The sequence below is a fragment of the Coregonus lavaretus genome (genome assembly GCF_964263955.1).
Source record: "Coregonus lavaretus genome assembly, chromosome: 22".
NCBI classification, from domain to species: domain Eukaryota; kingdom Metazoa; phylum Chordata; class Actinopteri; order Salmoniformes; family Salmonidae; genus Coregonus; species Coregonus lavaretus.
In genome coordinates, this window is record NC_140009.1 from 22,641,692 (window position 1) to 22,892,400 (window position 250,709).

Below are 250,709 nucleotides of genomic sequence, written 5' to 3' on the forward strand. Positions count from 1 at the left end.
AAGATTTAACAAAATCAGTCAACAGGAGTCAGAAAGAACTTGTAACTTGTATCTATAAAACATTTATTAATTACAATAGTCAGGGAACACAAGATGACATTCTAGTCCAATTCACATAAATAATCTGTCCAAATTTGAGACATCCGCATATTGGGAAGAGCCAACAGTGCCAGTCTTGACAAATTCAAACATTCCTTTGTTGAACTTGTTGTTAGTCTGAGAAAAGCACCATATCATAACAAAACCAAGGAAATGCCAGTGCCATTCACTCAAGCAAACAGACACATTTCCTGTTTAAGTCAGCTTCCCCTTACAAAATGTAGTCAGTTCTGTAGTTTCACTTCATCCTATCCAACTGACGACACTTTCACCATAGACAAAGGACAAAGATGAGAACCAGTTTTACTAAACCTAAGCTCAATAGAGATGTTGAACCAGATTAGGTTGGAATTCAATCATTGCACCTAGCTCTTTCAACCCACAGGACTGCCAAATATTGAATGAAGTTGGCAACTCCCTCTATCCAGGATAAACTGTGGTGTAAATCAAACAAAACAAAACTGCAACGATTGAATTCTTGCCGTGGTCTGTGTCAGGGGTGCACAATTCCAGGGGCATATTCATTATGCCGAGTTTGTTGCAAAACGTTTCTTAAACGGAAGCAAATGGAACGAAACGGGGAGGGACCTACCTGAATTTGTCCAATAGAAACTCGTTTTGCTCTTTTTGCTTCCGATTGGTTCTTAAACAGTTTCTGTAATGAATATACCCCTGTCCTTGGGGGCCAATGTGCTGCTGGTTTTTGTTTCTCCCTGGTGCTTATTTGCTCAAATAGTCAGGGAAGTCACCCACCTGGCTATGCTGGTATTATTTAGTCCCAAGTTACAAGGCAAGGACGAAAACCAGGATAGAATGCAGGCCTAGAGATGTACACCCACTGTCTGCTCACTTATTCTCCCTCTCTACTGGCAGGCAGCGTTGAGTAAACCAGTCTTTGGAGATTCCTCAACAGAATTGATATAATTTAGCTTGTTTAATGCAAATATTAAATTACATCACCCAAATGGTAATATACAGAAATGACAGAGGAAATTGTTAAAATGGTTGAGACCTTGGGCGTTTCACAACCCGAATGACTAAAATTACATTCACTGTTAAAAAAGAATGCAAAGACAATAAAGGAATGTACTCAAGACAAATTACAATTCCATGTACAGTATGCTCAGCACTTAAAGAAATAAAGTACATCAAATAAGGTACATCAAGTCATTGGCACCTTACAGTGAAGTCCCTTTTAAAGCCAAATATTCAACTGACTCTTAGCGAATAACAGGGTTCAATGTGGCACATAACGTAAGACTTGGGTGTGGAAGGCTACACAATGCACAAAAGCCCAAATCAATCTCTCAACACCTATCTATGACGAAACTGAAGGAACCTTTCAGGTTCTGTGCAAGAAAAACAAGAAAAAAAACAATCAACACAATAGTAACAGAGAAGGCTTTGAGAAAAAAATGGTTGCAAGGTGATTTTGTAAGAACTGCACATTATAATGGTCCTCTGTAGCTCAGCTGGTAGAGCACGGCGCTTGTAATGCCAAGGTAGTGGGTTCGATCCCCGGGACCACCCATACACAAAAATGTATGCACGCATGACTGTAAGTCGCTTTGGATAAAAGCGTCTGCTAAATGGCATATTATTATTATTTTATTTGATCTCCGCAGACTGCACTCAAGGTTTTCAAATATTTCACATTGCTGTGAGAAGTTCAGTGTCAAAGGTGAGCTTTGGGAAAACAAATAAAATGTTACTCTCCCTACCTCTACTCCCCTGAGGGTAAGACACACCTTTGTAGTCAGGTTAATGGCTCAAATATTTGCTTTCACTTGTGACTAGTTAGTATACAACTGAGCTAATGCCCTATTAGAATTAATAAATGCCTTGACTGTTCTACCTTATGATGCACCGTGGCTAATTATCGGGAGAATAAAGCTGTTTTGTCAACGAGAATGTGTGCCCATAATCAATGGAGAAAGAAATGTATGCCAAAAAAATAGACTTGCATTTAACCACTTCCACCAATGAACATTGAGAGAAATCCTGAGTTTACACTTTGTTTGAAAACATATGAAATAATGAAACATTTAAGGCGAGGGAATGGAATAACTAAAGGAATTTACAGTGTAAAAGTGAACGGTGAAGTGAAGTCTGAAGGTCTGGCCATCTGGCCGAGTGCTTGTTTAAACACGCCAGACCAGGGGCCTCATTTATCAACTGTGCATACTTTTCTTACTAAATTCTGGCATACTAGGATTCTAGGATTTACATCAGGGCCGGATTACCAAACGGTCACACAGGGCACGTGCCCAGGGGCTCCCAACCTTTTTTTTGGGTTGTGGGTCTCCTGGAGGTCAGACAGGTAGCATATTATAGAAAAAATTTGTAGAATTGCAGGAAATAAGCTTTAAACTGCAACATTTTCTCTCAGCCTCATGGCGAAATGTGAACAATAGCATGAGATGAGCTATAAAACAGCACATTTATTTTCCTGGGGGCCCAAATGCGGTAGTCCGGCCCTGATTTGCCTGTGCAACAAATTATTGGGATTTATCAAACTGTGGCACGGAACATATAAGCATGTTTTATTGATAAACTATATTTGTGTGTTCGTGAACAACCCCGCCTGGAAAACGCCCTCTATTTACTTTTTATGGTAAGAACAACGCCTTAATTTCCTGTGTGATTTGGAGATGTTGGAACTGAGCCATGATAGTTGCTAAAAGAAAGCGCAATGGCAAATGTGATCATATTTCTGTAGAGGTGTGGGCAGAATGTTTTAATCTTTTGTAGTGACATTTCTTAACAAAAAATGCATGCCGCCTATAGCTAGTGCCAAACACTAGTCGCACATTCTGCAAGATTGATTGTCTATTGAACAATTTAAAACTAAATGCTTCCTACAGCCCACACTTCTATGCAAAATACAAATTGTTCAATATTTTGTTTATCAATACATGATTGTGTTTCTATCTCCTGCCTTGGTATATGCTCTGAGATTAAATAGGTTATTATGTCATGCTCCTATTGCACAGCCTACCCATACTGTCATAGGCTACCGGTTTATTTACTTTCAAGCATGGTTGGCTGTTGAATTAGCAATGGATAAATGGTAGCTGTTGTGTAGCTGGAATAAACCAGTCATGTCAGAAAAGGAGAGACATGCCCTGCAATATGATTATGATTTAGGCCTATATAAAACTAAAATAAATATATTAGGCGACATGCGGCTATGCGATCTTCTTACCAACGGCAAATGCATCAGTTTTATCATTAGGCCTATACCTTTTAATATTTGTATTATCCTACCATTATTATAATTCCTGTGCAACAAACACCTCCATTTCCCCCAAAATAACTATATTTGCTTGCAATATAGTTGATCAACGACTAAAAGTTGTGTGTACGCTTGTCCTGAGATTTGCGTGGAGACACGCACACTTTCCCATCAAGTTCAAAATGGATAAACACCAAACATTGAGGGCTAACTGGCGCAGAAAAGTAAAGTATTTTGTTGTGCGCATGCACCTTTGATAAATGAGGCCCCAGGTGTGGGCAAACTACGGCCTTGCCAGATCCGGCCCACGAGCCCATTCAATCCGACCCACGGGAGGTAAAAAAAGTAACAAATTAGTTGTTTTTTGGGGAGGGGGAATTATTGTTTTGGGTTAAAAAAAACACTCCAGGCCACACTTGAATGTCTAAAACTAGGTAGAAAATATGTCAAACTATAACAGACCTATATATTTTCAAATAACTGGAATGTTTCTGGCCCAAAAATAGATTTTGACAAACATATCAGCAAAAAATAAAGCTGTGTGGCCCTCCGTTCAATTTAGAAATCACAGCTGCACCTGTCCATAGTCAAACACTGGTCTGCGTTCAGACCACACACTAAGGCAAGTTCACATAGGTATCAGAGTGCATCAAGGTGAGGCCGAATGAAACCTCAAGAGAAACCAGTCTCTCAAATTGACCATTCCGACTGAACGAAACCTCACTTGAGTGACAGATCCTTCCACCGTGCTATGATGACCGTTGACTTCCCTCATTCGTCGTACTGCTGGCGCGAGTCAAAACGTGGTCTAGTCAAATCGTCTGCGTATCAGGTTCTACATGATCAAAGTTAGAGATAAGATACCTTTTTGGTCTCTCCCCATTGGTCTCCTGGGGAGTCTATCGGTCCGATGCTTTGAGCTTGTGGTCCTGCAGTAGTGGTTTGTAGTGTTGGTCCTGAGCCTGGGCGTGGGCCAGGGCCTGTAAGGTGTCTCTCTGAAACTGCTTGGCCTTGTTGTACAGCAGCACGCCCACAAACACCAGGGCCGTGCCGGCGGCGCTGAGCACCGTGATGTGGTTACTGAACAAGATGATGCTCAGCCAGACAGACAGGGCGTGCTTCACTGTGCTGGCTACACTGTGGAGGCAAGGGGAGGGGGAGGGGGAGGATGTTAGACGCTGCTGCAGGCAGCCTGCCTGTCTAAATGCGATGACTGTCAAGGATAATAGTGCTACCTGAAAGTGTAATAGTGCTACCTGAAAGTGACTGGGTGGGGGGGCATCTCAATAGTTTCACGTGGCTCTCTATCCTTATCTACTTTCCTTCATCTGCACTGAGGTAAAAGAACTGAAGGGAATGATGGCTAACTGCAATGAGATACCCCCTGCCTGTGTGTGTCAGACACCTACCTAAAGGTGACGGGAGAGATGCGTCCCATGAGGGCGTAGGCGGTGACACTCTGCAGGTGGAACAGGACCCCATCAAACAGCAGCAGCAGAACGATGTCTGGACTCCAGCTGAACGAACGCCCACTCTTCCCAATCACTGGAATGTCCTGGAAACACAAAGGAGCATGGGAGAACACCTTCAAACTGTTACTGTGGCACTCACCCAAACCAAATATCAGGTCAAGTCACTAACTTTCCACGTTCATTCCAACTTAAAACGCAAACATTAATTTCACTGCTTGTTTTTAAAGCAACAATTTTTCAACATAATACCAGTATTTTGGCTATCATTATGATGGCAATAGTATTTTATCATTTGTATCTGCCATCAGTAGCCTTGGCTGCACAACACAGTACTATGCTGAACAAAAATATAAACACAACATGTAAAGTGTTGGTCCCATGTTTCATAAGCTGAAATAAAAGATCACAGAAATGTTCAATACATACAGTGGGGGAAAAAAGTATTTAGTCAGCCACCAATTGTGCAAGTTCTCCCACTTAAAAAGATGAGAGAGGCCTGTAATTTTCATCATAGGTACACGTCAACTATGACAGACAAATTGAGAATTTTTTTTCCAGAAAATCACATTGTAGGATTTTTAATGAATTTATTTGCAAATTATGGTGGAAAATAAGTATTTGGTCACCTACAAACAAGCAAGATTTCTGGCTCTCACAGACCTGTAACTTCTTCTTTAAGAAGCCCTCCTGTTCTCCACTCATTACCTGTATTAACTGCACCTGTTTGAACTCGTTACCTGTATAAAAGACACCTGTCCACACACTCAATCAAACAGACTCCAACCTCTCCACAATGGCCAAGACCAGAGAGCTGTGTAAGGACATCAGGGATACAATTGTATACCTGCACAAGGCTGGGATGGGCTACAGGACAATAGGCAAGCAGCTTGGTGAGAAGGCAACAACTGTTGGCGCAATTATTAGAAAATGGAAGAAGTTCAAGATGACGGTCAATCACCCTCGGTCTGGGGCTCCATGCAAGATCTCACCTCGTGGGGCATCAATGATCATGAGGAAGGTGAGGGATCAGCCCAGAACTACACGGCAGGACCTGGTCAATGACCTGAAGAGAGCTGGGACCACAGTCTCAAAGAAAACCATTAGTAACACACTACGCCGTCATGGATTAAAATCCTGCAGCGCACGCAAGGTCCCCCCTGCTCAAGCCAGTGCATGTCCAGGCCCGTCTGAAGTTTGCCAATGACCATCTGGATGATCCAGAGGAGGAATGGGAGAAGGTCATGTGGTCTGATGAGACAAAAATAGAGCTATTTGGTCTAAACTCCACTCGCCGTGTTTGGAGGAAGAAGAAGGGTGAGTACAACCCCAAGAACACCATCCCAACCGTGAAGCATGGAAGTGGAAACATCATTCTTTGGGGATGCTTTTCTGCAAAGGGGACAGGATGACTGCACCGTATTGAGGGGAGGATGGATGGGGCCATGTATCGCGAGATCTTGGCCAACAACCTCCTTCCCTCAGTAAGAGCATTGAAGATGGGTCGTGGCTGGGTCTTCCAGCATGACAACGACCCGAAACACACAGCCAGGGCAACTAAGGAGTGGCTCCGTAAGAAGCATCTCAAGGTCCTGGAGTGGCCTAGCCAGTCTCCAGACCTGAACCCAATAGAAAATATTTGGAGGGAGCTGAAAGTCTGTATTGCCCAGCGACAGCCCCGAAACCTGAAGGATCTGGAGAAGGTCTGTATGGAGGAGTGGGCCAAAATCCCTGCTGCAGTGTGTGCAAACCTGGTCAAGACCTACAGGAAACGTATGATCTCTGTAATTGCAAACAAAGGTTTCTGTACCAAATATTAACTTCTGCTTTTCTGATGTATCAAATACTTATGTCAAGCAATAAAATGCAAATTAATTACTTAAAAACCATACAATGTGATTTTCTGTATTTTTGTTTTAGATTCAGTCTCTCACAGTTGAAGTGTACCTATGATAAACAATTACAGACCTCTACATGCTTTGTAAGTAGGAAAACCTGCAAAATCGGCAGTGTATCAAATACTTGTTCTCCCCACTGTATTTCTCTCAAATGTTGTGCACAAATTCATTTACATCCCTGTTAATTAGCATTTCTCCTTTGCCAAGATAATCCATCCATCTGACAGGTGTGGCATATCAAGAAGCTGATTAAACGGCATGATCATTACACAGGTGCACCTTGCTGGGGACAAGAAAAGGCCAGTTTTGTCACAACACAATGCCACAGATGTCTCAAGTTTTGAGGGAGTGTGCAATTGGCATGCTGACTGCAGGAATGTCCACCAGAGCTGTTACCAGAGAATTGAATGTTCAGCGTCCAATGTTCAATGGGCCAATGTCGTTTTAGAGAATTTGGCAGTACGTTAAATCGGCCTCACAACTGCAGACCACGTGTAACCACGCCAGCCCAGGACCTCAAAATCTGGTTTCTTCACCTGCGGGATTGTCTGAGACCAGCCACCCGGTACGGGCAGGCATAAGCTACGGACAACGAACACAATTTCAATTTGAATGCACAGAGATACCGTGGCGAGATCCTGAGGCCCATTATCGCGCCATTCATCCTCCGCCATCACCTCATGTTTCAGCATGATACTGCACGGCCCCATGTTGCAAGGATCTGTACACAATTCCTGGAAGCTGAAAATGTCCCAGTTCTTCCATGGCCTGCATACTCACCAGACATGTCACCCATTGAGCATGTTTGGGATGCTCTGGATCGACGTGTACGACTTCGTGTTCCAGTTCCCGCCAATATCCAGCAACTTCGCACAGCCATTGAAGAGGAGTGGGACAACATTCCACAGGTCACAATCAACAGCCTGATCAACTCTATACTGATTTACTGATATGAACTGTAACTCAGTAAAATCCTTGAATTGTTGCATGTTGCTTTTATATTTTTGTTCAGTGTATATTCAAAACAAATCGAGACCGGTACACACTAGGCTACACAATATACTCCAGGGTAGAGAGCTGCATTGTGGGCCCTGCACAGTCATTTTTTCATGGACATTAACTTCCTAAACATAATAGGCTATAGTTTAGGCTCCGACATTGACTGGAAATAAATATTGATAGCACGTCTGCCTGCAAATTGTCCCACATTTATCAAATGTATGCAAGATTATTTCAAAAACGTTTGTCTTTGTTTTGTAGGCTATTCGTTATCTATTGTATTAAAAGCAATATTCACAAACTCTAATAGGCTACTTCTTGCTGATTTACGTTCAGTAGCCTACATTTCTTCTCTTTTGTTGGGCATGTGGGATCATGTGCGCCTATATGTGTGTTCTCAATTAACTCTAAGCCGTTCGGGGGAGGGGGGGTACTAAGCTAACATAGGGAATTGTTTTAAGATGGTCATACCATAGATCAATTAGCTATTTGATTTAGAATTTTAGGAGCCCTTTAGGTAAATTTACATTTTAATTTAAATAAAATATTGAATTTGGCCTACTATAGCCCATAGAAACGCATTCATTGAATAACACATTCAAAAAATAAATCATAAGGTGTCTGTCCTTTATCTAAGAAATATAAGAAAGCTTAGGAAATATGATTTTTTTTTTTATACATATTTAACCCCTTATTTTTGTTGGCACAAAACTATCTCCATACTTCCATTCATTTGCATGGGTTACCTTCAGACGGGTCCCGTTACACACTTGTGGAGGTCATAGAGCAAAACAGAGAACACCATCGTGTTTGTGAGAGTCATCTTTCTACAGTGGAGTCATATTAGTTTGTAGCCCAAGCGGTTTGGAAGCTACAGAAAGATGGTCTGACAAACACCGCTGTAGCTCGGCCACCTTCCACTGCAGATGCGGAAGTCCGACATAGGCGGATGCGGTGGATTGAGACGCAGCCCATGCTGATGGATTTCGATGCCATTTTTTAAAATTATGTTACTTCGATAGATGCACTGGTGCATCAATCGACTCTTAAGTAATAAATAGCCTGTAGACAAGTCTATATGGGCGGAGAAGCACGGTGCAGTTGTCTTTAACTTCCTAAAGTTTAGACTATGACATTGACTGGAAATAAATATTGATAACACATGTATTTTACTCTGCTTGCAAATTGTTCAGCTCCTAACAGTGATGCAAAATGTAACTCAAGTTAAGTAGCCTAAGTGTCCACTCTCCTATATTTCGCCCCAACTCTAATCTCTTTCAAACGCAATGCAGAATATATAGGGCCCTAGATACAGTGCCTTGCAAAAGTATTCAGACCCCTTGGATTTCTTCACATTTTATTGTGTTACAAAGTGGGATCAAAATGGATTTAATTGTCATTTTTTTGTCAATCTACACAAAATACTCTAATGTCAAAGTAGAAGAACAATTCTAACATTTTTAAAATAGTAAATCGCATACAGTTGAAGTCGGAAGTTTACATACACCTTAGCCAAATACATTTCAACTCATTTTTTTACAATTCTGACAATTAATCCTAGTAAAAATTCACTGTCTTAGGTCAGTTAGGATCACCACTTTAATTTAAGAATGTGAAATGTCAGAATAATAGTAGAGAGAATGATTTATTTCAGCTTTTATTTATTTCATCACATTCCCAGTGGGTCAGAAGTTTACATACACTCAATTAGTATTTGGTAGCAATGCCTTTAAAATTGTTTAACTTGGGTCAAACGTTTCAGGTTGCCTTCCACAAGCTTCCCACAATAAATTGGGTGAATTTTAGCCCATTCCTCCTGACAGAGCTGGTGTAACTGAGTCAGGTTTGTAGGCCTCCTTGCTCGCACACGCTTTTTCAGTTCTGCCCACACATTTTCTATAGGATTGAGGTCAGGGCTTTGTGATGGCCACTCCAATACCTTGACTTTGTTGTCCTTAAGCCATTTTGGCACAACTTTGGAAGTATGCTTGGGGTCATTGTCCATTTGGAAGACCCATTTGCGACCAAGCTTTAACTTCCTGACTGATGTCTTGAGATGTTGCTTCAATATATCCACATACTTTTCCTTCCTCATGATGCCATCTATTTTGTGAAGTGCACCAGTCCCTCCTGCAGCAAAGCACCCCCACAGCATGATGCTGCCACCCCCGTCCTTCACGGATGGGATGGTGTTCTTCGGCTTGCAAGTCTCCCCTTTTTCCTCCAAACATAACGATAGTCATTATGGCCAAACAGTTCTATTTTTGTTTCATCAGACCAGAGGACATTTCTCCAAAAAGTACCATCTTTGTCCCCATGTGCAGTTGGAGGTTTTGGAGCAGTGGCTTCTTCCTTGCTGAGCGGCCTTTCAGGTTATGTCGATATAGGACTCGTTTTACTGTGGATATAGATAATTATGTACCTGTTTCCTCCAGCATCTTCACAAGGTCCTTTGCTGATGTTCTGGGATTGATTTGCACTTTTCGCACCAAAGTACATTCATCTCTAGGAGACAGAATGCGTCTCCTTCCTGAGCGGTATGACGGCTGCGTGGTCCCATGGTGTTTATACTTGCGTACTATTGTTTGTACAGATGAACGTGGTACCTTCAGGCGTTTGGAAATTGCTCCCAAGAATGAACCAGACTTGTGGAGGTCTACAATTTATTTTCTGAGGTCTTGGCTGATTTCTTTTGATTTTCCCATGATGTCAAGCAAAGAGGCACCGAGTTTGAAGGTAGGCATTGAAATACATCCACAGGTACACCTCCAATTGACTCAAATGATGTCAATTAGCCTATCAGAAGCTTCTAAAGCCATGACATCATTTTCTGGAATTTTCCAAGCTGTTTAAAGGCACAGTCAACTTAGTGTATGTAAAGTTCTGACCCACTGGAATTGTGATACAGTGAATTATAAGTGAAATAATCTGTCTGTAAACAATAGTCAGAAAAATGACTTGTGTCATGCACAAAGTAGATGTCCTAACTGACTTGCCAAAACTATAGTTTGTTAACAAGAAATTTGTGGAGTGGTTGAAAAACGAGTTTTAATGACTGCAACCTAAGTCTATGTAAATTTCCGACTTCAACTGTAAGTATTCAGCTCCCTGAGTCCAAACATGTTAGAAACACCTTTGGCAGCAATTAGAGCTGTGAGTCTTCTCAGGTAAGTGTAAAGGGGTCAGCCGAACGAGTGTGCTCGCATACTCCCTTAAAAGACCTTCGCTTGAAAAACTAGAAAATAAGCAGCAATAGTACTGTTTGTCCATTTTGAGATGCCATAGCCAGTATACACTTCCTCAAAATAGTCAGAATTAATCTAAGATAACTCAATAAATGTGTCGTTTTTGCCGAAGACATCTTAGTCGCACAATTTTACATCTAACTAATTTTTCTATGAAAAGATTTGCATGAAAACGAGTCGTCTCTCGTTGAATGACAAATACTTTATTGAAGAATCCCTACTGTCGACCAATCACCGACGAAGGGGGTTAAACTTAGGCTCCGAACTTCGTCTTGCCTCCAATATTTTGTGTACCCGAACAACCGAACCCTCACCGAAGTCCAAAACAAACAAAAAAGTCACAAAACGTTGTCATAACATATGCACGAACTCTACAGAATTGCTTAAGAGTTTTGCGCACCTGGATTGTGCAATATTTGCCTATTATTATTTAAAAAATTCTACAAGCTGTGTCAAGATAATGGGGATCATGGCTAGACATCAATTTAAGTATTTCAAGCAGATTTTAGTAAAAACTAACTTGGCCACTTAGGAACAGTCACCGTCTTCTTGGTAAGCAACTCCAGTGTAGATTTGGACTTGTGTTGTAGGATATTGTCCTGCTGAAAGGTGAATTATTCTCCCAGTGTCTGGTGTAAAGCAGACTGAACTAGATTTTGCTCTAGGATTGTGCTTAGCCCTATCCTGTTTCTTTTTATCCTGAAAAATTCCCAGTATTTACCAATGTCAAGCATACCCATACCATGATGTAGCCACCACCATGCTTGAAAATAAGGAGGCAGTTACTCATCAATGTGTTGGATTTGCCTCAAACATAGGGCTTTGCATTTAGACCAAAAAGTTTATTCCTTTGTTATTTTGTTGTTGTTGCAGTATTACCATATTGCATACAAGATGCATGTTTTGGATTATTTTTATTCTGTATAATTTGTATATTAAATTGTCTGATTTGTTATTCTTACCCATCTACCAATCACTGTCCTTCTTTGAGGTTTTCGAAAAGCTCCCTGGTCTTTGTAGTTTAATCTATGCTTGAAATGTATTGTGGAAGGGTTAGTCATTTAAAAATCATGTCAACCTCTAAGAGTGAGTCCATGTAACTTTTTACTCCTGAACTAATTTAGGCTTGCCTAAACAAAGGGGCTGAATACTTATGCAACGACTATATTTTAGTTATACTTTTTTTAATACACTTTTTTTAATCAAAATGTTCTTCCACTTTGACAGAGTATTGTGTATATTGTTGACAAAAAAATGACAAACCATTTTAATTCAACTTTGTAACACAATAAAATGTGAAGAAATCCAAGGGGTCTGAATACTTTTGCAAGGCACTGTATGTATTGCAATTCTCACGATTCTATATGTATTGCGGTTCGATACTGCAATTTTATTGCGATTTGATGTTCCAAACATATTGCTCACTATATGTCTGTTGCAGAAAATGTTTTCCCCATCACTAATTATCACCTTTTGCTCTGCAACCCCCACAAGCCCCACGGGACTTGTCTAAAGTTGGTACAGCCGATCTGCCAACTTCTGTCCGAACAGTTTGGGCTACACACTACTATGATGGTGAGACTCTCACAAACACGTACATGTCATTTGTTTTGCTCTAGGATGTTCACAGGCCTCACAAGACTCATCTGAAGGTCCAAGTAAAAAAAATAAATTTGAAGTATATATACACTGCTCAAAAAAATAAAAGGAACACTTAAACAACACAATGTAACTCCAAGTCAATCACACTTCTGTGAAATCAAACTGTCCACTTAGGAAGCAACACTGATTGACAATAAATTTCACATGCTGTTGTGCAAATGGAATAGACAACAGGTGGAAATTATAGGCAATTAGCAAGACACCCCCAATAAAGGACTGGTTTTGCAGGTGGTGACCACAGACCACTTCTCAGTTCCTATGCTTCCTGGCTGATGTTTAGGTCACTTTTGAATGCTGGCAGTGCTTTCACTCTAGTGGTAGCATGAGACGGAGTCTACAACCCACACAAGTGGCTCAGGTAGTGCAGCTCATCCAGGATGGCACATCAATGCGAGCTGTGGCAAGAAGGTTTGCTGTGTCTGTCAGCGTAGTGTCCAGAGCATGGAGGCGCTACCAGGAGACAGGCCAGTACATCAGGAGACGTGGAGGAGGCCGTAGGAGGGCAACAACCCAGCAGCAGGACTGCTACCTCTGCCTTTGTGCAAGGAGGAGCAGGAGGAGCACTGCCAGAGCCCTGCAAAATGACCTCCAGCAGGCCACAAATGTGCATGTGTCTGCTCAAACGGTCAGAAACAGACTCCATGAGGGTGGTATGAGGGCCCGACGTCCACAGGTGGGGGTTGTGCTTACAGCCCAACACCGTGCAGGACGTTTGGCATTTGCCAGAGAACACCAAGATTGGCAAATTCGCCACTGGCGCCCTGTGCTCTTCACAGATGAAAGCAGGTTCACACTGAGCACATGTGACAGACGTGACAGAGTCTGGAGACGCCGTGGAGAACGTTCTGCTGCCTGAAACATCCTCCAGCATGACCGGTTTGGCGGTGGGTCAGTCATGGTGTGGGGTGGCATTTCTTTGGGGGGCCGCACAGCCCTCCATGTGCTCGCCAGAGGTAGCCTGACTGCCATTAGGTACCGAGATGAGATCCTCAGACCCCTTGTGAGACCATATGCTGGTGCGGTTGGCCCTGGGTTCCTCCTAATGCAAGACAATGCTAGACCTCATGTGGCTGGAGTGTGTCAGCAGTTCCTGCAAGAGGAAGGCATTGATGCTATGGACTGGCCCGCCCGTTCCCCAGACCTGAATCCAATTGAGCACATCTGGGACATCATGTCTCGCTCCATCCACCAACGCCACGTTGCACCACAGACTGTCCAGGAGTTGGCGGATGCTTTAGTCCAGGTCTGGGAGGAGATCCCTCAGGAGACCATCCGCCACCTCATCAGGAGCATGCCCAGGCGTTGTAGGGAGGTCATACAGGCACGTGGAGGCCACACACACTACTGAGCCTCATTTTGACTTGTTTTAAGGACATTACATCAAAGTTGGATCAGCCTGTAGTGTGGTTTTCCACTTTAATTTTGAGGGTGACTCCAAATCCAGACCTCCATGGGTTGATAAATTTGATTTCCATTGATAATTTTTGTGTGATTTTGTTGTCAGCACATTCAACTATGTAAAGAAAAAAGTATTTAATAAGATTATTTCATTCATTCAGATCTAGGATGTGTTATTTTAGTGTTCCCTTTATTTTTTTGAGCAGTGTATAAGACCAATTTAGTTCCAAAAATAAGGGGTTAAATACATGAAAAAAATCTAAATGTATCCTGATCTTTCTTATACAGTGGGGAGAAAAAGTATTTGATACAATGCCGATTTTGCAGGTTTTCCTACTTACAAAGCATATAGAGGTCTGTCATTTTTATCATAGGTACACTTCAACTGTGAGAAACGGAATCTAAAACAAAAATCCAGAAAATCACATTGTATGATTTTTAAGTAATTAATTTGCATTTTATTGCATGACATAAGTATTTGATCACCTACAAACAAGTAAGAATTCCGGCTCTCACAGACCTGTTAGTTTTTCTTTAAGAAGCCCTCCTGTTCTCCACTCATTACCTGTATTAACTGCACCTGTTTGAACTCGTTACCTGTATAAAAGACACCTGTCCACACACTCAATCAAACAGACTCCAACCTCTCCACAATGGCCAAGACCATAGAGCTGTTTAAGGACATCAGGGATAAAATTGTAGACCTGCACAAGGCTGGGATGGGCTACAGGACAATAGGCAAGCAGCTTGGTGAAAAGGCAACAACTGTTGGCGCAATTATTAGAAAATGGAAGAAGTTCAAGATGACGGTCAATCACCCTCGGTCTGGGGCTCCATGCAAGATCTCACCTCGTGGGGTATCAATGATCATGAGGAAGGTGAGGGATCAGCCCAGAACTACACGGCAGGACCTGGTCAATGACCTGAAGAGAGCTGGGACCACAGTCTCAAAGAAAACCATTAGTAACACACTACGCCGTCATGGATTAAAATCCTGCAGTGCACGCAAGGTCCCCCTGCTCAAGCCAGCGCATGTCCAGGCCCGTCTGAAGTTTGCCAATGACCATCTGGATGATCCAGAGAAGGAATGGGAGAAGGTCATGTGGTCTGATGAGACAAAAATAGAGCTTTTTGGTCTAAACTCCACTCACCGTGTTTGGAGGAAGAAGAAGGATGAGTACAACCCCAAGAACACCATCCCAACCGTGAAGCATGGAGGTGGAAACATCATTCTTTGGGGATGCTTTTCTGCAAAGGGGACAGGACGACTGCACCATATTGAGGGGAGGATGGATGGGGCCATGTATTGCGAGATCTTGGCCAACAACCTCCTTCCCTCAGTAAGAGCATTGAAGATGGGTCGTGGCTGGGTCTTCCAGCATGACAATGACCCGAAACACACAGCCAGGGCAACTAAGGAGTGGCTCCATAAGAAGCATCTCAAGGTCCTAGAGTGGCCTAGCCAGTCTCCAGACCTGAACCCAATAGAAAATATTTGGAGGGAGCTGAAAGTCCGTATTGCCCAGAGACAGCCCCGAAACCTGAAGGATCTGGAGAAGGTCTGTATGGAGGAGTGGGCCAAAATCCCTGCTGCTGTGTTTGCAAACCTGGTCAAGACCTACAGGAAACATATGATCTCTGTAATTGCAAACAAAGGTTTCTGTACCAAATATTAAGTTCTGCTTTTTTGATGTATCAAATACTTATGTCATGCAATAAAATGCAAATTAATTACTTAAAAATCATACAATGTGATTTTCTGGATAAAAATTACAGACCTCTACACGCTTTGTAAGTAGGAAAACCTGCAAAATCGGCAGTGTATCAAATACTTGTTCTCCCCACTGTATCTCTCAGATATAGGACAGACACTTCAGAACAAACTTTCTTTAGATATCTGTTGTTCCATGTAGTGAATCTGTTATTCAAAGCGTTTGTATGGGCTAATAGCAGTAAGGCCAAAAAAATATATATATATATATATATATTTTTATACTTCAAGGGGTCTTAAAATTCTAAATCAAATAGCTAAATGATCCTAGGTAAAACAATTCCATATAGCTTAGTAGAACTGTAGAGGGTCAATTAAGAGCTATGTTGCGCAGCTACACCTAACTTGCTTGAAACTGATTGTAACTGCATTTTTAAAACGATGCCACGTGTGCTATTGAAGTAGCAGAGAAATAAACGTAGTAGCAATGGAAAACTGGGATCCCCCTCTTGATTTAACAAAAGGCCAAAACTGCCTTCAAAAGTGTTTTCCCACAATTGCATTAAGAATTGTCGTGCATTGACTGCTTGTCAAAATACATGCTTCCCTCAGTATGGCTCTCGCCACTTGAATGCGCCTTGAGGAGTATTTATCTTGCATAGAACACACAAGCCGACTAGGTAAATAGGTCAACTATTCTACTATGGGGTTATCTGATTTAGTTTTAATAACAACAGGCTACATGGGAAAAATAGTTGCACTGGAAAGTTGCATCCTGAGTGATGAAGTATAGGCTTTGAATTGCTTTGCCGGCAGCTACACACCACCATTTGAGTTGAGCGGTGGTGCGCATTATAGACTAATTATTCTTCTGAACATCGGAGTGTCAGCAACAATCATGCATATCAGTTCACTGCACACAGCGTAACAGAGAAAATAAAATATTTGAGAATACATTTGGGAATATATTTCGTAGAACAGACAAGCTTCTGTATTAGGCCATGTAAAAATGTAATATACTCAATAGTACAGTAGTACAGTGGGTTCAGAAAGTATTCAGACCCCTTGACTTATTCCACATTTTATTGTGTTACAGCCTGAAATCAAAATTGATTAAATATATGTTTTTCCTCACCCATCTACACACAGTACCCCATAATGACAAAGTGAAAACATGTTTTTAGAAATTGTAGCAGATTTATTGAAAATGAAATATCTTATTTACAGAAGTATTCACACCCCTGAGTCAATACATGTTAGAATCACCTTTGGCAGCAATTACATAAAGTTAATTTCTTTGGCATATTTTTTGATGAGGTAGGCCAGTGACACAAAATCTCAATTTAATAAATTCAGGCTGTAACAACAAAATGTGGCAAAAGTCAAGGGATGTAAATACTTTCTGACGGCACTGTTCTGTATATGTGACTGACCATGAGGAAGACCCAGGCAGGTATGAGCATAATGACTGCAGCTGCACTGGTGTAGAACTGTAGATCTGCAGGGCTAAACAGGACACAGGAACAAGTATTTTATTCAGAACAGATTTCACATACTATAATCTACAGTCAACAGTTCAACATCAAATTCCTCTCCTCACATTCTTTATACATCTGTTAATACACTGATGTATTGTGCTTTTTGTATTCCTATGATACAATTAACAGGAATTATAATCTAGTACAGGATATAAAACCGGGCATAATAGGCCTACATTCATTTACTAAAATATGGAAGAACTAAAAACAACTTACCTGAATTTGTAGGTGTCTCCACTTAGTAGCTTCTTTGAAAAAACATTCTGTAAACTGAGAGGGAATATGAAAAGAACAATGAAAACATGTGGTGTTACATTGTCCTGAAAAGACAAAGCTGTGAAATGTGAGAAAAGTCATGAACTCGGGTACTATTTTGTTAGTGTGTGTGTGTGTGTGTGTGTGTGTGTGTGTGTCTACCAGTCCATGATGTTGGTCGAGAGGGCTGCGGAGAAGCCCAGCATGTTGAAACTGATCTCTGTTGCAGTGCAGAGGGCCAGACCAGCCATGACAGGAAACAGGGACAGGTTCACCCACATCCCTACAGTAGTGTAAGTACACACACACACACACACACACACACACACACACACGTTGGCTATCTGAACAACACTTAAGGACATAGTCATACTTCATTAATAAGTGCATAGACGACGTCGTCCCCACATTAACCGTGCGTACATATCCCAATCAGAAGCCATAGATTACAGGCAACATCCACACTGAGCTAAAGGCTAGAGCTGCCGCTTTCAAGGAGTGGGACACTAATCTGGACAATTATAAGAGATCCCGCTATGACCTCCGACGAGCCATCAAACAGGCAAAGCATCAGTACAGGACTAAGATCGAATCCTACAAAGCTGGCTCTGACGCTCGTCGGATGTGGCAGGGCTGGCAAACTATCAAGGAATACAAAGGGAAACCCAGCCACGAGCAGTCCGGTGATGCGAGCCTACCAGACGAGCTAAATGCCTTCTATGCTCGCTTCGAGGCACTGAGTCATGCACGAGAGCTGTTCCGGACGACTGTGTGATCTCGCTCTTCGTAGCCGATGCAAGACCTTTAAACAGGTTAACATTTTCAAGCCCGCGGGGCCAGATGGATTACCAGGACGCATACACAGAGCAATCACTGATCAGCTGGCAAGGGTCTTCACTGACATTTTCAACCTCTCCCTGGCCCTGTCTGTAATACCTACATGTTTCAAGCAGACCACCATAGTCCCTGTGCCCAAGAACGCCAAGCTAACCTGTCTAAATGACTAAATGATCATCGACTATAGTTGGTCATGGCTCACATCAACACCATCATCCCAGACACCCTGGACCCACTCCAATTCGCATACCGCCCCAACAGATCCACAGATGATCTCTATTGCACTCCACACTGCCCTCTCCCACCTAGATAAGAGGAACACCTATGTGAGAATGTTGTTCATTAACTATAGCTCAGTGTTCAATGCCATAGTGCCCTCCAAGCTCATCAATAAGCTCAGGACCCTGGGGCTGAATACCTCCCCCAGGTGGTGAGGGTAGGCAACAACACATCCGCTACGCTGACCCTCAACATGGTGGCCCCTCATGGGTGCGTTCTTAGTCCCCTCTTGTACTCCCTGTTCACCCACATTTGCGTGGCGGCGCACGACCAACACCATCATTAAGTTTGTGGACGACACGACGATGGTAGCCCTGATCACCGATGACGACGAGGTGGTCAGTGACATGGCAGTTTGGTGCCTGGACAACAACCTCCTTCCCTCAACGTCAGCAAGACAAAGGAGCTCATCGTGGACCACAGTAAACTACAGGGCCGAGCACGCCCCATCCATATTGACAGGGCTGTAATGGGCACAAGTTCCTCTGTGTCCACATCACTAAGGAATTAACATGGTCCATAACACAGTCGTGAAGAAGGCACGACAACGCCTCTTCTTCATCAGAAGGCTGAAAAGATTTGGCATGGGCTCTCAGACCCTCAAAAAGTTATACAGCTGCACCATTGAGAGGATCTTGACTGGCTGCATCACCGCTCGGTATGGCAACTGTTTGGCATCCAATTGCAGTACATCACTGGGGCCTAGCTCCCTGCCATCCAGGATCTCTATACCAGGTGGTGTCAGAGGAATGCCCTAAAAATTGTCAAAGACTCCAGCCACCCAAGTCATAGACTGTTCTCTGCTACCGCACGGCAAGTAGTACCGACGCACCAAGTCTTGAACCAACAGGATGATGAAAAGCTTCTACCCCCCAGCCATAAGACTGCTAAATAGTTAACCAAATAGCTACCCGGACTATCTGCACTGACCCCCCTTTGCACTAACTCCTTTGACTCATTACATACACTGTTGCTGATTATTCTGTTGCCTAGTCACTTTATCCCTACCTGTACGTACATTCAGAAAGTACTCACACTCCTTGACTTTTTCCACATTTTTTCCACGTTACAACCTTATTCTAAAATGTATTAAATAGTATTTTTTCGTCATCAATCTACACACAATACCCCACAATGACAAAGCAAAAACAGGTTTTTAGAAATATTTACAAATGTATTAAAATAAAAAATGGAAATATTACATTTACATAAGTATTCAGACCCTTTACTCAGTACTTTGTTGAAGCACCTTTGGCAGCGATTACAGCCTCGAGTCTTCTTGGGTATGACGCTACAAGCTTTGCACACCTGTATTTGGGGAGTTTCTCCCATTCTTCTCTGCAGATCCTCTCAAGCTCTGTCAGGTTGGATGGGGAGCGTAGCTGCACAGCTATTTTCAGGTCTCTCCAGAGATGTTCGATCGGGTTCAAGTCTGGGCTCTGGCTGGGCCACTCAAGGACATTCAGAGACTTGTCCCGAAGCCACTTCTGAGTTGTGTGCTTATGGTCATTGTCCTGTTGGAAGGTGAACCTTTGCCCCAGTCTGAGGTACTGAGCGCTCTGGAGCAGGTTTTCATCAAGGATCTCTCTGTACTTTGCTCCGTTCATCTTTCCCTCGATCCTGACTAGTCTCCCAGTCCCTGCTGCTGAAAAACATCCCCACAGCATGATGCTGCCACCACCATGTTTCACCGTAGGGATGGTGCCAGGTCTCCTTCAGAAGTGCAAAGAGTTCAATCTTGGTTTCATCAGACCAGAGAATCTTGTTTCTCGTGGTCTAAGAGTCTTTAGATGCCTTTTGGCAAACTCCAAGCGGGCTGTCATGTGCCTTTTACTGAGGAGTGGCTTCCATCTGGCCACTCTACCATAAAGGCCTGATTGGTGGAGTGCTGCCTTCTAGGTTCTCCCATCTCCACAGAGGAACTCTGGAGCTCTGTCAGAGTGACCATCGGGTTCTTGGTCACCTCCCTGACCAAGGCTCTTCTCCCCCGATTGCTCAGTTTGGCCGGGCGGCCAGCTCTAGGAATAGTCTTGGTGGTTCCAAACTTCTTCCATTTAAGAATGATGGAGGCCACTGTGATGTTGGGGACCTTCAATGCTGCAGAATTATTTTTGGTACCCTTCCCCAGATCTGTGCCTCGACACAATCCTGGCCCGGAGCTCTACGGACAATTCCTTTGACCTCATGGCTTGGTTTTTGCTCTGACATGCACTGTCAACTCTGGGACCTTATATAGACAGGTGCGTGTCTTTCCAAATCATGTCCAATCAATTGAATTTACCACAGGTGGACTCCAATCAAGTAGTAGAAACATCTCAAGGATGATACATGGAAACAAGATGCACTTGAGCTCAATTTAGAGTCTCATAGGTATTCAGACCCTTTGCTATGTAAATAAGGTATCTGTTTTCTAAAAACCTGTTTTTGCTTTGTCATTATGGGGTATTGTGTGTAGATTGATGAGGATTTTTTATTTATTTAATCAATGTTACAATAAGGCTGTAACTTAACATAATGTGGAAAAAGTCAAGGGGTCTGAATACTTTGAATGCACTGTATCTACCTCAATTACCTCGTACCCCTGCACATCAACTCGGTACTGGTACCTCGTGTATATAGCCAAGTTATTTTTATTTAATTTATTTATTTAACCAGGTAAGCCAGTTGAGAACAAGTTCTCATTTACAACTGCGACCTGGCCAAGATAAAGCAAAGTAGTGCGATAAAAAACAACAATACAGAGTTACATATGGGGTAAACAAAACAAAGTCAAAAATACAACAGAAAATATATATACAGTGTGTGCAAATGTAGCAAGTTATGGAGGTAAGGCAATAAATAGGCCATAGTGCAAAATAATTACAATTAGTATTAACACTGGAATGATAGATGTGAAAGAGATGATGTGCAAATAGAGATACTGGGGTGCAAATGAGCAAAATAAATAACAATATGGGGATGAGGTAGTTGGATGGGCTAATTTCAGATGGGCTGTGTACAGGTGCAGTGATCGGTAAGGTGCTCTGACAACTGATGCTTAAAGTTAGTGAGGGAGATAAGAGTCTCCAGCTTCAGAGATTTTTGCAGTTCGTTCCAGTCATTGGCAGCAGAGAACTGGAAGGAATGGCGGCCAAAGGAGGTGTTGGCTTTGGGGATGACCAGTGAGATATACCTACTGGAGTGCATACTACGGGTGGGTGTTGCTATGGTGACCAATGAGCTAAGATAAGGCAGGGATTTGCCTAGCAGTGATTTATAGATGACCTGGAGCCAGTGGGTTTGGCGACAAATATGTAGTGAGGACCAGCCAACAAGAGCGTACAGGTCACAGTGGTGGGTAGTATATGGGTCTTTGGTGACAAAACAGAATGCACTGTGATAGACTACATCCAATTTGCTGAATTACTGTTACTCATTGTGTATTTATTCCTTGTGTTATTGTCTTTTTCAATTTCTTTCTCTGCATTGTTGGGAAGGGCCCGTAAGTAAGCATTTCACTGGTAGTCTACACCTATTTTTTTATGAAGCATGTGACAAATACAATTTGATTTGATACTAGAGACAGGAATGTTTACGGAATGAAACCCTGACAGAATCCTAAGAACATAATGAACTGTGCATATAAGGGCATAGTGAAGGGTTTTCTGGATTGGAACTCAGCCAGGCTCTTCACTGTGTGTACGTGCTTTACCTGTGTATTCCCCTAGGATCAGCCTTGACATGATGACAGTGAAGATGGGCGCAGAGCTCTTCACAGTCTCGGCAAAGGAGACAGCCACATTCTTCAGGCTCACCAGTCCCATCACCACACTGGTGAACCTACAGAACGGAACAGGTCAGTGGCATTCAGACCAGAAAACAATCCCACACTACACCCACTCTGAACCTGAACCTCTGCTACACAAAGTTTGTTTCAATTTTCCAGACTGTCAAACTGTTTGTAAACTCCCCAATCACCTTCAGCACCTGGCCTACAAAGGGGTGGTCTTCGTAGCTGACAATGACAAAACTGCCTAGACTTTCAGCAAGTGTTGACTTGGTCACAGCTGCAGCTTCATCTTGCTGTTCCTCAGTGATGGTGTTCTCCTGATGGTATTCTTGGTCTGCTGACGCTGTATTATTTTCTGTGCCACTGTGGATGTGACCTGGTGCAATTTCATGGTTCCTTTGACTCCAGCAAGGTTGTTTGGCACAGCTTCATCGTGCTTAGTGACATCTGTAATCCAAAAGAACTTGATGCTCGAACCACTCTTCTCAAGTAGTTCGAAGAGCTCCTTGGGAGTCTGCACATCCTCCCCCCGTTGAATGTGTTTGTCTGCACAATGTTTCACAGCCCCACCCACGCCATCTGGTGCCACCTTCCCATGGACTTTTCAGAAAGGTTCCAGGTGATTTGTTTGAATCCGTAAATATATGGCAGAGTGCTGAATAGGTACATGTTCTTCTTGTTTCTGTATTGGGTGACAGGACTATCGCTCATCATGTGGAGTGTCATGATTTGTGCATTCTTGTTCTTGACATCTCTCAGGACAGGCTCCAGGTGAGCCCATACTGTCTCTCATGTCTAAGGGAGTCAGATATGGTGGCGTAGGACTGGCTTCCCTCTGATGTGTATGGATCGTAGCCTGCTGTCTACTCCCCCCAAAGTGGAACGCCTGGATTTCTGTAGCCAATTTGCAACTGAGCCAACAGTAATTTGTGTCCTGATGATAAAGGCATTTGCTTGATAAAGGAATCTGAAAATTGACCCTCAATTAATATAGATAGACAGATAGGATAGTAGTTACAGTGGGGGAAAAAAGTATTTAGTCAGCCACCAATTGTGCAAGTTCTCCCACTTAAAAAGATGAGAGAGGCCTGTAATTTTAATCATAGGTACACGTCAACTATGACAGACAAAATGAGAAAAAAAATTCCAGAAAATCACATTGTAGGATTTTTAATGAATTTATTTGCAAATTATGGTGGAAAATAAGTATTTGGTCAATAACAAACAAGTTTCTCAATACTTTGTTATATACCCTTTGTTGGCAATGACACAGGTCAAACGTTTTCTGTAAGTCTTCACAAGGTTTTCACACACTGTTGCTGTTATTTTGGCCCATTCCTCCATGCAGATCTCCTCTAGAGCAGTGATGTTTTGGGGCTGTCGCTGGGCAACACGGACTTTCTACTCCCTCCAAAGATTTTCTATGGGGTTGAGATCTGGAGACTGGCTAGGCCACTCCAGGACCGACCTTGAAATGCTTCTTACGAAGCCACTCCTTCGTTGCCCGGGCGGTGTGTTTGGGATCATTGTCATGCTGAAAGACCCAGCCACGTTTCATCTTCAATGCCCTTGCTGATGGAAGGAGGTTTTCACTCAAAATCTCACGATACATGGCCCCATTCATTCTTTCCTTTACACGGATCAGTCGTCCTGGTCCCTTTGCAGAAAAACAGCCCCAAAGCATGATGTTTCCACCCCCATGCTTCACAGTAGGTATGGTGTTCTTTGGATGCAACTCAGCATTCTTTGTCCTCCAAACACAACGAGTTGAGTTTTTACCAAAAAGTTATATTTTGGTTTCATCTGACCATATGACATTCTCCCAATCCTCTTCTGGATCATCCAAATGCACTCTAGCAAACTTCAGACGGGCCTGGACATGTACTGACTTAAGCAGGGGGACACATCTGGCACTGCAGGATTTGAGTCCCTGGCGGCGTAGTGTGTTACTGATGGTAGGCTTTGTTACTTTGGTCCCAGCTCTCTGCAGGTCATTCACTAGGTCCCCCCGTGTGGTTCTGGGATTTTTGCTCACCGTTCTTGTGATAATTTTGACCCCACGGGGTGAGATCTTGCGTGGAGCCCCAGATCGAGGGAGATTATCAGTGGTCTTGTATGTCTTCCATTTCCTAATAATTGCTCCCACAGTTGATTTCTTCAAACCAAGCTGCTTACCTATTGCAGATTCAGTCTTCCCAGCCTGGTGCAGGTCTACAATTTTGTTTCTTGTGTCCTTTGACAGCTCTTTGGTCTTGGCCATAGTGGAGTTTGGAGTGTGACTGTTTGAGGTTGTGGACAGGTGTCTTTTATACTGATAACAAGTTCAAACAGGTGCCATTAATACAGGTAACGAGTGGAGGACAGAGGAGCCTCTTAAAGAAGAAGTTACAGGTCTGTGAGAGCCAGAAATCTTGCTTGTTTGTAGGTGACCAAATACTTATTTTCCACCATAATTTGCAAATAAATTCATTAAAAATCCTACAATGTGATTTTCTGGAGAAAAAAATTCTCAATTTGTCTGTCATAGTTGACGTGTACCTATGATGAAAGTTACAGGCCTCTCTCATCTTTTTAAGTGGGAGAACTTGCACAATTGGTGGCTGACAAAATACTTTTTCCCCCCACTGTATTTACGTAAAGTTATTTTCAGTATTAGCTGCTTGATGTACATTACTATAAAACAACAAAAACTGACATAAAAACACCCATATCCTACAAAAACTTGTGTTTTTACATATATTATGTATTTGTGTGTACAAAATATATATATATAGATGAATAGATAACTTAATACAAAGACAAAACATATTGACATCATTCAGTACAACCGTTTAGTCATATGGTGTAACCAGAATTTCTGGTGACTCCGAATGATCATTTTGGTTACACCGTATTACTTTTCTCACAAACATGTTTTAGAGGCAACTGCTTATGCACCCATGTGAACATTTGACTTTGACATCAAGTATGTATCTTGAGTATCAAAATAAAATATACGCTTTTCAGATAATTCAACATTTTAATTGGTTTTTAGCGGATGCACCAAATGATCAGATTTTTTGGGTAAAACCTGATAGGGAGTGGAAATGTAAACTTATCAAAGATTTACGAGAGACTTGCTAAACTTTATTCTTAACCAAAGGGTATCGCACAGGCATCTTAATGATGTCACATCCTGTCACGAGTACCATCATGTGATTTGATCCAAAATGATGACTTTATATGTCGGTCGCACAGAATGATAATCATGAAGGCTATTTTTCCGGACAAAAGTATTTAAAGTATTTAAAACCTTTTTGCCTAAACTGTCTTACCCAGACGTTTAGTGTAATAGACCCTTAAAAAAATTATGCAAGAATAATCATTTGACGGTTTTGTTTTGATTTGAGATGTTTTAACATTTATTTAGATTACATTTGTCTTCTGACTTTTTTTTTTACGAAAGTGACCGTGTTTTTCACATTTAACCATTAACTCTTTTAGGACTCAATAAAAGAGAAAGGGTATAGTTACATAACACAAAATATGTATAAACTGGTTGTTGATTTTGGAAAATATTTCATTCGGACACCAAAATATGCACGTCACGTCATTGACCTTACCTGTAATGATAGAGGTGCTGATATTGAGGTGCAGCATCTCACTTCCCTAAAAATATACCTGTTTAGCGGTCATTTAAGTTCAACAACCATTTTGGTAGCACTGATACCTCTCCCATGGAAACAACACTCAAATAAACATTGATCAATTAACGTTAGCCATTACGGAAATAAAGGCTAGTCATGTATTAGTCCAACTTAACAAAAATAAACAAACCAACCAAATAACTTCAACAATGCAGCTGAAAGTAGAGTCATAAGAGTGCAGACCCACCTCATGAGCCCCACAAACAGCATGATCATGAGGAAGTTGGGGGGGTACTCAGTCCTGGACTTGTGCTGGTATAGGCAGCAAGGCACATACATCTTCAGAAAGCCTATGATGGTGGTGGAGACCATTTGAACAGCACCTACAAATCAATTCAAACCAATAAACCATGGTACAACAACATGTAGGAATTGAGTCCTCTACCTCTGATGCCCTTAGTACCCTGAATAGAATCAACCAACTATGAGTCAAACCATCTATTGATTGGAGTATTGACAATTTGAAATTGAGTGTGTGTGTGTGTGTGTGTGTGTGTGTGTGTGTGTGTGTGTGTGCATGCGGATGCCTGTTCCTTACCCAGCATGCTGGGCTCCCCCTCTAGCAGTGATAGGATGTACTTGTTGAGGAACAGTGTGCAGAAGCTGAAGAAGTACCACAGGCCCAGGTAGACCAGCGACTTGGAGTTCCACACCCCTGAATCAGCCTCGATTATTGTGGTCTCTGTGATGGTGATCTTCAGCACGTGTTCCCCCGGCATGCTCTCGCTGCGTGCCAGCACCACACGCTCCTGCCTGCTTTGGAACGGCGAAAGAAACCGCCACAGGGAATGTCTTCCAGCCCGACAGTTGGACGACATGACGCACGGCGCCCGAGGATCCACTGACCAGGATCCAGCAGGCACAAACACAGAGAGGAGGGGGAGGGGACTGCTGAAGAGGGCCGGTCAATCCATCGTCAGTCTGTGTGTCTATCCAACGGTGTGTTCAGCATGCCTGTAGAAATGGTGGTCTCTGCAACACAGCTAAAAAACAAGGAATGAATGTAGTTGACAGTCATCTAGCATTATGCCATTTTTAAATCATCATCGAGGCATCAAAGTTACTCAACCCATATGCAGTCTTTATTGGTTTTCTAAATGATACACTAGATATTACAGGCAATACTGCCGGGCACAAGCTTCTAACAGTGCAAACCAAGAGTCAGATCCACAAGACATGGCAATTAAAAGCCATGAGTGGTGAGTATCATCACAGTGCAAAGATCAGTGTAGATAAATTAGTTTCTATCTTAATTTCTGTAGAAACCACTAATAAAAACATAGCTACAAGTCAGTTTACATGCCAGGGCATATATTAATACCTAAAGCTGAAATACTTGAAATATTGCTATTGTTGCTGCCTCTAGCATCCTCATGTGACATTTTAAACACTTTTGAACTCGAAAGTTTTAGCTAGCTAGCTAACTAACTATACTGAACAGAAATATAAATGCAACATGTAAAGTGTTGGTCCCATGTTTCATGAGCTGAAATGAAAGATCCCAGAAATGTCCATACTCACAAAAAGCTTATTTCTCTCAAATGTTGTGCACAAATTTGTTTACATTAGTGAGCATTTCTCCTTTGCCAAGATAATCTATCCACCTGACAGGTGTGGCATATCAAGAAGCTGATTAAATAGCATGATCATTACACGGGTGCACCTTGTGCTGGGGGACAATAAAAGGACACTCTAAAATGTGCAGTTTTGTCACACAATACCATGCTACAGTTTCCTCAAGTTGAGGGAGCGTGCAATTGGCATGCTGACTGCAGGAATGTCCACCAAAGCTGTTACCACAGAATTGAATGTTAATTTTTCTACCATAAACTGCCTCCAACATCATTTTAGAGAATTTGGCAGTAAATGATCCACCCAAATCATTTGGGTTCCTGGATCATTTCACAGCATTATAAGGCTGAGTTGAGACAATGACTTATCAATGACCCAAACCCAGCTCAGTTAATCCCTACCATTGTGACGCTGAGTTGACATAATGCTTCAGCAAATGTACATTACACCAGGGGCGTTGGTAGACACAATGTAAGTAACCTAATTTATGTCCCTCTAACTACCCTGAATGCCTCTGCTGATCCTACAGCTATTGCATGCAGTAATAATGTGCCTATGAACCAGAGTTATACAGTTAGCACTGAGGCGTGTGCCCTAGTAGGAAGTCCACTGTGTGCAGCTCACCCTGCACTAACATAAATAACATGAGCATATCCATTTCTGCTAAGCTTCCCAGTAAAGCAATGAAAACAAGTAAGCATCCCAGAAGAAAAGTGCTCAAAATAGCCCACGTTAACATATGTAGCTAAAGAAACAACGTTCATGAAATCACCAATTTGCTAGTAACAGATTACATTCATATTCTGACTATCTCTGAAACTCACTTAGGGCCTAGATAATATATTTGATGATACAGTGGTAGCAATACAAGGTTATAACATTTACAGAAAAGACAGAAATGCCAATGGTGGAGGTGTTGCTGTTTATATTTAAAACCACATTCCTGTAATGCTAAGAGAGGATCTCGTGTTAAATACTGTTGAAGTAATATGGCTTCAAACTGTAACCAGTGCCTGCAACCTGGTTCAGGTTATCATTCAACCTACCAGGGTAGTTACAAACAGCACAGGACTGAAATCATCAACATGTATTGATCACATCTTTACTAATGCTGCAGAAATGTGCTTTAAAGCAGTATCCAAATCCATCGGATGTAGTGATCACAATATAGTAGCCATATCTAGGAAAACCAAAGTTCCAAAGGCTGGGCCAAATATAGTGTATAAGAGGTCATACAATACGTTTTGTAGTGATTCCTTTGTTGTTGATGTAAATAATATTTGTTGGTCCACAGTGTGTAATGAGGAGCAAACAGATGCTGCACTTGACACATTTATGAAATTGCTTATTCCAGTTACTAATAAGTATGCACCCATTAAGAAAATGACTGTAAAAACTGTTAAATCCCCGTGGATTGATGAGAAACTGAAAAATGGTATGGTTGAGAGGGATGAGGTAAAAGGAATGGCAAATAAGTCTGGCTGCACAACCGATTGGCAAACGTATTGTAAATTCAGAAATCATGTGACTAAACTGAATAAAAAGAAGAAACTACACTATGAAACAAAGATAAATGACAAAGAATGATAGTAAAAAGCTTTGGAGCACCTTAAATGAAATGTTGGGGGGAAAAAGCAAACTCAGCTCCATCATTCATTGAATCAGATGGCTCATTCATCACAAAACCGACTGATATTGCCAACTACTTTAATTATATTTTCATTGGCAAGATTAGCAAATTTAGGCATGACATGCCAGCAACAAACACTGACACTACACATCCAAGTATATCTGACCAAATTACGAAAGACACGCATTGTAATTTTGAATTCCGTAAAGTGAGTGTGGAAGAGGTGAAAAAAGTATTGTTGTCTATCAACAATGACAAGCCACTGGGGTCTGACAACTTGGATGGAAAATTACTGAGGATAATAGCGGACGATATTGCCACTCCTATTTGCCATATTTCCAATTTAAGCGAAGTCTGTCCATAATAAAGCGCTACTCTACCTTGTTAACAGCACTATCAACAAGGCAGGTTCTACAGGCCCTAGTTTTGTCGCACCTGGACTACTGTTCAGTCGTGTGGTCAGGTGCCACAAAAAGGGACTTAGGAAAATTGCAATTGGCTCAGAACAGGGCATCACGGCTGGCCCTTGGATGCACACAGAGCGCTAACATCAATAATATGCATGTCAACCTCTCCTGGCTCAAAGTGGAGGAGAGATTGACTTCATCACTACTTGTATTTATGAGAGGTAATGACATGTTGAATGCACCGAGCTGTCTGTTTGCACTACTGGCGCACAGCTCGGACACCCATACATACCCCACAAGACATGTCACAAGGTCTCTTCACAGTCCCCAAGTCCAGAACAGACTATGGGAGGCGCACAGTACTACATAGAGCCATGACTACATGGAACTCTATTCCACATCAAGTAACTGATGCAAGCAGTAAAATTAGATTTTTTTTTGTAAAAAGAGAGAAAAATACACCTTATGGAACAGCGGGGACTGTGAAGCAACACAAACATAGGCACAGACACATGCATATACACACAATAACATAGGCACTATACACATGTACACATGGATTTTGTATTGTAGATATGTGGTAGTGGTGGAGTAGGGGCCTAAGGGCACACAGTGTGTTGTGAAATCTGTGAATGTATTGTAATGTTTTTAAAATTGTATATAACTGCCTTAATTTTGCGTGACCCCAGGAGGAGTAGTTGCTGCCTTGGCAGCAGCGAATGGGGTCCATAATAATTACAAATACAAACTAAATCTGATTGACTGGGCCTATGCCCTTCCAGACACACCCATGGCTGCGCCCCTGCACAGTCATGTGAAATCCATAGATTAGACCTAATTTATTTATTTCAATTGACTGATTTCCTTATATGAACTGTAACTCAGCAAAATCTTTGAAATTGTTGCATTTGTATTTTTGTTCAGTATAGTTGACAAGCAAAATGTACCAGTTGGCTAATGCTAGCTAACGTTAGCTTAAAATGTGAATTCGCTTGTGCCTGTCAAATAGCCTGCTCGTGAACATACTCATTCATTAAATGAACACGCTGTTCATTGGTAAAATAATAATTTTTCAAAAAGGCTTTCCAACTCAGTTTGTAGATGCAGTAAATACGGGAATTAGGAATTACCTTACCAAATGGTCACACCTATGCAACTCCGATTTCCAGTTGCAACCGTAACGTTGGCTATCTGAGTTCAAAACAATAGCAAGCATGAGGACATCACCTGTCGTCACTAGTTAACACAGCCACAAAGTCATAATTATGGCTAAAGCCGGCCCATTTCTACAATTTATCTTCTTAAAATCAGATTTTTAAACCTAACCCTAATCTTAACCACACTGCTAACCTTATGCCTAACCTACTTTTGTAGACAATTTTGACTTTGTGCCTGTGGTATCTAGTGGAAACCGGCACCCACCCCGCGCTTGTTGGACTTCCAATTACTTTCACGGAGTTTACCGTTGGCTTGAGCCTACTGTCGAGACCGCAACTCCGCAGCAGCACTATTTCAAATCTTAAAAATTACAAAGGTGTCCTAATATGTCGTTTTTAATAGATAATACAAGTGACACAGCGAATTTGCATGTTAATAGTGGAAGTTGTCTACGTTCATAACGTACATTTAAAAGACACTTTGCATTTGTAAACCAGTGAAGATTGGCAAACTCTGCATTCATCTCAATTTTCGAAACGTTTAATCTTGAACACACCCCTGATGAGGTTGCACTGGAAATGTTTGACCACAAGGGGGTATAATGACTCCCCAATCCACTGATCAATGCATTGGAATATGTAAACAAAGACAATACAAAGGTTTTGTATAATTTCAGCCAGTAGTTTTGAAATTAGCACTCATGACAGTCATGAGTAAAAACTGGTCCCTGAAAATTGTGTACAACGCATAGAGATAGAGAGGACTCCTCTTTGTATCTGTGCCATCATAGCATCTGTGACAGCATAGGCAGCGCCATTGAGGCAATCTTAATAATAATAATAATCTTCATTTTGAAGTAGTCAATTTTCTTCTTCAAAATTGGCTGATCCCTCCTGATGACCCGGTTGGACATGACTCCAACAGGGTCACAAGGAGGCATCAGCCAATGAGGTTGAAAGTCCCACCCAGTTGACTACATTAAAATGGTGGAAGCCATCAATGGCGCTGCCCATGCTAATACCACCTTTTGGCCTCTATCATTCTCTATGGTACAACATCATCCATTTCGTATGATATGTTATGTCCTGCCAACAAATACATACAGTGCATTCGGAAAGTATTCAGACCCCTTGACTTTTTCCACATTTTGTTCTAAAATGGATTAAATATATTAAAATCCTCATCAATCTACACACAATACCCCATAATGACAAAGCCTAAACAGGTTTTTAGAAATTTTAGCAAAGATATTAAAAGTAAAAAACAGAAATACCTTATTTACATAAGTATTCAGACCCTTTGCTATGATAAACGAAATTGAGCTCAGGTGCATTCTGTTTCCATGATCATCCTTGGGATGTTTCTACAACTTGATTGGAGTCCACCTGTTGTAAATTAAATTGATTGGACATGATTTGGAAAGGCACACACCTGTCTATATAAGGTCCCACAGTTGACAGTGCATGTCAGAGCAAAAACCAAGCCATGATATCAAAGGAATTGTCCGTAGAGCTCCGAGACAGAATTATGTCGAGGCACAGATCTGGGGAAGGGTACCAAAATATGTCTGCAGCATTGAAGGTCCCCAAGAACACACTGGCCTCCTTCATTCTTAAATGGAAGAAGTTTGGAACCACCAAGACACTTCCTAGAGCTGGCCCCCCAGCTAAACTGAGCAATCGGGGGAGAAGGGCCTTGGTCAGGGAGGTGACCAAGAACCCTATGGCCTTTATGGTAGAGTGGCCAGACGGAAGCAACTTCTAACTAAAAAGCACATGACAGCCCACTTGGAGTTTGCCAAAAGGCACCTAAAGGACTCTCAGACCATGAGAAACAAGATTATCTGGTCTGATGAAACCAAGATTGAACTCTTTGGCCTGAATGCCAAGCGTCACGTCTGGAGGAAACCTGGCACCATCCCTACAGTGAAGCATGGTGATGGCAGCATCATGCTGTGGGGATGTTTTTCAGTGGCAGGGACTGGGAGACTAGTCAGGATCGAGGGAAAGATTAACAAAGAAAAGTACAGAGAGATCCTTGATGGAAACCTGCTCCAGAGCTCTCAGGACCTCAGGCTGGGGCGAAGGTTCACCTTCCAACAGGACAACAACCCTAAGCACACAGCCAAGACAACACAGGAGTGGCTTTGGGACAAGTCTCTGAATGTCCTTGAGTGGCCCAGCCAGAAACCGGACTTGAACCCGATCGAACATCTCTGGAGAGACCTGAAAATAGCTGTGCAGCGACACTCCCCATCCAACCTGACAGAGCTTGAGAGGATCTGCAGAGAAGAATGAGAGAAACTCCCCAAATACAGGTGCGCCAAGCTTGTAGCGTCATACCCAAGAAGACTCAAGGCTGTAATCACTGCCAAAGGTGCTTCAACAGAGTACTGAGTAAAGGGTCTGAATACTTATGTAAATGTGATATTTCAGTGTCTAAAAAAACTGTTTTTTATTTGTCATTATGGGGTATTGTGTGTAAATTGATGAGAAAGTAACAACAATTTAATCAATTTTAGAATAAGGCTGTAACGTAATAAAATGTGGAAAAAGTCAAGGGTCTGAATACTTTCCGAATGCACTGTATATTTTCAATTTGTATGATATGGGTATTATAAGATAAAGTTCAATCTTTTGAAGCAAAAAAATAGTAATTATTTGTACAGTGTTCTGCACTGTTCTCCTTCTAAAACAGGGATGGGCAACTGGCGGCCGTCCCCCATTTTGTAGGCCCGCTGATCAATGTCCATGAGACACATCAAATCAAATCAAATGTTATTTGTCACATACACGTGTTTAGCAGATGTTATAGCGGGTGTAGCGAAATGCTTGTGGGAAATGTATTAAGGGGTGTGTTATGATGAGCGTCTGTTGGCTGTCATGGACAAAGTGGAGTTTTTATTTTAACTTGTTGAGAGTTAGAATAGAAGAATACACAAGGAGCAATTTCGAAATTTGGTTGTGCATCAGCAGTTTTTCCTCTTATGTCAGTCAATGACAGTCACTCAATTAACACAAGTCAGCTAACATTTTTTAGATTGTAAATTAATCTTGCAGCCAGCTATCTAAATTTGCTGTAATCATGGTCGAGTTACCAACCGGGGGGGCCCCCCTATTGATTTTGTTAGTCACTCTCAGTCAGATATCATAATAAAACATTTCTCTCCACCCTATGGCAAAATTTGTAGAACTGCATGAAATTAGTTAAAAATTGCTATATCTGTTCTCCGCCCCAAGGCAAAATGTATAGAATTGCAGGAAATTAACTCTAAAACTTCAAATTTCGCTTAAGACCACCAAAAGGCTATAGGCCATCTCTGACTGCATGTGTGGGTATGGTTGTGGGTACGCAGACCTGCGATCCACTGCAGCCCCCCATGATGAGTTCAGATTTTTTTGTGGTCCCCACCCATAGCCGCGGGAACTAGGGGTGCTGAGGGTGCTGCAGGGCCTACGTGCTTGTTGAGATATAGAAACATCAAGAACAAGATAAGATTCTCTAGATGCTGTTTCACTTAAAAATGGATGAGATACAGTGAATTGACGAGCTCTTGTCTTGTTATCAACATAATTTCATAGATGTGATGTTAGTTCAGTGAAAGCATGTGAGATGTGATTTTAGTTAAGTTTCCAACATTCTTTTGTTTTATGTGTCCAGTGTCCTCAAGTCATAAGATAGTTTGGCGATTTCCTCTCTGTCAATAAATGGTGACAGAGCCAGAGACGGAAGAGGAAGCCACACAACCCACTCCCTCATTTTTTTCTGGTTCATATCATAGAGATAGATAAAGGATTCTAGTGCCCAAAAGCCTGTTTTAGCATGGGCAGCACCATTGAGGATTTTCACCATTTTGAAGTAGTCAACTGGGTGGGACTTCCTATGGGTTAAAAAAGTATCACATAATTCCATCCAGGTCATCAGGAGGGCTCAGCCAATGAATTATACTCGTGAGCAAACATTCCATAACTGCATGTGGCAGTAAATCGCCAACCTTGGCTTCATACCTGTTCCAACAACACTCCAGGTATCAGTTTGTTTACCAACTCATAGAAGTAGTAAAATAAGAAAATGGACTACTTCAAAACGGAGATGGCCTCAATGATGCCCATGCGCACCATAATGGGACAGATACAATGTTGCATCCACTAACTATCTCTGTGGTTCATATACAGTCAATGAACTAAGCAGACCATACCCAGCTGCTAATGCATTAGTGCCCCCTTAAGCAGACCGGAACTGCATTTTTTCCCCAACGGTAAATGGCCTTCATTTATCCACCATCTTTGATAGAGCATACGCCTCCATACAGTACTGCAGTCATGTTCACACAGGTGTGCTTGATTTACAAGGCGCGTACCCATTTTTACATTTGAGTCATTTAGCAGACACTCTTATCCAGAGCGACTTACAGTTAGTGAGTGCATACATTTTCAATACTGGCCCCCCGTGGGAATCAAACCCACAACCCTGGTGTTGCAAGCGCCATGCTCTACCAACTGAGCTACAGGAGGCCTAAAACATACACTTACATTTTAGTCATTTAGCAGACGCTCTTATCCAGAGCAACTTACAGTTAGTGAGTGCATACATTATTTTTTTTTCATACTGGCCCCCTGTGGGAATCGAACCCACAACTCTCGCGTTGCAAACACCATGCTCTACCGACTGAGCTACACGGGAGTTACGCCTCGATCACACAGACAGCGTAAAAAAAAAAGAGCGCGAGAGTTGCACCCCTCCTCAAAAAACCTACACTCGATCCCTCCGATGTCAACAACTACAGACCAGTATCCCTTCTTTCTTTTCTCTCCAAAACTCTTGAGCGTGCTGTCTCTAGCCAACTCTCCTGCTATCTCTCTCAGAATGACCTTCTTGATCCAAACCAGTCAGGTTTCAAGACTGGTCATTCAACTGAGACTGCTCTTCTCTGTGTCACGGAGGCTTTCCGCACTGCTAAAGCTAACTCTCTCTCCTCTGCTCTTATCCTTCTAGACCTATCCGCTGCCTTTGATACTGTGAACCATCAGATCCTCCTCTCCACCCTCACCGAGTTGGGCATCTCCAGCGCTGCTCACTCTTGGATTGCGTCCTACCTGACAGGTCGCTCCTACCAGGTGGCTTGGCGAGAATCTGTCTCCGCACCACGTGCTCTCACCACTGGTGTCCCCCAGGGCTCAGTTCTAGGCCCTCTCCTATTCTCTCTATACACCAAGTCACTTGGCTCTGTCATATCCTCACATGGTCTCTCCTATCATTGCTACGCAGACGACACACAATTAATTTTCTCCTTTCCTCCTTCTGATAACCAGGTGGCGAATCGCATCTCTGCATGTCTGGCAGACATATCAGTGTGGATGTCGGATCACCACTTCAAGCTGAACCTCGGCAAGACGGAGCTGCTCTTCCTCCCGGGGAAGGACTGCCCGCTCCATGATCCCGCCATCACGGTTGACATCTCCATTGTGTCCTCCTCCCAGAGTGCAAAGAACCTTGGCGTGACCCTGGACAATACCCTGTCGTTCTCCGCTAACATCAAAGCGGTGACCTGATCCTGCAGGTTCATGCTCTACAACATTCGCAGAGTACGACCCTACCTTACCCAGAAAGCGGCACAGGTCTTAATCCAGGCACTTGTCATCTCCCGTCTGGATTACTGCAACTCGCTGTTGGCTGGGCTCCCTGCCTGTGCCATTAAACCCCTTCAACTTATCCAGAACACTGCAGCCCGTCTGGTGTTCAACCTTCCCAAGTTCTCTCATGTCACCCCGCTCCTCCGCACACTCCACTGGCTTCCAGTTGAGGCTCGCATCTACTACAAGACCATGGTGCTTGCCTACGGAGCTGTGAGGGGAACGGCACCTCCTTACCTTCAGGCTCTGATCAGACCCTACACCCAAACGAGGGCACTACGTTCATCCACCTCTGGCCTGCTAGCTCCCCTACCTCTACAGAAGCACAGTTCCCGCTCAGCCCAGTCAAAGCTATTCGCTGCTCTGGCACCCCAATGGTGGAACAAGCTCCCCCACGACGCCAGGACAGCAGAGTCACTGACCACCTTCTGGAGACACTTGAAACCCTACCTCTTTTTTTTGCTTTTTAAAAAAGTGGTTGTCCCATAAGTGCTATCATAAGTTGAATGCACCAATTTGTAAGTCGCTCTGGATAAGAGCGTCTGCTAAATGATGTAAATGTAAATTGCATTTTGGTACACCAGAAGTACATTAATTTCCAATGGAACGCAACGTTAGCCTTGCAGCATTGCGTTGCAGAGGCAGTTGCAGTGCGTTCTGTGTGGTGCATGCGTTGGATTTATCGAACGAATGCGTCAAACTGTATGCGTAGACAGCTTGACAGAAATGGTAGCAGAAGGTGAATGTTGAACTTTTGTTGCACACATATCCAGATGATTCTGAATACTATTTTGCGCAGTGACGATTTCTGTGTAATCAAGGCGTTGAAGGTGTATTTCGCAACACATTATGCTCTAGGGGTGCTAGTGAGTAAAAGTCCCCAAAATTGGGCAAAGCAATGCACATTTCTCCAAGCCCAGAATAAAAGCATACGTTTGTTTATTTAAGTAATATCATAGTTCAATTAATATAATATTATGCATCAGCCATACAATATACATGTGAATTTATTACCATCTTGTAATGTAACTAATACCCACATACTGTATATTCCTATTTCAGTCCACTGTTTAGCAATCAGCCGTGGGAGGGCACCAGGAACTGATCCCAACACGAGCTAAACCACTTCTATGCTCGCTTCGAGGCAAGCAACACTGAAGCATGCATGAGAGCACCAGCTGTTCCGGATGACTATGTGATCACGCTCTCCGTAGCCGATGTGAGTAAGACTTTTAAGCAGGTCAACATTCACAAGGCCGCAGGGCCAGACGGATTACCAGGACGTGTACTCCGAGCATGTGCTGACCAACTGGCAAGTGTCTTCACTGACATTTTCAACATGTCCCTGACTGAGTCTGTAATACCAACATGTTTCAAGCAGACCACCATAGTCCCCTTGCCCAAGGACTCTAAGATAACCTGCCTAAATGACTACCGACCCGTAGCACTGACGTCTGTAGCCATGAAGTGCTTTGAAAGGCTGGTCATGGCTCACATCAACAGCATTATCCCAGAAACCCTAGACCCACTCCAATTTGCATACCGCCCCAACAGATCCACAGATGATGCAATCTCTATTGCACTCCACACTGCCCTTTCCCACCTGGACAAGAGGAACACCTACGTGAGAATGCTATTCATTGACTACAGCTCAGCATTCAACATCATCGTGCCCTCAAAGCTCATCACTAAGCTAAGGATCCTGGGACTAAACACTTCCCTCTGCAACTGGATCCTGGACTTCCTGACGGGCCACCCCCAGGTGGTAAGGGTAGGTAACAACACATCTGCCACACTGATCCTCAACACGGGGGCCCCTCAGGGGTGCGTGCTCAGTCCCCTCCTGTACTCCCTGTTCACCCATGACTGCATGGCCAGGCACGACTCCAACACCATCATTAAGTTTGCCGACGACACAACAGTGGTAGGCCTGATCACCGACAACGATGAGACAGCCTATAGGGAGAAGGTCAGAGACCTGGCCGTGTGGTGCCAGGATAACAACCTCTTCCTCAACGTGACCAAGACAAAGGAGATGATTGTGGACTACAGGAAAAAAAAGAGGACTGAGCATGCCCCCATTCTCATCGACGGGGCTGTAGTGGAACTGGTTGAGAGCTTCAAGTTCCTTGGTGTCCACATCACCAACGAACTATCATGGTCCAAACACACCAAGACAGTCGTGGAGAGGGCACGACAAAGCCTATTCCCCCTCAGGAGACTGAAAAGATTTGGCATGGGTCCTCAGATCCTCAAAAAATTCTACAGCTGCACCATCGAGAGCATCCTGACTGGTTGCATCACCGCCTGGTATGGCAACTGCTTGGCCTCCAACCGCAAGGCACTACAGAGGGTAGTGCGTACGGCCCAGTACATCACTGGGGCCAAGCTTCCTGCCATCCAGGACCTCTGTACCAGGCGGTGTCAGAGGAAGGCCCTCAAAATTGTCAAAGACTCCAGCCACCCTAGTCATAGACTGTTCTCTCTGCTACCGCACGGCAAGCGGTACCAGAGTGCCAAGTCTAGGTCCAAAAGACTTCTCAACAGCTTCTACCCCCAAGCCATAAGACTCCTGAACAGCTAATCATGGCTACCCGGACTATTTGCACTGCTCCCCCACCCCATCCTTTTACGCTGCTGCTACTCTGTTAATTATTTATGCATAGTCACTTTAACTCTACCCACATGTACATATTACTTCAACTACCTCAACTAGCCGGTGCCCCCGCACATTGACTCTGCACCGGTACCCCCTGTATATATAGCCTCCCTACTGTTCTTTTATTTTACTTCTACACTTTTTTTGTTGTTGTTTTATTTTTACTTTTTTGTTAAAAAATAAATGCACTGTTGGTTAAGGGCTGTAAGTAAGCATTTCACTGTAATGTCTGCACCTGTTGTATTCGGCGCATGTGGCCAATAACATTTGATTTGATTTGATTTGAACACCATGTGGCCCGGTCAGTATATGTACCAATTGTTCTCCTGATACACAGAGTAGAGAGATCTCTTTGTCACATTTATCTATTCAGTTCAACGTTCTTCCTGCACTGCAAGAAAAGCTTTGGATTCATATCGAGATAAGTTCCTTTTTGTGCCACACTGGAACATTTTTCCATTATCACATGAATCAGAATGCAAGGTAAACGTTCGTAGCACAACATGAATGACTTTGTCTTACTCAGGAATTTCCCCCGTTTTGATTGAATTGGGCCCTAGGTGTCTGTGACTAAAGCTCATATGCTTTCTCTTGCCCCACAGAGAAAGCCTTGGTCAGAGCTGTCATGCTTGGTGAAGTTTTACTTCTGCTTCATTATCGCCTCTTTACTGGCACTTCAGGCCCTCACACTGACAAACATCTACAGGCAAATCATGGCAACGTACAGCTATGAGGACGACTTCACCGTATCCCTCATCCAACTGGTTGGAATTCGTAAATGCCCTGACTTAAATTAGTCGCAATAGCAACAGATTCGAAATTTATGACCTAATCAACAGAGCACCAACTCCTTAATCCTCAGCCACCTCCGCCACTCCTGAAAGCAGAAGTGTCCAGACATGAACACATGATGAAAAGTCCAGAGAAAAGAAATGCAACCCCCGACTCAGATCATTCCCCATGTCAACATTGTGTGCTATGGTGAAATCCTGATTATGCCACCTACACCAAAGACTGTATCACAGTCTTCTTTCTGTTCCTCCAGTGTTCTGCATATACTACATTACCAGGGGCATCCTGCAGAAGAACAGGCAGGAGCTGATAGTGTTTGTCGTAAGTGTGTTGGTGGTCATGATGCGCTCTGTGGTCAACTTGGGGCGGCAGGTAGCTTAGTGGTTAAGAGCGTTGTGCTAGTAACTGAAAGGTTGCTGGTTCTAATCCCCGAGCCTACTAGGTGAAGAATCTGTCGATGTGCCCTTGAGCAAGGCACTTAACCCTAATTGCTCTGGATAAGAGCGTCTGCTAAATGACTTTTTAAAAAACTTTATTGTGCTTCCATTCCAGGATAGAAAGGACTTGCTTCTGGTATGCTGCATGTGGACCTACAAAATTAAACCAACCTCTGTCTTTTTTAGGGTCATGTTCAGTAGGGTACACTGTAGCAAAACGTTTTGCAACAGAAAATAACAATCTGAGCTCTCATTGGACTAGTTCAGGTAGTACCTCCTCATTTCAAAACGTTTCTCCCTACTGAACACGGCTCAATTGTGAGCAGATATATGACTGTGCATGTGCTTATGCCACAGGTGCTGTTTTGGTAGCGGCAGTAGTGACTCGGTGGACTCTCTCATCTCCTTCTGAAAATCCCATTGGTGTATGCACTCACTAACTGTAAGTCACTCTGGATAAGAGCGTCTGCTAAATGACTAAAATGTAAAATGTAAATAGAAAGCCAGAGGTCCCGCCCCTCTTACCTTCTCCTCCAATGGGTTTTGAGAAGGAGACGAGGAGTGAGGACGCAAGGAGTATGCGATTAAGAAAAGGCCTTTGTGTGTGCGCTTGTGTGGCAGGTGCGGTTTGTATGCATCCTGTGTGTGGGTGTGTCCTGTGCGCCACGCTGCTCATCCAGGGGCCCAACATGATGGCCTTCCGGGTGGGCGGAGCGCTGGAGACCATCCAGGAGCAGTACTTCCGGCTCAACCTGTGCATAAACAGTATGAGTACGTAAAGAATAGTACAGAAATAACTCACAATACAAGATTACAATATACATTTTTCCCACTAGAGGTTTATTTCCATCAAACTGACTTGTTGCGGATAATGTGGCATCAATAGGAGTCAGAAACATTTAACAGTGTCAAAATTGACCACAAAGTGTGGTCCTCTGTAGCTCAATTGGTAGAGCATGGCACTTGTAACGCCAGGGTAGTGGGTTCGATCCCCGGGACCACCCATACGTTAAAATGTATGCACACATGACTGTAAGTCGCTTAGGATAAAGCGTCTGCTAAATGGCATATTATATTAATCAATAGAAGGAAGGGTGGTGGAAATAATTATGTTAACCTTCAAAGACGTCCTCCAGCGATATCCCAAGTATAAATACAGTAAAGTACACACACTAAAGGGTAAAAAAATACATTTTGAGCTAGTGTTTTTTAGACAACTGCAAACTTCAAGGAGTTGGTCTGATCGGAATCCGTGATGTCATATGCCTCCCCCCTTGCTTGAGGAACAATAGAGGCGCAATAGAGAACAAAAGAGGAAAGCCCCACCCCCCACACTTGTGCTATGTCATGACTTCCCGGACCACCTATTAAGATGTACCTTTTGTTAAGTAAATCAGGTGTTAAATGAGGTGAAAGGAGACTGGAGTTCCATTTATGAAGCGCATACTTCATGCAAAACAGGCTTGGCACAATAACAGGTTTATCCGTCCTTTGTTCCAGGTTTTAAAAGAAGCCAAGCAGCTGGTTTGGGTCTTCGTCCTTCAGAATGTGCCAGAGGTGGTCTACTTCCTGTACCTGATTTACAGGGTGAGCTGTGAAAGCCAATGGTTGAACTGATACCAAATCAGGTCTTTGGAGAAAGTGTGGTGGGTGGTTAGCTCAGAGATCCACTTCATGTGTAGCTCAGTTGGTAGAGCATGGCGCTTGCAACGCCAGGGTTGTGGGTTCATTTCCCACGGGGGGCCAGTATGAAAATGTACACACTAACTGTAAGTCGCTCTGGTTAAGAGCGTCTGCTAAATGACTAAAATGTAAATTATGACCAGTCTTCTGGTTTCATATCAGTACACATTAGGGGCAGGACAAGAAGTACACACTGGAGGCCGCTGCTATGACAGGAGAGGTGATCTCAGTGCTGATCAAGGGCGTGCTCTTCTCTTCGAGATGATAGGAAAAACTATTGTCACCGGAATGAAGGGTAAAGTAACAGTTTTCCTTGGGTTGAGTTTATTTCAATCCTGCCCACAGCTGGCAGCTCCCAAGTAATCATCAATTCGGAGCGCAGCTGCACGCAATCCTGTCGTAATGCCCATGGTCAATTTGGTTTGACATTCGATAACCCTATGGGGTTAGTTACCATCAGTAAATTACACAATGTACATGGGACAATATTTAAAAAAGTAAATAGCTCCAAATTTAAATGTATTAACCTCAAACTATAAACTGTATTAATTAATATACAAATATTGAAAGCATTTAACAATAACTAAAAGGTGTGCAACATGAAAACATTGTCCCATTTACATTGTGTAATTTATTGACATTCCCCAACTAGCCCCAGAGATTGGATAGCCTATGTCAAACCGACTATGCCAGTCGAACACTAGCTGGCTGAAGCTAATTGACGAAATAAGCTGGCTAGCACTAGCTAGCCTAGGCGACTTCAAGACACAGGTCTTTCAAGTTATCTAGAAGGGTGAGTGACTAACTGTGTATTGTTTTGGCAGAGTGAATGTACAATTGCTTGCCATGTGCGAACACACACACACACACACACACACACAGACACCCTCTTTAAGTTCTCATTTAACTAATAAAAAACCGAATTCAATGTTTCCATTGCATTTTCCACTCTACTGACGGTTGTCAGACAAACTGTTGCAATAAATGGCAAATTTGCCCAATCTGGTTTTCGAGCATGCTCTCAAGACAACAGTTCAATGATAAAAGTGGACAGGTTAGGTTATTATGATGAGATGGATGAAAAATCATTTTTTATCTGTTCATTGTCAGCGAATCACCGATCATCATGGCATAGCATTCAAATTAAGACCCTCAATATTTATTGGAAAGTAGCATGAAGCTCATCACTGTGCACTTTCACTGCCCTGTGAAATCATAATTTATTTAATCTGTAGCCTAATAAACTGTGCATGCTTTTTCAAATCGTAGTGGGAGGTCCACACAACGTAGCATCACGTGACTGCAATTTTACCTCGACCTGGTTATTCTATCAACAATTGCGCAATAAAGTTTCCACTGCAATTTGTTGCATGATTAAATTTTACCGACACAAAGATCCCACCATGTCAAACGAACAAATTCTGTCGATATTTAGACATTTTACCGACACGTACTGTTTCCTTCACAGATGTCGTGAATTTTTTATATATTTTTTTATATACGGTATGAAAACTGGATAAAAACGTGGTTTGTGAGACTAGCTAATCAGGGTACTTATGTTTCTCTCTCTAGTGTTTTCATCGGACAAGCAGTAAAATTGCCTTTGTGAGAAGGAAATGGCTACGGTTACACAGGACGGATTAGCTGTTTGTAACAATTTCTCAATCATTTTGTAACAACTCTGGTTCTGACCAATGTTTGAAGTTAGGAACTGGAGGGAAATGCACTCAAATGGCCATCTGACTGGTCTGTTTTTACTGGATGATTCCACTGCACATGACAAACATAAATTGCAGTATCTGTCATGCATTTTTCATAGCTGTCTATTTACCACCACAAACCAATGCTGGCATTAAGATTGCACTGAATGAGTTGTACAAGGCCATAAATCAACAGGAAAACGCTCATCCAGATGCAGCGCTCCTAGTGGCCGGGGACTTTAATGCAGGGAAACTTAAATCCGTTCTACCTAATTTCTACCAGCATGTTAAATGTGCAACCAGAGGAAAAAAAAACTCTAGACCACCTTTACTCCACACACAGAGACGCATACAAAGCTCTCCCTCGCCCTCCATTTGGCAAATCTGACCATAACTCTATCCTCCTGATTCCTGATTATAAGCAAAAACTAAAGCAGGAAGCACCAGTGACTCGGTTAATAAAAAAGTGGTCAGATGACGCAGATGCTAAGCTACAGGACTGTTTTGCTAGCACAGACTGGAACATGTTCCGGGATTCTTCAGACAGCATTGAGGAGTACACCACATCAGTCACTGGCTTCATCAATAAGTGCATTGATGATGTCGTCCACACAGTGACCGTACGTACATACCCCAACCAGAAGCCATGGATTACAGGAAACATCCGCACTGAGCTAAAGGGTAGAGCTGCCGCTTTCAAGGAACGGGACTCTAACCCGGACGCTTATAAGAAATCCCGCTATGACCTCCGACGAATCAAACAGGCAAAGAGTCAATACAGGACTAAGATTGAATCGTACTACACTGGCTCTGACGCTCGTCGGATGTGGCAGGGCTTGAAAACTATTACAGACTACAAAGGGAAGCACAGCCGCGAGCTGCCCAGTGACACAAGCCTACCAGACGAGCTAAACCACTTCTATGCTCGCTTCGAGGCAAGCAACACTGAAGCATGCATGAGAGCACCAGCTGTTCCGGATGACTATGTGATCACGCTCTCCGTAGCCGATGTGAGTAAGACTTTTAAGCAGGTCAACATTCACAAGGCCGCAGGGCCAGACGGATTACCAGGACGTGTACTCCGAGCATGTGCTGACCAACTGGCAAGTGTCTTCACTGACATTTTCAACATGTCCCTGACTGAGTCTGTAATACCAACATGTTTCAAGCAGACCACTATAGTCCCCGTGCCCAAGGACTCTAAGATAACCTGCCTAAATGACTACCGACCCGTAGCACTGACGTCTGTAGCCATGAAGTGCTTTGAAAGGCTGGTCATGGCTCACATCAACAGCATTATCCCAGAAACCCTAGACCCACTCCAATTTGCATACCGCCCCAACAGATCCACAGATGATGCAATCTCTATTGCACTCCACACTGCCCTTTCCCACCTGGACAAGAGGAACACCTACGTGAGAATGCTATTCATTGACTACAGCTCAGCATTCAACACCATAGTGCCCTCTAAGCTCATCACTAAGCTAAGGATCCTGGGACTAAACACCTCCCTCTGAAACTGGATCCTGGACTTCCTGACGGGCCGCCCCCAGGTGGTAAGGGTAGGTAACAACACATCTGCCACACTGATCCTCAACATGGGGGCCCCTCAGGGGTGCGTGCTCAGTCCCCTCCTGTACTCTCTGTTCACCCATGACTGCATGGCCAGGCACGACTCCAACACCATCATTAAGTTTGCCGACGACACAACAGTGGTAGGCCTGATCACCGACAACGATGAGACAGCCTATAGGGAGGAGGTCAGAGACCTGGCCGTGTGGTGCCAGGACAACAACCTCTCCCTCAACGTGACCAAGACAAAGGAGATGATTGTGGACTACAGGAAAAAAAGGAGGACTGAGCACGCCCCCATTCTCATCGACGGGGCTGTAGTGGAACAGGTTGAGAGCTTCAAGTTCCTTGGTGTCCACATCACCAACGAACTATCATGGTCCAAACACACCAAGACAGTCGTGAAGAGGGCACGACAAAGCCTATTCCCCCTCAGGAGACTGAAAAGATTTGGCATGGGTCCTCAGATCCTCAAAAAATTCTACAGCTGCACCATCGAGAGCATCCTGACTGGTTGCATCACCGACTGGTATGGCAACTGCTTGGCCTCCGACCGCAAGGCACTACAGAGGGTAGTGTGTACGGCCCAGTACATCACTGGGGCCAAGCTTCCTGCCATCCAGGAACTCTATACCAGGCGGTGTCAGAGGAAGGCCCTCAAAATTGTCAAAGACTCCAGCCACCCTAGTCATAGAATGTTCTCTCTGCTACCGCACGGCAAGCGGTACCGGAGTGCCAAGTCTAGGTCCAAAAGACTTCTCAACAGCTTCTACCCCCAAGCCATAAGACTCCTGAACAGCTAATCATGGCTACCCGGACTATTTGCACTGCCCCCCCACCCCATCCTTTTTACGCTGCTGCTACTCTGTTAATTATTTATGCATAGTCACTTTAACTCTACCCACATGTACATATTACCTCAACTAGCCGGTGCCCCCGCACATTGACTCTGCAACGGTACCCCCCTGTATATATAGCCTCCCTACTGTCACTTTATTTTACTTCTGCTCTTTTTTCTCTCAACACTTTTTTTGTTGTTGTTTTATTTTTACTTTTTTTGTAAAAAATAAATGCACTGTTGGTTAAGGGCTGTAAGTAAGCATTTCACTGTAATGTCTGCACCTGTTGTATTCGGCGCATGTGACCAATAAAATTTGATTTGATTTGAAAACATTGTAAACAGATTATTTTATAATAGCTGATGAGCATCACCACTGGTTATAATTTACTACGTAAATCAAATGTGTTCTACACACGGTTACTTTTTCATCACATTTCTCCTACTTCTGGAGGACTGTGGCTGATGCTTACCCTTCAGTGTGCCTACAACACAGAGTGAGATGTTAGGCCACAGCATGCACAATCCAATTCCTGATCACTGAAAGAATTACAGCATGTCTAAATCAATGCAGATATTCAGCACAATGATTTTATTTTTAGGGTCACTGCTGCTTTTACCATAATCCTTTTAGCAGATTATCAGTTTTACCTTTTTGTAATATAAATCAAAAAAGTATTCAGAGTGGTATTGTAATACAGCCATTGGAAATTGAGCCCTATCTATGAAATGGATTGTTTGAGAAAAGTTTTATGATGCCAACTTATTAGCATTTTGACATTTTTGAGATGTATCCGTTTGTGAATAAGATCTATCCTTTTATATACATTAATACATTCCTATGTATTAACTATTTGACATTTCCATTTTCTACGCACTGAAGGAAATATCTTAGATTTAAGTTGATTAATCTTTATCATATCGATTAAAAGTTGTTCACATTGTTGATAGCCAGTTAAAATGATTATTTATTTAGGTTTTTTGCTGCACTTTAATAATAATTTGGTTGACAACCCATTGTGTTCTTGTAAACTACAGGTTCTCAAAATTACAAAACAAAACCATTGCAGTAAACTCCTTTGTTGCTTAATCTTTTAAATAAATGCAAGAAGAGGAGTGCACTGTTGGGAAAGAGATTACTTCCTCAAATATTCAATGGGTAATAAAGTGGGTTATGTTGTCTATTTCCTTGTTCCTGGACACTTACAAAAAAGGGTTCAAATTCATCAGATGAAACCAACATGCAGCAAATTAATGTCTCAACAAGGCTCACCAATAATACCAAACAATTAAAAAATGCACACGTTCCGACAATTCATTGGCTCTCTTTGTTTATTAAAGTGCTCTGGAAAAATAGCAGAATTCATTTCAGAAACAATATTTACAAAACGTACCATTACAAAAGAGTTATAGGACCTCAGAGATACAGAAGAAGTCTACAAAACAAAGTTAAGTGAGAAGCACTTGAAGATTAAACTTGACAGAATGCATCAAAGGAATTAGGTCCTTCATCCAAAAGGACCCACAAAAGATATCACTTTGGAGAAGCTTAAATGATTTCAGTGTAAAAACCATGGTTCCTTCGTTATCTATCGGCTGGTTTGTAAGGCAAAGTCCACGACTGCCATTACTTCAGTATAGTAGCAAATGTTTCCTTTTATAAACGATATCCCCTAACAACTGAAGGGACTGTCATTAAATATTGATGAACAGACTCCACTCCAAATTCCATTGTAAGAGGAAATTAATATTTTTCTACTTTGAGAGGATAGTGAAACTAACCTGCACTGAAGCCTTAAGACAATAATATCAATATAGAAAAAGTACCAAAGATATTTATATTTCAGCAATGATACAGTGTAAACTGGTTAATAAACATATAGCCTATATAAAAAAACATCTTATTCAAGCATCATAAATTAGAAAATAAAGGAATGATTGATTGACTAGTTAGAGTGAGCTGGTCCTCTTGCAGAGTGTGGTGCGCTGTTATCCACAGAGCTTAAACCAGTTTTTCCATTGGGGGAAATGTCACTTGCCCATCAAACAAGTACATTTAACACGCAAATTCATAATGTATTAAATTCATATACACTATAATTAGTTGTCTCTAAAATGAACATCTGATAGTTCGAGATTATATTAATACTCCTTGATAAAATAAGCCATGTTATATGAAAAACATATACAATGTGATAAAATTTACCCTTTACTACCCCCCAAAAAGCCAATTAGGATAGAAGAAAAACCCTCAAACCATCATATCATATTTTATTATATTATCAAGTCAGTATTTCAGAGCTGGTCAGTCAGAGGGGGTGAGTATTGCAGTCTCATTTGGTACGGTAGGCCACTACCTACAACTGGTATCTGAATGCCTTCAATCTCTCATCATACTGCAATAACAGTCTGACACCATAGGTCAGGGGTGGACAACCCTGGTCCTGGAGTGCCACAGGCACAGCAGGGTTTAGTTCTATCCAGTCACCACACCAGACTCTACTCATCACCTCACCAACTGAGCTAATTATTCAATATCAATGATGGGCTAAATTCCATCTACAGTGGTTTGCGAAAGTATTCACCCCCTTGTCATTTTTCCTATTTTGTTGCCTTACAACCTGGAATTAAAATGGATTTTTGGGGGGTTTGTAACACTTTGAAGATGGAAAATATTTTTTCTTGTGAAACAAACAAGAAATAAGACAAAAAAACAGAGAACTTGAGCGTGCATAACTATTCATCCCCCCCCCCCCCCCACCAGGATTTTTGCCCATTCTTCAAGGTAAAAGTGCTCCAGCTCCTTCAAGTTGGATGGGCTCCGCTGGTGTACAGCAATCTTTAAGTCATACCACAGATTATCAAATGGACTGAGGTCTGGGCTTTGACATTTAAATGTTTCACCTTAAACCACTTGTGTGTTGCTTTAGCAGTATGCTTAGGGTCATTGTCCTGCTGAAAGGTGAACCTCCGTCCAGTCTCTGGAAGACTGAAACAGGTTTCCCTCAAGAATTTCCCTGTATTTAGCGCCATCCATCATTCCTTCAATTCTGACCAGTTTCCCAGTCCTTGCTGATGGAAAACATCCACACAGCATGATGCTGCAACCACCATGCTTCACTGTGGGGATGGTGTTCTCGGGTGATGAGAGGTGTTGGGTTTGCGCCAGACATAGCGTTTTCCTTGATGGCCAAAAAGCTCAATTTTAGTCTCATCTGACCAGAGTACCTTCTTCCATATGTTTGGGGAGTCTCCCACATGCCTTTTGGCGAACACCAAACGTGTTCGCTTATTTTTTTTTTTAAGCAATGACTTTTTTCTGGCCACTCTTCCGTAAAGCCCAGCTCTGTGGAGTGTACAGCTTAAAGTGGTCCTATGGACAGATACTCCAATCTCCGCGGTGGAGATTTGCAGCTCCTTCAGCGTTATCTTTGGTCTCTTTGTTTCCTCTCTAATTAATGCCCTCCTTGCCTGGTCCGTGAGTTTTGGTGGGCGGCCCTCTCTTGGCAGGTTTGTTGTGTTACCATATTCTTTCCATTTTTTTATAATGTATTTAAAATGGTGTTCCATGGGGTTCAAAGTTTGGGATATTTTTTTATAACCCAACCCTGATCTGTACTTCTTCACAACTTTGTCCCTGACCTGTTTGGAGAGCTCCTTCGTCTTCATGGTGCCACTTGCTTGGTGGTGCCCCTTGCTTAGTGGTGTTGCAGACTCTGGGGCCTTTCAGAACAGGTGTATATATATACACAGAGATCATGTGCTTCTGAAGGTAATTGGTTGCACCAGATCTTATTTAGGGGCTTCATAGCAAAGGGGGTGAATACATATGCATGCACCACTTTTCCGTTATTTATTTTTTTAGAATTTTTTGAAACAAGTTATTTTTTTCATTTCACTTCACCAATTTGGACTATTTTGTGTATGTCCATTACATGAAATCCAAATAAAAATCCATTTAAATTACAGGTTCGTAATGCAACAAAATAGGAAAAATGCCAAGGGGGATGAATACTTTTGCAAGGCACTGTACCTGTCCTCCCAAGTCTAAAGCAAAAATAATAAATACAAAAACTAAAAAACCTGAAGTACTCACGGCACTCCGGGACCAGAGTTTCCCTACCCCTGCCTTGGGTGGTAAAACCCTGTAGAATCACAATTGCTTTTATTGTGAACAATGGAATTACCTCGACTCTGAAATGAATTACATAGTAGATCTATGGCTTTACAGTGAAAGGATTTGAAGACATCACGTTGTGGTCTCATCTCACCTGGAATGGACTTTAGTTCTTAATGTTTGTTCCATACTGTTCTGACATTTTACATGGTCAGACACTACAACGTTGTTGTAGACAAAGAGTAGTTAACGTAAGATGAACATGTATTCAAGCTTCTCAAATGGCTTGTACTGCAGAAAAACTGCAGAGAGGAATACTGAAGATATGGTTATGCTACACCTGCACTAAGATGTAAATACGATTAAGAAAATTAAAGTTATGTAAACCTTAATAAGCAATTATGATCTATGTAATATTTATGAGTTTAAGGCACAATCTATACATTTACTTCATTATTGCAGAGTAGACGCAATTCTTCTGCTATTCCTGAAGTAATAATAATACAAAATGTTCTGTTAGGGATTTATAAAAAACAAATACATTTAACTCCTTATCCATATTATCCCCAAGAACATTGGATCTTGATGAACGTCCCCACTGACAATAGTCATGATATTGGTTTTATATGTTGAGGAGCTTGGGAGCCCCTTAGTATTCACATCTCTCAAGCTAAACAAAACAGCGTTCATGGTTTAAGAGGAGCAGAGGTTTGTCCCTGATAGCCTGTACATGCCACACAACAATGAACAAAGTGCTAAAACAGACCACATTATATCTCATGGGTTAACTGCAACAATCATTATCAGGAGGATTGATATCATGGTTTTGATCCCTAGCTCAGTATTACTTTGTCTCATGTCTGACTGAAAGCAATCCAGGTTTAAGTTAACCTGTGAGACTATCTGGTTGTTGCCATAAAAATGGCCAATTCGACAATCTTTTTCAAAGGGCATGAAATTCTTAACAGTAAGGGATGATCCATTCTAGAACCAAAACAAAATAATGCAAATCATCACCGGAGGATGTTAGTTGCAAATTTACCTGATGGAATCCAACTGAAGTCAATGGGTGCATTCCAGACATAGGATATCTATATCATGTTGATGTGGTATCCTAGTATGTTAAACACTTGTCCAGGTATTGTAAAGATCGGATTTCATCCGTGAAGAATTGTGCAGAATCTGTGCATCTGGAACGCACCCAAAACGTCAACATGGCGTCACCGGGAAGCGAGTTTGTTGGCCTCAGAACTCTTCCTCCTCTGAGCTGAGGTAGTTCTGCTTCTTCCTCACGTTCCAGTGTAAACATTGGCTCAGGCTCTCAAACCAGTCGTTCACGGGGTCCCGGAAACAAATGGAGGGAACAGGGAAGCAGGAAGTAGTGATGGTAATGCTGGAGATAAAAAAACAATAGGGAGATAAAGAGCAAACACAGTCAGTCAAGTATGAGTGGGAGGCATGCCAGGTATTCACAAACACCTACATAATTACGAGAGTCACTTGAAAATTGCGGACTGACACCGTTACTGGTATATCAATGCATTTCAGCAAAAAGGAAGAATTATCTCTGCTTGCATAATGGTAAACCTGTACTGAACATCATGTGACATGCATTCTTTGCTCGAGTCCATGAAACGGGTCAACAATTATATAACTGTCTGTGTATTCAGGCGACTTGCAGGAGTTGGATACACTTTGGATAGAGTTTGTCAGGCTATCTCCCATGTTTATCAGCTTTTGTTTGATGTTCGGTGGTGCTTTGTTTAGTGGGAGGTTGCAGTGACTGAGGGGTCAAAAGGTCGCCCACCTGTCTCCATGGCAGATCTCTTGTCTCTTCCTCCCGTCAAACGACACCCAGGCCGTATTCCTGGCGTCACGTGACAGCATGATCTGAGTGTGACAGACGGAGCAGAAGAAAGGAATCCAGGTGAATGACCAGTCAAAGACAACAAAAAGTATTCAACAGAAAATGCTCTGTGAAAGTGTGTGTATTACAAGCAATTCCCTCATTCCCATGCATAACCTGTGACAACTGAAGGGTACGCATTGTGCTAGCTGTGTGTCAGACTGGTCGTTATTGCCTGTGCTGTCTGACGCAAATGTGTTCTGGGGAGGCGCAGTAAATGCTAATGGCTTGTGGAAAGGAGCGGTAAATAGATAATGTCTGTATGGTGAATGCATGTGTGTGTATGAATGTGCATTTGTATGTATGTATGTGCATTTGTGTGTATGTATGTGTGTGTGTATACCTTGAGTTCCACCCCAGCAGGCACCACGATGGGTCTGAAGGACAGTGAGTGTGGGCAGATGGGGGTGATCATGATGGCTGGCACGTTGGGGTGGATCATGGAGGCTCCGGCCGCCACCGCGTACGCCGTGCTGCCCGTGGGAGTGGACACTATCACACCTGAGACAACACACACACAGACACTACTTTGAGCATACCACCAAAAACACTCAAGAGACACAAGCCTAAAAACACCAACGAGGTGAAAGCAGTTCCAAAACTCCGTAAACCGTCCCGAAGACAAGGAAAATAGTTCTGACGTCAGACCCTGAGAGGCTTCCAGAAAGGGAGTTAATAGGCAGTAGTGAAGGACAGATAGAGCAAAGACTAAACTCTACCAACCAAATCTACCAACAAGGCGAGCTGCAACAGTCTGCATCACTAATAGACCATCAGTAGCATTGCTGCTTGTTTGCACTCTGGGCTTGTACACAGGCGGTAAGCAGTAGCACGAACATCACAGTATGACGACCAGTTACAGCATCTAAACTCTGGTACAACTTTAAATCAGAGCTGCATTAACAACGAAACAGTGTATTATATTAGTGAAACATCTAAGTAAAGTGGGGAATAAAAGTGAGGCAGCTAAAACAGATGGGGTAAAACATGTCCTTTAACCCAGTAGCAGCAGGTTGCTCACCGTCTCCCTGTACCGTGGTGATGAGGTGTCCGTCTAGGAAGAGGTCCACGTTGGAAAGGTAGGAGGACGGGCCTCGGTCCACCACCACCTCATTCAGCACCTGTTGGACCAGGAAACCCAGAGCCATGTTAACCAGAGATACTGCACTAACCAAGTTGTTAGTCACTTTGGGAACCCTTTTTGAACCCAGCCCTATGTTATGACTTGTCAAATCCAACTCAGTAGGAAGTAGGGACTATGTATACAATGGCACGACTCAAAACATCCCACGTAGCCCACGTACATTAACCCCATGATGTGTGATAGCACCATTGGCCAAAATGGAAGCACATAGGGGAAACAAATCCTTGTGACAGACTACCTCAAACAAATAAGGAGGAAGTGAAACATGACCCAGAACAGGTGGTACATTTCAACCTTCCTGGTGTTTTATCATGCACTGGGATCTGTGGTCAGGCCTGTGGCAGTGGGAACATTACCAGCGAAAACGCCTCATGTCCACTACATGTAGCCTCCTTTCTATGTACCCAATGACTGCATGTTTGTTCAACACGTTGCAACAATAGGTGAACACCCAGTGACCACAGAGTAAAGACAATAAGCATGAGATGTGCCAAGTCATCATGATGCTTGGAACCTATTGTGGTACGAACCATAATACTGGGGTGACATCATACCAGCCAGGTGTATTGTGTAGAGCTCACCTGGTACTGCATGGCTTTGCGGCTGCCCTCACTGTCACCGTTGGTCATGATGATGCCCTTCTTCTCTTGGCTCTCCTTCAACACTCTCACCCGCAGGCGACTGCGCAGGATGATGGCGGTGTTACCTGCTCAGCAGACACACCGAAAGAGAAACACACACTTTTGTTAAACCTAGAGTAGCACAAAGAGGTTAACCTAGCTGCTAGAAATGCTAAGAGAGTACGGCTCCTGGTGTTGAAATTGGATAAGGCAGAGGCTAAAGAAAGTAACACTGAACGTACCCTCAATGATTTGGGTGACCTGAGACTGGTAGGTGTCAAAGTTGAAAGGTGTGAGGAAGCCCAGAGAACCCAGGTGGAAGGCCATAACAGGTGGAACGCTCTCCTGAAAACACATGCGCATGCTATGGAATAAGCTAAATTGATACAAATCAATACACAACCAAGTTGCTGAATTATTTTACTACAATTCACATACAGTATATTCAAAAATTGACAAATTAGTGTGTTTACTATACCACAAGATGTTAATTATATAGTAAATGTATACCTGGAAGAGTGACGATGCGTAAAGTAAGGTCCCATCTCCACCAAGACAGATGATGAAATCCACTCGATTGGAAATGTCATCGAGATCTGCACGGTGCATACAAACACATTAGGATCATGTCTGTAAGAGAAAGCTATACTACTTAAAGTGAGAGTTTCATAGACAATCCTGACATTGACACTACATCACTAGCTAGAATCATACAGACCAATCTATCATCAATCAGGATCGTATTCACTAGGCACCAAATGGAAGAAAACTGACTAAAATAGGGAGGAACTAGGTAAAGGGGATACCTAGTCAGTTGCACAACTGAATGCATTCAACCGAAATGTGTCTTCCGCGTTTAACCCAACCCCTCTGAATCAGAGAGGTGGGGGGCCTGCCTTACATCCACGTCACCGGCAACCAGGAAGCAGTTGTTGTTGGGGGTTAACAGCCTTGCTCAAGGGCAGAACGGCAGATTTTTCCACCTTGCCGGCTCGGGGATTTGAACCAGCGACCTTTTGGTTACTGGCCCAAAGCTCTTAACCGCTAGGCTACCTGCCGCCCCTAAACTTCTCCCATAAGATAACGCGTATTCGTTTTCTGTTGTAAAAAAAAAGTGCTATGGTGTGCACTAATCAATACGACCCAGTCCTCTGATAATGGCTGGTGGTCTCCTCACCTTCTCTGAAGGTACAGAACTTCTGGATGACGGCCCCAAAGCTCTCATCGCCCGCGATGGCTGGGTCCGCCAGAACCTTCCTCTCCACGTAAACAATCATGTTTTTCTGCTAGAACAACGCACAAGTAGAAACATATGCATTAGCAACATGCACATGTAATCACCCTTTTGGGTCGAAAGGCTATTCCGTCTCTACAGTTTACAAGCAGCTTTACTTTCTAGTGGGGTATAAAAGTGTACAAATTCTCAGTCATTAATATTTCTGTTTAGGGACTTAATGGCAGAATTTCTAATGAAACTGAAGTAATATACCACACACCCCGTTAAGGCCACTAAGGTGCAGGAAGCTATAATATGAGACTAGAGAGCCTCTGCAAAAAGGTGCAAATGTCCTACCTCTGTGAGGAACACACATAGCTCTTTGAAAGGCTGCAGTAGACTGGCATCCTGGATCTTCTTGATGACAAGGACACTTTTGGGAGGCTTGTTCCACGTCAGTCTCTGACTGGCTGGGTCCTGAATGTGCCTGGATGGTGAGAAAGAAAGACCACGGGTAATCAATCCCTTTTCTAATGCTAATAATTGACTGCACAATTTGATCAAAGGGATTGCAGCAATAAAGAGCAACATTGAAATGTTGTTCCTTAATATAGAGACATGTATGACTCCTTGACCAAATGGGGCTTTCCAAAGTTATTCAATTTTGGTGGAGCACCATTTGTAAACCTACAGCTAAGAGCAGTAGTTTGACATGAGACATTGTTCACCTTGACATCTTGAGGTACAGTATATAAACATAGTTAACACGTTTGTAATTATCGCATGGTTGCTCACTACTGTAGCCTGTAAGCTTTGCGGCTGTGGAACATTTCTGGTTTGGGCACGGTGAGCTCTCAGTAGCCATGTTTTGAGCTCTTGTTGTTGGCTCAGTGTTACTTCATACGGTTTGTTTTTGCCCAGTTGGATAAGAGGCAGGGCTGCTTAACCCCTATCCTATTATTGGCCGGGACTTAGTCTAGTAACATCGGCAGCATCAGAGTTCAACAGGGTCAAGACAGAAAACAAATTGGTTCCTTATTTAAAAATAAGAGGAAGAACAAGCTATGAAGGAAAAATACTGTAGTTTTGGTGCAGGTACAGCCAAAAAGCACAAAAATAATATTGTTATATTGTCAAAAATAATATCCCGATATGTAACTGTATTGATTTCCCCCCCCCCATCACTACATAATAAGGAAGTATTTTTCTTGTCAACTTCCACTGTTGTATTTGTTTTACATTTTAAGAGTTTGGGGAAATGCATTTGTTGACACAGCCTACAGATACACTCAAATACTTCTATATCAATTGTTAAGCGGTACAACTTGCACTTGCCATCATTCATTCAAAGGACTTGTAATTTATCATTACACTTGGCTTTATCAGTCGATGTTGACTTTGTGAGCTGGTTAGACAGTACCTTAACTGGAAATTCAAATGGCCGATTCAAACAAAAACCCTAACTAATCTATAGGCTATACAAAGTAGCCTAATTTAGTCATAACCAGAGTGAAGACAAATATTTTTATAACTAAACCAAGATAGACCACAGCCTGTGGTTTCCAATGAAAACAAATTAGTCATAGTGGGCAGAACAAGCAAGGAGGTGGATGAGCTAGCGAGATCCTATTGGCCTGTTCTAGCATGCATCTGCATATTTCCGTTAGGGAACGCCTACTCTGATGTGCGCGTCTGCAATAACTCAATTCGCCTTTGCACTCCTTTTAAACAACGCAATTTTTAAAAACTTTGGCAAAGGGTAAAGTCTACAAAAATTAGTCCACTCTTTTCATATCAGATTATAGTTTTGGGAACAGAAAACTGTATTAAGATAAAATGTTTCATCTATGAGAAAATTTGCAGAATGTCGGCCAAAATCCATCTCCTTCCAGTTTCTACCACTGCCGGCCACTGGGCTTCCTCTCACTACCATATTTGGTAGTGAGTGGAAACGCCAAGCGGATACTTCACAATTATACATCCGGTGAAATTTCTGTCTCATTATTCTCTCTGTGGTCTGTAGACCTTGTGCAAGATCAAAGTGTTATTTTGAGATACTGTTTGGATGAGATACTCTGCTGTTGAAACAGAGATTTGTTTCACATAGAAAATGTGTTAAAACAGTGACAACAGTACAAATCCAAGAGAGGGACAGGACCACACATGATGACACCAGCTTACTACATTACACTACAATGCTTCATCAATTGTTGTTTAGCTTCCGGTACCATAAGACTGCCACAGTAAAAGACAGACATAACATCAACTTGGGTTGCCATATCCTTGAAATGGGTCTACTGCATGTAAAACACTGACATAACATCAACTTGGGTTGCCAGAGCCATGAACTCCAACATATTGTACAGAGAGAAACAGCCTTCATATTCCCCATCATCTCTTCTGCGGTAGGGTCGTACGCAAATGTACCGTCTGGCAGCATAACCATCAATATCTTGAGGATGTTAGTCATTATTAATCTCTCATGGACAGACTGCAAAGACTAAAATGGAACTGAGTAGTGTACGTGATATTTACGGTTCTTGGTTGCGGAGATTAGTCATTATTGATTTCTGTTAGTGGTACTCTACAGTATGTGTGCGTGGAGCATCATTTTTAATTGTAATCAATGTTTCAATATGCAATTTCTGCCTCCCTCAATGTGTGTCCGATGATTGTCAACGACCGAGTCCTCTATGTTAGCCATAGAGGTTGTGTGCAGTGCACCGCAGTCATTATTGCTCTTGGGGATATAACCCAATATCGAAGCAGCCAAGCCCTCACCCACACCCTGTGCCTGTGTTTGTCAGTGCTATGGTTCATTTAGTTTAGTAAATGGCATAGTCACTCATAACCTCAACCTACATCCAGTCATAAATGAATAGTACTTCTCATTTTGAATGCCAATGTTTACAAATGAGAGTTAACCCATTCCCATAGGACAATAGATACTCTAAAGTGGATACTATCTGTAGATACCATAGATACTAATACACAGGTATACCAGTCTCTCAGGTCCTTACTGTCACCTAATTACACCATACGCAAAAGGAGATTTAAAAAAAACAAAAATCACACCGTCTTTGTGACTGCCACAATCTTTTAAACTTACTGCTTACAATAGAGGACAATGCAGGTTAATACTTCACTTATCAAACATTACTGGCACCACCATGTTCCTATTGAGAAACCCTGTCAGCAGAGAGAGAGGAACGAGAATATTCTTACCATTTCCACACTTTGTTGTAACTGTTCTCCAGAGCTTGCTGTTGCACACACTGGTTGAATTTCATGTCTGTCTGCATGTGATGAGGCTTCTTCTAGCGGAGATGGGTGGAGAGGGCACTGACTGCTTGGTTTTGCCTAGCTACCTGCTCTTCAGTCTACCGATTCCACTATCTAAAGCAAAACAACTCATTCTGCTCTGTTCAATCTCTGTGTGGTCTTCCCATGAGCTGTCTTCAATATATCTCCCTCATAAAACCACCACGAAAGCCACATTAGTCACTAATTCCTCCTGGATTGCCGTGTGTATATTTGTCCACGCAACAAAGTCTTAAAGCTAAATCTCTATTCTGCCAGTGACCCAAACCGCTCACTCATCTTAAGACAGATCTGAAATGGATGACATCACCGCAAGTCCCGCCCACAGCCACTACAGACCAGCCCCTTTAAGGGAAGACTACTCTCATTGGCTGGCTGTGTTATGATGATATAGAACAATGTTCAAGTGGATTTTCCCAGGTTAGGCCTACCTAAAAAGGTTTCCTAGGGCATATACAGTAAGAGCAAAATACTTTCACCTACCACATACTGCCTTGTCGAAGAAAAAAAACATCCTCTTAATTTAAGCAATGTATTGAAATAGTCACATTTTAGAAGGGTTAAACAAATTGTAAACAAATATTGTGTTACGTAACAGAAAAAAGGGCAATCCTAAAACAAGTGCCTGTCAAAGACTGCTCTTCTTTGTCATACCAGATATATTAAGGGTTTGGTTCTCTCTATAGTCCATCACTCCACAGTCCCCAGTGTGTCTGTCTGTGTCTCTCTCTCTCACACACACACACACACACACACACACACACACAAAGAAACAAAGAAAAAGGCCCTCCCTATTAGGCTTGGGTATTTTAGTGAACACACCCACCCACAGACAAGGAAATGGCTTACCAGTGGCTTACCTGGAAAAGGTTGTAAAGGTGTTATTGCTTATAGCATTGAGTCATGAACCAACTAATTAATCCTAGAACCGCCAACATCTTTTGAACTTTATGTGAATTTAAAATTGTAATAGCTCTGCCATTTTTTAAGTCATGTCTCCCCCCAGTCCTTGACCTTTCCTAAATAAGTCAATTTAACACACTGACATTGTAAGAATTTCAATAACACAAACAGAATGTGTTATAAGCAGTTTTAGGAGGACATGTCAGTTGCCTGCCCAGCTGATAATGGCCCCTCAAAACTAAAACTTAAACTATATCTAAACTAATTTCACACATAACAGATGTTGCCTAAAGACAAGATTAAATTGACAATAGTCTGACGGGTGACAATATTATAAATTGTCAAATAGTGAATGAAGAGACCACAAACACCTGTGTTCACCTCTAACAGAGAAATTCCCCCTTTCTTCAGTCCAAGACTCCAACTCATTTCCAGTCATGGCTGAAGAACCAATTAACACTAGAATAGCCAGGCCTAAACGAGTTCAATAGCCACACCCTTGGAGTGTCTTAAAAATCAATTTAAATATAGGCCTACACCATCGCAAGGTAAGAAACATTATGATGCTAAGAAAATGTATTTCAAAAGATCAGAAAAGCATTTTGAGTTTAATCAACATGTAGAATCGCCGGGAAATTAATAGAAAATGCAGGTTCTGTGGTCAGAGGCGATAAGATGACCACCCGCGCACGGTTGATGTTCATGTTTGTAGGTCTTCCCTCTAAAAGCACACCATCAACCTACACTGCTACTCCGTTATATATTTATCAGGGAGTATTGGTAGGAAGGCTGTATCATAGCATATAAAACTATATTTGCTACTTATAGCCAGCCCAGAGGCTTTGCACCTGAGGATGCTGATCAAATCTAATTTTATTTGTCACATGCGCCGAATACAACAGGTGTAGACTTTATTGTGAAACGCTTACTTATGAGCCCTTTCCCAACAATGCAGAGCTAAGCACATTTAGACAAATGTGCTAAAAAATTAAAAAGTCAATAGTAACACAAAAGAACAATAACGAGGCTATATACAATGAGTACCGGTACCAAGTCAATATGAAGTGGTACGAGGTAGTTGAGGTAATATGTACATGTAGGTAGGGGTAAAAGTGACTAGGCAATCAGGATAGATAAACGGAGTAGTAGCAGCGTATGCAAGGAGCGTGAAAGTGTGTCTATGTGTGGAGTCAATATGCATGTGTGTGTGTGAGCGTATGTAGTCATAATCCATCTATTATTGCTGCTTAAAGCAGACAGTATAATAACCAAGTTATATGATGGGCCAAGGAAAGCTCTGGCCAATCTCTAAGAAAAGGGGCAGCCAAACTGCTTTGGTAAGAGTCTTTCATGCACTGTACGCAGACTATCCCACAATGTGTGATCTCGGCCTGTATCCACAAAGCGCCTTAGAGTAGAAAATTGGTCGAAAGTGCTGCGATGAGATATTTTACTTATACTCTTATGGGTAAAAATAAAAACTATGCATGAAGCATATTAGGCAGATATTTAGGAGAAGACCTCATGAGCTGTCCTAACCCCATTAAGAGTTACCAGCAGGTGTCTTGATTATAGAAAAAGTCAGCGTTTCCCACACCATAGACAGTTAATTGATTTGGAATTGTTGAAATAATATTTGTATATTTATGTATGATCAATCCATAAATAATCTATGCCTACATGCAACATTATATCCTGCGCTTTTGACAATGATTTGAAGGCCTATTTCACATGATATACCATCACATATTACACTTTTGTTTCGATTATTTAATCTACACTACACCCATAATTTGCAACAATGTCACAATCACAATATTTTCAATAATCTCAAATTGTCTTGATCACCAGCTGAGATAAACTTTTATGACTTGATTTTACTCCTGGCTCAGTGTCTGACCAGTCTCTTAAAGGCCCAGTGCAGTCAAAAAAGTGATTTTCCTGTGTTCTACACTACATGACCAAAAGTATGTGGAGACTTGCTCGTTGAACATCTCATTCCAAAATCATGGGCATTAATATGGAGTTGGTCCCCCCTTTACTGCTATAACAGCCTCCACTCTTCTGGGAAGGCTTTCCACTAGATGTTGGAACATTGCTGAGGGGACCTGCTTCCATTCGGTCACAAGAGCATTAGTGAGGTCGGGCACTGATGTTGGGGGCAATTCAGCCTGCCTCGCAGTTGGCGTTCCAATTCATCCCAAAGGTGTTCGATGAAGTTGAGGTCAGGGCTCTATGCAGACCAGTCAAGTTCTTCTACACCGATTTCGACAAACCATTTGTGTATGAACCTCGCTTTGTGCACGGGGGCATGGTCATGCTGAAACAGGAAATGGCCTTCCCCAAACTGTTGCCACAAAGTTGGAAGCACTGAATCGTCTAGAATGTAGTTGTATGCTGTAGCCTTAAGATTTCCCTTCACTGGAACTAAGGGGCCTAGCCCGAACCATGAAAAACAGCCGCAGACCATTATTCCTCCTCCACCAAACTTCACAGTTGGCACTATGCATTGGGGCAGGTAGCGTTCTCCTGGCATCCGCTAAACCCAGATTTGTCCGTCGGACTGCCAGATGGTGAAGCATGATTCATCACTCCAGAGAACGCATTTCCACTGCTCCAGAGTCCAATGGCAGCGAGCTTTACACCACTCCAGCCGACGCTTGGAATTGCGCATGGTGATCTTAGGCTTGTGTGCGGCTGCTCGGCCATGGAAACCCATTTCATGAAGCTAAAATGCAATTGTGTTTGTTGTCCGTAGCTTATGCCTGCCCACACCATAACCCCATCGCCACCTTGGGGCACTCTGTTCCCAACGTTGACATTAGCAAACCACTCGCCCACACGACGCCACACAGGTGGTCTGTGGTTGTGAGGCCGGTTGGAGGTACTGCCAAATTCTCTAAAACAACATTGGTGGCGGCACATGGTAGAGACATGAACATGAAATTATCTGGCAACAGTTCTAGTGGACATTCCTGCAGCCAGCATGCCAATTGCACGCTCCCACAAAACTTGAGACATCTGTGGCATTGTGTTGTGTGAAAACTGTACATTTTTGAGTGGCCTTTTATTGTCCCCAGCACAAGTTGCACCTGTGTAATGATCATGCTGTTTAATCAGCTTCTTGATAAGCCACACCTGTCAGGTGGATGGATTATCTTGGAAAAGGAGAAAAGCTCACTAACAGGGATGTAAACAAATTAGTGCACAAAATTTAAAAGAAATCCGCTTTTTGTGTGTATGGAAAACTTCCATGGATCTTTTATTATGGCTCATGAAACATGGGACCAACACGTTACATGTTGCGTTTATATTTTTGTTCAGTGTATATTTCCACAATATGAGGTTGGAATAATACTGTGAAATTGTGAAAATGATAATGTCCTTTGTGTAAGAGTTGTTTGAAAAGACCGCCTCACATTTCAGCCTGTTGTGGTGGGAATAATTTTTGCCTGTCTGGTGACATCACTAGGCGATAAATTAGTTAATAGACCAATAAGAAAGAGAATTCCAAACCTCTCTGCCAGTAACAGCTAGTTTTCAGTTTTCCCATCCCCACTCAGACCACTCCCAAACAGCTATTTTTGTTTCTTTTCAACTTTAATTGAAAACAATCACAGTAAGGTACTTGTTACCCAGAAAATATTTGATATTGAGATGCAGCTGCATTGGACCTTTAACGTCATCCTAAAACCTACTCTGAGCTCGCAGTTCTTTTTGTCTTATAACAGGTTTTAGCAGGATTCATAGGACCTTTTCTGAGACGCTTTATGGATACGGCCCCAGAACCATGCAAATCTCTTCAACAGCTTTCTGTTCAGTCATAGATCCCTCTTCAGCATGGGAAAGCTGCAGAGTATAACCTTAACCATGTCATGTTGGTTGACAAACAAAGCCAAGCTTGACCCCAATGGAATGGAGAAGACTTTACTTATTGGATGCAGGTGAACAGTCCATGTTGTCTGTCTGGTTCAGTGTAATTACAAATGAAACAGGTTTCCACATGGGTCTACATACCATGTGGAGGTTCAAACTATTTTGGCCCTCAGTGAAAGTGATCCAAGTTTCCTACCTCAGGGAGTTTATATTCACTGTATGGTTTAGTGCCAGCTCTGGATTCAATGATATTATGTTACACATCAAAAATCTTAAGCACAGGAACTTGCGCCAATCAATAGCAGCAGACTGAAAAGCGTGGCATGGTTCTGACTTCCTTCTAAGGTGATGTTAACAAAATGAGGTTTACTACAATAACTATTTAGCAGGAAACGATTTTATCCAGAATATATAAAATATCCTTATTGAGATATCAAGTCAGGGTGGAGTGAAGTCAATTTTAGATTTTTATGACTAATACTAACTACTGCACGTAAAAGCATGCACTAAACAATTATTCAATAAATACTAAATAAATGAGTGTAGAAAATAAGTTACTTTCCCCCCACAGTTGGTTAGAATCGCATGCACCATGTGTAATTTAAAAACGTTGATTGTGACTTACATGACTGCGTGTGGATTCTGCAGCATACATGCTTTCGGTCCAAAAGTGGTCACAGGACTAGGTCCATGTAGAGACTGATTTCTCCTGAAACATTTGAATGACAAAGAGAAAAAAGGCAGGTGATTTTTTAAATAATACTGATAACCAAAATGCAAAGAATTCCAGTAGTTCGGTCTTTCTCAAATGTAATCCTTCTGGTTCCTCCCCTGTGTTTAGGTGAAAATAGCTACCTCAGGATACCCTTTCAAAATAATTTAAATCAAACCTCTTAAACTATGAGAAGAAGGCATACTCAGCCCTGGGTCCTTTTTCAAAACAAGTTTGTTATGCAACAATAAAGTACCCATCCTCTCATTTACAATGAGAAGTTGCAAACTAATTGCCGCTATAAGTATTATATTTGGACAATTCTACTGCCATTTTGTGTTGTTAAAAAGGGGTCAATTTTCGGGAGATGTTGGAAGCTATTACCGTCTTCAGATACAGGTATGATTAATTTCTAGGGCTGGTATTACAAATGAGTTTGGAAGGAAGTCAAATTAAATCTGATATTATGAAACAACCTCTTATCTCCCATCTGTGAAATGTCTAATCTTAACCAATTGAGAAATACTATTAATCTTAAACACTGATAAAACATTTTAATCAATGTCCAACCTCAGCTTTGGAAATAAGAACATAATAAATTGGGCTGCAACCAAAGAAACATTCACCGTTTCACACACAGTGACCTTTTGTCTTCTAAATTCTCAAATACAGATAGACCAGCCAGCTGCAAGAGCATAGCAGTGGAAAATTCCTGAACTCATATTTTCTAAACTTCATTAAAATACCAGTAATTGTATTAGAACTTAGATTGTATTAGGGGTGAAAGGCCATTTCCAATTGGTCTGAATGAGTCCACCTGCTCTGATGGCTGCCTCTCCTCCCCTCTCAGGGGGCCCTCTGGTCAGTCAGGTCACGTGACTCAGGTTATCAAATCCTATTAGTTGTCTGGTTCTAAAGGTTCACTATCTGTTACTACACTACAGGCTGCAGACAAACACACTGTGTGTGTGTGTGTGTGTGTGTGTGTGAGATGCTTAAGCCGATGATAATTCACATAGCGGGCTCAGCTTGTAACGTTAGCTGCCATCATCCACCGTGTGCCGTTTCCTGGAAACCTATTTTCTGGTGGCTTGAGGGACTGTACAGTCTTTCACGTTTGGGGTGGTGCAATTGCAAACCACTGACATGTCGTAATGGGCTGCGTCCATGTACTCTCGCAGTCAACCTCAAACCACACTGCAAAGGAGAAGCTAGCACATTTAGGCCTACCAAGATGGAATAAATGAAATGTGAGAGTGGCAATTATGGGTCTGTGTTACCTGAAAATCATTGCTCACCAGGAAATCTCTCAAATAAAAAGCACCGTAAGTTTTTTATTTTTTTAAGTTGATTCAACTGTCATACTCACTACCATACGACAGATGCCTCATTCTCAGTCGCTAAAACACTAACACACAGTAACCTTTTGTCAACACCAGATGTTCATAGTCATGGTTGTAGCATGCAGGATTCTCCCCAGGAATTTTTACAAGGTGGTGGTGCTGCTGAGTATGGCAGGGGGGGACGACTAAAAGTGTAACTGCCATTTTGTGCAATCTAGAGCAAAAAAATATCTATATACACATATATATATATATATATATATATATATATATATATATATACACATACACACACACAGTGGGGAGAACAAGTATTTGATACACTGCCGATTTTACAGGTTTTCCTACTTACAAAGCATGTGGAGGTCTGTCATTTTTATCATAGGTACACTTCAACTGTGAGAGACGGAATCTAAAACAAAAATCCAGAAAATCACATTGTATGATTTTTAAGTAATTAATTTGCATTTTATTGCATGACATAAGTATTTGATCACCTACCGGCACTCACAGACCTGTTAGTTTTTCTTTAAGAAGCCCTCCTGTTCTCCACTCATTACCTGTATTAACTGCACCTGTTTGAACTCGTTACCTGTATAAAAGACACCTGTCCACACACTCAATCAAACAGACTCCAACCTCTCCACAATGGCCAAGACCAGAGAGCTGTGTAAGGACATCAGGGATAAAATTGTAGACCTGCACAAGGCTGGGATGGGCTACAGGACAATAGGCAAGCAGCTTGGTGAGAAGGCAACAACTGTTGGCGCAATTATTAGAAAATGGAAGAAGTTCAAGATGACGGTCAATCACCCTAAGTCTGGGGCTCCATGCAAGATCTCACCTTGTGGGGCATCAATGATCATGAGGAAGGTGAGGGATCAGCCCAGAACTACACGGCAGGACCTGGTCAATGACCTGAAGAGAGCTGGGACCACAGTCTCAAAGAAAATCATTAGTAACACACTACGCCGCCATGGATTAAAATCCTGCAGCGCACGCAAGGTCCACCTGCTCAAGCCAGCGCATGTCCAGGCCCGTCTGAAGTTTGCCAATGACCATCTGGATGATCCAGAGGAGGAATAGAAGAAGGTCATGTGGTCTGATTAGACCAAAAAGCTATATTTTTGTCTCAACTCCACTCGCTGTGTTTGGAGGAAGAAGAAGGATGAGTACAACCCCAAGAACACCATCCCAACCGTGAAGCATGGAGGTGGAAACATCATTCTTTGGGGATGCTTTTCTGCAAAGGGGACAGGACGACTGCACCGTATTGAGGGGAGGATGGATGGGGCCATGTATCGCGAGATCTTGGCCAACAACCTCCTTCCCTCAGTAAGAGCATTGAAGATGGGTCGTGGCTGGGTCTTCCAGCATGACAACGACCCGAAACACACAGCCAGGGCAACTAAGGAGTGGCTCCGTAAGAGACATCTCAAGGTCCTGGAGTGGCCTAGCCAGTCTCCAGACCTGAACCCAATAGAAAATCTTTGGAGGGAGGTGAAAGTCTGTATTGCCCAGCGACAGCCCCGAAACCTGAAGGATCTGGAGAAGGTCTGTATGGAGGAGTGGGCCAAAATCCCTGCTGCAGTGTGTGCAAACCTGGTCAAGACCTACAGGAAACGTATGGTCTCTGTAATTGCAAACAAAGGTTTCTGTACCAAATATTAAGTTCTGCTTTTCTGATGTATCAAATACTTATGTCATGCAATAAAATACAAATTAATTACTTAAAAATCCTACAATGTGATTTTCTGGATTTTTGTTTTAGATTCCGTCTCTCACAGTTGAAGTGTACCTATGATAAATTACAGACCTCTACATGCTTTGTAAGTAAATATATATATATTTATATTACACACACACATATATACATACAAATATATATACATGTTAGATTAATTTGTATTTTAAGAATAATGACTAAAGGATTTCACCCCAAATACAGTATAAATGTGTAAACTGTGTTAGAATTATCAACCCACTAACAGAGGGGGGCGGGACTAAACATTCCAGGGTGAAGGAGAAAGGTGGAAACTGTTTAAGAAAGCCTCCTAAAGGTGGGCGGAGCAAAGTGCCTTTGTGTGTCAAGAGGTATAAAACAGGAGTGTATGGGTTTTGGCGCCAGAGCATTCCATGAATAAAAATACAGATCCTTCTTGCTGGTTGTGGACCTTGAATCATTTATGATTAAAACCAGAGCCTTACAACCTCTGGTAATGATTCAAGCTTAGGTTGAATTAGAGATAGAAATTCTCTTAACAATACACTGCTCAAAAAAATTAAGGGAACACTTAAACACAATGTAACTCCAAGTCAATCACACTTCTGTGAAATCAAACTGTCCACTTAGGAAGCAACACTGATTGACAATACATTTCACATGCTGTTGTGCAAATGGAATAGACAACAGGTGGAAATTATAGGCAATTAGCAAGACACCCACAATAAAGGACTGGTTTTGCAGGTGGTGACCACAGACCACTTTTCAGTTCCTATGCTTCCTGGCTGATGTTTTGGTCACTTTTGAATGCTGGCGGTGCTTTCACTCTAGTGGTAGCATGAGACGGAGTCTACAACCCACACAAGTGGCTCAGGTAGTGCAGCTCATCCAGGACGGCACATCAATGCGAGCTGTGGCAAGAAGGTTTGCTGTGTCTGTCAGCGTAGTGTCCAGAGCATGGAGGCGCTACCAAGAGACAGGCCAGTACTTCAGGAGACGTGGAGGAGGCCGTAGGAGGGCAACAACCCAGCAGCAGGACTGCTACCTCTGCCTTTGTGCAAGGAGGAGCAGGAGGAGCACTGCCAGAGCCCTGCAAAATGACCTCCAGCAGGCCACAAATGTGCATGTGTCTGCTCAAACGGTCAGAAACAGACTCCATGAGGGTGGTATGAGGGCCCGACGTCCACAGGTGGGGGTTGTGCTTACAGCCCAACACCGTGCAGGACGTTTGGCATTTGCCAGAGAACACCAAGATTGGCAAATTCGCCACTGGCGCACTGTGATCTTCACAGATGAAAGCAGGTTCACACTGAGCACATGTGACAGACGTGACAGAGTCTGGAGACGCCGTGGAGAACGTTCTGCTGCCTGAAACATCCTCCAGCATGACCGGTTTGGCGGTGGGTCAGTCATGGTGTGGGGTGGCATTTCTTTGGGGGGCCGCACAGCCCTCCATGTGTTCGCCAGAGGTAGCCTGACTGCCATTAGGTACCGAGATGAGATCCTCAGACCCCTTGTGAGACCATATGCTGGTGCGGTTGGCCCTGGGTTCCTCCTAATGCAAGACCTCATGTGGCTGGAGTGTGTCAGCAGTTCCTGCAAGAGGAAGGCATTGATGCTATGGACTGGCCCGCCCGTTCCCCAGACCTGAATCCAATTGAGCACATCTGGGACATATCTCGCTCCATCCAGCAACGCCACGTTGCACCACAGACTGTCCAGGAGTTGGCGGATGCTTTAGTCCAGGTCTGGGAGGAGATCCCTCAGGAGACCATCCGCCACCTCATCAGGAGCATGCCCAGGCGTTGTAGGGAGGTCATACAGGCACGTGGAGGCCACACACACTACTGAGCCTCATTTTGACTTGTTTTAAGGACATTACATCAAAAGTTGGATCAGCCTGTAGTGTGGTTTTCCACTTTAATTTTGAGGGTGACTCCAAATCCAGACCTCCATGGGTTGATAAATTTGACCTTCCATTGATAATTTGTGTGATTTTGTTGTCAGCACATTCAACTATGTAAAGAAAAAAAGTATTTAAAAAGATTATTTCATTCATTCATGTTCATGTTATTTTAGTGTTCCCTTCAATTTTTTGAGCAGTGTATATACACACACACACATATATATATATATATATATATACACACACACACACACACACACACATACAGTGAGGGAAAAAAGTATTTGATCCCCTGCTGATTTTGTATGTTTGCTCACTGACAAAGACATGATCAGTCTATAATTTTAATGGTAGGTTTATTTGAACAGTGAGAGACAGAATAACAACAACAAAATCCAGAAAAACACATATCAAAAATGTTATAAATTGATTTGCATTTTAATGAGGGAAATAAGTATTTGACTCCTCTGCAAAACATGACTTAGTACTTGGTGGCAAAACCCTTGTTGGCAATCACAGGTCAGACGTTTCTTGTAGTTGGCCACCAGGTTTGCACACATCTCAGGAGGGATTTTGTTCCACTCCTCTTTGCAGATCTTCTCCATGTCATTAAGGTTTCGAGGCTGACGTTTGGCAACTCTACCCTTCAGCTCCCTCCACAGATTTTCTATGGGATTAAGGTCTGGAGACTGGCTAGGCCACTCCAGGACCTTAACGTGCTTCTTCTTGAGCCACTCCTTTGTTGCCTTGGCCGTGTGTTTTGGGTCATTGTCATGCTGGAATACCCATCCACGACCCATTTTCAATGCCCTGGCTGAGGGAAGGAGGTTCTCACCCAAGATTTGACGGTACATGGCCCCGTCCATCGTCCCTTTGATGTGGTGAAGTTGTCCTGTCCCCTTAGCAGAAAAACACCCCCAAAGCATAATGTTTCCACCTCCATGTTTGACGGTGGGGATGGTGTTCTTGGGGTCATAGGCAGCATTCCTCCTCCTCCAAACATGGCGAGTTGAGTTGATGCCAAAGAGCTCCATTTTGGTCTCACCTGACCACAACACTTTCACCTAGTTCTCCTCTGAATCATTCAGATGTTCATTGGCAAACTTCAGACGGCCCTGTATATGTGCTTTCTTGAGCAGGGGGACCTTGCGGGCACAGCAGGATTTCAGTCCTTCACGGCGTAGTGTGTTACCAATTGTTTTCTTGGTGACTATGGTTCCAGCTGCATTGAGATCATTGACAAGATCCTCCTGTGTAGTTCTGGGCTGATTCCTCACCGTTCTCATGATCATTGCAACTCCACAAGGTGAGATCTTGCATGGAGCCCCAGGCCGAGGGAGATTGACAGTTATTTTGTGTTTCTTCCAGTTGCGAATAAACTGTTGTCACCTTCTCACCAAGCTGCTTGGCGATGGTCTTGTAGCCCATTCCAGCCTTGTGTAGGTCTACAATCTCGTCCCCGACATCCTTGGAGAGCTCTTTGGTCTTGGCCATGGTGGAGAGTTTGGAATCCCTTTAAAAGTGTGCTCCTAATCTCAGCTCGTTACCTGTATAAAAGACACCTGGGAGCCAGAAATCTTTCTGATTGAGAGGGGGTCAAATACTTATTTCCCTCATTAAAATGCAAATCAATTTATAACATTTTTGACATGCATTTTTCTGGATTTTGTTGTTGTTATTCTGTCTCTCACTGTTCAAATAAACCTACCAATAAAATTATAGACTGATCATTTCTTTGTCAGTGGGCAAAATTACAAAATCAGCAGGGGATCAAATACTTTTTCCCCCCACTGTGTCTACACACATACATACATAATATATATACACACACACACATACAGTGGGGAAACAAAGTATTTAGTCAGCCACCAATTGTGCAAGTTCTCCCACTTAAAAAGACGAGAGAGGCCTGTAATTTTCATCATAGGTACACGTCAACTATGACAGACAAATTGAGAAAAAATTTTTTTAGGATAGGATTTTTAATGAATTTATTTGCAAATTATGGTGGAAAATAAGTATTTGGTCACCTACAAACAAGCAAGATTTCTGGCTCTCACAGACCTGTAACAACTTCTTTAAGAGGCTCCTCTGTCCTCCACTCGTTACCTGTATTAATGGAACCTGTTTGAACTTGTTATCAGTATAAAAGACACCTGTCCACAACCTCAAACAGTCACACTCCAAACTCCACTATGGCCAAGACCAAAGAGCTGTCAAAGGACACCAGAAACAAAATTGTAGACCTGCACCAGGCTGGGAAGACTGAATCTGCAATAGGTAAGCAGCTTGGTTTGAAGAAATCAACTGTGGGAGCAATTATTAGGAAATGGAAGACATACAAGACCACTGATAATCTCCCTCGATCTGGGGCTCCACGCAAGATCTCACCCCGCTGGGACCAAAGTAACAAAGCCTACCATCAGTAACACACTACGCCGCCAGGGACTCAAATCCTGCAGTGCCAGACGTGTCCCCTGATTAAGCCAGTACATGTCCAGGCCCGTCTGAAGTTTGCTAGAGTGCATTTGGATGACCCAGAAGAGGATTGGGAGAATGTCATATGGTCAGATGAAACCAAAATAGAACTTTTTGGTAAAAACTCAACTCGTCGTGTTTGGAGCACAAAGAATGCTGAGTTGCATCCAAAGAACACCATACCTACTGTGAAGCATGGGGGTGGAAACATCATGCTTTGGGGCTGTTTTTCTGCAAAGGGACCAGGACGACTGATCCGTGTAAAGGAAAGAATGAATGGGGCCATGTATCGTGAGATTTTGAGTGAAAACCTCCTTCCATCAGCAAGGGCATTGAAGATTAAACGTGGCTGGGTCTTTCAGCATGACAATGATCCCAAACACACCGCCCGGGCAACGAAGGAGTGGCTTCGTAAGAAGCATTTCAAGGTCCTGGAGTGGCCTAGCCAGTCTCCAGATCTCAACCCCATAGAAAATCTTTGGAGGGAGTTGAAAGTCCGTGTTGCCCAGCGACAGCCCCAAAACATCACTGCTCTAGAGGAGATCTGCATGGAGGAATGGGCCAAAATACCAGCAACAGTGTGTGAAAACCTTGTGAAGACTTACAGAAAACATTTGACCTGTGTCATTGCCAACAAAGGGTATATAACAAAGTATTGAGAAACTTTTGTTATTGACCAAATACTTATTTTCCACCATAATTTGCAAATAAATTCATAAAAAATCCTACAATGTGATTTTCTGGGAAAAAAATTCTCATTTTGTCTGTCATAGTTGACACGTACCTATGATGAAAATTACAGGCCCCTCTCTTCTTTTTAAGTGGGAGAACTTGCACAATTGGTGGCTGACTAAATACTTTTTTTCCCCACTGTATACACACACACACACACACACACACACACACACACACACACACACACACACACACACATATAGGGATGTGGTGCCTGGCCTAAAATTATAACAAAACGTACAAAAATATATATACACAGAACAAAAATATAAACGCAACATGCAACAATTTCAACGATTTTACTGAGTTACAGTTCATATAAGGAAATCAGTCAATTGAAATAAATAAATTAGGCCCTAATCTATGGATTTCACATGACTAGGGAGGGGTGCAGCCATGGGTGGGCCTGGGGGGGGCATAGGCCCACCCACTGGGGAGCCAGGCCCAGCCAATCATAATGAGTTTTTCCCCACAAAAGGGCTTTATTACAGACAGAAATACTCCTCAGTTTCATCAGCTGTCCGGTAGGCTGGTCTCAGACGATCTCGCAGGCGAAGAAGCCGGATGTGGAGGTCCTGGGCTGGCGTGATCTGCGGTTGTGAGGCCGGTTGGACGTACTGCCAAATTCTCTAAAACAACGTTGGAGGTGGCTTATGGTAGAGAAATGAACATTCAATTCTCTGGCAACAGCTCTGGTGGACGTTCCTGCAGTCAGAATGCCAATTGCACTCTCCCTCAAAACTTGAGACATCTGTGGCATCGTGTTGTTTGACAAAACTGGACATTTTAGAGTGGCCTTTTATTGTCCCCAGCACAAGGTGCACCTGTGTAATGAGCATGCTGTTTAATCAGCTTCTTCATATGCCACACCTGTCAGGTGTATGGATTATCTTGGCAAAGGAGAAAATCTCACTAACAGGGATGTAAACAAATTTGTGCACAAAATTTGAGAGAAATAAGCTTTTTGTGCATATGGAACATTTCTGGGATCTTTTATTTCAGCTCATGAAACATGGGACCAACAATTTACATGTTGCGATTATATTTTTGTTTAGTATATATTGTTTTTTTTATTACATAGTGGCGCAGCCAATCCACAAGGTGGCATAGTGCCACAGTTACATTATTTGAAAACGGGGTAATAATACGGTACCTGTAGTCGCAAGCAGTGGCAGACGAGGTGCTCAGGCTGCGGGTCTTTTTGGTGCGGATGGCCAGGCCACGGGCGGGGGTCTCCCCACCATCGAAGTCAGAACAGCAGTAGGGGACAGCCTCCACTCCAACCTGCTCTCCAGTTTCCATCTCAGCTCACAGTCTGATAGGAAACACAAAGGCCAAGAGGGGACAAAAATGGAGGCTTCGGGTCTACAAAGTCAACAAGGCAGGGTCACAGGTTGCCTTCAAAAGCTGAAGAGTGTCTCTTTAACCGTTTACATAGCCCAGAGTTTAACCTTATATGATATGAGTCTTTAAGGTTCAGCTTTGGGCTACTGTTTACATAAACTCCAAATGATACAGTGGCTAACTTAGAATGCAAGGTTAGAGTACCTGGTACTCATGCAAGATAAACTTATGCATTTCGTATTTTTGGTAACATTAAAGTATGTATGTGCAATATTTAGCCTACAAAGTATCTAGCTAGTCAGTGGCATATGACAAACTTGTTTATTTTTTACTTTTACCCCTTTTTCTCCCCAATTTCGTGAAATCCAAATTGGTAGTTACAGTCTTGTCCCATCGCTGCAACTCCCCTACGGACTCGGGAGAGGCAAAGGTCGAGAGCCATGCGTCCTCCGAAACACGACCCTGCCAAGCCGCACTGCTTCTTGACACACTACTCACTTAACCCGGAGGCCAGCCGCACCAATGTGTCGGAGGAAACACTGTCCAGCTGACGACCGAAGTCAGCTTGCAGGCACCCGGCCCGCCACAAGGAGTCACTAGAGCGCGATGGGACAAGGAAATCCCAGCCGGCCAAACCCTCCCCTATCCCGGATGACGCTGGGCCAATTGTGCGCCACCTCATGGGTCTCCTGGTCACGGCCGGCTGTGACACAGCCTGGGATCGAATCCAGGTCTGTAGTGACGCCTCAAGCACTGCAATGCTGTGCCACTTGGGAGGCCCTCATATGACAAACTTTTGAAAAGACCTTGGACTTGCATCTGTATGTATGGAGGCTCAAGAAATTGCATAGAAACACTGACTGTGCAGATTACATTACCCATGAAGTATTACTAGCTAACTAGCTACATATCATATTGTGTTTATCATTCTTTCAGCATTACATTAGCTAGATAGCTAGCTAGTTACATATAACACGAAGTGTGATTGCAAGACAGTCAACTCATCGTTGTTTACTTGCTAGCTAGCTACTGATGTACTAACAGCGAGATATAGCTACCTTGCTAACTAACTAGCTAGCTGTTATAGCTAAGTTAGCTAGCTCGCTTTTCCAAAAGAGTAACCACTGCTGGTCTGACAAGTAGCTTGGTTAGTACTAGTGCAGCTCGTCATGGGAACCACATGGGTTGTGGGTTCATTTCCCACGGGGGGCCAGTATGAAAAATGTATGCACTCACTAACTGTAAGTCGCTCTGGATAAGAGCGTCTGCTAAATGACAAAAATGTAAATGAACACTTCTGTTGGTTGGCAATGTCAAATCTTGCAATACTTAACTTTTATGTTTGCTAAATGGACAGACAAACACTGCCGAGTACTAAACTGTAAACCAATCACAACTTGTGTACTATCCATGGTCCTATTGCTGCTGATCATGTCTACCAATCACGTTATCCGTACCTAAGGCAGTAGATAGCTGGTGACGGCTCGAGAGATATCCGTCCAACAAACTGCTATCAGGTAAAGTATTTTATTTAGTTGTAGTTACAGAATCGTGATACCATTAACGCAAGCTGTAAAATGACTCCCAACTTAGAACGCAGCAACCTTAGTAACATAGCTAGCTTGCTAGTTAGCTAGCTAGCTAATTACAACAAGTAGATCTGTTGCTAGCTAGCAGGAGCAGATAGCTTTATCACTAGCTATCATGTCATTCCGGAACAAGGAGCATTTTAGCTATCAGTTTATTCCAAGTAATAATTTAAGACTACAAAAATCTATAGGACAAGTAAGGTAAAGCTAATACGGTCATCAAGACAGGACCCACTAATTTCATTCATACTGACAAATAAGAAATGCCACATTATCCCAGTCAATAGTTGGAGGATGATTGCAGAGCACCCTGCCTCAGACTGTCAGGATGTACATTTTCTAGCTCACAAACTACATTCCTTTGCTGTGATGATTTCTTTGAATTATTCTTGTCTCACATCATCTATTCAGCTCTCCTGTGTCCTGCTCCCAGAGATCAACCAAGTGCTATTCATCAAGCATGGGCTGATTCATTCACCTGTGAGGGGAACCATCCTACTGCAGTTTGAACTAACTCTGCCATCCCCATTTAGACATTGGGACCACATATGCATTTGCCGGTTGTCTTTCTTTGTGGGTTTTGTCTTACACAGTATAGTGCATTTTAGAGTTGAACACAAACTACAGATATACAAGCTTGTTTTTGAGCATCTCGAATTCAATGTAGAATCAGTCTGACAGGTGACAAACAGATTTTACTATTGTTACACGCAGTGGTGAGAATTATATTGTCCCCCCCAGGCTTTTGTCATAGATGGTAGAGTTTTCGTCTTTGGACCACACAAGTTTTAGATTGCATTCTGCTAAGGAACTTGTCTCTCTCTACATCTACCAGCTACATCGGTGACCAGGGTGGGTTCATTTCGATATGCCTATGGGGCCTAGGCACACTAGGGCGGCAGGTAGCTTAGTGGTTAAGAGCGTTGTGCCAGTAACCGAAAGGTCGCTGGTTCTAATCCCCGAGCCAACTAGGTGAAAAATCTGTCGATGTGCCCTTGAGCAAGGCACTTAACCCTAATTGCTCCTGTAAGTCGCTCTGGATAAGAGCGTCTGCTAAATGACTAAAATGTACTAAAACAAATGTACAAACACTCCTAAAGATGACAGTTCTACAGTCTCCATCAGCGACGCAGGCTTTTGCATAGATGGTAACACTCATTTCTGGACTGCAACATTGTAAGATTGTGCCCTCCACTGCACTTGTTATACATTGATTGGTAGATTACACTATATTTACATATTTCAAATGCTGCCTGAGACACCTTTGCTATTTGTCTCCATATTCAATAAATGGTGAAACACTATTTGTGATTTTGTTCTTCGTTCGAATGTATCTGTATAAATCTTGTCTCACGCTCAGTCATAGTTAGTAGAATAATGAATGGATTGGCAAGATTTTGGCACCATCAACTCTTAGAAGGTTAGTAGGAAAGTTAAAGTAAAACCAAATGTCAAACATTCATTTCCCAACTGCTTTTTCTATAATTCTATTGGCTCTTTAACATTCTCCATACCTTATATTCCAATGCATCCAACATTATGCATGCCCACCATGGTATTGGGTAGTGATATAAAAAATCTATAGTTACATATCGGGATATAATTTTTTATGATATATTAGTGCTATATTAGTGGAATTAAATAATAAAGTCATCAAATAAAACAAATGTAATATACACAGCTGAAATATTTTATTAAAGTAATGTGAATAAATAAATGGTTAATAAGTGATATGCAGAAATGGGCAGTCACTACCATCATTGGACTTTTGATTTATTTTGTGTTACAGCGTCCAACCCACATAATGCATAGTGCATTTAATGTTTTTTTATTTTTTTATGACCGAAACCGAAAATCGAAAACAGTGATTTGTTTTTAAATAATCGAACAGACTTCAAAAATAACTAATCGCAACAGTACGATATATAATATATTATTTTTGCGCTAGTTGGCTGTACCCTGCACCAAAACTCCATTATTTTTCCTTCGTAGCTTGTTATCCATCTTTTTTTCCCTTTATTTTTTTTAAAATAGGGAGCAGATTTGTTTTCAGGACTTATATTTACATGACTGATCAGAACTCATTTTCTCATGGCTCTCGTCTCTCTGCAGCAGAGCGGAAATGGAGGAAAACTAGACTCCCTGCGGACCTGTCATCTTTTCACTCCCTCCTCTCTACATTCTCTTCCTCTGTTTCCGCTGCTAAAGCCACTTTCTACCAATAAATTTCAAGCCTCTGCCTCTAACCCTAGGAAGCTCTTTGCCACCTTCTCCTCCCTGCTGAATCCTCCTCCCCCTCCCTCCTCCCTCTCTGTGGATGACTTCGTCAACCATTTTGAAAAGAAGGTTGACGACATCCGATCCTCATTTATTAAGTCAAATGACACCGCTGGTCCTGCTCACACTGCCCTACCCTATGCTTTGACTTCTTTCTCCCCTCTCTCTCCAGATGAAATCTTACAACTTGTGACGGCCGGCCGCCAAACAACCTGCCCGCTTGACCCTATCCCCTCCTCTCTTCTCCAGACCATTTCCGGAGAGCTTCTCCCTTACCTCACCTCGCTCATCAACTCATCCTTGACCGCTGGCCATGTCCCTTGCGTCTTCAAGAGAGCGAGAGTTGCACCCCTCCTCAAAAAACCTACACTCGATCCCTCAGATGTCAAAAACTACAGACCAGTATCCCTTCTTTCTTTTCTCTCCAAAACTCTTGAGCGTGCAATCTCTCTCAGAATGACCTTCTTGATCCAAACCAGTCAGGTTTCAAGACTGGTCATTCAACTGAGACTGCTCTTCTCTGTGTCACGGAGGCTCTCCACACTGCTAAAGCTAACGCTCTCCTCTGCTCTTATCCTTCTAGACCTATCCGCTGCCTTTGATACTGTGAACCATCAGATTCTCCTCTCCACCCTCTCCGGCGCTGCTCACTCTTGGATTGCGTCCTACTTGACAGGTCGCTCCTACCAGGTGGCGTGGCAAGAATCTGTGTCCGCACCACGTGCTCTCACCACTGGTGTCCCCCAGGGCTCAGTTCTAGGCCCTCTCCTATTCTCTATACACCAAGTCACTTGGCTCTGTCATATCCTCACATGGTCTCTCCTATCATTGATACACAGACGACACACAATTAATTTATTTTCTCCTTTCCCCCTTCTGATAACCAGGTGGCGAATCGCATCTCTGCATGTCTGGCAGACATATCAGTGTGGATGACGGATCACCACCTCAAGCTGAACCTCGGCAAGACGGAGCTGCTCTTCCTCCCGGGGAAGGACTGCCCGCTCCATGATCTCGCCATCACGGTTGACAACTCCATTGTGTCCTCCTCGCAGAGTGCAAAGAACCTTGGCGTGACCCTGGACAACACCATGTCGTTCTCCGCTAACATCAAAGCGGTGACCCGATCCTGCAGGTTCATGCTCTACAACATTCGCAGAGTACGACCCTACCTTACACAGAAAGCGGCACAGGTCCTAATCCAGGCACTTGTCATCTCCCGTCTGGATTACTGCAACTCGCTGTTGGCTGGGCTCCCTGCCTGTGCCATTAAACTCCTACAACTTATCCAGAACGCTGCAGCCCGTCTGGTGTTCAACCTTCCCAAGTTCTCTCATGTCACCCCGCTCCTCCGCACACGCCACTGGCTTCCAGTTGAGGCTCTACTACAAGACCATGGTGCTTGCCTACGGAGCTGTGAGGGGAACGGCACCGCCTTACCTTCAGGATCAGACCCTACACCCAAACAAGGGCACTACGTTCATCCACCTCTGGCCTGCTAGCTCCCCTACCTCTACGGAAGCACAGTTCCCGCTCAGCCCAGTCAAAGCTATTCGCTGCTCTGGCACCCCAATGGTGGAACAAGCTCCCCCACGACAGCGGAGTCACTGACCACCTTCCTGGAGACACTTGAAACCCTACCTGTAAGGAATACCTGGAATAGTATAAAAGTAATCCTTCTTCCCCCACCCCCCCATAAAAAAAAAAAAGTGGTTGTCCCACTGGCTATCATAAGTTGAATGCACCAATTTGTAAGTCGGTCTGGATAAGAGCGTCTGCTAAATGATGTAAATGTAGCATACATGACAACTTTCTATCTACATTATTGTTTGGAATGAAAATTATATGATTTAACGTTTCTTTAAGCCTGCAACTAGTTAATTGGAGAAAAAAAATGTATGCACTCACTAACTGTAAGTTGCTCTGGATAAGAGTGTCTGCTAAATGACGTAAATGTAAAATGTAAAATGAAACAATCATGCCAAAACATGATTCAAAATGGAATTCACTGAGAGAGATAGCTAATGAAACACAAGCTTCCTAAGCAGGCACATCAAGACCATTCGTATTGCATGCTGAATATTTCAAGTGCACTCAAACTGATATTTATCTTACTTCAGTCTTTGGGAGCTTTAGTTACTATAGTAGTTAGTTCCTCTGACTTAACACACTGACCGCAGACATACGGATCACGATTTCATGCGAGACTGTATTTACGTCTTAGCTAGATAGAAGCAGGCCATTGGCTGCCTTCATCATCAGAGGTACGTACGGGAGTTCTGATTGGTTCCAAGTTTAGCAGTTTGCACGTTTTTGCCTGAGCGGACAGTGTTGAAATATAGCTACTTTTTCTGAGAAAATGTGCAAGAATTGAAGGTGGCAACAAATTGTACAGTAATCATAAGAATATTTCATTGTCAATTACAAAACAATAATCTTCGACGTAGATCGAGCAACCAATGTTTTCGGCGTCGGCCCACAAACCCTAGTCAGCTAAACGTTAGTTCAATTAACAGCAACACAACAAGTAGCTAGCTAGCTACGTATGCTAGCTAGCGAAGCATGCTACCTAACTAGCCATCAAGCTAACTATCTAGTGATATGTCAGGCTAAACATTTTGCTAGCTAGCTAGCTAATCAGCTTCAACACAACAGAAAGCCGGACTAGCTGTCCAAGCTAACTTTTAAGCGCTAGCTAGCGTATCTGATGACTAGCCAGCAAACACGCTAGCTACTTTACATCAACGCCTTCAATGTAGCTCACCGTATGCGCTAGCAAGCCGTTATGATTTGCCACGAAGAATTGGGGCCGCACTGCAGAAAATGCTCTCTTAACCTGCTACGAAAATCACTTTGTATCGAAGTGGCGTGGGAAGAGTGTGTCCCGTTGGATCACAGCTTCTCCATTAGTGTTCCCTCGAACTGCCTCTAGTACTTCACTTATACGGTATATGACTTGCCAAGCTACAAATACGGTCAGCTAGATAACCAGTTTCGCTATATAACTAGATAGACAGCCTTCGTCTTCCTGACTGTCAGACAGACTTTCAAACTGTCTAACGTTCAATAGTATCAAGCTGCATCCCCGCAGCAGCCTGTGACTTCTTCTTCGGGATTGTGTTGGCTGATCGCATCCTATTTAACGTGCATACAATGCCACCTACTGTACTGGAGTGTGAGGCCATTTACGGCCTACCTATATTAAATTATTTATGATATGGTACTATACAATTGGGGAAAAGGAAAGGTTACCCTGCCAACTATCAGCCCTCTCAAAAAACAACAACACCCCATTCCACTATTTACCCTATCTAATCCTACTCCAGACCAACGGTCTGGGAGGACAGAACACTACCACTCAACACCTCCTGCAACTGTTCTGAAGTAAAACGTCGCAATCCCAAGTATTTCTCTGCCGCTGCCATCACAACCTCTATTTTCAGTGACTTTCGATCCACTTCTGCAGTGCAATTGACAACCATAGCTATGAATGCCAAGAAACCTACCTTACTGAAGCACATATTCTTCCCATCACTCTCTATTAATCTCTGCCTACTCACAGGAATCCTCTCAGGATCCCTCACCCTGTACCCATCTTCCTCTACCACTCTCTTCACTGCTTCAGTATACAACACTTTCTGTACTACTCTGACCGTAGCAACCTCAACCTGCCTTTCTCTCACAGGACACCTCCATCTCCAGACCCATGTTCACCCCTACAACTAACACATACACCTTTCTCCACCGAAACTACACATTTCTTTGTCTCATGCCCTCCTGTACACATCTAGGATTCTCCCTCCTACATACTGCTGCAACATGCCCATAAATCTGACACCTAAAACACATAAGTATTTTACGAACAAACGCTCTCACGGGATAACACTTCCTACCTTAACCTTATCTGGCAAAGACTCTACATCAAAACTCAACAGGACAGACAACGTCTTCTCCGTTTCCCCACGCTCTACACCGGACCAAACAGCGAGCGTCACAGACACCGGCAATCTTCACTTTCAACTGATCTTCCTTAACATTTAATGCCACCCCCGTTATCACTCCTTTCAATGGTGCCCTGCTCCGGAGAGCAAAGCAAGTCACATTTCTTGTCCCTAATCGTGTGATCCGGAGCGCCCGCTCCCTCTGGGCTGAAGAAACACAATAAATCATCACTAGTCCACTCCTAGTTACCCTCACCAACTCAACAGTCCCCAACCTCTTCTCCACCCAATCTACCACCACATATGGATCAGCCAAAATGCAAGGATCCATTCTCTCCACAAATCTTACTCCCACTGGGCCAGAATCATCCTTTACATCCTCGGACTGAGGCCCGAACTTAGCGGTCCACACTGCAGGAACTTCATCCACACTCTCGTCAGGTTCCATCGCTGAGCTACTGGAACACGTATCCCTCTTTTTGCACTTGACGCCAACCTTCCTCGCCACACTGCTTCCCTCTACACTCATCTTCTTCTCAACAGTCATCATTGCACCTGCCACCACATCTAATTCAGCCTCACTCTCGTCATTCAATTTCCTCAAGTTCTTCCAAAAGTTCTGTGAAATTCCTCATTCAAAATTCCCTCATACCCATTTCCACTGTACTCCTTTTTTTTCTTGTCCATCATCTTCTCCTTCACCTGATCTTTCAGAAGGCCTGTGTAATCCCCACTCCATGTTTACTCATAATATGCTCCACTTTCTTCCTTATTTCCTTTTCCTCCACCTTCTCCAATCACTCCCATTCTCCAAACATTTATCCCTCTGCAACCTCTCCAACACCATCTGCCATCTTTACAACAGCTGTCTGTTCTACCAGCCTGTGACTAAAACTTGCCTGTCACTAACACCAATCCTATCGCCATCTACTGGCCGTGGTTCTTCTTCGGGATTTGGTTGGTGGATCTCATCCAACTTTTAAGGTGCATACACTGCCACCTACTGTACTGGAGTGTGAGGCCAGTTATAGCCTACCTACATTAAATTATCTTCATTAGTCCTGTTCCTCTAAGTGAAATAGAGCCCTAGACGCCTCTTCCCTCCCCCACTACACCACCCAAACCAGCCTCTCAAACCCTTTCACACAATCTCTCCCTATCCATGTCATACAGTTCACAAAATATCAACACATGCTCCACTGTTTCCTCCACTAAACACTCATCACACAGACATGTTTCATGTCTCCTTATCATCCACAACGTGCCATTCAAACCTGTGTGCCCAAACCGTAGTCTAGTCCACAGAACTTCCTCTCTCCTACATCCCATACTCCCCACCTTCTCCTTTACTGACCAGTGCACATTATAAAAGTGCCTCCCCTTACTACTAGCATCTTACTCCGTTTGCCAAAGATAGAGCCCTTCTGCCCAGATAAAGGACTTGACTTCCCTGCGGCCCAGCCGGACCTGAATATCTACCCCTCCCTCTCCTTACAGCACTCTTACCCACCACATGGGCCTTCTCCTTTACCTCCATACCGACATGGGCGGGAACCCAGCAAAAGCTTCCCACCACTACCATCCTCTCCAATCCCATTAACAGCACCATCATCTCCACAAACAAGTCCCCCCTATCCGACCTGCCCGTCTTCACACTACTCAACACTGCAGCGGAATCAGAGCAGATCACCACTCTGAGTGGTTTCACCTCCACCCATCTCAGACCTATAATCACAGCCATCAACTCTGCTGCATACACCGACACATAATCTAACATTGAAATCTGGGATATACACCCCTGCCTAATCAAAAGAGAACCATCGCGCTCTCCAAGAACCTTGGCTGGTGTGTAAAACCCGCAAATTCAGATAAACAAAAAGGTGTAATGGGTTCGCACTCAAAAAAGATGTCGCATTAATTATTTTCACTGCACCAGGGATAGCGTACACAGACGTTTCGCCTTTACAGACTTCTTCAGTGTGTAAGTACAATTTTATTTGAATACAAAACCACATTTGTAAAGAACAGATGAGCTTCTAATCAGGGTTGCCACTCATCTGCCAATCAGGGATGTGGCTTTTCTGGTCTACCTGTATACAAATGAGTCACAAAGAAAAAAATAATTATAGGGTATGGGAGCGGGCACGAAGGGCAACTCACAAATCAACCGCCCCAGTTGTTCGCTCACCCAAATACATCATATCAATTCATGAGGTAGCCCACCACAAAGGACAGGCACAGCCGTTCATAAATATGTGGGGCCAACTCATAAACGATATGCAAAATCTGATCTCACTTTTGTGTCTGCAGGTATACAGAGAGGAGGCATACAAAGCCATTTTTATTGGTATGTTATGCAGATCACATTTACCATCCTGCTCAATTAATATCTCATAGGCCTCTACATTATGGACAAGGTATGTGTATGAAAACCATTATCAAGACAGTTTTTTTCATTCACATTCACCACATAAACCAAGGTATGAATTCTGTCATGTGCATGTTTTGTTAATTATCTATATAATTACTATTTTTGGGATTCACAGACTTCACCCTCCCTACACCTCTGATGAATATAACAGGAAACCTGTTCGATCACCATGCACTGCAAAATCATTCTGGCTATTGATAAGGAGAACATCAACACGCCAGAGGATATACCCATTGGACTTGGGGCTCTGCTGGGGGGTAGTTCAAAAACTAACCCCAAAAGGTTATTCAAAAGGTTCTTTGAGGATCCATTAAAAGGGGTCAAAGAACTTATTGGGGTTCCCCCACAGTTTCAATTTGAAGAACCCCTAAAGGATACTCCAGGAACCTTTTCTTTTTAGAGTGTACAAGATCTACAGGGGAAGCATCCTTTTCTGAATGCCTCTTTTCTCTCTCTGACCACATCGGATTTAACCAATATGTTTGACATATTTCTTGATACTTTATAGGTGAATAAAGGTGGATTCTGGAAGGCAGAATTTAAAGAGGAGTCTGATGATATGTGCCGATGTTTATTGACAATAGACTTAATGCCATGATGGCTATCATTGTAAGTAAGTATATAGTTTACAGAAAACAGTTTATTCTGTTTTTGTTGGGATTTATTAAGTAACTGGCATCTGTTCAAGCTTAACTTGTTTTTGAGGATTATCAAGCCAGGTATCGGGGTATCCTTTCAAGCGAAAACGCTCAAGGAGACAATTTGATTGTCTATCATATTCTTGCTCTGTGTCACAGATGCGACGCAGTCTATGAAGTTGGTTTACTGGTAAACCAATTTTTAGGGGGAGAGGGTGATAAAAATACTGTTGACAGCTGATAGTTATCTGTAGGTTTTCTGTAAACTGTAGTACTTAGAGATTGTCCCTTCTTTGTAACAAGTACATCTAAGAAATGTAGAGTTAGTTATTTTCCATAGTTAAGGAAATTGATTGTACTCTAGAGTTAATGTAATTAAGAAATTCATTTAATTTAGGAACCCGTCCAGATCACAAAGCAATCGTCTATATAGCGGGTCCAATAGTTAACATCGAACCCATTACACCTTTTTGTTTTTCTATATACTTCCCTGACCCCACCTTACCACTGCCTGGATCCTTTGAACCATCTGAGGCCTATTTATCCTTAAAAACGAATAAAACCGAGTATCTATACATCTCTCCAAACACACCGTCTCACGTCCTCACCCATAGTTCCCCACTATCCACCTGCAATGCCTCAACCGGTGTCGTCCTGAAGGCAAACACACACAATCTCAGGGCCTGGGCTATCCAGGCGCCTGGCTATGGTTAATCCCTATAGAGCCCCACAGTGGAGGTGTCATAATACCCATAAAACCTAGCGGTCAAACCGGTAAATGTTTTTTTTTTCCCATAGGGGATTTTAGAAACACTTTAAATAAGGGCTGTTTCACCTTGTCCGAGAGAGATTTATATGCTTATCAAAACGTCACGCCAGGGTAAATCTACATGAAACACAGCCCTTATTTTAAGTGTTTCTAATATCCCCTATGGGAAAAATAAATGGTGGAAAAACAATTGGAACCATTTCCCTGTTTTGACTGCTAGGTTATGGGTATTATGACTCGTACTGTGGTACCCTGTCATAATTTGTATATACACTGACTAGACTGACAGGGGGCGCTGTTTTGAATCCACCGTACCATCTTGCACGATGAGGACTGCTTTTTTGGGGGAGTGCCAATATGGCCAACTGGTGGCCTCTCATTGGCCAATACATAACATCAGCAATCCAGGGTTTATATACATCGGTTAATCCTTACCACATACATGAATAGAGGGGTTGGTTGTTTAGCAACAAAACAGATGTGTGCGCAACTATGGGGCAAAACAGACAGGGTTGGCATAAAGTACTTGTCTCTCAAATACACTGCTCAAAAAAATTAAGGGAACACTAAAATAACACATCCTAGATCTGAATGAATGAAATAATCATATTAAATACTTTTTTCTTTACATAGTTGAATGTGCTGACAACAACATCACACAAAAATGATCAATGGAAATCAAATTGATCAACCCATGGAGGTCTGGATTTGGAGTCACCCTCAAAATTAAAGTGGAAAACCACACTACAGGCTGATCCAACTTTGATGTAATGTCCTTAAAACAAGTCAAAATGAGGCTCAGTAGTGTGTGTGGCCTCCACGTGCCTGTATGACCTCCCTACAATGCCTGGGCATGCTCCTGATGAGGTGGCGGATGGTCTCCTGAGGGATCTCCTCCCAGACCTGGACTAAAGCATCCGCCAACTCCTGGACAGTCTGTGGTGCAACGTGGCGTTGGTGGATGGAGCGAGACATGATGTCCCAGATGTGCTCAATTTGATTCAGGTCTGGGGAACGGGCGGGCCAGTCCATAGCATCAATGCCTTCCTCTTGCAGGAACTGCTGACACACTCCAGCCACATGAGGTCTAGCATTGTCTTGCATTAGGAGGAACCAGAGCATATGAGCGGAGTGGAGCGGGAGCGAGCGTGGAGCGTGAGCGGACGGATTTTGAATAGAGCGCAGAGCGGCATTTTTAAAAGGACGGAGCGTCGCCCTATGTCCCGCTCCAATTTCGCTCGCTCACACCACGAGTCTGAAGCATGCTCAAGCCTGACCCAGAATCCATCTGTTTAATTTAATTTGTGTCGTCCATGAATTTGTATTTTATAGAGCGAGAGGAGCAGCAGCAGCAACAAGAGAAAAGGGTTGAGGAATTCAAAAGTTTATTCACTGCACGCAAAGGCCCAACCATAACAAGGGAGAGAAAAAGAGAGCTGGATGTAGCATTTTTAAAAATGATTTTCATGGACTATGAACCGCTGAGTAAAGGAGAACGCGAAGGGATGCAACACTTTGCCAGCGCAGCTCAACCGGGCTACACCCCCCCCCCAAGAAACTATGATAAATCAGTACTTTACTTTGTCAAATTTACATCTGAGATGCCCCATTCACATGCTTCAGCTGGCGATCAAAAACGCTGTTAACGAGCACGACAACATTAATAGGCTGTTAGTGAAAGTCGGGCACCTGGTGAAAAGTGTACGCAAGAGCACAGAGGAAACCGAGCAATTAGGTGTCCGCCCCACAAATGCCTGCGCCATTCGATGGAGCAGCCAGCTGCGGATGATTCAGTCGTTCATCCGGTTGTTCCAAAAAGACCCGTTATGGCAAAACAAACTCAAGTCTAATGTTGCTAACATCACCCTGAATCAAGTACGGTAGCTGACGCACCTTGTCAGTGTGCTGACACCACTAGCAGACCTCACAGACAAAATGCAGAAGGAGCTGGGGAAACTGGGGATGATCCTCCCTGCTGTCACAGAAATCAAATCCCTGCTCACCGATTACACTCACGCTGCACTTCCAATGGGCATCGCTGCTTTTGCAGAAACATTGGCAAACAACGTGTCAATTCGCTATGGAATATACTATACTGATTAACATCTCATTTTAGCGTCAGTGTTAGATCCCCGTTTCAAGACAGAATGGATAATCCGAGATGAGTCTGTATGCAACAAATTCGGGGAGATAAAGTAAGGCTGTGGTTTAAGCTAAAAGTGAAATACATGCAGATTTTGTTCCTTTTTTGTAGTGAGCGGGGGGCGATTTGAGTGGAGCGCGATGCAAACTGCATTGAGCGCTGAGCGATAATGAGCGGACTGGCCTGATGTGGCTTTGAGCGGGGGAGCGGAGGGGTGAACAGCTCCGTGAGCGAGGAGCTGAGATTCTCACCGCTCCACTCCGCTCATATGCTCTGGGAGGAACCCAGGGCCAACCGCACCAGCATATGGTCTCACAAGGGGTCTGAGGATCTCATCTCGGTACCTAATGGCAGTCAGGCTACCTCTGGCGAGCACATGGAGGGCTGTGCGGCCCCCCAAAGAAATGCCACCCCACACCATGACTGACCCACCTCCAAACCGGTCATGCTGGAGGATGTTGCAGGCAGCAGAACGTTCTCCACGGCGTCTCCAGACTCTGTCACATGTGCTCAGTGTGAACCTGCTTTCATCTGTGAGGAGCACAGGGCGCCAGTGGCGAATTTGCCAATCTTGGTGTTCTCTGGCAAATGCCAAACGTCCTGCACGGTGTTGGGCTGTAAGCACAACCCCCACCTGTGGACGTCGGTCCCTCATACCACCCTCATGGAGTCTGTTTCTGACCGTTTGAGCAGACACATGCACATTTGTGGCCTGCTGGAGGTCATTTTGCAGGGCTCTGGCAGTGCTCCTCCTGCTCCTCCTTGCACAAAGGCAGAGGTAGCAGTCCTGCTGCTGGGTTGTTGCCCTCCTACGGCCTCCTCCACGTCTCCTGATGTACTGGCCTGTCTCCTGGTAGCGCCTCCATGCTCTGGACACTACGCTGACAGACACAGCAAACCTTCTTGCCACAGCTCGCATTGATGTGCCATCCTGGATGAGCTGCACTACCTGAGCCACTTGTGTGGGTTGTAGACTCCGTCTCATGCTACCACTAGAGTGAAAGCACCGCCAGCATTCAAAAGTGACCAAAACATCAGCCAGGAAGCATAGGAACTGAGAAGTGGTCTGTGGTCACCACCTGCAAAACCAGTCCTTTATTGTGGGTGTCTTGCTAATTGCCTATAATTTCCACCTGTTGTCTATTCCATTTGCACAACAGCATGTGAAATGTATTGTCAATCAGTGTTGCTTCCTAAGTGGACAGTTTGATTTCACAGAAGTGTGATTGACTTGGAGTTACATTGTGTTGTTTAAGTGTTCCCTTAATTTTTTTGAGCAGTGTACATTGATACAGTTGTTGGTTAGCTAGCTAGTGAATTTTAGCTATATTGACATGAAATCAGTCAAAACACCTCAAAACAAAGCATGGTATCAACAACAAGATGAAACTAGCTGAAACAAGCCACTTAAGATTCCCCACATGACAGTTTCTTGTCATTGTTGCTAGCTATCTGGCCATCCAGAATCACAACACACGGACTTCTGCCACATATAAACGTGCACTTTGTTTTCGTGATGTTGTCAGCTAACCCATCTATATGGAGGACTACTTCTTCTGGGGAGTGCCAATATGGCTGGCTGGTGGCTTCAAAGCCTCTCATTGGCCCATACATAGCATCAGCAAGCCATGGTTTATATACACCATTGGTTAATCCCTACCACATCCAGTGCCTTCTGAAAGTAATCACATCCCTTGACTTTTTCCACGTTGTTACAGCCTGAATTTAAAATGGATTAATTTGAGATTGTGATCTACACACAATTCCCAATAATGTCAAAGTGGTGTTATGTTTTTAGAAATGCTTACAAATTAATAAAAAACAAAAAGCAGACATTTATTCAATATTCAACCCTTTTGTTATGGCAAGCCTAAATAAGTTATAGGAATAAAACTATGCTTAACAAGTCACATACATTGCATGGACTCACTGTGTGCACTAAGTGTTTAACATGATTTTTAAATGACTACCCCATCACTATACGCCACACACTCAAGCAGTGAATTTCAAGCACAGATTTAACCACAAAGACCAGAGGTTTTCCATGGTTCACAAAGGGCACCTATTGGTAGATGGGTGAAAAAAAAGTTGACATTGAATATCCCTTTGAGCATGGTGTAGTTATGAATTACTCTTTGGAAGGTGTATCAATGCAGCCAGCCACTAGAAAGATACAGGCGCCCTTCCTAACTCAGTTGCCATGTTCGAATATTTGAAATGCATGCCATCTTCATTACACCATCTCCTGTGTTGAGATGGTAGTTAGCGGTATGTGGTTCAACAAAATCTTCCTTAGTTTAATGCACTTACTATAAATAATTCTGCATATGTGTTTGCTATAGTAAATAGCTATAATACCAATGTATTGTAAATGTAGAAATTACAAGACTGATTTAAGTGTATAATAAATATTTCAGTGACTTCAATGTAATTACAATAACTAACATTTTTACTTGCATAATCACACATTTGAGGAATTAAACTCTGAACACAACAGATAATCTCAAACTGCTTTTTATTACATCTTAAATAACAGTACATTTTAATATAGTTTCTATCTTGCATCCAGCTTTCGGTTGTACACTGACTGACTTTAAAATTAAATACAAAAGGTGAGAAGGGAACAGTGGGGTGCAGAGATCTACAGTTATTTCATGGCAAGAAAAGTAATTTAACGTAATATTTTTTTATTATTGATTTTTTTTTGCCAACTCCAGGCCTAACGCACAATTACAGCACATTTTTGTACAGAATGTTGCAGAGAAAAAACAGAATGGGGAAAAAAATGGCACTACTGCCAAAGAAAAAGCATCTGTTTACAAGGAGAGGGGAACAACAGTAAATTCTGCCATTCAGATGCTGCAAGTTTATTTTCTATTTTCTTATTAAAGGACAGAAAAAAACCTGTTTGTTACAAAATGTTTATTTTCTTTGTCACTGGAATTTGTTTGCTACAGAAGGAATGAAAATGTATTTGTTTCATTTGTGTTTGTGTGTGCATATGTTTTAAATGTTTACATTACTTTTATCAAGGAATCCTTCCCAAGAATGGATATCGTAAGACCAGGTAACCGTTTATGTTGTGGCGTTTGCTTCTCTCAAATGCATAGGTTTGACATTTTCATTGAATTATGTATGCACAGAGTAGCCAAAAACAAGATAAATACCATTGTAATGATTTATTTAACAGGTTATTTTCTTAAAGAAAAACATCAAAAGGACTTAGTTCTATAGGCACCTCTTTTTAAGCAATTCTACAGCATGCGATTCTAAGAGTTAACCCACCCATGGCAGACAGCCAAAATATTTATTTATTTACTTAAAAAGCTTCAATATCATTATTTTCAAACATTGATTTATACAACATGTCATTCACAGAGTAGTCGCTGCATTTCCAAGCACAGAATGGGCACCTCTGTTGAAACAAACTCCGGAATGAAACCGGGGTAATAAGTGGAGGCCTCCCTACCCAATGAAATCACATCTCCGGTCGCAACCATGGTCATCAAAAGGGAAACAAAACAGAAATAAAACGAAGAAAGTGTACCGATGGGTTTATCTTCATTTAATTATTCTACATTGTCGGCCAACAAAAAGGTGAAGAGAATGGTTAAAATGTTTTGTTTGTTTTCGTTTTGAAAATGAGCATTCATTATCATAAACAGCATGTGCTTGGTTAGTTAACTTTTCTTTAAACATTATTCTATATATGCAAAGTTTAATTTTGTGCAAACAAAGATTTGTGACTAGACAGAAAAAAATAAAGAAAGAGTAAAGTATCTTGGGACTAAATATACAGAATGGCCAGAACCTCCTGTCGTGGCTCATGGACTGGACTCTCTGTTGAAGCTCAATTCTCTTGCCTTTTTTTCTGATGTGATAAAGCTGGATTAAAATGACCATCATTCGTCATTTTTATTTCCAACCAACAAAACTTGATTCTAAACTATATCATGACTAAGTGATAAAACACAGCTTTCGATCCTCATTTTACCAACGGGTCACTGATCTTGTTCTCTGAACCAAAAATAAAGGGAAAAAATGAAAATAAACATGGCCAAAAAGCTATCAAGAGTTAAATCACTGTTGTGTAAATTACCTTTACTCAAACCTGTGTATTGAAGATGGATTACACATTTGCATGGGGGTGAATGTATTTTCATTCAACACAATATCAGAAAATGGTCCCAGGAGGAATGCACAATTTTCTCTCCCATTCCATACCACTGAAATTCCTCATCTTTTTAGCTCAGTGATAAACAATTGTGCTCTTCTTTTAAATGAGAAGGAGAGAGAATTTTTGCCCTTGGTCGTTTTTTGGGGTGTTGGAGTCAGTATCGTGGTGTTTTGAGAAGATTGGATATGCAATAAAATTGAACATTTTGGATTGGTCTTCCACTCAACTTTGGAGTCCGGATGCCATCTGAAAAAAGGCGGGACACAAAGAGAAACAGAATTTGCATTATTGTTATTTGCAACAAAAGTACCTCCTAAAAGTGCGTAGTCATTGTAGACAATTAACCTCCAAACAAAACTGAGTGGTCAAATGGTGAGCTAAAATTTGTGGTTGGTCGATCTCACATGTTCACCCACAGAATGCAGCAGAAACATTAAAACTAAAGAACATAATATTCAGTGCTATTACACAACATCTACACTCCACTCCACTATGGAATACATTTGGAAAGGGTGATGAGGTCAATCTTCATCCTAGCTGAGGAACGATCAACTCTGTTTCTTATATCGAGGCAGAGTTAAGTTTTGATAACTGGTCGTGGGATTTGCTAGCAATAACATCGAGTCACCATCAGTCGATTCTTGTAAAAATGTCAATTCTGGAAATACTTACAGTGCCTTCAGAAAGTATTCATACCCCTTGACTTAGTCCACATTTTGTTGTGTTACAACCTAAATTCAAAATGGATTTATAGATTTTTTTCTCTCACCCATCTAGTCGTGGTCAAACGTTTTGAGAATGACACAAATACTAATTTTCAAAGTCTGCTGCCTATTTGCCATGAAAATTAACTTAATCCCAAAAAAACATTTCCACTGCATTTGAGCCCTGCCACAAAAGGACCAACTGCCATCATGTCAGTGATTCTCTCGTTAACACAGGTGAGTGTGTTGACGAGGACAAGGCTGGAGATCACTCTGTCATGCTGATTGAGTTAGAATAACAGACTGGAAGCTTTAAAAGGAGGGTGGTACTTGAAATCATTGCTCTTCCTCTGTTAACCATGGTTACCTGCAAGGAAACACGTGCCGTCATCATTGCTTTGCACAAAAGGGGCTTCACAGGCAAAGATATTGCTGCTAGTAAGATTGCACCTAAATCAACCATTTATCGGATCAAGGAGAGAGGTTCAATTGTTGTGAAGGCGGCGTCAGGGCGCCCAAGAAAGTCCAGCAAGCGCCAGGACCATCTCCTAAAGTTGATTCAGCTGCGGGATCAGGGCACCACCAGTGCAGAGCTTGCTCAGGAATGGCAGTAGGCAGGTGTGAGTGCATCTGCACACACAGTGAGGCAAAGACTTTTGGAGGATGGCCTGGTGTCAAGAAGGGCAGCAAAGCAGCCACTTCTCTCCAGGAAAAACATCAGGGACAGACTGATATTCTGCAAAAGGTACAGGGATTGGACTGCTGAGGCCTGGGGTAAAGTCATTTTTTCTGATGAATCCCCTTTCCGATTGTTTGGGGCATCCGGAAAACACCTTGTCCGGAGAAGACAAGGTGAGCGCTACCATCAGTCCTGTGTCATGCAAACAGTAAAGCATCCTGAGACCATTCATGTGTGGGGTTGCTTCTCAGCCAAGGGAGTGGGCTCACTCACAATTTTGCCTAAGAACACAGCCATGAATAAAGAACGGTACCAACACATCTTCAGAGAGCAACTTCTCCCAACCATCCAAGAACAGTTTGGTGACGACCAATGCCTTTTCCAGCATGATGGAGCACCTTGCCATAAGGCAAAAGTGATAACTAAGTGGCTCGGGGAACAAAACATCGAAATCTTGGGTCCATGGCCAAAAAACTCCCCAGACCTTAATCCCATTGAGAACTTGTGGTCGATCCTCAAAGGCGGGTGGACAAACAAAAACCCACAAATTCTGCCAAACTCCAAGCATTGATTATGCAAGAATTGGCTGCCATCAGTCAGGATGTGGCCCATAAGTTAATTGACAGCATGCCAGGGCAGATTGCAGAGGTCTTGAAAAAGAAGGGTCAACACTGCAAATATTGACTCTTTGCATAAACTTAATGTAATTATCAATAAGCCGTTGAAACTTTTGGAATGCTTGTTTTTATACTTCAGTATACCATCTGACAAAAATCTCATTACACTGAAGCAGCGAACTTTGTGAAGACCAATACTTGTGTCATTCTCAAAACTTTTGACCACGACTGTAGACACAATACACTATAATGACAGTGAAAATAAGTTTAGATATTTTAGCAAATGTATTGAAAATGTAATAAAGAAATCTCAAGTATTGATATCCCTTTGCTATGACACTCCAAATTGAGCTCAGGTGCATCCAATTTCCTTTTATCATCCTTGAGACATCACTACAACTTGATTGGAGTCCACCTGTGGCCAATTCAATTGTTTGGACATGATTTAGAAAGAAACACACCCGTCTTTATAAGGTCCCACAGTTGACAGTTTGTCAGAGCAGAAACCATACCATGAAGTCCAAGGAACTGTCTGTAGATCTCCGAGATAGAATTGTGATGAGGCATATACAGTGCCTTTGGAAATTATTAAGACCCCTTAACCTTTTCCACATATTTGGGGAGTTTCTCCCATTCTTCTATGCAGATCCTCTCAAGCTCTGTCAGGTTGGATGGGGAGCGTCGCTGCACAGCTATTTTCAGGTCTCTCTAGAGATGTTAGATCGGGTTTAAGTCTGGGCTCTGGCTGGGCCACTCAAGGACATTCGTAGACTTGTCCCGAAGCCACTCCTGCGTTGTCTTGGCTGTGTGCTTAGGGTCGTTGTCCTGTTGGAAGGTGAACCTTCACCCCAGTCTGAGGTCCTGAGAGCTCTGGAGCAGGTTATCATCGAGGATCTCTGTACTTTGCTCCGTTAATCGTAGCCTTGATCCTGACTAGTCTCCCAGTCCCTGCAGCTGAAAAACATCCCCACAGCATGATTCTTCCACCACCATGCTTCACTGTAGGGATGGTGCCAGGTTTCCTCCAGACATGACGCTTGGCATTCAGGCCAAAGAGTTCAATCTTGGTTTCATCAGACCAGAGAATCTTGTTTCTCATGGTCTGAGAGTCTTTAGGTGCCTTTTGGTAAACTCCAAGCGGGCTGTCAAGTGCCTTTTACTGAGGAGTGGCTTCCGTCTGGCCACTCTACTATAAAGGCCTAATTGGTGGAGGGCTGCAGAGATGGTTGTCCTTTTGGAAGGTTCTCCCATCTCCACAGAGGAACTCTGGAGCTCTGTCAGAGTGACCATCGGGTTCTTGGTCATCTCCCTGACCAAGGCCCTTCTTCCCCGATTGCTCAGTTTTGCTGGGCGGCCAGCTCTAGGAAGAGTCTTGGTGGTTCTAAACTTCTTCCATTTAAGAATGATGGAGGCCACTTTGTTCTTGGGGACCTTCAATGCTGCAGAAATGTTTTGCTACCCTTCCCCAGATCTGTGCCTTGGCACAATCCTGTCTCGGAGCTCTACGGACAATTCCTTCGACCTCATGGCTTGGTTTTTGCTCTGACATGCACTGTCAACTGTGGGACCTTATATAGACAGGTGTGTGCCTTTCCAAATCATGTCCAATCAATTGAATTTACCACATGTGGACTCCAATCAAGTTGTAGAAACATCTCAAGGGTGTTCAATTGAAACAGGATGCACCTGAGCTCAATTTCGAGTCTCATAGCAAAGGGTCGGAATACTTACATAAATAAGGTATTTCTGTTTTAAATTTTTTATAAATTTGCAAACATTTCTAAAAACCTGTTTTCGCTTTGTCATTATTGGGTATTGTGTGTAGATTGCTGAGGATTTTTATTTATTTTATCCATTTTAGAATAAGGCTGTAACCTAACAAAATGCGGAAAAAGTCAACGGGTCTGAATACTTTCCGAATGCACTGTATCTGGGGAAGGGTATAAAACAATTTCTAGAGTGTTTAAAGTTTCCAAGAGCACATTTGTGTCTATCATTTGGAACTGGAAAAAATATGGAACTACCCAGACTCTGGCTACAGCTGGCCATCTGACCAAACTGAGCAACCGAGCAAGAACGACCTTGGTCAGCGAGGTAACCAAGAACCCAATGACCACACTGACAGAACAACATAGTTCCTTGGCTGAGATGGGAGAACCTGCCAGAAGGACAACAGTCTCTACAGCACTTCACCAATCCGGGCTTTATGGGAGAGTGGCCAGACGGAAGCCACTCCAGAGAAAAAGGCACATGACAGCACTCTGAGTTTGCAAAAAGGCATGTGAAAGACTCAGAGCATAAGGCAAAAGATTATGTGGGCTGATGAGACAAATATGTAACTCTTTGGCCTGAATGCAAAGCACTATGTCTAGAGAAAACCAGGCACAGCGCATCACCCATCTAACACCATCCCTACCGTGAAGCATGGTGGTGGCAGCATCATGCTGTGGGGATGCTTTTCAGCAGCAGGGCCTGGGAGACTGGTAAGGATAGAGGGAACAATGAATGGAGCCAGATACAGGCAAGTCCTTGATGAGAACCTGTAAAGGACCTTAGACCGGGGCAAAGATTTACGTTCCAATAGGACAATGACCCCAAGCATACAGCTAAAGCAACGCTGGAATGGCTTCAGAACAAGAATGTGAAAGTCCTTGACTTGAATTCCATTGAAGACTTGAAGATTGCTTCCTTGCAGATTTGATCAAACTCTGTTAAGTTAGATGGGGAGCGGCGGTGAACAGCAAAGCTGATACACAGACATACCCAAGATGACTCAAAGCTGTAATTGCCGCCAAAGTTGCTTTTACAAAGTATTGACTCGGGGGTGTGAATACTTATGTAAATGAGATGTTTCTGTATTTCATTTTCAATACATTAGCAAACATTTCTAAAAACATGTTTTCACTTTGTTATTATGGGGCATTGTGTGTAGATTTGTGAAAGAAAAAAAATCTATCCATTTTGAATTCAGGTAGTAACAACAAAATGTGGACTAAGTCAAGGGGTATGAATACTTTCTGAAAGTACTGTACCTGTTTGTCCTGTTCAACTGCGGTCGCTGAAATTCATACTTTTAATTAAAACTTTTAGCGAATACAACCAATTTTTTCTTCATTTGTGTTGCTCAACTCAGCGAATGTGCGAGCCGAATTGAATCGGTCAGTACTATCCGGGATCCTTGTGACGTCCCTACCTTAAACCTTGACCATTTTAAATGTAAAACTTCAATGGAGTAGGGACATCCCAAGGATCCCGGATGGCACGGACCCAATTAAATCTCAGCATACGTAGTACGAGCAACCCAAATGAGGAAAAAGTTGGTGAATGTATTCGCTAAAAGCTTTTATTAAAAGTATGAAGGACCACAGTTGTACAGGACAAACAGGTACAGTAAGCGTTTTCAGAGTTGACATTTTTACAAGAATTGACTGATGGTGACTAGGGCTGTGGCGGTCACAAAATTTTGTCAGCCGGTGATTGTCAATGAAATAACTGTCGGTCTCATGGTAATTGACCGTCAATGAACAAACACATTTAGCATCTCCTGGCTTCCACACATAGCCTACAAGCCACTGATGCAGACCTTGGGAACATCTACATTTTAAAAAGTCTAATAAATCCATGTAATATAGCCCACACCTTCACAATAAATCCATTATTTATTTTAGACAGGTCTAAAGAAGCATGATATGAACAAAATGTAGTCTATTTCAGAAGAAAATAATAGCATACTCTGTTGTCCTTAGGTCCTGATGTGGCTATGCCAAATGGCTGTGGGCTACACTAGTTCATTTAGCAGACAAGATTTGCTTAGAATTCCGTGGCATATTTTTTATATTATTTTATTGTATGAAGAATACAATTGAACAAAGCTGAATAAAATATAAATACCTTCTCCAAACGATTTGAGGGTAGTGCGCACATGTGGCTATTCTGTGTTGAGCAGTTAACAAAGAAATAGGTACTCCTATATGCTTAATTTAGAGTTATTAATATAACTTTAGTTGTTCTGCAAACGTCGGGCTATATGTTTTGATTTTTAATAAATTGTAAGGCTGCATGATGAGACTAATGATGATTTGAAAAAAGTTGCTTGAAAGGCATGAGCTCTGCTTTGTTTTTTTGTGCAGGCTGTACACACTCCAATAGTCTCTCATTCACAATTTGACAAGCACTTGATAATGCCGTAATGCACCCTAAAAAAAATCCATGCCTTTTGCAGCCCAGAGTTGTGCCCTTCTCCTTGAGTGCTGCGCAATCTGAAGCGCCTCTCACTCGCATGGCTCTAAATCACATGATTGGGTCTTTCTCTCAGGCTACAAGTGAAGACAGACACATCGGGGATGCAACTACGTGCGTCCTTCTCCAATTCCAAGGTGCATATTGAAGATATTGGAAGAACTGTCCACATTTACTTTTCGTCAGCCAACAAGATGAGTAGGCCTAATGAACAGCAAAAGCACTAGCCTATGTCAATCTACTATCCCCCACAGTACAAAAGTCGACCTATTCTATTCTGTGCAAGAAATAAATATTCCAAACATAGTCTGGGACAGTTGTGGGGTGCAATAGATCCCAAATTAATACAACCACTAGCATCAAAAAAACATTTTCAGAACGTTTAGCTTAAAATATTTATAAACTATTAGGCTATTTCTTCACATTATAAGCGCAGCAATGCACACATGGCAGTAGGCTATAAGCGCAAATGTTCCATTAGCGGGAAAACACCATTATCAAAAGTGACCGCAAATACGATTTTGCATATAATGCTTTTATTATAAAGGTGCATTTTTATGGTGAAAATTACCTTCCCCAAACTTTAAACTCACGCGCTGTTTATGTATGCCAGTTAGGCTCGAAACTCCTTGTAAAGTGGATTCATGTGCTTAATTTTAAGAAGTTATTTGGCGACTTTATTTGTGATACAAACCTTATCAAAACATATAGGCCTATGGGCTACGCTACATGAGGTGTGCAACTATGATTAGAAAAAGTCGTTAAAAAAAAAAGAGGCAGTTTCTTATGCTGGGCATCATTCACAAGTGATAATATATATTTCACAGGTGATAGGCTAATATTGTTACTCATCAGACTATTCTTGATTTAATCTTTACATATACTAAATAACATGTGTGAAATTTGTTTTGATTTAGAATGGACCATTATCATGCACCTGTCTTGAAATAGAGGCAGCGGGAAAAAATACATGTAATCTATGCACTTAAATAGCGAATGGAGGACGCTTTTCCTGTGGTTCATTTTCATGCCAGCCAGGTAGGCTATACTCCTGTTGTAAAGATAAAGAATGTGCTTATTAGAAAAGTTGAGAAATAAATATAGTAGGCCTAGTCTATAGAAAGATCCCCCTCTTTTTAGTTGAGGCCATCACTCGGTTTTCTTGCGCAAGTGCATAGCCTATAGAAATGTTGCGCAACATGAGCTCATGGGCTCTCATGAAGTGTTGAATTAGATTTTCGATATCATTTGCATTGATGTAAGAGTGATTACAGGGACAATAGTGCTGAGTACCAGGCAGATTGCAAGTTTGGTAGGCTACTAATGACCAGCAGCAGCATCAGAGTTTGGAGAAGCCTAATTACCATGACTAAACGGTAACATGGAATTTGACTGCCTTCATGACTCGTGACCGCCGGTGTGGCGGTAATACAGTCACCGCAACAGCCCTAATATTGACTCAATGTGTTGCTAGCAAATCCCGCGATCAGTTATCAAAACTCAACTCCGCCTTGATATAAGAGAACGGAGTTGACCGTTCCTCAGCTATCTTCATCCAAGCTCGGGCGGCAGGTAGCCTAGCGGTTAAGAGTGTTGGGCCAGTAACCAAAAGTTTGCTGGTTCGAATACCCGAGCTGACTAGGTGAAAAATCTGTAGATGTGCCCTTGAGCAAGGCACTTAACCCTAATTGCTCCTGTAAGTCACTCTGGATAAGAGCGTCTGCTAAATGACTCAAATGTAAAATGTAAGTTAAACTGGTACATGTTTCCCTCATGAGAAACCCATTTTATCCATCAACTGACACAGACTGCATTCTCATGGCAGCGCAACCCAAATGGGAAAAATGCAGTCCCACTTTATGAAGTTGCACAGATACCATGCAACTACATGGCATCTTTACTTTTTGGTGTTACATGTCAATACACAGTAACTCATTTGAAACCATAGGCTACTTATCCAGTTTCCATTCAGTATAATTATAGTTTCATATAGTGTATCTGCATATTATTCAGCTGAGTAATAATCTCATTCTGGTCACTGACATAGCTGTAGAGGAACTAGATGGCATTTCATAGAGGAACTATATGGCATAATGCCCGGGGCGGCAGGTAGCTTAGTGGTTAAGAGCGTTGTGCCAGTAACCGAAAGGTCGCTGGTTCTAATCCCCGAGCAGACTAGGTGAAAAATCTGTCGATGTGCCCTTGAGCAAGGCACTTAACCTTAATTGCTCCTGTAAGACGCTCTGGATAAGAGCGTCTGCTAAATTACTAATTATTTTATTATTATTATTATTATATAATCAGGAGAAATAAATGTCACCCACGACATAGAGCAAGTACAAATACATTCCTATTCAATTCAACCATGCATTCATGTCTTACTTTACGGTGTCTATGTTACTGTAAATCATATTGACATGTTTATATGCACTTAAGTTAAAGTCCCCCTCCAGATATTTTGGAACTTTTCCAAAAACGATATCCAGAGTAGAACCACTGTAATATACACATATGACATTTAAAGGGATACTTCAGGATTTTGGCAATGAAGCCCTTTATTTACTTCACCAGAGTCAGATGAACTAGTGGATACAGTTTTTGTCTTTGCGTGCAGTTTGAAGGAAGTTGCTAACTAGGACTAGCTCAATTGCTAACTAGCGTTAGTGCAATGACTGGAAGTCTATCGGTATCTGCTAGCACATACCCACTGACTTCCAGTCATTGCGCTAACGCTAGTTAACATTGGCTAGCAAAACGACCTCTAACTTCCTTCATACTGGACACAGAGACATACACTACATGACAAAGTATGTGGACACCTGCTCGAGGAGTTGGTCCCCCCTTTGATACAATAACAGCCTCCACTCTTCTGGGAAGGCTTTCCACTAGATGTTGAAACATTGCTGCGGGGACTTGCTTCCATTTCAGCCACAAGAGCATTAGTGAGGTCGGCGATTAGTCCTGGCTCGCAGTCGGTGTTCCAATTCATCCCAAAGGTGTTCAATGGGGTTGAGGTCAGGGCTCTGTGCAGGCCAGTCAAGTTCTTCCACACCGATCTCGACAAACCATCTCTCTTTGGACCTCGCTTTGTGCACGGGGGCATTGTCATGCTGAAACAGGAAAGGGCCTTTCCAAAACTGTTGCCACAAAGTTGGAAGCACAGAATCGTCTAGAATGTCGTTGTATGCTGTAGCGTTAAGATTTTCCTTCACTGGAATTAAGGGGCCTAGCCCGAACCACAAAAAACAGCCCCAGACCATTATTCCTCCTCCACCAAACTTTACAGTTGGCACTATGCAGTCGGACAGGTAGCGTTCTCCTGGCATCCGCCAAACCCAGATTCGTCCGTCGGACTGCCAGATGGTGAAGCGTGATTCATCACTCCAGAGAACGCGTTTCCACTGCTCCAGAGTCCAATGGCGGCGAGCTTTACACCACTCCAGCCGACGCTTGGCATTGCACATGGTGATATTAGCCTTGTGTGCGGCTGCTCGGCCATGGAAACCCATTTCATGAAGTTCCCGAACAACAGCTCTTGAGCTGACTTTGCTTCCAGAGGCAGTTTGTAACTCGGTAGTGAGTGTTACAACCGAGGACAGACTATTTTTACGCACTACAGCAATCGGCAGTCCCGTTCTGTGAGCTTGTGTGGCCTACCACTTTGCTGCTGAGCCTTTGTTACACCTTGACGTTTCCACTTCACAATAACAGCACTTATAGTTGACCGGGAAAGCTCTAGCAGGGCAGTTTGACGAGCTGACTTGTTGGCAAGGTGGCATCCTACGACGGTGCCATTTTGAAAGTCACTGAGCTCTTCAGTACAGGCCATTCTACTGCCAATGTTTGTCTATGGAGATTGCATGGCTGGGTGCTCGATTTTCTTCACCTGTCAACAACGGGTGTGGCTGAAATAGCTGAATCCACCAATTTGAAGGGGTATCCACATACTTTTGTATATATAGTGTATATGCCAAAATACCGAAGTATCCCTTTAAGCATCAATAAATAAATGTGGAGCAAAATAGCGATATTTCTTATAAAGTGCCATGGCATGTCCGGCATACTTATAATAATAATAATAATATGCCATTTAGCAGACGCTTTTATCCAAAGCGACTTACAGTCATGCGTGCATACATGTTGTTTTCTTTGTGTACTTGTGGTGGGAGGGCGGCTGGGCTGTGCATTTACCTTCAGACTCTAGTTCCAGATCTTGAGGAAGCTGTCCCAGGACCCTGTTGCCACGGCCATGCCGTCGTCAGTCACACCCAAGCAGCTGACACGGTTGTCATGTCCAGCCAGGACACCTAGCGACAGAGCAGGGTCAGCGGTTAGAAGTCAGACCATGACATCATTTCACAACACGGTTAGTCAACGCCACACACTCTATTCACTCAGTTTGACCCTTAATAAATGATTCCATTAAAGACCTGGCTGTGTACTAGTTCTATTTTATTGTACACTGGAAAACTCAGTTACTAGAAAATGTTGCTAGTACAAGTGTGTGTTTGTGTGTGGCAGACCCAGCCCATACCTTGCTTCTCTGATCCAGACCACGTATGTAATCAATAGCACTGAAGTATTCATGCCTCTGTGGGAGCAGATCAACTGCTGGAGCAGGCTAAACAGCAGGGGCTGCATCCACAAACCCTGCGGCTGTACAAACTAGTCTTCACTTGTACAATCGCTGTCATGGATTTAACAGTGAAAACTCCCTCTAGCCAATGCTTACACCAGTCCTATGCTTTTGAATCAACGACAGGAAGTCTAAGTGCACAATTCTGGAAATGGGTGGATAATTGGGAATCCTCCTGTTCAATCTGCTCTATAGCCTCTATCCAGTAATGCTGCATGTCTGAAGTATCCCTGCTGTGCTTGAGGAACTAGCCTGGCTACAAAAATGACCCATGAGTGGCCGCAGACGGTACCACCGATGTGCTCAACTCAAGTAACCCTGCTGTCATCTGATACCTACTGGACCCCAGTCATTTCTGTACCACGGAGACCACTAGGCGCTCTAAATCAATGTCCCTTGGGGACTCCTCACACATCACTACTACCGTAGAATCACACCTAGTAGATGATCTAGTCCATTTCAACCCCCTCCCCCCCTCCATTGTACCCCCGACTTTTGTCATCACAGTCGCCTCAAAGTTTGACGACGTTGCCCATAGATTATAGGGTCAGTTTAGCGTCCCCCCCCCCTAACCATTAAGGTTAGGATTTGGGAGTACTGTGCCCTGATCCTAGACATGTGGTTTGGGCATTTTTTTTAACCCCTCACACCCGCCTGCCGGTCACCTGCACGGTCGGCCTTGAGGCTGTCCCACACGTTGCAGTTGAAGTCGTCATAGCCGGCGAGCAGCAGGCGGCCGCTCTTGGAGAACGCCACTGAGGTGATGCCACAGATGATGTTGTCATGGGAGTAGACCATCAGCTCCTGGTCGGCGCGCAGGTCAAACAGCCTGCAGGTGGCGTCGTCCGAGCCTGTGGCAAAGGCGTTGCCATTGGGGAAGAACTGGGAGGGAGGTAAAGAGGAGAGAGGGAGAGAGAAAGAGAGAGGGGGAGATAAAGTGTGAGGTTTGGTCTGATAATACCTTCCTCATCGGTCTACGTGTGGTGTGTGTAATGAGCTAGTTCATAATGGCTGCCATGGCATTATCAAGGTGGGTGCTATACATTGGTAGTGACTTCACCCTTTCATAATGCCAGGTCGCAGTTGTAAATGAGAACTTGTTCTCAACTGGCTTACCTGGTTAAATAAAGGTGAAATAAATAAAATACATAAAAAAATGTAAAGGGCTTGGTATTGACGAAGTGACCATGCATACTAAATATGCAATGGACAATAGATATGGATGTATCGGGTCCAGATTCACGCTTCTACACGTATCACATAAACCACCCTTAAGCATGCTAGTGTGTATACAATGTCCATACTAAAGTCTCTGTATGTCTGAATGCAAAAGAAAGCCCGCTGCCGAAACGCTAGTGACAAAAGATACTGACATCGCCGGTTAGTGTGCGGCTCCGTTTAGAATCGAAGTGTAGCTACACAGGTTGACCGGCAGTCGGATCGTGTGATTGGCTTACACAGATGGCATTAATGTCCGACTCGTGCCCGGTGAAGGTCTGTCGGCACATTCCTTCTCTGATGTCCCAGAGCTTGGCGGAGGCATCGCATGCCCCGGACACAAACAGCCGCGTGTCGGGCGCAAGCGACAGGCTCATGACGTCGCCGGTGTGGCCGGCGAACGTGGTCGTCTGCTGGCCCGTCTCAATGTCCCAGAGAGCACTGGGGGAAGGAGAGGGGCAGGGAGAGAGAAGAGGACAAAAAAACGTTTGAGTGGAGTTTGGAGTGACTTTTCTGTCATACTCTTGGGTTGCATTCAGATTCCCGCCTTTGCGTTTAACCTCAATTTTATCAAACAACAGTGTAGAACTGGCATATCCACTCAGTGAACATGGGATGGGGAGGCAGGCAGGCACAGTTCCCCCACTCACCATGTGGTATCTCCAGAGCTGGTGACGATCTGGCTGTCATCAACGAAGCGACAGCAGGACAGGTAACCTGGAGGCCACAGCAGAATAAACAGTCAGTCAGTCATCCAGACAGTCAGCACTTAGAAGCAGTCACAAAACACAGGGGAAATGGTCTAAAGACAAAAGGAGGAACTACATTACAGGCCTTGACCCAGTATGTACATTATAGGCCTTACCACCGAAAGGGTACAATACAAATGAAGACTGTCTAGGAAATGAATGTGTGCAAGTACAACAGAACCCACTCAATAACACAAACATGCCTTTTCACAGTGAGCTGACAGACACGGTCCTGTCATGTCCTGACACTGAAATCAGTGGTATTGAAAGCATCCAATACTTCCAAGGTACTGGTTAAAAATTGTAAATCTAGTGCATAAACAATACCCCTTTTGCAAACTGATTGTTGACCATGGTCATTCCTGTGTTACAGGTGAGCTTGCCGTGTGTGTTTGTATGTACAGTGCCTTTAGAAAATACTCACACCCCTTGACTTTTTCCACATTATGTTGTGTTACAGACTGAATTTAAAATGGATTACATATAGATTTTTTTTGTCACTGGCCTACCCCATAATGTCAAAGTGGAATTCATTTTTTCAACATTTTTACAAAATAATTAAAAATGAAAACGCTGAAATGTTTTGACTCAATACGTTTCAACCCCTTTGTTCTGGCAAGCCTAAATACAGTGCATTCGGAACGTATTCAGACCCCTTCCCCTTTTCCACATTTTGTTACGTTACAGCCTTATTCTAAAATGGATTAAATAAATGTTTTTCCTGATCAATCTACACACAATACCCCATAATGACAAAGCAAAAACATGTTTAGACATTTCTATTTACATAAGTATTCAGACCCTTTGCTATGAGACTTGAAATTGAGCGCAGGTGCATCCTATTTCCATTGATCATCCTTGAGATGTTTCTACAACTTGATTGGAGTCCACCTGTGGTAAATTAAATTGATTGGACATGATTTGGAAGGGGCACACGTCTACAGTGGGGGGAAAAAGTATTTAGTCAGCCACCAATTGTGCAAGTTCTCCCACTTAAAAAGATGAGAGAGGCCTGTAATTTTCATCATAGGTACACGTCAACTATGACAGACAAATTGAGAAAAAAAATTCCAGAAAATCACATTGTAGGATTTTTAATGAATTTATTTGCAAATTGTGGTGGAAAATAAGTATTTGGTCACCTACAAACAAGCAAGATTTCTGGCTCTCACAGACCTGTAACTTCTTCTTTAAGAGGCTCCTCTGTCCTCCACTTGTTACCTGTATTAATGGCACCTGTTTGAACTTGTTATCAGTATAAAAGACACCTGTCCACAACCTCAAACAGTCACACTCCAAACTCCACTATGGCCAAGACCAAAGAGCTGTCAAAGGACACCAGAAACAAAATTGTAGACCTACACCAGGCTGGGAAGACTGAATCTGCAATAGGTAAGCAGCTTGGTTTGAATAAATCAACTGTGGGAGCAATTATTAGGAAATGGAAGACATACAAGACCACTGATAATCTCCCTCGATCTGGGGCTCCACGCAAGATCTCACCCCGTGGGGTCAAAATGATCACAAGAACGGTGAGCAAAAATCCCAGAACCACACCTAGTGAATGACCTGCAGAGAGCTGGGACCAAAGTAACAAAGCCTACCATCAGTAACACACTACGCCGCCAGGGACTCAAATCCTGCAGTGCCAGACGTGTCCCCCTGCTTAAGCCAGTACATGTCCAGGCCCGTCTGAAGTTTGCTAGAGTGCATTTTGATGATCCAGAAGAGGATTGGGAGAATGTCATATGGTCAGATGAAACCAAAATATAACTTTTTGGTAAAAACTCAACTCGTCGTGTTTGGAGGACAAAGAATGCTGAGTTGCATCCAAAGAACACCATACCTACTGTGAAGCATGGGGGTGGAAACATCATGCTTTGGGGCTGTTTTTCTGCAAAGGGACCAGGACGACTGATCCGTGTAAAGGAAATAATGAATGGGGCCATGTATCGTGAGATTTTGAGTGAAAACCTCCTTCCATCAGCAAGGGCATTGAAGATGAAACGTGGCTGGGTCTTTCAGCATGACAATGATCCCAAACACACCGCCCGGGCAACGAAGGAGTGGCTTCGTAAGAAGCATTTCAAGGTCCTGGAGTGGCCTAGCCAGTCTCCAGATCTCAACCCCATAGAAAATCTTTGGAGGGAGTTGAAAGTCCGTGTTGCCCAGCGACAGCCCCAAAACATCACTGCTCTAGAGGAGATCTGCATGGAGGAATGGGCCAAAATACCAGCAACAGTGTGTGAAAACCTTGTGAAGACTTACAGAAAACATTTGACCTGTGTCATTGCCAACAAAGGGTATATAACAAAGTATTGAGAAACTTTTGTTATTGACCAAATACTTATTTTCCACCATAATTTGCAAATAAATTCATAAAAAATCCTACAATGTGATTTTCTGGATTTTTTTTTCTCATTTTGTCTGTCATAGTTGACGTGTACCTATGATGAAAATTACAGGCCTCTCTCATCTTTTTAAGTGGGAGAACTTACACAATTGGTGGCTGACTAAATACTTTTCCCCACTGTATATAAAAAGTCCCACAGTTGACAGTGCATGTCAGAGCAAAAACCAAGCCATGAGGTCAAAGGAATTGTCCTTAGAGCTCCGAGACAGGATTGGGTCAAGGCACAGATCTGGGGAAGGGTACCAAAACATTTCTGCAGCATTGAAGGTCCTCAAGAACACAGTGACCTCCATCATTCTTAAATGGAAGAAGTTTGGAACCACCAAGACTATTCCTAGAGCTGGCCGCCCGGACAAACGGAGCAATCGGGGGAGAAGGGCATTGGACAGGGAGGTGACCAAGAACCCAATGGTCACTCTGACAGAACTCCATAGTTCCTCTGTGGAGATGGGAGAACCTTCCAGAAGGACAACCATCTCTGCAGCAATCCACCAATCAGGGCTTTATGGTAGTGGCAAGACGGAAGCCACTCCTCAGTAAAAGGCACGACAGCCCGCTTGGAGTCTGTCGAAAGGCACCTAAAGGACTCTCAGACCACGAGAAACAAGATTCTCTGGTCTGATGAAACCAAGATTGAACTCTTTGGCCTGAATGCAAAGCGTCACGTCTGGAGGAAATCTGGCACCATCCCTACTGTGAAGCACGGCGGTGGCAGCATCATGCTGTGGGGATGTTTTTCAGCGGCAGGGAGACTAGGCAGGATCGAGGGAAAGATGAACGGGGCAAAGTACAGAGATTTCCTTGATGATAACCTGCTCCAGAGCGCTCAGGACCTCAGACTGGGGTGAAGGTTCACCTTCCAACAGGACAACTACCCTAAGCACACAGCTAACACAACACAGGAGTGGCTTCGGGACAAGTCTACGAATGTCCTTGAGTGGCCCAGCCAGAGCCCGGACTTGAACTCGATCGATCATCTCTGGACAGACCTGAAAATAGCTGTGCAGCGATTCTCCCCATCCAACCTGACAGAGCTTGAGAGGATCTGAAGAGAAGAATGGGAGAAACTCCCCAAATACAGGTGTGCCAAGCTCGTAGCATCATACCCAAGAAAACTTGAGGCTGTAATCACTGCCAAAGGTGCTTCAACAAAGTACTGAGTAAAGGGACTGAATACTTATATAAATATGATATTTCAGTTTTTGCTAAAATTTCTAAAAGCCTGTTTTTACTTTGTCATTATGGGGTATTGTGTGTAGAATGATGAGGGGAGAAAAAACCGATTTAATCCATTTTAGCATAAGGTTGTAAAGTAACAAAATGTGGAATAAGTGAAGTGGTCTGAATACTCACCGAATGCACTAGGTTCAGGAGTAGAAATGTGCTTAACAAGTCACATAATAAGTTGCATGGACTCACTATGTGTGCACTAATTGTGTTTAACATGATTTTTGAATGACTACCTTTTCTCAGTCGAGCAATGAATTTCAAAACTCAGATTCAACCACAAAGACCAGGGAGGTTTTCCAATGCCTCGCAAAGAAGGACATCTATTGGTAGATAGGTAAAAAAATGAAAACGACATTGAATTTCCCTTTGAGCATGGTGTATCAATACACCCAGTCACTACAAAAATACAGACATACTTCCTAACTCAGCTGCCAGCGAGGAAGAAAACCGCTCAGGGATTTCAACAAGAGGCCAATGGTGACTTTAAAACAGTTACAGAGTTTAATGGCTGTGATAGGAGAAAACTGAGGACGGATGAACAACATTGTAGTTACTCCACAATAATAACCTAATTGACAGTGAAAATAAGGACATCCTGTTTGCAACAAGGCAGTAAAGTAATACTGCAAAAACTGTGGCAAAGCAATTCACTTTTTGTCCTGAATACAAAGTGTTATGTTTGGGGCAAATCCAACACAACACATTAATGAGTACCACTCTCCATATTTTCAAGCATAGTGGTGGCGGCTGCATCCTGTTATGGGTATGCTTTGAATCGTTAAGGACTGGGTAGTTTTTCAGGATAAAAAAGAAACCGAAAGGAGCTAAGCACAGACATAATCTTAGAGGAAAACCTAGTTCAGTCTGCTTTCCACCAGACACTGGTAGATTAATTCAACTTTCAGTAGGACAATAACCTAAAACACAAGGCCAAATCTACACCGGAGTTGCTTACTAAGAAGACAGTGAATGTTCCTGAGTGGCCGAGTTACAATTTTGACTTAAATCTACTTGGAAATCTATAGCAAGACCTGAAAATGGTTGTCTAGCAATGATCAACAACCAATTTGAGAGAGCTCGAAGAATTGTATAAAGAATAAATGGGCAAATGCTGCACAATCCAGGTGTGGAAAGCTCTTAATCGCTACCAAAGGTGCTTCTACAAAGTGTGAATACTTGTGTAAATTAGATATATTTATTTCATTTTCACTAAATTAGCAGAACATTTCTAAAAACATGTTTTCACTTTGTCATTATAGGGTATTGCGTGTAGATGGGTGAGGGGGGAAAAAACAATTTGATCCATTTTGAATACAGGCTGTATCAACAATGTGGAATAAATCAAGGGGTATGAATACTTTCTGAAGGCATTGTATATATACTGTGGTAGCGTTGTGGTGACTACCGTACCTGTGTGTCCAGCCAGCTCACGGCTGACACGCACGTTCCCCTCGCGTGTCTTGAGGTTGTAGATGGAGCAGATGTTGTCCAGGCCTCCACAGGCCACGTAGTTCCCAGATGGTGCATAAGCGCACGTCATAACCCAGGAGGAGCGCAGTGGGATGGCGTGGACCTGAGGGAAACCAGGTGGACGAGGGAGCATGGAGTTAGAGAGGGAGCATGGCTCCGGGTCTGATTGATTCCCGCATGGACAACATTTACTGGGTAGCCAAGCTTCTATCATGCACTATATGACCAAAAGTATGTGGACACCTGCTCGAACATCTCATTCCAAAATCATTGGCATTAATATGGAGTTGGTCCCCCCTTTGCTGCTATAATAGCCGTCACTTTTTTATTCTTTATTTCATTTCACCTTTATTTAACCAGGTAAGCCAGTTGAGAACAAGTTCTCATTTACAACTGCGACCTGGCCAAGATAAAGCAAGGCAGTGCGATAAAAACAACAGAGTTACATATGGAATAAACAAAAAGTACAGTCAATAACACAATAGAAAATCTATATACAGTGTGTGCAAATGTAGTAAGTTATGGAGGTAAGGCAATAAATAGGCCATAATGCAAAATAATTACAATTTAGTATTAACACTGGAGTGATAGATGTGCAGAAGATGATGTGCAAATAGAGATACTGGGGTGCAAATGAGCAAAATAAATAATGTAAATAACAATATGGGGATGAGGTAGTTGGGTGGGCTAATTACAGATGGGCTGTGTTCGGTGCAGTGATCGGTAAGCTGCTCTAACAACTGATGCTTAAAGTTAGTGAAGGAGATGAGTGTCTCCAGCTTCAGAGATTTTTGCAGTTCGTTCCAGTCATTTGCAGCAGAGAACTGGAAGGAATGGCGGCCAAAGGAGGTGTTGGCTTTGGGGATGACCAGTGAAATATACCTGCTGGAACGCATACTACAGGTGGGTGTTGCTATGGTGACCAATGAGCTAAGATAAGGCAGGGATTTGCCTTTGACAAAACGGATGGCACTGTGATAGACTACATCCAATTTGCTGAGTAGTGTTGGAAGCTATTTTGTAAATGACATCCCCGAAGTCAAGGATCGGTAGGATAGTCAGTTTTACGAGGGCATGTTTAGCAGCATGAGTGAAGGAGGCTTTGTTGCGAAATAGGAAGCCGATTCTAGATTTAACTTTGGATTGGAGATGCTTAATGCGAGTCTGGAAGGAGAGTTTACCGTCTAACCAGACACCTAGGTATTTGTAGTTGTCCACATATTCTAAGTCAGACCCGCCGAGAGTAGTGATTCTAGTCGGGCGTGCGGGTGCAAGCAGCGTTCGATTGAAGAGCATGCATTTAGTTTTACTAGCGTTTAAGAGCAGTTGGAGGCCACGGAAGGAGTGTTGTATGGCATTGAAGCTCGTTTGGAGGTTTGTTAACACAGTATCCAATGAAGGGCCAAATGTATACAAAATGGTGTCGTCTGCATAGAGGTGGATCTGAGAGTCACCAGCAGCAAGAGCGACATCATTGATATACACAGAGAATAGAGTCGGCCCGAGAATTGAACCTTGTGGCACCCCCATAGAGACTGCCAGAGGTCTAGACAACAGGCCCTCCGATTTGACACATTGAACTCTATCTGAGAAGTAGTTGGTGAACCAGGCGAGGCAGTCATTTGAGAAACCAAGGCTATTTAGTCTGCCAATAAGAATGCGGTGATTGACAGAGTCAAAAGCCTTGGCCAGGTCGATGAAGACGGCTGCACAGTACTGTCTTTTATCGATCGCGGTAATTATATCGTTTAGGACCTTGAGCGTGGCTGAGGTGCACCCATGACCAGCTCGGAAACCAGATTGCATAGCGGAGAAGGTACGGTGGGATTCGAAATGGTCAGTGATCTGTTTGTTAACTTGGCTTTCAAATACTTTCAAATGGCAGGGCAGGATGGTTATAGGTCTGTAACAGCTTAGATCTAGAGTGTCACCCCCTTTGAAGAGGGGGATGACCGCGGCAGCTTTCCAATCTCTGGGGATCTCAGACGATACGAAAGAGAGGTTGAACAGTCTAGTAATAGGGGTTGCGACAATTTCGGCGGCTAATTTTAGAAAGGGTCCAGATTGTCTAGCCAAGCTGATTTGTAGGGGTCCAGATTTGGGGAAGGCCCTTTCCTGTTTCAGCACGACAATGCCCCCATGCACAAAGCGAGGTCCATACAGAAATGGTTTGTCGAGATCGGTGTAGAAGAACCTGACTGGCCTGCACAGAGCCCTGACCTTAACCCCATCGAACACCTTTGGGATGAACTGGGAAGGCGTTCCACTAGATGTTGGAACATTGCTGCAGGGACTGATGTTGGGCAATTAGACCTGGCTCGCAGTTGCCGTACCAATTATTTAAAAAAAAAAAATTATACACCTGTCAGCAACGGGTGTAGCTGAAATAGCCGAATTCACTAATTTGAAGGGGTGTCCACATACTTTTGTATATATAGTGTATGTCACATATACTGGATATCCTATGTCACAGTCATGAAACAACAAATGGTGGAGAATATTTGTAGTCTATTCTTTTGTCTTTAGGTTAAAAAGAAACTGTGTACAAAAATTATTTCAAATGTGAGAGCTTCCTTTTGATTATTTGATAAAAGATGTGGCCAGGCTTACCTTGTTTGTGGTGTAGCTATCCCAAATAATGAGTTTACCATCCTGGGAGGCACTGACTAAAAGCCTATGGGGCAAAAGGAGAGCAATGATTAAACCAGTGACAAAGGAAATCTTAAGAGCACTCATATTATAGGGCACCTGAATGACAGATATCCACACTCCACAAATCCAAACAAAACATGTTAAGTTTGGAACTGTTAATAATAACAGTCATGTCAAGCAGAACACACGCACACACACACATACACACAAATGACTGGTTCCCCTATGAACATATGGTGGAACAATGTTTTGCATTTTAGGGGCGGTGTGGTTTCTAGGGGCCTTTATGGCCGGGGAGCATCTTGCCGCTATCTGGGCGAATCAAATCAGCCCCCGATGCACAGAGGTGGCTGGTTGGGGCACATTGGCTCCCTCTGGACCTGCTCAGCTTTTGCAAATCCTACCTACCCAAGACACACGCTAATTAACACATGCTAAAACACACACACGCCAATACACACACACAACCGTTCAAAAGTTGGGGGTCACTTAGAAATGTCCTTGTTTTCGAAAGAAAAGAAAAAAATGTGTCCATTAAAATAACATCAAATTGATTAGAAATACAGTGTAGACATTGTTAATGTTGTAAATGGCTATTGTAGCTGGAAACGGCTGATTTTTAATGGAATATCTACCTAGGTGTACAGAGGCCCATTATCAGCAACCATCAGTCCTGTGTTCCAATGGCACGTTGTGTTTGCTAATCCAAGTTTTTCATTTTAAAAGGCTAATTGATCATTAGAAAACCCTTTTGCAATTATGTTAGCACAGCTGAAAACTGTTGTGCTGATTAAAGAAGCAATAAAACTGGCCTTCTTGAGACTAGTTGAGTATCTGGAGCATCAGCAATTGTGGGTTCGATTACAGAATCAAAATGGCCAGAAACAATTAACTTTCTTCTGAAACGCGTCAGTCTATTCTTTTTCTGAGAAATGAAGGCTATTCCATGCAAGAAATTGCCAAGAAACTGAAGCTCTCGTACAACGCTGTGTACTACTACCTTCACAGAACCGTGCAAACTGGCTCTAACCAGAATAGAAAGAGGAGTGTGAGGCCCCGGTGCACAACTGAGCAAGAGGACAAATACATTAGAGTGTCTAGTTTGAGAAACAGACGCCCCACAGGTCCTCAACTGGCAGCTTCATTAAATAGTACCCGCAAAACACCAGTCTCAACGTCAACAGTGAAGAGGTGACTCCGGGATGCTGACCTTCTAGGCAGAGTTGCAAAGAAAAAGCCATATCTCAGACTGGCCAATAAAAATAAAATATTAAGATGGCCAAAAGAACACAGACACTGGACAGAAGAAGATTGGAGAAAAAAAAGTGTTATGGACAGACAAATCGAAGTTTGAGGTGTTCGGATCACAAAGAAGAACATTTGTGACGCAGACCAAATGAAAATTTGGTGGAGGCAATGTGATGGTCTGGGGGTGCTTTGGTGGTGGTAAAGTGGGAGATTTGTACAGGGTAAAAGGGATCTTAAGAGATCTTGAAGAAGGAAGGCTATCACGCCATTTTGCAACACCATGCCATACACTGTGGACGGCGCTTGATTGGAGCCAATTTCCTCCTACAACAGGACAATGACCCAAAGCACAGCTCCAAACTATGCAATAACTATTTAGGGAAGAAGCAGTCAGCTGGTAGTCTGTCTATAATGGAGTGGCCAGCACAGTCACCGGATCTCAACCCTATTGAGCTGTTGTGGGAGCCGCTTGACCGTATGGTATGTAAGAAGTGCCCATCAAGCCAACCCAACTTGTGGGAGGTGCTTCAGGAAGCATGGGGTGAAATCTATTCAGATTACCTCATCAAATTGACAACTAGAATGCCAAAGGTCTGCAAGGCTGTAATTGCTGCAAATGGAGGATTCTTTAACGAAAGCAAAGTTTGAAGGACACAATTATTATTTATATTAAACATAATTATTTCTAACCTTATCAATGACTACATTTCCTATGCATTTTGCTATATTTCCTAGTCAAACTCATTTCATGTATGTTTTCATGAAAAACAAGGACATTTCTAAGTGACCCCAAACTTTTGAATGGTAGTGCATACACACACACACACACACACACACACACACACACACCACTGTACTCTACAACATCCCCATCATCCCTATCATAATAGCAATTCATGGTAACTTTGTAAACAATTCATTTAGACCCAGCGTTTATTTGAAACCAGCATTTATTTACTGAAATCTGAGCTGTTGCCTGGCTATTAAATAAATGGACAGGCAGCTATTTGAGACTCTGCATTTAATTGAAGTTATACGGTGTATAAATGTATTAACACCTATATTGTGGGTGTGGTGGGTGTCAAACTGCAAGATGCTTAAAAAACGGGAAAGCTGCTAGCTTTAGTTCTGACAGTGATTAGACTCACACACTTCCTGTCTCTGTGGTTTGAAATCATGTGCTGTTGGTTGAGGCTGATGAATGATGAAACACAGAGGGATTTCTCTGAGGCAAACACCTTAGGTAACAGTAACACAGCTTTGTGAGCCTCAGGTACACTTGCCTTACAACTCCTGCACACTAAACTGTTGACTGCTTGAAATGGAGTGTCAAAGTAGCACGTTTGGAGAAAAAAAAACAATGGAAATGTCTAAAATAATTAAACCAGGCTCGTGTGGATTTATTTTCGCTTTTGGGAGGGTTGGGAAAAATACACTTTAGTAGAACGTTGACTTTGAACCAAGGTGAGTATGTCACTGTCCACTCTGTTTCACCAGAGAGTGAGTAAGATGCTTAACAGAGGTTGCAGCGCATTATCTGACTTTTCAAACACGCCTGCAATAAAGCAGGAGTGGAATTAATTAACTATCCCTCTTCTGCTAGCTTAGCTCCACTCCATTCACTTGTATTTACTGATTACACATTGGCATTTGGATTATTTCTGCTTTTCCATTAGGCTACCGCACCTCAATGTGAATGGAGGCTTTCCAAGTGACTGTTGAGGCCTTGTTGTGAATGAAAAACAACCGGAGATGGAATCAGAGATGTACCTTGTTGACGGCGTTCGACAAACACTAAATATTGTCTGCTGCGTTGCACAACCCGAAAGGCAGCAGTTAAAACTCACGCTGTCCAAGATAATACTGGTAGTAAGTAACTGGAAATGATGTGGCAGAGATGGATTGGATTGTGGATCTAGTTGAGGGTCATCATTGAGTGGGGTGGGTGAGAGACTGGGACACTCTCTTTAGAAGGCGTTCCTCTTGACTAAGTCTATGGTCTACAAACCTGGGCTCGTATTCATAAACCGTACAGAGTAGGAGTGCTGATTTTGGATCGGTTTAGCCTTTTTAGACATTTACATTTACATTTTAGTCATTTAGCAGACGCTTTTATCCAGAGCGACTTACAGTTATTGAGTGCATACATATTTATTTTTTCATACTGGTCCTCCGTGGGAAATGAACCCACAACCCTGGCGTTGCAAACGCCATGCTCTACCGACTGAGCTACAAGGGACTACCAATGAAAATGATTACATACAGTGGCTTGCGAAAGTATTCACCCCCCTTGGCATTTTTCCTATTTTGTTTCATTTACATTTTACATTTACATTTTAGTCATTTAGCAGACGCTCTTATCCAGAGCGACTTACAGGAGCAATTAGGGTTAAGTGCCTTGCTCAAGGGCAGACAGATTTTTCACCTAGTCGGCTTGGGGATTAGAACCAGCGACCTTTCGGTTACTGGCACAATGCTCTTAACCACTAAGCTACCTGCCGCCTTACAACCTGGAATTAAAATGGATTTTTTGGGTGTTTGTATCATTTGATTTACACAACAGGCCTACCACTTTGAAGATGCAAAACATTTATTGTGAAACCAACAAGAAATAAGACCAAAAAAATGAAAACTTGAGCGTGCATAACTATTCACCCCCCCAAAGTCAATACTTTGTAGAGCCACCTTATGCAGCAATTACAGCTGCGAGTCTCTTGGGGTATGTCTCTATAAGCTTGGCACATCTAGCCACTGGGATTTTTGCCCATTCTTCAAGGCAAAAATGCTCTAGCTCCTTCAAGTTGGATAGGCTCCGCTGGTGTACAGCAATCGTTAAGTCATACCACAGATCCTCAATTGGATTGAGGTCTGGGCTTTGACTAAGCCATTCCAAGACATTTAAATGTTTCCCCTTAAACCACTCGTGTTGCTTTAGCAGTATGCTTAGGGTCATTGTCCTGCTGGAAGGTGAACCTCCGTCCCAGTTTCAAATCTCTGGAAGACAAACAGGTTTCCCTCAAGAATTTCCCTGTATTTAGCGCCATCCATCATTCCTTCAATTCTGACCAGTTTCCCAGTCCCTGCCGATGGAAAAACATCCCACAGCATGATGCTGCCACCACCATGCTTCACTGTGGGGGATGGTGTTCTCAGGGTGATGAGAGGTGTTGGGTTTGCGCCAGACATAGCATTTTCCTTGATGGCCAGAAAGCTCAATTTTAGTCTCATCTGACCAGAGTACCTTCTTCCATATGTTTGGGGAGTCTCCCACATGCCTTTAGGCGAACACCAAACGTGTTTGCTTATTTTTTTCTTTAAGCAATGGCTTTTTTCTGGCCACTCTTCCGTAAAGCCCAGCTCTGTGGAGTGTACAGCTTAAAGTGGTCCTGTGGACAGACACTCCAATCTCCGCTGTGGAGCTTTGCAGCTTCTTCAGGGTTATCTTTGGTCTCTTTGTTGCCTCTCTAATTAATGCCCTCCTTGCCTGGTCCGTGAGTTTTGGTGGGCGGCCCTCTCTTGGCAGGTTTGTTGTGGTACCATATTCTTTCCATTTTTTCATAATGGATTTAATGGTGCTCCGTGGGATGTTCAAATTTGGGATATTTTCTTATAACCCAACCCTGATCTGAACTTCTCCACAACTTTGTCCCTGACCTGTTTGGAGAGCTCCTTGGTCTTCATGGTGCCGCTTGCTTGGTGGTGCCCCTTGCTTAGTGGTGTTGCAGACTCTGGGGCCTTTCAGAACAGGTGTATATATACTGAGATCATGTGACAGATAATGTGACACTTAGATTGCACACAGGTGGACTTTATTTAACTAATTATGTGACTTCTGAAGGTAATTGGTTGCACCAGATCTTATTTAGGGGCTTCATAGCAAAGGGGGTGAATACATATGCACGCAGAACCTTTCTGTTATTTATTTTTCTAGAATTTCTTTTAACAAGTTATTTCTTTAATTTCACTTCACCAATTTGTACTATTTTGTGTATGTCCATTACATGAAATCCAAATAAAAATCAAGTTAAATTACTGGTTGTAATGCAACAAAATAGGAAAAACGCCAAGGGGGATGAATGCTTTTGCAAGGCACTGTACAAAGAAAACGATTACATAGACAAGGGGGACCTGATCAGCACTCCCACTGACAAACACATTGGGCACGAATAAGACAGGAAATGTACGCCTTTCCTATGCACTTCTCAGTAGTTGGTATTCAGACTTACCTTTTGCAGGTGCGTAACAGGCTTTGCAGGTGTGGTTACCTTGCGCATGCTGAATAAATGTAATTAAACCTCTGAAAACCCTCCCACTTGCTGGCCAACAACATTTCACTTGGAGTTTGCATTCAATAGGGTTTTCAGTACATGTATCTTAAAGGAAAACTCCACCCAAAAACTATATTTTGGTATTTGTTTCATTAGTCCATTGTTGACATTGTCCAAAAATGTTTTGCTTGTCAGCACTCAAGTTTTCAAGATACTACAGTTGAAGTCGGAAGTTTACATACACTTAGGTTGGAGTCATTAAAACTCGTTTTTCAACCACTCCACACATTTCTTGTTAACAAACTATAGTTTTGGCAAGTCAGTTAGGGCATCTACTTTGTGCATGACACAAGTGATTTTTCCAACAATTGTTTACAGACAGATTATTTCACTTATAATTCACTGTATCACAATTCCAGTGGGTCAGAAGTTTACTTACACTAAGTTGACTGTGCCTTTAAACAGCTTGGAAAATTCCAGAAAATGTCATGGCTTTAGAAGCTTCTGATAGGCTAATTGACATCATTTCAGTCAATTGGAGGTGTACCCGTGGATGTAATTCAAGGACAACCTTCAAACTCCGTGCCTCTTTGCTTGACATCATGGGAAAATGAAAAGAAATCAGCCAAAAATTGTAGACCTCCACAAGTCTGGTTCATCCTTGGGAGCAATTTCCAAACGCCTGAAGGTACCACGTTCATCTGGACAAACAATAGTACGCAAGTATAAACACCATGGGACCACGCAGCCATCATACAGCTCAGGAAGGAGACGCGTTCTGTCTCCTAGAGATGAATGTACTTTGGTGCAATCCCAGAACAACAGCAAAAGGACCTTGTGAAGATGCTGGAGGAAACCGGTAGAAAAGTATCTATATCCACAGTAAAACGAGTCCTATATTGACAACCTGAAAGGCCGCTCAGCAAGGAAGAAGCCACTACTCCAAAACCGCCATAAAAAAGCCAGACTACGGTTTGCGTCTGCACATGGGGACAAAGATCGTACTTTTTAGAGAAATGTCCTCTGGTCTGATTAAACAAAAATAGAACTGTTTGGCCATAATGACTATCGTTATGTTTGGAGGAAAAAGGGGGAGCTTGCAAGCTGAAGAACACCATCCCAACCGTGAAGGACGGGGTTGGCAGCATCATGCTGTGGGGGTGCTTTGCTGCAGGAGGGACTGGTGCACTTCACAAAAGAGATGGCATCATGAGGAAGGAAAATTATGTGGATATATTGAAGCAACATCTCAAGACATCAGTCAGGAAGTTAAAGCTTGGTCGCAAATGGGTCTTCCAAATGGACAATGACCCCAAGCATACTTCCAAAGTTGTGGCAAATTGGCTTAAGGACAACAAAGTCAAGGTATTGGAGTGGCCATCACAAAGCCCTGACCTCAATCCTATAGAAAATGTGTGGGCAGAACTGAAAAAGCGTGTGTGAGCAAGGAGGCCTACAAACCTGACTCAGTTACACCAGCTCTGTCAGGAGGAATGGGCCAAAATTCACCCAACTTATTGTGGGAAGCTTGTGGAAGGCTACCGAAACATTTGACCCAAGTTAAACAATTTAAAGGCAATGCTACCAAATACTAATTGAGTGTATGTAAACTTCTGACACACTGGGAATGTGATGAAATAAATAAAAGCTGAAATAAATCACTCTACTATTATTCTGACATTTCACATTCTTAAAATAAAGTGGTGATCATAACTGACCTAAGACAGGGACATTTTACTAGGATTAAATGTCAAGAATTGTGAAAAACTGAGTTGAAATGTATTTGGCTAAGGTGTATGTAAACTTCCGACTTCAACTGTATATCGTGATATTTAACTTCCAAAATACAGAAATCATCCATGTATGATGCAAAATGCATAATACGGGGATGATTTCTGTATTTTGAAAGTTACATATTACTTCTTACTAGTAATACATTTATTGTTTTAGAAACATTACAAAGCATGCTCATCCGTGTTTTTTTTGTGTTTTGTTGGTATCATTTTAGAGGGGGAAAAATATTTTGCCTGGCAAATTATTATTATGATTTTTTTATCTACCTGCCACTGTGGCTGGTGGACCAAAAAGTACATTTTATGCCCTGCCTAATATGATCCACTATTGTTAGCGACCCTCAGGAACAACTACACGGACGTCACAGAGGAAAGAAAGGTAAACGGAATGGAGACTACAAATTGAAGGAAACTAACACTAAAGTGACAGTTATAAATGTATGTGGGTATTACTGACGGTGGCTCCCGATAGGCCTATTAGTCATGTTGATATGATTTTCAGTTTGCTTCCATATGACTGGTTTCACATTCATCTACAGGGACCATAAGGTAAAATCATCTAAAACAATTGCTATGTGTACTTACAATGCTCTTCTAACAGACTACTTACTTAGCTAGCTCTTATCAATTTATAAATTACAGTGCATGGAGATTCTATCGGAAAAACGAAAGTAGATGTTTTAAATTTGGAACCGCAGGTTCACGCAACCTTATTCATGGTTTTCTCACGCGTAAAGGTGGTAGAACTATTAGGGCATTAAGTCATGGTCAGATTACGGCGTATCTGTAGACACCTCCACCCACAACGAATAGCAGGTGAATAAGCATGCTATTCTCATGCTTAAGTTCAAGGTCAGAATACGCTTAGAGAGAAAAGTGCATAAAAAGGGAATTACACTCCATTCACGCTTAACTCAGGTCCGAATTCCCCCCTTTATGAACTGGGTCAATTAAAGGAGAGCCACCGGGCAGGGGCTATAAACAGCAGAGGGAGGGGGACACACAGACCCTGTGCAGAAATAACACCCAACGCCGGGTCAATACTTCTCTTCATTATGCCATCTCTTTGGAAAGCTGCACTTCGCTACAGGTAGACGAATTAGATTCTTTAACCCCCCCAAAGCAAAGACAATAAACATTAGGGCTGGCACAATTACGTATAACCGACGGTCTGAAAATAAACTAAGTCATAACCGTAAATAAATTATATATATTTTTGTTGTTGTGTGGAACGAACAGCCGACTGAATATGGGACGGCTGGGCATTTGTGCGATTGAGTCAGTTTCGGCCATAAGAAGGACTCTTAACGTGAAGAAACTTTGCTTTGTTGCTCCTTGCTGAAACAAGCAAACAAGTCTTCGGTTGCCTAGGCAATGCCCCTCACAATGCAGCAGCAGCACACAAAACTAGAATGAATAGAACTGGCTTGGAACCTCTAACCCTGGCAATTTGACTGGTAAACTCATGGGTACACTAGCAATGGCTGCCTGGTATTGTGATGCAATAAGTTTCATGGTAAAGTAGAATGTTCATTTCAATGATGTTAACTGATGTGGATCATGCAGTGGAATGTATTTTATGTAATGTCAGTTGAGTTGAATCAACAAATCACAGCACATATTTTACTTCTTGCTTTGCTCCTATGGGTACACTCGCAATGGCCGCCAGTCCAACCATTATGCCACCATTGACTTGAATGAGGATGCCCATTCTATTTCTATGGCAGCACATGCAGTCAGGAGCGGAGGAGAGGAGAAGATGTGCGTACATTTGTATTCGTTTGCTATTCAAACTGTTATTACGGTGAATTACCGTCCTCCTAATACACATGAAATGGAGGGGGTGACGGTGGGGGACTAATTATTCAAATAATTATTCTGTTGCATCATTGTGAACTCACTGGTTCAGAACGGTCTATTCTTTTAATTGGGGTGGAGCGATAAAAATGAATCGGCGCAACAAAGCGAGATGACAAAGCAGTTTGGTTTGGTGAGTGTGGGGTGTGGCGTCTCTGTGGAGTGAAGCGGCACACCTGCGGTAGTGTAATTAGTTGGCTGGTTACCGAGTTGAGAGCTGCTGGACTGGGCTGGGGGCTCCTGGGATGCCCCCCTATGCTCAGGAACACGGGAGTCACCAGCACTGACTGACACTCAGGGAAGAGCAGCCAGCAACACCACTAACAAAGGACGACTCCATTTTGAATGTTTTCCCTACCCGCATATCCCACCCCTTACACACACAAACAATGATACCGGCACACACACAGTACGTACACATGCGACACAAACACATAAGCGTGCCTGTACAGTACGCACACAAAAACACTTGAGTTAACTATTTTCCACAAACACACACCATAACAAAGGTTCTACTCGGGAGATGTTTGTTTTTTGGTGAGGGAGCCATCTTGGAATCTCTTTATACAGGAAAACTGCACAAGACAACTGGGGGGAGGGGGATATTTAATTATTTAGTTAATGACAGAAAGTGGCTAAATAAGATTACCTTGAGTCAGTGCCCCAGTGCATGGCATAGATTTTAGCCAGATGCCCCCTCAGTGTTCGTCTAGTGCGCATCTGAATTCGGCCAATGGGGTCGATGTTTGCTGTGATCTGAAAGGAAGGGGGGGGGGGGAACGATCAATGACCATGACACAATAGGCTGTGTATCTGCATTAGAAATGGGGATGCCCTTTACTTGGTTCTCTTCTGTGAAACCATTGTCTTTCCTTATCAGCTCCCATGATGTTGCATTTATAGAAGTACAGAGAGTGGGTGCTGCTGCTTCCAGGATTTGTTGGCTGGGTGACACAGAGCCTAGCGAGGGCAGCCTCCATTCTAGTGAGCCATCTCTGCTGCTAGTTAAGCACAGCCTTTGAGCTGTGGACTCATTGAACCCCAGTGCATCACTCTCACCTATTCCAGTTTAACCATTACTAAGCTTTGACAACACGTTTAACATGACCTGTCAACTGTATCCTGAATAACGAGGGAGACTTTAAGTGGTTCCCCATCCCTCCCATCCTCGTGTCTGAACTGCACTCTATGGGATCTGTTTGTGTTTCAACTGAGAGTGGTGTAAGGGGTCTTACCTGAGACAGGGTAGCATCCGCACACGCTTTCCTGGCATCCTGGAGGTAACAACAAAAAAAAAAGGTTAATTTCATTTTCACATAAGCTTTTGATAACGTGACAATATCTCAGAATTCCACCTCAATTAATTGAAGCGTTGAGCCAATAGTTTCAGCCATCACGGTGATAATTACCATTCCCACTGACCTGATAAAGACTACCACTTACTTACTTACACTACATTACCATTATTCCTCCTCCACCAAACTTTACAGTTGGCACTATGCATTGGGGCAGGTAGCGTTCTCCTGGCATCTGCCAAACCCAGATTTGTCCGTCAGACTGCCAGATGGTGAAGCGTGATTCATCACGCCAGAGAACGTGTTTCCCCTGCTCCAGAGTCCAATGGCGGCGAGCTTTACACCACTCCAGCCGACGCTTGGCATTGCGCATGGTGATTTCAGGCTTGTGTGCGGCTGCTCGGCCATGGAAACTCATTTTATGAAGCTCCCGACAAACAGTTATTGTGCTGACGTTGCTTCCAAAGGCAGTTTGGAACTCGGTAGTGAGTGTTGCAACCGAGGACAGATGATTTTTAGGCACTCGGCAGTCCCGTTCTGTGAGCTTGTGTGGCCTACCACTTTGCGGTTGAGCCATTGTTGCTCCTAGACTTTAACTTCACAATAACAAAACTTACAGTTGACCGGGGCAGCTCTAGCAGGGCAGAAATGTCATTGCCCTTATGCTTAAAACAAATGCAATATAGACAACAACAATTAAATTAAATACCCATATAAATAGCTATTCATGTTTATTTTCCCCCATTAAAAACACTCTTACATATCTGTCTAGGTTGGAACTGTTGCTGTTAAAATACAATAACTAATTTTTCATTCTGAACTGAAATAAACTGATTGATCACGTCACACAGATGTAAACCAGAAAACACACACACACATACAGTCCTAATGAGAGGTGTGTGGCTGGTTGAAGATTCAACAAGCATGTCTATTCTGGGCTCAGTTTTTGACAGTGCAACCCTGAGTCTGTTTCTGTACTTGTTTTTTAAGTACGCCAGAGTTGAGAACCCTGACTGTGGTGCCAAACTGGATCAGAACATCTACTGCTTTCTCAGCCAGGCAGGAGACCGCTTCCTGCTGTAGATGAGCAAACCAGAACTGTGTGAGTGAATGGGTTTGCCTCAAAAAGCATCTTGCTTCAAATCAGTTTATTCCAGTTCAGAATAAAAATGATTACTTGTATTTTAACAGCAACAGTTCCAACCTAGACTTCACCAATCATTTCTACAGTAAAATGTACAATAGGCCTGATCATTTTACATCTTCATATTTAGTTACTTAGGGTTGCACTCAGTAGCTAGCTAGTTTGCTTTGGCTAACGTTAGCTATCTAGCTATTATAGCTGTGTACAAGCGAATTGTTTGAAAGATAAACTCACATCTACTATGAGAGATAGTACTCCCTTATTTCTGCTCATCATCACCTGTTATAAAATGACAACAATGCCTTGCTAGCTGATTTACTTTTCCACTGTCGAAGCACTGTTTCCTGAAGCATTCTGCCCTGTTCTGAAAGAACTCCCTGGCTTTACCGTCATGCTGTGGATGTTTGGTCACAAAACACATTGTGGGCGCTCCTCTTTATTTCTCTAAGTTTGTATGAAATCAAGAGAGAGAAACTCGTCGCTGTATTTGCGTTTCATGACGATTGAGGTCAGTCAGAAGTAGTGGCTACAACTCCATTTGATGACAGCGGTGAGTGATGACGAGTAGGAATGACAAGTAATTGGCTGACAGCGCATCATCTGCTGCTGAACGACAGCGCTTCAGCGTGTGGGTCGCGGAGTGATCTTCAAGAAAACTGCAGAAAAAATATCTGGTAAACCGCAAAGCACACGGGCATCTGCCAAACTGGCACCGCTGCTGAACAGAGAGAGCAGTTGCACTTGGCCAAATCAATTCCAGTAATTCATGAAATAATTATACATTTACTATAACACATCGTGACCCACCATTAACAGGTCCGTGACCCATACTTTAAGGCTGATCTAGACCACAAGCCAAGGGGTCCAAATGTGTAATTATTGGTGTTTCAATGTTTTATCACAACAAATACTATTGTACCTGCACCAAAACTCCAGTATTCTTCCTTCATAGGTTTTTCTCCATCTTCATTTTAAATAGGAAGCCAATTTGTTTTCAGCACTTTTATTTCCATGAATGATCAAAACTCATCTTCTCATGGCTCTCTTGTCCCTTTGCAGCAGACATAGTGAGCAATATGTTTTGACCATGGAATCACAAAATCACAGTATTGAATCGCAATACATATAGAATCGTAAGAGTCGCTATATATATATATATATATAAATAATCATAATTCACAACTGACAACGTTTTTATCACAAATGAAACATTTCTAGTATCTTGCAGAGAGATTTCACAGCAGATAGCGAGTTACGAGAGAATTGACTGTGACTAAAATAGGTGCAGGAGTACGTTATAGTTTGAAGCATTTTAAAGTGCTAAAATGTAAAACGCAATGTTCAACTGAGAACAATGTTTTTATTAAGACTTTCGGTACAGCTTCGTGAATTGTAGTTCCCTCTAGTGGCGCCATGTAAAATCCCAATGCATTTATGAGAAGAAAGCAGGGAGAGGACGATTGTGGAGGACTTACTCTGATCTGGTTCTTGAGCTGCTCGGCCTCCTGGCGTAGCTGGTCCAGTTCGCTCATTTTCTTCTGCTAATGGTGTGCCTCGCTCCGCCGCCGGGACTCGTGCTGATCTGAGGGATGAGAAAGAGGAGGGACAAGCTCAACACCCTGGTCACACACAGTTTCTCAAATTGGCAATTAGCGGTACTCACCAGACCAGGGTTCAAACTGTATTTGAAATCTGATGAAGTCCTAAAAAGTACAAACCCAGCCCAATTGCCAATCTGGCACGACAGGCAAACTCAAGCAAACGCTCGCTGAACCCAGGTCTGGTACACACAGGCATCTCAATAAACAGCTGTTACAGGGGCCCTAACAAGGCCATCAGCTCAAAGTGATGGTCTAAATCCCTGAGACAGGCTCAATATGCTTGAGACAAATTATTGAAACAGCAAGGACAAGCTCAGGGCAACTAGGGTTGAATGTTTCAGAGACCGAGACCATGTTATGGTAAGCTGCTATTTCAAAATGGTAGCCTTTAGATTTTCAAGCTAATACCTTTGTGCCGTGAAAGATAGGAGAAACTGAAGCGGTGTTGTATCACATTTATGTAACATCCAAAAAAGTAACTGCTGAGAAGAAATTGTTCACCATTTTGGCTTTTGGACTCAGCATACACTCTTCAGTAAAATACACAGCAAAGCAAATTCCCTCTCAGAATCACACAACATCCCTCCGAAAGATCCATAAGGCACACACAAGTCACAGAATCCCAACCCTTTCTAGAGAAACCAAGATGTGTCCTTGCCAGCCTGAAACGGTTACCTAGCAACATGATTCTGCAGCTAGTTTGTGCAACAGATCTTTTTTATTTTGCAGAATCTATCTCCCCCCCATCTCTCTATACACTGGCCAACCCAAGGCAAACATCTGGCACTTGGCGGCCGGTAGCCATTCCTGGACAACTGAGGCTAAATTAAAATCCATTGGCGGAAATCCATTCAGTCTGCGAAACCCTTGAGAACATACCCCTCCTTGGCTTGCCGAACGGAGAGAGGGCTGGAGCGTGAAACGAGAGGAGCCGGGTTGGTTCTGTGAGTTACTTCTAGCCCAGAGGTGCTCAGGTGAGAAGGGCAGGCACTAGTGCTGTTCTCAGATGCTCTGGCCCTGGTCAGTGGGCTCAGAACTCTCCTCCCAATGTCATCCCTGTAATCCTGGAACACAGTTGATTCAGCTCCTCCATCCAAATCCGGTTAAGACAAAAACCTGCTGATGATCCTAAAAGCAGTGGCTATCCCGCTGACCCCAATCCTTTGGTCAACGGGCTTATTCCTGACACATTCTCTGGAGAAAGAACAGGAAATACAAACAAACACACAAGTATAGGCTACTTAGTGTAGTGATAAATGCTACAGTACAAGTTGAAAGTTCTGCATATTGACTATCTGGGTTGAAGATCATTATTGGCTGATGGAGACTGCTAAGCGCTACCACTGAGCACTTTGCAACAATGCTCATCTTACATTTCTACCAACCGGTTCACAAAAATAAAGAGCCCATTGTCATCATCAACCAGTTGCCATTGGTTTTTACAAGACAAATGGCTTTATTTTGTGTTAGTACATTAACAGGCTTCCAGCTTTACGATTCATAGGATTGACTAAGATATGTGTAAAGGAATTCAGCCAATGAGGAAATTGCTGACCATCTTCAATTTACGTAGGTAATACAAATAAAGCAGAGCATTTCTTAGAACTTTTGTGCCAACCATTACATCCACCTTTGTCATTACCAAAACACAGTTAAAGAAACACTAATATCCACATTTCTGAATTGTATGTAGACCAGGGGTACTCAAATACTATTTGAGAAGGTCCAGTCACAAACTTCCTAGGTGGCCAAGGTCCAGATAGATATTTTAATTCATCTGCGTAATAACAAACCCTCACCATGCAACACCAAACTGTATTGACCCCATTCTAGGTCCACATCTGGCTGATGTAGACGATCACAGTTTTGCAAAAAATAAATAAACCATCCTGTCTGGATTTTCCTTACCTCCCTATCGCCCTCTGTCTTTTCTGTATGGGTCGTCCTTAGAGCTTGGAGACCTTCTGAATGACAAGACCTTATCCTTCAAACACCTGACCCATCTCAGCAGCTACATGCCACCTGATTGGCCCGTGGGGCTAACTAGGTCTGATTCTAAGCAATGCGACTTACCCCCCATAATCTTGTTGATAAAAATGTGTCACGGTAATATCTCTAATTCTCCTAGTCTTTTCCCTGACGAGAGCCCTGGTGTCAGAGCCAGTTAGCAGGACCTGCGCGTGGCCTTTTCACAGAACCAAAGCTGTACAGACACGGGCCTCCATCCTCTCCATAAAAACCTGTCGCTATTTTAACTAAATACACTTACAAGAAAAAGGTGGAAGTGAGTAGTAGGGTCTACTGTGAGTATTCGAAACTACAGGACGCCTTGAATAGGCTTAGGGATGTCTAGGCTGTATTAATTGGACCATATTGGATGCTGGTGGTCGAAATAGGTTTGTAAATCCCGTTACAATAGTCTGTTACATGCAAACAAAGGGGCACTAATATTCAAATTGAGATGGAATAAGTACCAACCAAATTGGTCATACAGATGGAAATTAATCCAACTATGGTGACAGAAATATGAGTGGGGGGGGGGGGGCTCTGTAAATGTTAGCAGAAGTGGGATTTGGGGAGCGGCTGGGTGAGTATACCTTGGTGATGTAAGTGTGATATTTCTTTGTGGGGGAGCTCTATGATGGTGGCCGAAGTGTAATTCAGAGTAGGGTTGGGCGGTATCCAGATTTTCATACAGTCATACCGTTTCTGTACCATACAGTATCACCAAATTACTTTTATTTTTACGCACAAAACAATTTAGGCAACAGGGATATTGATCCGTTAGGGGATTGAATGTCTCTGCTGTAACCAAGAATCTTGACATCTAGCCACTTAAGCTAGCAAACGAAATGCATAGCTGGAGCCCTGAGCTATACACACTTTATTTGACATCTCAGATTTCTTATAGTTATACTTAACTTATAGTTAGTTATAAGCAGTGGCATAGCACGGACCACCTCAGCCCCCACGAGGCGGGTGTGCCCCCAACACCAAAATAATACATTATTATATTCGGTATTAAAAATCATACCATAGGTATTTCAAAATACCCTGGTATATGGTATAATTGGTATATCGCCCAAGCGTAATTCAGAGGGCCATTTTCTGTTCTGGTGGTGGGAGTGTGTTGAAACCGCTGGCAGCCCCACTGATAGTGCGTCTCTACACTGCTGCCTTCTCTCTCAGCCGGCTATTTTTAGAGAGGTGGAGGACGAGGGAAGCAGACTTCACATTTTCCAGCCAGTCCTATCGGTTCCATCATCTCAAGCACAACGCAGTGACAAGGGGAGAGGGAAGTGAAATTAGACTCGGCACCAGAGCTTTAAAGGCATTTCTTCTTCCTATAAAGCAAAATCAGCATTTAGTACTGTATCAAGCCCTGACTTCACATTGTACAGCCATTTGACATAGGGAAGCCTAAAAACCTCAGAAACCGCTGAGGAATGTCTTCATTTTCAGAAGCATCAAGTGGCAATTAATTACTTCCCATAGTATAACAGCTATAGATTTGATCAGAGTAAAAGTGGATAAGATCGACATTACTAGGCCACCTTTTCAATAACATTATTGGTTCAGAGACAAAGCAGTCAAATGAATTGCTTCTTTCAGAACCCAATTCCTCCTACCCCCGATGTACGTAAACGTTATTCATATCAACAATACCATTAAAACAGACCTGACTTATTCAAAAAAGGCAACTAACGAATCAGAAGTTGTACACATGAACAGTTGGAAGGTAACAGGGCAGCAGGTACCATTGGGCCAGTAAACAAAAGGTCGCTGGTTCGAATCCCCCGAGCTGACTAGGTAAAAAATCTGTCGATGTGCCCTTGAGCAAGGCACATAACCCTTAATGCTCCTGTAAGTCACTCTGGATAAGAGTGTCTGCTAAAATTACGTAAATGTAAAAACAGGTAGGCGGGACTCAACATGAATTCACGTGGGAGGTTGGTGGGCTATTGTGGTGTATACCGTAGAGGTAAGCTCCTCCCACGGCATGAGGTAGAGGACAGAGGCAGGCTGGGCGGGTAGGCAGGGAGATGTTCTAGTGCACAGGAGGATACAGGAAAGGGAGGCAAAGGACAGAGACAGATTAGCCTAATTAGAGTGAACAAGCAGAGGACGATTGGGAGGAGAACTGCTAATTAACCCCTTGGTGAAGGGGAACCGGGTGTGGTAACCTTTACGGCATTAAGAGCCCAGTGGAGCAGACGCACACACCCAGTCACCTTGCTGCTGCTGGGAGCCTCTTAAGTTAGCAGCCTGAGAGATCGGTGCTACTACACACTAGCCACACACTGTGGCTATTCACATAACCCAAAACCAACCATGAAATACTCAGTTTGCCTTGTGGTCATTGACTCCAAAGTTTATCTTGGCATCTATCATTTATTACAGACTACAGACCGAGAGTCAACCAAGTGCTCATAAAAAAGTTGAGCGGACTTGGCCAATGATTTCTATGGGCTGATGATCATTTCAGTGAATTTCAATTTCAGGTTTTGAAAGCTTTGTGTCCACCTGATATGGATCAATTCAAGAAGGGGCTGTCGAAATATAACTTTTTTTGTTGAGTTAATCGCATGGTTCTCTAATTAATTACGATTAATTGCAATTTTATAAATTGGGTTGTAGTTCATGTATTTTTATAGTAGGGGAATGAAAAACAAAAACTGTATTCTAAGAAAATAACCAAATTAGCCAGGTCTGATATAAAAGGTCTGATGTCAAATATCATAGCTACAACTATTAGATCTAGCCTAGGCTACTTCTTATGCATGTTTCTCAACATAAACTAATCACAAGCTGCTACTGTACTAGAATTGGTTCTGTTCTGATTAAAATCATTGTAGGAAATGTTTGCTGAATCTAGACATTCTGCCATAGCACTCTAAAACATTCTTGTTTGGTTAGCTAGCTAACATTAGCATACCTGGCTAGCTAATTCTGTGCAAATTGTATTACTGTTATCTAAAGAAAAGCCTGAGAAAGTGTTTGATTGAACTTTCTATAGGTTTCCCTTCAAAGTTGTTGCTAATAACTGTGCGCATAGTGGATGGTTTCAACACCAATAGAGACAGACCGCTCTACAGCTGCTGCAGCTGGTGAGACCACAGAGCGTGCCTGGTGTGTTGCGCTCATAAGGGTCCGTGCGGACGCACAGACATTTGGGTGAAAAATATGTAGGTTAAAAAACATGTTAACCTTGACAGCCCTAATTCCAGAGTAACCTGTTGTAATCCAGATCAGAAAACCAAGGTTTGTTCTCTAAATACAGGAAACATCTCTGAAAACAACATGAACGGTGGCCTGCGCATGTTTCGCCACCGGTACGCCTGAAACCATAGACACTTCGCATGAGACCAACCAACCATTGATTTTATTGACTTGCATATTTCAGCCATGATGACAATATAATGATGACTTCCCTGACTCTGCGGTTAAAGAGAATTTCAAAAATCCCATGACTGAAATTTAAGTCAATCTCAGATCAATTATCACGGGCCAAGTTAACCTCCCCTTTCATGTAAGAAAGTCATGACCATCATGCTTTTAGGGAAAGATTATAAGTTTGACCAATTCCAGTCCCCTTGCCGAGGTCCTCCCCAGGATAATTTTTATGTAGAAGGACTGAGAAGCTCAGGTCTGGTGACTTAAAAAAAAAAGGAGATTCTACTAAAAAATGAATTTAAATAAAATTATGCTGATACCATCTAAAATATAATTTCCGGAAATGAGCCAAATAACATGTTGGCAATTCTTTAAATTATTTTTTAACATATTGGACCATGCAGTGCTCTAGACTTTTCCACTGGTGGCACAAACTTTTTCAGTTGATGGCACCAGCACGATTTGGTCGCACACATTTTGCGCCTCTGCACGGCGATAAGATAATGACCTGACCCGTGTCCCATTATTTACCTGCATTTCCATACAGAACTAGGCTAATTATGATTAGCCATCTTTTAAATTAGCATGCCCAAGCAGGGCTTGACATTCAGGTAAATTTGCCAGTGGCACACCGGGCCCGAATGAAAAGAATACTGGCCAGGGAAAGCGGATGAGTAGTGCATCATTTAAATGTTATCTTTAATTTGCGGGCTGAGCAAGTAGCCTTTAGACTATAATAGCGCTGGGAGATATGGACAAAATATCTTATCACAGTATTTAAAAACAAATTGATGGTATGATGGTATTTTATGTTTTGAAATTACAAAAGTTCTAAATGTGCTTTATGAGTAGTGCGTGACCCTAGGGTGGCAACACATACATTCTAAGTGATTTCAATGGGTCTTTCTGATTGTTTTATACTGTTCAATTAAACCAAAAATACTTTTCAGCATTTATCAATTTCTGCATTTCCTGCACTCATTTAGAGATTTCCACACTGCCACGTAGGGCAGCACGATATGAGAAAACAATCTAGGCCTTATTGTTAACCAAATGTTGCAATTGCGATTTGACTTGCAATTTAGAGCAAAACACTCTGGTGAACTGTTGGAATCATGGAAATAGAATGATTATTCTAATTCTATCGTTAGAATATAATTGTGGGCACTTTGAAAACAGTGTTGTTTGACATGACAACTAATAAAAATGTTATTGTCACTGGGTAGGAACCAAAGTGTGGATAAGTCTTTCCTAGGGGACCCTATAATCTTTGGCTACATTGAATGTTCTCTCAGCTGCTTCATGTAGCTAACATATTCATGCATCGCATATTCCTCTATGATTTAGAAGATACTGTTGCACAAACATGCTGATTTAGGTCTACACCATCACTGGTATTATCAGGCTGTATAGCTAATTACGTTTGCTTTGAATCAGTACATTTATTAGCTAGCTAGCCAGCTAACTAGTGATTAGCGGCTAACAAGATTTAGGCCCAACTTGCTAAGAAAAGACAAACTAGCTCCCGAGTGGCGCAGTGGTCTAAGGCACTGCATCACAGTGCTAGCTGTGCCACTAGAGATCCTGGTTCGAATCCAGGCTCTGTCGTAGCCGGCCGCGACCGGGAGACCCATGGGGCGGCGCACAATTTGCCCAGCGTCGTCCAGGGTAGGGAGGGTTTGGCCGGCAGGGATGTCCTTGTCCCATCGCGCACTAGCGACCCCTGTGGCGGGCCGGGCGCAGTGCATGCTGACTCGGTCGCCAGGTGTACGGTGTTTCCTCCGACACATTGGTGTGGCTGGCTTCCGGGTTAAGCGGGCACTGTGTCAAGAAGCAGTGCGGCTCGGTTGGGTTGTGTTTTGGAGGACGCATGACTCTCGACCTTCGCCTCTCCCGTGTCCGTACGGGGGTTGCAGCAATGGGACAAAGACTAACTACCAATTGGATACCACGAAAATGGGGAGTAAAAAGAACAACAAAAAAACTTTAAAGTACTTTTTTAGGAAAGAGTGGACTGTGCGCAGCAGCTCAAGATTATTTGATTGACATTTCTGGTTGCCTAGTGATGGACTTTAGTTTCAAGGGGCCACATTCCATTATGTCTGAAAAGAGACATCGATACAGGCTACCTGTAGCCTACTGTAATTTCATATGAGGCAAAAACTAAGAGTAGGCTACCCCATGCTCGCAAGACTGGCCCAAAGACATCAGTGCCATGAATAGCTAGGATATTCTACAAGCAACAGACCAAAGACTGAACACACACTTGCATCATTAGCAAAGAGACTGAGCAGGCAGGCCGGTGTGAGGGAGAGAGGGGCAGAAGGCAGCTCATATGTTTTGGTAATCTGCATCTAGCAATGTCTTGTCTTGCAAATTCACCAAGTAGCCTAAAGTTCACCTCTTACTTTCTGGTTTTATTTGAACTACACAACATCCCCAGGCCTTTATAGCCTATCGGCTATAACACAGAAAATAATATGTTTTGTGATAACTGAACTGTGATTTTAATTAAGGTTTTTCGGTTAGTGGTTTTCTTAATGTTAAGGATCATAACTTTATTTAAATGTTCACACACCTACTTCCTAATATTGAGTTGCACCCCCTTTTGCCCTCAGAACAGCCTCAATTCATCGGGGCATGGACTCTACAAGGTGTCGAAAGCGTTCCACAGGGATGCTGGACCATGTTGACTCCTAGAGTTCTGTCAAGTTGGCTGGATGTCCTTTGGGTGGTGGACCATTCTTGATACACAAGGGAAATGGTTGAGCGTGAAAAATCCAGCAGTGTTGCAGTTCTTGACACAAACCGGTGCGCCTGGCACCTACTACCATATCCCGTTTAAAGGCACTTAAATAATTTGTGTTGCCCATTCACCCTCTGAATGGCACACATACACAATCCATGTCTCAATTGTCTCAAGGCTTAAAAATAATTCTTTAACCCGTCGCCTCCCCTTCATCTACACTGATCGAAGTGGATTAACAAGTGACATCAATAAGGGATCATAGCTTTCATCTGGATTCACCTGGTCAGTCTGTCATGTAATGTTTCGTACACTCAGTGTATAGCACAACTTCGGATTTCACCTCAATCTCAAAAATCTAATCAAATTTTATTTGCCACATGCGCCGAATACAACAGGTGTAGACATTACAGTGAAATGCTTACTTACAAGCCCATAACCAACAATGCAGTTTAAGAAAATAATAATATGAAAATAGCAAATAATTAAAGAGCAGCAGTAAGATAAAATAACAGTAGGGAAGTTATATACAGAGGGGTACTGGTACAGAGTCAATGTGCGGGGGCACCGGTGAGTCGAGGTAATATGTACATGTGGGTAGAGTTAAAGTGACTATGCATAGATAATAAACAGAGTAGCAGCAGCATAAAAGAGAGGGGTGGGGTGGGGGGGGCAGTGCAAATAGTCCGGGTAGCCATGATTAGCTGTTCAGGAGTCTTATGGCTTGGGGGTAGAAGCTGTTAAGAAGCCTTTTGGACCTAGACTTGGCGCTCCGGTACGGCTCGTGACGTTTTTTTTTTCTTTCCCCTGTAGTCCACAATCATCTCTGTCTTGAGCACGTTGAGGGAGAGGTTGTTATCCTGGCACCACACGGCCAGGTCTCTGACCTCCTCCCTATAGGCTGTCTCATCATTGTTGGTGATCAGGCCTACCACTGTTGTGTCGTCGGCAAACTTAATGATGGTGTTGGAGTAGAGCGTCTGCTAAATGACTAAAATGTCAAATGTAAATGTGCCTGGCCATGCAGTTATGGGTGAACATGGAGTACAGGAGGGGCATGAGCATGCACCCCTGAAGGGCGTCCGTGTTAAGGATCAGCGTGGCAGATGTGTTGTTACCCACCCTTACCACCTGGGGGCGGCCCGTCAGGAAGTCCAGGATCCAGTTGCAGAGGGAGGTGTTTAGTCCCAGGGTCCTTAGCTTAGTGATGAGCTTTGAGGGCACTATGGTGTTGAACGCTGAGCTCTAGTCAATGAATAGCATTCTCATGTAGGTGTTCCTCTTGTCCAGGTAGGAAAGGGCAGTGTGGAGCACAATAGAGATCGCATCATCTGTGGATCTGTTGGGACGGTATGCAAATTGGAGTGGGTCTAGGGTTTCTGGGATAATGGTGTTGATGTGAGCCATGACCAGCCTTTCAAAGCACTTCATGGCTACAGACGTGAGTGTTACAGGTCGGTAGTCATTTAGGCAGGTTATCTTAGTGTTCTTGGGCACAGGGACTATGGTGGTCTGCTTGAAACATGTTGGTATTACAGACTCAGTCAGGGACATGTTGAAAATGTCAGTGAAGACACTTGCCAGTTGGTCAGCGAATGCTCGGAGTACACGTCCTGGTTATCCGTCTGGCCCTGCGGCCTTGTGAATGTTGACCTGTTTAATGGTCTTACTCACATCGGCTACAGAGAGCTTGATCACATAGTCATCCGGAACAGCTGATGCTCTCATGCATGCTTCAGTGTTGCTTGCCTCGAAGCGAGCATAGAAGTGATTTAGCTCATCTGGTAGGCTTGTGTCACTGGGCAGCTCGCGGCTGTGCTTCCCTTTGTAGTCTGTAATAGTTTTCAAGCCCTGCCACATCCGACGAGCGTCAGAGCCGGTGTAGTACGATTCAATCTTAGTCCTGTATTGACTCTTTGCCTGTTTGATGGTTCGTCGGAGGGCATAGCGGATTTCTTATAAGCGTCCGGGTTAGAGTCCCGCTCCTTGAAGGCGGCAGCTCTACCCTTTAGCTCAGTGCGGATGTTGCCTGTAATCCATGGCTTCTGGTTGGGGTATGTACGTACGGTCACTGATGGGACGACGTCATCGATGCACTTATTGATGAAGCCAGTGACTGATGTGGTGTACTCCTCAATGCTATCGGAAGAATCCCGGAACATATTCCAGTCTGTGCTAGCAAAACAGTCCTGTAGCTTAGCATCTGCATCATCTGACCACTTCCTTATTAGCCGAGTCACTGGTGCTTCCTGCTTTAGTTTTTGCTTATAAGCAGGAATCAGGAGGATAGAGTTATGGTCAGATTTGCCAAATGGAGGGCGAGGGAGAGCTTTGTACGCATCTCTGTGTGTGGAGTAAAGGTGGTCTAGAGTTTTTTTCCCTCTGGTTGCACATTTAACATGCTGGTAGAAATGAGGTAGAACGGATTTAAGTTTCCCTGCATTAAAGTCCCCGGCCACTAGGAGCGCTGCCTCTGGATGAGTGTTTTCCTGTTTACTTATGGCCTTATACAGCTCATTGAGTGCAATCTTAGTGCCTGTATTGGTTTGTGGTGGTAGATAGATAGCTACGAAAAATATAGATGAAGTCTCTTGGTAAATAGTGTGGTCTACAGCGTATCATGAGATACTCTACCTCAGGCGAGCAAAATCTTGAGACTTCCTTAGAATTAGATTTTATGCACCAGCTGTTTACAAATATACACAGACCGCCACCCCTTGTCTTATCGGAGTTAGCCGTTCTATCCTGCCGATGTAACATATATCCTGCCAGCTGTATGTTATCCATGTCGTCGTTCTGCCACGACTCAGTGAAACATCTATTGGTTTTGACCGGTTGGAAGTTTAGTGAGCTTATTTTCTCCTCCCGCTTTAGCCATGCAGCGCATCTCTAGGGTTGTTTCTCCGGTATCTTACTTTTATTCCGGTAAAACACCATTTACAACAGCATATTGGTAACAATAACCTAGCAAATTACATAGGTTGTCACTCAACTAATAAAAGCCTAATATCTCGCAAGCCATTTTAGCATTTGAACGCAAGATCAGGAACAGGCCACCTACCTTGCATTGGTCAGGCTACTGATATTCCCTAGGGTTGTTCGGCATGCAAAATGACTTGTAGAACAATGACTGTCAACAGTTACATGCTTTTAGTTCGACACTGAAGAAGAGGACACAAAGCAGTTGTCACAAAATATTAGGCATTTTCAGAAGGTAGAATGTAATATGAGAACATTTTTGTGAATCGGCAAATCGTAACATTTAAATTGTTTTTCTGACCGAAGCATGGTACATTTGAATTGGTTTGGGGTCCACAGACTGATGCAGTCATATCTTAAACATATGAATCGGGACCCAATGCGTATCGGTGAATGGTTATATCCCTATTATGCCTGGTCTTTATTATCAGATGCACTATTAGCAATAAGCATTAACACCTGTAGCCCAACTGATGCAGCATAGTGTCTATAAATACACAGGCTGAAGCATAGGGTTTGTCCATCTGTATTTACACATCCTGATTGTTAGTATTTTATTAGAAATATAAATATTTATTAATTCAGAAATGTTATTTCAAAAAATGTTTTACTACAAAGTATGTTATTGCCCTTTTAAGATGCCATTGCCCCTTTAAGCGCTCTGTTGCGCTGCTGCACCTAAACCATGTTTGAATCTCTGGTTGTAACTGCATTTGTAAAACGATGCCATGCACAATTGTAGGAGTAAAGAAATAAACGTGGTAGCAATGGAAAACTGGGACACCCTCTTAACAAAGGCCAAAACTGCTTTCAAAAGTGTTTTCCCATGTTTGCATAAGAATTGTTGTGCATTGACTGCTTGTCAGAATACATGCTTCTGTCCTGATGCTTGTCAGAATACATGCTTCTGTCCTGATGGCTCTCGCAACTTGAATGCGCCTCGAGAGGAATATTTATCTCGCATAGAACACACAAGCTGACTAGGTAAACTATTCTACTATGGGGTTGTCTGATTTTGTTTTAATAACATTACATGGCAAAAATAGTAGCACTGGAAAGTTGCATCCTGAGTGATGAAGTACAGGCTTTGAATGACTTTTCCGGCAGCTACAGTAGGCTACACACCACTGTTTGAGTTGCGCGGTGGGGCGCATTATATTTAATTAATTATTATTCTAAACATCGGAGTGTCAGCAACAATCATGCATGTCAGTTCAGTACACACAGCGTAACAGAGAAAATAAAATATTTGAGAATACATTTGGGAATATATTTTGTGGAACAAACATTCTGTATTAGGTAGCCATCTCCAAACTGCCTCTCCCCACACTGTGCCATATATTAACCAGTTGAAGCAGGGGTGGGGGGGTGGGTTGGTCTTAACAATTAAAGATCCCCTCCCTCCCAGCTGCCCAAACTCTCCCCTGCATGATACGGCTTTACCCCTCCCTGTCTGGCTGATCTTACCGCGTTCACACTGTTGCATCACTATTCCCTGGGCGCCATTTACCTCGTGCCCAGATTTGCTCCTTTTAAAATGTTTTTTTTTATTTTACCTTTATTTAACTAGGCAAGTCAGTTAAGAACAAATTCTTATTTACAATGACGGCCTACACCGGCCAAACCCGGACGACGCTGGGCCAATTGTGCGCCGCCCTATGGGACTCCCAATCATGGCCGGTTGTGACACAGCCTGGAATCGAACCAGGGGGTCTGTAGTGACGCCTCAAGCACTGAGATGCAGTGCCTTAGACCGCTGCGCCACTCGGGAGCCCAAAGTTGCTGGAGAAAAAAAGCGTGTGGACAGATATTCCTTCCATGGTGTTTCACAGCCAGATAGTCAGTGATTCTACATGTCAGTGCTTCAGCCACTGATTCGTTGCATGTCAGTGCACTGCCTCTACCCCAGGAAGTGCAGGGTTGAGCCTCTAAACGCGCGTTTCCCCTCAAAGGGTGTTTCCTTTGCTGCTCTTGGCTCTCTCTGACAAAACATCCAGCGGAAGTGGCGACAGCGCATCCTCCCAAAACAGTCTCTCCCTCTCAATCGCCATCATCCTTTGAGTAATACACCACACAGATGACTAGACTACTATCTGACCCGTCTGCAAGCAAAAGCAAAACTCCACACACTGTTTGACCATGGCTGGCTTGTGCGGGATGCGCTGTCCCTGTTCTCTGTTATATGTGACACTCCCTGGCCACCGAGACCACTGTTTGCCTGAAAAGCAGGAAGTGCTGTGGGTGGTGAGCTCAGCTAAAATAGTTCTTAATCTACACTGAACCAAAATAAACGCAACATGTAAAGTGTTGGTCCCATGTTTCATGTGCTGAAATAAAAGATCTGAGAAATATTCCCAAATTTGTTTACATCCCTGTTACTGAGCTTTTCTCCTTTCCCAAGATAATCCATCCACCTGACAGGTGTGGCATATCAAGAAGCTGATTAAACAGCATGATCATTACACAGGTGCACCTTGTGCTGGGGACAATAAAAGGGCACTCTAAAATGTGCAGTTTTGTCACACAACAATGTCACAGATGCCTCAAGTTTTGAGGGAGCGTACAATTGGCATGCTGACTGCAGGAATGTCCACCAGAGCTGTTGCCAGAGAATGTAATGTTAATTTCTCTACCATAAGCCGCCGCCGTCATTTTAGATAATTTGGCAGTGCGTCTAACCGGCCTCACAACCGCAGACCACGTGTATGGCGTTGTGTGGGTGAGCTGTTTGCTGATGTCAACGTTGTTAACAGAGTGCCCTATGGTGGCGGTGGGGTTAGGGTATGGGCAGGCATAAGCTACGGACAACGAACACACATTTTATCAATGGCAATTTGAATGCACAGAGATACCGTGACGAGATTCTAAGGCCCATTGTCGTGCCATTGATCCGCCGCCATCCCCTCATGTTTCAGCATGATAATGCACGGCCCCATGTCGCAAGGATATGTACACAATTCCTGGAAGCTGAAAATGTCCCAGTTCTTCCATGGCCTGCATACTCACCAGACAATGTCACCCACTGAGCACGTTTGGGATGCTCTGGATCGACATGTACAACATTGTGTTCCAGTTCCCACCCATATCCAGCAAATTTGCACAGCCATTGAAGAGGAGTGGGACAACATTCCACAGGCCACAATCAACAGCCTGATCAACTCTATGCGAAGGAGATGTGTCGCGCTGCATGAGGCAAATGGTGGTCACACCAGATACTGACTGGTTTTCTGATCCACGCCCCTACCTTTTCTTTAAGGTATCTGTGACCAACAGATGCATATCTGTATTCCCAGTCATGTGAAATCCATAGATTAGGGCCTAATTTATTTATTTCAATTGACTGATTTCCTTACATGAACTGTAACTCAGTAAAATCTTTGAAATTGTTGTATGTTGCCTTTATATTTTTGTTCAATATAGAATACATAATTTGAAACAATCTGTGTACATAACAATTTGAAACAATCTGTGTAAATGTAAATGTGGTTAACGGTCTCCATAAACTAGCTAGATTTGAGAGAAATCACATTCTTCCTTCATTCCACTAGCCTACTTAATTAAACCCCTGGCTACTTACAGTAGAGCACAAAAAGTCAAAAGGAAACCTAACACATTCCAGGTAGGTATCAGTATTTTGTGAGGACAGGGTCAGAATATGGAGGAACTGCCAAAGAAAAGCTACCACTCGTCTCCATATTTACGTTTACATTTTAGTCATTTAGCAGACGCTTTTATCCAGAGCGACTTACAGGAGCAATTAGGGTTAAGTGCACATCCACAGATTTTTCACCTGTATGCACGCATGACTGTAAGTCGCTTTGGATAAAAGCGTCTGCTAAATGGCATATTATTATAATCACCCACGTGGGTATATGCTCCTAAAAACCAATGAGGAGATGGGAGAGGCGGGACTTGCAGCTCGTTGAGCTTCACACATAGAACCAAGTTCTATTTTAGCGCCTGGCCACGCAGACGCTCTTTGACGCACGTGAGCAGTGTGGGTGCAATGATTGCATAACATGTGTACATTTATTTTTGCAGCGCATGTGATGCGAGTGGTGTGGTCAGCATGTAACGAAAATACACACGCGTCCATTTAATTCTACAAAGTTATGCAAAATTCCCTATAGACCGATAAGCATGACCGGTCAAATGCATTTTCGGTGGCTAACGTCCCTAAAGTATACCCAAACTTCGATACTTGTTCGATACTAGAACATGAAAATGTAATTGTTACTTTCGGTAATTCTGTCACCGTGCCTGCTCCACTTCATTGCTAGCTCTAGCCTGCCATAAGGAAACACTCAACTCAATAAGAGTCTGGGCTGCATCACCACTTTTGCTGCACAGAAGTGAACACACTTGAATAATGCAACACGGCATGTAGAAATGTTGAAACTGCTAATTACTGTTCCCAAAACAATGTCCAGTACACGCTAGAACACTACAATGCAAGAACATACCGGTAGCTTCCAGTTTTGTAGGTTAACTTTCCTTGGTAGCCTACAGCTGAAGCCAACATCAATTCACTACCCTAGTACCATGTTTGTGATAATATGCGAAGCATAACGCAAAATATTGCTGACTACAAAGCTGATTGTCACCAAAAACTTGAGGGAACGGACTTTATGTGTGAATGAGACAGCGCACACATTTATATGCAAATGTTGTTTATCAGTACAATAAAATAATTCCCAAGTACAAGGTAAACAGATTGTTTTTCCATCTGTAGCCTCATGAAATCAGCCAAAACAAGCTCAATAACTAAATGCATTCACACACTCCTATTGAATATGCATTCACCTGTATCAGTGGTGTAGTGGTGCCAGGAGAAGTGGGTATACTCAAATTTTACAAAGAAATCCCTACCCACCCGCGTAGGAAAGACACCCTGTGTGAAAAATTCTATGAGAAACAGTGACATACACTCTGAATGACCTAAAATGATAAATCCCATATTGGTCTTTCACAGTCAGGCCAACCCAAGCTGTACTGTGCAAGTAGACCAATAGTAGGCTTACTAATGAAACAGATAAATGAGTGTCAGACTTTTGCTCTCAAAGTCTCACTTTTTTAATAGAAAATCAACAAAATGGGATGTTCATAACAATGCTTAAACCACATCAGGAGAGTCTGGGAAAATTCTAAGAAATTTAGATTTGAGTGTAGTTACCCCTTAATTCAAATGCACAGGCACCAAGCACTGTTGTTTGGTTAGTGGTGGTTCTGTAGCACATTAGATGGAGTTCGCAAAACAAAATGGCCACTGGATTGATGCAAATAATCATGATATCATTCTGCCAGGTAGGCATAGGCTACTTTGTAGCTAGTTAACATTTACAATTAAATCTTCTCCTTTCCCCCTTCTGATAACCAGGTGGCGAATCGTTATCTGTGGGACGATCGATCCCAAATTCATACAACCGGTAGGCCTAGGCTACATCCCAAAAAACGTTAAAAAGCAATGAGGCTCATGCAATAGATCAGAACGTTTAGCATAAAATGTTGATAAACTATTTCTTCACATTATATGCGCAGCAATACGCACAAGGCAGTAGACTATGTGCGAATGTTCATCCATAATGCAATTAGTGGAAAAGCACCCTTGTGAGGGGTTTCATGCGACCAAGATGAAAACATCGGGTACACATTTTTCAATTGCTAATATGACTAAGATTGTGCCTTTGGCTACTGGACAATGAAAGAAAGTTGATTTGAAAACCAATAGAACATGAGAGAGAAAGGCTACTGGTTTCAATGGCATATGGAAGTCTTTATAAAATAACTGCCTGCACGTTTGGTTGGATTTTGGCTAGGCTACTCTGAATGAAGATATCCCAAGACATGCCTCATAATGTAGTAAAACATTCAAAGTTTCAAACAATTAAGTATATGTTCTAAAAATGCATACTGCCTCCAGCTCATTGCAAAGTGGTGTGTGACGCGCTGAAGCCTGCCTAGTTGCCTATGCACTTGAATGGCAATTGGGAAGCGCACTTCAATTACCAGTTGAAAAATTAAAATAGTAGCTCTTTTTAAATCATGGCCATTGTTGTTGTTTTTTTACACACGATTGCCTTTAGAGTTGTCGCACAATGATAGGGCTTATTAAAGCACATTTCACTACAGCAGCAACAAACAGCTGTTCGAGCTGTATCAGCAGCTCTCGTGCTACAGCGACTGGTATTTCAATCAATGAATTGGCTAAAATGAATTATTTTGCAATATTTTTTTTTATATATATATTTTTAAATCGGCTTTTCATTTAATAATTTTTGCCAAATGTCGGCTATTACCGGCTAACGGAAACCCTGGTGTGTGTGTGTATACGGTGATGGCCTGGGGTTGAGCTACACCCCCCCCCCCTCCCTCCCCTTTAGTCTCCATCTCTCCTCCACCACAATCTCCATCCAGGGCTGAAGAGACAGTATACAATATACACCCCCCCCCCCCCCCCCCTTCTATTGACTCACCTAAAAGGAGCAGGGATAAACTCAGGCACTCCATTATCCCAGCTACCGACCCCCGACACATCTTGTTGGGGTATCTGGGGGCGTTCCAGAGGCCTGCCCAGTCACTGGGATGTAGGCCTACTGGGTGCAAAGTGGACGGGTGGCTGGACAGTGTGCGTGCGTGTGGCCAGTATCTTAACAGGGACCTAAGTGCTGCGAAGAAGTCATGCATGTGAAGGGAGCATAAACACAAGGTCACAAAGAGGGCCGGGACAAGGGGGCTGATGGTGGGGAAAGGCAGGAATCGCTCCCAGTCATTTCTTAAAAGCCCGGCCACACTCACTCGAGCACAGCACACACTAACTCCGGCTCTCAGGCCCTCTCTTTGCCAAATGAAGTCCGGCAGCAGCATTGAGGGATTGAGAGAGGAGGATGGGAGAGAGAGTCCTTAGCCTCACTGTGTGGTTATGGTAACACACAAATTAAAATCAGACAGGCAGACACTGCATGGGAGGGGCCACTGTCCGCTATTCACCATGATCCCAGATGGTGCCGTACACAACCCGGAATATGGTACACGCACTACCGCCTTGACCTAAACTACATATAGGCATTGGCATGCTTTCACGTGAGGCAGCCCATTTCACAATTTTGCACTGTGGGACTGGACTTGGGTATAGAGACCAATTGACTACAACAGGCCTATGTCAGAGAAAGGGGTGAACTCCAAATCCTATAGGGAAGAAATCACTATACTGAAATGAGTAACCACTATCCTATTCCCCCACCAGCCCCTATCGAAACTAGAGCAAGGCAGACTTGGATCCAAAATCCTGGGGCTAAAATACATAACACGCTTTTGATCAAGGACCTCGCGATACGTTATCATCACGATACTTAGGTGTCAATAAGATATGTATTGCGATTCTCATGATTCTATATGTATTGCGATTCTAATCGATACTGAGATTTTTTTGCCATTTGATGTTCCAAACATATTGCTCACTATATGTCTGCTGCAGAGAGACAAGAGAGAGCATGAGAAAATGGGTTTTGATCTGTGATGGAAATAAGTGCTGAAAACATCTTGGCTCACTATTTAAAAAGATGGAGAACAAGCTATAGGATGAAAAATACTGGTGTTTTTCCGCAGGTACAGCCGACTAAAGCTAACTAGGGATGTAACGATTCACAGCTATGCATCGGTCCCCGATTCAAATGTTTAAGATATGACTGCATCGGTTGCGGACCCCAAACCGATCCAAATGTAGCATGAAATCGGTCAGAGAAATCAATTCAAACGTTACAAATCACCGATTCACAACTTTTTTGTTGCTCATTTTACTTTCTTTCTACCTTCCGAAAATACCTATTTTGTGACAACTGATGCGTCCTCTCCTTCAGCGTCAAACTACGCATGTAACTGTTGACAGTCATCGATCTTCAAGTCATTCTGCATGCGAAACAACCCCAGGGAATATCAATAGCACAGTCAACTTGCACACTGTGCCCATCTTCGGCGCTGGCCAATGCAAGGTAGGCTGCCTGTTCCTGATCTTGCACAGCTATATATTCATTGGCTGTGTCATAGATAGTTTGTATATTATGAATATTGATACATTACTAGCTCAAACACAATCTGCAAAAATGACAAGTTAATTAGTGGGTGATGATTTCAGAACCAAAGAGGGGGGACAAATAACAGCCTACATTGCCCCTCCCCCCAATCTGATAGCGGTAGTCAAATCCAAAATGTTATTTGTCACATGCTTTGTAAACAGGCGTAGACTAACAGTGAAATGCTTACTTACGGGCCATTCCCAACAATGCAGAGAAAAAAAAAAAGAAATAGAAAAATAATAACAAAGAATAAATACAAGAGTAACGATAACTAGTGGGGTGGTAGATAGGGCTGCACGATTCATCAAATTCAGATCGAAATTACGATATTGACATGTGCAATATCCATATCGCAAGAGGCCGCGATTTTCTCCTTTCTTGGACACTCTAGTCTACGGTACCTCCTCCAATGAGATGCTCTAGACTCCATTCATTCGCTCTATACATGCACAGAGGATGCTGACCAATCACAAGCGGGCTCTCTCACTCTCTGCATGGCATGCTGGGCAACAGGAAAACCGATGTCAACCAAATGCAAGGGTTGTGCAAAATGTCCCTCAGAGTTGTGGTGACAACACAACACATTTATTCAATAACTTGAAGAACCATCCTCTACTTTAAGACGATTGCATGGTGAAAAAAGACAGCAGCAAAGACCCTCCGCCATAGCCGTCAGCCACCTACGTTAAAGGAAAGATCCACCCAAAATCATTAATTCCTTTAAATTGACAGTGTAAAATAACACTAATATGTGAGAACAATATTTTTTGTGCACACATTTTTAAATTTGGAGTTATAATAAGGTTGGTAGCAACTCGGAAAATCGTTGTGGAAATCTGTTGCAGCTCAAGTCGACTACGAAATCCACAATGCAATGCTCTCTCTATAGGCTGGCTAACTAGCAAACGTAGCTACACACAAGTCTAACATTCACAACGGCAGATATACTTTTGAGGAGATGGGAAACATTGCCCATGCTACGTCAATGGGCCGCACGGTGTATTCTGGGTGCTCTCCTTCAAGGAGTGAATGGGAGTCTATTGGGCGCTAGTTCAAAAACCCAATATATGCACAACTTTTGTCAACAAGAAGTACAACAGAAATCTTTTCAGAGATGTGAGATAATTAACTTGATATCTGTACTATCGTATAGCTTTGGAATCGTGATTGGAATATACACTACGGTCAAAAGTTTTAGAACACCTACTCATTCAAGGGTTTTTCTTTATTTTTACTATTTTCTACATTGTAGAATAATAGTAAAGACATCAAAACTATGAAATAGCACATATGGAATCATGTAGTAACCCAAAAAGTGTTAAACAAATCAAAATATATTTTATATTTGAGATTCTTCAAATAGCCACCCTTTGCCTTGATGACAGCTTTGCACACTCTTGGCATTCTCTCAACCAGCTTCAACTGGAATGCTTTTCCAACAGTCTTGAAGGAGTTCCCACATATGCTGAGCACTTGTTGGCTACTTTTCCTTCACTCTGCAGTCCGAGGGATTGTGGAGGCCAGGTCATCTGATGCAGCAATCCATCACTCTCCTTCTTGGTAAAATCGCCCTTACACAGCCTGGAGATGTGTTGGGTCATTGTCCTGTTGAAAAACAAATGATAGTCCCACTAAGCCCAAACCAGAGGGGATGGCGTATTGCTGCAGAATGCTGTGGTAGCCATGCTGGTTAAGTGTGCCTTGAATTCTAAATAAATCACAGACAGTGTCACCAGCAAAGCACCCCCACACATTAACACCTCCTCCTCCATGCTTTACGGTGGGAAATACACATGCGGAGATCATCCGTTCACCCACACCGCTTCTCACAAAGACACGGCGGTTGTAACCAAAAATCTCACATTTGGACTCCAGACCAAAGGACACATTTCCACCGGTCTAATGTCAATTGCTCGTCTTTCTTGGCCCAAGCAAGTCTCTTCTTATTATTGGTGTTCTTTAGTAGTGGTTTCTTTGCAGCAATTCGACCATGAAGGCCTGATTCACACAGTCACCTCTGAACAGTTAAGATGCAGAACTTATAGTTAGCATGCCAATAGAACAAACTCAACCACTGAATAAAGTTGGCTTGCCCTAGCTGGCTAGCTAGCACTACCTGGTTACTGGCTGTAGTCATGCTATCTAGTAGTAGCTATTGGAAGTAAGTTAGTCCCTCAACCTGCTCCAAGATTATATCTATATCTGCCGTTTCCATTAAACATGTCACAATGACATTGCGACGTTGCTTTTGTCGAATAAACCTTGGTCAATGGAAACCTGACTATTGAAAACCAGTTGCTAATGACATTACTCTGAATCCTTTAAAGGGGAGCTGTGGTATGATATCAAGACGAGTAGTGACAAGAGGAATTATTTACCCAGTCAGATATAGTGTAGTGACAAGAGGAATTATTTACCCAGGCAGATATAGTGTAGTGACAAGAGGAATTATTTACCCAGTTAGAGGCAAGAGACAGAACTAGTCTGTTTGGTAACATCGCTAATAGACCAGACTAACTAGAGGCAAGAGACAGAACTAGTCTGTTCGGTAACATCGCTAATAGACCAGACTCTAACTAGAGGCAAGAGACAGAACTAGTCTGTTTGGTAACATCGCTAATAGACCAGACACTAACTAGAGGCAAGAGACAGAACTAGTCTGTTTGGTAACATCGCTAACAGACCAGACACTAACTAAAGTCTATTAATCTAAAGTGGAAGTTGGGAGAGTTATGTTTGAGTGTTTCAGTGAAACGTGAGGGAGGCCCCGCTCTCTCGCTTTCCCAGATGCTTAGTTAATTTCCGATCTCCTTTGCATTATTGTAGCCTTTTCTGTAGCCTGTCAACTATGTGTCTGTCTATCCCTGTTCTCTCCTCTCCACACAGGCCATACAAACGCTTCACACGGCGTGGCTGCTGCCACTCTTATCTGGTGGTCCCTGCGCGCACGACCCACGTGGAGTTCCAGGTCTCCGGTAGCCTCTGGAACTGCCGTTCTGCGGCCAACAAGGCAGAGTTCATCTCAGCCTATGCCACCCTCCAGTCCCTCGACTTCTTGGCGCTGACGGAAACATGGATTACCACAGAAAACACTGCTACTCCTACTGCTCTTTCCTCGTCTGATCATGTGTTCTCGCATACCCCGAGAGCATCTGGTCAGCGCGGCGGTGGCACAGGAATCCTCATCTCTCCCAAGTGGACATTCTCTCTTTTCCCCCTGACCCATCTGTCTATCTCCTCATTTGAATTACATGCTGTCACAGTCACTAGCCCATTCAAGCTTAACATTCTTGTCATTTATCGCCCTCCAGGTTCCCTTGGAGAGTTCATCAATGAGCTTGACAAGTTCCTTTCCTAAGGATGGCTCACCCCTCACAGTTCTGGGTGACTTTAACCTCCCTACGTCTGCCTTTGACTCATTTCTCTCTGCCTCCTTTCCACTCCTTTCCTCTTTTGACCTCACCCTCACACCGCCCCCCCCCCCTACTCACAAGGCAGGCAATACGCTTGACCTCATCTTTACTAGATGCTGTTCTTCTACTAATCTCACTGCAACTCCCCTCTAAGTCTCCGACCACTACTTCGTATCCTTTTCTCTCTCGCTCTCCTCCAACACTACTCACTCTGCCCCTACTCAGATGGTAATGTGCCGTCGCAACCTTCGCTCTCTCTCTCCCGCTACTCTCTCCTCTTCCATCCTATCATCTCTTCCCTCTGCTAAATCCTTCTCCCTCCGATCTCCTGATTCTGCCTCCTCAACCCTCCTCTCCTCCCTCTCTGAATCTTTTGACTCTCTATGTCCCCTATCCTCCCCTCCTGCTCCGTGGCTTGACGATTCATTGCGAGCGCACAGAACAGGGCTCCGGGAAGCCGAGAGGAAATGGAGGAAAACTAGACTCCCTGCGGACCTGTCATCTTTCCACTCCCTCCTCTCTACATTCTCTTCCTCTGTTTCTGCTGCTAAAGCCACTTTCTACCACTCTAAATTTCAAGCCACTGCCTCTAACCCTAGGAAGCTCTTTGCCACCTTCTCCTCCCTGCTGAATCCTCCTCCTCCCCCTCCCTCCTCCCTCTGTGGATGACTTCGTCAACCATTTTGAAAAGAAGGTTGACGACATCCGATCCTCATTTATTAAGTCAGATGACACCGCTGGTCCTGCTCACACTTCCCTACCCTAAGCTTTGACTTCTTTCTCCTCTCTCTCCAGATGAAATCTTGCGACTTGTGATGGCCTCTCTTCTCCAGACCATTTCCGTAGACCTTCTGCCTTACCTCACCTCGCTCATCAACTCATCCTTGTCCGCTGGCTATGTCCCTTCCATCTTCAAGAAAGCGAGAGTTGCACCCCTCCTCAAAAAACCTACACTCGATCCCGCCGATGTCAACAACTACAGACCAGTATCCCTTCTTTCTTTTCTCTCCAAAACTCTTGAGCGTGCCGTCTATAGCCAACTCTCCTGCTATCTCTCTCAGAATGACCTTCTTGATCCAAACCAGTCAGGTTTCAAGACTGGTCATTCAACTGAGACTGCTCTTCTCTGTGTCACGGAGGCTCTCCGCACTGCTAAAGCTAACTCTCTCTCCTCTGCTCTTATCCTTCTAGACCTATCCGCTGCCTTTGATACTGTGAACCATCAGATCCTCCTCTCCACCCTCTCCGAGTTGGGCATCTCCGACGCGGCTCACTCTTGGATTGCGTCCTACCTGACAGGTCGCTCCTACCAGGTGGCGTGGCGAGAATCTGTCTCCGCACCACGTGCTCTCACCACTGGTGTCCCCCAGGGCTCAGTTCTAGGCCCTCTCCTATTCTCTCTATACATCAAGTCACTTGGCTCGGTCATATCCTCACATGGTCTCTCCTATCATTGCTACGCAGACGACACACAATTAATTGTCTCCTTTCCTCCTTCTGATAACAAGGTGGCGAATCGCATCTCTGCATGTCTGGCAGACATATCAGTGTGGATGTCGGATCACCACCTCAAGCTGAACCTCGGCAAGACGGAGCTGCTCTTCCTCCCGGAGAAGGACTGCCCGCTCCATGATCTCGCCATCACGGTTGACAACTCCGTTGTGTCCTCCTCCCAGAGTGCAAAGAACCTTGGCGTGACCCTGGACAACACCCTGTCGTTCTCCACTAACATCAAAGCGGTGACCCGATCCTGTAGGTTCATGCTCTACAACATTCGCAGAGTACGATCGTACCTTACACAGGAAGCGGCACAGGTCCTAATCCAGGCACTTGTCATCTCCCGTCCGGATTACTGCAACTCGCTGTTGGCTGGGCTCCCTGCCTGTGCCATTAAACCCCTACAACTCATCCAGAACGCTGCAGCCCGTCTGGTGTTCAACCTTCCCAAGTTCTCTCACGTCACCCGCTCCTCCGCACACGCCACTGGCTTCCAGTTGAAGCTTGCATCTGCTACAAGACCATGGTGCTTGCCTACGGAGCTGTGAGGGGAACGGCACCTCCTTACCTTCAGGCTCTGATCAGTCCCTACACCTAAACGAGGACATTGCGTTCTTCCACCTCTGGCCTGCTGGTCCCCATACCTCTGCGGAAGCACAGTTCCCGCTCAGCCCAGTCAAAACTGTTCGCTGCTCTGGCACCCCAATGGTGGAACAAGCTCTCTCACGACGCCAGGAGAGCGGAGACACTTGAAACCCTACCTCTTTAAGGAATACCTGGGATAGTATAAAAGTAATCCTTCTATCCCCCCCCCACAAAATATATAAAACAATTATAATAATAATAAAAAATAAAAATAATTGTAAAGTGGTTATCCCACTGGCTATTATAAGGTGAATGCACCAATTTGTAAGTCGCTCTGGATAAGAGCGTCTGCTAAATGATGTAAATGTAAACAGTTGATGTTGAGATGTGTGTGACTTGAACTACGTGAAGCATTTATTTGGGCTGCAATTTCTGAGGCTCGTAACTCTAATGAACATATCCTCTGCAGCAGAGGTAACTCTGGGTCTTCCATTCCTGTGGCAGTCCTCATGAGAGACAGTTTCATTATAGCGCTTGATGGTTTTTGCGACTGCACTTGAAGAAACTTTCAAAGTTCTTGAAATGTTCCGGATTGACTGACCTTCATGTCTTAAAGTAATGATGGACTGCTGTTTCGCTTTGCTTTTTTGAGCTGTTCTTGCCATAATACGGACTTGGTCTTTTACCAAATAGGGCTATCTTCTGTATACCACCCCTACCTTGTCACAACACAAGTGATTGGCTCAAACAAATTAACGAAAGAAATTCCACAAATTAACTTTTAACAAGGCACACCTGTTAATTGAAATGCATTCCAGGTGACTACCTCATGAAGCTGGTTGAGAGAATGCAAAGCGTGTGCAAAGCTGTCATCAAGGCAAAGGATGGCTATTTGAAGAATCTGAAATATAAAATATTTTGATTTGTTTAACACTTTATTGGTTACTACATGATTCCATGTGTTATTTCATAGTTTGATGTCTTCACTATTATTCTACAATGTAGAAAATAGTAAAAATAAAGAAAAACCCTTGAATGAGTAGGTGTGTCCAAACTTTTGACTAGTAGGGTATGTATGTATGCATGCGCGCATATACAGTGGGGAGAACAAGTATTTGATACACTGCCGATTTTGCAGGTTTTCCTACTTACAAAGCATGTAGAGGTCTGTAATTTTTATCATAGGTACACTTCAACTGTGAGAGACGGAATCTAAAACAAAAATCCAGAAAATCACATTGTATGATTTTTAAGTAATTCATTTGCATTTTATTGCATGACATAAGTATTTGATCACCTACCAACCAGTAAGAATTCCGGCTCTCACAGACCTGTTAGTTTTTCTTTAAGAAGCCCTCCTGTTCTCCACTCATTACCTGTATTAACTGCACCTGTTTGAACTCGTTACCTGTATAAAAGACACCTGTCCACACACTCAATCAAACAGACTCCAACCTCTCCACAATGGCCAAGACCAGAGAGCTGTGTAAGTACATCAGGGATAAAATTGTAGACCTGCACAAGGCTGGGATGGGCTACAGGACAATAGGCAAGCAGCTTGGTGAGAAGGCAACAACTGTTGGCGCAATTATTAGAAAATGGAAGAAGTTCAAGATGACGGTCAATCACCCTCGGTCTGGGGCTCCATGCAAGATCTCACCTCGTGGGGCATCAATGATCATGAGGAAGGTGAGGGATCAGCCCAGAACTACACGGCAGGACCTGGTCAATGACCTGAAGAGAGCTGGGACCACAGTCTCAAAGAAAACCATTAGTAACACACTACGCCGCCATGGATTAAAATCCTGCAGCGCACGCAAGGTCCCCCTGCTCAAGCCAGCGCATGTCCAGGCCCATCTGAAGTTTGCCAATGACCATCTGGATGATCCAGAGGAGGAATGGGAGAAGGTCATGTGGTCTGATGAGACAAAAATAGAGCTTTTTGGTCTAAACTCCACTCGCCGTGTTTGGAGGAAGAAGAAGGATGAGTACAACCCCAAGAACACCATACCAACCGTGAAGCATGGAGGTGGAAACATCATTCTTTGGGGATGCTTTTCTGTAAAGGGGACAGGACGACTGCACCGTATTGAGGGGAGGATGGATGGGGCCATGTATCGCGAGATCTTGGCCAACAACCTCCTTCCCTCAGTAAGAGCATTGAAGATGGGTCGTGGCTGGGTCTTCCAGGTTGACAACGACCCGAAACACACAGCCAGGGCAACTAAGGAGTGGCTCCGTAAGAAGCATCTCAAGGTCCTGGAGTGGCCTAGCCAGTCTCCAGACCTGAACCCAATAGAAAATCTTGGAGGGAGCTGAAAGTCCGTATTGCCCAGCGACAGCCCCGAAACCTGAAGGATCTGGAGAAGGTCTGTATGGAGGAGTGGGCCAAAATCCCTGCTGCAGTGTGTGCAAACTTGGTCAAGACCTACAGGAAACGTATGATCTCTGTAATTGCAAACAAAGGTTTCTGTACCAAATATTAAGTTCTACTTTTCTGATGTATCAAATACTTATGTCATGCAATAAAATGCAAATTAATTACTTAAAAATTATACAATGTGATTTTCTGGATTTTTGTTTTAGATTCCGTCTCTCACAGTTGAAGTGTACCTATGATAAAAATTACAGACCTCTATATGCTTTGTAAGTAGGAAAACCTGCAAAATCGGCAGTGTATCAAATACTTGTTCTCCCCACTGTATGTATGTATGTATACACACACACACACGTGTGTGTGTGTGTGTGTGTGTGTGTGTGTGTGTGTGTGTGTGTGTGTGTGTGTGTGTGTATATATATATATATATATATATACACATACATATACACACACACACACACACACACACACATATATATACACACACACACACACGTATATACTCATACATTATGTATACATACAGTGGGGAAGAAACGTATTTAGTCAGCCACCAATTGTGCAAGTTCTCCCACTTAAAAAGATGAGAGAGGCCTGTAACTTTCATCATAGGTACACGTCAACTATGTCAGACAAATTGAGGAAAAAAAATCCAGAAAATCACATTGTAGGATGTTTTATGAATTTATTTGCAAATTATGGTGGAAAATAAGTATTTGGTCACCTACAAACAAGCAAGATTTCTGGCTCTCACAGACCTGTAACTTCTTCTTTAAGAGGCTCCTCTGTCCTCCACTCGTTACCTGTATTAATGGCACCTGTTTGAACTTGTTATCAGTATAAAAGACACCTGTCCACAACCTCAAACAGTCACACGCCAAACTCCACTATGGCCAAGACCAAAGAGTTGTCAAAGGACACCAGAAACAAAATTGTAGACCTGCACCAGGCTGGGAAGACTAAATCTGCAATAGGTAAGCAGCTTGGTTTGAAGAAATCAACTGTGGGAGCAATTATTAGGAAATGGAAGACATACAAGACCACTGATAATCTCCCTCAATCTGGGGCTCCACGCAAGATCTCACCCCGTGGGGTCAAAATGATCACAAGAACGGTGAGCAAAAATCCCAGAACCACACGGGGGGACCTAGTGAATGACCTGCAGAGAGCTGGGACCAAAGTAACAAAGCCTACCATCAGTAACACACTACGCCACCAGGGACTCAAATCCTGCAGTGCCAGACATGTCCCCCTGCTTAAGCCAGTACATGTCCAGGCCCGTCTGAAGTTTGCTAGAGTGCATTTGGATGATCCAGAAGAGGATTGGGAGAATGTCATATGGTCAGATGAAACCAAAATAGAACTTTTTGGTAAAAACTCAACTCGTCGTGTTTAGAGGACAAAGAATGCTGAGTTGCATCCAAAGAACACCATACCTACTGTGAAGCATGGGGGTGGAAACATCATGCTTTGGGGCTGTTTTTCTGCAAAGGGACCAGGACGACTGATCCGTGTAAAGGAAAGAATGAATGGGGCCATGTATCGTGAGATTGAGTGAAAACCTCCTTCCATCAGCAAGGGCATTGAAGATGAAACGTGGCTGGGTCTTTCAGCATGACAATGATCCCAAACACACCGCCCGGGCAACGAAGGAGTGGCTTCGTAAGAAGCATTTCAAGGTCCTGGAGTGGCCTAGCCAGTCTCCAGATCTCAACCCCATAGAAAATCTTTGGAGGGAGTTGAAAGTCTGTGTTGCCCAGCGACAGCCCCAAAACATCACTGCTCTAGAGGAGATCTGCATGGAGGAATGGGCCAAAATACCAGCAACAGTGTGCAAAAACCTTGTGAAGACTTACAGAAAACGTTTGACCTGTGTCATTGCCAACAAAGGGTATATAACAAAGTATTGAGAAACTTTTGTTATTGACCAAATACTTATTTTCCACCATAATTTGCAAATAAATTCATAAGAAAATCCTACAATGTGATTTTCTGGATTTTTTTCTCATTTTGTCTGTCATAGTTGACGTGTACCTATGATGAAAATTACAGGCCTCTCTCATCTTTTTAAGTGGGATAACTTGCACAATTGGTGGCTGACTAAATACTTTTTTCCTCCACTGTATATATGCTACCGTTCAAAAGTTTGGGGTCACTTAGAAATGTCCTTGTTATCGAAAGAAAAGTAATTTTGTTGTCCATTAAAATAACATCAAATTGATCAGAAATACAGTGTAGACATTGTTAATGTTGTAAATGGCTATTGTAGCTGGAAACGGCTGATTTTTTATGGAATATCTACATAGGCCCATTATCAGCAACCATCAGTCCTGTGTTCCAATGGCATGTTGTGTTTGCTAATCCAAGTTTATCTTTTTAAAAGGCGACTCCGGGATGCTGACCTTCTAGGCAGGGTTGCAAAGAAAAAGCCATATCTCAGACTGGCCAATAAAAATAAAAGATTAAGATGGGCAGTCTGAGATATGGCTTTTTCTTTGCAACTCTGCCTAGAAGGTCAGCATCCCGGAGTCGCCTCTTCACTGTTGACGTTGAGACTGGTGTTTTGTGGGTACTATTTAATGACCCTGCCAGTTGAGGACCTGTGAGGCGCCTGTTTCTCAAACTAGACACTCGAATGTATTTGTCCTCTTGCTCAGTTGTGCACCGGGGCCTCCCAATCCTCTTTTTATTCTGGTTAGAGCCAGTTTGCGCTGTTCTGTGAAGGGAGTAGTACACAGCGTTGTACGAGATCTTCAGTTTCTTGGCAATTTCTCGCATGGAATTGCCTTCATTTCTCAGAACAAGAACAGACTGATGAGTTTCAGAAGAAAGTTCTTTGTTTCTGGCCATTTTGATCCTGTAATCGAACCCACAATTGCTGATGCTCCAGATACTCAACTAGTCTCAAGAAGGCCAGTTTTATTGCTTCTTTAATCAGCACAACAGTTTTCAGCGGTGCCAACATAATTGCAAAAGGGTTTTCTAATGATCAATTAGCCTTTTAAAATGATATTCCATAAAAAATTAGCAGTTTCCAGCTACAATAGCCATTTACAACATTAACAATGTCTACACTGTATTTCTGATCAAATTTTTTTTTTTTTTAAATGGACCAAAAAAATTGCTTCTAAGTGACCCCAAACTTTTGAATGGTAGTGAATGAATGAACAAACGTACGTACACATACACACACACACACACACATTCATACAGCTGTGGAAAAAAATTAAGAGACCACTGCACATTTTTCTTAAATCAGCATCTCTACACAGCCATTCCATTCCAGTGTCTGTTGAATTCCAACACAGGCACACCTCATTCTACTGAATTAGGTACTGATTAGGTGATCACATGAACCAAATCTTATTTAACGAGGAAAAGTATAAAAACCACTGCTGTGGTCATCACTATCCTCTTGCAATAGGACCAGAGGGATGGCAAAAACAGTGCTAATAGTACCTCAAAAGTAATATTAATCAAAAAGAACTATTGACCATGCCAAAAGAGTTGAAAAGGAAAGTTGAGTGAGGAAAAGAAGGGGTCAATTCTGGCTTTACTGGCAGAGGGATACAGTGAGCGTCAGGTTGCTTCAATCCTTAACATTTCAAAGATGGCAGTTCATATGAACAAGGTCAAGCAGCAGACATTGGGGACAACAAAGCTACAGACCGGCAGAGGGCAAAAACGACTCTACTGACCGGGATGACCGCCAATTCATTTGAATATCACTCAACAACCGTAGGATGACATCAAGTGACCTACAAAAAGAATGTCAAAACGGCAGCTGGGGTGAAGTGCACGGCGAGGACGGTTCGAAACAGGCTCCTAGGATCAGGCCTGAACTCGTGCAAAGCTAGAAAAAAGCCCTTCATCAATGAGAAGCAAAGAAGAGCCAGGCTGAAGTTTGCAAAAGACCATAAGGATTGGACCGTAGAGGACTGGAGTAAGGTCATCTTCTCTGATGAGTCCAATTTTCAGCTTTGCACCTGGTCGCCTAATGGTTAGGCGGAGACCTGGAGAGGCCTACAAGCCACAGTGTCTCGCACCCACTGTGAAATTTGGTGGAGGATCGGTGATGATCTGGGGGGTGCTTCAGCAAGGCTGGAATTGGGCAGATTTGTCTTTGTGAAGGACGCATGAATCAAGCCACGTACAAGGTTGTCCTGGAAGAAAACTTGCTTCCTTTTGCTCTGACATTGTTCCCCAACTCTGAGGATTGGTTTTTCCAGCAGGACAATGCGCCATGCCACAGCCAGGTCAATAAAGGTGTGGATGGAGGACCACCAGATCAAGACCCTGTCATGGCCAGACCAATCTCCAGACCTGAACCCCATTGAAAACTTCTGGAATGTGATCAAGAGGAAGATGGATGGTCACAAGCCATCAAACAAAGCGGAGCTGCTTGAATTTTTGCGCCAGGAGTGGCATAAAGGCACCCAACATCAATGTGAAAGACTGGTGGAGAGCATGCCAAGACGCATGAAAGCTGTGATTGAAAATCAGGGTTATTCCACCAAATATTGATTTCTGAACTCTTCCTAAGTTAAAACATTACTATTGTGTTGTTTAAAAATGAACATGAACTTATTTTCTTTGCATTATTCGAGGTCTGACAACACTGCATCTTTTTTGTTATTTTGACCAGTTGTCATTTTCTGCAAATAAATGCTCTAAATGACAATATTTTTTTATTTGGGAGAAATGTTGTCAGTAGATTAAAGAATAAAACAAATGTTATTTTTATCCAAACACATACCTATAAATAGTAAAACCAGAGAAACTGATAATTTTGCATTGGTCTCTTAATTTTTTCCGCAGCTGTATATATGTATATTTTTTTACAAACCAATACTTGGGACTCAAAATATCGATATATATCTTCCTAAATAATATTGCTTTATCTAAATATATACATTTTTGGGATAGGCTTCCTCTTATTCCTCTTACAGTCTAAATCCAAGATGGCGTAGCAGTGCGGTCGTGGTTTTATTCTGTGTCCTAGTGTAAATATCCAGTTTCTTGTTTTTTTTTGTCTATTTTGTATATATTTCTCAATTTTACTTTTCATTCTTTAACTAAATATACTTTCCTGCAACATGCCTCACCCAACGTGGAAAGGATTCTATTATTTCTTTATAACTTTCATCAAGAACCTTAAGCTGAAACTAGTCTAGCTGCAACTGAATGGCTACTTGCTATTAGTCACCGTTAGCGTCTTCACCATTGTCCGTGGCCGACACTATCCACCAGCCAGCTCTAGCCTGGACAATTCGTCGGCCAGTCTGCACAGCGTGCTATCGACCCAGAGCATATCGGACTTTCTGCCGGAATCACTGGACCCTAGCGCCGGATCACCGCAACCAGCTAGCTGCAACCTGTTGTTGGCTAATTACCATTGCCCCATAACAAGCACCAGTTAGCCTTGAGCTAGCCGCAGGCCCATCTCCCGGCTATCTACCTCTCTGTCAACCGGACGGGACCTCCTAGTGTTGACACTGAGCCCCGCCGATCCAACACGACTGGTTTGCCGACTAAATCGTCTGATGTGGTTTCAACAGGCTTCCCGTTGCGACGACTACGAAGATCCATCTGCTAGCCCCGGCCCGCTAGCACATGCAAACTACAACTGTGCTTCCTGCTAGCTGTGCTGAAGCACCAATTTGAACTGCTCTCGGACTCACATATTGCTGTTCACTGGACCTTATGATCACTCAGCTGCACAGCTGATGCCTGCTGGACTGTTCCTTTACACGGTACCCTGTCCTGTTTATTCTGTTTAGCCTCAGCCCAAACTTTATCGCCATTACCAGTTGTTGTCTTAGCTCTCTCTAATAACACCTGTGATTGCTTTATGCCTCTCTCCCATGTCAATATGCCTTGCCTATTGCTGTTTGGGTTAGTTCTTATTATACAATTTCACTGTAGAACCCCAAGTCCCTCTCAAACTGCCTCAAATAGTTCCTTTGTTTCACCCCCCATACACGCCGAGACCGGCTCCATCGGTGCCTCCAGTGATGCTATCTCTTTCATTGTTACCCAACGCTTAGGTTTACCTCAACTGTACTCATATCCTTCCATATCCTTTTCTGTACATAATGCCCTGAATCTTTTCTACAACGCCCGGAAATCTGCCCCCTTTATTCTCTGTACCCAACGCACTAGAAGACCAGTTCTTAAAGCCTTTAGTCGTATCCTTATTCTACTCCTCCTCTGTTCCTCTGGTGATGTAGAGGCTAACCCAGGCCCTGCAGCCCCCAGTATCACTCCTACTCCCCAGGAGCTATCATTTGTTGACTTCTGTAACCGTAAAAGCCTTGGTTTTCTGCACGTAAATATCAGAAGCCTCCTTCCTAAGTTTGAGTTATTCACTGCGTTAGCACACTCCGCCAACCCTGATGTTCTAGCAGTGTCTGAATCCTGGCTTAGGAAGGCCACCAAAAATTCTGAAATTTCCATCCCCAACTATAACATTTTCCGTCTAGATAGAACTGCCAAAGGGGGTGGAGTTGCAATCTACTGTAGAGATAGCCTGCAGAGCTCTATCATACTATCCAGGTCTGTGCCCAAACAGTTTGAGCTTCTACTTCTAAAAATCCACCTTTCCAGAAATAAGTCTCTCACTGTTGCCGCTTGCTACAGACCCCCTTCAGCCCCCAGCTGTGCCCTGGACACCATATGTGAATTGATTGCCCCCCATCTATCCTCAGAGTTCGTACTGCTTGGTGACCTACATTGGGATATGCTTAACAAGCACGGCCATCCTACAATCTAAACTAGATGCCCTCAATCTCACACAAATTATCAACGAACCTACCAGGTACAACCCTAAATCCGTAAACATGGGTACCTTCATAGATATCATCCTGACTAACTTACCCTCTAAATACACCTCCGCTGTCTTCAACCAGGATCTCAGCGATCACTGCCTTATTGCCTGCGTCCGTAACGGGTCCGCGGTCAAACGACCACCCTTCATCACTGTCAAACGCTCCCTAAAACACTTCAGCGAGCAGGCCTTCCTAATTGACCTGGCCCAGGTATCCTGGATGGATATAGATCTCATTCCGTCAGTAGAGGATGCCTGGTTGTTCTTTAAAAGTAATTTCCTCTCAATCTTAAATAAACATGCCCCATTCAAAAAATACAGAACTAAGAACAGATATAGCCCCTGGTTCTCCTCAGACTTGACCAGCACAAAAACATCCTGTGGCGTACTGCATTAGCATCAAATAGCCCCCCGCGATATGCAACTTTTCAGGGAAGTTAGGAACCAATATACACAAGCAGTTAGGAAAGCAAAGGCTAACTTTTTCAAACAGAAATTTGCATCCTGTAGCACTAAGTCCAAAACGTTTTGGGACACTGTAAAGTCCATGGAGAATAAGAGCACCTCCTCCCAGCTGCCCACTGCACTGAGGCTAGGAAACACTATCACCACCGATAAATCTACAATAATCGAGAATTTCAACAAGCATTTTGCTACGGCTGGCCATGCTTTCCACCTGGCTACCACTACCCAGGCCACCAGCTCTGCACCCTCCGCTGCATCTTGCCCATGCCCCCCCGCTTCTCCTTCACACAAATCCAGACAGCTGATGTTCTGAAAGAGCTGCAAAATCTGGACCCCTACAAATCATCTGGGCTAGACAATCTGGACCCTTTCTTTCTAAAACTAGCCGCCGAAATTGTCGCAACCCCTATTACTAGCCTGTTCAACCTCTCTTTCGTAACGTCTGAGATCCCCAGAGATTGGAAAGCTGCCGCAGTCATCCCCCTCTTCAAAGGGGGTGACACTCTAGATCCAAACTGTTACTGACCCATATCCATCCTGCCCTGCCTTTCGAAAGTTTTTGAAAGCCAAGTTAACAAACAGATCACCGACCATTTCGAATCCCACCGTACCTTCTCCGCTATGCAATCCGGTTTCCGAGCTGGTCATGGGTGCACTTCAGCCATGCTCAAGGTCCTAAACGATATTATAACCGCGATCGATAATAGACAGTACTGTGCAGCCGTCTTCATCGACCTGGCCAAGGCTTTCGACTCTGTCAACCACCACATTCTTATTGACAGACTAAATAGCCTTGGTTTCTCAAATGACTGCCTCGCCTGGTTCACCAACTACTTCTCAGATTGAACTCTGTGTGTCAAATCGGAGGGCCTGTTGTCTGGACCTATGGCAGTCTATGGGGGTGCCACAGGGTTAAATTATTGGGCCGACTCTTTTCTCTGTGTATATCAATGATGTCACTCTTGCTGCTGGTGACTCTCAGATCCACCTCTACGCAGACGACACCATTCTGTATACATCTGGCCCTTCATTGGACACTGTGTTAACAAACCTCCAAACGAGCTTCAATGCCATACAACACTCCTTCAGTAGCCTCCAACTGCTCTTAAACACTAGTAAAACTAAATGCATGCTCTTCAACCGAACGCTGCTTGCACCCACCCACCCGACTAGAATCACTACTCTCGACGGGTCTGACCTAGAGTATGTGGACAACTACAAATACCTAGGTGTCTGGTTAGACTGTAAACTCTCCTTCCAGACTCACATTAAGAATATCCAATCCAAAGTTAAATCTAGAATCGGTTTCCTATTTCGCAACAAAGCCTCCTTCACTCATGCTGCCAAACATGCCCTCGTAAAACTGACTATCCTACCGATCCTTGACTTCGTCAATGTCATTTACAAAATAGCATCCAACACTCTACTCAGCAAATTGGATGTAGTCTATCACAGTGCCATCCGTTTTGTCTCCAAAGCCCCATATACTACCCACCACTGTGACCTGTACGCTCTTGTTGGCTGGTCCTCACTACATATTCGTCGCCAAACACACTGGCTCCAGGCCATCTATAAATCACTGCTAGGCAAATCCCCGCCTTATCTTAGCTCATTTGTCACCATAGCAACACCCACCCGTAGTATGCGCTCCAGCAGGTATATCTCACTGGTCATCCCCAAAGCCAACACCTCCTTTGGCCGCCATTCCTTCCAGTTCTCTGCTGCCAATGACTGGAACAAATTGCAAAAATCTCTTAAGCTGGAGACACTTATCTCCCTCACTAACTTTAAGCATCAGTTGTCAGAGCACCTTACCGATCACTGCACCTGTACACAGCCCATCTGATATTAGCCCACCCAACTACCTCATCCCTATATTGTTATTTATTTTGCTCATTTGCACCTCAGTATCTCTATTTGCACATCATCTCTTGCACATCTATCATTCCAGTGTTAATACTAATTGTAATTATTTTGCACTATAGCCTATTTATTGCCTTACCTCCATAACTTGCTACATTTGCACACACTGTATATATATTTTCTGTGGTATTTTTGACTTTATGTTTTGTTTGACCCCATATGTAACTCTGTGTTGTTGTTTTTATCGCACTGCTTTGCTTTATCTTGGCCAGGTCGCAGTTGTAAATGAGAACTTGTTCTCAACTGGCTTACCTGGTTAAATAAAGGTGAAATAAAAATAAATAAAATAAAATATTTGGGAGTTGCCTGTATAAATCTATATATTCAGAGTTGCCTCTGCAATATATACTAGGCCTAGACTACAGTATCAGCACTTCTACCAATGCTGGTAGCCTCACTAACGGTGAATCAGATTTCTTTGTGACTGCTTGCCCCAAATATAACTTTACTCATTCACTTAATAATTAATTGACTGAGAGTCTTGATGCTGTTCCGTCAGAGCTGACTAGACAGATACAATTGAGAACATAACATTAAAGATGGTCACAATGCTTGAACTTGTGTACACGTTGACACAAGGGACCAACACAAGTATCCTTTCAATGTATTATTATTATTACTAGTGACGTGAATGACATTGAAGTCATTAAGTCAGGACCTCAGGGCTGATTGATTGTTGGGGATAGAGGGAGGGGATAGGTTGGCCATCATAAAAGGTCCCACTCTGAGGACACTAGCATCAGGACACCATATATTCTGTCTACACAAAAGCATTTCCACCTCAGCAGCTACATGCATATGGCAACTAATGCCCTTGTAAATTCCTTGACAACTGGGTCGACGACCCCCACTACGGTTAGAAATTTGGCTTCGGTAAACAAGCATTCTCTGCTGTCGAACCGTGGGGCTGACTTCAGAACGGATCTGGGGAGGTTAACGCACTGGTGCAATTCAATTAAAGGATTAATTAAACAGAGCACTACACTTAAATCTATGTCCAAGCAAGTCCAACATACGACAGCACACATACTGCATATTTAGGCACACGTTTGTTATATGATGCACATGCATAGAAAAGCTGTCCATCCTCAGTCAGTTACTAGAAGGTTGGCGTTATTTCTATTAGGCCTAACTTTGAAAATACTGATGGCTTTTGAAATTGCCTAAATGCACAAAAGCAATGGCATACAATTATGTTTTTAGTTATCAATGCAACCTCTGCTTTCTGTGGGGAATGCCTGAAGATAGACACCACATTGATGGGAGTAGCAGTAAAGTTTAATTGATTGATTCGTGAAACATACCATGATGCCACAAGTTCAATGAAAACACCCAACTAGCTCCCACAAGCGTGGCATAACCGGAGAGGAGTATATTTCCTTTTTTTTTTTTTTTTTTTTACAAATTTCTCTCAGGTGGCCATACTTGTATACAACCACAATACGGAGATGAATACACTGATAACTATGACCATGTCACCATCAGGCCTTCCCGTCATTGTAAAGTGGAGTTTTGGGAGCTTTACCACCCAAAACTGAGTCATTAAAGTAAAGATGAATTCATTTTGAATGTTATATGGTTTTTGTGCATCTCTGAGCAATGTTCTATCAATTCTCAGGGTTATTTCATGTTTTATTGTGTATTTGAGCTATTGCCATTCAAGCAGGCAGAAATACACTACATGACCAAAAGTATGTGGACACCTGCCCCCAAAATCATGGGCATTAATATGGAGTTGGTCCCCCCTTTACTGCTATAACAGCCTCCACTCTTCTGGGAAGGCTTTCCACTAGATGTCGGAACATTGCTGCGGGGACTTGCTTCCATTCAGCCACAAGAGCATTAGTGAGGTCGGGCACTGATGTTGAGCGATTAGGCCTGGCTTGCAGTCGGTGTTAGAATTGTTCGATGGGGTCAGGGCTCTGTGAAGGCCAGTCAGGTTCTTCCACACCGATCTCAACAAACCATTTCTGTATTGACCTCGCTTTGACCAAACTGTTGCCACAAAGTTGGAAGCACAGAATCGACTAGAATGTCATTGTATGCTGTAGTGTTAAGATTTCCCTTCACTGGAACTAAGGGGCCTAGCACGAACCATGAAAAATGATTTCTCCTCCACCAAACTTTACAGTTGGCACTATGCATTGGGGCAGGTAGCGTTCCCCTGGCATTCCGCCAAACCCAGATTCGTCCATCGGACTGCCAGATGGTAAAGCGTGATTCATCACTCCAGAGAACGCGTTTCCACTGCTCCAGAGTCCAATGGAAATTCATTTCATGAAGCTCCCGACAAGCAGTTATTGTGCTGACGTTGCTTCCAGAGGCAGTTTGGAACTCGGTAGTGAGTGTTGCAACCGAGGACAGATGATTTTTAGGTGCTACGCGCTTCAGCACTCGGCGGCCCCGTTCTGTGAGCTTGTGTGGCCTACCACTTCGCGGCTGAGCCGTTGTTGCTCCTAGATATTTCACCTTCACAATAACAGCACTTACAGTTGACCGGGGCAGCTCTAGCAGGGCAGAAATTTGACAAACATACTTGTTGGAAAGGTGGCATCCTATGACGATGCCACGTTGAAAGTCACTGAGCTCTTCAGTAAGGCCATTCTACTGCCAATGTTTGTCTATGGAGATTGCATGGCTGTGTGCTCAATTTTATACACCCGTCAGCATACTTTTGTATGTATAGTGTACATCTGGTATGACGAGTTTCATACCGGTTGTATTTCTGCCTGCTTGAACAACAAATAGTTAAAATACACAAGAAAACATTAAATAACTCTGGGAATCAATATAACGTCGCTCAGAGAAGCACAAAAACTACATAATATTCTAAATAAATTAATCTTTCCTTTAAAAGAAACGGAGCTGTGGGAGTGTCCGTAACCCTTCACCTGCCCTCTAGGACCTAAATTCTCAGGCATCCCTCCGCTCAGCAGCCTGGTAGGCCCACCCTTGGCCTCCCCCGCCTTGCAGCAGCATCCCGGAGCATGAGTTGAGTCAAACAGGTTCCACAGGATAGCGCCCGTGCTGGCAGATTTACTCCAAATGCCACGGCGTGAAGACAGTCATTAAGAGAGGATTAGGGGAAAACAGTCAAAGCTCATGGTAACAGCCAGACCTGTCTGACATAGACAGACAACACAACTCAACCCCCTTTTACATCCAAATATACATCAACAAAGGTATAGTTTGTGCTTGTGACATTTGCCCAAATAGCTTTCCCATATAAGAAAAAATAAGGGAACAAAAAAAAAACGGGTCAAGCTTGCCCAAAGCCAAAAGCATGACTTTGTTTAAAAAGCAAAATACACTCCTTTGATTGCATTAATATATTTACCCCTACCCCGCTCTCTCGCCCTGATTCCAAAAAGAGAGGAACATGTGTGTGAAGAGTCACATGACTGCCAGTCAGTCCTTTTTACTCCAGCGACTTACTGTGTCTCTTTGTCTGTCATATAAAAACTCACTCCCTGCCTGCCTTCCTGTCAGAGACTCTGAATTCTGGTTTGGTCACATTTCCCTCCGGGCAGTCAAATCTATCAGGCAGAATGTAAATAGAAAGCAAGGGGCCTTTATTCTAAGAAGCAGAGCCCTGAGGTTCCCCATGCAAAGTGCTGTTTTAGGTTGACAGGACTCCATAGCATAGCAGTGGAACGACCGACGACATAGGAGTAGAGGGGTCACTAACAGTCCTGTCGCCACTCACTTTGACTATTCAAAACATAGTGGCCCACAGCCGTGCAGTCATCCCTGATAAGCCGCGGCCATACAGCATGGACCTTCATTCAAACTAGCTGGTGAGCGGGACAGTTAACACAACAGCCTGGTGTATGGCTAAACGAAACTACGTGGCTTAGATTTACCTGGGGTTATCCCACACATTGGGAGCACTAGCAATTCAAATGGAATAGGAAACGTATTGACAAAGGACATGTTTGTCTTCAGGCAAAACACAGGACAGAAATGCAGATTACGTAGCCGACAGTTAACATGATATAACACAAGGTAGTAGTCACACTAGTCAATCTAGTAAATCTGTCAGCTTTCAGTCACTGGACATTCCATAAATCAGCTGTAAGAACAACCACAGACACCTAGGATGCCCAGTATAACCAGGGTGTGCTTCTCTCAGGGCACACCCCACAGAACTGGCCTTGTCATACAGCAGAGAGAAAGAAAAAAAGAGGAGAAAGAGAGCGAGAACGAGCGAGCGATTGGTTGAAGAGTGAAGAACCTCCCGACAGTTTTTTCTTTCTTTCTCTAGTCAGGAACAGAAAGAAAAACTAACTCCGCGCAGGTGTTTCTTTCACGCCTGCTACGTTAGGTTGGCCGTGTTGTGACCCTTCTGAGAATAGCAGGAGGAGGGAGGAGAGGGATTGAGGGAGTGAGTGCAAAAGAGTGGGTGGTACTTGAGAGAGATACTCGACTGCATAGAATCTCAGAATCATTAGCACCGGTGGAAACTGATCAGATTTGTCTACAGGACAGACGGCTAACCTTTGAACCCTAAAGTAAAGACGGGCAGTCAACCTGCACTGCAGGTGGGGTTGAGGAGGGGGTAGGGCCACAAGCAAGGAAAAGGATTTGTCTGGGAAATCTATTGGGATGACATGGTTCCGGCTGTATGGCCGATGAAGCAAGTGAGACCAATATTAGCAGTCAAACAGCTGCTGCCTGTCCTGGGTGATCTTGTACGACTGTGCTAAAATGATGGAGTGAGGAACATGGAGGACAGAAAGACACAGCAGGAGAGAATAGTCTAGTTTGACAGGAAACGTCTGCTCATGAGCGGCGTTCCGCCTACCGAGGGATGTTAATGTCTGTTAAGGGTTTCTCAACCCCAAGTACTGGGATGCTAAGTTAAAGGTCCAATACAGACATTTTTATCTTCAAATCAAAATATTTCTGGGTAACAATTAAGTACTTTGTGATTGTTTTCAATTCAAATGGTCAAAAAGAAACAAAAATAGCTTCTTAGCAAAGAGCAATTTCTCAAGCAAGATTTTTGCTAGGACTGTCTGGGAGTGGTCTGAGTGGGGTGGGGAAAACAGAAAACTGGCTGTTATTGACAGAGGTTTGGAACGCTCTTTCTTATTGGTCTATTAACTAATTTATGTCACCAGGCAGGCCAAAACTCCATCCCACTACAACAGGCTGAAATTGAAGGCCGTCTTTTCAAACACAGCTTACACTAAAAGGGCATTATCATTTTCACAATATTATTCCAACCTCAGTGTGGAAATATATATAAAACACAGGAGGGAAAAAAAACTGCACTGCACTGGGCCCTTAAATATTGCCCCAGTAAGAACATATTCTTAAAGGTAGACTCAGCTAAATGACATTGCCACGAGCAGCACAGCAGATATTGAGACGAGCGAGATGCAAGACTTTACTCTCACATAGTCACAGAGTATCTGAACATGTGCACGGGTTCGCTTCACACTGTTACAGCATGGGAACCACGGGACCAAAACAGTGGAGAAGTTGAGCATCACGCGTCAATGCTCTTAGTTGTTGCGGAAATTGACCCACTATGCTGTTTACTTTCTGCATATACAGCAAATTATACCAATATTTGTATGTTTTTTCTTTTAATTTGATCAGTGTCATTGTTATTAAACGTAAAGAACACAAATGCTATGACAACTCGCAATATAGCTATATATCCTAATTCAACACCTCTATGGTAAAATGAAGGGTGTAGGTAAGTAAGAAACCAACAATTCACTGACAGATGATCCCATCTAGTCTGGCTGTGGCAGCCACAGTCATAACAACAGGGCAGGCATGTTATTGTAATAGTAAGAAATTCCATATGGCTAAAAGCAGGATCATAGGAAAATCAGCACTATCACTGACCAAACCCCATAATCCTAAAAGCTGAAATCCAAAAACTCTAAGATGTTAATCCCATTCATACCCTGCGCTCACAGAGAAATCCAGTGGGATGAAAATCTGTATAAAACAAAACAAATATCCCCCCTGGTTCACAAAGGAAAGATAATTCAGCTCATCCCCTGATAGTGATGCTCATCCCAGTGTAATCTCTCAGGTGCACAAGTTAGGCCAGGGGGCCAAATGCCGCTCAGACACATTCTGATTTTGCTTCTGGGACTTGATTGTCAAGGCGAACAGTGTGTATGACAGTCATCTGAAGTGTCAACTCTGCTAGTCTGAGAGACACTGACTGAAGTCTCCATGTAAGGCACTATATGTATAAATGTGCTCCCTGTTCACCCTCCTGGACATTGTGAGAAATGTGTTACAGAGTGGCCCAGTTCCTGCCAGACGTCAACACAAGGCAGCAGATCGTGTAAGGTTACAGCAGGGTCGCAGTCGCATAAAATGAAGTGCACATTGACATGAGTGAAAGTATTTTTTGGCAACAACTTACTTGAGACTGACACTGAATAGGGGGTCGTAGTGTGTAAATGTGTGCAAAGCACCTTCTCATGTTCTACTGCCGGTGTGTGGGGTTGTGAGTGGTGTGGTGTTCTGACCTGTAAGCAAGTAATGGAATGAGAGCTATGACATGAGAGAGCCTGGAGGCCTGAATACTGTAGTCACTGATTAGACTCAATCACACTTGCATGATGAGAGAAACCACAGTGGAGCTCAGATTCCTGTGAGTAAGACTGAGAAATTAGGTGACGACTATTCCAGGACTGCAGGAAAGTCACTCACTCTCATGGCACAGCCATAAAAGTGAATACATACTTCAATCTGCTCGATGGCCAGTACTGTGTAGAGGTGTAGACAGGTTGGGAGGATTCACAAATATATGTTCAAGTGCATCAAAACAAATGAAAACCGTATCCACGTTCAGCAAATAATATCCTACAACTTTGAGAGACAGGCACTCCTAACTGCTAAAAATAGGTTTAGTTATGGAGTGGGCCAATGCCTCTATTGAAAGTAATAGGATATTTTACAAATCAGTGTCCACAAATCCTTACAATGCCCTTTTCATCCATGATGAGTGCCAACACTACTTGTTTTGCTCCAAGTCACATGAAGTTCTTTAAGTCAAAAAATACATGAAGGGTAGCCTATAATCAAAATGTGACAAGTACACAGAAACAGCAAGTATTATCGTTTCATTTGGATTACATTTTTATCAAATGCAAGATAAAATATTGTTCCTGAACAACAAGTTGGCTAATCAGTACAAAAACCTATTAATCTTTATATCTTAAATTGTTACCTTGATACATACCCTCGAATGTGAGCTGCCATATACTCGTACTACGTTAATACTGTACATCAAAATGAAACATACAGTTGTATTGGAATAATACGGATTTAAAAACAATGTTCAAACTTGAAATAAATCTCATTCATATGAAGAACTACCAAATCGCCAGTGCTTTTGTGTACTAAGCAAAATAACATTTTAATACATATTTGTACATGTAGACAGAAGATTCCTGAATTTAGCTGCTCACTTGCTAATATCCACCAATGTTGTCCCACACCCGTCCACCAATGTTGTCCCATATCTCACTCTATAAACACCGGTTTCAATTTTATATAATTTTAATCATTTATACATAATTCAGAAACTCGTATATTTAATATTTACTAACAAGTCTATTTATTAACTAAAATGATCGATATCTATTATGGTACCCCTGAATCCAGTCGATGCTGGGCTGCTGTCTTTCAGTCCGAAAAAAGGCTTTGAACGCCATCTTGTACATTGCAGCTGCTTGGGCCCTGAATACAGGAACCCATTCATTCAAGGAGGGACGCGGACTAGCAAGATAAATTCATCTTTGTGAACCAGCAATTACAAATAGCCCTTTTGAAAGACGGAACATGTTTAACGTGACAAAGATATTACGGAACATCAAATAACTATATGGGAAAACCGAACCTACAGACTCCATTTATTGTCTCCTGTTGTAACAAATCTGCTAGTTATTTCAACCCGCGTTCGACAATGGCAACATTGTTGCTACTCGTTCTCAACATTCTGTGACAGAATGTCTGGTTCGATAGAACTGAAAGCACCGTTCGCGCGTTTAAATTGTTTGCCGCTTGTAATGTTGACATAAAAATTCCCCTCCCGTCACTTTCTTTTCAGTTCTAGCTAGAAACTAACAGGATTAGCTGCTTCCTCGTTACCCATTTCCTCAAATCTACTCCATGAAAGACCATTCACACTGGAGCGGCCAGAGAGGTATGGCTATTAGGTGTAACCACTTGTACAGTAAAACCTATGGCCAGGTTGAACAGATTGTAGAAATCCAATTAACGTTAATTTACTTTCTCTGTATATCATTACATTCAGAGGTTCAAATTAAGGCCAATCAAATGCTGCCGGCCCGTACACTAATAAAGTAGCAAGCTGGCTAAACATACTACTTAGCAATATAGGTGGCTGGTTTATGCAATAGCTCTTCATACATTATACATTTACGTCATTTAGCAGACGCTCTTATCTAGAGCGACTTACACTTAGTGAGTGCACACATTTTTCATACTATAGACACGGGATTGTTGCTGCTTTTAGTTGTATATTAAGGCCATAATCCAGTACCACCATAGTTGTCATGCCAGATATGATTTAGCTAGCTAACTGTAACGCGAGCTAATTTAGTGGTTGGCTGACATAATGGCTTTTCAGCGAATGACAACCTAAACAGATTGCTAGCAAACTAGGCGATAATGTTAGGCTGGACACATTCGAAACCGAATGTCCTAACAGCAGCTAGCTCCATCTTGGTTGGCAACTGTTGGCAGGCTCACACGCCCAATCGGAAACATGTCCAAGCGTCTTGCTAACTGCAAACGTAGGCTGTAGAATGGCTTTCTATACCGTCTCCGTCTGTGGTATGGACTACGAAATAGTGGGGGGTGGTGCACTGGTAGCTAATTAGCTAGCTGTTGGCTCCAGTGATGTTGAAGTAGTCTCCCTCTATTACCACCTAACGTTACTTGCTACAGTTGTATTATAAACAAATCCTCTATGGATTATATTACCACTTAATCCTTGGTAAAATACAAAATTAGATGCATTAAGACGTTATGCATCACCATCTATGACATTTGGTAGAATTTAGTTAACTAAATTAGTATTTTAGATGGTTGGCTGTAGCTAATTTGATAACTACCTAGCTAGTCATCTAGGAATGTCAACCAACGTCGAACACATTCATCTTTATTTACAAAATCCAATTAGACTGAATCTGTTAGATGCGTGACATACAGTGTAACTCAAATTCAGACGTTGACAGTTTTAACTAGCTTTAACTTGTGATCTTACGAATACAAGCTAACTTCCACTAGCTTTGAGGTTTACATTTAGCTGCCAGGTAGCCCACTCACTGGTATTGCAAAACCTAAGCCACGGCAAATCGCACAAACCGCACCAGATAAAACAAAAAACTTTGCATAAAAGTTATATACTGTGACTACCTACGACCACAACTCAAATGAGTACAACATCTAATAATTTAAAGTGAATGTATTGTGTATTACCAACTAGCTACCTACCCCCACCTAGTTAGCTTCAACCAGCGAGTCACTCAACCCAATTTAACCCCTTCCGCCTGTCTTCCTAGCTAGCCATCTCAGACAATGTTAGTTACAGAAGTACAGTAGTAAGCTACGTCTTTAGATAAATACGTTGCCATTAATGCGTCCCAATTCATAACTAACTTACCTGTTTTCAGTCGAGGGTATCCGTTGTTTATATCGCATTGACCATAAACAGCGAAGATCTACTCCTCTCCACCTAGCTAGCACACAGACTAGAGCTAGCAAGCTATCGAGGAGTGGCACTCCCCGAACAGAGAATTTCGATCCGCCAAGAGGATACACACCGGCACAAAGATGAGGAAATGTTCACCCTACTAAACCAACGCGTTGTGGAAAAACAATGCGTTTGAGAGTCTAGGGATGCTCTTCTAATTCACAACAGTCTCGTTCCAATCTTCTAACTATCCTTCTTGCCTTTCCCACCGTCGTTCCCCAATCACCAGTATCTCAAACGCTTTCCCCGGCCATCAAACAGCAGAGATGGGCGCGGTAACCCTGCTCTCAGCTCTGGGAAACCCCACGTTACGGCTGCGTCATAACGCACGGCAAAGGGTCGTTGTCGATTAAAAAAATATGAAAAATTGGTGGATTTGCTACAGAATTCATGTAACCTAATACTAGAAAACTAGCCCGCTTCAAAATATTGTATTTTCATATTTTTGTTTGTACTCCCTTGAAAATCCATTCCTGAACCTTATAGCATTTTTGTGATAAAACAAACATACAAGATAGGCTTCTACTAGACAACCACCAGTATACTCTAGTGTAAAGTAATAGGGTACTGCTAGGCAATTTGGATAATTTAGGGAACTAGTCAATAAATGCTCTGGCTGGACAACAAATTGTGTTGTAATGATTTGGTTGTATTCTGATTTCAGCTATATAGTTGTTGTGCATACAGAGCTCTCCCTTGCCCTCCATTTGGCAAATCTGACCATAACTCTATTCTCCTGATTCCTACTTACACGCAAAAACGAAAACAGGAAGTACCAGTGACACGCTCAATACAGAAGTGGTCCGATGAAGCGGATGCTAAGATACAGGACTGTTTCGCTAGCACAGACTGGAATATGTTCTGTGATTCATCTGATGACATTGAGGAATTTACCACATCAGTCACCAGCTTCATTACCAAGTGCATCGACAACATCATCCCCACAGTGACCGTACGTACATATCCCAACCAGAAGCCATGGATTACAGGCAACATCCGCACTGAGCTAAAGCTGCCGCTTTCAAGGAGCGGGACATCAATCCAGACGCTTATAAGAAATCCTGCTACGCCCCCCGACAAACCATCAAACAGGCAAAGCGTCAATACAGGACCAAGAACGAATCCTACTACACCAACTCAGGCACTCCTCTGATGTGGCACGGCTTGAAAACTATCATGGATTACAAAGGGAAACACAGGCGCGAGCTGTCCAGTGATGCAAGCCTACCAGACGAGCTAAATACCTTCTATGCTCGCTTCGAGGCAAGCAACACTGAACCATGCACGAGAGCACCAGCTGTTCCAGACGACTATGTGATCTCGCTCTCCATAGCCGATGTGAGTATGACCTTTAAACAGGTTAACATTCACAAGGCCGCAGGGTCAGACGGATTACCAGGACGCGTACTCAGAGCATGCGCTGACCAGCTGGCAAGTGTCTTCACTGACATTTTCAACCTCTCCCTGACCCAGTCTGTAATACCTACATGTTTCAAGCAGACCACCATAGTCCCTGTGCCCAAGAATGCCAAGGTAACCTGTCTAAATGACTATCGCCCGTAGCACTCACATCTGTAGCCATGAAATGCTTGGAAAGGCTGGTCATGGCTCACATCAACACCATCATTCCAGCACCCTGGACCCACTCCAATTCGCATAACACCCCAACTGATTCACAGATGACATAATCTCTATTTCTCCCCACACTGCAATTTTCCACCTGGACAAAAGGAACACCTACGTGAGAATGCTGTTCATTGACTACAGCTCAGCGTTCAACACCGCCACGTTGAGTGAGAAAGTTATAGAGGCATAAATATCATACCCCTCAAAAAATGCTAACCTTGCCTGTAATGGTGAGAGGTTGTGGTCCTCTGTAGCTCAGCTGGTAGAGCACGGCGCTTGTAACGCCAAGGTAGTGGGTTCAATCCTCGGGACCACCCATACACAAAAATGTATGCACGCATGACTGTAAGTCGCTTTGGATAAAAGCGTCTGCTAAATGGCATATTATTATTATTATTATTATTATTATTATTATTATTATTATTATTATTAGGTTAGCATGTCTTGGGGGTATGATATTTGTGCCTCTAACTTTCTCACTCGTCATTCACAATTCATTCAGGATTATCCGTAATCATGGCAGCATCCACATTAATGTAGAAGTGTTTAGAAACATTCTTATTTACAATAAAAGTGAATCCAAAATGACAATACATTATTTACCATTCATTTCTAGTGGACACAAAATAATCTGAAACACAACCAAAACAAACAGCTGGATGTAGTCATTGCGTGCTACTTTAATACACATATACGTGAATTTGTCCCAATACTTTTGGTCCCCTAATGGGGAGACTATGTACAAGAAGTGCTGTAATTTCTTAACGGTTCACCCTATATGGATGAGAATACCCTAAAATTAAAGCTGACAGTCTGCACTTTAACCACATAGTCATTGTATCATCCAAAGTGCTGGAGTACTGGGCCAAAACAACAAAAAATGTGTCACTGTCCCAATACTTTTGGAGCTCATTGTATTACCTCAATTACCTCAACTACCTCGTACCCCTGCACATTGACTCGGTACCGGTACTGCTTGTATATAGCCTCGTTATTGTTATTTTATTGTGTTACTATTTCCTTTAGTTTTGTTCTCATTTGCTAATAGTTATTTATTTTCTTACTTTTTAACTCTGCATTGTTGGTAAAGGGCTCGTAAGTAAGCATTTCACGGTAGAGTCTACACCTGGCGCATGTGACAAATACAATTTTATTTGTGTTGGGTCAGACTCGGATAGCTGTTATTTGATAGGGCATAGATTAGTGGAGGCTCACCACCTCCACATTTGTTATCCAAAGTAGGTCTACAGGTGATGGTCATCATAACCTAGGCAAATTCATATGTTCACGGTTCACGATAAACACACAAAAGTCGTCTAAAATTACCTTGTCAACTTTAATAGAGAAAACAGAAGTACCAGTGAAAACAAAAATTGTCAGGGGACCTAGCTATCCCAGCTCTGTCTGTAGGGGAAAATATCAGTCTACACAGAGACAGCAGATCATTATCACCAGCAGGCAGCAGCTAGTGTTTGTGTGATAGCGCTCAGAGGAAGGGCTGATGCTCAGTGGGTTAAGATGTTACTTAGAGACCTGGAACACAATATCCCCTCGTCCATTACCCAGGGGAGAGAGAGCCTCTGCCCTCCCACAGTGTGACCCTCTGGCGGGGAGACAGGAGCATCAACAAATCCATCTCCAGGAGCTCAAGTTCATTAAGATCAACAATACTTCTGTATAACCAGGTGTCGTCTACTACCCTACCCAGTCTCTGGGGTTGGTCTGCTGTGCATTGCAGACAGGAGAATTTAATTAGCAAATGCTTCATTCTAGTAAATCATAAAATAACATTTTGCTAGTAGCTCGAGACAGAGCAATGCTAATCATGTAAAGCTATACTAATTATGTTCTGAGAATATAAAATGCATCCTACCCATGCATCAGAATTCTCTAGAGTCCTGTTACAGGTGAGGATTGTGTGTGTGCGCATGTGTGTGTGTGTTACATTGGCAGGCACAGACAGTCCTTCTACCAGGTCAAATCAAACGTTATTTGTCACATGCGCCGAATACATCAGGTGTAGACTTTACTGTGAAATGCTTACTTATGAGCCCTTTCCCAACAATGCAGAGCTGAAAAGTAATACAAATTTGCACAAAATAAAAAAGTAAATAGTAACACAATAAAATAACAATAACGAGACTATACAGTATACAAGGAGTACCGGTACCGAGTCAATGTGCAGTGCAGGGGTACGAGGTAGTTGAGGTAATTGAGGTAATATGGACATGTAGGTAGGGGGAAAAGTGAATAGGCAATAAGGATAGATAATATACAGAGTAGCAGCAGTGTATGTGAAAGTGTGTCTATGTGTGAGTGAATATGCATGTGTGTTTTGTGTGTGTACGTGTGTGTTGCAGTGTGACTGTAGTATGTGTGAGTGTGTGGGTAGAGCCCAGTGAGTGTGCATAAAGCCTGTGCAAGAAAGTCAGTAAAATAAAAAATTGTGGGGGCCAATGCAAATAGTCAGGGTAGCTATTTGATTAACTGTTCAGCAGTCTTATGGCTTGGGGGTAGAAGCTGTTCAGGAGCCTTTTGGTCCCAGACTTGGCGCTCCGGTGCCGCTTGCCGTGCGATAGGAGGGGACTAAGCACGCATCCCTGAGGGGCCCCCGTGCTGAGGGTCAGCGTGGCGGATGTGTTGTTGCCTACCCTCGCCAGCTGGGGGCTGCCCATCAGGAAGTCCAGGATCCAGTTACAGAGGGAGGTGTTCAGTCCCAGGGTTCTTAGCTTAGTGATGAGCTTGGAGGGCACTATAGGCTGAACGTTTAGCGCTGTAGTCAATGAACAGCATTCTCATATAAGTGTTCCTTATGTCCAGGTGGGGCAGTGTGGATTGTGTCATCTGTGGATCTGTTGGGGCGATATGCGAATTGGAGGGGGTCCTGGGTGTCTGGGATGATGGTGTTAATGTGAGCCATGACCATTATTTCAAAGAATTTCATGGCTACAGATGTGAGTGCTACGGGATAGTCATTTAGACAGGTTACCTTGGCGTTCTTGGGCACAGGGACTATGGTGGTCTGCTTGAAACATGTAGGTATTACAGACTGGGTCAGGGAGAGATTGAAAATGTCAGTGAAGACACTTGCCAGCTGGTCAGCGCATGCTCTGAGTATGCATCCTGGTAATCCGTCTGAATATTAACCTGTTTAAAGGTCTTACTCACATCGGCTACGTAGAGTGTGATTACAAAGCCGTCCGGAACAGCTAGTACTCTCATGCATGGTTCTGTGTTGATAGCCTCGAAGCGAGAATAGAAAGCATTTAGCTCGTCTGGTAGGCTCGCGTCACTGGGCAGCTCGAGGCTGGGTTTCCGTTTGTAATCCGTGATAATTTGCAAGCCCTGCCACATCCGACGAGGGTCAGAGCCGGTGTAGTAGGATTCAATCTTAGTCCTGTATTGACGCTTTGCCTGTTTGATGGTTCGTCGGAGGGCATAGCGGGATTTCTTATAAGCGTCCGGATTAGTGTCCTGCTCCTTGAAAGTGGCAGCTCTAGCCTTTAGCTCAGTGCGGATATTGCCTGTAATCCATGGCTTCTGGTTGGGATATGTACGCATGATTACTGTGGGGATGATGTTTTCGATGCACTTATTAATTAAGACGGTGACTGATGTGGTAAACTCCTCAATGCCATCAGATGAATCCTGGAACATATTCCAGTCTGTGCTAGCGAAACCGTCGTGTAGCTTAGCATCACCTTCATCAGACCACTTCCGTACTGTGCATCACTGGTACTTCTTGTTTGAGTGTTTGCTTGTAAGCAGGAATCAGGAGGATAGAGTTAAGGTCAGATTTGCCAAATGGAGGGTGAGTAGGAGCTTTGTGTGTGGAGTAAAGGTAATCAAGAGTTTTTTCGCCTAGTTTCACAGGTGACATACTGCTAGAAATTAGGTAAGACAGATTTAAGTTTTCCTGCATTAAACTCCCCAGCCACTAGGAGCGCCGACTCTGGGTAAATATTTTCTTGTTTGCTTATGGCCCTATACAGATTGTTGAGTGTGGTCTTAGCGCCAGCATCGGTTTGTGGTGGTAAATAGACAGCTACGAGTAATATAGATGAAAACTCTCTTGGTAAATAATATGGTCTACAGCTCATGAGGTATTCTAACTCTTAATATGAGAGATCGCACACCAGCTGTTGTTCTGTTGTCTAGAAGCTCTTTTCGGTGATAGGAAACAACGGCGGAAACATTATGTACAAAAAAGTTACAATCCGCACAAAAAAACACACAAAATTCCCTATCTATCTATCACCTGACTTTACACATCTTTGCAATTTCCTCACTTTTGAGGCCTGAAAGCACAATGACAATACACAGCTCTGTGCTCCCAGAGATGACATCTGCACACTGATCTCTCTACTATCATAGGGGCCACTAGTGGTATTTACGGACATTTTCAATCTCTCCCTATACCAGTCTGTTGTCCCCATTTGCTTCAAAATGTCCACCATTGTTCCTGTACCCAAGAAAGCGAAGGTAACTGAACTAAATGAGTATCGACCCGTAGCATGCTCTTCTGTCATCATTAAGTGGTTTGAGAGGCTAGTTAAGGATCATATCACCTCCACCTTACCCAACACCCTAGATCCACTACAATTTGCATACCGCCCCAACAGATCCACGGACCACGCAATCGCCATTGCATTGCACACTGTCCTATCCCACCTGGAGAAGAGAAATACCTATGTTAGAATGCTGTTCATCGACTACAGCTCAACCTTCAACACCATAGTGCCCTCCAAGCTCATCACTAAGCTCAGGGCCCTGGGTCAGGACCCATCCCTGTGCAACTGGGTCCTAGACTTCCTGACCTCAAGTGATGGAGGTAGGCAACAACACCTCCACCACGCTGATCCTCAACACGGGGGCCCCACAGGGGTGTGTGCTCAGCCCCCTCCTGTACTCCCTGTTTACCCATGACTGCGTGGCCACGCACGTCTCCAACTCAATCATCAAGTTTTCTGACGACAACAGTGGTAGGCCTGATTACCAACAACGACAAGACAGCCTACAGAGAGGAAGTGAGAGCCCTGACGGAGTGGTGCCAGAAAAATAACCTCTCCCTTAACGTCAACAAAACTAAGCTGATCATGGCCTATAGGAGACAGCAGAGAGAGCACGCCCCCATCTAGAGACAGGACCGCAGTGGAGAAGGTCAAAAGCTTCAAGTTCGTCAGCGTGCACATCACTGAGGACCTGAAATGGTCCCATCACACCGAAAGCGTGGTGAACAAGGCACAACAGTGCCAGGAGGCTGAAGAAATTTGGCTTGGCCCCTAAGACCCTCATGAACTTCTACAGATGCACCATCGAGAGCATCCTGTCGAGCTGTATTACCGTATGGTATGGCAATTGCACCGCCCGCAACCGCAGCGCTCTCCAGAGTGAGGTGCGGTCAGCTCAACGTATCATCGGGGGCACACTGCCTGCCCTCCAGGACATCTACAGCACCCGGTGTCACAGGAAGGCCTTAGCCACCCGAGCCACGGCCTGTTCTCTCCGCTACCATCTACAAGGCAGAGACAGTACAAGTGCATCAAAGCTGGGACCGAGAGACTGAATAACAGCTTCTATCTCCAGGCCATCAGACTGATAAACAATCACGACTAGCCAGCCTCCACCCAGTACCCTGCCCTAAAGCTCAGACACTGTCAATAGCTGGCTACCTCCCGGTACTCTACCCTGCACCTTAGAGACTGCTGCCACATGTACATAGAGTCACTGGACAAGGGTCACTTTTATAATGTTTACATACTGTTTTACCCCACTTTATAATTTATGTATGTATATACTGTATTCTAGTCATGGCCTATACTATATAACTAATGCTATACACACCTTTTCTATTCACATACTGTCCATACACACCATTCACATACATATATATTTATGTACTGTGTATTTAAAGACTGTATTCTCAACATAGCTCATGCTAATATTTCTACTACTGTACATTGCATTTTAGTTACACTGTTTATACACACTGCATATGTATTTATATACAGGATTTTTGACATAGCTCACTGTAATATACTGCTGTACATATCATTCTTAGTATATCTTGTGTAAATTCATCTGGTGTATATACATGTAGATTGCATTTGGAATACTGTTACAGTGCTATTTGGGTTGTTAATTGGATTCGTTCCAACATTTCTTGATTGTTGTTGATTATTTATTGGTTATTTTTTGGGGGGTACTTGTTTGACATTAAATTGCATTGTTAGGAGCAAATAACATAAGCATTTCGCTGCACCAACCCTGTTCCTGGAGAGCTACCTTCCTGTAGGTTTTTCACTCCAACCCTACTCCACCTCATACTAGTAATTAGTTGGTTGATAAGCTGAACTAGGTTAGTTACAACTGGGGTTGGAGTGAAAACCTACAGGAGCGTAGCTCTCCAGGAACAGGGTTGGAGAGCCCTGTGCTATAAAATCTGCTAGTAAACTGTGTACTCGACCTAGAAACTTAGATTTGAACAGGATGCATACCCCAGTCAGCCTGGACCATTTCTATGTCATTATTGCAGTTATGAGGGTTATTGGGTCAGTGACGTGTTTATTCTATTACAATAGTATGTGTATATCTTTGGATTGACAAAAAACTGTGTGTGTGTGTATGTATTGCAGACATTTGAGTGGATACTTCTGTAAAATATACACCTTGTGGAGTGTGTAGAGCAGAGGTAGGCAACCCTGTTCTTGGAGTCCTGTACTGCAGGATTTTGTTCCAACTAGTCATCCACCACACCCGACCAACTGAGCTAAATGATCAGTTCAGTGATTGCCTAAATTCTACACACCTGGTCTTCCAGGTCGGTTTAATCAAAAACATGAAGTGCCTGCGGCACTCCAGGACCAAGGTTGCCTACCCATGGTGTAGAGACTGTTATCTATAAAGCCAACACCTCGGAGTTAAGTTGGTGGCTGGTTCCAGAGGGACCCATCTGCACAGCCCAACCCCATTTCAGCTAGACCTGAGAGCTGGTGAGATTTAGTTGCCCTGGATACACTGTGTCTGCATTCATGTGTTGTGAAGCTAATGCCATGTGCCCCAGGGAACCTTTTCCAAGATTGTCTGACTTGCATCTGCCTTTGACAATAGGCTGTAAGAGAAAGCCTCAGTGTACTATCTATCCATTTTTTAGGAAACATGTTTATAGAAAGATGTATCAAAGATTGTTTTCTAATCACAAGAAAGTAATGTATCATGCCGATATCTTTATTTTTTAGCTGCACATAGACTCTTTACAACCAGAAACGTCAGTTTAGAAATTCCCTTTATTAAGTCACTAATCTCATCTGTGTCATGTTTATAATAGGCATACTGTAAAATGTTAGTGGACTCTACACTTGGAAATTGTTTCCACCCAGTGGCGCAAGACAGTAACTGCTTCTATTCATTGTCAGTCTTGGTATCCTGGCCCTTCACATCTTCAATGTACGTTTCAGAAAAATGCATGGCAATTCCCTCTCCCTTACACTTACACACCACCATACAAATACACTAACGCTCACAACTCCACTGATTAGAGAAAACAAGTAGTAGCAGTATCATATGGTATTAGTGGAGATCAGACAACAAATCAGATTAGAAAAGGGCAAAATGGCAACAAAAATATGATCTCATACGTTTAATAAAACGGGTGACATTACATTAAACTAAGCTCATAATGACCTTTCTTTTTATAGCCACGTTGGGATGCACTAATCTGATCTAGTGTAATCTGCTTCAATCTCTGATAAATGCTTACCACATGTATCTATCTGAACGGATGGTTCCTATTGGCCCATCCATAGCATCTGCTGTTCCTATAAAAGAGCCTTGCCACATGTTTATACTCTTTCTAGTATGTGTTGTAGCTGCGCTGTCCAGTATGTAATGACAGACATGCATGTTCAATTGTGAATTCATGAATAGGAATATATCCTGCTCATTACGTTGTCAAAGCCTTGTTATAAGTAACTTGGCAAATTCTTATATTACAAGTGACAAATTCTTATTACAGAGATACACTGAGTATACAAAACATTAAGAACACATGCTCTTTCCATGACATAGACTGACCAGGTGAAAGCTATGTTCCCATATTGATGTCACTTGTTAAATCCACTTCAATCAGTGTAGATGAAGTGGAGGAGACAGGTTAAATAATTTCTATGCCTTGAGACAATTGAGACATGGATTGTGTATGTGTGCCATTCAGAGGGTGAATGGGCAAGAAAAAATATTTAAGTGCCTTTGAACGGGGTATGGTAGCAACGTTGCTGGGTTTTTCACGCTCAACAGTTTCCCGTGTGTATCAAGAATGGTCCACCACCCAAAGAACATTCAGCCAACTTGACACAACTGTGGGAAGCATTGGAGTCAACATCGGACAGCATTCCTGTGGAACGCTTTCGACACCTTGTAGAGTCCATGCCCTGACGAATTGAGGCTGTTCTGAGGGCAAAAGGGGGTGCAACTCAATATTAGGTGTTCTTAATGTTTGGTATACTCAGCGTATACACTATTCTAATTGAGTACATATACTGGATCTTGCAACAGTGGTAGAACTGATCAGAGAGTAGGCTACATATATTGACTACACTACAGTATGAGGCAGGCAGGGAGGGATGTGTACTTGCAGTGGTCTGGACTTATTCTCCAAATAAGTTATACCCCATTCACTCTTTGACAACCTAGCTTACTGCATACATTTTTACTACATCGAATGCTCTATGTACTGTTGCTATATAGTTAACACTAACACATACTGTAGGTCAGGGTTCTTCAATTCCGGTCCTGGAGGGCCGAAACACCTCTGTTTATCATCCTCTCCTTCTAATCAGGGGCTAATTCAGACCTGGGACACCAGGTGAGTGCAATTAACTGCCAGGTAGAAATAAAAAACAGAAGTGTTTCGGCCCTCCAGGACCGGAATTGAAGAACCCTGCTGTAGGTGGTAAGTACACATACAGTGAGGGAAAAAAGTATTTGATCCCCTGCTGATTTTGTACATTTGCCCACTGACAAAGAAATGATCAGTCTATAATTTTAATGGTAGGTTTATTGGAACAGTGAGAGACAGAATAACAACAAAAAAATCCAGAGAAACGCATGTCAAAAATGTTATAAATTGATTTGCATTTTAATGAGGGAAATAAGTATTTGACCCCTCTCAATCAGAAAGATTTCTGTCTCTCAGGTGTCTTTTATACAGGTAACGAGCTGAGATTAGAAGCACACTGGTCATCCCCAAAGCCAACACCTCCTTTGGCCGCCATTCCTTCCAGTTCTCTGCTGCCAATGACTGAAACGAACTGCAAAAATCTCTGAAGCTGGAGACTCTTATCTCCCTCACTAACTTTAAGCATCAGTTGTCAGAGCACCTTACCGATCACTGCACCTGTACACAGCCCTTCTGAAATTAGCCCACTCAACTACCTCATCCCCATATTGTTATTTACTCTGCTCATTTGCACCCCAGTATCTCTATCATCTCTTGCACATCTATCATTCCAGTGTTAATACTAATTGTAATTATTTTGCACTATGGCCTATTTATTGCCTTCCCTCCATAACTTGCTACATTTGCACACACTGTATATATATTTTCTGTGGTATTTTTGACTTTATGTTTTGTTTTACCCCATATGTAACTCTGTGTTGTTTTTATCGCACTGCTTTGCTTTATCTTGGCCAGGTCGCAGTTGTAAATGAGAACTTGTTCTCAACTGGCTTACCTGGTTAAATAAAGGTGAAAAAAAAAAAAACACTCTTAAAGGGAGTGCTCCTAATCTCAGCTTGTTACCTGTATAAAAGACACCTGTCCACAGAAGCAATCAATCAATCAGATTCCAAACTCTCCACCATGGCCAAGACCAAAGAGCTCTCCAAGGATGTCAGGGACAAGATTGTAGACCTACACAAGGCTGGAATGGGCTACAAGACCATCGCCAAGCAGCTTGGTGAGAAGGTGACAACAGTTGGTGTGATTATTCGCAAATGGAAGAAACACAAAATAACTGTCAATCTCTCTCGGCCTGGGGCTCCATGCAAGATCTCACCTCGTGGAGTTGCAATGATCATGAGAACGGTGAGGAATCAGCCCAGAACTACACGGGAGGATCTTGTCAATGATCTCAAGGCAGCTGGGACCATAGTCACAAAGAAAACAATTGGTAACACACTACGCCGTGAAGGACTGAAATCCTGCAGCGCCCGCAAGGTCCCCCTGCTCAAGAAAGCACATATACATGCCCGTCTGAAGTTTGCCAATGAACATCTGAATGATTCAGAGGAGAACTGGGTGAAAGTGTTGTGGTCAGATGAGACCAAAATGGAGCTCTTCGGCATCAACTCGCCGTGTTTGGAGGAGGAGGAATGCTGCCTATGACCCCAAGAACACCATCCCCACCGTCAAACATGGAGGTAGAAACATTATGCTTTGGGGGTGTTTTTCTGCTAAGGGGACAGGACAACTTCACTGCATCAAAGGGACGATGGACGGGGCCATGTACCGTCAAATCTTGGGTGAGAACCTCCTTCCCTCAGCCAGGGCATTGAAAATGGGTCGTGGATAGGTATTCCAGCATGACAATGACCCAAAACACACGGCCAAGCAACAAAAGAGTGGCTCAAGAAGAAGAACATTAAGGTCCTGGAGTGGCCTAGCCAGTCTCCAGACCTTAATCCCATAGAAAATCTGTGGAGGGAGCTGAAGGTTCGAGTTGCCAAACGTCAGGCTCGAAACCTTAATGACTTGGAGAAGATCTGCAAAGAGGAGTGGGAAAAAATCCCTCCTGAGATGTGTGCAAACCTGGTGGCCAACTACAAGAAACGTCTGACCTCTGTGATTGCCAACAAGGGTTTTGCCACCAAGTACTAAGTCATGTTTTGCAGAGGAGTCAAATACTTATTTCCCTCATTAAAATGCAAATCAATTTATAACATTTTTGACATGCGTTTTTCCGGATTGTTCAAATAAACGTACCATTAAAATGATAGACAGATCATGTCTTTGTCAGTGGGCAAATACTTTTTTCCCTCACTGTACTGTATCTCAGTATATTGTTGTATTCTGCCCCCTGGTGGTGAAACCAACCTAGAACGGGCTATCATCTAATTCTAACTTGAGTTTGAGACAGTAATGATCAAGGCTTATTGACAGTTTTTTTGCTGATAAAATAACCCATATCCATATAACTTGTTCACAAAGTGCCTTAAAAATTATGCTTTTAAACATTTCATATTATTTCCAATAAGTACCATGACAACAAAGGGACATTTTGTCCACACTCATATATTACTCTAAAGTATTTAAACAATATTTAAACATCTAACAATTAGTTCATTTTGTCTTCCTGCAGTCCCACCTGAAGTGTTCTTTGTCTTTGGTTAGTGTGTGTGTGAAGTGTTTTAAATGTTTGCATATTGGTTAGTGTGTGTGTGAAGTGTTCTATATGTTTGCATATTGGTTAGTGTGTGTGTGAGTGAAGTGTTCTATGTGTTTACATATTGGTTACTATGTTTGTGAAGGCTCTTGACTGGCTCTGGATGCCAAGGCCAGCAGGGTGACACTGTATACCTCTGTCTCGTCTCCTCTCAGGGTGAGGGGCGCACACACCTGCACCACCTCATTCGGCTGAAATCACACATACAGACGCACACACCGACACAGACACACACAATCAGATTTAAATCAACAATCAGTGGAGGATATACAGTGCATGTGCAAATACAATAAGAGGAAAATATACATTTAGTAATGTAGAAAGCCACATGAAGGAACAGGAAGTGTAGTTTGTACGTTCTCTTCACACTGAGACTTTGTAATACATATGGACTCTTTTTGTATGCAGTTATGGCTTCACTTGATTTGCAAATTTTCTTTGGTGACTGAAGTATGTCAAAACAAAAAACGACCATCCTATGCATATCTAAGGGAGTGAAATAACTAAAACTCTATTATACAGAATACCTTGACAGCTTGCGGTGTCTAGTACAGGGCTCTCCACTCTGGATGTGGAAAGCTACCGTACTGTAGGTTGTCACTCCAACCCTAACCTAGCACATCTGATTCTAATAATTAGCTGGTTGTTAAACTGTATCAGGTTAGTTACCCTGATTGATAATATATCTGAATGGGTGGCGAACATTACACTATACTGCACAACAGAGCAGTGTTTCTCAATCCATTCCCGGGGGACCACTAGAGTGTGCACATTTTTGTTATAACCCAGAGCTAACACACCTGATTCAACTAATCAAGGGCTTGGTGATGAGTTCATAAATTGAATCCGGTGTGGAATTGCTGCTGGGCTAGAACAAAAATGTGGCCACCTTGAGAAACACTGTCCTAAAGTACAGGTAATGGTATGGATAAACACCATTCTAGATCTGTCCATTCAGGAGATTAATGCCAATTCAATTCATGAATTGAAAAACTTTCAGCCACATTTTCCTCATGAGATTATTTTCAATGGATGAATTGAATTAAACCCAACCCCACGTATACGGTGCATTCATGATGAGGCTTTGAGACGGCTGTCGCACCTTAAGGCCACTAGGAGGAGTCCAGATCACAGTGATGGTGCGTCTGTGGCCGGCGTCCACCGTGCCCCTGGTCGGCTCCACACTGAAGCCCCTCTGTTGCAGCGCCTGAAGCCCCTCCCAGCTGAACTCCACGTTCTGGACATGGACGGGGGAGGGCAAATTTCACAACATAGGTAAGGTCAACACAGAAGTAGAGAGGAGAGGGAGGAGAAGTCGTGTTGTGGTCATGCGGTCCGATTGTATACTCTTCTCCCCTAAATGTTCAGTTGCTCACTCCATCTCATGGAATTAAAAGCATGGGATCTTTGTCAGAAATATGGTGGAAACTAACTCCCTAGCCCACGCTTACACGAATCCACTGCTTTTGAATCCATGAGAGGGAGTGAATGAGGGGAGTGGTACACACTTTGGGAAGACAGGGAGAAAATCGGGCCGCAGCCAATGTTAGGATCTCCAAATGAATCTGAACTCATCCTAATGACGTTATTTCAACTAGATTTCAATCTGTTTTAATTATGTTATTTAAATAAGATTTCAAGCTGTTTGTAACTACATTATTTTAACCAGATTTCAACCTGTTTGTAATGACGTTATTTAATCCAGATTTCAACCTGTTTCGTAATTATGTAATTTCAACAAGATTCCAACCTGTTTATAATGACATAATTTCAACCACATTTTTACCTGTTTGTAATGATGTTATTTAAAACCGATTTCACCCTGTTTGTAAGGCTGCTGCTGCTGCAACCAGTGAGCTAGCTGTGACCCTGGTCGTGTGCATGTGTGTGTGTTTACTTTATTTAAAGTGAGGATGTTGTAGCCAAAAGTCTCCAGAAGAAGTCTACCCCCTTGTCTTTGAATTGTAATGAACAGCATTAGTATAAGTATTAGCGTTAGCATTAGCCTACCTTCTTGGCCACAGGCTGTGTGGAGCAGATGCAGCCCACCTCCAGCTCTCTGACCGCTGGGCTCATGGCCCCCTCTCTGTAGACCCCTCTGAGGGTGAGCAGCACAGGCAGAGGGGGCTTCTCACAGTCTACTACAGGGAGAAGAGAACAAATCAAAAATCTAATACAATTATATTTGTCACATGCTTCGTAAACAACAGACAGTAGACTAACAGCGAAATGCTTACTTAGGGGTCCTTTTGCAACAATGCAGAGTTAAAGATTAACTCATTAAAACAAAATATATAGTGACATGAGGAATAAATACCAGTGAATAACAAATAACAATAACAAGTAAAAATAACATGGCTATATACAGGGAGTACCAGTACCGAGTCGATGTGCAGGGGTATGAGGTACTTGAGGTAGCTATGTACATATAGGTAGGGGTAAAGTGACTAGGCAACAGGATAGATAATAGACAGGTAGCAGCAGCGTGTGAAAGTGTGTGTGTGTGTGTGAGAAAGTGTGTGTGCACATGTTATGTGTGTGTGGGCGTATGTTGTGTGTGTGTGTGTGTGTGAGAAAGTGTGTGAGAAAGTGTGTGCACATGTTGTGTGTGTGTGGGCGTATGTTGTGTGTGTGTGTTGGGGTGTCAGTATGAGTATGTGGGAGTGTGTGGGTAGAGTCCAGTGTGTGTGCATAGTCAGTGCAAGAGAGTTAGTGCAAAAAAGGGTCAATGCAGGTAGTCCGGGTAGCCAATTTATTAGCTATTTAGCAGTCTTGTTTAGCTTGGGGGTAGAAGATGTTCAGGGTCCTGTTCGTTCCAGACCTTGTGGTAGCATTTCATGGCTATAGATGTGAGTTTTACGGGGAGACAGTCATTTAGACAGGTTACCTTGGCGTTCTTGGGCACAGGGACTATGGTGGTCTGCTTGAAACATGTAGGTATTACAGACTGGGTCAGGGAGAGATTGAAATTGTCAGTGAAGACACTTGCCAGCTGGTCAGCGCATGCTCTGTATGCATCCTGGTAATCCGTCTGAATATTAACCTGTTTAAAGGTCTTACTCACATCGGCTACGGAGAGCGTGATTACACAGCTGTCCGGAACAGCTAGTACTCATGCATGGTTTAGTGTTGCTTGCCTAGAAGCAAGCATAGAAGGCATTTAGCTCGTCTGTAGGCTTGCATTGCTGGGCAACCCGCGGATGGGTTTCCCTTTGTAATCTGTGATAGTTTGTAAGCCCTGCCACATCCGTCGAGCGTCAGAGCCGGCATAGTAGCATTCGATCAGCTCTTGCCTGTAATCCATGGCTTCTGGTTGGGGTATGTATGTAGGGTCACTGTGGGGACGACGTCATTGATGAAGCCGATGACTGATGTAGTGAGTGAGTGAGAGAGAGACCTGTGAGCTCAGAGTCCCCGGAGGCTGGCAGAGGGTGGACGGCATCAGTGGGCACTGCCAGCGGGTCTCCTCCACATAGGTACATGATGTGAGAGCGAGCTGCACCCTTCAGCACCATGACACACACTGTGCTCTAAGACAAGGAGTGGCAGGGTGTTAGAGCAAAAGTAGTGCACTATATATGGAATATATAGGGAGAAGGGTGCCATTTAAGATGCAGCCACTATGTCATGAAAGCTGGATGATTCTGTGGTACCTTGTTCATGAGCTCCACCTTCAGTCTGTCCGAGTAGTGGAGGCTCTCGTGGTCTGGCAGGAAGGTCACAGTGATGTCCTGGCTCTTTCCTGGGACGATGGTGCCCTCTATGGGCGTCACACTGAACACACTCCGACCACTGTAGTTCTGGGTCCCTGGCCACGGGGAGGTGGGAGAGAAAGAAACCAAGATTATTAATTCATTTAACAACGTAAGCTTCAGAAATAATTAAACATAATTAGATTTAATATAATGCTGCATCAGAAAACGCTAGATTTTTTTTCTCCAACAAATGATAGCTAACACTAACTACAGAGACTGCAACAGCTCATGGCATTAGCCCCTAGTTCTGAGTGAGAGATGTGGACCTAGGTCGGACGGACAGGTCTTACCCACAGTGGGGTGTGTCTGTTCCTCTGGGCCTGGGCTGAGGAGGGCAGGGAGGCAGTCTGCTCCACTCTGGGCTTTACACCCCAGCGACAGGCTATCCAGCAGCACAGAGAAGCGCACCGCCAGAGACGACGTGTTCTGCAGCTGAAGACAGAGAACACAGCTTTCAATATCACAACTTCATTGACATGGCATCAGGTGCAGTACAGGCTAAGTAACCTGCTGCTGTATAAGTACACAAAGTAAGCCTAGTCCGAACTAGCCTCTCTCCTGTTTCTGTAGCTTGAGGCAGCTTGATCTACAAGTACACCCCCCTGGACAAGGTGCTAGTTGCTGCTGGCTAACTGACCTTAAAGACCTGGGAGGCTCTCTCCTTCTCCAACAAGTAGCCAAAGTCCATGAGGCCACCCTGGTGGGAGGAGGTGACGAGGGGATCCACTCCCACCCCGCACAGCGTGACCTCCAGGGTCATGTTTGGGCTGTGGATCTCCACAGTCTCACGGTACTGTGAAAGGAGCCACAGCATCAGTCATAGGGAACACAGCATGTGTGTGTGTGTGCGTGCGCATGTGGCGTGTGAGGGAGAGTGTCTGTGTGTGTGCGTGTTTGTTTTCAGGTCCATTAAGTGCAATTGACCCACCCTTTTCCCCAGTACGGGTGTGAAGGCCAGTAACAATGTGTGTGTGGCTCCAGGACCCAGCCGTCGCAGAGCGTTGAGGAGGGAGAATGGACCACTCAGGTCCAGCACTGAGGACCTCAGCTTGGCAAAGGGTTAAAGAAGAGTAGTCAGGTAACAGCAATGTTTGAATCCTACCTTCTAAGGGACCTGTTCAGGACGGTGCAATGGGTGAAATGTATTGTGTACAGATACTCTTGTGTCACTGTTCTGCAAGTGTTTTCTCAGATCAAGTGTAAAACGTGTTTTATTGCATCATCCCCAAAGCCAATTTTTTTAAAAGTAATAGTAAAATCAAACTTTCAATTATGCAATCTTTCAACCAGTGGATCTGTGGAACAGATATGATTGTCCGCATGTAAAACAGGGAATCATGTCAGTTCTATTCATAATCTGTTTCACCTCACTGAATACTGTATAACCTCTGGTTTCTAGGTCTGATGTGTCTACAGTTGTGGTCAAAAGTTTTGAGAATGACACAAATATTAATTTTCACAAAGTCTGCTGCCTCAGTTTTTATGATGGCAATTTGCATCTACTCCAGAATGTTATGAAGAGTGATCAGATGAATTGCAATTAATTGCAAAGTCCCTATTTGCCATGAAAATTAACTTAATCCCCCAAAAACATTTCCACTGCATTTCAGCCCTTACACAAAAGGACCAGCTGACATCATGTCAGTGATTCTCTCGTTAACACAGGTGAGAGTGTTGACGAGGACAAGGCTGGAGATCACTCTGTCATGCTGATTGAGTTAGAATAACAGACTGGAAGCTTTAAAAAGAGGGTGGTGCTTGAAATCATTGTTCTTCCTCTGTTAACCATGGTTACCTGCAAGGAAACACGTGTCATCATCATTGCTTTGCACAAAAAGGCCTTCACAGGCAAGGATATTGCTGCTAGTAAGATTGCACCTAAATCAACCATTTATCGGATCAAGGAGAGAGGTTCAATTGTTGAGAAGAAGGCTTCAGGGCGCCCAAGAAAGTCCAGCAAGCGCCATGACCGTCTCCTAAAGTTGATTCAGCTGTGGGATCGGGGCACCAACAGTGCAGAGCTTGCTCAGGAATGGCAGCAGGCAGGTGTGAGTGCATCAGCACGCACAGTGAGGCGAAGACTTTGAGGATGGCCTGGTGTCAAGGGCAGCGAGCAAGACACTTCTCTCCAGGAAAAACATCAGGGACAGACTGATATTCTGCAAAAGGTACAGGGATTGGACTGCTGAGGACTGGGGTAAAGACATTTTCTCTGATGAATCCCCTTTCCGATTGTTTGGGGCATCCGGAAAAAAGCTTGTCCGGAGAAGACAAGGTGAGCGCTACCATCAGTCCTGTGTCATGCCAACAGTAAAGCATCCTGAGACCATTCATGTGTGGGGTTGCTTCTCAGCCAAGGGAGTGGGCTCACTCACAATTTTGCCTAAGAACACAGCCATGAATAAAGAATGGTCCCAACACATCCTCTGAGAGTAACTTCTCCCAACCATCCAAGAACAGTTTGGTGACGAACAATGCCTTTTCCAGCATGATGGAGCACCTTGCCATAAGGCAAAAGTGATAACTAAGTGGCTCGGGGAACAAAACATCAACATTTTTGGTCCATGGCCAGGAAACTCCCCAGACCTTAATCCCATTGAGAACTTGTGGTCAATCCTCAAGAGGCGGGTGGACAAACAAAAACCCACAAATTCTGATAAACTCCAAGCATTGATTATGCAAGAATGGGCTGCCATCAGTCAGGATGTGGCCCAGAAGTTAATTGACAGCATGCCAGGGCAGATTGCAGAGGTCTTGAAAAAGAAGGGTCAACACTGCAAATATTGACTCTTTGCATAAACTTAATGTAATTGTCAATAAAAGCCTTTGACACTTATGGAATGGTTGTAATTATACTTCAGTATACCATAGTAACATCTGACAAAAATATCTAAAAACACTGAAGCAGCAAACTTTGTGTAGACCAATACTAGTGTCCTTCTCAAATCTTTTGACCACGACTGTAGATTAGCCTTAAAGCTATATCATACTATACTAGCTATATACACTAGGTGTATCAATGACACAATGGGCCATGTGATGTTATATCGTTTTTTTATACAGGCTATATCAGCACCTTTCAACCAGTACATAGAGAATGACTGAGGCTTATTCATAACAGCTTTTTATAAATCTACCACTTTATCGTTGAAAACCAATTAAATAATAAATCAAGTGGATTGATGCATGCATCATACTCAGAATGTCAACATGTTATTAGAACGGAAATAGTTTTTCATTCTTAGCACCATGCAGTTTTTGTCTTAGAAAAACTGGTGGTAGAAATTCTGCGGTGGTAAAGATTCATGAGTAAACGCTACTGACTTTTCTCACATAACCACAGATAATCACACTCTGGCGATCTAGGTCGTTTGTGCATGTTGTGACCCAGAAAAGGATACCTCCAAGGCTTCCTGAGAAATATTCTGAACAGTGAGCTTTTTGACCACTTTCTGACCTAAGTGAACAAAAGAAACACAGAGTTGACATAAGTAGCGATATAGTCACAGGCAAGGGCAAATAGGGAAAAAACTTCCAATGTCAGAATCAGACCTGGGTTCAAATACTACTTATTATCTGTCCTTGATTGAACTCAAAATATTAATGAACCAATACAATTGTCCCAAAACCACAAACTCTGTCCATCTGGCACTCCATGCAGGCTTAAGCAAACACTCAAAGTATTCGAAAGATTTCAAATAGTATTTGAACCCAGCTCTGGTCAGAAGAATACATTTGAATGGACTGACCCACAGCCACCTGGTTGTAGTTGATGGTGGTCTGGCCGTTACTGGACGTGACAACTAGAGGGGGCCTGACAGCTGGGCAATGCAGCTCCAAGTACAGCGTGTTGAGGGGGCTGCTGGGACAGAGGATGGCTCGTCAGCATTACAACAACAGAGGCAGTGGGAAAACACTTCAACCTGTTCTCTCCACATTATCCCCACTAAATGAATGTGTGTAATTGATTCATGTAATTAATAATTGGGGGGGCTGCAGCACATAAAAATGAAAATAAGGTTGATATTGTATATAGGATCTGCATGGAGTTGTAGTCTGTACAGTATCCTACCTGTAGGATGGCTGGGCCTGGGGGTCACTCTGGGGTGGGTCTCTGTCAGACACGAAGCAAGGGATGACATAGCGACTGTAGTGCTTAGGGAAGGAGTGCAGGAGGGAGTTCCTGCCTGCAGCGTACTCCTCTGACCTGGGAATAAACAACACTAACTATGGACGCAATCCTAACCCTAAACATATCTTGATTACATTTTTCCTGACAAATCCCATTGACATAAATGGATGATTTGGGCAAAAATCAGTTGTGTCTTCGAATGTGTGTTGCTTAGGATTATGCCCAATGCCTTTAACAGTCATTATTTCATAGAGAAGACAAAATACATGACTCAATAAACGCTAAAAAGTAAATGCACTAAACGCAGTGCAAGGTGTGAAGCAGATGGTTAAATGTAATGATGTCATATATATTTCAGTAGAGTGTGTTGCTTGCAATTAACCTCTGCCTAAGTTTCGTACTCTTTAACATAGAAAGCTTTTAGGAGGAAGTTTACCTCAGCATTAAGTAAACATTTATGGTACGTTTTTGATTTGTCACTGAAATATGTGATAATGAATGAGGGGCTCTATTCGTTCTATGGAAAATAATCAACGACGTGGAAGGTGTGTTCCACGACGCGCTAGCTGACCTTCCACGCAGTTGCATTATTTTCCAGAGAACGCATAGAGCCCCGAGTTGATTATCAATTCTATACCATGGCTATAATTAAACACATTTGCCACTAGAGATGTGTTAATTTGAAAGTAGAAATGTGTTCAACATCCACTGAAGTAGCTAGCAAGTTTACTAGATAGCTACAGTAGTTGCCTTGGTAACCAAACAAACATACTAGTTTAGCTAACCCAACCATTAGTCCTAGCTTGCTATTATGAAAATCTAATTCAACAATGCCAATAATGTTTTCAATTCGACTTTTGCTTTAAAAAGCAGCTCATAGAACATGTAAGAATTAACTATATGATGGGAGTGTCTGCTGGATGACAATGCAATGTAATGTTGAGCGGCTTCACTGCAGGTAGATTGTATGTTTTAAAATTCAATAAAATTCAATAGAAATAATAAAAAATAATAAGAAGAATGAACTATAGCCATTGAATACCATGCTGATATACTGTGTGTTATAGGGAAACAATGCACGCTCTAGAATGCCCTTCAAGCCAATCAGAAACAAGTATTCAACAATGATGCCATGGTATAAGAATTAATGTATGCATGGTATCTAAGTGATAGTTGTGGTGGTGTAGATGAGCTGTACCCTGACTGTATGTCAGCTGGGTTGGGGGCTCTGAAGGGGCTGTCTGTTTTAGGGCTGATGGACACTTTGCTGATCTTCTCCTTCAGGGCTTGCTTCGCCTGGGGCCGGGTAGGGGGCGGCTTCTTGCCTTTCTGGGGGGCTGCAGGGGCCTCCCTTTTACACTGAGTCAGCACACACATACAGTACACATTAACAATAATGTGCACACACAAGTGCGCGAATGTGCGCGCACATACGAACACACACACGGTCAAAGTCAAACACATGGCGGCAAGATAACATTAAAAGGATAGTTCGGGATGTTTTGGTAATGAGGTCTTTTATCTACTTCCCCAGAGTCAGATGAAGTCGTGGACACCATTTCTATGTCTCTGCGTGCAGTTTTAAGGAAGTTGCTATCTAGCGTTAGCACAATTGCTAACTAGCGTTAGCACAATTGCTAACTAGCGTTAGCACAATGACTTCCAGTCTTTGTGCTAAGCATACAATATTGACCAGGCAGACTCATCCAACTTTTATGAGGAGGATGGAGTGACTCCAGTGATTGAGGCTTACCGGCCCCTCCTGCTCCCCTCCCTTCCTGTTGCCCTCGGCCTTGGTAACCCTCTCCAGCTCGTGGAGGCGCAGCTCCTCGGAGCGACACAGCAGCCGCACCGCCTCCTCCCTGATGACCTGGTCACACAGCCTGGGCCTGAATGTCACCTGCACCAGGCACCTCTGGGAACAGAGTAACGAACCAGTCAATTACCTAATGATGTGACCAGTCAGGTTATTATTGCAAAATAAAATGTGTTCTCAATGGTTAAATAAAGGTAACATAAATAAACAATGCAGTCATCAGGACAGAGTATACACTGGAATGGAATAGAATAGAGAAACTACATAATATGCTAGGCCTCATGACAAAGTGTTCAAGTAAAGTGGAAGCACACTGCTTGTTGGTAGATTACCTGTCCAGGTAAGACCCGGCCTGTCCTGGGGGTGAGGCTAATCTCTGTGTTTTCGGGGGGAGTGAAGGCGAACAGCCGGGGGCCCACTGGGACAACGGGGTCCCGGCCTATGCGGGGCACAGGGTGTGTGAACTCGTTGCGGCTGGTGTGTGCGTTGACCACGTGCAGCACGGCTGTGGAACAGTCACCGACCGCCGTGCCGCCGAACTGGACCAGAGAGTGAGACAGCTCTAGCGGAGGGTGTACCCCGACCGCATGACATGACAGGGGGAAGTCTCTATAGCAACCATGGGGGAAAACACAAATAAAACACATTAAAAGTAATGCAGTGAAATATACTTGATAGCGCTCAATTTCGTGACAGGACAAGGTGTAGGAAGGTACAAAACCTTGATTACCTGTTAATTCCGGATTTGCAGTTGAGCTGAAAGCTGTACTCTCCTGCCTTCTTGGCACTAAAGATCAGATCCACCTCCAAGGTTTCCAATGGGAGGAGAGTGCCAAAGCCGTCGTTGGGCTGGACCTCCACAAACTAGGAGGAGAAAAACACTGCTCAACTGCTCAGGCCATCCAAACACGGTTTTGTCCTTAGTCCTGACTGACTGAAACCAGAAAACCTCCATAGGGCCGGATGAGCTATTCAGGATAGGTTTAGGTGAGATCATAAAGGTCTAAAGCCACAAATATAACAGCAGACACAGAGTCAAATACATCGAAATATAATTAATTATAATTCAATTGTCAGATATCCCTTGCTGGAGAGTACAGCATAGGCCAAACTGGCACATCAGAACAAAACCAGTAGAGTCCAAATGAATAAACAGAAGTGTCTCCTATTGATGTTTTATGATGATGACTTGATTTAGCCAAGGTGGAATAGTGGACTATAGAGATGCAAACAGTAGGAAATTAGGTCAAAGGTCAGTCCATAGGGATGCTGTCCATCAGGTAGATGGAGGCCGTACCTGAGGTATGCCCAGAAAGCCAAAGTCCTGGGGCAGGAGGGCGAGGTTCGTGAGGCGCACGCTGGTCTTCACTGATTCGTAGATGGAGCAGTGGCCAAAGTCCACCTCTGTCCGGTCAAAGCACAGGTCGGAGGAGGTGATGACTGCATGGACCGTGAAGGGAACAGGCCGGACCTGAAAGCCCAGTGAAAGGAAAAAATTCTTAGAGTATTTCTGCCTTATTTCTGTTCTGTTTTGTAATATCCTATGCGGTCAATGTCTTTTATTTGCAAAACAACCGTGCCGTGCGCAAAAAGACTCTGCATAACTCACATTTGGAACTTCAACTTGTATCTAGAGGCTTTTTATGATGCTTATTCATTTAAGCAGTCATGGGACCTATAAATAGAATTCTATGGGCAAATATGTATGTGTTTCAATCCCAATAGGTGCACTTGATTTAGCTCGCCTGGCACAATTAAAACAACAAAATAGTCAGAAAAGTGAAAACCCTGCCCACAAAGCCCACCGGGAAAGCTAAATCAAGTGCACCTAAAGTAATAGAATAAAAGCAAATCCATTAGTGACCCAGGTGGAACAAGTAGTTTAGTTTCATAACAAACACAATCTGTTGTCCTGAGAGCAGCGTTCCTGTTCATGTATTAATGTCCTCAGCCGTATCTGGGTGCGGCAGATTTCCTTGTTTACCCGGTCACGCTTTCCGCACGGGCCCTCTCCTGGCCAGAAAGGGCCTGGTGGCCAGAGAGGGAGGCCTGGAGGGGAGCCAGGGTTAAGGGTTCAAGGCTGGGGGCACAGCTTTGGGGCTCTGCAGGAACATCCTGCTGGCCTGCTTTTGGCTCTGTGAGAACTTACTGCCTCCAAATCCTCTACGCTCCTCCCCAGTATAGGGGTGTGGGTTTGAGAGAAGGGCGAGGGGGCATGCGGGGCAGGGTGGGTAAGGTGATGATTTGGCTGAAAGAGTGTGACTGCTGGCCAGTTTGGGGGATTTGATGACTGGGTAACACAGCACAAATGTGGCACGAGTGTTGGGTCGGAGCCTGTTTTGTGTGTTGGATTTGAGTCTGCTGTTACCCCTGCTGTTGAGTCTGTGTGTGTGTGTGTGTGTGTGTGTGTGTGTGTGTGTGTGCGTGTAGAAAGGAATTTAACAATCCCTGATGTACTTACTTAATACTTCACTTGGATAACTATAAATTCATAAAACTTTTGACTTTACTATTTTCATATGGGATATCCAGACTAATCCCTGGAGCATCACAAATCAGTGCTTGAAAATAATCCCTTTATGATTTCCAGTTGTATTATCCGATCAGCAGTTTACGTGCCAAACACCCTGAATGTAACCGTTTCACAACTGAAAGCTGAATAGAAATAATATAATTTTATTCTGTGATAAAATTTCATATATTTTGAATCTATTTTAAAAAAGAGCTCAAATTGAGTGGAAACAACAGGGAAAACAAAGAATCCAAATTATATTATGGAGACCTTTTCAGTAAAACAACATGTAATAACCTTTATGCTTGGCTCATTAGCACTCATGGAACAGTGCAGGCCTTGGGGTGGTAGATAATTTTAGCTTGCTACCATTAAAATGGGTTAATTTAAAACCTTCTGTGCTTCTGCCCTTCATGGGGACCTGCAGGTTTGCTACTCAACGCTTCCCTGTGGATTGAGAGGGGCTGTTGTACTGTATGATACCTCGTACTGTAGACTGCGGCCAGAATTCAATCATCGCATATTGAACATTTCCACAATGGGATCTTTCGAAAGCTGTTTTTGCAGTATTTGAGGCAAACTCATCTCCCAAATTGCTTCCCTCTGCATCCCTGGCTGTGTCCCTTTTGTCGACATTTTCAACTGATAATATCAGTGGTAGCTGACTGATACAGATTGTTGACTTTTTGTGCACTTTGAAATAACACAATTGAATTCTTGCCTGTAAGTTTAGAGCTTATCAGTGCAACAAACCTGATCGGCCACTTCCACTGTCAAGGGGACTTCCAGCACTCCTGTTTCGCCGTCAAAAAACATCTTTGCATCCTCGAACAAGGAACGTCTAGGGGGGAAGAACAGGGTAGTGGGTATAAGAATACAGGAAATCATTATACTGTACGTTAACTCAGCAATATGACACCATCATGCATAGTGGGGCAACTTCCTGCTCATGAACAACAACAATATGTCAAGGCTGCCACTAATGGGAAGAGCCAATGGTAGCAATCTTGTTAGATTATAATTTTGTTGTTGACTTCCTTCTGTAAGTCACCCCGCTGTGTATGATGTCATATTTCAGAGTTTACCTTTAAACATTACATCAGTACATATGTCCCAGCCCCCAACAACTGGGAAAATGCACAGTGCGAGGGATAGAGAGAGCCCATGGTGGAAAACCTTCAGCGTTTCACTGTAAACCAACACGACTATCCCCCGTTTAGATCTGTAGAACCACCAGGGAAGGCAAGAGGGTGCAACTCCACACTACTGTGGGCTGTAGCCATGGTGATGTTGGGCATAAGTACGCCTCAAAGAGGGCTCGCAGTCATACACAGAGCTTATGTAAAGCACTAGCTCCATCAATACCCCAGGTGGAGAGCTGCTCTCGGGAGAACCGCCATCGCTCTACTACTACGCAGCCAATACTCGATTAGCATGAAAACAACAGTCGGATGCCAATCCACAGTGGATCCCCAGTGAGCAGCACAAACCCTGCCCACTCCTGACTCCTGACTCTCTCTCTCTCTCCCTGCTTGGTAATGCTGGCTCTATGAAGGCATGAGAGCTAATGCTGCCAGTGTCAGAGGGTTTAAAGCAATTTAAGAGGGGTTTCCAGATGTCAGAGGTTTTCCAAATGACAACAAAGCTCTGGAAGTGACGCCCAATGCTTCCAACAAATCTGTCAGAGCCTAGGGAAAAGGCGTGTTTCGTAATTACGATCTTACAGCAAATCAGTGTTGCATTTCAACCAGCTCGGATGTACAGATGTTGGATCTTAAATGTATCCGTTTCTCACAGCATGAAAATAATCCTGCAGCAACAGGAAATGTGAATTATTGTGTGAATTCTAATTCATGTACATTTTTGTAGGGGTTAAAACAGATTTTGTTGTTAGGGGAAATCAAGTCAAATTTTAAAGTGGAAATTACAAACTTTAGAAGCCTTTTTAAACCTTGAATACACTACAACTTTGCATTTCCTGCCGTGCAAGACATTTCCTGCAACAAAAGGGTGATCAAATTAAGATCCATCATCTGTACAGTATTGTATTTCCAACAAAACAGAAAAGCGAACATGTCTAAATTGTATCTCAATCCCACAATGACAGAAGGGGGAATGATTATTGGGAGTTGTTTGGAAGCCCTTGTGTTCTCTGCAAATAGAATCTCTGCTGGAGAGTCACTCTTGAACTAGCTTGGCAGGGTAGAGTGGAAAAGCCTGGCGGGATGTCGCCAGACCCATATGCTGCTGAGGGGAAATGTGCGGTTGGATGAGGTTTTCAAGTTTTTGGCATCCCACAATTTTACCTCATGCCGCACTCGGCAACCAGTTTATCCACTATTTATCTCCTCCAAATCTTACCCAAATAACACTACGCACGTCTTCAACAAGATAATGAATTATAAAAGAACTTAAAGGTAACTTCCAAAATAAAGGAAACACCAACATAAAGTGTCTTAATATGGCGTTGGGCCACCGCGAGCCACACTTAAAACCCCTATGCTCCTTTGAGACCCCTCTTTCAAAGTCACTGAGATCTCTTCCTCTAGCCATGGTAGCCAAAATAATGGGCAACTGGGCATTTTTATACATGACCCTAAGCATGATAGGATGTTAATTGCTTAATTAACTCAGGAACCACACCTGTGTGGAAGCACCTGCTTTCAATATACTTTGTATCCCTCATTTACTAAAGTGTTTCCTTTATTTAGGCAGTTACCTGTAATTCTACAATGAATAGTTGTATCTGTGGTGCTTAGAAAGCAATGCTTGTGTATTAAGCAATGACAGTATTCATTATATTATCCTCACATAAGCAGTCAAAGATCAGGGTGGCATTGCAGCGAACATTTCATCGGCATCTGCCTGAGTCACAACACAAGTGGCAGAAAGATCCTTTTGGAGTCATTTCGTGTCACTGAATAAAACTTGGAAAGTCTAAAATGCAATAATCTGTGGACCACCTATAATCCTGACAGTGGAAGGCTCAGCAGACTGACAGATAGTGTGAGCGAGAGAGAGAGCGAGAGCGAGAGAGAGTCAGAGATCCATCAGTCAGCGGAACACAAACCACTGTCTAACTTTGGGACAACGTTCGTTCTATACAGTGGTTTAAACTGTAGGCTACCAGCACAGTATATTTGAACAAATATATCCCTAGTCAATATGGGCTCCTGCTTGGCTTTCACTTCCACATTAAAACAGTGATTATGAACAAGGATTACAAAACGGATTAAAGAGGATTAGGGAATTTCTCATCATCACATTTGGGAAAAGGAGGAAAAACACCCTTGACAACTCACATCCCCCCAAAAAATATTATTGAAAATACATATTTTTCCTTCCCTGTAACTCACGTACAGTAACATTTATCTTAGTGTTGTAGACCAGTAAATGATGCACTGCTTGGAGAAGGCAGGAGCTCTGTTAGATGTAATCTGATTCAATCTGGGTAAATCAAGAGTAATCTCCCTTTTACCAGCCTGAGCTGACTAGTTGACCGGAAGAGCTGGGCAACATCTCCCAGAGATTAGACCTAAACCATTTATGATCCAGAACAAGTCCCTGTTCAATCAAATCCACTGACCAGGGCCCGTACTCACAAAGCTCCTCAGAGTAGTTGTGCCGATCTAGGATCAGGTCCTCCCTGTTAATATGATAATATTCATTATGATCTAGCTAAAAGGCAAAACCGATCGTAGTATATTGAGTATATTAAAAAAACTGGATGAAGCAATCAATATCTGCGCTAATACTATAAAAAGAAACTAGGCTATTTACCCCACAATGAACTGCTATAAGAGATGATCTCCTACTACGTATATTCTGGCCTGGATATGTACTGTAAAGAGAAAGAGAGATGATAGAGAGAGAGAGACAAAGAAATAGAGAGAGAGCGAGTGGCAGAAAGAGAGCAAGAGAAAGTTCTAGAACTGTGGACGATTCCAAACCCTCTGTAGCCTGAGGGCGATCCAGCCGTGGTTCAGGAGTGTACACTACATTTACACTCACAGTCAGAACCTATGGAGAAGAGGCAGAGGAATAAATAAATGGCCATCTGAAGAATATATAACAAATGACTCATCTAGCAGTAAGATGAAACAGCCCTCCCTGCCTTCCTGCCTGTGTGTGTGTGTGTGGTGAGGCCAACCTACGGCATCTTCTCACATGGATCTTACTGCCACGGATCTAGCAGTACCAGAGCTGCCAGTTTGGATGTCCATTGTCACGTACGGCTTAAGAAAAAAGAAACACACACACACACACAGACACAGACAGATGGAATCTAGAAATACTACCACGAATCAAAATCGGAGCTGATCATACAACCCCCACCCACCAGTTGCAGACCGTTACTGTGCTAGTCGTGACAGCCTAGCTAGTGTATGTGCTTGACAGAAGGTTTGCTTTTGTTAACATTAGAGATCATGTGATATTTGTCTCACTTTTTGTTTCCGGCTGGATTTCCTGTCTGCTGAGGCTCTCTTTAGGAGCTTAGAGCATGTTAAGGATAGCAGTGTTCTTCAAGAGAGCTCAGAATGGGGCTGTGTGCGTCGGCCCGGATCGTTATGTAACTGTACTGGATACATAATCAGGTCTTCTACTGCTGGATGGGTGGATGGAGGGATGAGGACAGAGAGAGAGAAAGTGAGAGAGATCAGAGAGAGAGAGAAAAAGAGAGAGCTGTTGAGAGACAGAAGGAGAGGGAGAAAGAGCGAGAGAGTGAGAGGAGGGGCATGCCTCCCACCGCAGCAGTAATGCTCTCTCCCCTTAATCCTGGTTTTAAACCTCTCTCTGATTCACTAAGGCAGATTATTGTCATTTCCCACTTCCCCTCCAGCCCTCCAGAGTCTAGTCATCCGATGTGCCATTAACTTTTGTCATGTAAAACCTCCCTCATCTTCCACTGCCATCAGCAGACCTAAAATCTTCTTAGCTATCAATATGCCAAACTCTGGAGGATGAGAAAAAAAGAAGGTAGGCGTCAACGGGAACTTTCGCCCCCTCTCCGCAGCATGCTGTATCCCTCTCATCCGCACACTGAAGGTCATCTTCCCTGTTCCCCTGGTGTGCAAACTGCAGCTCAACTCAGCCTCACCGTCCTAAAAATAGCCCACCCATCCTTCCAGAAATTACCATGTCCTTCAAAGTCATTAAAAAACATTATCAGAAGCCTTCACGGCACTCCATTTCTGTGTTTGGAACGATGTGCAGTGCGCTGTTTAATTGGTGAAGATGATGGAGGACATGTTTCATAATTGTAACTGCTGGCAGTGGCAGGATTTTTTTGTTGCCATTATTGTTTCCATTGAACTGAAGTTCAATTCCATTACGTAAAGAAACTGGTCCACCACTTAAAATTCCCAGGTAAACTGCCTCCAGTTTCAGAATAAGAGATGAACGGGCAGTAAAACAAAGATCAGGCAGGCTAAAATGTATCTGGTCTGAAATATTCACACCACGATTTTAGAGTAAAGCATTCTGAACATACAGTATGTGAAGGGTTTATAGATGTATAACACACTTTCAGCATGCAGTATGACAATTAACTACCCTTGATCTAAATCCATTATCAATGTATTCACTAGGCACCAAACGGAAGAAAACAGACTGAAACAGGGAGAGACTACCGGAAGTTGTCCAGTAAGAAATGCTTGTTTTCTGTTTTTCGTTGCAAAACGTTTTGCTAGATTTTGCTACTGTGTGTACTAATGAATATGACCCAGGTGTTAGTATCTGTGTGGTTACCTGGGCAGGAACTTAAGCTGAGCGTTGAAGCTGGACCTGGCCTGGATGTAGCCGGTCTTAGGCAGGATCTCCATGTGGTTCCTCAGCTCTGGACACACCTCGAACGTCAGCCGAAGAGCTGTGCTCGCTCTGCAATACAAAAGACAACAGCGCTGTTTAGTTAGGCCCTGTACTAGTTAGTTAGGGCTGCTAACTCAACGGAGAGCCTATTTAGTAAGTTAGGGTGGTGTTATGTCTATGACACAACACGTTTCACCAAGCTACTGCTCAAGATGGCATCCATCAGTTTATGTGATTTGTTGTATACATTTTACACGATTCGATACTAAATTAAGAGGACCCTCACGAAGCAAATGTAAAGGTGAGTGTACTTTACACAACAGACTCCCAGGATGTCCCCTTGTTACAGTGTAGATATTCGACGAGGACGTCAGACATGAAATCGTGAGTGTGTGAGTGACATGAACACAAATTGTCTGGTAGGTACTGCTGCAATGTACCCATGTCCTCATTTTCTCCCACCCGATAATTTAGGTGACCCAATTTCAGAGGGATCCAACAGATGGTTGTGCTGGTGGTGAGAAGTCTCCCTCTGTAGCTGTGGTGATATAAATGGATCACTACCCAGGGAATTCTCCACGCACGGCCAACGACACACACACACACACACACACACACAGACAGACACGAGCTCCCCTCTCAACAGCTACACTCAATGACTCATGCTCGGTGGAAGTGCTGTGCAGTCAGTTTTGCAAATAGTCCGGGTAGCCATGATTAGCTGTTCAGGAGTCTTATGGCTTAGTGGTAGAAGCTATTAAGAAGCCTTTTGGACCTAGACTTGGCGCTACGGTACCGCTTGCTGTGCGGTAGCAGAGAGAACAGTCTATGACTAGGGTGGCTGGAGTCTTTGATCATTTTAGGGCCTTCCTCTGACACCGCCTGGTATAGAGATCCTGGATGGCAGGAAGCTTGGCCCCAGTGATGTACTGGGCCGTACGCACTACCCTCTGTAGTGCCTTGCGGTCGGAGGCTGAGCAGTTGCCATACCAGTCAGTGATGCAACCAGTCAGGATGCTCTCGATGGTGCAGCTGTAAAACATTTTGAGGATCTGAGGACCCATGTCAAATCTATTCAGTCTTCTGAGGGGGAATAGGCTTTGTCGTGCCCTCTTCACGACTGTCTTGGTGTGTTTGGACCATGATAGTTTGTTAGTGATGTGGACACCAAGGAACTTGAAGCTCTCAACCTGTTCCACTACAGCCCCGTCGATGAGAATGGGGGTGTGCTCAGTCCTCTTTTTTTTCCTGTTGTCCACAATCATCTCCTTTGTCTTGATCACGTTGAGGGAGAGGTTGTAATCCTGGCACCACATGGCCAGGTCTCTGACCTCCTCCCTATAGGCTGTCTCATCGTTGTCGGTGATCAGGCCTACCACTGTTGTGTCGTCGGCAAACATAACGATGGTGTTGGAGTAGTGCCTGGCCATACAGTCATGGGTGAACAGGGAGTACAGGAGGGGACTGAGCACACACCCCTGAGGGGCCACCGTGTTAAGGATCAGCGTGGCAGATGTGTTGTTACATACCCTTCCTAAGTCCTTCCTAACTCAGTTGCCGGAGAGGATGGAAACCGCTCAGGGATTTCACCATGAGGCCAATGGTGTCTTTAAAAAAGTTACAGAGTTTAATGGCTGTGATAGGAGAAAACGGAGGATGGATCAACAACATTGTAGTTACTCCACAATACTAACCTAAATGACAGAGTGAAAAGAAGGAAGCCTGTACAGAATAAAAATATTCCAAAACATGTTTGCAATAAGGCATTCAAGTAAAACTGCAAAAAATCCAAAACAACACATAACTGAGTACCACTCTTTATATTTTAAGCATGGTGGTGGCTGCATCATATTATGGGTATGCTTGTCATCGGCATGGACTAAGGAGTTTTTTTTAACGATAAAAATAAACAGAATAGAGCTAAGCACAGGAAAAATCCCGGAGGAAAACCTGGTTCAGTCTGCTTTTCAACAGACACTGGGAAACAAATTCACCTAACAGCAGGACAATAACCTAAAACACAAGGCCAAATATACACTGGAGTTTCTTACCAACACAACACTGAATGTTCCTGAGTGGCTTAGTTACGGTTTTGACATAAATCGGCTAGGAAATCTATGGCAAGACATGAAAATGGCTGTCTAGCAATGATCAACAACCAACTTGACAGAGCTTGAAGAATAAATAAATAAAAAAAGTGCAAATATTGTACAATCGCTGCCAAAGGTGCTTCTACAAAGTATTGACTCAGGGGTGTGAATACTTAAGTAAATGAGATATTTCTGTATTTCATTTTCAATACATTTGCAACAATTTCTAAAAACCCTTTGTCATAATGGGGTATTGTGTGTAGATGGGTGAGAACAAAAATCTATTCTGAATTCAGGCTGTAACACAACAAAATTTGGAATAAGTCAAGGGGTATGAATGCTTTCTGAAGGCACTGAACTAAAATATAAACGCAACATGCAACAATTTCAACGATTTTACTGCGTTACAGTTCATATAAGGAAATCAGTCAATTGAACTAAATTCATTAGGCCCTAATCTTTCGTATTTCACATGACTGGGCAGGGGTGCAGCCATGGGTGGGCCTGGGAAGGCATAGGCCCACCCACTATAGGCCCACCCACTTGGGAGCCAGGCCCACCCACTGGGGAGCCAGGCCCAGCCAATCAGAATTTGTTTTTCCCCACAAAAGGGCTTTATTACAGACAGAAATACTCCTCAGCTGTCGGGGTGACTGGTCTCAGACGATCCCGCAGGTGAAGAAGCCGGATGTGGAGGTCCTGGGCTGACGTAGTTACACATGTGAGGCCGGTTGGACGTACTGCCAAATGATCTAAAACAATGTTGGAGGCGGCTTATGGTAGAGAAATGAACATTCAATTCTCTGGCAACAGTTCTAGTGGACATTCCTGCAGTCTGCAGGCCAATTGCACACTCCCTCATAACTTGAGACATCTGTGGCATTGTGTTGTGTGGCCTTTTATTGTCCCCAGCACAAGGTGCACCTGTGTAATGATCATGCTGTTTATTCAGCTTCTTGATATGCCACAACTGTCAGGTGGATGGATTATCTTGGCAAAGGAAACATTTTCACTAACAGGGATATAAACAAATTTGTGCACAAAATTTGAGAGAAATAAGCTTTTTGTGCGTATGGAAGAATTCTGGGACATTTTATTTCAGCTCATGAAACATGGGAGCAACACTTTACATGTTGTGTTTATATTTTTGTTCAGTACTATGACTCTGGGTAAAAGGATGACCGGTTACTGTATGTTCTCTGATTATGATGCAAGACTCTCCATAGAACTACTGTTATATCTCTCTAACGTTAATTCTGAGTCATACTTCATGATTATATGTTCTCCTGAAGTGCCAATGCTTTCCACAGGTTATGTTTTTTAACTGACACCCATCGTTCATGACTGGATAAGACAGTGATCTAATGATTATCAAAAGTGTATTACAAGGGTATTAGATTATAATACGCTCAACCAGTTAAGGTTTAGTGATAAGGCCCATGGCTGGTGGAGGTTTAATGCTTACAGTTATACTAGTTAAAGTCTTAAGCCCCATATATCCATGAGACTTATTGCTGGGGAGCTGATAGACTTCCTTACACTGTCGTCTGGTTTAGGTAAAGCTGATTGACTAGAGCGCTCACACCCATTTCATGCTAGTGCCCATGACTGGGGAAGGTTTAGTCAAAGACAGTACTAAAACTGCTTCTCCAATAGAAATCCCTGATCACACTTGTAGGTGATTTCATGGCGATGTTGGCTAGCTAAGCGCATGCGCAGAACAAGTAATTGATGTAAATGTCGTCTTGCGCCGAACTGTGTATGTGCAGGCTGTCAAATCAAAGCCACTCCTTCAATATAAAGTAGTTTTTGACGAAAATGAAAACGTCTCACTTTGTCACTTTCACAAGGTTGGAGTAATTGCATGTTCAACTACTTAAGACATTGGCTCCAAATTATGTTGTGCCTTTAGATTTCAATAAAATTAACAACTAAGGAATCATTTTTCACTTCTCTCATTGACTTCTCAAACCCCAAACCCAAGCCTGGTCTTCTTGGTCTGTTTCGCAAGCGTTCCTAGAAGTCTTGAGATGTTGCGCTTCTGGGTTTAGAAACTCTGTGGTTTAGTGCTAGAGTTGCCCATGGATAGACTGGGTATCAGTCTGTTTATGCCATTATGCCACTCCTTTTCATGCCAAACGGATAGCCTGGGACCAGACTAGCCCATAACAATAATAATTCTTAACATTCATGACTTGTTAAGGATAAGGCCTCTACTAACATCCGTCACTAGTCAAGGTGCCCATGGCTATACTGTCACGGTGCCACTTTCCATCCCCTGCACGTCCAGATGGCACACTTGGTGAAACCCCACGTGGCCCAAGACCTGATGGGATACTCAACACCTCAGAGGGAGTCTGAGTAATTACCCCCACCACCCCAGCGATGTCTCCCCTCTCCTGGCAACATCAAAAGATAAACCCAAAATCAACCAACTCAGAAGAGGACCACTGGAAAAATGCCTAGGCACTCGTTCCTTAATGCTCTATTTTTAGGAATCTTCCATTCAAAAGCGAGGCGACGGAGAGAACAACTATTGTTTCTGGAGGAAGGCATCAGAAACAAAATACATTAATCAACTCAGCCTCATTCCTCGGGGTGAGAGGAGGACGGTTGTGCGTACAGGAGGTATTGTTATAAATAAGTGAGGGAAGAAAGAGGGCAGGAGGTGGCTTTAGGAAAAGCAGGTAGATTATTTTCAGTATGTCATCTACTTTGTCATCTTCTTTGACTCCCCAGCAGGTGTCAGTGGAAATGGTTTAAAATGTTTGGCTTTGATTTGATTTGGTGTTTGCGATGAAACATGCTGTCCCCTGAAATATGCCAAAAGTGGCATATTGTGTGATGCTGGTTGGTGTTTCTCACGCTGTTCCCTGGAATCTGTCAACGACTGTTACTCTAGGCTATATTTAAATAATTGACTCAAAAGTTAAGTTTACATTTTGTGTGATGCTGGTTGGTGTTGCTCTCGCTGTTCCCCCAAAATATGTCAACTGCTTTACACAACCATAGATATAAAGCAGTTCTATGTACACCACAGTATATTATTTTATACCATTGGTTCAAAAGCAAACGTAACATATTGTATGATGCTAGTTGGTGTCTATTTTTGGGGACTTTTGGGGGGGGGTGTAAAAAGCTGCCGTTCTCGGCGTCACTGTCGCTGTCATCGTCACATGCATTTGTGTGCTCCAGCTTCCAGATGGCAGCTGCCACAAATCCCCCCTCGCACTGTGACGTGTGACACAAAGACGTGCGGGTGGAGAGACATGCCGGTAAATGTTATGGCCTGCAGCGCTTTCATAATGTATAACATTCATAATCAAAAATAATTTGCTATTGCTCAATGCCATATCTAAAGCAGACGGGATTGAGATCTTAAACGGCATCTTATCCGGGGTCCTTTGACCCCATCCGATACAGGGTTTATGTGAAGCCTAATACATTTCTAGAGGGGAGAAAGGTATGGAGGGAGACAGGTATGGAGGGAGACAGAGAGGAAGGGCAGAGGCAGGATTTGTAACCCAATTGGCAGCACTACCACTAGACCAGACTCCAGCCCAGGCCAAGGTCTACTGTACATAATGTAAATGAATGACCGTCTCTAACCAATTGACGGACTCACCTGCTTTGGACCACAATACTGTCTTGATAGAGGCGATCGAACATGCAGATCTTCAGGACAATGCTTGGCTGGGCCACCCACACAGGCACGCACACAGCCATCCCTTGGACCCCAATGGATATCTGTGAATAGACGAGGCTCCCGTCAATCAAAACTAGTGCCTGGATGTTTCCGGGATAAACCAGAAGGACATTCATCTCATTAGCCTTCACACATTATATATTATATTATTTACAGTATATTGTAAATATTGAGTAAATATAATTGTATTGACTACATCATTCCTATCACACATTCTCATGAGAGGAAAGCTGTTTTTGTCATACATAGGTTAAAGCCTGGCTATTGGCTTTGGCTGAATAGACTTTTGGTCTTACTGTAAGTATCACAGTGTAGGCCTAGTGTCAGTTCACTCAGGTAATGATGATGACATCATGAGGAAAATCTTACCGGTTCACAGGTTGGGTCGGAGAACTTGATGTGGAAGTCCAACTTAGCCTCCCCTGGTATGGTGGGTGTGAACACAATCTCCAACTTGACACTTTCAAACGGGCCCACCTCCCCCTCTCTGACCTAGGCATGGGAGGCAGTCTTGAGGGAACATGTCACAACAACAGTCACATCATCATGTGCAGGATAAGGGGGGTATTATTAGCGCACAGTGTAGCAAAACATTCTGCAATGAAAACTAGTTTCATATTGGACAAATTCAGGTAGGTCCTTCCCTATTTCGGCCCATTCGCTTCTGTTTGGTTCCTAGTGAATACACTGAAGGTAAAATCTTTTTAGAGCTGTTTTTAATATAGTCATTCAGATGTGAAACTTCAAAGTCATATAAAATCTAACTACAGTCATTGCTGGGTGTCATCATCTGCACCATAACACAGGGATTTCAATAATAACTCAATCAAAAGTTGTGGAAAGAAGAACACAGTGTGGCACCTCACTCCAGGAAAGTTTCAATACTCTGGGAGCACAATGTGTGTGAACGCGTAAAATGGTGAAAACCCACAAACACACACACACACACACACACACACACACACACACACACACACACACACACACACACACACACACACACACACACACACACACACACACACACACACACAAAAGGCAGCGGGAGAAGCAATGCACCATTACCCCGAAGAGAGGAGTAATGAGCCCAGAACAAGCCAGCAACTACACAGGGAGAGACCGCAGGACACATAACATTAGTGAACAAATCCACCATGGAGGGAGACAGAGAGAGATGACAGACTTCTATCACTACAGAACTAGTGGGGATGTGTGTGTGTGTGTGTGTGTGTGTGTGTGCTGGCATGAAGACAGTTGCTGCGTTGCTTTAATTTTTGTATTTTCATATCTGATAATTCACTATTTTACGCATTCACACACAAAGACCAAGGCAGACATCTATCAATACAGAACTAAACAGACAAGTGAGGATGAAGAAAAGCTGTATCACAATAACACCAAAGGGCCAGATTTACACAGCACCTGTTATTTGCAGCTACTTGCGTTCTTAACATGTGTTTCCCCTAAAGAATTTTGGGACTCAACCTTTGTTCTTCACTTTCTTCTACAAAGAACTGGTGTTGTACCATCGTAATTATTTTCCAGTGTTGATCTAGTAGTCTGTACATATTCCTATAGCAGTTACTCAAAGGTGCTGTACCTTTCCGATGGTGATGTCACTGCTGCTGTCCGAGGGCTCCTCCGTGTTGGCCTTGAGGGCCAGGCCTCCCTCCTGCTGCTCTGAGGCCAGGCTGCGTCTTCCTGAGGCAGCCTCCACACCCCCCAGGGTCTCTGGCACAGCAGGTGTCTGGGCCCCTAATACCACACACACACACACACACACACACACACACACACACATACACAGGGACACACACATGCAAGCATGCATCCACACACAGCCACACTCTCCAATATTTGCAAGGGCAACCTTCCTTCCTCCTTTCCCGGAGGTGATCACTGATCTGAAAAACTTTACTGACGACTGATAACATGAACTTTGATATTATCAAAGCATCTATTAATCAGGTTTAAAAAACATGCTGAGTAGAGAGATTAACTGTTTCAGTTTTACACATCAAAGAGACATGTGTGCTTTATTTACTTGACTGTTTGGAGTCTGAGCCTAGCGAGGGTTTCTGACTCTTCCTCTCTGATTTGAGTTCTCCTGAGTCCCGTGACGCAGGGCTCTCCTGGCTGTCAGAGGCTGCTGCTATTGAAGTGCTCCTCTCCTGTGAAAGCTACACACACAAGCACACGCACATGCACACAGACACTTACAAAACCACTCCACCACTGTCCAGTACTGGCCAGAGCAGCGTCTATTGGATATATTCAAATTACAGTGCATGCCGCTAACAAGACAGCCAGACATAGGAATCAACTGCTCATGGTAAAAAAGTATATATTGCTGTAATGTTATATATATATATATATATACACACAGTGGGGAAAAAAAGTATTTAGTCAGCCACCAATTGTGCATGTTCTCCCACTTAAAAAGATGAGAGAAGCCTGTAATTTTCATCATAGGTACACGTCAACTATGACAGACAAATTGAGGAAAAAAAATCCAGAAAATCACATTGTAGGATTTTTTATGAATTTATTTGCAAATTATGGTGGAAAATAAGTATTTGGTCACCTACAAACAAGCAAGATTTCTGGCTCTCACAGACCTGTAACTTCTTCTTTAAGAGGCTCCTCTGTCCTCCACTCGTTACCTGTATTAATGGCACCTGTTTGAACTTGTTATCAGTATAAAAGGCACCTGTCCACAACCTCAAACAGTCACACTCCAAACTCCACGATGGCCAAGACCAAAGAGCTGTCAAAGGACACCAGAAACAAAATTGTAGACCTGCCCCAGGCTGGGAAGACTGAATCTGCAATAGGTAAGCAGCTTGGTTTGAAGAAATCAACTGTGGGAGCAATTATTAGGAAATGGAAGACATACAAAACCACTGATAATCTCCCTCGAGCTGGGGCTCCACGCAAGATCTCACCCCGTGGGGTCAAAATGATCACAAGAACGGTGAGCAAAAATCCCAGAACCACATGGGGGGACCTAGTGAATGACCTGCAGAGAGCTGGGACCAAAGTAACAAAGCCTACCATCAGTAACACACTACGCCGCCAGGGACTCAAATCCTGCAGTGCCAGACGTGTCCCCCTGCTTAAGCCAGTACATGTCCAGGCCCGTCTGAAGTTTGCTAGAGTGCATTTGGATGATCCAGAAGAGGATTGGGAGAATGTCATATGGTCAGATGAAACCAAAATATAACTTTTTGGTAAAAACTCAACTCGTCGTGTTTGGAGGACAAAGAATGCTGAGTTGCATCCAAAGAACACCATACCTACTGTGAAGCATGGGGTGGAAACATCATGCTTTGGGGCTGTTTTTCTGCAAAGGGACCAGGACGACTGATCCGTGTAAAGGAAAGAATGAATGGGGCCATGTATCGTGAGATTTTGAGTGAAAACCTCCTTCCATCAGCAAGGGCATTGAAGATGAAACGTGGCTGGGTCTTTCAGCATGACAATGATCCCAAACACACCGCTCGGGCAATGAAGGAGTGGCTTCGTAAGAAGCATTTTAAGGTCCTGGAGTGGCCTAGCCAGTCTCCAGACCTGAACCCAATAGAAAATCTTTGGAGGGAGCTGAAAGTCCGTATTGCACAGCGACAGCCCCGAAACCTGAAGGATCTGGAGAAGGTCTGTATGGAGGAGTGGGCCAAAATCCCTGCTGTAGTGTGTGCAAACCTGGTCAAGACCTACAGGAAACGTATGATCTCTGTAATTGCAAACAAAGGTTTCTGTTCCAAATATTAAGTTCTGCTTTTCTGATGTATCAAATACTTAAGTCATGCAATAAAATGCAAATTAATTACTTAAAAATCATACAATGTGATTTTCTGGATTTTTGTTTTAGATTCCGTCTCTCACAGTTGAAGTGTACCTATGATAAAAATTACAGACCTCTACATGCTTTGTAAGTCGGCAGTGTATCAAATACTTGTTCTCCCCACTGTGTATATATATATATATATATATATATATATATATACACACACACATTGCCTTGCAAGTATTCATCCCCCTTGGCGTTTTTCCTATTTTGTTGCATTACAACCTGTAATTTAAATTGATTTTTATTTGAATTTCATATTATGGACATACACAAAATAGTCCAAATTGGTGAAGTGAAATGAAATATAATAACGGAAAAGTGGTGCGTGCATATGTATTCACCCCCTTTGCTATGAAGCCCCTAAATACGATCTGGTGCAACCAATTACCTTCAGAAGTCACATAATTAGTTAAATAAAGTCCACCTGTGTGCAATCTAAGTGTCACATGATCTGTCACATGATCTCAGTATATACAGCTGCGGAAAAAATTAAGAGACCACTGCAAAATTATCAGTTTCTCTGGTTTTACTATTTATAGGTATGTGTTTGGGTAAAAATAACATTTTTGTTTTATTGTACAAACTACTGACAACATTTCTCAAAAATTCCAAATAAAAAATATTGTCATTTAGAGCATTTATTTGCAGAAAATGACAACTGGTCAAAATAACAAAAAAGATGCAGTGTTGTCAGACCTCGAATAATGCAAAGAAAATAAGTTCATGTTCATTTTTAAACAAAGTATTGACTTTGGGGGGGGTGAATAGTTATGCACGCTCAGGTTTTCCGTTTTTTGGTCTTATTTCTTGTTTGTTTCACGAGAAAAAATATTTTGCGTCTTCAAAGTGGTAGGCATGTTGTGTTAATCAAATGATATAAACCCCCAAAAAATCAATTTTAATTCCAGGTTGTAAGGCAACAAAATAGAAAAAATGCCAAGGGGGGTGAATAGTTTCGCAAGCCACTGTATATATAAACCTGATATGACACAGAGACACCCTTGTAACAGGGATCAAGGGTCAGGGTCTCACCTGGGTGCTGGCGGAGGAGGCCTCGGACAAGGCCTGAGCCTGGAGCTGGGACTGCGCTAGGCTAGGGCAGGGGGAGGGTACCAGGGTGAAGCGTGTCCCCAGGGCCCCCCTGTTGGTCAGGGTGATAGCCCGGGAAATGGTCTGGCCCACCACGTGGGTGCCAAAGACAATGAGGTCGATGTCCACAGACAGCTAGGAGATGTATGACATGAGACACAATGAAAATGTGCATAAGTACTGAGAAAGCACATGGATGAAGTATACAGTATTGAGAGGGTACATTCATAGATGAACATCACAACATTGTAAATGCAATACTATACATAAGGAATAGAAGAATTGAGGGCCGTGTGCAGCCATTTCAGGAAATATTCAGATGACAGCAGGCTAAGCTGCTGAGTTGGATACTAAGATAAATGGCCACTCTTCAGACGAGGTCCTTCTTAGTACTCACATCACATTTCTTAATGGTGCATCTGATGGGCACAGAGAAGGGGCCAGCTGCTGACACAAACTGGACCTCTCCCTTCAAATCCTTATTTATCTAAAAGGACAGCAATGGTGATAATTTGTTAGGGGGGTAAATAACTCTTGGAGACAGATGGGTATGCTCGTCTGTCTGTCTGACTGACTCACCATTGGTTGAAAAATGACCTGCATGTCACAGGCCATCCCAGCAGATATTGGACCAGGAGGCTCAAAGCTGAAACAGAGGAGGGTGCGTTCCTATAACAAAAGCCTTCACACAACAACCCAATTCAAAGGAATGCATCTCACACACAGTGGGATATAAAAGAGCAGTTTACATCAAAACATTTTATGACCTGCACCAGCCATTCATACTCCAGTCAGACAGAGCCATTGAGACAACACAGCATGATATTCTCCATACTCAGTGGAATTATATTGCAGATCCATTTACACCACGGTTGTGAAGATTTGGCCAGGTCAGGTTATACATTATGGATGCAATTGAGGCCGATTTAAATGGCAACATAGTGTGTGTGTGTGTGTGCATGTTTGTGTGTAATTGCTAAGTTCCATGTGTAAAAAGTTCAAAATGAATATAACAGCAACATTCTACAAAAAAAGCTAAAGGATGTTGTGTCTGCAGGGAAAAGAAAATGAACATAATTTAAACAGAGGAATCAAAAGTTGACATTAAGCTGGTATTCAGAGATCTGATCGGCACAACATACCAGGAGCAAAGGTTAGCATTCAATTCTTAAAGCTACTGATGTAAGAAACAGTTCAGAAATTCCTAATCAATTAGGAAACATCACATATGTCTGATATTGTATAGCCTACTAGCTAGCGCCTACTGATGACCATGTTTTAATAAATTATCTAGAGGCAAAAGCCAGTAGCCCAGAGATTGCCCTGGAGCACTCCAAATGTTCCAGCCTCCAAAATATATAAAAGGCTACCCAACCGATACAGTGGAGCGAAAAGGCCACAGGAGAATTTCTCAAAATTCAATAGATAAACAATGAGTTGGAAAAAACAACCATAAGCACGACAGTAAGGATGAATATATAGAGCACAAGCTCTAGGACATAAAATACTAAATAAAGGACATAAAATACTAACATCACCAGGAAATCAACTCAAAGTGATATTAATTTAGGAAGTCTGTTCTGATTTTGGGCATGTATAGAAGCCTGTCAATCACAGTATATTATTTTGCGATATCATACACCTATACATACCCTATACTCTACATCTTTATTTACATATATTTAGATACAAATCCGTTAAAATACTAGTGAGAGAAATCATATGTCATATCATGCTATTTCAAATAGAAATCAGATTGGAACTGCTGAAAGTCAAAGACCGTCGACAGTAGCCTGCTGTGCCCTGGAAATGAATGAAAGAGGCCAAAATGGGCATGCTCACAGGCAGCATCACAGAACACAACCAACATCTGTTGTCTCAATAAGAGGAGTCACACTTTAACAAAGTATGTACTATCTACTGTATCTACCTATACCAGGGTTCCCCAAATTCGGCCGGCAGTGATTTTATTTTGGGGGAAATAAAAATTATTTTTCGATGTTGGACATAAAAGACTGTAAAATCACTAGGAAATCAGCTCAAAGCGATAATTTAGAAAATCTGTTCCCAAGTATTCCCACGTGTAAAAAGAGAGGCATATGTGATTGTATCCCAATGTAATCAAGGTTTGAAATGATTCTGTTTTTGTCAAATACTATATCTGTTTGGGATTATTGCTGTCAAATTGTTCCGGCCCCCGACCATCCGGTCAAGGAAAAATCAGTCCACGGCTGAATGTAATTGGGGAACCCTGACCTACACTCTCTGACAGTCTGCTTTCAAAATGCTTTCTAAATGCCATATGAATGCATGGAGGGAGGCATTATTTTCTAAGTAAAAAAATAAAAACAAATGTTTTCAAAGAAAAAAGACAACAGTTCACTAGGGATTGAGTGTTGAGTGAGACCATGTTGAAGATGTGTGGTGAACAGTACAGTAAATCAGGCCATATTTACAGTTAGACTAAAAATATCTGGCAGGAGCCCATAGGTGCAGTATGACTGCCTGGCATATACATTATCCAACCCTCCTGGGTGACACTGATCCCATAACAAATCAAATCAGCACTAGTTAGTTCATCAACACTGTTAACACCCAAACATGCCTGATGGCTACATACGGTGCTGTGCCAAAACATGAGTCCTGTCACATTAACCAGAAGAGAGGAGCCATATGACAGATTCTGAGTCAGGTGTCCATTTTGGAACCATCTCAGGCTCTGGTCAGTCTTAGGCAGTAGCATTAAAAACACTGAATAATGTATGTAAGCCAAATTGTTTATAAAAAAATAGTTTTAAGCAGTAAAAGTGCTGTGTTTTCATGTGTATAACACCTTAGTAACGTTTGGCAGAGCCTGAGCAGTCCACCTAGCAGAGTCCCAGCAGTAAGGCTAAGACATGGCAGAGAGAGAATCAGCCCTGGCACACACACAGCTACGCTGGGAGGAAGAGAGATGGAGAGCCATTTTTAGAATTTCAGGGGGCGTCGAAAGAACGATGGATGGGCGGCATGTAAAAACCAGAGCATGTTCTTGGTTAACGTTTGTCTACCGCTGAGCAAATGATACTTAAGCCCTGAACATAGTGGTCATTTAAGACATTTTAAATAACATTTAAAAAGAAAAATCCTCCAAAACAAAATACTAAAATCCACATTACGGATTACATAACAGTCCCCAATTTCTTTTTATCAATCACGACAACCATATTGCTTGCATTATAGTACATTATAGCAATCCACCCCCATTTTCACCAGAAAATCTATCGGGTACAGATCTTTTGGGTACTTAAAACAACATCCCATTAAGGCATTCAAATCTACCTTTTCAAAAGTGACACTACTGCGTACTATAGCCCCAATAAAGGATCCTCCTCCTTCTCTGGGTCACGGTACTGGTGGATGATAGGCTGTGGCACTGGCACCCCAGAGTAATGGGTGAGCTGAGCTGAACGGCTCACTGAGAAGTGGAGTGTGTGTGTGTTTGTGGAATGTGGAGGCGATGTGTGCAGACAGGCCCTGCCGAGGCTCCAACCAACCCAACCACGAGACACTTTGACTGGGCTCTATTTGAGCCGGCAGCAGCCTGGGAGGACGAGGACTTAGTTCACTCACTCGGGCAGAAAGAGCAGAGGCCCACGTAACCGCATCAAGTCAGAGTTATCTCACTATCTCTCTGGAAAGGGATAGAGTGAGTGGTGTGTGACCCACATGTAACACTCATCCCTCCTTTGTTTGTGGGTGGGAGGGATGGAGGCTCGGGACTGAGAGAAATGCATTAATGAGACTGAGCTAGTGTGTAAGCTTTGTGAGGGGGTGGATGCTCAAGGGAGAAGTTGCGCGGACCCAACCAAAGACCTAGGATCAGATTACCCGACCTTAAAACAATCTGACCCTAGACCAGGGGTTATGGGCAATTTTAACCAATCAGTGGTGGACATTCCTCTTCCGTCCATGTGACGTTAGACCCCATTAACTATTACCTGTTTTTCTGAGCCTACGAGAAATTAGTAACAGGTTTTGATCGCAAGAAAGTCGTTTTCCACTTCTGTTTCAATTCAACCTACCATGGAACTTAAGCTATAAGGCTCACCTTATTGAAATGAAATCCATCAGATCCATGGTGACACCAAGTAACTTGCAATAATTGGTTGTGTAGCTGACATTAGTCAGGTTGACCTTCTTCTTATACATCTGTCCCACCTCAAAGTCCTGCAACAGTATGTGGATGTGTGAAATACCTGCATGTCATTTTGTCTGAAATGACTGCAGAGTATGAAATAACTGTATGTCATTTTGGGTGAAATTACTGCACAGTATGACATGCCTGCATCTTCTGCAATACAATACAATGCATAGTTATACAACGCAGAGCAATGTACCTTGAAGAGGACGATTTCTGGCTTGCTGATGAAAGGTGAGCCTTTGAATTCCTTCCCCTGTATAACTCTTTTACCAGCCACTGGAGGTTTCCCCACCGGCAGCAAAGACAGATTCTGTCTCTCTGCTTGCGACTGTAATGATTTAGTCTCTTCATTTGGAGTGCTCTGGAAAATCAGGGGGGAAATGAACACCAATTCAGGTCATATTTCAAAGTCGAAAAATATCCATATATTGATATACTACAGCTTGTGAATTTTAGACAAACAAACAGATATAAAACTTTGGCTTATGTTTCTTTCAAAGCCATATTGACACAAAAGGGCATGGCCAATGCAACCAACACCATACCATGGAACAAATGAAATAAACAATATGTTAACAATTATTTAAATTCACAAGTACACTACAGTAGATCAACTCTACAAACAAAACATAAATAGTGTATGATTGTAAACAGCAGTTGCATAATATGTAGCGTACTGGCCTGTAGTTATTGTCTACCAGTGGAAACCGTTCTAAATTCTCATAGACAGGCCATTCATGTCCCGCTCAGTTAATCAAGGCAGACAAGGCAGCATCCAGACACAAACAAGACAAGACATCAGCCTTTGAGGAAGAGCGCTAATGTGATATGCATTTAGGAAAATGTTAATGTTGATAAAATTGCAGTGATTTCTGTCTCGCCCTCAAGAGTTAAGGAGCTGAGTAATTTTGGCCTATGGTCCTTTACTTTTGTGTAAACTAAACTCATAACAACTCGGCTCACAACCCAATCCTCATGTGACGTGATGTCATGAGGACATCATTTGCAGAAGTGCCTGTGAAAAGTAAAAACCTTTCCACATGACTTCTCGCACACAGGACTATCTGGCCTGAATGACTGTCATGTTCCGTTGGAGGCTTCCAAGGCACCAGCAAATGAGAAGTGATGTCTGTCGCCATGGATCTCAAGAGTGGGAGAGAGGCAGTAGAGGCAACCCACTGCTGCTGGCTGGGGAGTAGTAGCACAGTTCTAAAGCTACCCTTTCTCCTGTTCTATACAATATGACCTAGTGGTACCAGTCCCAGTTTACCATTTATTTCTCACTTAGTACAGTGAGGGAAAAAAGTATTTGATCCCCTGCTGATTTTGTATGTTTGCCCACTGACAAAGAAATGATCAGTCTATAATTTTAATGGTAGGTTTATTTGAACAGTGAGAGAGAATAACAACAAAAAAATCCAGAAAAACGCATGTAAAAAATGTTATAAATTGATTAGCATTTTAATGAGGGAAATAAGTATTTGACCCCCTCTCAATCAGAAAGATTTCCGGCTCCCAGGTGTCTTTTATACAGGTAACGAGCTGAGATTAGGAGCACACTCTTAAAGGGAGTGCTCCTAATCTCAGTTTGTTACCTGTATAAAAGACACCTGTCCACAGAAGCAATAAATCAATCAGATTCCAAACTCTCCACCATGGCCAACACCAAAGAGCTCTCCAAGGATGTCAGGGACAAGATTGTAGACCTACACAAGGCTGGAATGGGCTACAAGACCATCGCCAAGCAGCTTGGTGATAAGGTGACAACAGTAGGTGCGATTATTCGCAAATGGAAGAAACACAAAATAACTGTCAACCTCCCTCGGCCTGGGGCTCCATGCAAGATCTCACCTCGTGGAGTTGCAATGATCATGAGAACGGTGAGGAATCAGCCCAGAACTACACAGGAGGATCTTGTCAATGATTTCAAGGCAGCTGGGACCATAGTCACCAAGAAAACAATTGGTAACACACTACGCCGTGAAGGACTGAAATCCTGCAGCGCCCGCAAGGTCCCCATGCTCAAGAAAGCACATATACAGGCCCGTCTGAAGTTTGCCAATGAACATCTGAATGATTCAGAGGAGAACTGGGTGAAAGTGTTGTGGTCAGATGAGACCAAAATCGAGCTCTTTGGCATTAACTCAACTCGCCGTGTTTGGAGGAGGAGGAATGCTGCCTATGACCCCAAGAACACCATCCCCACCGTCAAACATGGAGGTGGAAACATTATGCTTTGGGGGTGTTTTTCTGCTAAGGGGACAGGACAACTTCACCGCATCAAAGGGACGATGGACGGGGCCATGTACCATCAAATCTTGGGTGAGAACCTCCTTCCCTCAGCCAGGGCATTGAAAATGGGTCGTGGATGGGTATTCCAGCATGACAATGACCAAAAACACATGGCCAAGGCAACAAAGGAGTGGCTCAAGAAGAGGCAAATTAAGGTCCTGGAGTGTCCTAGCCAGTCTCCAGACCTTAATCCCATAGAAAATCTGTGGAGGGAGCTGAAGGTTCGAGTTGCCAAACGTCAGCCTTGAAACCTTAATGACTTGGAGAAAATCTGCAAAGAGGAGTGGGACAAAATCCCTCCTGAGATGTGTGCAAACCTGGTGGCCAACTACAAGAAACGTCTGACCTCTGTGATTGCCAACAAGGGTTTTGCCATCAAGTACTAAGTCATGTTTTTCAGAGGGGTCAAATACTTATTTCCCTCATTAAAATGCAAATCAATTTATAACATTTTTGACATGCGTTTTTCTGGATTTTTTTGTTGTTATTCTGTCTCTCACTGTTCAAATAAACCTACCATTAAAATTATAGACTGATCATGTCTTTGTCAGTGGGAAAACGTACAAAATCAGCAGGGGATCAAATACTTTTTTCCCTCACTGTATTTCATAGTTCTCAATGGTCAATTGTGTTTTCAGATTTACCATAAGCCAATAAGGCTTGTTTGACTACACTATAGAACAAATTACTTATGTTTATTACACTTATGGATATACATTTACAGTGGCTTGCGAAATTATTTACCCCCCTTGGCATTTTTCCTATTTTGTTGCCTTTCAACATGGAATTAAAATGGATTTTTTTGGGGTCTGTATAATTTGATTTACACAACATGCCTACCACTTTGAAGATGCAACATTTCTTTTTTTGTGAAACAAACAAGAAATAAGACAAACAAACTGAAAACTTGAGCGTGCATAACTATTCAACCCCCCAAAATCAATACTTTGTAGAGCCTTCTTTTGCAGCAATTACAGCTGCAAGTCTCTTGGGGCATGTCTCTATAAGCTTGGCACATCTAGCCACTGGGATTTTTGCCCATTCTTCAAGGCATAACTGCTCCAGCTCCTTCAAGTTGGATGGGTTCCGCTTGTGTACAGCAATCTTTAAGTCATACCACAGATCCTCAATTGGATTGAGGTCTGTGCTTTGACTAGGCCATTCCAAGACATTTAAATGTTTCCTCTTAAACCACTCGAGTGTTGTTTTAGCAGTATTCTTAGGGTCATTGTCCTGCTGGAAGGAGAACCTCCATCCCAGTCTCAAATGTCTGGAAGACTGAAACAGGTTTCCCTCAAGAATATCCCTGTATTTAGCGCTGTCCTTCATTCCTTCAATTCTAACCAGTTTCCCGGTCCCTGCCGATGAAAAACATCCCCACAGCATGATGCTGCCACCACCATGCTTCACTGTGGGGATGGTGTTCTCGGGGTGATGAGAGGTGTTGGGTTTGCGCCAGACATAGCGTTTTCCTTGATGGCCAAAAAGCTCAATTTCAGTCTAATCAGACCAGTGTACCTTCTTCCATATGTTTCGGGAGTATCCCACATGCCTTTTGGCGAACACCAAACGTGTTTGCTTATTTTTTTCTTTAAGCAATGGCTTTTTTCTGGCCACTCTTCCGTAAAGCCCAGCTCTGTGGAGTGTACAGCTTAAAGTGGTCCTATGTACAGATACTCCAATCTCCGCTGTGGAGCTTTACAGCTCCTTCAGGGTTATCTTTGGTCTCTTTGTTGCCTCTCTGATTAATGCCCTCCTTGCCTGGTCCGTGAGTTTTGGTGGGCGGCCCTCTCTTGGCAGGTTTGTTGTGGTGCCATATTCTTTCCATTTTTTTATAATGGATTTAATGGTGCTCCGTGGGATGTTCAAAGTTTTGGATATTGTTTTATAACCCAACCCTGATCTGTACTTCTCCACAACATGGTCCCTGACCTGTTTGGAGAGCTCCTTGGTCTTCATGGTGCCGCTTGCTTGGTGGTGCCCCTTGCTTAGTGGTGTTGCAGACTCTGGGGCCTTTCAGAACAGGTGTATATATACTGAGATCATGTGACAGATAATGTGACACTTAGATTGCACACAGGTGGACTTTATTTAACTAATTATGTGACTTCTGAAGGTAATTGGTTGCACCAGATCTTATTTAGGGGCTTCATAGCAAAGGGGGTGAATACATATGCACGCACCAATTTTCCGCTATTTATTTAGTATAATCTTTTTTAACAAGTTATTTTTTTAATTTCACTTCACCAATTTGGACTATTTTGTGGATGTCCATTACATGAAATCCAAATAAAAATCCATTTAAATTACAGGTTGTAATGCAACAAAATAGGAAAAACGCCAAGGGGGATGAATACTTTTGCAAGGCACTGTATTTTGAGATGGAACACAAAAAGGGAATGGAGTTGAGCATTGTGTCTAATCTGAATATGATTGTATTTGTGAGTTGATACAATGATAAGTGTGTTGATGATGATGTGTGTTATTAAAATGGTACCTGGTGAACTTGACGTTTCTGGTCCCACAGGCCAGTGAACTCAGGCTGCGCCAGGCTGTCCGTGAGGCCCTGCTCCTCCTCCAGGTCCCTGCTCTCCTCCTGGTCAGACAGCTCTGATGAAGAGCTGCTGTCACTAAACACTGTGTCCTGCTGGGAAGGCCGTGAGGAGGTGGTTGGATGCTCCTTTAATCATGGGGAAAACACACACCAACCAGAGTTTTCATGTCATGTGTACCATTTTCTTTATTAGACTCTTGTTTCAGCAGTCTGATTTTTTTAATTTCCGCTCACTCGTTTTCTTTTCTCTGCCTTTGTTTCTGCCGGCTGTGGATCAAGGCTCTGAAGGACCTTCTCTGGAGATCTCCCCTGCCCTGCCAACCTCTCTACAAGGCTCACTTGGGTGGGAGGGAACAGCAGAGCATGGCGCCTCTTGCGTCTCTCTAACAACTCCTCTTCCAGCAGTAACTTTGAGACGATTTCCACCCGTTTGGATTTCTGCTTTTCCTCAAATTCTCTGAAAAACGACCACAACAACAACAACAAGCCATTGTGAGCAAATTAGGATCATATTTCTCCTTGGCGCGTTATTGTGAGAAGGAAACACCCATGCATTAAGGGGGAGAGAGAAGCAGATTGATCAGACGAACACACTCTTTCTTTCGGTGGAAGTCCTGGAGCTTTTTCTGTTGGTACATGTGCTTGGTGCTGTTGGTACCCTGTGTCTGTAGGGACTCTCTTAGCTGTCTCTCCTCCTCCTCTTGTCTCCGAGCCTGGGCTTTGGCCCTCGTCTGTTGGGCTCGCAGGCTCTCCTGGAAACAACACAAATGTAGAGTGAACAAGGTCAAGGAGGAATGATACTTCCCCTTTGTTCATGAGGACAACTGTCGAGAGAACAAAACACAAACTAGGCTTTCAGTAAGAATAATACTGATGCTTCTTTAAGCAGGGAATATACTGTGTGATTTCAAAACAATGATGCAATGATTGTAGTAATCAATTAGAAATTCAATCGTGCAGTGAGGGCTTCCATCACACTGTGTTCACTCTACTAATACAGCAGCAATTGGTCAAGATTATTAAACTACTAAATCGTACAAAGAGGTCCAAAGTGTATTCCCAGCTTAATATAGTAAATCAGAACATTTGTCCGTCCATTGGAAGGCAAAATAAATTGTGTCACCTTGTGTTCATGGGGCGGCAGGTAGCTTAGTGGGTAAGAGCGTTGTGCCAGTAACCGAAAGGTCGCTGGTTCTAATCCACGGGCCGACTAGGTGAAAAATCTGTCGATGTGCCCTTAAGCAAGGCACTTAACCCTAATTGCTCATGTAAGTCGCTCTGGATAAGAGCGTCTGCTAAATGACTAAAATGTAAATGTAATGACAATGTGACGATGCCCATTGCTATTTTCCATTTGGCTGGACCCTCAGAAACACGAGCTAGGAGCCGAGGACCAACGCTCTTATCTTAACTCTACTCAATGCCTAAACAATAGCCTTGGGTCGCGGAATTTCATGTTCACACTCAAAAAAGTGTGCACTGCTTACTTGGGTGGCTGCAATGTTGGCCTTCAATGACAGGACTGCCTGCATCCTTTTCTGCCTCAGCCCTCGACTCTGCTGCTCCTTCTCTGCCTCTTCCCGATGCATCCTGGACACAAGAGGGACGTAGCTATCATTCAAGAGTGAAGGAGGGTGCATACATTCATTTGTTATGATGTTAATTATAAACTGCTATGGGATAGCTGGTTATCAACTCTACGAGTTCATAGCTAAGTTCAATACATTCTATATGCTCATGTTATATGTGTATTAGCTGTTGATAGGTTGAACACAGCTGTTACCTGTTGATAGGTTGAACACAGCCGTTACCTGTTGATAGTCTCTTTTAGATACAGTGCTGCTTTCTGGTGGCTAGCCTGGGCCAGCTCTGTGGTCCTCTGACAGTGAGTCTCCTCCTCCCTCTGTATGGCCGCCTGCCTCCTGTTAAAAGACAAACAACATCACGCTCAAATGGAAAGAATCTTTACTAATGACAATTCAATTATCTCAGTAACAATAGGCTAGGCTACTGTGTAGTATTTTTTTGTATGTCTATACAGACAGATTAACCTGGGTCATGACAATATTATGGAAAATGTTATCATAATTACCATGTATGGCACTTTGTATGTAGTCTTTCGTGACAGACATAACAATAGAAATGTGCACATGTGATATTTTGTATTTGTATTTATTATGGATCCCCGTTAGCTGCTGCCCTGCAGCAGGTAGTCTTACTGGGGTCCAGCAAAAATTAAGGCAGTAATACATTATAATACAACATTTAAACATTAAAATACATTTTACAACAGATTTCACAATACATTAACGGTGTGCCCTCCGGCCACTACAACACACAATCCAGGTGTACGTGTGTGTATAGTGTGTATGTTATGTGTGTTTGTATGTGTGTGTTTGTACCTGTGTGTACAAAGTTTTGGGTGCTGAGATTACTTTGTATGTGACATTAGTACTGTCTAGTTTGTGTGCAATAAAGTTATGTTGCTCACAAAAAAACTAACAAATCAAAAGGAGTGAGCTGCTTTACGCTTTGAGGCACTGTTTCCGGAGCTGCAGGCTCTGGGTGGAGGTGTCCTCCTTCTGTAGCCTGGCCTCCCCTCTCTGGGCCTGCAGCACCTGGTAGGCCTGCTCCTCCTCCTGCACCTCCACACGGAGGAGGGAGAAACGACCCAATTCCACCTCCACCTGACACAGCTCCAGTCTGCAGAGAAAGGGGGAGTGGTTGGACGGAGGGAGATGGGGGGAGAAAGGAGAGAGAGAGAGAGAGAGAGAGAGAGAGAGGGGGGGGGGGGGGGGGGGGGGGGGGGGGGGGGGCAGGGAAGGTCAAGGATGAGAGTGGTGCTAAAGCTAGTTGTCAATGTGCAGCACTATGAGATTTCAGCTAGGAAAAGTCTACAAGGAAAATGGTTTGTTCTAATGGGAGCTTGTGGCATTTGAATCAAATGTATCTTGAAAAAGCATCTTGGATGCAACAATAAACATATGTTTGAAGAACAATATATATAATTGCAAGTAGCGGAAGTATTGTATCTATTTGCCCAACTGGAATAGCACTCAAAGGGTGAATATCTCTTTAAGATAGATAAACTTGGCAGTCACTTTGGAGCCTTGTAATGGGGCCTAAATCATGCTGCAGTAGTGCAGACTCACTCATGTTCCCTCAGAGTGTTGGCCACATGTGACTCCAGCTCCTCCTCTCGCTGTAACTCCTGACATAGGCGCTTGTGCTGGGCTCGGAGGCGAAACACGGCCACACTGCAAGAAAACACATGGGTGCTAAGGGACATTGTATTTGTTGCTAAGTGTTGTATAAAATAAAATCATTATCATCTAATTGTTTGGTTTGGATCAAGTCAAAAACAATCCCACTAACTTAATTCACATGGGGTTAAAGAGGTCATCACCTGGGGCAATATGTATCAAGCGTCTCAGAGTAGGAGTGCTGACTTAGGACCAGATCACAATGAATAAGGTTACATGGACAGGGGGGGATCTGATCCTAGATCATTACTCCTACTCTGAGTCACTTCATACAGTACATACGCCCCCTGACCTGGCTATATCTGGGTTTGCTTTGTTTGTGCCTACCTGTTGTCTTCCTCTTTCTGTTGCTCTATCTCCTCTTCCACTCTTTCTCTCTGCCTCTCCAGCTCAGAAATATGCAGACGGCAAACTTTGAGCTCCTCCCTGGAAACCAAGAAGTAAAGGCAAAACACTGCACTAAATCTACAACAACAACAACAAACCACAATGTGAAAAGCTCTCATTATGACAGTCACAAGACCATTCAGAGACTGTTAGCAAGGTAATAGGTTGGATGTGGACGTAAAAATGAATGAACGGCCATTCTGTGACTGGAGGTGGTTCCATAAAGAAAGGTGCTATTTGTTGTGCTGACAAAGAAGTCATGAAGGTGTGCTGAAGCAGGGACAGCTGTGAGATTGCAATGCACCCAACAGCTTTGAATGGCCCAATGTTCTCTTTGCATTCTAATGAAGTGCAACATAACAATCTGTGACTGGGCTAAAGAGCTGAAGCAAATAATGATGGATCATTATGGTTCAGGCCATCTGTATATTGGCTAAAAGCCAAGTGCTTAAGAGTGCTTTTATGCTGCTATTCCAATATGGCCCTGGCCACAAAAAAGATTGCTACTGCAGTGTGTTGTTTTGTGTCAGCACAGAATGACCACCATTTATGTTTGTGCTAAAGGTCTGCATCGCAGCTCATTGGGTGCTTAATGGCTTGCTGTTGCACAAATCAACAACAAATGTGGACACATTATCAGAAATGTGTCCTCTTTGGCTGAAATTATGTTTCTTCTAATAGCCAAATCAATGAATTACAGAAACTGTTCCTTGGTTTAGGGCAGGCCTAAAAATGGGGCATTGGAATGTATTTGGGCAGAGAAAATCTTTGATTTGTGTTAAGGTGGCATATAAAGGTCTGATCCTTGCCAAACACAGGCTGCGTCCCAAATAAAACTCTATTTCCTTTATAGTGCACTACAGAAGTATTTGGGACGCAAACACAGACCTGGCTTCCAGCACATTGTGCTCCTTCTGTCGGTGGAAGCAGTCCAGCTGGTCCAGGTTTCTTCTCAGCTTGAACATCCGTGCTGTCTCTGCATAACTCTTCTTTCCGCTACGTCCACCATCCTCTGCAAGGTCGTCATCATTATCCGCCCTTTGCAGATACAAGAGACATTGGCCTAGGTTTGGTGAATGGTCAAGAATTTATCACTAGTAATAACATGGAGTAATCTAACAATATAAGGCACACCACTATTAATGTAAAATAATGTATTTATAATCCATAATCTCATTCCCAGACACTTGCACAATAGTCTTGGGATGAGGTTAGATAATCCTAGACAAAATATTATTATAAGTAAAAAGTTATTTATAAGCCAAAAGCCAAAATTAGTATGTTGCTTAATAAAGATGAATATTTAAAGCTGAATGAAACCACATTTTTCAATCAAATAATCTGTCCTCAAAGCAGCAGAGACACCCACCAGTTAGTAGCATCTAACTCTAAAGAAAACTCTGTTGCATCCGTTGGTTGTGCTGGGTCCTCTCTGAAGGTCTCCTCTCCTGTGCCTTCATCTGAATTTGTGGGAATACAACTTTATAATGGCTAACTAGCTAGGCTACTGTATGTTTGCATTTACATGAATGTGTGATTAAGGCCCTACAAGACACATAGATACAGAACAACAACAACAAATGGCTAAACAAATGTTAGACCTAGCTACCTCCTGTATCCTCATCTGTCCAGGTGTTGAGTGGAGGATATTCAGAATGAAAAGAGGAGATGGAGACTTCCTCTGAAGGACTATCCCTGTCAGATGCGTCCATAAGACCTAAATTGAACAACATTGGTGAACTTTAGTCAACAGAAATAACTTCAAATGACAAAGAGCTCACAGACCTAAAGTTAGCTAGCTAGTAAGATGGCTAGTGTCATTACATTAAACATGTTCAGGTAGCTAGACTCATTCGTTTGCAACAGCCAACCTCGCTAGCTAGTTAGCAAGCATTGTAGCAAGCTAACTTACTAGCTAGCTAGCTAACATGATTAGCGTATATGTGGCTACTTTAAAATGTTATCTTATCTTGATTGACTGTGTTGTTGTTACCTGGAGTTCTTTCTGCAACTTTGAAGTCGCTAAATGTGTAACTTGCAGGCTAGCTAGATGGCTACTGTCTTCTCTTGTTTGAAACGTCAAGCCACTGAAGCCAGCTGCCAAACCAAGTGTGTTAGTAGTGTTTCCATGGACACCAGAGAGGGGCGGAAGCTTTAACGCGAGATGTGTGTGTGGATTCTTCTCCCCGCTCTCCTTTTCTCAGGCGCATATGATGCAATATGAATTTGCTTTCATCAGAGGAAAGGTACAGTAGCTAGTGTGTTAGACTGTCCATATCCTCTATCTGGTTTATCGCTCTCCCTCCTCTCTTCTCCCCCCATCATCTTCCCCCAGGAGAGTGGGAGAGCAACACTACAGTAGATCAGTGGGTGAGTGACGGGAGACAACTTGAAGAAAGTCATTAAACATTGACATTTTTCTGTAAATCAGCAGATCCATTAGTTCTGTATACAGGTAACTGCCAAAATAACGGAAACATTTTAGTAAATGAAGGATACAAAGTTGGTTAAGTGTACCTATTAAGCCGACCAAAATCTAAGTTTAGACATTTCCAAAGTATATACAGCCCTAATTTTCATAAGGAAAATTTAGATAAAATGAAAGATTGATATCTCATGTGAAGTTTCATGACTTTACTTACACCATTTCTTTATGTGAGATAAACATATCTGATAAAATATGTGAAAAGTCTGGACTGGGCTTAATGGGTACTGAATGTGCCCTTTAAGCCCATGGATGTTCCAAATAAGCCCAACTCTTAAATAATCTATTTCAATTCATTTCCAGATGTTAAAAATGTACAAACTGACATTTCTTATGTAAGCTTAAATTATAATAATCTCCCCTAAAGTTATTAAAATCAATATATCATTACTATTCATCATGGAAGTAGCATTCATAACAGGGGTGTGTCCAATCGTATCTGCAGAGATCAATCTGGGCCCAGGCTTTTGTTCTTGCCAACCAGTACACACCTGATTCAACTAATCAACTAATAATAAACTTCAAGCAAGACTTGATTAGTTGAATCAGGTGTTACTGCTTTGGTTAGAACAAAATCCTGCACCCGGCCCGGCCATCTGTGGATAAGACGCCATACACAAAGACCGTAACATAAACATAAACAACTTTTAATTAATTATCTGAAAGCTGGTTCACATTTGCTGTACTCCTATTCATGTTCATTAGTTCAACTTGTCTTCCTAAAGCCTGTCTGAAGACCGTTTCAAATCTCCCTCTCTACTGTTGAATTACAAAGGTACATGTGGTGAACCAAAAAATAGAAACACCTGGATGAATGAGGGACAACAATATGACAATGTCCTGGCCCTAACTGCATGAGTAATTGTCCAATAATCTTCTTGTCCCTCATTTGTTTAATACTTGTAGGTATTTTATTCCTTATTCTCCTCTCTCTACATCAATGACTACCTGTCCACTCCTAACATATTGGAGGGAGTACAAAAGCTTTTAATTGTTTTTAATATTGGTAAAGGCACCATGGCTAGATGCATAATATGCATAGCTGGAGTTTTTGAGTATTTTAATCAACTTAAATAAAAATAAAAATACATATTTATGCTCAGATTTATTATATTATGGATATCAACAAACAATCCCCATGTGTTTTAATGCAAACTGGGCTTAATAGGATCATACTGGGTTTCACACCCTGATCTGTTTCACCTGTATTGTGCTTGTCTCCTGCCCCCACCAGGTGTCTCCCATCCCCCCCCCCAATTATCCCCTGTGTATTTATGCCTGCGTTTTCTGTTTGTCTGTTGCCAGTTCGTCTTGTCCCGCCAAGTCGTGCCAGCGTCTTTCTCCGTGTTTTTTCCTCTTTCTGGTTTTGTTCTAGTCTCCCCGGTTATGACCTGTTTTGCCTGTCCTGAGCCTGCCTGCCGTCTACATCTGACAACTATTATCTGGATTACGAACCCCTGCCTGTCCTCAACCTACCTTTGCCTGCCCCTGCATCTGGGTCTCATCCTCAGTCATGATAGTACGAACTGGCCATGACTGACCCAGCAGACTCGGACCAGCATTGCAACACTGTCTCCTCACAAGGAGCCACCATTGGAAGACACAAGGAGTTACTACATAACCTTATGGAAGGATTCCACACCTTGGCGGAACACCATGACCATGCCATCAGTGCATTTTTGGAACAATTCCGCAGACTATCTATTAGGCATCAAGCCACAACGGAAATTTCCCAGACTCTCAGTAACCCCGCTACCAGTGGTGCTTCTCCCCAGCCTACCCCGACTTCCCGAGAACCCCGCTTACCTCCTCCGGAGCGCTACGCTGGGGATCCCGGGATCCCGCCAAGGTGTGGAATTGCTACGCTGACGATACACAACTAATCTTCTCCTTTCCCCCTTCTGATAACCAGGTGGCGAATCGCATCTCTGCATGTCTGGCAGACATATCAGTATGGATGACGGATCACCACCTCAAGCTGAACCCTGGCAAGACGGAGCTGCTCTTCCTCCCGGGGAAGGACTGCCCGTTCCATGATCTCGCCATCACGGTTGACAACTCCGCTGTGTCCTCCTCCCAGAGTGCGAAGAGCCTAGGCGTGACCCTGGACAACACCCTGTCGTTCTCCGCCAACATCAAGGCGGTGACCCGCTCCTGCAGGTTCATGCTCTACAACATTCGGAGAGTGCGACCCTGCCTTACACAGGAAGCGGCGCAGGTCCTGGTCCAGGCACTTGTCATCTCCCGTCTGGACTACTGCAACTCGCTGTTGGCTGGGCTCCCTGCCTGTGCCATTAAACCCCTACAACTCATCCAGAATGCCGCAGCCCGTCTGGTGTTCAACCTTCCCAAGTTCTCTCACGTCACCCCCCTCCTCCGCACACTCCACTGGCTTCCAGTTGAAGCTCGCATCCGCTACAAGACCATGGTGCTTGCCTATGGAGCAGTGAGGGGAACGGCACCTCTGTACCTTCAGGCTCTGATCAGTCCCTACACCCAAACGAGGACATTGCGTTCATCCACCTCTGGCCTGCTGGCTCCCCTTCCTCTGCGGAAGCATAGCTCCCGCTCAGCCCAGTCAAAACTGTTCGCTGCTCTGGCACCCCAATGGTGGAACAAGCTCCCTCACGACGCCAGGACAGCGGAGTCACTCACCACCTTCCGGAGACATTTGAAACCCCACCTCTTTAAGGAATACCTGGGATAGGATAAAGTATTCCTTCTAACCCCCCCCCCCCCCCCCCCAAATTGTAAAGTGGTTATCCCACTGGCTATAGGGTGAACGCACCAATTTGTGAGTCGCTCTGGCTAAGAGCGTCTGCTAAATGACGTTAATGTGCCCTTGAGCAAGGCACTTAACCCTAATTGCTCCTGTAAGTCGCTCTGGTTAAGAGCGTCTGCTAAATGACTAAAATGTAAATGTAATGAACCTGCCTGCCGTTTCTCTCCCAGTGCTCCCTCATTTTTGAGCTGCAGCCCTCTTTGTTTCCATTGGACCATTCAAAGATAGCATATCTTATAACGCTGATGTCTGGGAAGGCACTATGCCTGGGCTAAGGCGGTGTGGGAGCAACAATCCACTGTTTGCCTTAGTCTGGAGGATTTTGTGGCGGCAGTAAGGAAGGTGTTCGATTCTCCGTTGTCTGGGAGAGTGGCGGCTCGGAAGCTACTTCAACTGCGTAGTGTGGCAGACTACGCGGTAGACTTTGCACTTTAGCCGCCGAGACACATTCCTTCATGGATTATCGGAGGGGATTAAGGAAGAGTGGAGGTCGACGCCTCGGATGTTGGAGTGGGGGCCGTCCTGTCCCAGCGTTCTGCACAGGACCAAAAGCTGCATCTCTGCGCTTTCCTTTCCCATCGTCTTAATCCCTTGGAGAGGAACTATGACGTTGGTATCCGGGAACTTCTTGCGGTCAAGATGGCGCTGGAGGAATGGAGACACAGGGGTGGAACATCCATTCCTAGTGTGGACCGACCATAAGAATCTGGAATATCTCTGCACCTCAACTCAAGGCAGGCTCGTTGGGCTCTGTTGTTCACTCGTTTCAATTTCACCATCTCCTACCATCCTGCGTCCAAGAATGTGAAGCCTGATGCCCTCTCTCGCTTGCATAGCTCCGCAGCTTCACCATCTGACCCAGAGACCATCCCGCTACCTCCTGTCTAGCAGCGACACTTGTCTGGGGTATCGAGGGCCTGGTCCGCAAGGTGTAGCGTTCCCAGCCGTACCCAGGGGAGGCCCGGCTAACCAGTTGTTTATCCCGGATTCTGCCAGGTCCCCGGTCCTGGAATGGGCTCATTCCTCTAATCTAACCTGCCATCCCAGCTCCCGTCGGGCCCTGGCCTTCCTCCGACAATGTTTTCGGTGGCCCACTATGGTTTCTGACGTCTACGCATTCAACGCCACATGCACGGTGTGTGCTCAGAATAAGACTCTGCGGCAAGCTCCAGCCGGCCTCCTTCAACCACTCCCTGTTCCTCATTGCCCCTTGTCCCATATGTCACTGGTCTCCCTCCATCTGATGGCAACACCACCATCCTTATGGTGGTGGATAGGTTTTCCAAAGCCGCCCATTTCATCCCCCTTCCCAAGTTACCCTCAGCCAAGGAGACAGCCCAACTTATGGTACATCACGTCTTCCGAATCCATGGACTTCCGGTTGACATAGTCTCCGATTGTGGTCCTCAGTTCTCATCCCGATTCTGGAAGGCGTTCTGCACCCTCATTGGGTCGGCGGCCAGCCTGTCCTTCAGGTTTCATCCTCAATCTAACGGCCAGTCGGAGCGTGCCAATCAGGACCTGGAGACGACTCTTCGGTGCCTCGTCTCGGCCAACCCCACCACCTGGAGCCAGCAACTTGTGTGGGTGGAGTACGCCCGGAACACCCTTCCCTGCTCGGCCACTGGTCTCTCGCCCTTCGAGTGCTCCGTAGGTTATCAGCCCCCGCTCTTCCCTGAGAAAGAGGTCAACATACCCTCGGCCCAAATGTTCGTCCACCGCTGTCGGCGTACCTGGAAGAGAGCCCGGTACATTTACATTTACATTTTAGTCATTTAGCAGACGCTCTTAACCAGAGCGACTTACAGGAGCAATTAGGGTTAAGTGCCTTGCTCAAGGGCACATTAACGTCATTTAGCAGACGCTCTTAGCCAGAGCGACTCACAAATTGGTGCGTTCACCCTATAGCCAGTGGGATAACCACTTTACAAAAAATGTAAACGGTACTGTCACACCGTGATCTGTTTCACCTGTCTTGTGCTTGTCTCCACCCCCCACCAGGTGTTTCCCATTCCCCCCCCCCCCCCCCCCCATTATCCCCTATGTATTTATACCTGTGTTTTCTGTTTGTCTGTTGCCAGTTCGTCTTGTCATGCCAGCGTCTTTCTTCGTGTTTTTTCCTCTTTCTGGTTTTTGTTCTAGTCTCCCCGGTTACGACCGGTTTTGCCAGCCTGCCGTCTACATCTGCCAACTATTACCAGGATTACGAACCCCTGCCTGTCCTCGACCTGCCTTTGCCTGCCCCTGTATATTCCATAAATCTCTGAGACTTGAACCAACTGCCTCACGTGTCTGCATCTGGGTCTCATCCTGAGTCATGATACTGGGCTTAATTGGAACAGCAATGATTTATGGTAAAAAAAGACAGAATAGCAAAGTTTACTCATCAAATATTTGGAAACCAATGGTCTGGTGTATAAATATACACTATTTTAAAATGTTTACATTTTAGTCATTTAGCAGACGCTCTTATCCAGAGCGACTTACAGTTAGTGAGTGCATACATTTTTTACATTTACGTCATTTAGCAGACGCTCTTATCCAGAGCGACTTACAGTTAGTGCATACATTATTCTTTTTTTATTTTCATACTGGCCCCCCGTGGGAATCGAACCCACAACCCTGGCGTTGCAAACGCCATGCTCTACCAACTGAGCTACCTCCCTGCCGGCCATTCCCTCCCCTACCCTGGGCCAATTGTGCGCCGCCCCATTGGTCTCCCGGTTGCGGCCGGCTACAGCAGAGCCTGGATTCGAACCAGGATCTCTAGTGGCACAGCTAGCACTGCGATGCAGTGCCTTAGACCACTGCGCCACTCGGGAGATGGAACAATTCCGCACACTATATTATGCAAAGTTAGTATTGATATTATTGAACAATATTTATTCCATTTGCTACTGTACCCTTTAAAGGTAGACTCAGCTAAATGACTTTGCAACAAGCAGCACAGCAGATATTGCAATGAGCGAGATGCAAGACTTCACTCTCACACAGTCACACACAGTATCTGCGCATGTGCATTGGTTTGCTTCACACTGTTCACAGCATGGTAGCCAGAGCACCAAAACAGCGGAGAAGTTGAGCCTCGCGCTTCAATGATCTTAGTTGTTGCGGAAATTAACCCACTATGCGGTTTACCTTCTACGTCATATGGCTGAGTCTACCTTTAAATGAATATCCTAATTCTATGTTACCTCCCCTCTACGGAGAGGTGCATTAATAGGATTTAGAATATTCTCTGCATCTTTGTTAAAAAATATATATATTACAAAATTCATGTTATTGAAACATATGCTGTTTATGTTAGCATTGCAATAATACAACTGCATAATTCAAGTAGGCTGTACTTGGGACTTATATTGAAATAAGTAGGCAAACATACAAGTATAATAGCTAGGATGCTTATGAGCATATTATGTGAGTGTATTATCAACAATTTCATGGGTGTCTTGGCATTGATATCCAAATGCCTGCCTACAAAAATGTACTACACCCCCACAGTTAAGAGTTAACTTGAGGGAGAGTATAGCCTTAGTCATAAAATCAACTTATATAATTTTGACCTACATAAAATCTACCTCTATCATGACTTCTTGGGGCAGCAATGAGTGGCTTATGCAAGATCATTATTTAAATTTCATCTTTAGGTTTAATGGACTGTGAATCATTGGTGTGAGACTATTCGCCCATTTTGTTTTGAAATGCATTGATTATCTGAGTTTAACTGACTAAACATGTTAGTAAGATTGCGTTCTCTGTCATAGGACCATGACAAAAACAAAAAGGGAAGCTGAGGCATTAAATTCTGATGTAAATATTCACTCACGGAATAATATATTATGTTACTTTTGAAAGATTATAGTGAACATCTTACATGTACTTTTCCTGGACTGATAAAAATCAACACCAGCTCAGCAGAATTGTTTTCAGGGTTTGAAGTGCTGCTTGAAGCTGAAAGAAAAGGAAAGATAACATCTTGGGGTTTAAGTAAATTTGGTAGCCTATGCAGAAAGCCATTTTTTGTCCGTGTAGGCATACAAAAATTTCTCAAATGCAAAAACCCCTGATCCTAATCTATGTCACTATGCACAAAGGTCCAAAAGAAACAGATCAGCTGACACGAGGTAAAAGGCATGTGACCTTACAGAGGGGGAAAGCAGATAACCGCCCCTTATGTCACGTTCGTTGACAGATGCGGACCAAGGCGCAGCGTGATAGGCGTACATACTTTATTGAGTGTACACAACACGAACCAAAACAATAAACGAAACGATACGTGAAGTCCTAGGTCATAACACAAACCTTTCGGATCAAGATCCCACAAATAACTAGTGCCAACAGGCTGCCTAAGTATGGTTCCCAATCAAAGACAACGAGCAACAGCTGCCTCTGATCGGGAACCACCCTGGCCAACATAGATCTAAACGATCTAGAATAAACACATAGAAACTACAACATAGAAAATCCACACCCTGGCTCAACATATAAGAGTCCCCAGAGCCAGGGCGTGACACCTTACTAGAGTTGATTAGTGCCACCAGGAGAGGAATGAGAGCGAGAGAGAGAGAGATTTGTTGTAATTGCTGTTAATATGATTACCACTGTCATTATTATTGTCTATTATATTCCTGTCTTTGACCATCATTGTTATATGTTTACTTTAACAATGTAAGTGTTTATTTTCCATGTCAATAAAGTATATATTGAATAGAGAGAGAGAGAGAGAGAGAGAATATCTATCCAACCTACTGTATTGTGTAGCATACTGTAGGCCTATAGTTTAATATTAAGTGTTGCAAGACAAATCCATGTGGAAAATCCTCAGGGAAGCAAACAGTGTTTTTATTTCTGAGTCACTTCCTCCTTCCCTTGGGTGGAGCAAATGAAACCAGGGCAGGTGTATTGTTATGAAAATACTTTCAAAATCACAAAATGGGGGAAATTTGGTATCTGAAAATGTAATTGTTTATTTACTACATCAATTATTTACTACATAAAAATGTTTTAGCCTACATCATAAAGGTCTAGTTTGAATAGATTGGAGTGAACTTGTAGGTCTATCTTGTTCTTACCACATAACAAAAACAGATTTATGAAGTGTAATGTTCTTGGCCAAAACAGGGGTAAAGTTTACAAAATATATAAATATTTACATGTAAAAAATAGCCTTTAATATTTTGTTTATAAACGTGACTATTGTTGGATGCATAATGTTAATGAATCTATTGTTCGTTTTGATTTATCAAAACTAATGGGTTTGTGCAGATGACAATAATCCTGAAAGTTTATAAAAATCCATTACATAATTATCTGTTGTATTTTTTCTTGCCTCGAGTTTACATTGGAGACACAGGTTTCCATGCGTGGACGATTTAATCTGACGTTGCTCAGAGAGCAGGCAACGCAGTGAGAGACAGATTAGTGTGGTCCTCTCTCTCTCTCGAGCCAGTGCTGCGCAAGGGGAAGGAATGCAAGTGTGTGCTCCAGTAAACTAGGCTACTGTTGTCGTCTGAGAAAAGAGTTGACTTTGTGCGTTCTGTGCGCTGGGCTGGGACAGGGACAAGGCGAGGCGCGCGTGTGTGAGCAGAACATGGGTCATCACAACAGTTTACTTAATCATGATCTTCCTCCACATTATGGGACCGTAGGAACGCAGTCTGTGTGATCCCCTTCCGTTATTTGATCGTTTCTGGTTCTGGGAAACTTTGGCCAGCTGTTGAAATGGAGATGATAACTTTCATGTTGGCGAGCCTTGCCCTCCTGAATATCAGGGGCAACATTTTCACCAGGTAAGATTTACCCTAGTATAGGCTACAGCTCTTTTGACTGGGGTTACGGAGGAGACTTTCCCAGAAGCTTTACTAAGGATTTAATTTAATTGAAAAATGCATTTTATTTTTGTTATTTTGGAATAGCCTATATTATTAAATTAGGGACCATTTTTCGATTCAATAATAGCCTACTTTGCCCTTATTTTGTAGGTCAGCTGTTGCTATGTTCTGATTTAATAAGCACATTGAGCCTATAGCATCTGTTTCTGATGTGGCCTAGATAATGTTTTGATGGAAACTAATTCCTAACCTACCTGTTTTGGATTTGTCCAATTTGCGTAAAATGAGCTGATTACAAATAAATTCTAAAACCTGAGGACTTCTCTGCAATAGCAGAGGAATAGCCTACTCAATGCCAACATACTGTATGTAGCCTTTGAGCAGTTAGTCACAGCTTTAGTGCTGTGGGACCAATCATCAACATAGGCACAAATGCTGATCATAAGTTCATAGTAAAGATAAGGAGATAGAGGCAATCGAAAGTGGATATGTGGTATTTAATGTAACATTCTATGATGTGTGATAGATTTGTGTACAATGTCACACCATAACTTAAAATGAGTTGTTAATAACAATGAGATGATTATAATAACAGCGTGTTGTTACATTGTCATTTTGTAATGGATTTTTCATTGCATTGTAATGAAATTGAGTGGTCTTTGTTATAACACAAGTGGAATAAGGAACAGTCCCTATATACACTCTTGTACTTACAAAAATCAGTCTACCCCATAATAACTATACATTGACAATGCAAATACTATGCAATTGCTACCTCCACAAGGTTATTGTAATAGTCAATTTCCATCAATTTTTGCAAGTTGCCTCTGCCAGTATGGTGACATCAGAGTGACACACATCCATCCTGGTTGTGTCATTGCAACAGTCTCTAAACCGTAAACTGTTGAGGTATGTTCAGTTACACAAGTGTTGCAAACTGTCCCAGGTCAAAATGTTGTACAAGGTTGTGAATCCTGGTAGCCTCCTGCCACTCCTGACAACATATACCAGCAGAGGGTGTAATTGTTATTAGAATGTGATCTTTCACATTTTTTTCTGAGATGTGTGTGTGTTTCTAATGAAAATGTCAAATTGAAGATATATTGTCCTCGCTTCGTGATCTTGATGCCTTAGCATTCTTTCTGCCACTATACGATCCCCCACATTTTTCATTTGTGAGTGTTTTGGAGTAGCAATCTGACAGTACCTCATCTCTCATTTCCAAACCTTTTAGAAACAAAATTCAAACATTTTCTTGAACATTGCTACTTGACGATGTGTTTAAAAAAAATGTGAAATGCCAGAATCAGGTCTGGCAAAATATTTCACTACCTTTGGTGTGAGTCACAGCTGTCCATAAATGGATTCAGGTGACATGCACCATAGCCTTGGTTGTGATAATCCTTAGAAGTAACCCACTTACTGGATAAATCCTCTTCACTATAATAATGCATTTACACAGGCAGCTCAATTCTGATCTTTTGCCCAATTATTGACAAAATAGTTGAACTGATTGGTCAAAAGACCAATTAGTGGAAAAAGATCGGAATTGGGCTGCCTTTGTAAACACTGGATAAATCCTCTTCACTGTAAGGCTGCATTTACACAGGCAGCTCAATTCTGATCTTTTGCCCAATTATTGACAAAAAAGTTGATCTGATTGGTCAAAAGACCAATTAATGGAAAAATATTGGAATTGGGCTGCCTGTGTAAATACAGCCTATTTAGGGCAACTGTTTAAATGGCAGACAGTTTTCACTGAAATGTGATCTTACATTTTTTTCTGTCGCATTTTTGTCGTTTTAAAATATTTAACATTTAGGATTAAGGTTTCATATAGTGTGTCCTGTAATGGAGTTTATTTTACTCACACGAGGCCTAGGCCTACTATGTTTTAGTAAAAAAATGGGTGGTTGTTGCAGTACTACTGGAAGTAGTCCAGAGATGCAAAGTTGAAAGATGTTCAAAGAAAAATATCACAAATACTCAAATGTGAGGTTGAATTCATTCTTGTTGGCTTACTGGGCTAGCAGTGGCATAGTCAGTGACCTTTTGCCTTCTCTTGGCAGTCTCTTATGCCCTACTGGAAGACATGGCGGCCCCATAGGTTAGATGCCAAATGGCTGCGGGACCAGCAGTGGAACAAAACACAGTTACACTACATTGGGTTTGTGGTGGAAAGGCCACAGTGCGTAGAGAGAGTTTTCAGCTTAAAGAGGCTTTAGAATGAATTTTTTTTTTTTTTTTTTTTTTTTTTTTTTTGGAAATGACAGAGCTTGTATGTGCCATATCAATGCAATGCCACCATTTCATGCCTGTACAGTTTCTCTACTGATTGACATTTAAAAGGCTGCAGATTTAATTACCCAGCTTTACGTGCTGTCAACATTCAGGATTTACAACAAAAAACGCAAGGATGACTAGTGCTATTCTCTTCTCTGTTCTCAGGTACAAATTGATGTCATTGTATGAAGCTAATTAAGCTTGTTAGTGCTGGGGCTACATTACAAAGCTTTTATATTTCTATCCGAGGCAAGAAAGTCTGCTCCTTTTGTGTTTTGTCTCCTTCACCTCTGTGAAGTGGCTGTATCTGAAATGGCACCCTATTCCCTTTATTGTGCACTAACCATGTCAATAAGTAGTGCACTATATTATAGGGAATAGGGTGCCATTTTGGACATAACCAGTTTGTTATAGCTAGTAAACAGATGGTTAGCGAAGCAGGGCCTCGGGAGATCCTGCTAATGAACTGAAATTAAAGACTAAGAGGAACAATATCGATGGGAAATTGACTTTGAACTCTTTGAACAGAGAGTGGAGGGGTGAGAGAGCGGGCCTCGCACGTTTACAGAAACCCCCTAGAGACCAATCAAACGCTCGGTTCTATTAGCATTTTATGACATCACATTTCCTTTACTGAGGGCATAATGTGTAGCCTGTGGTGTGGTGCTATACACCGCACTGGAGTTACTATAGGTAGACCTACAAGAGCAAGTCAGCATGTAGCCATTAGCCAAGACACCACCACTTTAAACAGGTCCCATCACTTTATTAGTTAGGTTATTAAGTTAGAACACCTAGTTGTTGAAGAGGAAGGCCACAAATGGAGGCACCTCTGGGATATTCCAATATCTATAGCATACCAGTTAGAATGAAGAAATGTATTGGGCATGCACTCTAAATAAGTGGTATGCTACTGTGGATATTGGAATTTAGTCAGGCTGTTTTAATATTTTTCATTTGCTTACATCTTTACAGGACCAACAAAACCAAAATCCAGAGTACTGTAACACACTTTGTTAAACTCTTTGGATTTTGTTTACATGGCATATGGTCTGCACAGCCACATTTCTATTTGACCTCACAGGTTCAGCACATTGTGAGTTTCTAAAAATATGATTTCAATCACTTTCTCATTGCACCCCTTTTGATTTGAACGAAACCTTCCATACATGCCCACAGTAGAAGTGGTCAGAAAGTGACTTTTTGGACCTGAATGCCAAAACATTCAGGAGATAGAAGTGCTCAAAGTTGACCCATTTTGCATACCCCACCCTACCATGAGACATCCATGTGTTCATCACTGAAAAAGATAAATGGTTGAGTTTGATATAATTTGAAAGTGTACAAACAGGGTTGTCAAACTGTTTAATGATAATTCATTAGATAATTTATTTTATTTTAATTATGTCATTTTTTAAGCTTTAATGTCAATTATTCAAGAGTATGCTGTGTCTCAACTGTGTCTCAACCGATGACGGGCACAACACAAACACCTCAGATGTTATAAAATAGCTACACATTTATGAAAATTTGAAAAATCTGAGTTGACACGTTTTTAGATAATTAATGTTAAAGCTTAAAAAACGTTTTTTCTTTTTAAGAAATCATAGAAGAGTTTGGCAACCCTGTTTCTAAGCTTTCAAATGATATCAAACTCAACCGTTTATGTTTTTCAGTGATGAAGACATGGACGTCTCATGGTAGGGTGGGGTATGCAAAATGGGTCAACTTTGAGCACTTCTATCTCCTGAATGTTTTGGCATTCAGGTCCAAAAAGTAACTTTCTGACCACTTCCATCATCGGCAAATATTTATGGAAGGTTTAGTTCAAATCAAAAGGGGTGCAGTCAGAAATGGATTGAAATCATATGGAACGCCCCAACAGCTACCTCTGAATATAGAAGCCGCTAATTAGGCTAGTGATAGACTACAGATGTCGATCACACGGAGCCAGTTCATTTGATGTATTAATTCAGTCAATGTTCTCATCTATTTATGTCATAGGATGTGATTATAACCCAAAAATACAGGCGCAAAAACACATTCCATGGTTTTAAAAGACAAAAGACAAAAATGGCTGGTACATTTTAGGGGTATGTTTCAGTTACTATGTAACGACTATGAACAAAGGGGTAACATATCAAAAGGGCTTTATTTGTTTGAATGTTGTTTGTTGAAGCACCTCTGCATGTTCTGAGTGCTGTCTGTCCTCTTACAATACTCTCTCTTGTCTCTTTTGAAACCAGGGGTCTGTTCAGGAGAGTGCAATGTTACTCAACTTTATTAAACTAGACATGCATTTCTAACACGTATCAATATGATTGTCAGTCAGGTAGAATAAGGATTTTTTTTCTCTATTCATTAAATCTCTAACTGCAACGTTTTGAACATTTTACATCACTAAATACAAAAGTTAGATCAGATTCAGAGTGAGACTCTTGGCCCTGTGTCTAATCAGTGCATCAGTCCAACAGTCCTACAATATATACAGAGCCCTCATAGTAGCGAACACTGCCTCCTGGTGGTCCGTTTCTGTGTGCACCGTGTCCAGTCAGAAGCAGCACATAGAAGATCAGGGTCAGAGTAGGAGTGCTGATCTATGATCAGTTTAGCCTTTTATATTATAATTAATAATATTTCATAGACAAGACGAGATTACATAGATAGGGCCTGATCCTAGATCTGCACTACTACTCTGAGACGCTTCATGAGTATGGGTCTTGAAGCTGAGAACACAAGTCAAGGGTTTATGAACTGCAACTTTAGTCCTGAAATGTGTGGAATATGAAGCTCTCAAGTGAGATAGCTTTGTTCATTATTCCAAAATCCCTACTGGATAATAGGCACTTTATAATAATGTATTATTGTGATAAGTTTGCTATTTTCTTCCATTTCCACCAAGGATAATTGCATGCCCACCGATAGCAAATCTATGTTTAACATGAAAATGCTACTTTCTCCTGTTTAATACTATCTTTGCCTCTCTAGCTTTCTTCCTTCAGGGCTTCTCCAGTGCTGCGGTTGCAGAGTGCTAAAGTGTGCTGTGTTTGTTCCCTATAGGGCCATGCTGAGTGACATTGGGGATTATATAGGTTCAGACATACAAATATCCTGGTTGCCTAATCTGGATGAGTTAATGAAGGGCTATGCGCGAAATTTTCGCCCTGGGATAGGAGGTGAGTATGGGATCTACTGCTCGTGGCATTGGATTGCATTTCACCCCCTCACATTTACAGTCATTCTTAGCATAGCAGGAACCAGGTATATAGGACCTAATCGTTTTGAAAATCAGACTCAAATGATTTTGACTCCTCCCAAATTCATCATATTAAATTCCCCTGCCCCCAAGAAAGTGCATTTTGTCATTTTTAAATCCTATTTGAAATAAATATTTACCCCTATGTAAATAAGATGTTTGAATCTATTAAAAGCATTTGTGTTTGAACGTGACGCAAAAGATTACAAACAAAAGCAATTAAGCATTGGAATTAGTTTGCGGAAGGGATTATTTAAATGATGCTTTGGAAATGGAAGACGTGCGTAGTGTTGCGAGAGAAAAGAAAGGAGCATTGCTGGAGAATGCCTTTGCTAAGAATGCCTGCCAAATGTGAAATATCCAATGTCCACAGCGTTAGATTTCTCAACCTGACAGCTTAACTCAGCTAAGCAGAGGTGAAAAAGCATTGTCGATATAAGAACCACCACCACCACAATGTCAGGCCTTGTGAACCAGCAACAAGGCTACTGCAGCCAACCACCAACACTTCCACACACCTATAGCTCAATATTATGCTCAACAATGATGTAGTCCCACTCTCTCCTTACTTCCTCTTATAAATAAGATAAGATAAAATCTCCCTCATATATTATTTATGTGCTAAGACAGCTACCATAAAGCCCAACTGATGGGCTATCTAAGGCCATTGAAGAATCATATACATCAGTTTGTGGGGTCTTACTCTGTCTATTCAACTCAAATTAGAAGGAAAGTGGTGCTACGATAGGTGTCTAGAATTTATACAAAGAAGTGTAACTGAGCCTCTCACAAAGGGTCACTATTCAAAATGAGCTAGGTTTTAGTGACAGTCTAAGGGATTATGGATTGCAGTTAGTTTTAAAATCCTCCAAAGTGAGTTTCATTGACTTTGACTGTCCTCCCACTTGTCAATGCTGATGACTGCTATCTCTATGGTGGGTAGGAGAATGGCTATAGAATACAATTTGACGTAAATGGTTATGGGATAAGTGCTGAATGGCGGAGAATGGTAATGTATGATTCCTTAATGTTCCGAATAAATAGCCTTTCAGTTCTGCTTCGGTGATCCTGATCTCCCTCCCTTTAGATTTCCTCCAAGTATCCACAATCTCAGCAGCACAAATCATGCTAATCATCGAGCAAACTACAAAAGAATGCTAGCTATGTATGCGCTTCTAAATACAACACCACTGCGCAAGCCCACGAGACCCCCAATGTCATGTTTATGAATGTACATAGTGCTATGTCACTTCCAGTAGAGCAATGTTAAGTTGGGTGGCCGTTGATCCTTATCAAGGGTTGTCTTAGGGAAGGAGGGGTGGAGGGAGGGAGGGAGAGAGAGAGGGAGGGATTGTTTTCTTTTCTCACTTCTTTTCCCACAGGCCCACCCGTGAATGTTGCCATGGCTATTGAAGTAGCCAGTATTGATCACATCTCTGAAGCCAACATGGTAATGTATAAATTCACCTGCAGGCCTTTATACAAAATGGTTGCCATATTTCACTGCTACTGTACTGTTGCAGTAAAACTCAATGTGAAACTACCACTTATGCGTCATCCACATCAGCCAATAGGGATTCAGTCAGAGCATGCATCTTATGAAAGGTATCCTTCCTTCCTCCCTTGAGGTATTCAACAGATTCAACCAGGTTGGATTGGTGAAAAGCAATAGTCTTGTAACCTATATTTCTCTTAACCAATACCGTTCAGATCAGTGATTACCCAAGGGAAGGTATTAAAGGACACATTTGAAAAGTATTGAAACAGGCCCTTTATCCATCTTCTTTTCTCCTAGTTACAGTACTGCCCTAAGTCTCAACGTGATCCACCACTCGGTCTCGTACCAGAGTTGGCAATGCCCTTGGCTCAGCTTTGTCCCTGTGTGTGTCTGTGCCTGTGTGTCTGTCTGTCTGTCTGTGTGTGCATGTGCCTGCTCTTGTTTTTACCGTGTGTTACTGCTTGGCAGGAGTACACCATGACCATTTTCCTGCGTCAGAGCTGGCGGGACGACCGCCTGTCCTACAACCATACCAACAAGACCCTGGGGCTGGACAGCCGCTTCGTGGATAAACTCTGGCTGCCCGACACCTTCATCGTCAACGCCAAGTCCGCCTGGTTCCATGACGTCACCGTGGAGAACAAGCTGATTCGCCTGCAGCCTGATGGGGTCATCCTTTACAGCAGCCGGTTAGGAGGGGGAGAGTGGGGAGGGGAGTGGAATGAGGGGAAGAGGGGGAGGAGAGAGGAGTAGGGGGTAGGGAGGAGAGGGGGGAGGAGGGGGAGAGAAAGTGGAGGGGGAGATGGGAAGAGGAGGTGGAGAGGGGGATGGTTGAGATGAGAAGGGGGAGAGAGGGTAGAAGGGTAAGAGAGAGAGGTGGAGATAATGTGTGAGGGGTAGGAGCATAGATGAAGTAGGAAAGACAGAGGAGAAGGATGAAAGGAGTAGGAGAGATGGAAGGCATGGGGAGGAGGGAGAGTAGAAAATGGTGTGGGCTGGAGAGGCCCTTAAACGATTGATTTGCCGTGGCCTGAAGTTAAGGCTATATAATGCCTAATGATAATGTCAAAGTGAGAATGACTAGGGCCTACCGTTACGGGTCAAGTTACCATTGTGGTTGACGTGGGTGTTTACTAAATGACTTGTTCTCCTCTCAGGATCACCTCGACTGTGGCGTGTGACATGGACCTGACCAAGTACCCCATGGATGAGCAGGAGTGTATGCTGGACCTAGAAAGCTGTGAGTTGACTTGTATTACTAATATAGACTTGTATCTACTTATATGATCTCAATACCTGTAGTCTGTCATGTTTCCTACCACTCTTAACCCTTTGATGCGTATGATCACATATTTGTGATCATTGTTGAGTGGTCCCTGCAGCGTACCATTGCAAATATGTGATTGGAACAGTAGCAACAGAACGTATGAGGCAACAAACGCGTCTAAACAGCATTGTTGTCTGAAAAGCATTTAAAAACTGTTTTGTACTGATGGGAAATAAAGGTCTTCAGAACTTTATTCCTCAATTTCACCTTTTATTGTCAAAGATAAATGCAAACTTCCTCATCCAAACATCACACGGAACACATCCACAGCCAAACTCATTCCATAAACCAGTCTAAATAACAGGTTGCGCTGACAAAAAACTAAACATAAGTTAGCGACCTAACAGCTAGACTTGTTTACAATGTACCACATCTCTGGTGAGCACAAGGGATAAATGTAATATTGTTTCGAAAAGAGATGTGTGTCAGCTAAGCCAACAGCAGCTACATTCTTTATGATGGCAGCCATGTTTGTTTATGTTTGACAAGCGAAAACTCCCTAATCCTAGAATGCCATTCACTATAAGACGCAAATAAACAAAGTTAAAGTCAAAGATGGCTGAGCCCATTGCTGGAAAAATATTAACTTAGTTTGGCCACTTTTCAGCACATTACAAATCTTCGATGTACTTGTTACAGTGTATACAAGAAGCGGAGCACATGATTTGACAAGTTGTTTACCGTTTTTGACAAATCACAAAGCAAATAAAATGTTAGCACCTCACAGATCATCACCCCAAATACAAGCCTACTGCCTAGCCTAACCGTAGCGTGAAAGCTAAACAGGAATGACATCATGATTTGGCCTCATATTCTTTCGAGTTCCCAGTTGTCTTGAAAGCACTATAAGTCAGTCGAGTGAACTATCCCTTCACCTCGTTTTGTTATAACATCTTTGGTCTGACAGACGCTTAGGTGACAACCAGAATGCATTGTATGATGTCAACAAACATGGCGCCACACATAGCTGGCAAATAGCTTAGCATTAGCTCATCATAATCAGTACAACCTTCAAAAAAGTATTTTACACACATCATGTGTCCATTAAAATCTATACAAGAATCAGAATGCATGATTTGTCACCAGTACTTGAAAACGTGAATAAAACAGTAAATACATTATGCTCCATACATACATACTGTATGCTACAATAGAAACAACAACACAATATACAGAAAATAAGGCACTTACTTTGATAGGAATGCACACATGTCCAAAGTTATTATTTGTAAGGAAAACAACAATGAAGGCAATGCGGGCGCCAGCCAGAAAATGTGCCAAGGGGAAAAAGTTTTGTACAAGGCCTGTTCTGACTAGAGATGCGCTATGTCTTCATGCTTGAAATGGGCTACTTATTATGTAAAACACCTGATCTCCCAAGTCTGGAACAGTCTCTTATTAAACTTAAGGGATCAAAACCTGTAGGCTGTAGCCTGCTCTACTGAGAAAACAGAAGAGGACAGGAAAACACTTTAGACTACTCCCAGTGTCTGTAGAGCTACATGTCGGCCATAATATAAAGGGAAATTGTGTACCACAAGTACCAAAAGCAAGGCTAGGGTCAATGCCATACACATACATTTAATATTCCAATGATGCTCCATTGTTGTTGGGCCGAATGTTGTTTGTTTGTTGACTGCTTGTTTGTTGACTGTTTGTTTGTTGACTGTTTGTTTGTTGACTGCTTGTTTGTTGACTGTTTGTTTGTTGACTGCTTGTTTGTTGACTGTTTGTTTGTTGACTGTTTGTTTGTTGACTGCTTGTTGACTGCTGGTTTGTTGACTGTTTGTTCCAGATGGCTACTCCTCAGAGGACATTGTGTACCACTGGTCTGAGAGTCAGATACACATCCACGGACTGGACAAACTGGAGCTCTCCCAGTTCACCATCATCGACTACAAATTTGTCACGGAGACGATGAACTTCAAATCCGGTGAGCTTCCCCCACCTATCCTTGTTTTGCTATCACCATGGTTACTGTACTTAACAGCCAGTGGGATGTCTGTGAAATATCTCTTCATTTTTATACAGAGGACTTTTTAACTAATATGTTTTGAACGCAGACACCTCTGAGGGTATCTTCTATGCACGGACAGAATGGCTCATGTTATTCAGAGAAGAGTAGATGATATGTTATGACTTTTTGAATTGGAAAATCTGGTATGGCCAGAGGAGGATGTGCCCCCTCCTCTGAGTCTGGTTCCTCTCAAGATTTGTTCCTTCTAGGGACATTTTCCTTGTAACTTGCTTTTTGGGGTCTTGGTCAGGTTACTGTAGGACTTTGTGACAATTGTTGATATAAAAAGGGCTTTATAAATCATTTTGATTGATTGACTGATTGAAAAGCTAATGCTGGTGTACTTTTTTCACTCCAAGCCGGACGTTTCCCGCGGCTCAGCCTTCGCTTCCAGCTGAGACGTAACAGAGGCGTTTACATCATCCAGTCTTACATGCCCTCCATCCTATTGGTCGCCATGTCCTGGGTATCCTTCTGGATCAGCCAAACAGCAGTCCCGGCTCGGGTATCCCTGGGTTAGTATCACGTTAAGAGTATTCTGTTAGTGATATTGGGGGCGTAGTCTGCAAACTAGTCGGCCTGGAATGCGGCTATTAGCTTGCTGTGGGTATGTTGGTAGAGATATGACAGTGAAAACACAGATTAAATGAGACAGCAATAATTCAAAGTGAACTGAATGCGTCTACTTTTATGTTGTGAAAGATACGTTGACCTAGAATTTGAAGAAAATAAAGTGCATTATCATTGAGAAGTATATTCATAGGAATGTGATATACCTGACGACAAATTATATTTGATTAATGAAAAAGGTGAAACCCTCATCACAGTTCAAGTTGTAGATTCTTATCTTAGGTTGTTTGTGGTGTGTAAACCAAAAACAATCCTTAATAAATATAAAAAAGAGGAAGAAAATGTATTCCATCTTAAAGGTGCAATCAGCAGTTGCTACATCAGTTTTTGGACTTATAAATGAAATATTTGTACCCATTGATTATTGAAGAATATAACTTATACATGCCTCATGAGCTTAGTTCAACTGTCGTACCCCATCAGAACCCAAAATACAAGCTTGTTTTTTACGCCAATGTTTGTAAACAATGTAAATGTAAACAAACACTATATGGCCTCATAACATGGTTAAAACTATACTTTTGATATCATAGGTAGTCAGTCCTTGCATCCATAGCTCTGTCTATGTCATTTTTCCAGCCCCATCCCTCAGCTTTTTACTGAAATAGGGGCGGGGATTACGATTATTGTTTCTACTACTGATTGCCGCTTTAAAAAAGATAGAATTGATTTCACTTTCACTTTTAATTTATTTCACTTAAACGATTCCTCTTTTCTATTCAAAACACAAATGTAATTTCCATATATATTTTGGTAAAGGGATCACCACTGTGCTCACCATGACAACTCTGATGGTGAGCGCCCGCTCGTCCCTCCCCCGAGCCTCAGCCATCAAAGCGCTGGACGTCTACTTTTGGATCTGCTACGTGTTTGTGTTCGCCGCGCTCATCGAGTACGCCTTCGCTCACTACAACGCCGACTACAGGCTCAAAGAGAAGGCCAAGAGCAAGGCCAACAAGATGAGCTCCGAGGTAAGAAGGGAGACCAACGCTTTCCCAACTGGTGTTTCCCAAAGTTTAGTGGTAGGCCCGTTCCTCATTTGACCCATTTGTACCACAACATTCATTCAATGTTCACATAGTGTTCAAGGGACATTGGGTTGACACAATAGGTGCAAAAAATGTGAGTAGGAACCTACAAGCACTTGCATTTTGAACATGCAGAATTTCCTTTGGGTGCCTTTGTTGTGAGGTAAATATACTTCACAAAGGAATTGATTGCCTTTCTCTATTGACATACAGTACCAGTCAAAAGTTTGGACACACTTACTCATTCAAGGGTTTTTCTTTATTTTTACTGTTTTAACCAGACTCAGAGGAGGGGGCACATCCTCCTCTGGCCGTACCAGATATAGAATAATAGTGAAGACATCAAAACTATGAAATATGTTCCACATATGGAATCATGTAGTAACCAAAAAAGTGTTAAACAAATCAAAATATATTTTGTATTTGAGATTCTTCAAATATCCACCCTTTGCCTTGATGACAGCTTTGCACACTCTTGGCATTCTCCCAACCAGCTTCACCTGGAATGCTTTTCCAACAGTCTTGAAGGAGTTCCCACATATGCTGAGCACTTGTTGGCTGCTTTTCCTTCACTCTATGGTCCGACTCATCCCAAACCATCTCAATTGGGTTGAGGTTGGGGGATTGTTGAGGCCAGGTCATCTGATGCAGCACTCCATCACTCTCCTTCTTGGTAAAATAGCCCTTACACAGCCTGGAGGTCTGTTGGGTCATTGTCCTGTTGAAAAACAAATGATAGTCCCACTAAGCCCAAATCAGATGGGATGGCGTATCGCTGCAGAATGCTGTGGTAGCCATGCTTGTTAAGTGTGCCTTGAATTCTAAATAAATCACAGACAGTGTCACCACCAAAGCACCCCCACACCATAACACCTCCTCCTTCATTCTTTACGGTGGGAACTACACATGCAGAGATCATCCGTTCACCCACACTGCGTCTCACAAAGACACAGCTGTTTGAACCAAAAATCTCCCATTTGGACTCCAGACCAAAGGACACATTTCCACCGGTCTAATGTCCATTGCTCGTGTTTCTTGGCCCAAGCAGGTCTCTTCTTATTATTGGTGTCCTTTAGTAGTGGTTTCTTTGCAGCAATTCAACCATGAAGGCCTGATTCACACAGTCCCCTCTGAACAGTTGATGTTGAGATGTGTCTGTTACTTGAACTCTGTGAAGCATTTATTTGGGCTGCAATTTCTGAGGCTGGTAACTCTAATGAACGTATCCTCTGCGGCAGAGGTAACTCTGGGTCTTCCATTCCTTTGGAGGTCCTCATGAGAGCCAGTTTCATCATAGCGCCTAATGGTTTTTGCGACTGCACTTGAAGAAACTTTCAAAGTTCTTGTAATTTTCCGGATTGACTGACCTTCATGTCTTAAAGTAATGATGGACTGTCGTTTCTCTTTGCTTATTTGAGCTGTTCTTGCCATAATATGGACTTGGTCTTTTACCAACAGAACTGATTGGCTCAGACGCGTTAAGAAGGAAAGAAATTCCACAAATTAAGGCACACCTGTTAATTGAAATGTATTCCAGGTGACTACCTCATGAATCTGGTTGAGAGGATGCCAAGTGTGTGCAAAGCTGTCATCAAGGCAAAGGGTGGCTATTTGAAGAATCTAAAATTTAAAATATATTTTGATTTGTTTAACACTTTTTTGGTTACTACATGATTCCATATATGTTATTTCATAGTTTTGATGTCTTCACTATTATTCTACAATGTAAAAAAAATAAAAAATAA

At 43.1% G+C, this 250,709-nt stretch overlaps 5 protein-coding genes across 8 annotated transcripts; 1 reads left to right on the forward strand and 4 right to left on the reverse strand.

The window, feature by feature from the left end:
• Window positions 1-3,573: 3,573 nt before the first annotated feature.
• On the reverse strand, window positions 3,574-30,911 carry LOC311149417 (solute carrier family 35 member E2A-like). The gene is made up of 9 exons (XM_084186606.1): window positions 30,825-30,911; window positions 26,619-27,063; window positions 26,268-26,403; window positions 22,317-22,444; window positions 17,672-17,792; window positions 17,471-17,524; window positions 17,150-17,222; window positions 4,744-4,889; window positions 3,574-4,471 (listed from the first exon to the last, which is right to left on the reverse strand). The coding sequence occupies exons 2-9, from the start codon at window positions 26,896-26,898 to the stop codon at window positions 4,234-4,236; spliced, it is 1,176 nt and encodes a 391-aa protein (XP_084042732.1). The 5' UTR covers window positions 26,899-27,063; window positions 30,825-30,911; the 3' UTR covers window positions 3,574-4,233.
• Window positions 30,912-49,464: 18,553 nt separating this feature from the next.
• LOC311150064 (NAD kinase-like) lies at window positions 49,465-80,482 on the reverse strand. 4 transcript variants are annotated; one of them, XM_084187328.1, is made up of 12 exons: window positions 80,136-80,482; window positions 73,315-73,476; window positions 63,890-63,973; window positions 55,522-55,651; window positions 55,126-55,234; window positions 54,459-54,544; window positions 54,191-54,293; window positions 53,910-54,034; window positions 53,206-53,305; window positions 52,528-52,685; window positions 52,086-52,168; window positions 49,465-51,671 (listed from the first exon to the last, which is right to left on the reverse strand). In XM_084187328.1, exons 2-12 carry the CDS (start codon window positions 73,461-73,463, stop codon window positions 51,524-51,526), a joined length of 1,275 nt encoding a protein of 424 aa, XP_084043454.1. In that variant the 5' UTR covers window positions 73,464-73,476; window positions 80,136-80,482; the 3' UTR covers window positions 49,465-51,523. The 4 variants fall into 4 exon arrangements, with proteins under 4 accessions (XP_084043454.1, XP_084043456.1, XP_084043455.1 ...); XM_084187330.1 differs by having other exon boundaries at window positions 55,126-55,231; window positions 80,136-80,219; XM_084187329.1 differs by lacking the exon at window positions 80,136-80,482 and having other exon boundaries at window positions 73,315-73,722.
• A 9,309-nt stretch (window positions 80,483-89,791) lies between these two features.
• Window positions 89,792-171,622, reverse strand: LOC311149757 (guanine nucleotide-binding protein G(I)/G(S)/G(T) subunit beta-1). Its single transcript, XM_084186976.1, has 11 exons — window positions 171,234-171,622; window positions 125,158-125,264; window positions 122,479-122,517; window positions 121,893-121,999; window positions 112,036-112,099; window positions 109,366-109,528; window positions 104,214-104,280; window positions 103,803-104,004; window positions 103,011-103,227; window positions 101,901-102,016; window positions 89,792-91,716 (listed from the first exon to the last, which is right to left on the reverse strand). The coding sequence occupies exons 2-10, from the start codon at window positions 125,212-125,214 to the stop codon at window positions 101,910-101,912; spliced, it is 1,023 nt and encodes a 340-aa protein (XP_084043102.1). The 5' UTR covers window positions 125,215-125,264; window positions 171,234-171,622; the 3' UTR covers window positions 89,792-91,716; window positions 101,901-101,909.
• Window positions 171,623-184,461: 12,839 nt separating this feature from the next.
• On the reverse strand, window positions 184,462-227,539 carry cfap74 (cilia and flagella associated protein 74; the record flags this gene model as incomplete). Its single annotated transcript, XM_084187123.1, has 38 exons — window positions 184,462-184,581; window positions 185,493-185,627; window positions 186,401-186,531; window positions 187,788-187,920; window positions 188,044-188,198; window positions 188,436-188,577; window positions 188,783-188,938; window positions 189,074-189,193; window positions 191,547-191,602; window positions 191,895-192,007; window positions 192,218-192,352; window positions 193,476-193,636; window positions 194,031-194,192; window positions 194,426-194,702; window positions 194,824-194,957; window positions 195,391-195,564; window positions 197,359-197,446; window positions 202,354-202,482; window positions 208,129-208,250; window positions 208,579-208,701; window positions 209,810-209,964; window positions 210,254-210,389; window positions 213,092-213,283; window positions 213,546-213,635; window positions 213,728-213,794; window positions 217,239-217,357; window positions 217,528-217,692; window positions 222,121-222,270; window positions 222,412-222,634; window positions 222,772-222,929; window positions 223,665-223,767; window positions 223,989-224,099; window positions 224,707-224,880; window positions 225,330-225,434; window positions 225,768-225,866; window positions 226,716-226,865; window positions 227,197-227,287; window positions 227,437-227,539. The coding sequence occupies 38 exons, from the start codon at window positions 227,537-227,539 to the stop codon at window positions 184,462-184,464; spliced, it is 5,157 nt and encodes a 1,718-aa protein (XP_084043249.1).
• Window positions 227,540-236,578: 9,039 nt separating this feature from the next.
• LOC311149888 (gamma-aminobutyric acid receptor subunit delta-like) lies at window positions 236,579-249,290 on the forward strand (the record flags this gene model as incomplete). Its single annotated transcript, XM_084187124.1, has 9 exons — window positions 236,579-236,883; window positions 242,269-242,384; window positions 243,847-243,914; window positions 244,431-244,651; window positions 245,120-245,202; window positions 247,085-247,222; window positions 247,666-247,821; window positions 248,696-248,907; window positions 249,246-249,290. Exons 1-9 carry the CDS (start codon window positions 236,816-236,818, stop codon window positions 249,288-249,290), a joined length of 1,107 nt encoding a protein of 368 aa, XP_084043250.1. The 5' UTR covers window positions 236,579-236,815.
• Window positions 249,291-250,709: the final 1,419 nt, after the last annotated feature.

Excerpts from the sequence above, each read along its gene's own strand:
- LOC311149417 (XM_084186606.1), bottom strand. The coding sequence starts at position 26,898 with ATGTCGTCCAACTGTCGGGCTGGAAGACATTCCCTGTGGCGGTTTCTT. Across the intron at positions 17,793-22,316 it reads GATCCTAGGGGAATACACAG|GGATGTGGGTGAACCTGTCC; the intron begins GTAAAGCACGTA and ends ACACTACTGTAG. Across the intron at positions 4,890-17,149 it reads CTGCCTGGGTCTTCCTCATG|GACATTCCAGTGATTGGGAA; the intron begins GTCAGTCACATA and ends TTGTGTTTCCAG.
- LOC311150064 (XM_084187328.1), bottom strand. The coding sequence starts at position 73,463 with ATGGAAACTGGAGAGCAGGTTGGAGTGGAGGCTGTCCCCTACTGCTGT. Across the intron at positions 55,652-63,889 it reads CAGAATCCACACGCAGTCAT|GCACATTCAGGACCCAGCCA; the intron begins GTAAGTCACAAT and ends CTCACCATCCAG. Across the intron at positions 54,294-54,458 it reads ACGCATCGTCACTCTTCCAG|GAGAGCGTTCCACCTGTTAT; the intron begins GTATACATTTAC and ends ATGTGTTTTCAG.
- LOC311149757 (XM_084186976.1), bottom strand. The coding sequence starts at position 125,214 with ATGAGCGAACTGGACCAGCTACGCCAGGAGGCCGAGCAGCTCAAGAAC. Across the intron at positions 104,005-104,213 it reads AGCTCTGGAGATACCACATG|TGCTCTCTGGGACATTGAGA; the intron begins GTGAGTGGGGGA and ends TCCTTCCCCCAG. Across the intron at positions 103,228-103,802 it reads CGGACATTAATGCCATCTGT|TTCTTCCCCAATGGCAACGC; the intron begins GTAAGCCAATCA and ends CCTCCCTCCCAG.